This window comes from Rhinolophus ferrumequinum, chromosome 23 (assembly GCF_004115265.2).
Source record: "Rhinolophus ferrumequinum isolate MPI-CBG mRhiFer1 chromosome 23, mRhiFer1_v1.p, whole genome shotgun sequence".
Taxonomy (NCBI): Eukaryota; Metazoa; Chordata; class Mammalia; order Chiroptera; family Rhinolophidae; genus Rhinolophus; species Rhinolophus ferrumequinum.
In genome coordinates, this window is record NC_046306.1 from 303,767 (window position 1) to 565,846 (window position 262,080).

The 262,080-nt window shown below is 59.9% G+C and overlaps 17 protein-coding genes and 1 long non-coding RNA gene across 45 annotated transcripts in view; 9 read left to right on the plus strand and 9 right to left on the minus strand.

The window, feature by feature from the left end:
- The first annotated feature begins 11,749 nt into the window (after positions 1-11,749).
- ZBTB46 (zinc finger and BTB domain containing 46) lies at positions 11,750-58,291 on the plus strand. Of its 3 annotated transcripts, none has more exons than XM_033094897.1 (5): positions 11,750-11,940; positions 32,282-33,245; positions 41,238-41,405; positions 52,309-52,484; positions 54,800-58,291. In XM_033094897.1, the coding sequence occupies exons 2-5, from the start codon at positions 32,315-32,317 to the stop codon at positions 55,172-55,174; spliced, it is 1,650 nt and encodes a 549-aa protein (XP_032950788.1). In that variant the 5' UTR covers positions 11,750-11,940; positions 32,282-32,314; the 3' UTR covers positions 55,175-58,291. The 3 variants fall into 3 exon arrangements, with proteins under 3 accessions (XP_032950788.1, XP_032950786.1, XP_032950787.1); XM_033094895.1 differs by having other exon boundaries at positions 41,238-41,501; positions 54,800-58,290; XM_033094896.1 differs by lacking the exon at positions 11,750-11,940 and adding an exon at positions 12,370-12,494 and having other exon boundaries at positions 41,238-41,501; positions 54,800-58,290.
- Positions 58,292-58,428: 137 nt separating this feature from the next.
- Positions 58,429-61,984, minus strand: SLC2A4RG (SLC2A4 regulator). The gene is made up of 8 exons (XM_033095532.1): positions 61,863-61,984; positions 61,424-61,563; positions 60,405-60,514; positions 59,796-59,980; positions 59,612-59,712; positions 59,264-59,534; positions 59,088-59,179; positions 58,429-58,994 (listed from the first exon to the last, which is right to left on the minus strand). The coding sequence occupies exons 1-8, from the start codon at positions 61,971-61,973 to the stop codon at positions 58,883-58,885; spliced, it is 1,122 nt and encodes a 373-aa protein (XP_032951423.1). The 5' UTR covers positions 61,974-61,984; the 3' UTR covers positions 58,429-58,882.
- A 48-nt stretch (positions 61,985-62,032) lies between these two features.
- On the minus strand, positions 62,033-65,641 carry LIME1 (Lck interacting transmembrane adaptor 1). Of its 2 annotated transcripts, XM_033095533.1 has the most exons (7): positions 65,078-65,641; positions 64,205-64,323; positions 64,004-64,052; positions 63,840-63,933; positions 63,372-63,742; positions 63,190-63,276; positions 62,033-62,439 (listed from the first exon to the last, which is right to left on the minus strand). In XM_033095533.1, exons 1-7 carry the CDS (start codon positions 65,084-65,086, stop codon positions 62,092-62,094), a joined length of 1,077 nt encoding a protein of 358 aa, XP_032951424.1. In that variant the 5' UTR covers positions 65,087-65,641; the 3' UTR covers positions 62,033-62,091. The 2 variants fall into 2 exon arrangements, with proteins under 2 accessions (XP_032951424.1, XP_032951425.1); XM_033095534.1 differs by lacking the exon at positions 62,033-62,439 and having other exon boundaries at positions 62,448-63,276; positions 65,078-65,628.
- A 51-nt stretch (positions 65,642-65,692) lies between these two features.
- On the minus strand, positions 65,693-76,522 carry ZGPAT (zinc finger CCCH-type and G-patch domain containing). 4 transcript variants are annotated; one of them, XM_033095529.1, is made up of 7 exons: positions 76,217-76,522; positions 74,583-75,217; positions 68,045-68,178; positions 67,692-67,856; positions 66,793-66,912; positions 66,296-66,704; positions 65,693-66,104 (listed from the first exon to the last, which is right to left on the minus strand). In XM_033095529.1, exons 2-7 carry the CDS (start codon positions 75,158-75,160, stop codon positions 65,966-65,968), a joined length of 1,545 nt encoding a protein of 514 aa, XP_032951420.1. In that variant the 5' UTR covers positions 75,161-75,217; positions 76,217-76,522; the 3' UTR covers positions 65,693-65,965. The 4 variants fall into 4 exon arrangements, with proteins under 4 accessions (XP_032951420.1, XP_032951418.1, XP_032951419.1 ...); XM_033095527.1 differs by lacking the exon at positions 76,217-76,522 and adding an exon at positions 75,677-75,806; XM_033095528.1 differs by lacking the exon at positions 76,217-76,522 and adding an exon at positions 75,624-75,761.
- On the plus strand, positions 75,788-82,772 carry ARFRP1 (ADP ribosylation factor related protein 1). Of its 2 annotated transcripts, none has more exons than XM_033095537.1 (8): positions 75,788-75,924; positions 76,663-76,756; positions 77,002-77,089; positions 77,262-77,344; positions 80,277-80,358; positions 80,564-80,634; positions 81,233-81,333; positions 81,401-82,772. In XM_033095537.1, the coding sequence occupies exons 2-8, from the start codon at positions 76,664-76,666 to the stop codon at positions 81,486-81,488; spliced, it is 606 nt and encodes a 201-aa protein (XP_032951428.1). In that variant the 5' UTR covers positions 75,788-75,924; position 76,663; the 3' UTR covers positions 81,489-82,772. The 2 variants fall into 2 exon arrangements, with proteins under 2 accessions (XP_032951428.1, XP_032951427.1); XM_033095536.1 differs by having other exon boundaries at positions 75,805-75,924; positions 76,658-76,756.
- Positions 82,714-84,360, minus strand: TNFRSF6B (TNF receptor superfamily member 6b). Its single transcript, XM_033095535.1, has 3 exons — positions 83,861-84,360; positions 83,555-83,758; positions 82,714-83,128 (listed from the first exon to the last, which is right to left on the minus strand). Exons 1-3 carry the CDS (start codon positions 84,276-84,278, stop codon positions 82,842-82,844), a joined length of 909 nt encoding a protein of 302 aa, XP_032951426.1. The 5' UTR covers positions 84,279-84,360; the 3' UTR covers positions 82,714-82,841.
- Positions 84,361-84,553: 193 nt separating this feature from the next.
- On the minus strand, positions 84,554-117,643 carry RTEL1 (regulator of telomere elongation helicase 1). Of its 13 annotated transcripts, XM_033095525.1 has the most exons (36): positions 117,433-117,641; positions 114,181-114,405; positions 113,094-113,289; positions 112,692-112,785; positions 112,192-112,273; positions 111,931-111,991; positions 108,638-108,713; positions 107,958-108,042; positions 105,815-105,880; positions 105,149-105,299; positions 98,494-98,532; positions 98,344-98,422; positions 97,334-97,431; positions 96,673-96,728; positions 94,195-94,269; positions 93,994-94,075; positions 91,961-92,093; positions 91,748-91,861; positions 91,628-91,668; positions 91,397-91,482; positions 91,209-91,286; positions 90,751-90,828; positions 90,211-90,357; positions 90,025-90,140; positions 89,812-89,935; positions 89,581-89,725; positions 89,259-89,461; positions 88,589-88,684; positions 87,239-87,437; positions 86,985-87,125; positions 86,343-86,459; positions 85,927-86,164; positions 85,683-85,844; positions 85,477-85,581; positions 85,301-85,401; positions 85,051-85,183 (listed from the first exon to the last, which is right to left on the minus strand). In XM_033095525.1, the coding sequence occupies exons 1-35, from the start codon at positions 117,529-117,531 to the stop codon at positions 85,341-85,343; spliced, it is 3,948 nt and encodes a 1,315-aa protein (XP_032951416.1). In that variant the 5' UTR covers positions 117,532-117,641; the 3' UTR covers positions 85,051-85,183; positions 85,301-85,340. The 13 variants fall into 13 exon arrangements, with proteins under 13 accessions (XP_032951406.1, XP_032951409.1, XP_032951405.1 ...); XM_033095515.1 differs by lacking the exon at positions 85,301-85,401 and having other exon boundaries at positions 84,554-85,183; positions 89,259-89,434; positions 117,433-117,643; XM_033095514.1 differs by lacking the exon at positions 85,301-85,401 and having other exon boundaries at positions 84,555-85,183; positions 89,265-89,461; positions 117,433-117,642.
- Positions 117,644-117,751: 108 nt separating this feature from the next.
- Positions 117,752-130,699, plus strand: STMN3 (stathmin 3). Of its 2 annotated transcripts, none has more exons than XM_033095542.1 (5): positions 117,752-117,908; positions 123,798-123,893; positions 124,140-124,315; positions 125,673-125,864; positions 126,311-130,699. In XM_033095542.1, the coding sequence occupies exons 1-5, from the start codon at positions 117,890-117,892 to the stop codon at positions 126,368-126,370; spliced, it is 543 nt and encodes a 180-aa protein (XP_032951433.1). In that variant the 5' UTR covers positions 117,752-117,889; the 3' UTR covers positions 126,371-130,699. The 2 variants fall into 2 exon arrangements, with proteins under 2 accessions (XP_032951433.1, XP_032951434.1); XM_033095543.1 differs by having other exon boundaries at positions 117,800-117,931.
- On the minus strand, positions 117,940-125,663 carry LOC117016320 (translation initiation factor IF-2-like). 4 transcript variants are annotated; one of them, XM_033095539.1, is made up of 3 exons: positions 125,383-125,663; positions 122,329-122,760; positions 117,940-121,190 (listed from the first exon to the last, which is right to left on the minus strand). In XM_033095539.1, the coding sequence occupies exon 3, from the start codon at positions 118,931-118,933 to the stop codon at positions 117,962-117,964; it is 972 nt and encodes a 323-aa protein (XP_032951430.1). In that variant the 5' UTR covers positions 118,934-121,190; positions 122,329-122,760; positions 125,383-125,663; the 3' UTR covers positions 117,940-117,961. The 4 variants fall into 4 exon arrangements, with proteins under 4 accessions (XP_032951430.1, XP_032951432.1, XP_032951431.1 ...); XM_033095541.1 differs by lacking the exon at positions 122,329-122,760; XM_033095540.1 differs by having other exon boundaries at positions 117,940-122,757.
- On the minus strand, positions 127,125-132,441 carry LOC117016323 (uncharacterized). The gene is made up of 2 exons (XR_004421864.1): positions 130,799-132,441; positions 127,125-130,615 (listed from the first exon to the last, which is right to left on the minus strand). It is a non-coding gene; the product is annotated as an uncharacterized LOC117016323 (long non-coding RNA).
- Positions 132,442-132,526: 85 nt separating this feature from the next.
- Positions 132,527-154,618, plus strand: GMEB2 (glucocorticoid modulatory element binding protein 2). 2 transcript variants are annotated; one of them, XM_033094762.1, is made up of 10 exons: positions 132,527-132,582; positions 138,164-138,349; positions 141,924-142,021; positions 142,781-142,908; positions 147,150-147,253; positions 149,165-149,322; positions 151,176-151,247; positions 151,522-151,659; positions 151,823-151,945; positions 152,309-154,618. In XM_033094762.1, exons 2-10 carry the CDS (start codon positions 138,219-138,221, stop codon positions 152,929-152,931), a joined length of 1,575 nt encoding a protein of 524 aa, XP_032950653.1. In that variant the 5' UTR covers positions 132,527-132,582; positions 138,164-138,218; the 3' UTR covers positions 152,932-154,618. The 2 variants fall into 2 exon arrangements, with proteins under 2 accessions (XP_032950653.1, XP_032950654.1); XM_033094763.1 differs by lacking the exon at positions 132,527-132,582 and having other exon boundaries at positions 136,087-138,349.
- Positions 154,619-167,044: 12,426 nt separating this feature from the next.
- Positions 167,045-180,670, plus strand: HELZ2 (helicase with zinc finger 2). Its single transcript, XM_033094677.1, has 20 exons — positions 167,045-167,116; positions 168,151-169,257; positions 169,561-169,744; positions 169,826-169,933; positions 170,300-170,817; positions 170,903-171,544; positions 172,107-172,890; positions 173,096-173,171; positions 173,244-176,967; positions 177,112-177,242; positions 177,333-177,464; positions 177,540-177,701; positions 177,784-177,931; positions 178,037-178,153; positions 178,229-178,421; positions 178,540-178,674; positions 178,822-179,040; positions 179,193-179,349; positions 179,457-179,624; positions 179,707-180,670. Exons 2-20 carry the CDS (start codon positions 168,206-168,208, stop codon positions 179,829-179,831), a joined length of 8,775 nt encoding a protein of 2,924 aa, XP_032950568.1. The 5' UTR covers positions 167,045-167,116; positions 168,151-168,205; the 3' UTR covers positions 179,832-180,670.
- Positions 180,671-181,896: 1,226 nt separating this feature from the next.
- Positions 181,897-184,685, minus strand: FNDC11 (fibronectin type III domain containing 11). The gene is made up of 2 exons (XM_033095281.1): positions 184,625-184,685; positions 181,897-183,096 (listed from the first exon to the last, which is right to left on the minus strand). The coding sequence occupies exon 2, from the start codon at positions 183,091-183,093 to the stop codon at positions 182,113-182,115; it is 981 nt and encodes a 326-aa protein (XP_032951172.1). The 5' UTR covers positions 183,094-183,096; positions 184,625-184,685; the 3' UTR covers positions 181,897-182,112.
- A 3,913-nt stretch (positions 184,686-188,598) lies between these two features.
- Positions 188,599-196,140, plus strand: SRMS (src-related kinase lacking C-terminal regulatory tyrosine and N-terminal myristylation sites). Of its 2 annotated transcripts, none has more exons than XM_033095094.1 (8): positions 188,599-188,981; positions 192,434-192,555; positions 193,208-193,374; positions 193,968-194,109; positions 194,191-194,349; positions 194,751-194,932; positions 195,032-195,188; positions 195,440-196,140. In XM_033095094.1, the coding sequence occupies exons 1-8, from the start codon at positions 188,617-188,619 to the stop codon at positions 195,631-195,633; spliced, it is 1,488 nt and encodes a 495-aa protein (XP_032950985.1). In that variant the 5' UTR covers positions 188,599-188,616; the 3' UTR covers positions 195,634-196,140. The 2 variants fall into 2 exon arrangements, with proteins under 2 accessions (XP_032950985.1, XP_032950986.1); XM_033095095.1 differs by having other exon boundaries at positions 195,055-195,188; positions 195,440-195,542.
- Positions 196,141-198,377: 2,237 nt separating this feature from the next.
- PTK6 (protein tyrosine kinase 6) lies at positions 198,378-205,317 on the plus strand. Of its 3 annotated transcripts, XR_004421824.1 has the most exons (9): positions 198,378-198,672; positions 199,423-199,544; positions 199,901-200,061; positions 200,681-200,834; positions 201,367-201,528; positions 202,560-202,741; positions 203,428-203,581; positions 203,739-204,601; positions 204,846-205,317. XR_004421824.1 is itself a non-coding variant. In XM_033095010.1 (8 exons), exons 1-8 carry the CDS (start codon positions 198,443-198,445, stop codon positions 203,924-203,926), a joined length of 1,353 nt encoding a protein of 450 aa, XP_032950901.1. In that variant the 5' UTR covers positions 198,378-198,442; the 3' UTR covers positions 203,927-205,317. The 3 variants fall into 3 exon arrangements, 2 of the variants coding, with proteins under 2 accessions (XP_032950901.1, XP_032950902.1); XM_033095010.1 differs by having other exon boundaries at positions 203,739-205,317; XM_033095011.1 differs by lacking the exon at positions 198,378-198,672 and adding an exon at positions 198,721-199,369 and having other exon boundaries at positions 199,472-199,544; positions 203,739-205,317.
- Positions 205,318-205,494: 177 nt separating this feature from the next.
- PPDPF (pancreatic progenitor cell differentiation and proliferation factor) lies at positions 205,495-207,076 on the minus strand. The gene is made up of 5 exons (XM_033095012.1): positions 206,920-207,076; positions 206,334-206,414; positions 206,123-206,200; positions 205,951-206,047; positions 205,495-205,866 (listed from the first exon to the last, which is right to left on the minus strand). Exons 2-5 carry the CDS (start codon positions 206,386-206,388, stop codon positions 205,752-205,754), a joined length of 345 nt encoding a protein of 114 aa, XP_032950903.1. The 5' UTR covers positions 206,389-206,414; positions 206,920-207,076; the 3' UTR covers positions 205,495-205,751.
- A 7,364-nt stretch (positions 207,077-214,440) lies between these two features.
- On the plus strand, positions 214,441-224,373 carry EEF1A2 (eukaryotic translation elongation factor 1 alpha 2). The gene is made up of 8 exons (XM_033094845.1): positions 214,441-214,721; positions 216,070-216,300; positions 218,093-218,272; positions 218,782-219,078; positions 220,471-220,621; positions 221,935-222,191; positions 223,120-223,354; positions 223,972-224,373. The coding sequence occupies exons 2-8, from the start codon at positions 216,157-216,159 to the stop codon at positions 224,097-224,099; spliced, it is 1,392 nt and encodes a 463-aa protein (XP_032950736.1). The 5' UTR covers positions 214,441-214,721; positions 216,070-216,156; the 3' UTR covers positions 224,100-224,373.
- Positions 224,374-234,032: 9,659 nt separating this feature from the next.
- Positions 234,033-262,080, plus strand: part of KCNQ2 (potassium voltage-gated channel subfamily Q member 2) — a 46,073-nt gene continuing 18,025 nt past the window's right edge. The window contains 13 exon segments of the mRNA XM_033094543.1: positions 234,033-234,399; positions 250,745-250,835; positions 251,552-251,678; positions 251,980-252,137; positions 252,139-252,156; positions 252,834-252,959; positions 253,668-253,778; positions 254,487-254,582; positions 256,988-257,052; positions 257,054-257,080; positions 258,200-258,229; positions 261,452-261,520; positions 261,758-261,787. Of these exon segments, the coding sequence (XP_032950434.1) occupies positions 234,104-234,399; positions 250,745-250,835; positions 251,552-251,678; positions 251,980-252,137; positions 252,139-252,156; positions 252,834-252,959; positions 253,668-253,778; positions 254,487-254,582; positions 256,988-257,052; positions 257,054-257,080; positions 258,200-258,229; positions 261,452-261,520; positions 261,758-261,787 (1,244 nt within the window). The 5' untranslated portion in view covers positions 234,033-234,103.

Consider the following 262,080-nt stretch of genomic DNA (forward strand, 5'->3'; position numbering starts at 1 on the left):
GTGCTCTGGTCTGGATTCCAGGGTCCCAGAGGCCATGCCCGGGGAGCCCCTGGCCTGACCCTGGCAGCCTGGACAGGTAAGCACAGCAAGTTCTTTGATCTGCTGCTTTCAGGCACCTCCTAGGACCCTCATCTCCAGGCAGCAAGCAAACTGTCAGCTAGTGTCCACCAGCGGTGTCAGCTCAGGGAGGCCAGGAGCTGCAGGAGCTCGGGCTCCCCACAGCCTTCACCCCTGCTGGACAGCCCTGGGCAAGCGAGGGTTCTCCTCTAGAGCAGTGGGCTCCCCAGAGGAGGTGGAGGGTCCCCACATGGTGTGACAGTGACCTCCCACACTCCCTGGGGCTCCCTGGGCAAGTCCTGGGGCTGGTGCCTCTGGCTGGCCATGGCAGGGCCCCGGGGTGAGGGCCTGAGGCATTTCATAGGTGCTGGTGCTGCTGTTTTCTGAGTCACTGCTGGGAGTAACTGGCCCTCGGGGCCTGGTCGGTCCTGGAACTGGTGAGCCCCAGGTCCCAGTGACCTTTTCCCCTGTGGCCGTGACTGGGGCTGGGAACCTCCGGCCTATGTCCTATGTCCTGCCAAGAGGATGTCCTGTCCTCCAGGCCTGCAGCCCTCCCTCCTCCATCCCTGGGGCCTCTAGGCTGGGGGTGGGGATGTGGGGGTGTTGGGGAGTCGGAAGTGGTGGCCGCACTCACCATTGGGTCCTGAGCCCCTGCTCTCCCAGCTCCCTCCGCCCCTGGACCCGGATGCAGGGGAAGGAGGCCCCCAGCCCAGCACCTGGGGTTTTTCCAGGACAGACTCCAGTCCCCCAGCAGGGTGGGGGTAGCTGCTCCACGGAACAAAGGCTGGGGGAGGAGAGGGGAAGTGGGGAGCAGGGAAAAGGAAGGGGCTGAGCATGCTCTGAGGCCACCTCTCCATGAACTGCCTCCCTGTCCCTCTCCTGGGTTTCCTGTCCTGAGCCCCTGAGCCCCGTGTGGGTGAGAATGTGGGGGACTGCCCCTCACTAAGGAGGAGAGCCAGGCCGAGGGTGGGGGCCTGAGAGGATGGGTGCTGAGAAGGCCCCTGAACGGGGCGGGCGGCAGGGGGCAGAGCAGGCTGAGCACCCCCACCTGTGGCCCCTCCCCATATTAATCTGCTTGTGTGACCTCAGGGTCCTCCCTGCAGCCCCAGCTGGTGGTCTCCGTGCCTGTGCGTCTGCCCATGTGTGCGCGTGTGCATGCCTTTAAATATGTACCCCAAGTGTGTGTCTGAATCTTGGGGTATCTGTGTGGCCTCTGTGTATGTCTGTATTTGTGGGGTGCAGTGCTGTTGCTCCTCTAGTGTCCAGAATGACAGTCCCTCTGAAAGCCTAGACCCCTAGAGAGGTGGGACGGGAAGGCAGCTGTTGTCCCACCCCCCTTCTGTCCACCTTCTGCACAGGCAGCTCAGCTGAGTTAAAAAGAGCCTAAAAATAGCCCCGGGGCCTCTGGGAGAGGAAGGGGTGGAGGGGCGGGAGAAGAGGGCCAGGCACCCCTGGCCCAGCAGACCAGAGCGGTGGGGTCCACACCAGTCGGCCAAGGCCAGCAGGCCGGGCTCCAGGCCCCACCTGCGAGGCTCAGGACCCCCACCCTGACCCTGCTGGGTCCTCTGGGCCCTGCTCTTGAGAAAGGCAGAGCCAGACCTGGGCAGTCGGCCTGGTGGCAGCCCCTCTGGGCTCTCATCACCTGCTCTCTCAGGGAGGGTCCCTGGAGGTCCAGGATGGGGCAGGGAGGGAAGCAGAGCGCCCCAAGGACCCTGCTCCTTCAGGGAGGGGTCCATGGAGGGTTTGGGGTTTTTTTTTTTGTAACTTTTGGTTGAAGTACCACATACATACAGAAAACTACACGCACGGTAAGTATGTGGTCACCAAATGGTCATAAACTGAGCGCTTCTTGTCCCCAGCACCCAGCTGAAGAAACCAGGAAATTGCCTACCCCTGGGGGCCCCCTCGGGCCCACACACCAAAGCCACCACTGTTAGGTCCTATTGGTCCCTCTGGTCCCACCTGCCTGTCATGATGCAGCTCTGCCCCCATGTCGGTGCCACATACCTGGAGTCCACGGTGGCCCATGGTGTCGCATCCCCCTGTGTGACAGGCCACACTTGTTGGCCTGCACTAGGACTTCTGGGCATGTGGGCTTTGCCAGTTTGGCTATTACAAATAGGCTGGTTTTAAACAGTATGTGATGCTAAGCACCACTTCCCATGGGCACCCTTGTGGTGGAGCCATGGTTTGAATGGGTCACAGATCCCCTGAGGCTCCGACGGGGGCACTGGGACATGCCTAGCTATCTCGGATTTACCCGTGATTTCATGGGGTACCCCTCCCCCCCCCCGGCCCTGACACCCGAGCCCCAGCCTTTGGAGCCTGTTTGTCCTTCACTGAGCTGCCTCTTGGGCTGGGGTCTCCCAGGGAGGGACTGCCCCCCTAGGAGGGATGGCAGCGTGAGCGCCCTCCACCAGGATGGGCACGCCCAGAGGAGGCGCCCATCCCGTAGGCCCACACCCACCCTTCCTTCCTCAGGAAAACCTGTGGTCTGATAAGGACCTTTAGTCTCCGGTCTTCAAAACCACCCCGGCACCAGGACCCCCCAGGGGAGGAACGGCCGGAGTCCCTCGCAGCCTGTGGCAGCTGGGGAGCCTGGTCCCTGGGGCTCCACTGCCACCACTGCATGGCAGAGCCCAGCGTGGCTCTGAGAAGGGGCTCTGAGCAGCCCTGGACCCTGGGGGGCCTGCGGGCTGTGAAGTAGAGGTGGTCAAACCAGGTGGGGTGGCTACTCCTTCCAGCCCTTTCCAGCCACCGTGCCCCCGGGATAGGGCATCTCCTTCCCCCAAGGCCTTGGCCAAGGTCCCAGGCTCTCCCTCTGGGTTCTTCCTACCTGAGCCTATGGGGGCACAGGGCCCAGAGGGGGTGTACCTCCCCTGGGCAATTCTCACTGAGTGCCCGGCATCTGCCAGATCGTGGCAAGCTGCCAGCTCCCAGCACCAGGCAAGCCCTTCCCTCCAGCATGGACTCTTCTTGGGGTCTATCAGCCCTGGGGCTCCCAGCGACCTCACGGATGACTCCAGCCCAATCCCAGCAGGAAGGAGGACACCCACAGGACACCCAATACTCAAAACGCAGCAGGCAGCCGAATCTGCTCTTGCGCCCCCCCACCCAGCCCTGGACACTTCATCCACCTTGCACGGTGTTTGCCAAACTCCCCTTAAGATAGTAATGCCGAAAGGACCATCTTCTAGGCTGCTTTTGTGTCCTGTCTCCTCGGCTCCATCAGGCAGGCTCTCTAGGTGCAGGGTGACCCAGAGAAGGAAGTGACTGACCCAATCACAGCGGCGCTGATCCCAGTCTGGACAGGCTGACCCAGAGCCTGCAGGACCCAGGGCACAAAGGGGCTCAGACAGGGCCCTGCCCTCCTGGGGCATGGGGAGGGCGAAGGCCAGAGAGCAGGCCTGAGGCCAGAGGCAGGGCCCTGTCTGGGAGGGGTCCTCTCCCCAGCAGGAGGGGGGCTGTGACTTGGCAGGTAGGGGACCAGGGATAGCTGAGAACCATCTGGGTGGGCATAGGAAAGGCACCCCAGTGGCGGGCACAGCAGGTGCAGACGCCCTGGGGCACGAGGACAGGTGGGGTTTGGGTCCTGGCAGGCTGGGCAGCAGCCTGTGAAGCTGGTGGAGGGCAGCAGCCGAGGGCCGCGGTGGGCGCCAGCTTAGTAGCAAACCTTCTCATCCAAACCAGGTTGTGTGTGGGCTTGGGGTTCAGGTATCAGGAGACTGGCACAGGTACAGCCTGGTGGTGGGCAGTGAGGGTAGTGGGCCGAGGCCGGCTGAGCAGGCTGGTGGCAGGTGAGGGAGGCCCAAGCACCTATGACGGACAGAGCAGGTGGTTTTCTATTTTGTTTCCGAGGTCCCTTTCCCCCCTGAGGCCGTTCTGACCCAGGGGGGATCCTCTAGGCTCCGTGTGAGGGAGCATCGCTGTCTTGGAGCAGTGGGGGGAAGGGAGTGTCCATCAAGGGCTGGTCCCACCTGGGAAGGACTGGAGGTCACCTTGCCCCATTTAATGAGGACCCCAAGGCCCAGAGAACAGATCCCCCACATCAGGAGGGTGTCCTGGGAGGGGCTAAGGGAGTCCTGGGCCAAACTGAAGAGTAACCAGGGGGCGGAGTCTTCATCTCCTCCAGGCACAGCTTGTGGGAGCCACAGGGGTCCAGGCATCCTGAGGACCCAGCTCTGCCCTGGCCCCCGTCCAAGTGACATCTGAAAACCCCGGTGAGCAGAAGGAAGGGGTGCCTTGAGGTCACCCCACTGCCATATGATCTCTCTTGACCCCAGCCATGCTGGGGTGAGGGCCACATGTCCCAGGGAAGGGATTTCCCCTTTGTCACAGGGACCCGAGCCCGCTCTCTGCCTTCGAGGCCTCCGCTCCCCCCTGCTGCCCTGCAGCCCTGGCCTCTGTCCTCAGACTTGGGCCAGTGGACCAGGGTGACTCTCATGTGCGTCCCCTAGCTTCCTGCACCCTGAACAGGCAGCCACCACCTCCTCTGGCCGCTCCTCACGTCCTTTGTTAGCTCCTTCCAGGACACTTAACTCTCCACCCTCACAGACTCCTGGAACCATTGTTACATTGTCTGCCTCCTGCTCAAAAGTCCTTAGTGGCCCCCTATAGCCTGCGGGAGCCCCTGGAAGCCCCAGCCTGGTAGCTGTTGGAGCCTGGCTCATCCCACGTGGCCCCAGGCCTTTGCGCACCTGGCCCCAGCAGCACCCTTTGGGCCCAGCCCACCAAGACCCTGTCCTGCTGGCTCCAGTCGAATGCTCAGCCCTCGTCCATGTCCACGGCTGCGTCCCCCACCCTCCCCATCCACAGGTGTGTCTTGCTGTCATTCCTGAGGCTTGGGCAGGACCATCTCCTGCCCAGTGTCCAGCACAGGTGTGGGCTTGTTCAGTCAGGAGAGAGGAGCGTGCACAACTGTACAGGGCACACACTGGTGGACACTCCTGCACACACAGACCCAGCCACACACATGCCAACAGGAACACAGACACATGTGTAGACACACACCCAGCAGGAGCACCGCATGTCTGTGGGAGGGCAGACAGCTACAGGGGACCGTCCAGCACAAACGTCAGCTCCAACGGAGGTGAGGAGGAGCAGGGGTTTGAAGGGAGGACAGAGAAAAACGGGGCACGGCGGTCAGACATCCAGGGAGCAGTGAGGGGACAGGACCGAAAGCCCAGCTGGGACAAAGCTGTGTGCAGTTTGGCAGCACAGACAGCTCGGGACCTTTAGGGACCCGGCGGGGCAGCTGGAGAGCAGGCTGAGCTCACGTCACGGCCCTCAGCACAGTGTTGGGTGAGTTGGCAGCACGCGCAGTGCGCAGCTCAGACCACCCTGAGCCTTTGGGGAGCTTCTGGCCCGGTGGACTCGGGGGCTGTGTGGCTCCCGACACCACGACCTGAAGGGCATTTTGTTTGATTGTCTGGTTGGGTTTTGAAGTTTTTGCTTTTTAAAAATAAACCTTTTATTTTGGAATATTAGAGACAAGCTGTAACATTGCAAAGTACAGAGTTCCTGTGTGTCCCTCCAGTTTCAGTGCCCCCCACCCCACCCTGCCATGTTATATGGTCTCCTGTCGTGGGAGCACGAAGAAGCCCACACTGGCACATTTTCCTAAATGCCGTCCAGACTCTATTTGGATGTCGTCAGTGTTTCCGTTTCTGTCCAGGATACCCCATGGCACTCACTCTTGTTTTTCATGACCTGGACAGCTGTGAGGAGGACCCATCAGGGGGTGTGTAGCATGTCCCCCCCTTTGACTTGTCTGAGGTCGTTTCTCATGATTACACTGGGGTCATGAGTTTTGGTGAGGGGCCCTTCCTGTCACAGTGTGTCGGGGTGCCAGACATCCATGCAGCCTGGTGACGGGCGGGCCTCTCACTTCCCATTCACGGCTCACTCGCCTCCTAGAGGGAGATTCCACACACCACCTGTGTCCTGGGGGGCCCAGCCCTCACTCACTTTCTCACGGCCCTGTGTCACATCAGCGTGCCTCATGGGTGTGTGCCTCACGCGTGCTGGGTACCCAGCACGCGCTATTCTGGAGCTCTTGCGGTCCCAGCTCTGACATGTTTCCCATCAGCTCCCATGTCCTCTGTCCTGGCCGCACGGTGTGTCCTGACCCCTTCCATCCTGCATTTCCCTGCCCCTGCTCTTGTACAGCTGTTCCTCCACTGAGCCCTCGTCCCAGGTCCACCCAGCCATCCAAAACGCTCCGGCTGACCCCTGGGCTGACTGTTTATCACCCAGCTCCCTCCTGGGGTTCAAGGATTTTATCTGGCTCCTACTTGGAGCATCCCTGGCACGTGGTAGGTTCCACACGCTCTGTGAATGTTGCCGAGTGAGTGAGTGAGCGAATGAATGAATGAGGTCGAGACCGCAGTCTGGCATTGTACAGGGTTGGGGTCACTCCATGCCCACCAAGGGGACCCCAGAAGACCCCGGTGGGAGGAGAGAGGCTGTACCATCCGGGCAGGACAGAGTCCTTTATCCTGCAGGCCTGGGGGGGCCACAGTCACTGCCTTTTCCTCTCGTCCCAGCCCCTAGCACAGGAGGTGAGGCAGGTGACACAGGGCAAGCGCTTCCCCATTGCTCCCCACGTGGGGAGCCTTGAGGCGCACAGCAGGTGCTCAGCAGACCTGCCCTGTCTCCCCTTTCCTCCCGGGATCAAACCTGGTCAGGCTCTGCGGACAGAGCCCTCCAATACCTCCCCCACTGTGTCTGGGCCTGGCAGCTCCTGGACGGGACACTGGGGAGAGCCGGTGTCCCTTTCACCTGCCAGGGCTATCTGCAGCATCAGCGGCCTGTGCAACGCGAGCCTGGGCCCTGGGGAGCAGCTGGGCTCCTCCAGCGGAGACCGGGCCCCTGGGCTCCTCGCCCTGCCCCAGCGCTGACTGGCTGGTCCCCTGCCGCCTCCCACTTTCCAGGACCCGCCAGAGATGGAATTACAGCCCCCGGCCCGCACCTGTGACAGGCAGCAGTGCCTCCTGGCTCTGCCAGGCGAGGACCAACTCGGATATGTAGCCTGCTCTGTGCCCAGGGGCAGCCTGGCCCGGAGGTCCCACCTGGGGTGGGGCACGGGACCACAGGGTGGACAGGGAAAGGGAGGTATAGGAGGAAGGGGGGCAGCCAGGTGAAGGCTAGGACCCACAGAGGTGGCCAGGGGTCAGAGGATAAAGGGACCAGGCTGGCCCAGGGTGCTGGGGTGACCACGGACAGCTGAAACCCAGGAGCTGGGCCCCCCTGGGACTGTGGAAGGCTGCTGGCCCCCAGAGAGAGGCCTGGTGGTGTGGGGAGTAAAAGTGCCCTCCTGACCACTGCCAGACCAGGCCAAGGTTGGCGGTCAGGCTGGCTGTTCGCAGACCCTCAGAGGACAGGCCCCAGCTCCACCCACAGCCCCCTGGGCCTGCCCAGGCCACGCCCTGGCTGCCGTCCTGCAGCGGTGCTGGCTTGGCTGTACAGCTGGCAGTGCCCTCTACCTCCTCCCCTGCTTCTGCCCTGTTCTCTCCCCAACCCTTTCCCTCTCTGTCTGCTGGCCCTCAGCCCCCACCCCCAGCCCATTCCCCGGCTTTCTGCCCCTGCCCCCTGCCCCTCCCCGGCACACGGCGGCGGGTGTGGCCCAGCCTCTGTCCTGGAGGGACAGCTTGGAATGCAGAGCTGTGGTGCCAGGCCTGGGGGTGGTGGTGGGAGCTGGGGCTCAGGAAGGAAGGGGCTGGCAGTTGGCAGTGGCGTTTTGGAAGGACGGTTGGGGGTGAGCGCTTGGAATGAAGACGGGGTGACAGTTGGCGGTGGCAGCTGGAGCGGCAGTTGGGGCTTGGCAGGGGCGCAAGCCCGGAGGACAGTTGGGGTGGGGCAGCCGTGGGGTTGGCAGGTAGCCCCTGGCCCAGAGCAGCTCCGGAGGGTGGTCTGGGGAGGCCCAGCAGGAGGGCAGGCCCAGCTGGCACCAGACTGAGCGGCAGCCTTGCTCGGCTTGCGGGTGGGGCTGTGCTGCAGCCCAGGAGGGCCCGGTCCACCCGCAGGACCAGGATGCGGGGCAGAGGGCGCTTCCTGGCAGCAGCCCAGACACCCTCAGGCCCCCAGCAGCACAGTGCTGTGTCCCCTCCCCACGCTGCCCTCAGCGCCGCTGCTCCCTCCGTGGGGCTTTCAGCGGGGGCTTGGAGAGCGCAGGGACAGCTTCTGGCAGTTCTGGGGAAGGGGCAGGACTCCCAGGGCTGTTGCCATGGGGACGGCTGGAGAATAAACTGGCAGGTTCCCTGACCAGTGGCTGCGGTAGCAAACCGGTGGGGGTGGATGGGGAAGCTGCCTTGGGGGAAGGTGGGGAGTGGTGGTGAAAGCCCTGGCGGGAGGGGGTGCCCAGGGGTACACTGGGAAGGAAGTTGTGACTGGGTATCTGTTGTCCATCTCGTCTTCTTTCCCAAAGCTCCTCCCAGGCGATCCCTCACAGGCTAGGACCGGGGAGGCAGATCCCTGCTCCCTTGGTGACATCAGAGCACCTGGCACAGGGCGTGAGGCTGGGTCTCCCCATCCCCTGAAGCCACAGTGAGGTTGGAGGGCAGGCAGAGGGCTGTGGGTGCAGAGGGCTGCGTCCTGCCAGCCACACAGCTCACGGAACTGAGCCTGTCCTTCAAAGGCCTGAGGTCTGTAGGTGGGGGTGGGGCAGATGCTTGGCTTGTGGGGGCGGGAGCCCGCTTCTAAGTCTGGGCCCCCAGTTCCCTATCCCTCATGTGCTTTTGCTCCTTCTCTCCAGGCCCCCAGACCCTCACAGGCATCACGGTATCCCTCGGGCCGGCTCACCCACGTGGCGGGGCTGAATTTCCAGAGTGACCACACGCAGCCCTCATCAGTGCACAGTCTGACCATGCGTTTGTTGATGTTTTGTCCACTAGCCAGGCCAGGGCCACACCTGGCCCTCACCACGCACTCACAGGTAGCTTACCCTCTGGGCCCTGCCACACACCCATCTGCTGCTGGCTCTGCTGGCTCTCCCAGCCCTGGACACTGGGTACCCTGGTCAAAGCACCACTGAGGAACACCCCTTGGTCCTTGCCTGCTCCCAGAGCTGCTTCCAGGGGGCAGCTGCCCTCACTGAGGCCGCCCATCTGTGGACAGTGAAGGGCCGCTGGTTGTCAGGCAGCAGATGCTTCCTGGGGTCTGTGCCAGGACTCAGGGAGAGGTGCAGCGCATGTCACCTTCACTGGGTCCAGGGGCCCCCAGCAAGAGGAGGTGCTTTGCAACCCAGCCTGGCGTCTGCCCATTGCGAGTCCAATCCTAGTAGCAACTTAGCTGCTACTGGTCACTGTTGAGTGTGGAGTTCCTGGGGCCATGTTGCCACCACGCCCCCCCCATCAGACTAGATGCACTGCGCCCCCCCCATCAGACTAGATGCACTGAGCTGGCTGCAGGGGGTCCAGCTAATGCTATTAGTTCTTTTGGGTTTTTTTTTTTTTTTAAATCATAAAGGGTGTTATTAGCTTACAGAACAGTGACAGTCTGGAGATAGGATGGGCTTCAGGCACAGCTTGATCAGGGCTCGCTGGGGCTGTCCTTGCTTCTTTCTGCCTTTTGGTGTATCAGCCTCATCTTCAGGCTCCTTGCCCTTCTGTTGGTTGTTGGAGCAGGAATAATGGGAGTCTCAGTCCCCAGTCAGTGGCAAGACCGTTGGAGCGTATGGGGTAACCTCGATTCATCATTATGCAGGACAGGGGAGTGGGGAGGGAGTCCCAGGGCTCCAGGGACTCAACAAGGCTTTCTCCCAAGACTGGAAGCCCCAGGCTGGCAGGGGCATGGGCCCTGCAGAGGCACAGTCTTGGTTCTCATGGGCAAGCCTCCTGAGCAACGACTGACCACCACGGTATGCTCTGAAGAAGGCAGCTGGACAATGTGCCATCCAGCAAGGTTGTTCTCCTTGAGGACTGTTGTGTGTGTGTGTGTGTGTGTGTGTGTGTGTGTGTGTATGTGCATAGCCATCTTAGGAGAGGCTGGGTCTCTCTCTGAGGGAGGCAGGTAGGCATAGGGGTCTCGTCCTCCTGAGTTTGGGGGACACTCCGAAAACTGCCTTAGTCTCCCTAGCCACCTTTCCTCTGAGGCTACAACTGTACTCTAGGTAGGCAGGTGGGGGACTCCTGCAGAGAGCGCCCTGTCTCTTTAAAGGGAGGAGGCAGGTGACCCTCCTGGAGGCCTAGAGGGAGGCATCCACTTCTCCGGGTGGCTGTGCCCAGCACCCACCTCTCCAGGGCCTAGGAAATGTGGGCCTGTCGTTCCAGAAAACAGGGGTGTGCTGGAGAGGGTCTTCCAGAAGAAGGGCTTGGGAAGGGGGCTCCTGGGCCGGGAGGGCCAGGCCAGGCCAGGCAGCAGGAAGGGAGCCTGCAGAGTCATTTACAGGCGCCGCTGGCTAGCAGGGAGGGAGTGTCCGAGCCTTTCATCCCCGGCTGCCAGACCGACGTTCGCCCTTGTTCACTCAAGGAGAATTCCACCCCCCAGACCTGCCCTCCCACTGCAGCCCAATGAATGCCTCCTTACACATCCTGAGAAAGCATCCATAATGGCCCGCCGCCTCCCACCTCCCGAGGAATTCCGCGGCGCTGGGCCCACAGGGAGGCAGGGCGCAGACGGCCCGCGGCGCCTCCCCATTGGATGGCCAGGCCGTGCTCGACTCCCCTGCGCGGCTGGTCAGCCACAGGCTCACCTCCCTTCCCACCGCCGCGCCCGGGAGAGGAAGCGAGGTGGCCTTTGCCCCCGCATAGGCCAGCCAGGAATGCGGGGCCACGCTTCCCATTACACCCGCCCGAGGGCTTAATAATGGGGGAAGCAGGGACGCGCAGGGCCCATCCGGGGCAGCACGATTCCAGATAGCCTGCGGGGGGTGCGGGGCCCCGCACCCCTACTAGACAGGCGAGGCGGGAAGGATCACCGCGCACGGTCGCGGATGCTAAGTTGTCCAAACCCAAGACCCAGTGGCAGGCACTGTCACGCGGCTTGCGCCCCAGGTGTGCCTCTCCCTGGGCGCGCCGAGGTCCCCCGACGGCGACGGCTTGCGGTGCCCAGGTCTTCAGCACCGCGCCCTTGCGGGGCGCTGGGAACGCTTTCTCGTTGCACATTCGCTGTACAGCGCGCGGCCCGCAGAGCAGCCTGGGCAAGGGGGTATGTCGCGAAGTTTGCGAGACACGCGCGGCGCGACTGCGTGTCTGGGCTCGGGGACAGCCTGTGGCCCGGGGACCCGCGCGCCCCGGAGGAACTGGCGCCTGGGTAACGCCGGGGTGCGCAGTCGGGCAGGGGCTAGGGTTCCCTCTCCCCGACCCGAGTCTCCCATCCGGGTGGTCTTCCGGCTCTGCCCCTCGGGAAGGGGCGCGGGTACCCAGAGACCCCACGCCGCGCCGCCTCCGCCCCCCGCCAGCCCAGGGGAGGGGGCTTCCCACAATGCCCAGCGAGCTCCAGGCCGCACTTCCGCTGTCCGGCCGCCCACAGGGGGCCGGAGGAGGACCGACCCCTGCCGCGCCCCCTCCCGCCCCGCGGCGCGGAGCCCGGGGCTGAGCGAGGGGCGGGGCGCACCGGCCGGGCCGGCGGGGGCGGGGCCCGGGGCGGTGGCCGCGGCCAGGGCGCGGCGCGGGCCAATCAGCAGCAGCGGGCGCGCGCCGGGGGCGGGGTCGGGGTCCGCAGGCGGGGCGCGCGCGCGGGCGGCGGGGGCCGCGGGGTTGGAGCGGGCGCGGGGGCGCGCGCCGGCCTGACGGACGGACGGACGGACAGACGGACGGAGCAGCCGAGGCGAGCGCGCATCTCGGACACGCCTGGACGCAGCGCTCGCCCGGCGGTGGCGGCAACCACCGGCTCCGGTCCGGCGGCCGCGGCGCCCGCCCTCGCCTGCGCCCCATGGGGTCACAGGTAAGCGGCGCCGGCTCATTGTCCGCGCGACCGGCCGGCGCATCGCGGCCGGGCCGGGCAGGGGCCGGGCTGGGGCCGCTCCGAGCCGGGGCGCGCCCCCGCCGCCTGCTGCCCGGCGCCCGCCCGCCCCGCCCCGCGGGGGCGCCCTCCTGGCGGCGATCGGCGCGCCCCGTTCGCGGCGCTGGTGTCGGCGGTAGCGACCCCGGCCGGGCCCCGCTGGTCCCCAAGCTCGGGTGACGCGGGGCGGGGTGGGCGGGCGGAGGCGGCTCGGGGTCCCCGCGGGGCTGCTCGCGGAGGCGGAGGCGGCTGTGCTGCCCCGCGCCCCTCGCCCTCGGCGCCTCCTGCCACGGCCGCCGCGGTCCCTCCCCCGTCACCTCCGAAAGGGGAATTTTCCAGCTGGTAATTTCTGCTGCGTCAACGCCCGGCCCCAGGAGGCAGCCCGGGGGCGTCCTGGCGCCCCCCGCCCGTGCCGCCCTGCGCACCCCCCGCCCGCGCCTCCAAGCCGCACCCGGACCCGCCCGCGCCGAGTTTGCCAAGAGTCGGAACTGCGGGAGGTGGGTGCGGGCGGGTCCCCGCGCCCTGTCCGGCCTTGGGGGTTATTGTCTCCCCCTGAAGCCGGGCACCAGCCTCGTCTCCATTTTAATTACCGACTGAATCGGGGCGCAGGGGCCTCGGGGCCGGGCGGCTAGAGGCGCGTGGAGGGGACGAGGCGCGCGGAGCGGACCGGACGCGCAGAGGGAGCGGGGTCCGCTGCGATCCGCGTCTTTGTTTCTCTGTAAATAGACATGTCAGTTTCACAGGGTAGCACGAGTGAGTACCTGACAAGTCAATCCTGACGGCGATTGGGGAATTCCTGCGCCAGGAGGGGGCTCTGGCTAGTTGGGGTTCCCTCATCCCCGCCAACAAATTCATTATCGTAGGGTTAGCGGACCACGCACAATAGGGCTGCACCAAGGAGCCTGGGTGGGAACCAAATGCGGTGAAGAGCAGATATGTTCTGACACTGAGGAAATATAAACAAAAGAAAGTTTGACTGAGATTCTCAGCGAAATTTCCTCATGCTTTCCCCGCTACAATCTCAGCGACGCATTTGTGGTGGATTACAGTGGCAAGACTGTTACCGGCATTGTTTAAAGAAATGCTAATTAGGCAACGCGTTTAGCAACCGGCTGTGCGCAGACACCTGTGCACCCAGTACTCACGTGCATTTTAATTGTATCAGTTTGTAGAATCTTTCTCATTGGATTTATTTTCCGAGGTTTGGTAACAGACTTACGATTCACTCTGTTGCTGGCGCGCATGCTGTCTGTGCAAGGCGACATTTCCACGCCACGAGGGTGGAAAACAGTTTGTTCATGGAAAGGAAATGAATATAAGGAATTTTTTTCACATGAATAATGAGGTAGAGAATAATACTTTACCAAAGCAGAGCCCTTCGGTTTGGTATAGTTTATGGTAGATTGTTTTGAAGTGAAACTTTGGGGCACCTTGTCATTCTAGAAAGGACATAGTGGGTGGTAAGTGAGCTTAGACAGAAGTTACTGACGATTTAAGTAGGAACTTAAACACTGCGTCCCTGGAAAAGCTAGTAATTACTTTCAGGTCCTTCAGTGAAGGGAAGAAGGGGTGGGGGTTACTGTGAGAGCTGGTGAAATGCGCTCTTTCCAGGCTGTCCAGACACCCCAAATTCAGTCTCAGGACCACATTCAAGTAAGCCTCCCATCGAGGCCATGGATGCAAGAACTTTGTTTTCAGCAGATGAGGTACTTTCTGTTCAGGTTTAGCTGTTTCATGTTGGAAAGCAGGTTTCTGTGCTCGGCTGCAGTCCACGTCCACTACCCGCTGCTCGGGGTCGGCCCAGTGTTCCTGCAGGGGCACCTGCCCTCTGGGATGCTGTGCCCCCCCACTCAGTTATCCAGGGTCAGCATGATCCCGTGCCCCTCGGTCGCATGTTAGTCCTGAAAGGCTGAGGTGACACAGTGGAGCTGCTCCAAGGACCTGGGGACATACCCTGAAGTGTGACACCCTTTTATTGCTAGGTGCTATGTTGTTTACAAACACGTTAAACTAAATTAAATTTTAACAAGGGTGAACTTTCCAACATTGTCCTTATGTGGGGTTTTTCAAATTAAGGGAAATTGGGCCACTGTGTCCCTGTGGTCTGTGTTTCTGGGACAGCTGTATGGCTCTCCTGCTTTCTTCTCAACCAGAGGTCTTAGACCAGCCTCCAAGAGCGGAGGAGACCCACTTTGTGTGGAGTGTTGAGAAAGTGTGAGCTGGCACTAACTCCTCACTTTGGTGGTACTTTGTTCTCAGATGCCCTCTTGGCTGCTGTGTTAAAGTGACAGGAGAGTTCTAGAAACCATTGCTCCTCTTGTGCCCACACCTGGTGTCACAGCACCTGCCGCAGCGGTCCCCTGTGCTGAGGCTTATGTTCCTGCCCAGCTCATGTGCTCAGGAAAATGTCGGCTTTTTCTTGTCTCGGACCTGACATCCTTTACCCTAATGTTGGCCGAGTGATGGCAGATTGTCAGGACTTCTGTGAATCTCCACTCCCCCACCCGCTGTGAGGAGATGCCTCCGGTGCTACAGGTTTGCTTCAGTGGCCTGTCTACTAAGAGTAAGCGTGATGAGAAATCTCTACGGAGGCCCCAGACGTACTTAAGTCTTTAGATACATATGGTTGTCCTGCTCTCATCCTGCTCACGTGTCCTCTGCTCTAGCTGTGGCTTTGCTACGGCCAGTGTGGCTGGGGTGTCAGGCCATGGGTCATCGAGTTTCTGGCCCCGTCGCTGCCATTCTGGCCTGAATACTTACTGTCCCTCACACGTGCACTCGGGCTTTGTGTCCTGGTCCGCTAGTGATGACAGCATAGGCCCGTGGTTTTCTCTATAGATGGAAAAGAGAACTAACCTTTTCTGAGGAGCTGAAAGTTGTTCCATTGAAGAATGAAAATAAGCTAGACCAGTCAGATTTGACCTCAGTGTGGTTTACGTAAAGTTTCTGTTCATATCTGTCAACAGTGCCATTTAACTCTTGCTTAGATTTAAACATTACAGAGTATTTTAAAATATCATTGTTTGGATTTTTAAAAATCGCTAACCTAGGTATTTTAGAACAGAAAGTTAAGAGGCAATGTTATTGTGTTTTCAGCAGCATTTACAGAGCTTTTGTGTTTTGATAGATGTGTTTTTTGAGTCATATCAGCGACAGTCCCAGGGTTTCTTATTAATGACAACTCTGGCATCGTTGAGGACTTGCTGGGAGCAGCCTTCAGCCAGGTTGGGGACAGAGTCCTGCAGAGGGTCTGCTGATCTGCTGGGATGGGGCACACAGGGACCACTGAGGTGGCCTGGTGTGGGTGAGAAGTGCTAGTGAGAAATGGGCCTGAGAGCTCAGAGGAGGACGCAGAGCAGAGCACTGGGTGGACAGGACAACCAGAGGGAAAGGGTGTCACGCAGACACCCCTCCTCACCCCCGCCCAGCGCTGGACCCCACTGTCCAGCCCTCAGAGCAAATTCTGTCCTATAACCAGTGAGGGGACAGGACCCTTTGGGGGCTGCCTGGCTGTGGGGTGGGCGTGAGAAACGATTGCAGTTTCAGATTCTGCCTTCCCACGCTTGTGTCCCAGCACACATTGTCACTTCCTGTAGGTCCATGTGTGTAGACCGTGCTCTGTCCTTTTGGAAGAGTTCTCCTTTTCCTGGCGTTCCGAGGGGCTCGTCAAGTGCATGTGGTGTGCAGTCCCCTCTCCCTCTCGCTTTCCTTTTCAGCAGGGTGGCATCTCCATCATTTCCAATTGCACACAAAACGGAAAAGAGCCATGACTGTGGGAACGATTGGTTTTTAAAATGTCCCTTATTTAGATAAAATTTAGGCAGAATCACCACTTGCCTGACATACAGGTATTTTTTGTTTGTGGGACATTGTTGTTTCTCTCTTTGCTTCATGTGTCTCCTTCTGTATAATCTGCAACTGCTGTGCGGAAAGTGGTCCTGCCTCAGCTGGCGTGTGCTGCACCCGAGGCCCTGTGTCACACTGTCCCTTCCGTGTGGAGCAGAAAGAAGGCACCTCTGTGTCTTGGGCTACATTCGGAGGGCTTACGGGGCTCACATATCAAGAGCTGCCCCTGTGAAAGGTGGACACGGGGACAGCGCAGCCCACGTGGCTTTGGGCAAGTCACTTTGTCAGTGTGGGTCACCGGCCAGTGCAGGGTCAGCCTGCGCCCTTCCCTCCTCAGTGACACGAGGCCCTGGCAGCGGGAGGGAAACGATGACTCTTAACTGAGCAGAAGAGGAGTCTGCCAAGCCCAGCGCGTATCTGTCTGCAGTGCTGACTGCTGCTCTCCAGACACACTTCGTGAGCTCGTCCCACAAGCAGAGCCAGAGTTCAGGCACTGTGCTGGGCTGTGAGAAACGCAGAGCTGGTGCTCGGGCTCGGGAGTGTGGCGGGCGGGTGCCGATGTGTAGGCTTTCTAGAATCCACACATAGCCCAGTGGCAGAGGTGCAGCCGGTGACGTGAGTGACACATCTGCACAGCACCCAGGACGGTCCTTGCGGACGGGAGACCAGCCCAACGGGACCTAGCAGATGGGAGCTGACCACAGCGAGAGGGTGGACTCGGTCAGTGGAAAACCCATCGTGAGGGTGGCCCAGCAGGGTCAGGGAGGAAGCGAGGGCTGTCTCTGGGCACGTGGCTTGAGGACGCAAGGGCTGCGCAGAGTGAAATGGCAGCACCCACATGGCTGGTCAGGTGCTCAATGTCGCAGGATCTCTGGAGCTGGGAGTCCTGCTCCGATGTGGTCGCTGCCCGGGGGCACTGGGCACGTTGGCCCTGCCCTGCCCTGAGCCTGCGGTCTCCAAAGAAGCCTCGTGGCCCCTGAAACCTGCCATCTGTACTGAGAACCGGCTGTTCAGACCAACCCCAGGGAGGGCACCCTGGGGCCACATTCTCTTACAGAGGGAGTGAGGAGTCGTGTGCTGAGGTCCCAGGAGAAGCGAGGCCACCACAGGAACTGGGACAGAGAGGGGGGGGATGGGGACATGAAGCTCTGGTCTGGGGCGTGATGGCAGGTGAGCCTGAAGAGGAGAGGAGCGTGTGGTCAGGGCTCGCCTCGCCTGGCGTCCCCTCCCTCGCGGCTGCTCCCTCGCCCAGGACGTACAGTGTGCTGGGCGCCAACCCACTTTCCCTGAACAGCACCTTCTGACTTTCTGGTGTGTCTCTGGATCCAGGCACGGGAGGAGGTGACCCAGGAGCCCCTCAGACACCGTCTGCTGGGCCTGTGTGCGCACTGCTTGCCTCTGGGAGACTTCCAGAGCTTTCCACGAATTCTCGAATTCTCGTTTGGGGCCTGTCACACAAACAAGGCGACGACCCTGGCAGGGATCTTTCCAGGGACAGGCGTTCTGTCAGCTCCGTGGCCCCCATCCGGCTGCACCCCTTCCCCACACGCACACAGCGTGGCTTGCTTGCCGGTCGTGCTTCATTCCTGCGGGTCAGACCTCTCAGTTCCCCTCCATCACCTTTCTTCCTCATTTCTGAAGTGTTGATGGTGAGAACTCACTGTTGAATAAGGGTTGCAGGTGGTGACTTTCCTGTACAGACCTTCTGAGGTAGGAGAAAGTTGTGGACATGACTCTTGCCGAGTTTCAAGCGAGAGGCCAGAGGCCCCGCCAGCGAGCGCTGGGGCCCCTGCAGACTCGTCTTCTGTCCTGAGGACTTTCGGAACCTCATGAAGTTGCTCCGTCCTGTGATTGGATGTGACTGTGACTGACTATGTGTGTGTTTGTAATTTTTGATTTCTGAAGGGAAGCTAAGGGAGTCAGGACATTTGCTAAACCACAGCCGCGGTTCTTGTCCGGAGCCAGTGAGGCTCTGCGTGGAATTCTGTCCAGTGTCACGTCTCGCACCCGAGCCCGTTTATCATATCTTACCACCTTTGCTTTCGTTTTCGGTTCTGCATGGGTAACTCCATAAACAGGAAGTGGACATATTTTCCAGGAGGCTGTTTCCCAGTGTCTACGGTGATGCAGAAACACGTGTCTGTCATTTCGTTGCTTGTATATTATTTTGTGTGAAGACTGCTTTCTTCAGCCTCAGTGTTTCGAAGAACTTCTCTGAAACCATCAGCAGCCACTCTACCCACCGGGGCACCCACCGTGCATTCGTGACGGCCCGCTGGGCACTGAAGACAGTGGTTTTACAGTTGGGTGCGTTTCGATTTTCCCAGTTGTTTTCTTTACGTTGCTGGCAGAACGAGACAAGAGCAGTGAAAATGTGACAGTCTTTAGATGTCCCCTGTAGTGAAAGGCCCTGTCAGGCTGACAGCCGTCCCTGACTTTGGTCGGACAGGGCAGCAAACACTTGGGTGTCGGCAGCCGGTGTGTCACTGTGTCTGCCTCTCTCCTGGTCTGGCTTCCTGATCCCTGCTGCTGGTTTTGCTTTCTTCTGTGTGCTGGAAACCCGGACGCCAGAGAGCCTGGAGCAGAACGGCTCCCAGCCCTGGGTCCTGCTTGGCAGAACCACCGTGCTTCTTGGAGATGGAGCAGAGGCGGGAGTCCGTCCAGGTGTGCGTGAGCATGTCCGTGTGTACGAAGCGGGTGGGGGAGGGTCAGTGCCAAGGAACACCTTCTCCAGGCCCGGCCAGTGCACTCCTGCAGGTCCGGGTCAGCCACAGACCCGTGCGTCCCGTCCTCTTGTATTCCTCCGAGACCGTGACCGTGCTGTCCCTTGGAGGAACCCAGCAGGCCGAGTGCCACCGTGTTTGCGTAACATTGCTCGTAACAACCTCACTTTTTACTTAAACCATTTTTTCCTTATCTTAGGAAGCAAGAATATCCATGACATCAGGAGGTGGGTGTCTTGATTATATTTTAGTGATGCACACTAAAAGGAGCATGTAACTATTAGGTTAGATAAAGATGCGTCCATGAGTCAGTCTGAAGCCGTTTTGGGGGCAGCATGGTGTGTGGACCACCCCATAGCGGTCCGGGATACGCCTGGGTCCTCCCTTCATTGCACAGCTGCCTCGGGCGGCCCATGGAGCACGCTTGTCTTCTCGTGCTCACACAGGCATGCGATGTGCACGCCCCACCTCTCCCTCGCAGCCGCTGGGCGGGAACCGCACTTTGGCCAGAGTGCTGGGGAGGGGCGGGCCTGGTCCCGGTTCTGGATTCTGATCGAGCGTCTTTCCGGCGTGAAGGGCTGGACTGGCTCAGGCCCAGCGCACTGCTGCCGACCGGGCTGGGGGGTCTCCTATTAAGAGCCGCTCGCGGCCCTTGTCACAGCCCTTTCCTGTTGTCTCGAATGGGAGCAGTTGATGTAAGTCAGGTTGCTGTTTGTGTGACTTTCCCGGGGCTGTGCTAACAAGCACCACAGACCTGGTGGCTTGGAGCTGTAGAGATTTATTCTTTCACAGCCTGGAGGCCGGAAATCACATCTTGGTGTGGGCAGGGCCCCCAGGAGGGTCCTTCCTGCGTCTGCCAGCATGTGGCAGCTGCCCCGGCCTGGGTGTCCTGTCTGTGGACGAATCACCCCATCTCCTGTCATGTTCTCATGGCCCCCTCCCCTCTTCTAACAAGGACACCAGTCATACTGAATTAGGGTTCACTGTAATGACCTCATCTGACTTGGTTTTATGTAGAAAAAGCCTGTTCCCAGGTGAGGTCCTGTTCCAGACACACTTTCTGTGGGGCATGACTCATCGTCACGGCCTGTATCTGCCGGACACATCTCCACATGCATTTCTCCATCCCACTGTTTCCTGGGACTTCTCTGTCCATCACCAGTGTCACCTGTCATGGCGTCTGTTCCCTTCATGCTACAGCAGGCCAGCGTGTCAGTGACTGTGCCCACAGCAAGCAGGGCTCCTGGTCTGGGACACACTTCCAACAAGGTCCTTACTCTGTTGGGTCCTGTGTCCCGGCAGGGGAGTGACAAAGCCAAGGCAGATGGCAACACATGCTGTGCAGAGACACAGAGATGCAGAGACGTAGTGGGCCAGGAGGGAGGGAGGGACGGGGTGAGCAGAGGCTGGGCGCAGGGTGTCTGCGGGGCGCTTGGGGGGCCGGGTGCTGCGTGGCTCCAAAGCAGGATGGTCTCCGCTGGCACCTGTCTTTTCACTGCTGACTGCATGTGTGCCCACCCACAGGTCAGGCCAGAGCTTTTCTGTCCCCCAGGCAGCTGGTGGCCCCTTTTCAGGACGGCGTTTTTAATGCTTTCTGTAAGGATAGAAGCTATTGAAATATAGTCTTCAAATTTCAGAGAAGTTTCTTTTGTGCTGTAGTACCACGTGGCACTTAACACATCATGTAATGTCGTAAGGGATGGGTCTGAAACTCACAATCTGAAGTTGCGGTGAGTGCAGTGGTAGAAGTGTCCTGGGGTACCTGCGCCAACTTTGGGGGACGGAGCCTCTGCCAGAGGCTCCTGGGTGCCTCCTGAGAACCCCTTTTGCTCTTTAGAAGTCAGTCTGGAGGCTTGGGGCTTTGGCAGCCCCTCTGTGCCGGGCAGGCCGGGGTGGGGACAGGAAGGAGCTGCCTGTGTTCCGTCCTCATGGGGGCCCTGCCCCATGCAGTTCTCAGCTTCCAGATGAGACAGTGGTTGGCCCTGTCCTGCGGGCTCTGGGACCTGTGAGGACAGTGGGAGCCAAGCAGAGTGCCCCGTGGTGCCCGCCCGCGACGGGACGGGTGTGCGTTTGCACGGCTCTCACATGGACGCTGAATTCTGTGTCCAGGACGTCGGTCTCCCTTGGTGCTGCACCCCCAGCAAGCCGGTCACCCACACCTTTCATCATCGAGTTTCATTAGTAAGGACCTTGCTTTGGAGGGAAAGGGGATTTGAGCAGGTAGCCTCAGGTCTCATCTTCTCTGCTCTGATTTCTTCCCATTTTTTGTCTTATAAACTTCTCAGCATTGACGGAAACGACGTGTCATTGCCCCTCTAAGTTGGGCCCCGTTTAGTTTTACTGTGTCATGGTTTTCTCGGTCATTTTCTAATTGTCAGAACTTTTCATTTTCTAATTGTCAGGACTTTGTTTCTTTTTTACAAAGAGCAGTGCTGGGAGCATTTTTGAACAAACTGGCGTTCTGGGTTGTTACCTTGGGTGGAGACGCCGCCCGCCGAGTACTGCGGCTGCCTTCCGGAAGGACGGGCGTTTGGAGGTTCTCTGCTTGTACATCACCACCGTCTATGGGCCTTTATGACTTCACATTAAATTTTACCAGCTCCGTAATTCAGATTTTCCTTTGAACTCTTTTCTCAGAATCTAGTACATTTCTTTTGGTGCCTCTTAGGCCCAGATACCTTTCAAATCTTCCCATTAAGTCACAGGATTAACTTGGATTTTAAAAGAAGAGAGTGGCTGCGGTGTTTGCCTAGCAGCCCACCATGACCTTCCCCATCAGTCAGGCCAGGGCAGGCGCATGGGCTGGGTTTGGTGACAGGGGTGACGTGTGGTCTCTGTGGCACGCAGCCTGCACCAGGCCAGCAAGCGCTGACTGGACCCCTGGTCCCCCAACCTGGTGCGGACCTGAGGACGGTGAAGCCACCAGGAAGGACCGGGGTAGTGGGCACCCTCCCCACCGGCTGCCCTGCCGAGCAGGCGCTTTCAGTGCCAATTTCATTCAGTGTCACTTGTCAGTAGGGCAGACTGGGAGAACCCCTCATGTGCCCTGCAGCCCCAGAGCTGGTGGCCCCCACGGTGCACCCCCTCACGAGTCCCCAAGTCACTGGCAGGTCCCAGTTCTTTCCTCGTGAATCATGGAGTTTCATTTCTTAAAGGTCCTTGGAGCTGGTCCCAGCCCAGGACTTAAGAGGGGCTTTCCCAGGGCGCGCTCTGCCTCCCTCACAAGCTGGGGATTGGGGGTGAGATGGCGCCCTGAACCTCCCTGCCCTCCCCTGCACTGCACACCTGGACCCAGCCCAGGGAGCAAGAACCGGTCCCTCCCTTCAGGGCCCTCTGATCTGGTGCCCAGATGACCTTGGGTCCAGATGACCCCCACCCTGGGGCCCACTTCTGCCCTGCCCGCCTTGGCCTGCTGTGTCTATCACAGGTCCCTGCCTCAGGCCCCTGCAGCCTGGCCTGTGCCCCAGCTGGTGCTGTCCTCAGCCTCCTCGGTCAGAGGCTCCAGTGGCTGCTGTGAGGGTCCCAGGGGCCACTGTGACCTGCTTCCTGCAGCTGGCTGGGCCACTGGTGCCGTGGACAGGAAGCCACGCCGTGAGGCAGGCCTGTGTGAGGTCCCAGCTGCGGCCTGCGCCCAGTCTGCTTGGGGCTCACCGCCCCCATGGAGTCCCCACCCTTTGTTCCCTCAGCTTCTAACGTGTGCTGACCATGTGGAGGCCATTGCTCCTGCAGAAGTGACAGTGGCACCTGGAAACCTGTCAGCTGAGCAGGCTCACTGCTGGGCACCAGAGCACATGCGTGTGCCGGTCAGTGGGACTCGGTGTGAACAAAGGCTGTGCCCCTTCGTTCAGGGTGGTGCAGGCCCATGACTGCCATTCCTGCCGGCGGTTTCCGCGGCTGCCCTCCCCCCCGAAAGGTGGGCAATGTGGGGTGATGCAGCTTTTAAGGAAAAGTGACTGATGAAGATGGTAGCGTGTCCCTTGATGTAAGCAAATGTTGCAAAATGCTAACAAATGGTGCATCTGGCTAAGGGACAGGTGGCGGTTCTCTGAATTATTCTTGCAGCTTTTCCTCAGGTTGGAAAGTGTTTCAAAAAAAAGTTGAAAAAGACAAGAAAAGACTCCACCGTGTTGCTCCCACATTGCTTTTGTTTCCCGCGTAGACACTCTTCTTGGCGGCAGGCAGCACCGTGTTTGGAGTTAACATTTCCAGTCACAGCGTCACTCAGATTTAAAATACCCAGAAATCATTTTTCTGCCTTGTGGAGCCTATCAGCTTTCTATTAAAGAAAAAGAAGTAAAATAATTTCTAAAGGTGACGTGTGGCTTTTCAACTAGGGCTTTCGTGACAAAGGCCCACAAAGTGATAAAACAATGGAAATGTATCTTCTCAAGTTCTGGAGGCCACAAGTTTGGAATCCAGGTGGGCAGGCCTTGCTCCTCCCGCGTCCCCGGGGGTCCTCCTGCCTCTTCAGCTGTCCAGGTGTCCCTGTCCCTGCACTGTGGCCGCGTCCCCCCGTCTGTCCACCTCCATCCTCACATGGCCTTGCCTCTGTGCGTGTCTGCCCAGATTTCTCCTTTTTATAAGGACCCAGTCCCGTTGGGTTATGACTTCATCGTGGTTAAATCTACAAAGACCCTATTTCCAATTAAGGTCACAGTCACGGGTACTGAGGGTTGGGACTGCACCATGACATTTTTGGGGACACGATTCAGCCTGTGGCAGCAAATAGCTGTCTGTCCCTGCCCCCGACTTTGCTGTGCGCTGTGGCTGGTCCTGAGCGTCAGGGTCCACCTCTCGGCTGCACGTGTGATGTCACACTCTGATGCCCAGAGCGTGTGTGCTGCTACGTCCGGAGGACATCGGGGGAGCCCTGGTGGCCAGAGCTGGGATGTCTCGGGGGGCGGCTGGTGGGCACGTGGCCTCCCTGCCCACCATCCAGCCCACTTCCCAGGATCAAGAATTTGCCATCTCGTCTCGTCCTGTTTCGACCAGCACTTACTGTGGGACGTTTACAAAGAAAGATTGCAATATTGCATGTTTAATGCACAAAAGATGTTATAGTTGCGTTGACCCCGAGAGCATGCACTGAGCCTGTTCAGCATCGGAAGTGGTCCCTGTGGGGAGTGGCAGCCACACGCCAGTCACAGTGTGTGCTGTCGTGAGGGGCCCCAGAGGCTTCCTGGAGGAGGAGGCAGTCCGGCCAGGAGGGGCTCTCCGTCCCTCTTGATTCCACACAGAATTTGCCTTTCCGGGTCTGACGTGTTAAACGAGCACATCTGTACAGCTGGATGCCTCGTGCGTAACCTGGATGAGCTGATAGGAGTTGAAAGGATGAGCGTGGTTTAAAGATGAAAGGTCCAGAGTGGACCTCACAGGAGGTGCCAGGGAGCACGAGCAAAAAGTGGTGGTGACCTCTTCCCGTTTCCCTTCCCCTTCCCACAAAACAAGAAATTCCCCAGACCAACTTCCCACTCGAGGAAGGAAGCTGAGAAAGGGGAAGTTCAGAGAGCTGCCCTCAGGTGGGCATACAGCCCTTTATCAGAGGCCCTGCCAGGTCCTTTTCTGTGCTCAGGGCCCCAGGCTGCTGTCCCATGTGCTGGAAGCTGAATTAGGATGCTTGGGAACCCTGTTGAGGGCTGCGCTTGGCGCTGGCCTCTGGGTTTCCCGTCTTGGTGGCTGGTGCCCCAAGCACCCTGAGGCCTGGCACACCCTCAGCAGGCCCCAGCTCTGCGCTGGTTGCAGAGCCTCTCGCTGGCCCGTCCCCGTCACCGTCACTGTCCTCCCCTGCTGTCTCTGGCCAGACTCCCCGCGCACAGTGCTCTCGGCGCCCCTGGGTTTGGCTCCACTCCGCCTGTCCTGAGGCTCAGGCACATCTCACAGGTCTGTGGCCAGCGGGGCCCGGGAGGTGCTTCTTCTGTCCCAGTGATGCCGGGGGGCTGCAGTCCTGGGCTGGGCGGGTGGCTCAGTGGTCTGGCACCTCAAGGGGTCAGGGCTCGGCCTGGCCGTTGGAGTGGCTGTACCTCTCTGTCCGCACCGTGTCAGGTCTCTGCTCCTACAGCGAGTAGCGGGGCACAGACCCACCCAAGTGCAGAGTGGGTGCCACTCCTTAAGGCTCAGGCTGGAACTCAGTCAGTCCTAGGCCCAGGTCAGTGTGGGGGGGCTGCCCGAGGCCCTGAACCCCGGCCCAGGCCTCCCCAGGCCTGACTGGTGTGTACCCCCCACTGGGAAGCGGCCTCCAGCCCATCCCCTTCCCTGCAGCACCTCTGTGCTGACCTGCAGGCACTCTGCTCTGGCTTTGCCCTCTTGGGGAGCCCTGCCTGGGCAGGTGGGCGGTGACCTCAGAGCAGGCCCAGGCTTCTGTGCATAACTGGGGCTGATATGTAAACAGATTGGGGTAACGTGTTGTCGTGCGGGGTGTCAGGCGGGGTCTCTGGTCCCGCTCCCCACATAAGAACGCAGGACATGGTGAGGCCAAAAAGGAACACCCACGGAGCCATAGGTAGGGGAGTCACACCACTATACTCTCACTGGCGGCTGGGTTGGAGACACAGGAACCAGGAGCCACACAGTTCTCACCCCTCACTGTGCCGCTTGCAGCCTCAGCCACCATCTTCTTGCTAGCTCCCCCTCTTTTTTCTGCTAGCCTAGCCACGGCAGTTATATTAGTGCCCAATGGCTCACTGGTTACAGCTGACGGCCAACTAGCCACAGCTGATGGCCATTTGATCACAGTCGATGGCCATTTACTACCTGAGCCAGCACCTTTCTATGTGAGGCCGAGAGCCTGGAAACTGCTTTTTGGGGCTCTGTCCCCACACGTGTGAAGCGGATGAGATCCTGGAATTCTCCTACAGTTAGAATTTCACTGGTCCAAGGCACAGGGCCGTGTGACGGGAGGCTACACCTCGCAGTTTTTGGAAAGGAGGGCTCTCTGTGGTCAGGGTGGGGTGCCTCAGAGAGGAAGTGACATGTAAGCAGGTGGGCAGGCATTCCAGGCCCTGATGGAGGTGAGGGAACCGAAAGAGGCCTCAGCAGCAAGGGATGGGAGGGGCCGGGCAGCGGGCAGTTGGCCAGTCACAGGTTGGCATTTTTAGGTCACGCTGGCTGGAGTTGGGAGATGTCAGGTCCAGCAACCAACGGTGTCAGCCTGTGCTCACAGAGAAAATTCGCACAATAGCGCTTCCTGTCTCCATCTAAAGACTTCTTAGAGTGTCTTTCCAGTCAGGAGCTCACTTTAAATCTTAGACCAGAATCATGAATATAACAACAGCGTGCGTATAAATGCCATAAAGTGATCGCTCATCGCCTACCGCTGTGCTGTAAGCTGGGCTTTCCAGCACACAGGACACATGTCGGAGTGGGGGTGGCATCCCCTCCACACAGCGGGACGGAGCCTGTTCCGGTGGGACGGGGACCGAGGGACTGATATCTGGTGGCGACAAAAACCGGTGTTTTCCTACACACCAAATTACAGAATTACGCTGCTGGCTTCGGCAGTGTTCCTGGTATGTAAGAATGGTGTGGGTGTGCTGACATTTCTTCTCTGACCATCCCGGAACCTGAGAAGGGTCTCCCCGGCCTCTCTCCAGCGTCTGGTGGCCCCTGGATTCAGGGCAGCGGCACCGTCCGTCCCACCCTCATAGACGCTCTCCCTGCGCATCTGTGTCCAAACCTCCCCCTGGACGGGGTCAGGACCCACCTCAGTGACCTCAGCTCAGTCCCATCTGTAAGGACCCAATTTCCAAAGAAGGTCATGTTCTGAGGTCCTGGGGATGGGACTTCAGCGTGTGAAATTGGAGGACACGATTCAGCCTGTAACAAATGTCAACAAATTAGCACAGTTGTGTAGTTGAGCAAGAAACTTTCCACAAAATCAGGTTTCTGATAGCTCTACTGAGGTGTAATTTACATATAAAACTGCTTTCATTTAGAGAGTGTGATGGATGAGTTTGCTCACAGCCCTGAAACCACCAGGTAAAGGTGTCCCTCCCTGGAAGTCCCCAGCCCTGGGAACTCACCCCTCCCCGCCAGGGCCACCGATGAGCTGCCTGTGCTTCCCTCTAAAGACTGTCTGCACTTTCTAGGCTTTCATGGAAAGGGACTCATGCACTCTCCCTTTGGCTTTCCTGCAGCACAACTATTTTGAGATTCATCTGTGTGTGTGTGTGTGTGCTGGTTAGCCAGGCACAGGGGTGGGAAGGTGGCAGAGGTGCATGTCCCGCTTCCCGCCGGGCGTGTCCCGCTGTTGGGATGAACTTGCCTGTTCGTCCGCTCACCTGTTGGTGCAAAGTTTCCAGACTTTGCCTCATGAGCAACATCGCTTGAATGTCTGTGTGTGATCCTGGTGTGGCCGGTCTCCCCTTCTTGGGGTGGGTTCCCAGTGTTGGAATCGTTGGATCCTATGGTGTTTGTTCAACTATTGAAGACACTGCCACGTTGGTTTCTTGCGTTCCCACCAGCAGAGTGAGGGTCCCAGCTGCCCCTCAGCCCCCTGGCCCCGTGTGGTCACCCTTCTGCGTGTGATGGGCGTGTGGAGACATCTCACTGCGGCTTCGCTTGCGTTTCCTTAAGGGCTGACGAAGTTGAGTGTCTGCCCATGTCTGGCCATCCGTGTATCTCCTTTGTGATGTGTCTGTTTGAAATGTGGCCCATTTAAAAAACCTCACCAAAATAATTACGAAGAGCAGTTTTTAGCGCAGTAGAGTGACCGGCTCAGACGTCTGCTGCTCACCTCCCTCCTCGTGAGGCCGTGGGGAGCTGCTTGGCCACCGTGACCAGGCTCAGACGGGGTTTGGTCCTGCACCAAGGGCATCTTGCTTCCAATTTAAAACATTGGTTACCTTTCATTTTAAGGAAAACTTTAAATAAGTTAAGCCTGGCCGATATGCAGAAGTTAGAAGTCAGAGATGAGAAGGAGAGATGAAGCCTGGTGTGAACCAGCTTTGAGAGGGAATGACTGGACCTGAGGGAGGAGCCTGCTGGCCAGCAGGTCCCAGATCCCTGCACAGCCCTGACGCTTGTGTGGCTGGAACGGGGACACAAGGTCTAAATTGCAGTTTACATTTTTATTCTAACAAATTGCCTTCCTGGTAGAGCTCCTTAGGGGCAAAAGAAAAAAATCACCCCATCCTGCTCCCGGAATTAAGACTTTGAACACACGGTGCAGCAAATGAAATATATTCATAGTGGTCTTCTCATTTCATGGTTTGTGTGCATTTTCCGATACGGTGATTTATTTGGCCTTTGCCCATGAGGCGTTCGTAGCTGGAAATGGCACCGAAAGCCTCAGGCACGTTGCCCTCCCAGACAGGCCAGGCCTTCGGCTGGCACCCCTTCCTTATGTGGCTGCTTGGTCACGTGTGCTGTCACCGTGGTACTGGTTGTCCGTGGTGGGCATGGGCCAGCTCACGAGCCCCTGGCACTGTTCAGGCCAACGTGACTCTTGGGGTTTGGTCTGCAACGTGGATTCAAGTTGGTTTGGTGCCAAAGTAATTGTTTCACAAGTGATTCTGGCTGAAACTGAAGTATCGTGAGATTAGTGAGTTGTAAATAAAGTAAGTAGTAGAGAAACTACAGGAGAAATAAAAGCGGGGAGTTTGGGAACTCAGCATTGAGATGGTGCCACTGGCAGGTGGTGCTGGCATCACCTTCGTGCCGTCTCAGGACGCAGCGCTGTGACAAGTATCCCCTTTGCCCCTTGGTCTCACTCAGCCCTTAGCTTAACCTTACAGTGACCGGGCATCTGTGTCCCTTCATGGACCACAGGCTCCCCTCTGAAAGGGTCCCTCACTCACAAGGGTGCCATATGTTCACCTCTGAGTGCATGAAAGTGCCCTGTGCCCTGTGCGTCAGCACAGAGATGATGAGCAGCTTACTCATCCACAGGTGTGAGTCCACATGTGTGTCCTATGGACAGGTGTGTCCTATGGACAGGTGTGTGTCCCCGGGACAGGTGTGTGTCCCCGGGACTGGTGTGTGTCCTATGGACAGGTGTGTGTCCCCGGGACAGGTGTGTGTCCTGGACAGGTGTGTCCCCGGGACAGGTGTGTGTCCCCGGGACTGGTGTGTGTCCTGGACAGGTGTGTCCTCGGGACAGGTGTGTGTCCCCGGGACAGGTATGTGTCCTATGGACAGGTGTGTCCTATGGACAGGTGTGTGTCCCCGGGACAGGTGTGTGTCCCCGGGACTGGTGTGTGTCCTATGGACAGGTGTGTCCTATGGACAGGTGTGTGTCCCCGGGACAGGTGTGTGTCTCCGGGACTGGTGTGTGTCCTGGACAGGTGTGTCCTCGGGACAGGTGTGTGTCCCCGGGACAGGTGTGTGTCTCCGGGACTGGTGTGTGTCCTGGACAGGTGTGTCCCCGGGACAGGTGTGTGTCTCCGGGACTGGTGTGTGTCCTGGACAGGTGTGTCCCCGGGACAGGTGTGTGTCTCCGGGACAGGTGTGTGTCCTGGACAGGTGTGTCCTCGGGACAGGTGTGTGTCCCCGGGACAGGTATGTGTCCTATGGACAGGTGTGTCCCCTGGAAAGGTGTGTGTCCCCAGGACAGGTGTGTGTCCCCGGGACAGGTGTGTGTCCTGGACAGGTGTGTCCTCGGGACACGTGTGTGTCCCCGGGACAGGTGTGTGTCCTGGACAGGTGTGTCCTCGGGACAGGTGTGTGTCCCCGGGACAGGTGTGTGTCCTGGACAGGTGTGTCCTTGGGACAGGTGTGTGTCCCCGGGACAGGTGTGTGTCCTGGACAGGTGTGTGTCCTATGGAGAGGTGTGTCCTCTGGAAAGGTGTGTGTCCCCAGGACAGGTGTGTGTCCTATGGACAGGTGTGTCCTCTGGAAAGGTGTGTGTCCCCAGGACAGGTGTGTGTCCCCGGGACAGGTGTGTGTCCTGGACAGGTGTGTCCTCGGGACACGTGTGTGTCCCCGGGACAGGTGTGTGTCCTGGACAGGTGTGTCCTCGGGACAGGTGTGTGTCCCCGGGACAGGTGTGTGTCCTGCGGCCAGGTGTGTCTCCATCAGACAGTGTATACCACCAGGGCAGGGCAGGTGCTCTGCTGTCCTTGCCCTTGTGCTGTGAGTTTACTTTAGTTTCAAGTGTGTATCTCACTTGTCAGTAGTTACATGACACAAATGCTGTTCTGCCCAGGGCACTTCCATTTTTAGGGTCGCAGCTGCTGAAAGGCAATGGCAGCTGGCCACAGGGCAGCCGCTCTTCCTCTACGGCCAGGTGGGTGGGACCCCGTGATCGTCTTCCTGATGCTGACTGTGAAACGCAGACATGCCCGTTCTCCTGAAGCTTCCGCAGGGTCCATTCCGTCATCTGATGGGTTTCCACAGCAGGCTGATCTGGGTTAGAGGATCATTATTTTAGATTCCTTTTCTTTTTCACAGACAGGCAACTTTTTCCCTAATGAAAGTTGTACTGTTTTCTTACTACCAAATCTCTCTGCAGTACACAGCTGATTTTTAAGCTGCCCTGGTGGAATAATTTGTTTCGTCACTTTCCATAGGAGTTGGATTTATTTTAGGGCTGTGAGGTTGTTGTTGCTTCTACAAAATGGCACTGGGCTTTCTCTTCCTTCTCAGTGCTCTTCCTAACTCTTGAAGGATCTGTTTTACTGGCAAGTGAAGAGACTCGTCCAAGTCGGAAATCAGATTGTGTGACCTGCGCCGGCTCATTTGCGTCTGTGCCTGAAGCTGAGGTCCTCCCATCACAAGGAAGGAGCCACTGCCACTCCACAGGGAACAGTCACTCAGCTGCTGCCTTGAGTTTAAATGCTTCACTTCCGCAACTTGAAGCATGTTTCGGTCCCTCCCCAGGTGGGAGGGCTGAGGCCACACCTGGGTGGAATGTCTGTCCTTGTACCGACTCAGACACAGGGTGGGGGACAGATGCTGGGTTATCACCCCCCTTCTGGGGCTCTGCACTCGAACTCCAGATCCCCTGGTGTCGTCTGCGGGCACACGACCCCTCCCTACAGCCCACCTGAACATTCTTCGTATTTCTTCTCTTCAGGGGCCTGTCCTCATGGGGGACAGGCTCAGCTGCTGTCACTGAAAGGCTGACACAGGATAGAGGCGGCATGTTTACTTCCTGTCTTCAAGTCTGGGGGCCAGTCGGGGCAGAGGTCCAGTTCTCACTGTGACCCCAGTGCCTGGACAGCACCAAGCTGAGGGGGCAAGTGCAACGGGAGGTCACCAGGGCCTGGGCTGGGTGTAGTGGCTCCACTGTCACAGCAGGTGCCACCAGCAGGAGAAGCAAAGGGGATAGTGGGAACGGCTGCCTGTGGGAGACGGAGTAAGTGAAAGCGTTTTGCGCTTTCCTGCCTCACTTTCCCAGCCTGTGAAATGTGAAACAGTTACTATTTTTTTCACAAAGCCCTTTAAAAATGATTTTGGGTGATGTTTAAAAACACGTTGTAATGACTAGAGGAAGGCTTGTGTGTTGTAACAAATTTGAGCAAATAAAGGACTTTTTAAGCTAAAACGGGCTGAGTGCCCCTCTCACCTCCAGCCGTGGCCCCAGACAGACTCTCCCTGCACTGGAGCAGCGTAGCCTTCTCCCATTAAACACATTTTGGGTGAGCGCTGCTGCTGGACAAGCTGGAGAATGGAGCATTTAACAGGGAGCATCAAACTCTAACAACTCTTTCTCCAGGAGTATTGGGGGCGAATGTGTCCCCTCAGAAATCATGTGTTGAAGTGCCTCAGAGTGTGACGGAATCTGGATGTAATTAGCTAAGATGAGGTCACACTGGGGTAGGGTGAGCACTAATCCAACATGACCGGTGTCCTTATAAGAAGGGGACACTGGGACAGACGCACACAGGGACAGTGCCGTGTGACGATGGAGGCCAGACGGGTGATGCTTCTACAAGCCCAGGGGCTGTTGGCAGCGGCGGCAGCAGGCGTGCTGGGTATCCTCCCGCGGCACCTTCAGAGGGAGCAGGCTGCCGACCCCGTGGTCCGGGACTCAGGCCGCCAGGCTGTGCAAGAACACAGTTCTGTTGCTTAAGCCACCTGGTCCATGGCTCTTGGTCCCTGGGAAACCAAGGTGGGCGGCAGAGAAAGGCTGAGGCAGGAAGGCTGGGAGATGCAGGCGAGCAGCACAGGGCAGGAGGGGTGCCCACCGGGAGATGGTTCTGTGCCCCAGGAGTCGGACTGGCTGTTTCCTGAGGATGGTGAGGCGCTAGTCCCCTCGCGTCCATTCCACTTACTGAAAACCTCCCCTGGAGGCCGAGCTGGTGCCGGGAGCCCGACACAGGCTGACTGCCTCTGGAGCTGGCTTGGGCTGCATTCGGGCAGTTTGTTGGGTGACGGCGGCGACAGCTGCTTTTGGTGGGGAGTCTGTGTCTGTTGTTATTAAGGCTGTTCCTTCTAGGGTGCGGGATGAGGACACAGATTGTCTAACGGACGTGCCGTTGGGTGAGAAAGCTGCCTCACCTACTGATGGGCGCTCTCCTTGTTTCTGGAATATTTACTTTTTGTTCTGCGTTTGCTGCGTGTGGGATCCTGTCCAGGACTCCGTGTCCATTATGACGGCGGCAAGCCTTCAACCCAGGGCCTGCCCTCCCGCTCGCAGCTGGGGGGGACCCGGCGCCCCCTGGCAGGGCGCTCGGGTGCCCGTGGTCACGCACCGCGGGAGGCCTGCCCTGCGCCGTCCCCGCCCTGCCCAGCGGTCGTGTGCACTGTGGTAACTCGTGCCTTCTTCTCGTCCGCAGAGTCTGTAGGAGAGGCAGCGGCGAGGCTTCCCCATGAACGACCGGAAGGAAGACATGGAAATCGCGTCCCACTACCGGCGCCTGCTGCGCGAGCTGGACGAGCAGAGGCAGCACGGCGTCCTGTGCGACGCGTGCGTGGTGGTCGAGGGCAAGGTCTTCAAGGCACACAGAAACGTGCTGCTGGGCAGCAGCCGCTACTTCAAGACGCTGTACTGCCAGGTGCAGAAGGCGTCCGACCAGGCCACGGTCACACACCTGGACATCGTCACGGCCCAGGGCTTCAAGGCCATCATCGACTTCATGTATTCCGCCCACCTGGCCCTCACAAGCAGGAACGTCATCGAGGTGATGTCGGCGGCCAGCTTCCTGCAGATGACGGACATCGTGCAGGCGTGCCACGACTTCATCAAGGCCGCGCTGGACATCAGCATCAAGCCGGACGCCCCGGACGAGCTGTCGGAGTTCGAGGTGGGCGCCCAACCTGGCAGCGGCACGGATGCGCTCATCTCCGCCGTCATGGCCGGGAGGAGCATCTCCCCATGGCTGGCCCGGCACACGAGTCCCACCAACTCCTCAGGGGACTCGGCCATCGCCAGCTGCCACGAAGGAGGAAGCGGGAAAGAGGACCAGGAGCCCAAGGCCGATGGTGCCGACGACATTTCCTCACAGTCGCTGTGGCCGGGCGACGTGGGCTACGGGTGTCTGCGCATCAAGGAGGAGCAGGTGTCACCCCCGCACTACGGGGGCAGCGAGCTGCCTTCTGCCAGGGATTCTGCGACCCAGAGCTCCTTCTCTGAACAGGCTGGAGGGGATGGCTGGCAGCCCACGGGCCGGAGGAAGAATCGGAAAAACAAAGAGACCGTCCGGCACATCACGCAGCAGGTGGAGGACGACAGCCGGGCCGGTTCCCCGGTGCCATCCTTCCTTCCAACATCCGGGTGGCCATTCAGCAGCCGCGACTCAAGTAAGCCTTCGATTTGTCACAGGCGGGGCTCAGACCCTGTCGGGCGCCAGTGGCCCAAATACTCTGTGTGTCGGTGGCCCCATGGCTGCTTATGTTGTAGAGGAAGCAGCACATTTCCAGGCTCACATCTGAAGCTTCCCGTGGGTCACCTCCTTGCACAGTAAATTGGTGTGAGCGCAGGGAATGTGACCAACGTGTCCCAAATGCCAGTACAGTGTCGGTGTCACCGACACACACGGGCTGCCTGGCGGGGCTTTTCGGGAGCCCAGGACAGCTTGAGCTGTGGGATCGATCTCTGGAAAAGTGGGTGACACTTGGAAGGAGCCCCCAGCATGAGGGCTGTGAGGTGGGCTTTCCCTTGTTTTGGGAGCCTTTCAGAAGCACTGGTTGGGTAACTTAACTTTAAAAGATTTAAATGTTAACATTTTAAAGGTGAGAACGTGCATTAAATGGAGTGACCGAAGCTCGCACCACGGGCCCTCTCTGCTTTCACCCGCCTTCAGGTCTGGATTTCCCGTCAGCAGACTTGTGCCTTGGTCACTGTCATGAATATTGAACAAAACATCACCTGCATGTATTTGGTCCTCGGTATAAAGTTTGCTTTGACCGGGGGTCCTGGAGGACGGACGTAGGGCCATCGAGCTCCGCTCACCACAAGGGGCCCGTCCTCCTTGCCAGCAGGTGTGGCTTCAGTAGTTCACACTGACTTGGGGCTTTCTTCTTGCAGCCACCGGGCTACAGTGCAATGTGGGCCCCCCCCCATTCGGAGACTCTTAGCTGTGTAGGAACTAGTTTTCACACTGTGGAGGATACTCTGTATCTGTCTCCCAGACGAGTAAACAGCAAATGAAATGTTTACTAAATGGCAGGTGCCCCTCCCCGTGGGGAGCTTTCCGAGTGGCAGGACGGGCAACAGGCACAGTGGGGTCGTGAGGGCTGCGGCGGGGGCCGGGGTGTGGGGGCGGTTAGGGACCAGCAGAGCTTGGTCCAGAGCCGGACGGAGGCTTCTTAGCAAGTGCCGGTGGAGGGAGGCCCCCCCAGGAAGCTTAGAAATCAACAGAGTGAATGGATGCAGGTGGATGAAGGCAGCAAACTGCCCTGAACAATGTCACAAATGCTAAGCATGCTGTGTGCTAGGGACACTCAGTCCCCCGCCCAGAAGGCTTCTTGGGGCTCCTGGGTGAGCCCCAGTCCTGCCGTCCTTAGCAGGAGGAGTGCTGCCCGGGCCTGCCCCCACCTCCCCACTCTGTAGCTCTAGTTTTTGTCATAATACACGCGTACCATAAACTTCATCCTTTCAACCATTTTTAAGTATATACTTCAGTGGCATTAAATTCACTCACTGTTAGGCAGCCATCACTGGTATCCATTTCCAAAACTTTCTGTGGCTTCCCCAAACTGAAACTCTGTACTCAGTAAACAGCACTGCACCGGATACGCGGCAGGATACACGGCAGCCCGTGTCACGCACCCCTGCACCTGCCTCACCTGTTGCTTTGACCAGGGTCTCTCAGCCTGGCTGGCTGCTGCTGCTGTGGGGCCATTCTGGGCACTGGCTTCTGCCCACGGGATGCCAGTCGCAACCCACTCCCTAGTTGTGACAAGCAAAAATCTCACCAGACATTGCAAATGATCCCAATGGACGGTCCCCCCAGAACCGTTGGACTTTAACTGAACTAAGAAGTCTAGGTGTCTGAGCCGATAGGAAAGCCACCCGTCCCCCTGCTAGCTGTGACGAGAGGGACAGCAGTGTCCCCGCCGGCTCCTCTGTGCTCTTCCACCAGCCCACTGACACCTGAAAAGTAGCAGTGTCTGCCGAGTGACGAGGACAGGGCACCCCTTCGCCCCCGTCACCCGCGGGCTGTGGTGCCGGAGGCCTTCAGATTAGAGTCACCGACATCAGAAGAAATGTCGGCTCCTTCAGCCTGTGGGCTTGATGTTTTAAATGCAGTTGTCGAACAGAAGGTGTTTTTAGAATCCAACAAGTGATTTCGGCTGGTACTTTTGTTAACGTCTTAAGTCCCTTGGGTTGTCAAGGCAACTGTGAGCCGCTCCTGCTAGATTATTCCGAGTTGCTAAGAGGAGGACGTGAGCTTGTGGGCTCGCGTGGGACGGCTTCTGCCTGCCTCGTGGTGGCCGTTCACTCCTGCCTCCTGGCCCCGGTGGGGTTTAGAAGTGTAAATTGTGCTCCCCAGTGGGGGCCAGTTTGTTTTCATTAAAGATTATTACGTCTTAGAGAACAGTATTTTTATTCTCGTCCTGCTGGTAGGAGACAAGGGCCGTCTGCAGAGAGACGTGTCAGGTGGTTACCGCACGTCATTTAGGGCGCTGGATGTGCACGCACACCCTGATCCCTCCGTGTCCTCACCTGCATTTGTGGTGACTCGGACCTGTCAGCGTTTAGAGTGACTTTTTTCTGAGCAAAAGGCCAAGTGTGTTTTAACCCAGCAGTTTGCGAGGAAGCGAGCACTGGAATTCACACCTGATCACAGCAGCGTCTGGGACCCCAGGGGTGGCTCCGACCCTTCCACTCCTAGTTCAGAAACTGGCACAGGAAGAGCCCAGGTGCCTCGTGCTGACGGCCTGACATCCTGCTGACGTCCTGACATCCCGCACACGTCTCACATCCCTAAGTAGCTCTGCAAACATGAGGCTCTGGAGCTGGATTGAAAGGTGTGGGTTGGTAAAGTGCGTGTACCAGAACCGAGATGGTTGGGCCAGGACAGTGGGAGTGTAAGACGCTTGGAACCACAGAGCAGACGCGGTGGGTGAGCAGCCTCCTGGCTCCTGGCCAACAGAGCCCCTGGCAGCTTCCCTCCTGCTGGGGAGTGGAGCAGCTGGCTTAGTGCCCGGGGTGGGGACTCCTCTCGCCACCCCTGGACAGTCACTGGGGCTGAGGGAGGAGCTGGTCCGAGGCTGGTGGCCTGTCCTCCCTCCTCGAAGGTGGGAGGGAGGAGCCATCCGGCCTGATTGTCAGACCAGACTGCTGTCCTTTAGGACGCAGCATGAAAGGACTTGTTTGGAGAAGCAAGACCTTGTGAGGTTAAAGGACATGCCGACCTGATTGGAGCCATGAAGAATGAACGGGGTGCACGTACCCAGGGTTCCCATCCTCCTGGTTTTGGGGAGAGTGCAAAGGTGCTCTGTCCATTTGTGTAAGAGGTCATCTCTTGATCATCTCTGTTGAAGAAAATCGAAGTGATGCCACATGCTTCGCCAGTCTAGCGGGGCTGGTACTAAACCTGCTTGCAGGACTCAGACTGATGGGGCTGTTCCCGAGTTGGGGGTGGGGGGCTTCAGCTGCTGGGCTGCTCAGTCCTCAGGTTTGAGCACCCGCTGACCCCACTCACCTGAGCACCCGCTGACCCCACTCAGGTCTAAGTATTCACTGACCCCCACATGCTTTTCCCCCAGGTGTGAGCTATGACCTGGAATCCATCCTGGTCTATCAGCAGTGCCCTCCAGTGGGACGTTTGGCCGAGACCGTGAGACCGCGGAGCCTGGGGGCCGTGGGTGGCCGAGAGGGCAGGCGCTGACCTCTGCAGACAAGCGCGCCCTGTGACCGGCAGTCTTTGCAGCTCTGGCTCATCCATGGCCAAGGCCACACGTTTGAGTCACCGCCTGCACTTACACTTGGTTTTGCTGAATGGCCAGCAGAGCTTCTTTGGCCGCTCAGGGGACGCCTCACAGAGTTGGGGGGACGCCACTGTCATGCCCCACCCAGAGTAAGCTCTGAGGAAGAACCTCAGTGCGTTCTGTGCTGACGAAGGACAAGGCAGGCCACTTGGCAGGCCAGGTGGGGGCACTGAGCCCCGCATAGTAAGGGGCAGTGAGCACAGCAAACCTGTCACTCCAGGATCCGCGAAGCTCCTGGCGCTTCCCCCTGGACGTGGTGACCGGTCACCGCGGGAGGCGGCGTGCTGGAGCGTGTGTGGCGTGCCCACGCATGTGGCCTACCCGTGTGTAGTGTGCGTGCGTGCGTGGTGCCCGTGCGCGTGGCGTGCCCGCACGTGACGCGGGGCTTGCTGGTTGTGGTGCGGAGTTGCTCTCCCCACCGCGCCCGCCGTCAGCATCTTGTCTTTGGGAAACGTCACTTCAAGGCTCTGTCCGGTTTTCACTGCTGAGTTGAAAGTTCTTTGTATGTTCTGATTACAAGTCCTTGGTCAGGTATGTGTTTTGCAAACACTTCTCTGTCTATGGCTCCTTTATACTTAACTGTGTTTTGAGGAGAATATTTTATAATTTTTTTTTTTTTTAAGATTTTATTGGGGAAGGGGAACAGGACTTTATTGGGGAACAGTGTATATTTCCAGGACTTTTTTTTTTCTTCCAAGTCGTTCTTTCAATCTTAGTTGTGGAGGGCTCAGCTCAGCTCCAGGTCCAGTTGCCGTTTTCTAGTTGCAGGGGGCACAGCCCACCATCCCTTGCGGGAGTCGAACCAGCAACCTTGTGGTTGAGAGGACGCGCTCCAACCAACTGAGCCATCCGGGAGCTCAGCGGCAGCGCAGCTCAAGGTGCCGTGTTCAATATTAGTTGCAGGGGGCACAGCCCACCATCCCTTGCGGGACTTGAGGAATTGAACCGGCAACCTTGTGGTTGAGAGCCCACTGGCCCATGTGGGAATCGAACCGGCAGCCTTCAGAGTTAGGAGCACAGAGCTCCAACCGCCTGAGCCACCGGGCCGGCCCTATTTTATAAATTTTGACGAAGTCCAATTTGTGACCGTTCATGGTTCATGCTTTTGGGGTCCTATCTAAGAAGTCTTTGCCTAAGTTCACAAAGATTCCTTCCATGATTTCTTTCTGAAAGTTTTATAGACAGATGTAACACAGGTCTGTAAGTCAAGTGGGGCCGGAGCCCGTGTGGGGCCTGGGGTGCAGCTGGGGAGTGATGTGGGGCCGTGTCCTGGAGGAGGGCACCTGGAGACCAGCTGCGTCCCCGTCCCTAGGATCCCCAGAACTGCTCGCATGTGAGCAAAGGCCTTTCTTCCAAGGTACAAGCATGGTTTATACACTTGGAAATTCAAAATGGCACTACTGACATGTTTTCTCCCTCAAAGTGTAAAATAAACAAAAACATGGATTCTGAACTCAATGTTCTTGCTATAGGTGAACAGCTGCTGAAAGCCTTGACCTTGGAGTAGCCCCCAGCTGGGGGCGGCCCATCCCCTCTTCTTGTCAGGACGCTGTGGGGCTCAGAGAAACCCCGGCCAGTGTGTGTACTAGTGTTTGCAGCCAAATGATCGTTTTTTTCTTTCTTTTCCTCCTCCCTCCCTCCCTCCCTTTTTTTTTTTTTTTAATTCATTCATTCACCAAATATTTACTGAAGCAACCCAAATGTCCACTGACGGTTGAACGGGTACACGAAATGTGGTCCATACACACAGTAGAGTGTGATTCAGCCTAAAAAAGGAAGGGCATTCTGACACCTGCTGCAGCGTGGATGGACCTGGTGGACACGGTGCTCAGTGAGAGAAGCCAGTCACAGAAGGACAAGGGCTGTGTGACTCCACTCACAGGCGGTCCCTAAAGTAGTCGAAGTCATAGAGACAGAGAGTGGGCTGTGGGCGCAGAAGGGGAGGGGAGTTAGTGTTTAACGGGGATGGTCTCAGATGAGAAGGTCCTGGAGGGAGACGATGGAAGTGACGGCTGCACATACCTGATGCCACTGAACTGTGCCCGTAAACATGGTTAAGATAATCCACGTCGTGTGTTTCCACAATTAAAGGCCTGAAAAGATCCAGGCACATGGGACTCCAGTGACCGCCCTGCCCTGGAAGAACATTCTGGGGGAGAGAGACGTTGCACCTAAAGAAGGTGTGGCGTGTTGGGGGGTGCGGATAAAGGGCCAGGAGGACTGAGGTGCCATGCAGGCTCCCTGAGAAGGGGACGTGTGCGTGTGCACACGTGTGCGTGGTGGCTCCAGACGGAGCCCCCTCCCCTAAGGAGCTACCTTACAAATGAATTAGTGGACTGCAGCCCAGTTTTCAGATACAGGACTGCGCATTTGGCATGTTCACATGGGGTCTGTAAACAAGGCACCTGGTCCTACAAAACACTGGGGCGGGAGGGGCAGCTTCCGCCTGTGGTCCTGCCTCCCAGACCTGGTGTTTATTCCAGAACCTTCCTGTGTGCCAGGCCTTAGCCCAGGGGTTGGGGCATCCACGCCAGTACTCGAGCCATGCAGGATGGCCGTGTGAGGGAGGGGGCCGTGACTCAATGTGCGGACAGCGCTGTGGGGTGGCTTCCTGCAGACTCTTGGGGGGTTCACTGGGACGTGGGACAGCAAGGAGCTGCGACGAAACCCCTACCCTCACCTGGCCTCGGCTTGTCATGTTTTTAACATCACTGTTAACGCTTGTTTCTGAGTCACCACGTCTAAGTTTGCCACAAATAACTGTTCCGCGGCAAATTGCTCGTTGGTACGTGAAGGTTTCAGAGTCTTGTCGCTTCTTGGCTTAGATCAACTCCAGCCACTTGAGGGAGCCGTTTGTGTGCTGTCTGCTCTCACGGTGGCGGCCCACAGCTGGCCCTCGAGTCCTCCTCATTAGAAATGTCATCTTTGCCTTGGCACAGTTTTTTTTTTGGGGGTGGGGACAGTTCTTGTCACACATTTATGGCCGAATGATGTGGGCCAGAGGTGCTACTGGAAGCTGCGTGTCTGAACTGCACAGCTTTCCCAGCTCTGTGTCATGGGCATCCTGCCTTCTGCCTGGTGGAAACCTGAAAGTGGGCACATAAACCAAAATTGCACTTAGAATCGACTTTAAGCCTGGAGATTAGGTTTGTACAGAACAGCCAGTGACAGGAGCCAGTGCTGGTGCCAGTGACAGGACTGCTGCGTTGGTCACCGTCCCCTGGAGTGTTTTCAATGGTGTTAGCTTTTTCGTAACCATAACAAGAGCGTACTTCGTAGCTTTATACAGCATGGGACTATCTACACATGGATCAGGTGCCATGTAAACGTTGCTTTCAGCTTCCTATTCTGTTGGTAAAACTTCTTTTTGACACCGTCGTCTTAAATTCCTCTTTCTGAATTCAAGCTGGGACCGAGGAAGACCCGGGAAGCTGAGCAGCCTCTGCGTTTACTTACTGGGCACCTGGCTTCAGCGGACTGTCTACCTGGAGCCCGGCTGGCTCCTCTGTCCCCTCTGCCTGGGACAATGAGAACCTGGGGGGGACTCAGGGCTGGCCTCAGACTCCCCATCCTGGGCACTTTGCTTTCTCATTAGAGGAATAGTAAACTCTGGAAAGGCCAACCCCCTCCCCCACTTCCAAAAGTCACCACCAGAGTAGACACAGAGGCCAACCAGAGCCAGACGGCGGCGCCCAGAACAGTGATGGCCATGTCTGTCACTGATTTGGACGTTACAAGTGTTCAGACTTGTCAGACTTCTTCATTCGTCCTCCTTTATAATCCCAGTCTTCAGGATGGACCAATTACTTTGAAGTGTTATTCAGACGGTATTATCCTTATGTTAGGAGGTGTCCTAAACATTCTTTCCAGAAATCTGGGGCGTAACTTGTGACTTGGGTGCCAGCAGAAAGACTCTGGGACTTTGGAGATGCAGCCCTTGGTGGCATGTCTTTGCTTGCAGCTGGATTGCAGACAGTGGGGATGCTTGACGTGTTTTAGTACAAAACGCCGCTTCTGGTGGCAGGTCCCTGCACTGCCTCCCGCGGACTCTGCGGAAGTGCCAGCCCATTTCTGTATTAAAGTTTGCGGTTTGCTGAAGGCGGTCTGACAGCAACACAGGCCTCCCCTTCTCTGATCCTCAGCGGCCCCCGTTCGCAGTTGAGCCCCAGCCCGTGGCCCTAGCTGTGACTTTGCCATGTCCTGGGGTACCTCAGCGACCCGGCTGGCAGGGTGGGGTGGGACCTTACAAGCAGCTGGGAGGTTGGGAAGCTTGTCGCCATGGCTCCTCCTGAATGCGCCTCTTTCCCGCTTGAAGAGTCTTGACTGTGACCTCCTGTTCTCTGTTTCCTCCCGCAGACGTGGACCTGACCATCACTGAGGCTGGTGGCTCTGACAACCGAGGGGAGAGGGCTGACCTGTACGCCCACGTGGACGAGGGTCTCCTGGGCCCGCCCCTCACCCCTGAGAAGGACGACGTGCTGCAGCAGGCCACTGCGGTGGCCAGCCTGCGGGCGGCGCTCATGAGTAAGAACAGCCTGCTGTCGCTCAAGGCAGATGTGCTGGGGGATGACAGCTCCCTGCTGCTGGAGTACCTGCCCAAAGGCGCACACGCCCTGTCCCGTAAGTGCCGGCCCGGCGGGGCTGCTCAGCTCAGTTCTGAGTGTGGAAAGTTGCAGCAGGGATCAGGCCACGGCCAGACGGTGGCTGAGGGCGTAGCGCGTCGGTTCTGGCCGTCAGCGGGGGGTTGCGGTGCCCTCAGACCCCGCTGAGGTTCGTCGAGAAGGTCCCACGGGACCCGTGTGCTGTGGTGCTGGGTGCCCAGGGCCAGAGGGCAGTGGACGTGGGGCCGTCAGGGTGGCCGGCATGTGCCTGTAAGAGCACCTGTACTTGACACTGAGGCATCTAAACCTAAAACCTGACGGAGCTTAGAGTGCGCGTGCACTGCGCAGGCCTGGGACAGGAGCCCTGAGTGTGAGGATGAGCCTGTGAGACAGGGCACGCCGGAGCCTTCCTGCAGGAGGGGCGGGGCGGGCTCCCTGTGCTGGCATCTGTCCTGCCTTTGCGCCGTGGGGAGAGGTGCCGGGGGCCTGAGATCAGGATGCACCTTGCTTTTGTTCCCACTAGACAGTGCTGGTCGCACGTGGGTCTGTAAGAAGCAGTGGACGTTGTGTTTGCAACTAAATGTCTCCAACCGATTTCCGGTTGCCCAGGATCACATGCCGAACCCAGAAGCGGCTGGGGTACAGCCGTGCTGCTGGGCAGCGGGCTCACTCCAGATGTCCTCCCAACAAAACGCGAAGGCGTTTTCACACCCACCCTGCCCGCCAGCCCGCGGGTGCCAGCCTGAGAGCGAGCCTCTTTCCCGTGTCACAGGTGCTCTGAAGAGCCATTCGGGGGACACACGTGGCAGCTGCCCATGTGCTGCTAAAGGAGGCACTGAGCGTGTCACCAGGGAGAAACAGTTTAGTTGATACTCAGTGTGGGTGTGCAAGAGTGAGGTGTGGCCCCGTTTCTCTCCACGGGGGCTGGATGCACCCCAACATGGGAGGTGCCGAGTGAAGAGTGGGGCGGGGTGCCCTGCCCGGGGTGGCTGTGGGGTCTGCATGTCGGGCGGAGGGGCCTGAGTGACCCCTGGTGGGAGCGATGCTTTGCTGACTGTGGATGAAGTAAAGGAAGAACCGGCAGTGGTCAGATGTTGGGGATTTGGACGATGTCTTTATTTTAATCTCTGCTTTGAAAAACAGTAGTTTTATATCTTTGTTTTCATGAACACTCGAACATTTCAGGTTTTGTGTTGGAGTGATGAAAATTGCGTATGGCTAATAAAGACTATGATTGGAGAATAATTTTCATGTTCCCTTTATTTCTGTGTCCTGCCAGTGTCCAGGGCAGGCTGGAAGCCTGGCCAGTAGACAGGACTTGGCTGGGAACTCAGGCCGGGGCCGTGTGGCATTGGGCGTCCTTTTAAAACCACAGTCAGGCCTCATTTTCTGCGTCTGGCTGGCGGTAGTGCCACTTACACAGCTGTTGTGAATTTAAACACAACAGCGTTTGTAAAACATCGGATCCATGAGTGAGGTGTGTGCGTAAATGGGCCAAAATGTCAGCCCCTCCCCCTTGCGAATCAGGGCTGCACTTGGCAGAGACCATTGGACTTGTGCCGGGCCTGGGACAACTGAAGGGGGTGGTTCCAGGACATCGGGGGCATTTGGAATTTCCAGTAGGCACGTCCAGCTGCTGGACTTCCAGCCAAGGGGACGACTGGACAGGTTTTGTGGGTGACGAGGAGGGGGCAGGTTGGGGGCCTCCAGCTGCATCTCTGCTGTGACGGGTCCTCACCATCTCCTGGGGGCCTGGACACTCATCTGTCCTGTCTGTTTCTTGCCGCTCCTAATCAAACACCACGCGTCACAGACTCCAAGAGGGTGGCACCAGCTCTCTGCTGCCCCCACGTGGCTGATCTGTCTGTCACCAAGAGTGACGAGCAAAGGTATGGTTTCTTGGTGCTTTTTCCACTGTGTATATCCAGGTGGGCTTGTGCAAAGGCCTTTGCTGCATCAGTGTGGGAACCGTGCTGTGGACGCAGCCGAGGGGTCCGGCCAGACCCCAGTCTCACCACCTGCGGTCCAGCAACCGTGTGCCATGGACCTGGCTCGGGCTCTGGACAGATGGGCTCAGCTCCGGCCGCGGCTGCCCTGGGTGCTATCCCACCTCCTGCCTCGGTTCCTCTGTCGCCCCAGCAGAGGCCCCATGTCTCACCCCGAGTGGTGACCCTGTAGGGTGGGGCCTTTCGGGGCAGGTTTTTCTCCTAGATCTTGACCTCGTCCCATGTGGTCACTGCACTGTGTATTTTGTCAGTCTTGATGTGGGGCTGAGGGTGGCTCTGAAACACGTGTATAACCACCTCACACACGTGTGTAACCACCACACACGTGTGTCACTGCTTCACACAAGTGTCAGCACAGCTGGAGTGGCTGAGAGCTGTGGCGGGAAACCCCACCCTTCCATTTCTCATATTGCTGTGAAGTTGGCGAATGGGTTTGGTGCTTTGTTATGTCTGTATGTTTCAATTCCTTGCCCTTCATATCCTAAATTTACTCCTTGTCTCATAAGATCCTGCCCCTTTGTTTCCCATAAACGGTTAGAAGCGGGCAGAATCCTTCGCGAGTCAGCTGACCACGTGGGCTGTGTGGCTTTCGACGTCCACCCGCCAGAGAGGCCGTAGAAACTGATGGGTTATTTTAAAACATCACTTTCTAACGTCCTAAGTAAAATCTGCCTGTTTCTGGGCATGTGCTACAATGAGGAATGGAAATACCCAGAAAAAAGTGTATTTTCTGTAATCCTGTGGTCATCCTCCTGCGGCAGGCGGGTGGCTGGAGGAAGCCCCAGCACGGAGGCTGTGGTTGTGGCCGGGGCGCTGGTACACGGTCTGCCACACGAGGGAAGGGCTGAGGCAGCGGCGTCGCACGTCCGTCCGGCTTTTAGCTCCTGGACGTCAGTCCCCGCTAAAACTGCGCAGGGGTGTCAGACCCCTGAACTGGCCCCCATCCCCTCTGCTCACCGCTTTCTGTTTCCAGACCTGCCATCGTTAGCAGGAGGACGTTTCCTGTTGGAGATGTTGTGAAGGGACAGGCTGGTGACTTGCTCAGGGTGGGGGCTGTGACACGGCAGGGTCTACGTCCAGGTGGGGGACCCTCCTGGGGGCTGCACCGCAGGCTCAGTGTGGAGACGCCCCTGCACCTCCAGGCGCCCCCATGGCGGCCATCCCATCCTCCCAACCGCTACCCTGCTGAGCACAGGGATGGTGTATATTCCTAAGGACCTGAGTACACGTTTGAAGAAAAGAGAAATGGCCTAAACTGGGCTACGCTGATCACAAAGCAGAGGCTTTGCCGCCCTGCTTCTCGCTGTGGTGGGCGAGGGGACAATGCCGCTTCCTGGCAGGATGCTGTGGCGGTCCCAAGCCGTCCCCGTGCTGCCTCGTCTGCTCGAGGGGACACTGGTGCATGAATGTGGTCTGGTCATGGCAGTGGTGCAGAAGAAAGGGAGGGGGGTTGCAGGTGTTTGAGAGAACCACTGAATATGCTGGCGGTGCTCAGAGGCCCTTTCTGGATGGTTCTGGAACCTTCCTTTTAGAAAGTTTCCTTGTTTCCAGAGGACTGAGTTCACAGATGGGTGCTTTATAGATTATGGCGGTTGAACTGATTTCTCCGTAAGAGGACTTCTGTTCTTTTCTTTGACTCTTTGATTGTATCATATGTTTAGCATCAAATTGACGTCCTACCTGTTAATAATTGTTGTTCACTGAATAGAAGCCATGAAAAGCATCATTCGTGGGTCGAAACGCCTCGTTTAGGAGTCGTGACTGGTGTGCAGTGAGCGAGGGGGACTTTGACCCGTGCGCCATCTACTTGGGGCCTTAAAAATACCATAAGGACATGGTCACTGCTCGATTTCTGGGGAACAAACTGCTGGTAAACCAGCCCATGTGGATACAGGAGGCCGAGTGCTGGGTGGGACTCACGTCATCCCGAGACAACCCGGGCACTCAATGCATCACCCTAACTGTGGTGGGCGTGCGGCCCCCTGACACCACCTGCAGAAACAGTGTGGACAGTGTGGAGACCCCAACAGTTGTGGACAGATGCACCAAGTTCCTGCGAGCTCTTCTGGGAGGGAAACCTCGGAGGGCCCAGGGGCAGCGGGCGGGCAGGGCCTGCCGCCGTGCTCTCTGTCCGCAGGGCGCCCAGCTGTCCAGGAGGCACGTGCGGGAGCAGCCGTAGCCCACCCTTGTTTTGGCCATGGTTTCAGGAATATTTAATAAAGGAGTCAGAGACCTCCAGTGGGTCCTGGACAGACTCTGGGATGTTACAGTTTCTCGTGAAAGGGCATTTGTCAATGTGACTACACTTTTGATAAACAGCCAGCTTGACACCCCTGAGCGTGCTTCTCAGCCCATGCTCCGTGTTCTCACAACGCTCTTGACTTCCTGGGCGACAACCTCTGTCGTACCATTTTGCCTCGGAAAGAGACCCCCGCCCCAGACAAGTCAGGCACGGAGACCCCAGCACACCCTGCTTTCAGGGTGCGAGCTGGTGAAAGAACCCAAGTGCCTCCCCCTGCGAGACCCGGGCTTTGTCACACATGAAGGCGCTCTGCTCACTGCAGGAAGGTCAAGGATGGTGCTTCCAGAACGTTCTAAATCCACCATCTGCTGCTCGTTCCCGTGGCTGAGACGCGTTTCCTGTGTTCCCAGGACCTGGCGCCAGCCCAAGTCACATGTGGGGACGTGATGGCCGAGCGCCCCTCCACCCTCCCCTCAGCCGGGACACTGCAGTGGGGCCGGCCAGACCGAGGCTGAGGACAGCCAGCCCCCAGCCCAGGTGAGACGAGCGCATGGCCGCTCGGCCCAGTCACCGGGCACAGTGCCCTGACCACGTGCTCAGCGTGTCCAGCGTGTCCCGAGCTCTGCGGAAGCAGCTGCACGGAGCTCTTTCTGCCCTCCCCTCGGCCCAGCGGGCAGAGAGCAGAGCCCTTCCAGGCTGACCAAAGGCTTAGCTTTTGCAGAAAGTCGTTTCATGCTCACAGCGGCGTGTTACTGAAGTTTATAGTTAAATGAAAATGCTCCTCTGATGAATCCGCCCGCAATGGAAAGAAGTCTGAACCATGTGGCAGCAGGCAGGACACGCCAGCTCCTGAAGCTGAGCGGCCAGCCGTGCTGCGTCCACGTGTGTCACTACCCCCGCCGATGACCCTGCTGACTCAGGGACCTCAGACAGGTCCTTCCTGTCCCTGAACACACAGTGGCTTATGTAAGGGGGTCTGTTAGATCCATTTGTCTCCCTGAGAAAAAGGGAACCTTCACGAAGAGCTTCACCACGTCACTTGGAGTTAATTGAATGCCGTCCCTGTGCCGTCCTTTCTAAGGGACGGTTTTGTGGGAGGCCTTGTGTTCCGTTAATGTGCGTTTTTCTTCCAGCGTCTGATGTGGAGAATTAATTGCAGGGTTCCTTTCCAGACACGTGACAGGTCGTCTTTGTGGTGACTAGACAGGTACCTGGTGAGTAAGAGGTGACAACATGCTTCTGCTCTCACAGTCGTCTTGATTTCACTCCTTCCTGATGGCTCGTAACTCGTCTGTCTCTCGTTCTAGATCAATGCCTCTCGAGACCTGGAGACCTGGGCTGAGCGGCGAGGCTCCCGGGGTTTTGAGGGGCTGTGGCCTGTGCAGGACACTGGGCCTCCTTCCCACACGCCATGCGGCCGGCGCTCGTCCCACAGGCCCGGGGGACATGCCCAGGCTTCTTGGGTTTTTGCAGCTTGGCCCTGAAGTCACGAAGGCCCCATGAGGAAAACACCCATGGACACCGACGCCTCCACTGCGAACAATGGTTTTTGGGTGGGAAAGCCTTGTCCAGGCGCCTTTGTGCTGGAGCAGACGTCGCATGTGCTCCCGCGGCGGCCAGGCCTGGCGTTCAGGTCCAGGTGGCCACCGGCTGATGGCAAAGCCACGTTAGGAGCTGGGCCTAGGCATCCATTTGTGCCTTTAAAGTGGTCATCCTTCGAATCCCCACTGGCAGCCAGGTGAAGCCCTCTGGGTGCCCATGTGGGCAGGTGCGCCTCCAGGCGGCGGGCCATCACATCGCATTGTGGACGTGTGGGGTGGGGTGGGGGGAGTGACAGGGAGACGCGCCACAGTCCCCTGGGACAGAAACAGGTGTCCTGACCCATTACTTTCTCCAAAGTCCCAAGGACAAGCCCAGCCCCACGGCCCGGTGTGCTCGCCGCTCTCTCTCCAGCTGTGAAGGAGACGACCAGAGCTGCTGCTTTTTAAACAGAGTGCTTTGCTTGCTGTTGTCCCCTTGTTGCATGTTGGGTCCCACGCCTGCTCACTTGCGCAGAGCTAGTGGCTGTGGACATGAGGGCACTGGGCTGGGGCAGAGGCTCGCCGCCCTTCAAGGAGCAGGTGGGTTAGGAGGAGGCAGGTGGCACCTGCCAGGCTATGGAGGAACGAGAGTCGCGCCGGCCGGCAGGGCGCAAGGGCTTCTGGGAGAGCTGTGCCTCCCGTCAGTCTGACAGGCGCCCCCAGCCCTGTGCACGCCCGTCCGTGATTGGACGCCATCTACATGGGGGCTCGGGTTTCAGAGGCTTAGGGTGTTGCTGCTAAGGCAACCTGACTCCAGTGGAGTCTCCAGGAGTTAAAAGGTGGGTCAGTTGGTGCACACCATCCTTTCCAGAGGTCAGGTTTATGTAAGTGGTCATTCGCGTTTGAATATCACTTCTAGAGACTTCCTTTTCTTTTTAATTTTTATTGGGGAATATTGGGGAACAGTGTGTTTCTCCAGGGCCCATCAGCTCCAAGTCGTTGTCCTTCAATCTAGTTGTGGAGGGTGCAGCTCAGCTCCAAGTCCAGTCGCTGTTTTTAATCTTAGTTGCAGGGGGCACAGCCCACCATCCCATGCGGGAATTGAACCGGCGACCTTGTTGTTCAGAGCCCGTGCTCTAACCACTGAACCGTCCAGGTGCCCGAGACTTCCTTTTCTTTTTAGTTGGTCATGATGGTTCTCGAGCTGTTAGGTTGCTGGGGGAGGACGTCTAACCCTGCGGTTACTCCGACTGTGGCCTCTGTGTTAACGGCCTGCGCCTGCTTTTCTTGTTCGTTTGGGTGACTCATTCCACGGCGGATGGAGCATGGACCAGGGCCCACACGGAGACCTGCATTGTGCAGGGTCTCTCTGGGCAGTTGGGCTGAAAGGCCTTGGTTAAATTTTAAAACAATTTAAAATCTTCAGACTGGTTCCCTAGTACCTAAAAGAAATAGGTTTGCAGTAGCTGGTAAAATAATGAGGGATGTAGGAAACATTTTTAGAATAGATAATGGTTTGATTTTGTTCTTATCACTAATATTATTTCCCATAAAACTGCACGGTCATCCAACGTACGGAACATTCAGCGGTTCATTCAGGTACTCCGTCTCGTATACTGTTGAATTTCTCACTGAGATACTGTGGCTCGGGTTGATTTCAAAGAGTTCTTAAACTTATCATTATGTAACATTAATCTTTCCTGAACGTACAGACTTTCAATAATGAAGGGTTGGTTCTTCATTTAGGTCAACTCATTTCCACAGAACTTGTTCTGTGTTTACATTTGTTTTGGGCTTCTCAGGATATTGATGGTGAGTGTGTGTGTGTGTGAGAGTGTGAGTGTGTCCTCGTCCTCGTTTCCATCTCAGCCGGCAGCACACTTGCTCTATTGGGTGATAACAGAACGGGCTGCAGAGGGCGGCGGAACAGGGGAGTCACACTGCTGCTTGACGGACAGGGCGGTCAGGGCAGACGGCTGGCCTCCTCCGGAGCTGTGGCCCGAGTGACAGTCGTTCCCTGCAGCTCAGCTTCTGTGTGCGTCCCGCACCACACGTGTCCATCCCCCTCTCCTGTCTTGGCCAGTTTTACAAAGGAGCATCCTGGCGGGACCCACCGGTCAGGAGGGCCCAGCCCAGCCTGGCCCGGGTGCTGGGGCCGCTTCCTCACAGCTTCCTTTGGGAAGGGTGGGCTCCTCCCCAGTGAAGAAGCTGCTGAACTGCTCGGGCTTTCCTTCCTGGCCAGTAGGCCGAGTTTACAGAGAGCAGTTATGGTGACAGCAGTACCATCGTCTGTGTCCCATCTACTGGAGTGTGGTCTCGGTGGGCGCCCCACCCCGCTCTGTGGCAGGGCCAGCGGTGAGGGCTGCGCGCCGTGTCCAGCGGGGACAGACGGCAGGGAGGGCACTTCTCAGAGCTGGTCATCAGGAGGCGATCAGATCCATTGCAGGGACCTCCGTGCAGCGTTACTCACCAGGGTGAGAAGAAAGGGAAGCACCTCCGCTTACTAAGCTCAGAGCCTCAGCCGTTCAGACACGTGCAGGTTGACGTCATAACGTGGAAAGGTGGTCACAGCGTATCAAGTGGCACGCGTTCTATGTAACTGTATGTCATTGTTCCACTTTATAAAAGTTACATGTTTATGCGTAGAGAGGCAGTTGTAAGTCAGGTATTTCTAACCGCAGTCACTGTGTTGTGGAACACACATGACTCCTCAGCCTCCTATGTGCTTTCACGTCCCTTCCACGGCCTCCACCACACGCACGCATGCACACTGAAGGCCCTGAAGGTAAGAAAATGCTTTCCTTCCTAGCACAGGACTTAGAAATCTGGCAGAGACCTGGAGAGCCTGCTTCTCAGGCCTGGTGGGCACTCGGAGGCCCTTTTCTGGGATCAGAAACCAGATGAGTGCTGGCGGGTGCGAGCTGTGCTGCTGGCCACACAGCCCGGTCTTGGGCCGCGATGGCCTCATGTCTGGCCGTTCGTGGACACGGTCATCCTAGCAGCTGTGTCCCTGGCGTGCGCTGCCTGTCGTGGGTGTAGGAGACCCCAGAGCAGAGTGCTCTCGGGGACGTGAGTGGTTGGGGCCCCTGGCAGGACTTGCAGACACATGCTCTGGAAAATGTGGACGTTTGCGTTGTGTGATTATTTAGATACCGTGTAAGGGTTCTTGGGAGAAAATTTAGGGCTTGTTTAAGAAGCAAAACAGAGTGTTCCGCTCAGGTTTTCCCCATGTTTAAGCAGGCGTGTTTCAGGAGCGGGCTGCAGAGTGACCCACGCGCAGACCCCGGGCACGAGCAGGGGCCCGTGCGCTTGGGGTCACTACCCAGCACCATCCCGTTGGTGCCATGTCACGGCGATGTGGCCGCGGCTGGGGTCTGAGCAGCAGATGGCTGGGGGCCATGGAGGCATGCTTCACAGAGATGGTGGTGAGGGGCCCCTGCCTCTGCCTCTGTGTGATGTGGGGGCCTGAGGGGACCATCGGGTCACTCTTGCAGCTGGCTGGCCCAGTTGCCCCAGGGAAGGGCCCAGAGCTTTGGGTCCCCGCAGCCCTCTGCCCTCCCCGCTCTCCTGGGCTATGATTTGCAGTGTTTGTCCTCATGTCTGCCTCCCTCTCGGTGCCTCCAGGGGTGGTCGCGACTGTGGCCAGGGCCTGCCACACGTAGACGTTTGGTAGGGATCTGAGCGTGTGCTGGGAGGCCACCCTGACCTGACCAGCTGCCACTCCTGCTGGTGTTCGTTCCACGAGCCGCCTTCAGCCGAGTCTGCTGCTCTTGACCCTGTTCTGTCCTCTGGGGGCAGATCTGGCTGAGTGCTCTCTGCTCCTGCGGGTTGTGGGTGGCATGACGGCCCGGGGAGCTGCATCCAGACCGGGGCACAGATGTCTGCCACCAGGCTCCTTGCACAGGAGGAAATGCGGCTGCACGACTTGCTCTCGGCTGTCTCAGTGAAACCCAGGAGGTCTTTGGGTTTCAGGGGTGCTAGGAGGACGCCCTTCAGGCTCGAGAGGGATTGACTGTCAACTGTAATTGAAAAATTTAATAAGGGGGTGGGAAGTTCAAGGGAACTAAGAGGTTCAAATTTCCAGGTATAAAACAAATAAGTTATGGGGATGCAATGTAAGCATAAGAAGTACAGTCGATGGTATTGCGCCAGCTGGTACGGGCGAGGTAGTTGCTGCACTTATCAGGGTGGTCACTTCTGTAGGTTTATAAAGGTCGAGTAACTGTGATGTACACCTGAAACTCATACAATATCATATGTTAGCTAGATTTTCATAAAATCTATTTAACAAATGAAAAAAAAAAAAGAGCGGTTGACCATGGTATCTGCACTGCCACTTGGGGTGAGCTGCCCCCGTATGGCCACCACCTGGGCCCCCCAACCCCCAACGCCACAAAGAGACCACCTGAAGTTGGAACGAGGTGCCTGTGAGGCCATAGCGTTGTCCTGCTGTGGAATGTGGCCTCAGCCACAAGACCGAGCTGGCAGCAGGGTGACCCTCCGAGCCCATGGCGTGGTTTCTTGAAAAGGCGGGGAGGTAGAAGGGGGACAAGCCTCTTTCAAGGCAGAGGCCGCTCTCTGCTTTCACTGCGCGTTTCAGGCGGCCTTGGCCTGTCGCTCACTGGGCTGTGACCACCAGCGGCACCTCCCTCTGCCTTCACAGAGCAGCGCCGCTGGCCTGCAGATCTGGGGGCCCAGCCATGGCTGCCTTCGGCCTCACCGGTGCTGACACTCTTTCTGTTATGATCCCATGTGTGTTTCTGATGCTGACGTGTAAGAAATTGGCTGTGTCTGAGAAGTGGATGCAGTCGCCTGTGACCTTTCTTTGTCCCAGGCCACCCAGTACCTCTGCCACCTCAGGAGGAAAGCCCTGTGCCCTTGGGCCGGTGGGGACAGTGGGAGCAGGGGCCCTCCGGCCGGTGGGGACAGTGGAGCAGGGGCTCTCTGGCCGGTGGGGACGGTGGGAGCAGGGGCCCTCGGGCCAGTGGGGACAGTGGGGACGGTGGAGCAGGGGCCCTCGGCCAGCGGCCTTGTGGTGACTCGCTTGCTGCCTTTCAGTGAACGAGTTCACGGTGATCAGGAAGAAGTTCAAGTGCCCGTACTGCAGCTTCTCGGCCATGCACCAGTGCATCCTGAAGCGGCACATGCGCTCCCACACGGGTGAGCGGCCCTACCCCTGCGACATCTGTGGGAAGAAGTTCACACGACGCGAGCACATGAAGCGGCACACGCTGGTGAGTGGTGTGGGGCACAGCAGGGGACGCCAGGGCCCGTCCTGGGCTCCGCCCTGCGCCCCGCTGGTGTGCAGCCGGTGGTGCAGAGTGCCACAGAAAGCCCTGAAGTGAGGTCCACCCCAACCCCCATGGACCCCAGCGGGCTGTGACCCCAGGCCTGGGTGCAGAGTCACCACCCCCCGGTTGCCTTTGGGGCCCCTCTGCTCCAGCCTGACCTCAGCGATGCTTCCTCTTCTCAGGACCTCTGTCCTTGGCCCCCCAAGGCACCCCATGTGGTCACTTCCTCTGTGCCCCTGCCCTGAAGTCAGGAGCCCAGTCCCACACCTCCTTGCCCTTGAAAGGTGTTGATTACCAATTTCTCGTGGGCGCTGGCGGGAAGTTGTCAGGTAGCAGGGGCTGAATGGTGGATGTGCTTGGCCAGGAAATGATAGAAAAGGTCGTCCTTGAAATGGAGGCAGATTCCAAAGAAACGACAGGGTAAGGGACCTCTGTGTGGGTGAGATAAACCAAGGAGTCCGGGTGGCTTGCGCTGGGGGCCAGACCAGGAGGCTGCCCGCGGTGACTGAGCCCCCCTTGCGTGTGCACTGGAGGTGGGGTGCAGGGCTGCAGGTGGGCCAGCTCGGGCTTGGAGCTGTTTGAGGGGAGGTGGTGGCTGCAGCCCTGGGCTCACGTGGGGCTGGGGAGAGGCCATTGGGGTGATGTTGTCAGTTTGCAATCTTAGGGGTGTCCAGAGTCATCTGTGGGTGCACAGGCGTGGCTGGACACATGTAGCAGGCTGGCCTGCTGACCATCAGCAGCAGACCCACCAGGCGGTGTGGGAGCGAGGCCAGTCAGGCCAGTCTGGAGGGGCCATGTCATACCGGCAAGCATGAAACAGGCTTCCATGGCACAAGAGTGGTGGACTTGGGGGCTGGGCCACGGCAAGCGCCTCAGGCCTGGCCCCTGGCAGGGTGACCACTTGAGTGAACAGGGTCCTTGCCATGTGTGTCCGTCAGCGTGTGAGCAGAGCCCACCACCTGGAGAGGCTCTGGCTGCATCGGGGTCCCGTCAGACTTGGCTCTCGTTGTCTCCTCCCTACCGGGCAGCCTCACCTAGCCCAGCTCAGCAGGGCACTTACTTGTGGGTGAGGAGGACACCTGGGGGAGATCCCTTGAGGTCAGTTCAAAAAGCTGGCGTGGGGGGGAGACAGCCCTGGGAGTGGGGGCCCCAGTTCCCCCAGGTGGGGTCCAGCAGAGGAGGAGAGCGACAGCCCTGGACCTGGAGGGCACAGCTGCTGGGCCGCTGGACATGGTGACTTCCCAAGTCCCTTTTGTCCAGCTCTGCTGCTTCTGCTTAATCCACAAGGAGCTGCAGAGGCCCCATTAGGAGTGCTTTAGAGAGAGGGGTCCTGTCCAAAGAGAACTGCCTCTGTGAGTCACACTAACAAGTGCTGCGAAGTCATGGTTTCAGGGGTTGCTACATCTTTTCTTTAGCAAAACCACATTCATACTTCAGTAAACACCGTCCTGCTCCAGGCTCAGGTTCGCCTTGCCGCTCAGCTTTTGTCCTGGGTTTGTGGGTGGGCTTCCGGAGGGTCAGCGTCCCTGGAAGTGTGCTTGAAATGTGATGGCTTGTTTTTCTCTGTGGAGGTGTCTCCAGCATCCCCTTTAACTTCTCCAGGGCCCCTGACCCCGAGGAGGTACCTGAGCCCCCACTTCTAGCAGATGCAGGGGCGGCTTCCACTGCAGCAGTGGAACCATGGGTTGCCATGGCGCCCGCATCCCTACCTCTCCCTTCCAGTAGTTCATTCAGACAAGTACCCGGCCATCTGGTCCTTATCTCTCGCGGTGTCCCTGGGGCTGGCACTGCCCCCGGCCCCACCCTGCCCGCCAAACAGTATCCCTGTGGCTGTGGCTTTCGCTTTTGTTCTTTTGTTGGGGGAGGGTCACAGAAGCCCTGGATTTAAAATATATGAAAGAAACAGAGAACACCCAAGAGAGTCCTGGGGACCATGTGGTTTGACGCTCCATTTCTAGAATCGGCAGGCTCTGAGGGTCCCGCCCACCCTTCCCCGGGGGCTCCCCCCAGGCCGTCCCCCGACCCCATGTCTGCTGTGCTGGGTGGCCCCACTCGGTAGCCTAGGAGGTCGTTCGTTACAGGGTCTTGGGCCAGGTGTGACGGGATGACGTGGGGGGCACCACCGAGTCAGGAAGTCCAGGGCCGTGACCCACCAGTCCGGCGTGTTCACAGCACAACCAGGGCAGCTCAGCGGCCCCTTTCCAGCCTGAACCTTGGTCACGACCCCGTCCCCCTCACTGGCTGCCCTGTCCCCACAGGTCCACAGCAAGGACAAGAAGTACGTGTGCAAACTGTGCAGCCGCGTGTTCATGTCAGCCGCCAGCGTGGGCATCAAGCACGGCTCCCGGCGCCATGGCGTGTGTGCCGACTGTGCCGGCCATGGCATGGCCGGGCCGCTGGACACCGCTGGGGCCGACGGCTCCCCCGAGCTCTTCGCTGGCGATGGGCCCTACCTAGAGGACCCTGACGACCCGCGAGGGGAGGGTGAGGAGGAGCTGGGCGAGGACGAGGATGACGTGGGCCTGGCCCACGAGGATGCACTGCTGGGGGACGAGAAGGACGACGAGGACTCGCCCCAGGGGCCCCGCAGCCCCTCTGGGGGGCCTGACAAGGACTTCACCTGGGTCTCCTAGGCCCCCTGGCTGGGGCTGCGCTGGGACAGTGCCTCTCCTCCACCTGTGCGTGCTTAGGGGCTGCACTCGCCTGGCGGGGCCATGTGACCCCTCGCGGCCCCTCCTCCAGGTCTCCTTTGTTCCGCTCCTGCCCCCAAGACACACACAGAAACCAGCCTTGTGGTCTCAGAAGCAGGTGTGGCCCAGCACATGGGGGGCTCTGGGACGGAACATGAGGTTGGTGAGGTGCAGGGTGGGCTTGCGTGAAGGGAGAGCGTGTTCCCACTGTCTGGGAACAGCAGGCGTGTGTGAGCTGAGCAGCAAGGAGGCCCATGGGGCCGACTTGGCCTCGGGACGCCTGCTGGCCCAGTGGCCAGATCAGGGTCGGCGCTGCTCGGGTCCAAGAGATGGGGGGAGTTCTTCGTACTCCCGTGCTGTGCAGGGCTCCAGCCCACCCTGTCCCCCCACGCCCCTCGCAGCAGCCTGCTCACTGCCCGGAGCCGTCTGTCCTCATGGCTCTGCCGCCCGCTCGCAGAACCCAGGTCCTATCCAGCGAGGCCCTGGGCTTTGGTGCTCCACACAAAACCGCTGCAGAAGCCCCGCCAGGCCGAGGGCTCCCAGGTGCTATCTTCTGGTGGAGGCAGCAGCTGGAGACCTTGCTCCCCACTGCAGGCCCCCTCGGGTTCCCTTCAGGGGACCCCACTCTTAGTTCTGTGTGCACTTCCTTGGAGAGCCTGGGCTGGCCCTGTGCCTGGGCTCTGCCCAGCCTGTTGCCCAGGCCACGCCTGCTGTCCCTCCCCACCCTGCACGCTTCCTTTGTTGCTGCTGGCACTGGAGGCCGTGCTCCTGATTGCGGGTCTTGCTCAGCCTCTGAGTGGGGAAGCGAACTTTCTAAGGAGTCATGCAGAGGCAGTTACGTGGAATTGTTGGGTTTGGCATTATTTTCCTCACTTGACAAAACACAGAGTTGTCTTTCCTTTGGCTTGTTGTCAAGTCCCCTTGCTGTCGGTCACACACGCTCATGACCTGTCCTCTCTTTTCCCCTGTGGAGAGCAAAGGCCCACCTCGTGCACTGCCGGCCGCAGGACAGACGCCTGTCTGTCTTCCCTTTTCAGGCTGTGTCCGATACCCCCTCGTTGCTGAGACCGTCCACCCTCCCAGCCACCTGGCTCCCACAAACCTGCAGCTCATCCCACTGGAGGACTCACGGTGCCTGGCTGGAGACAGTGTTTTTATTTTCTTCCATAGACTCTAAACCAAATGGCTTTCACACGTTTGCTATTGTGTCCCATCTATTCCTTCTAGGTGGAAAACTCCACAAAACCTTGACGCAGGTTCCAGTGGTGGCGTGGGGCACTAGCCATCTGGGCTGCTGCTGGGTGGCGGGGGGCCCAGGCTGGCCCGTGCCACTGCACACACATGGTGCTGCCCTGGAAGTCCTGCCCCAGGGGACCGGGCTCAGCTCTTGTCTTATTTATTTCTCAGTAAAATCAGCCGCTGTTTCTATGAGTTCCAAGAGAGTGTTCCCATTGGAGCTGTCACCTGGCTTGCCTGCCCCCCTTCCCTCCGCTGGGGACTCTCTGAGTTCCTGACACTGGTGTCCTTAAAAGAAAGGGCCAAGGTTTTCCCAAACGTGCTGGGGGCAGGAGCCGGGCAGGCGCTGAGCCCTCCACACTGCCAGCTCTTCCTGCCCTGTGGGCCAGGCCCACGCAGGAGCTGGACGTGCTCCCCTTTCCGCCTTTCACCAGGGAGGCCTGGCTGAGCGTCCCCCCCCCCCCCCCCGCTCCCGGGCTCTCAGAACTCTGTACCTCCCCCACTTTCTAACCCCTTTTCTAAACAGACCTACTTTCTTGTAAAATGGAACCAGACCTTTGTTATCAACAGGTGTCTCTGGGCTTTGCACCCATCCCACCTCTCAGGCCGTCCTGCCCACGCCTGGGCCGCCTCTGCCTCTGCACTCAGGACGTCTTGCTCTTTCTGACCTGCTCACTCCTCGCTCTGGACAGCCCTTGCTCACCTTTCTGGGGGTTCACTGTCAGTGCCACAGGGGTGTTTTCTTCCTTAAAACCAATACTGTACTGGAAGACTGAGGGCCCCCCGAGTTGCCCTGGTGTTCGCTGGGTGGCAGGTTCACATTCCCGTGTGGTGTCCCCTCTCCGGAGGCATGGAGGGAAAGGTGCGTCATGAAGGGTTTTTTTATGTGACTGATCTTTTTTTTTTCAAATCAATGTTTAAACTAATAAATATTTTTTTACGAAGAGGAAGTGTGTAGCTTACATTTCACATTTTGTACTTTTTCATTTGTGTCCGTCTGTATCTTGGTGTTTGCAACACCAAAGTGGGAAACAGTCCTGCGGGTGGTGAATTCTTGGGGTGGGGTTGGGGCCGGGACCCGGACAACTTCTGCACCAAACTCGGATCCCAACCAGGTTGTACATTTGGACCCTGGGTTTTGGGAGTCACAACACTGCCAGGACTCAATAGGGACCTTGGGACCTTGATTCAAAAGACACAGCTACTGCTTCCAACTTTGCACATCTTCCTTTATATAAAAGAAAACTCTGAGAAAATGCAAAAACTGGAATTTTTTGCAATATTATGAAAGATAATCTTATTTTCGCTCATTCTGTGACATGTGCAACTCTTAAAAAGCCATAATGGTTGTTTTTTTATTTTTAGACCCTATGTTGTGTTTCGTATGCAGCCCTTTTAGAAATACTTGTAGTGAGGGTGCTGTGTGTGTGCTTTTCTTAAATATTTATTTTTTCAACATGCTTTCAACCTGTCAAAAAGACAAAGGGCAGTGCTTGAAGAGTGTTGATTTTTTTCTGGGGATAATCTATATTATATTGACTTTATATTAATTATTATAAACCTGTGTTTGTATTGGAGATGTGTTTCTTATCGGGGGGGAGGTTTCGTAATGGGTCGGTGGATGTCAGGGCTGTCGCCTGCTTCTCTGTAGCTACAGGACAGGTAAACAACCTTCTCTAGTGGTCTTGCAATGTCTTTCTTGTCTGCCTGGGCTCCGGGCCTGCCTGCGGGTTTCCTTTCTGTGACGGGATTAGCTTAGACATTCTTGCAAAGCGATCACTTTCAATAAATTGGGAAGTTGCTGCTTAAGCAGACGCCTCGTGTGTTTCAGTGTCCTGTCCTCCAGCCTCACTCTGGGCGGACGTGGCCAGAGTGACCCCCAGCACTCTGCAGCCTGTTGCCGGCCTTCCAGGCCCGCCCAGCCCACCACCCCTGCATGTGGCAGAGTCCCAGTTCCACGTCCTTCCCCCCAGGAGGCAGGCACAACTTCTGGAAAAATCCCAAACCTTTAATTTTTCTCCTCGCCTGGCAAGATACCTGAGCTTTGCAAACATGGTACGAATGTCAGCCCTGGGCCCTTGAACCATCAGGTCACCTGCGGGCTGGGAGGCCCCTCCTCGAAACCCCTCAAAGTGCACCCAGGACTGGCTCCCATGTGACCTCAATCCTGGGTCCATCCGCCGCACCCTTGACAAGTCCATGGACAGGCAGGGAGGGCAGTTACCCCGGGGGACCCTGGGGCTTTAGTGCAAAAGGCTGGTTTCTTCAAAGGCACTTTGAGTGGCGGGCCTCTCCTCCACCCCTGGGGGTCCCCATTAAAAAGTAGACCCTGCAGCTAGGAGAGACCCCAGGCAGGGGCTGGGGGTGGAGCTTGGTGTCCTCTAACTCCCAAGGGAGAATGCGAGGCGAGGCGGCTCAGTCCAGGAAACGCCTGCAGGCCTTTTTCCAGCGGCAGGCAGCGCACCACAGGTCCCGGCGCTCCGTGCCATACACCTTCCGGCACTTCTTGGCGTCACCTCGGGGTTTCCTGGGGGAGTACACAGGGGCATGGGGCGCTGTTGCGCCGGGACCTCCCCCGCCTGGCGCCTGCCCGGGCCCCTCAAAACACACGCACACGCACCTCAGGCTGGCACCAAGCTTGGAGGGCAGGGCGGGCACGCAGGCCCTGCCTGTGGTGCGCTGTGACTCCAGCTGGGTGGGTGCCAGGCAGCCCTGAGAGGAGATGACGCGGTGGTCTCGCTCCCTTCCAGAGCGCCCCGCGACCCGGCCCCAGTGGCTGCCCGTGACCTCACCCACCTGGTAGGCGTGGTCACTGCGGCACACCTGGGCTGTTGCCACAGAGCTCAGCCCCGGGGGTGGGGATAGGGCCAGTGGGTGCAGCAAGCCAGGCAGGGCCCGGGACTCCGGCAGCTCCACGTGGGGGCATGCGGGCAACATGGAGGCTGCAGGGGACATCGGCGTTAGGCTGGAAAGCCCGTTGGTCAGCGCATCCAGACCAATATCCAGCTCCGTGTAATAGAAGTCCTCTTCGCCATCACCATCGCTCTGCTCTGGCTCCGCCTGCCGCCTGACGGGGACACAGCAGGTGGGAGCTGAAGCAGTGGCCCACTGGCCTGCCCCACCCCCACCTGCCGGCCACCGCACCCCAGGTGCACCAGGCGGATGTGTCTCTGCATCGTGGACGCGGAGCTCAGCACCTTCCCACAGCGCTTCCACAGACACTGGAACAGGACCTGCACCGAGCTCTGGGTGACAAGGGCCAGGGTCAGGGTCAGGTTTGGCCGCCCACCCACGTGTGCCCCAGCCCAGTGCTGCCCCCAGGGCTCACCTTCCTTTTCCTAGGGGCAGGATCCCCAAACAGGAAGTGGGCTGCCTCAGGGGGCAGTGGGGGCGACGGGGTGGCTGGGGAGGTCTGCTCACTGGCCAGGTCCCAGCCCCAGTCCCCACTGGGGCTGCTGCTGTAACTGCCTCGTGGCCTCACCAGGCTCTTCTGCCAGGGCTGTAAGCCAGGCTCTGCGGGGACATGCCAGGCCAGTGTCAGGACATCCTTGGCTCAGGCTGCTGTGCAGAAGCTGCAGCCATCAGTCCCTTGAACTCTGAGCCTCACCTGCTTACCTGTTCACAGGTGAGTTTGGTGGGCAAAACCCTCTTGGAGGAGGTGGTAGCCAGGAGCTGGCCACAGCAGCTTGAGTACTAACCTCCCTACCACAGGAAGGATAAATGGGGAAGGCCTGTGTGGGGCAGTAACTGGCCAGCCAGGTGTATATGGACAGGTCATGGAGGCTTGTGGCCTGGGGCACTGGGGCTTTGGCCTCAGGGAGGGGATCCTGATGTCGTGTTTACAATGTGATGCTGTTCCCCGGCCCCAGGTTCCGGAGGAACAGTGGCCCTGGGCCCTGCCTCCACCCCTGCGCCATGCCATATCTCTAAGTCTCACCTGTGCTGAAAGCTGCAGCTGGAGCCCCAAGCAGGAGGGGGCTGGTAGACAGGCTTGTGAGGGCTGAGGCTGCCATGACCTCATCCAGCCAGGCTTTTCCTTGGGGGGCTCTGGAGGAGAAGGGGGTGGGGGTGGCGGGTGGGGCCCAGTAAGTACTCCAGACCCCTCCCCTGGCTAGGCACACACGTGCAGGCCTGGGCACGTGTGTGCACAGCAGGTTCCCTGCTGCAGGCGCTGGGCAGGAGGCCCAGCTCCACCCCCAGCTCGGGTTGCAGGGCCCCAGATCTCCAGGAACCCCCAGGAGCAGGGCCTGGGCCGGGGTCTCCCTGAAGCCTGAGTTATCTGCATCCAGGGCTTTGTTCCAGGTGTCTCCAGACCCTGGTGCTGGACGGGGGTCTGAGGCCCCACTGGTGGGGCCAGGGCACGAGAAGCCCAACCCTCCCCTAATCACACATTAACCAGGGCTGTGAGACAGCAGCTGTGGGCCTAGGGCCAGGCGGGGGGGTGGGGGCAGGAGCAGCTAGCAGTCAGCAGCAGCCAGGGGAACGCCTCTAAGCAGAAGTGGGTCTCCAGGCCCCAGCCTGCCGGCCAGAGCCCACTCCTGCCTGTACAGCCAGTCCAGGCTGTTGGGCACCCAAGAGGGTTTCACTGCAGGGCTGGAGAGATGACTCAGAAGCTTGGGGACTCCTGGGCAGTGGACGCCACGCCGGCGCACAGCCTCAAATACACACACAGACTGACAGCGGCCCCCTCCCAGCTCTGACCTATGGCCCCCAGGGATTGAGAGGAACAAGAGATACTAACACACTTATCGTTTCTACTCAACTCTTCCACAGCTGGAGAGCTGGGGGTGTGGCCAGAAACCCAGTTGGGGACCCTGACCTGCCCCGAAACAACAAGCCCCCACCACCACCACCATTGGGGGGTGTCCAGAAGACGTGCCTGCGTCCCATCCACCACCCCTGCACACAAGAGAGCACGTGTGCGCACGCCCATCTCGGCCAGGCGTGCTGGCTCACCTGTGCGCTGGCACCTGGCTGTGCGTCGACGGTGTCTGGGCTCCTGCCGCCGCCCCCGCCCACGTCCCCGGGTCCCGCGGCTCTGGTTCCTGCGGGGTCGCGAACTCCAAGTCCGCAAAGCCGCCGCTAACGGCAGGGCCCTGCGGACCGGGTGTGCTCAGCGGAGGCAGCGGACCGGGGCCCCCAGTCCCCACCCCAGATCCGCTGGGAACCCCCACAAACCGGCTGCAGCCGGCGCGCCCCTCCCCGGCTCCGTGCCCGAGCGGGCGCGGCGGGAAGCGCCCCCGGCAGCAAGTGCCCCCAGCGGCCCGGCCCAGCCCCGCGGACCCACGGACACGCACGGGCCGCCGTCCCGCCCCCAGGAGCCCAAAGTTTGTGCAGCCCCGACGCCATCTTTGCAGCGAGCGCACTCTGGCGGCCCGCCCCCGGCGCCCGGTACCTGCGGCGGCGCGGGCACCGACACGAGCGCGGCCGCGGGGTCCCGGCCGGTAGCCCGGGGCGGGGGGCGCCTGCAGCCTGGACCGGGCGCCGGGGGGCACTCGGCCTGCATGGCCCGCGGGTCGGGAGCCGAGGCTGCAGCGGCGAGGGCGGACGCTCGGGACGCAGCCCCGGGCTGGGCTGGCGGGGCCGCCGACCCCCGCCCTGGATCGACAGCCGGCCTCGCCGCGCTACCCCGAAGCTGTGACCTGCCCCGCCCCCTCCGCGCGGCCCCGCCCCCGGCGCGCGCCCATTGGTCTGCGCGTTGTATCAACATTCTGAGGTGGACCGTGGCCCGGGCCAGCCGCGCTCCCATTGGTCTGCGCTCCGAGGCCCCGCCCCGGGCCGGCTGCTCCCGCGCGGGCCGCGGGTAGGGGCCCAGCTCGTGGCACCCGCCCTCCGGGACGCCCCTGGCCTTTGCGAAGTTCTGGCCCGCACGCGCCGCCACCGCCGCCGGGGAGGGCCGGCTTCCTCGCGGGGTGGCCCTCGTGCGGAGCCGCCAGATCCGGGGAAGGGGCCGCGTCTCCTTGGCGGGCTTCCTGGGAGCAGGTTATTCTTTAACGCACGACTACCCACCACCCCCACCCCTTATGTAACCCAGGGGCTGGATGGTGGAGCCCTCCTTTGGCGTTCAGGGTCCAAGTCCCACCCTAGGGCGGCCACCCTGCCGGCGGCGGCACTGCCGTATAGAACCGATTGGGCCTGGGGACCACCACCCCTAGGCCTGCCCCACTCCCTGCGGTCTTTGAGTCTGACCGAGGGCCTGTGGCCTCAGGTGACAAGGCCCAGGCACCCAAGGAGGGAGAGCGCTTGCGCCCGAGGTAAGAGGGTGTCTTTACTCCTTCCAGACAACCCCACCCCTCAGGCTTTCAAGAAGAGATGGCTGTGAGGCGCGATGTGTCCATCTTCACTGAGCTGGGGATTTATTAAGACGTGGCTGGGAGAGGCCAGGCAGCTAGGGCCCTCAAGACGGGCGGCCCTGGGATCTGGGATTTGTGCTGCCAGCTGTGCGTGTGGTGGGGGCCAGGCCCCACACTGCAGGAACATCTGTACTTGGTGTTCAGGGCAGGGAGGGAATGGAGTCGCCTCCCTAGGCTGAGGGGTAGGGGGGAAGCAGGAGGCCTTCATGTCTGCTCATGCTAATAGCTACATTTGGGGGGTTCCTGGCGCTCAGGGGCCCGCATTTCCTGGATGCTCTCATACACGTTTTCCAGGAGGCCCTTGTCCACACTCAGGCCCCTGAGTGGGGGGGCCTCACAGGCCAGGTTGCTCCCCCGAGTCAGACTCACTCCCCCGTCCCTGAGGTCCTGCTGGTCTGTGGCAGGTTCTGGGTCTCTCCTTTTCTGCTTGTTGACCCTGGAGTACAGGATGTCCACCTGCAGAGAGAGAGCCAACCCAGGGAGAGGGCCGCGCCGTCCACTCTGATGCGGACATGCCCAGCTCCTCCCACCCCTCACACCCTCTGCTTTACCTGAATGGCTGGGGTCCCCTCGGCCCTCCCCTGCTCCAGGCCTTGGGGCCCCAGACCTGCTCCCTTGAGCTTCTGGATGCAAGCATACTCAGCCACCACGGACCTGGCCTCAGGCCCAGGTCTGGCACAGCTTCTGGTCAGCCGTGCTCCTGCCCACACGACAGGGCTGGCTGCCAGGCTGGCCCTGGGGATCGCAGCCAGCCCCACGTTGGAATAGGTGGCCTCATGGCTGATGGAGGGCTGGGTGGCAGAGGGAGCAGGCCCGGGCCGGGGCAGTTCCCGCTGTGAGAAGGCTGCCTGGGGCCTGGTGGTGCCTCTGGACCCCTCCAAACATTGCAGGCGCAAGAGATCCATGCTGACAGGCCGTGGAGCTGGGGGCAGGGTCAGGGCAGAGGTCACTTGGGTGGGTTAAAGGGGCACGGTGTGGCAAACCCCACCCATAGCCTGACCACTCCCAGCTCAGCTCACCCCTGCAGCCTGGAGGGCTCCGGCATAGCTCATGCAATCTGGTGTCCGATTTGCTGAGGGAGCAGAGGTGCGGTGGCCTCAGCAATGGCAGTGACTGGGGGCAAGGAAGGCTGGTTGGTCCCCTGCTGACCGCGCCCTGGCCCAGGGGACAGCCTGGCACTCACCTGCATCACGCTGCCCTGCAGCTCTGACTGCTGCCTCCGCGCCTGCTTCCTGGGGGCAAGAGGGTGGTGAGGCCAGGGAGGCAGAGATAGGGGCGGGGGCTTCAGCCTCTGGTCCAAGGAGGGCCTACCTTGAGCCCTGCCCCCTCTGGCCGCAGAGCTGAGCCAGGCTCCACGTGGAACCCAGACAAAGGATGGACATACCTGTGGCAGCCTGTGCACAGCACCCAGAGCCAAAGGACCAGGGCCAGGCACCCTAGGACCCAGAGGGTGGCTGGGGCCGAGGACATCTGTGGCCCCATCCTGTGAAGTCCTGCACCAGCCTGGGGGCAGAAGACAGGGTGCTAGGGGCTGACTGAGAGGCTGGGCACCCCCCCACCCCCCCACAGCTTCACTGCTGAGCCTCACACACTGTTGGGCGCTGTGACTCAGCACAGGAAACCCCAAGCGCAGCAGCCCCTCCCTCCTGCTGAGGCCGAGAGGACAGCCTCAGGGCCCACCTTCCCGCCTCTGGCTGGGGGCTCCTGGACAGGTTTGAGGTGTGTTCTTCCTGGTCCCCAGGAGGAAGCACCCAAGTCATTGAGGATGACCCAGATGGCCACAGAGTGTGGCCAGTGAGGAGTGGGGGCAGCTGTGACGTGGCCAAAGCCTCCCTGTGGTCACTGTGGCCCAAACCTGAGAGCTGGGGAGGCCCCTTCGGCCACACCCATGAGCCTTGGAGCCTCAGGCCAGCCTCACCTGTAGCCTTTCCTTTCCCAGACATCTGTCTCAGGTGATGCCCCCTGGCCGTTCACTAGAGCCAGGAGCCCCGAAGGGCTGGAGTCAGGGCTCTTAGCAGGGCTGTAGGGGACGGGGGTCCACCCACAATTGGCACAGCCCTTTAGTCCAGTCTGCCCAGACCCAGGGAGTGGGCTTCCCATACCCGAGGGCCCAGGCTGCTCACCTGATCACAGCCCAGGTCCCAACGCGCTGACCTGGTAGGGCCTAGTCTCCCAGAACCCAGCACTTGCCTGCCCCCAGGAGGGCACTAAGGGGCCTGGAGACCTGGCCAGGCTGGAGGCCAGAGCAGGCACTTACCAAGGCCATGGGCACAGTGGTACCTCGTCAGCCCTGTCTGGGGCAAGCCGGGCGGCTCGGCACCCCAAGGAGTGTGCCTTTCTGCAGCTCTCGGCAGAGCTCCCCACCTCACTTCCTGCCTGTGGGTCTGACTGCATCTCAACGCGCCGCAGCCCGGCAACCTCACCCACCTGCTGCGGCCCCCGCCTGGGGTCTAGACATTAGTCAGTGGGTGTGTGCTGAGAGCGGACCTCCCGCCATCACCCAACCAGGTGGGCATGCGCAGGCGAGGAGACAAACACGGCACAGGAAGGGGTGGTCTCCTGCCGCTGAGGCTCATGGGTGTGGCTGGGGGTGAACCTCGGGCTACCAGACCCACCCCCCAGGTCTTCCTGCCCATTCACAGCTCCGTGAGGGCCTGTGAGGGCCAGTCACCTCCCACCAAGCACCCCGTTTGTGGCTGTCAGGCATCCTGGGGGGACCCCAGGTTCTGCTCCCAGACTCCATCTCAGAGCCCCACCTGGGAGAGCAGGGAGAATGGGTGCTCCTGGGCTTCGGCCTCTGGCCGCGGCCTCCCCCGCGCCTCCGCGCCCCGCCCCACAGCCCCTTCTCCCCAAAGACACAGTCAGCCGGGCCTCCACTGACACCACAGCATGGTCACTTTAATGTCCTTCCCAGCAAGACTCCCTAAGACACTGGCAGGTAGGCTCAGTGGGCAGGTGACGTGAGAACGTGACCCTGCAGCCCGTCTCCACTTGGCAGTGTTCACAGCCCCAGGCTGGCCAGAAGGCTGCCTGCAGTCTAGCCTGGGAGTGGCTGGCCGTCTCCTGGCGGCATCTTGTTGCTGGGCAACGGCTGGTCTTCCTGAGGGCAGCTGGGAGCCAGGCGAGCCATCCACGTGTGCAGGGCTTAGAACTCTGTCATCTTCCTGTGGGTGTCTGCCTTGCCCTGTGCCCGCTGCAGGCCCGCCTCCTGGGCCCGGAGCTGCCCCAGCTGCCGCTGGGCTCCTGCCAGCTTCTCCTGCAGCTGGGCCACTGTCACGCTGTACCTAGAGAGAGGCCTCCAGTCACACAAAGGCCCAGGCTGCTGTCCCACCAACACCCAGAGCCTCCTCAGAGGCAGCCCACCACCCTCGGTTGGGGTGAGCTCTTGCAGGTGAACTGTGGGCTGGGCACCCAGAGCAGGGCTGGAGGCATGGTCACCCTGCGCCCCGCCCTCTGCACAGTTCCGCCCCAGTACCTGCCGGTGTTGCGGGCGAGGGCCTCCTGGATGCTTCGGATGTCCCGCTGGGCCTGCTCGATCTTCTCCTCGGTCTGGAAGAGCCGCAGGCTCAGGGCCCGCTTGGCCTTCTTGCTGGCGTGGTACATCTCCTTGCCACTCCCCCTCCCTGGGAGGGCTGACCCTGCCTCCAGGGCCCCAGGGGCCTGGCCTCGCAGCTTCTCGTTCAGAAAGTCGAACACGCCCCGAGGGGGTGGGCGGCCCCCGGGCCTGCCACCTGGCCCCCGGCACTTCGGGGGCCTGTTGGGGCCAGCCTTGCTGCCCTTGGCCCCCTTCTGCAGGGTCTCCATGCACTGGTCCAGCGACTTCCCTCGAGGGAGCACAACAGCGTGGATGGGCTCCACTCGGCCCTGTCCGTGCCGGCCTAGACCTGGGGACACACGGGGCTGGCACCACTGCTGCTGGGCCCGGCGGTGCTGTGGCAGCCCCACCCCCTCCCTGCTGTGGCACAGACTCACCCTTGCCAAACTCGTAGCCCATCTTGGCAAGGAGCCTGGAGCCTATGCCCCGGGTATGCACCTCCCAGCCAGCGAAGGTGGAGCTGCAGGGCCCGTGGTCGGTGGTGCTGGCTTCCACCACTGCAAGAAACAGAGAGCAGTGGCTGGGCCCAGCTGGACTCAGAGTACCCTGGGCTCTGGCCAACATTAGCCCAAAGCCCACAGCTCTGGGACAGGGCCACGATTCCCTGCCCCTCGGCCTCTGCCCGTGGTGTCGTGTGACAGTAGGCAGAGCTGATGGCAGAGTCTGACAGTCGGCCCAGGCCACAGGAGTGCCAGCCTCTCCCCACAGGGCCCCCCACCCCCAACTCCCTTCCCATGGCGAGTGTCACGTGCTCAGCTCAGTGCCTCCCTCCATCACCTCGGACATGGACCATCCCACAGTATTGCCGCCTCCCCGCACCATCCTAACTGAACCCTCCGGAGGGCTGTACAGTGCCAGCCAGTCCCCTTTCCTGGAACGCTTTGCCCCTGGCTGACCTGACACAGCACCTCCTCTGCCAGCCAGGCACTGAAGGAGCAGCTCCTTCCTGCACTCCAGGGCCCCCACCCCATGTGGACCCACTCCCTCGGCATCTCCTGCATCTGCGCCCCTCCCCCCAGGGCCTCCCCTCAAATGTGCACCACGTGGGACTGTAATGGCTGCCCATGCACCCTTGCATCTGTAGGTCTCCCCACCTCCTGTGGGGCCCCACCAAGCGTCATGTACCAGGCACAGCTTTCTGCTCTGCCATCAGCCTCTCCAACTGTCTGCTCAGCTGGTCAAGGCCCCTGCCTGCCGGGAGCCTCCCAGGGGGACCGCTGCCAGGCCTGCCCCTCGCCCCCTCTCTGGCTTCTGGGACCCCAAGACGTCGCCACACCTTTGGCATAGCTGGCGTCGCCCTCGTCGCCCTCGTCGCCGCTGTCCGAGTCAGAGGACCCTGTGCGCTCTGCTCGCAGTGGGGGCAGGACGCTGTCCCCTTCCAGCACAGCCTCCTTCAGCAGCAGCGACTCGAACTTCACTGTGTAGTAGCCACTGTCCACATCTGGAGGCAGGGGACAAAGACAGGCCACGTTAGTGGCCTGAACAGCTGGTAGGAGCCACACTGGGATTTGGGAGCAAGGTGGGGCCAAGACCAGGGGCAGTCAAGGAATGGTCATCGGGGAATAACGTGTGAAGAAGGAGAGGCCTCTCCAGGGAGGGCCCTGCCAGCGAGGCCCAGGGCAGCCTCACCAGTGATTCGTGCTGGGTACCAGAGACCATCCTGCTGCTTGGCCAGACACGCCGAGCCAGCCTGCAGGGAGCTTAGGTCCGGGTCCTGGAAGGGACGCAGCTCGTCCATGGAGACCACCTGCCCGTGGGAGAACCTGCAGAGAGGGCCGCAGGGGAGGGGATCAGACATGGCCCAGCAGGGACAAGAGAACCCAGGAGAGCCAAGCCTACCTGCCTGGGCATTGCCCTGCCGGGAGGGAGACAGGGACACACACATGTGCACACACACGTGCACACGCACATACAACCCATTCCCACACACACACGTGCACACGAGCATGCACACAGCCATGCACGCACCTGCGCACGCTGTGTCTCACTCTTGCTCTCGGGATGGACATGGCTACCCTGAGGTCAAGATACCTCCTGCTGCCCCAGCTTTCCGGGCCAGAGTAACAACGCTGCTGGCAGACGACTGTGATGAGAACGCCCAGTAGCCTCTCCACCAGATACCCAGCCCCAGAGAGGCTCTGGTAGTGAAGGCAGGTGTGTGTGCTCACAGGACTGAGTCGTCCCCAAACCCACCAGGAGAACCCAGTTCTGAGCTGCCCTGGCTTTTGGAGATCCGTGAACCAGTGAGATTAAAATTGAAACAGAGAGTGGGGGGCGGAGAGAGAGAGAAGGAGGAAGAGGAGGAGGAGGAAATGTGAGCACAGACAAAAGACTGCAACCTTTTGCTTTGCCAAATAAAGACACGAGGAAAGGAACACACATCCACCTCCACTGCACCATCACTTCAAAGTGGAGACTGGCTGAACTCGACGCCAGCAACCGAGGACATGGAGCCAGTGCCGGGCATGGCGGGCCGTCCTGGACAGGGGTCAGTGGGAAGAAGAGCGAGGGGAAACGAAAGGCGTTTCAGTCGTGTCCCACGGCGGCAGAGATGGCCTCAGACGCCTCTCCCCGCAGGACTCCAGCCGTTCCCTCACACCTGGTTGTCCTCAGACACACAGGGTACTGCCAACGGCCGAGTGGCACCAACAGCGGCAAGGCCGGGCCCCAAATTACTGCAGCAGAGACGGATTGGAAAGCCCCGTCCCACGCGGGAGCAAAACAACATGTTCAAAAGGGGAGAACCAAACCCGGGGTGCATTTGACGGAACACCGCCCGTCAACACGCACACGCACGCACGCACACCCACAGACACCACCAATTAAACCTTTCTGCAGAAATCTTCAGTGATATTAGAAGCCTTAAAATTTGGTATACTCCTTAAACCCAGCCAGCACTTCAAAACAACAACTCTAAAATAATAATAATGAAAATGTGCAAAGGTTCAGCCACGAGGCTGTTAGCCCAATACTAAAGACTTGGAAATGACCAGAATTTGCAATCACGAGAAGCAGTTAATGGCAAACCCATAAAATGAATTCAAAACTCAGAGAATGGGCACACTGGCCCACGGCATGAAGAGCCCCACGCATACAAAACTTCACACAGGACCGGAAGTGTGACAAATGAGTCAGGAAAAGGTGCACTACGCATTTCAGAAGGGAAAACGTAAAATTGGTTTTTTTCATATTAAAAAAAAAAAACCCAACTCAATCACCCCCCTCACAACATTCACGGAAACACACACCAGAGTAAGTAAAAACTTGAACCTGAAAACAAGCACCCAGAACTACCGAGAAGATCCTGAGCTCCAGCCATGGTCAAGTGTACAGAGGTCATTGAATGCTCTCCACAGAAATACAAGGCAAAACTGTTGAGCTCACAGCTTTAGAGCTCTGGAAACTGAAGCAGACAAGTACCGAGAAGAGATGATGCCTGAAAAACTGCCCAGCTTTGGGACAGAAGTGGGGGGACTGCTCCCCACCCGCCCAAGTCACCCAACGTGAGCCTCACCGGCAAAAGCAGCTGCAGAGGCTGGAAACCAGAGCCTGGTAGCTACAAGCGGTGAAATTGGTCGACACCACAGAGAAGACGGGCAGGCACTGGGCCTACCAGGCATGTTAACAGCAGACTGTGAAAATGAAAGGGCACTGAAGGGACCCACTGTCTACAAGCCCCTGGCTCCCTGGGAAACTCGGTGCATGTATCAAGAACTCCAGGACACGCCGGGACAAAGTGAAAGCAAAGAGAGACTGGGGCTGGTGAGGTGGGAATGAGCCCCTAATTCACACAGATCAACTGGCTGAGGGCGGACACCTTTTGGGAAAGAAGTGTTAGAGCACACACAGTCTCTGCCTAAATCATTGGCTGACCACTAAACTACACAGACACAGAGGAACTCCTAAGAAGCCGGGCTAAAAAAGAATTAAAAATCTGAGCAGATGGGCCGGCCCGGTGGCTCAGGCGGTTAGATCTCCATGCTCCTGACTCCGAAGGCTGCCGGTTCGATTCCCACATGGGCCAGTGGGCTCTCAACCACAAGGTTGCCAGTTCAACTCCTCGAGTCCCGCAAGGGATGGTGGGCAGCGCCCCCTGCAACTAAGATTGAACACGGCACCTTGAGCTGAGCTGCCTCCCGGATGGCTCAGTTGGTTGGAGCAAGTCCTCTCAACCACAAGGTTGCCGGTTCAACTCCCGCAAGGGATGGTGGGCTGTGCCCCCTGTAACTAGAAAACTGCAACTGGACCTGGAGCTGAGCTGCGCCCTCCACAACTAAGACTGAAAGGACAGCAACTTGAAGCTGAACGTCACCCTTCACAACTAAGACTGAAAGGACAACAACTTGACTTGGAAAAAAGGCCTGGAAGTACACACCGTTCCCCAATAAAGTCCTGTTCCCCTTCCCCAACAACAACAACAATAAGAAATCTGAGCAGAGATACTGTGTTTCCTGGAAAATGAGACCTAGCCAGACAATCAGCCCTAACGCGTCTTTTGGAACAAAAACTAATATAAGACCCGGTCTTATTTTACTGTAAGACCCAGTCTTATATAATATCATACCGGGTCTTAATTTTTGCTCTAAAAGACGCATTAGAGCTGATTGTCCAGCTAGGTCTTATTTTTCGGGGAAACACGGTATCAGAGGCTGCACACTATGCAGGGAGACAAATTGCAATTTAGGTCCAGAAAACATACTGAAACGAAACAAAACACTCAGGAAAACAATTCAGAATCCAGAGTTGATATATCAGATACTTTGAAAAGTCCAGTTGTCAATAAAAAACTTTCGAGACATGCAAACAGAAAAGTGATCCACAATTAGAAGAAAACAAACAAACAAACAGAGTATGACTGAGTGGGCCTAGCAGGTGAATTTAACCAACACTTCAAAGTAGAGACCATAAGTGTGTTCAAAGAGTAAATGAAAAGTGTCACTACAATTACTTAAGAAATAGGGGGGCCGGCCTGGCGGCTCAGGCAGTTGGAGCTCCGTGCTCCTAACTCCAAGGGCTGCCGGTTCGATTCCCACATGGGCCAGTGGGCTCTCAACCACAAGGTTGCCGGTTTGACTCCCACAAGGCATGGTGGGCTGCACCCCCTGCAACTAAGATTGAACACGGCACCTTGAGCTGAGCTGCTGCTGAGCTCCCGTATGGCTCAGTTGGTTGGAGCGCATCCTCTCAACCACAAGGTTGACAATTTGACCTGGAGCTGAGCTGCACCCTCCACAACTAAGATTGAAAGGACAACAACTTGACTTGGAAAAAGTCCTAGAAGTACACACTATTCCCCAATAAGTCCTGTTCCCCTTACCCAATAAAATCTTTAAAAAAAAAAAAAAGAACCAGGAAATCATAAAAATAGAATTTATATAAAAGGAATCAAATGGAAATTCCAGAGCTAAAAAGTCAATAACTGAAATGAATTCACTACACGGGACACTTCTGGTTTCTGGTCTGGCATGTAAGAAGCCTGGAAGTCACCTCTCTGTCCTCACAAAAACAAAAAGGAGAAAGTAGAACACACGGTAAAGTCAACAACTCTTCTTAGAGCCATTAGAAAAGTGAGGTCCCAAAGCCAAGTGCTGCCCCAAATGTGGAAAGTCCGACAAGCAGATGCAGAGAATCACCACCCGCCAGCAGCAGCCGCCCCAGGACACAACCCCGGACAGGGCGCTGACTGCCGACTGCCGGACGAGCCTGAGAGTCAAAGCCTCTGGGGCCTGTCCTCAGCCGGCTCCACACTTTTGTGTTTCACTCCGGGAGCTCCACCAGGTTCTCACAATAAACACTGGAGAAAAATTCCCTGCTCTTGGGCAGAGGGAGAGAAAAAGAAGGCATTGTGAAACACACCAGGGCACTCTGTTCTTTGCAAGACTGCCCTAGGGGAAGCCAGCTCACCAGAGCCTGGCCTGCTGGGGCCTTATCGGAGCCTGACAGAACTGGGGGTTAGGGAAACGCCAGCTCTAGCCTGCCTCGCGCATGCACATGTGCACGTGTGCGCGCGTGTGTCTGAGACGCACACATGCAGCCCATAGTCCAGAGGCCTACTTTTACTAAAACACTGAGATCTACAAAGTATGACAATTAAGTTTGCGAACTTGCTGCAACGATGTTACTAACCTTTGTTGATATCAGAGGGATTATTCATTATGAATTTGTACCAACTGGACAGTTAACCAGGTTTACTACTTGCAAGTCCTGAAAAGGCTGTGTGGTAAAGTTAGACGACCTGAACTTTTCGCCAACAATTCATGGCTCTTGCATCACGACAATGCACCAGCTCACACGGCACTGTCTGTGAGGCAGTTTATGGCCAGTAAACAAATAACTGTATTGGAACACCCTCCCTACTCACCTGATCTGGCCCCCAGTGACTTCTTTCTTTACCCAAAGCGAAAGGAAATATGGAAAGGAAGACATTTGGATGACATTCAGGACATCAAGGGTAATATGACGACAGCTCTGATGGCCATTCCAGAAAGAGAGTTCCAGAATTGCTTTGAAGGGTGGACTAGGCGCTGGTGTTGGTGCACAGCTTCCCAAGGGGAGGACTTCGAAGGTGACCGTAGTGACACTCAGCACTGAGGGATGGAGCGCTTTTCCTAGGAGGAGTCCGCCCTGTAAGCACTGGCCCACAGGACGCTTCCCCTCAGGACTCACCACATCACTGCAGGCCTGTTTACAGTGGTTCCTTCTAGCCAGTACATCATGTCTGGCTATCAAGAAAAAAACTACAAAACATGCTAAAAGGCAAAAAATACAGTATACCAAAACACAAATAATGGAATGCCAAAAGGAGGAGAGAAAGGCGCAGAAAAATGTTTGCAGAATTAAAGAATAATGGCTGAAAAGGTCCCAAATTTGATGAAAGACATGCATCCAAGTAGTATAAACTCAAGAAGATCCACACTAAAACACATTATGATCAAAGTGTTGGAACCCAAAGACAAAGAGAAAATCTGGAAAGCAGCAAAAGAGAAGTTAGTGACTCTTCACTGACCAGGGGTCTCAGTGAGACGAAGAGGATGAAGGAACCCACCCGAAGAGGTTCCCACTTGCCAAGGGTGGGAAAATTTGAGCCTCGGTAAGGATCAGAATCACAATGGATTGAAATTTATCAAATATACTCAAATCCATGGGTCCATATGGATATTAAATATTTTTAGAAAGCTAACTCATCATCTTCTCAGGATGAAAGAGAACCACTTCATTATGTTGGAAACTAAGTAAGTGAAACAGAAAAACCCTGCCTTTTCTGCATGAATTGTATCACTGGGTAGACAAATCGTAGGCGAGGGGAAGCATCTCTTTATAACATTCCAGCTAATGAACAAAAACGAACTCACAGGATGAAAAGGTCTCTATTTTACAATCCCCCCGGAGTCAATGGATGCGGCATGGAGCATCAGTGGCTGCCAAGACGACAAAAGGCAAAGTGGCCAAGTGGTCATCAGGTGCCTCCTGGTGAACGAGCAGCACCTCCAGGCTTGCCGTGAGTGTGATCGAGACCCTGGGCCCAGCCGCCAGCCTGGGGGTACACAAGAGCCTGCTCCACTGCACTGGGTTGTTCACTGATGGCCCAAAGGTCCATCAACGGTGCAACTGTGAGGCCAGGAAAGGCAGGGACAGGGTGTGTGCAGCCACATTCAGACACAGCAGGCACGAACCAGCGTGTCCACACCGCAGTGATAAGCCACAAAGACTCCAGGAGGTGACCATCCTAAAGGGCAGGACAGGGTCATTTCTGGAGGAGGAAGGAGGCTGTGTTAGGTTGTGATGTAAGGAGGGACTCCAAGGGCGCTCGGCAAACTTGTCGTTTTGATCTGAGTGGTGATTACGAGGGTGTTACAACAATTCCCCATACTATACGTTTACTTCCTGTACCCGGTTTTATTTTATAACAAGATAAAAACTAACAGTCTGTGTCCTTACTACATTCAGAAACTGTTCTGAGTTCCGCGCACATACTAGTGCGTTCCACAGTCCGTTTCACAAACCCAAGCAAACGCGTCCAGGAGGACACTGCTGTAAGGACCCACGGGCCTGAGCTCTGTCCCTGTCAGCACTGTGCTGGCCAGAGGAGCACAGAGGGCCAGCCACGACCCTGGTCCTACCGCGAGCCCCATGTCGCCACAGGGGCCCCAGGAGCGAAGGGCTTTACCTGCAGTGCTCCTTGAAGCGGCACTTCCCCTCCAGGTAGAACGGGCAGGTCTTCAGGGCCTTGTGGGTGGGGTACAGGTAGAGGACGCGGACGCCCGCGGAGCCATCGCTGGCCTCTTCTGTGCCCACAATCATGGCATTGTGATACTCCAGGGTGCCCCACGGGCTGTAGTAGGGGGCATTCACTTTCCTGCCACTCAGCTCTTCCTCGTCCTCCTCCTCCTCCCCTTCCTCCTCCTCCTGCCCAGGCTTGCTGGGTTCTGGCCCCGCCTCTGTTTCAGGAACAGTGTCCACTTCTGCCCTGGGGGCTACTGGCACCTCCGTAATGGCCTTCTGGAAAGCCAGGTACTCTGCGCCGTCCTGGGCTGGGTGCTCTCCATCCAGTGAGGCCAGCAGCTTGCTCTTCCTGACGGACACCAGGCTGGCCTCCGTGAGCTCGATCAGTTCCTTCAGGTCGCCTTGCAGCTGGCGCAGGTCCGCCAGCGCGGAGGGATCCAGGCCGGTGCCCAGGGCCAGCTCCACCTGCTGCAGCTGCGTGTCGTAGGTCTGGAGGGCGGTCTGCAGGCTCTCCTCGTCCATCCTGTCGGGAAAGGGCTGACTTCCCTGGGTCCTCGGAGGGGCGGTGCGACAGCAGAGCTGCAGGGAGGAGAGAAACCCGCTGAGCCCCGGGACTGGCCGCCCTCCTTCCCAGGCCACCGCTGAGGGTGCCAGGGAGCCCTGCGCCGACAGCTGCACTCAGGGGACCTCACGACCGCCTGCGGAACCGCGTGCGCTTCTCTGTCCCGTTTTGGGGCGAGAACACAAGCTGGAAGAAGTTATCAGCTCCGAGTGGAAAACTCAGAACCGGACCTTGGCCGCCGGCCCCACGGCCTCAGCTCCCTTTCCGGCCGCCTTGCGCTGTTGCGTTAGGTTTCATCGGATTCTCCGCGTCTCGGCCCCGCGCTTGGGGGTCTCCTCGCGCGCCCCCAACCCCGGGATCCTCTCAGGACGCCGCCTCCCCGCCCCAGCCTCCCGGGCCGCCGGCTTCCGCTGGCCCTGTCACCTCGGGCCCGGGCCCGGTCGCCCAGACCGCGCCCCTCTTCCCAGGCCGGGCACCTCTTCCGCGCAGTCCGGCCGCGCCATAGAGTGCGCGCCGGCCTCCTCGGCTAGAGCGGCCCAGCCCCGGGCTTCCGCCGTCGCAGCCCCCGAGCACTTCCTTCCGAGCGCCGCCGCCGGAAGTGCCTGCCGCGGGGGCCGCCGGGACGGCTCCGCCCCTCTCCTGGCGGCCGGCCGGATCCCATCGGGCGCCGCGCGGGGTCAGCGGGGTCAGGCGCGCGGTAGCTGCGCGGCCCCGGCGAGCACAGGTAGGCCGGGGCAGGGTCGTCGACTCCCGGGCGGGCGGAGCCGGGCCCCGGGCCCTGGGCCCGAGGGCGGGGCGGCCGGTGTGGAGCAGCTAACGGCGGCCGGGTTGCGAGCCCCGAAACCCGGTGTCAGGGCGGGGTGTCGGGCTCCGAGGCCTCGCCGCCGTCTGTCCACGCCACCAGCCGCCTGCCGGGCTGCTCCGGGGCCGCAGCGACCGGCCACCACACGCACACCCGCCTGCAAAAAGCGGAGCGTCCCCGTTAACGCCGGCAGAGGGCCCTGCTGCGTGTTTACCGGGCGCCGGCTGTGTGCCGGGCGGCGCGCCGCCTCCGAGGGGCGTGACCGCCGTGGGAGAAGACTCGGTGGCCCAGGCCGGGCGGGAGCCAGCGTGTCCCTGGTTGCGTCCGGGGGGCGGGCCGAGCGGGCGTGCAGCCTGGAGGGGCGGCCTGGGGGTCCCTGGCTGTGGTCCTGAAGCCGGAGACAGCCGAGGCCTGATCGGCACTCGGGACGCAGAATGCCTCGGGGGGCCGGGAGGGGGCGTGAGGAGACCAGGGAGTGGGTCGGGACCGCCGGTGGCCGGCGTGGGAGGAGTCATGGGCGCGAGTGCGCGGGGCGGAGTGGGCGGGGCTTACCCGGGCCGGAGTGGAGGGGCGGGGCGTGCCCTTGACCGCGGTGCGAAGCCGGCGGGAGGGAGGTGCGGGGAGATGGCTTCCCGACTGACCTCTCGGCGCCCAGGGCAGGATGTACACGCTGCTGTCCGGGCTGTACAAGTACGTGTTCCAGAAGGATGAGTACTGCGTCCTGATCCTGGGTCTGGACAATGCTGGGAAGACGGTAGGCGCTTGCTCCTGCGACCCCGCCCCGGGGGCTTTGGTCCTTTGGTTTTATACCTTTCGCTGCCTGTTCATTGCCCGGACAGAATCCAAACCCGTGGGCCATGGGACCGTCTCCACCAAGTGCTTTAAAAGCAAAACGTTCTGTTCTGTTTTAAAGACGTAGGCCCCGGAAGGGGCATTTGGGAAGCCGACTTGTAAAGCCACACCAGGCCTTACCTGGTGCCTGTCTCGCTCTCTCCTCAGACCTTCTTGGAGCAGTCAAAAACCCGGTTTAACAAGGACTACCGGGGCATGAGTCTCTCCAAAATCACCACCACCGTGGGGCTCAACAGTAAGAAGGCCCCTGAGGGCTGTGGTTTGGGGGCAGGCCCCCGAGGACACTGACACCCACAGGCCTGCAGGCGACCCCAGCCCTGGGTGCAGCCTGTGCTCCCGCTGGCCCGCGGTCAAGAAGCACCCAGGAGAGCTGGGCCACAGCCTCACCCCTGTTCCTCTCTCCCCAGTTGGCACTGTCGACGTGGGGAAGGCTCGCCTCATGTTCTGGGACTTAGGAGGGCAGGAAGAGCTGCAGTCTCTGTGGGACAAGGTGAGACACATGCCACATAGCACCTGCCCTCGGGCCATGTCTCTCCAAACGGCACCTGTGGTCTCTTTCTGCCTTTTCTGACAAGTCCTCAGACCACCTTCCCTTCTGGTCAGCAGCTTCCATCACCCCTTGTTTCCCTGAGGCTTCCCCCTCAATCCTGTCCTGCTTCCCGAGTCACTCCCCTGAGAGTAACGACACACTCAGTTCCTTTGGGCTTAGAGATTTTGTTGCTAATGAACACAGGACGAGACAGAAGAGGGCCGAGAACAGACATGGGGAAGGCACGGCCTGGTGCCAGCTTCACTACCAGGCCTGAGGCTCCCCACTGTCTCCTCTCCGCTCTGGCCTGGGACTGGTCCTCCATGGTGTCCCCTTCCACCTCAGGGGACGATGTCCTCAGAGGCCCACAGCAGCTGCCTTCTCCTCCGACATAAGAGTTTGGCCATTTCTGAGATTCTCCCCACACTAAAGCAGGAGTCGGTCCCCAGCTCAGCCTGTGCCAGGGACTGGGGTCCAGCAGTGAGCAGGACAGACCCAGCTCCTGCCCTTAGGGGCTCTTCCCCAGGGACTGGCCTGGTGGCTTTGGTGCAGCCCAGCGCTGGGGGCACAGACGTGCCCTCCCCAACACTTACTGCCCATGTACTTAGAACTAAGTGTCAAGGTCCTGAATTCTAGACTGATCCCAGCAGCAGGTACCCAGTCACCCTCCCTGGTCCCCCTCCAAAGCGTCCCCTCCTGCTCTGACTTCCAGCCACAAGGGCAGCTTCTGTCCTGTGGCCACAGGGTTTGGCCATTTCAGTTGTTCTGACACCACACCAAGCCAGGGTCTTCTTATCTGATCCCCAGACCCACGTGGGGAGTGAGACACAGCCTGATATTCTGTCACAGGGCAGGGTCTCGAGCTGACGCTGAGATGGAGGGAGAGGTGCAGGGTGCGTGTCAGCTTCTGGAAGGGAGTGGGCAGGGGGAGAGGTCAGCTCAGGTGGCTGGCCCAATGGGGACCCCTGGAAGAGAATTTCTCCCCGTCGGGCCGAGCTGGCCAGGACTCCATATCACCTGGCGGGTCACCATGGTGGGCAGCCCTGGGCAGCTTTGACCTGGTAACGTGGCTCTTTGTGGGTCCTACAGGAGCCAACAAGGGGCTGTCCACTTGGCACAGTGCCCACCACCGGGCAGCAAGGTCCAGTGGATGACCGGTTCCTGTGTGGGCCACAGCCCACCATGTACCACTGGCATTCGTGCCTCTGCTATGGGGAATGGCTCCTCCATGACCCAGAGCCTCCTGAGGGGAAACTGGAAGAGGGGGAGGAAAGAGGCGACTGTGGTTCCCCTTTAACAACCACTGTGCGGTGGCCTGAGCCTTCCTTGTCTGGTGGACCCCTGGCTTCCTGAGGGGCTCCCCAGCCCTGCTACCGATGAGGTCAGTTCTCTCCACCAGGGTGGGGTCTCTGCCAACATACCCAGGAGGCAGGCACAGTTATAACTCGGCGGGTCTCCTGCTGTGCCCCGGTGATGACCACAGCCCAGAGCTGTGGGGATGGTGGCAGAGTCCCTTGTGTGTCACCAGGACAGATGAGAAGTGGGGCTCCTGGTCCCTCCCCAATTCTCAGACTCGGGCCATGTCTTCCCACGAGGGTGACCACCTGGCAGTCTGCCACACAAGGACTTCGGACCCTGTCCCTTCAGGTCACACCCAAGAGACATCCAGAATGTGCCCACCCAGAAGCCAAGCTTAGGCTCTTCCCTCTTCCCACTGGTTTTGTAGGATTCCCCATGTGGCCATGGCTGATGCAGCCATTGGGGTCTGGGGCATGAATGGTATCATGGGGACAGGGTAGCCTGCTTTGTCCCCCGTCCAGCACGTGCTCAGCCCAGATGTGCTGCGCCTGTGACAGGCCGTTACCAGGGCCCAGTCACACGGGGAGTGAAGTCTGCCACCTGAGGGGCTGTGGTGATTTCCACCAGGCTGCAGACCCCACACTGGCCCTTTCTGCACAGACCTCCTACATTGCAGGGCCTAGCAGTTGTCGGGTGTAGCCAGATGGCCAGCCTGCTGCCTGGAGTCCCCATAGAGGAGCTGCAGCCCTCCACAGAAGTCCCTGTGTCCGGGACTTGTGGCCTGCGAAACCCAGGGCCGCCTTCTCCGTAGCAAGTGCAGACATAGCGGCTTGCCTTAGACTGGTGGGGTCACACCCAAGAATGTGCCAGAGCGTCCTCCAGCTTGGTGACCACTGGCTCACCCTGCCCAGCTAGCAGGACCTCTGGCTGTGACGGGCAGGAGAGCCAGGGCAAAGCGGCAGAGATTCTGCTGTCTGCCCCACGTGAGTGCGGACGTTGGCAGTGCTCTGGTGGGGCAGACAGTGGGCTCACCAGCTGCATGGCTGCCCCTCGAGGGCCCCTGCGGTGCCTCCGGCCCTTCCTGCAGACCTCAGGCTCCTGCAGGAACAGCCTGTGGGGGCTCCTGTGATGCCGCTTCTGGCCCCAAGTAAGACCACAGATCTCTGAGCCCGGTGATCTGCCTCGGTCCTTGTCGGGACAGCTGCTGGGAATGTGGCACTGGCCTAAGCCCCTCGGTGGCCTTTGTGGGGCCTGTTGTCCGCAGTGGCATGAGGCTCCACTGGCATACAGTCCCCATTTCCCGGTCTGCATGGGGACCGGCTTGGTCTGGGCTCTGCAGTCCCCAAGCCTCACCTTTCCCCTTGAGCCACCGTCAGGCTGGCGGTCTGTGGTAGGTTTGCAGGAGCAAATGCTGAAGTAGGTTGGGTGCAGTGCCCAGGAAGTGGGCAGGGGAGGTGGCTGCCCATCCATGGCCAGCAAGCCCTGACAGGCCTGGGGGCGCAGCTCCATTCCGCCCTAGCTCTCCACCCCCAGAAAGCCCTCCAGAAGGGTGGCTGAATGCCCAGGGTGCAGCCCCCTTCTTGCCCCTCCCCAGTACTATGCGGAGTGCCATGGTGTCATCTATGTCATCGACTCCACGGACGAGGAGAGACTGTCGGAATCCAAGCAAGCTTTCGGTGAGCACAGCCCGGTGGGCTGGGGGGTGCTCAGGCCATGTGCTGGAGTCGGGCCCATACTAGGTCAGGAGGGCCCTGGCCACAAGGGATAGTGTCCACTCCCCTCCCAGTGCAGGAATGTGGGCCCCTGGGTTGCGATGGGCTGGGCTGGGCTGGGCAGTCGGGTGGACGAAGGGTGCTCACTGCCGCCTCTCCCCCATACCAGAGAAGATGGTCGCAAGTGAGGCTCTGGACGGCGTCCCCATCCTGGTGCTGGCCAACAAGCAGGACGTTGAGGTGAGCCTGCCCATTGCCCGGGGTCTGGGGGCCCGTTGCAGGGGCGGGCCACCCCCCTCAGATACCCCAAGCCACATGAGTGGGGGTACACAGCTCTCCTGAGGCCTCCCCTGCCCTCCACTGGGGTGCAGCACCCTGTCCTTCCCCGTTACCCTCAGCTGCGTGTGGCAGAGCCTAGAGTGCAGACCCCCAGAGGAAAGCTCTGGAGAGAAAAGACCAAGGCACCTCTGCCCTGTCAGCTGCCATCCCCGGCCCTCAGAAGGGGGGGGCAGTCTGGGGGCGGGCACATGCTCCTGGGACCGCCTGTCAGCCACACCCCCAGGCTCCGTCTCAGCTGACCAGCCACTGCTCAGTGACTGTCCCAGTGGAGGGGGCTCTGTGCAGGGCGGTGGCCCGTTTGGAACCCATGTGTTCTGGCTGCCAGGCAACCTGAGGGTCCAGGTGCATCTTAGATTGCTCTGGTCCGTCCACCCTTTGAGGCCAGTCGCTGGCAGGACTCCTGGGCAGAGAGGCCGCCGGGCCAGTACTGCCTGCCGCCCCCCCGCCCCCCGGCCCCCGGCCCCCAGCCTGTCAGCCCCTCGTGTCTCACCTCCCGCAGCCCTGCCTCTCTATCCCCGACATCAAGACGGCCTTCAGCGACTGCATCTCCAAGATCGGCCGGCGGGACTGCCTGACCCAGGCCTGCTCGGCCCTCACCGGGTGAGTGGGGCCCTCCCTTGCGGCGGGCTCCCCGGCGGCCCCCCACTCATGCCGCTTGTCTCCACAGCAACGGCGTGCGCGAGGGCATCGAGTGGATGGTGAAGTGCGTCGTGCGGAACGTGCGCCGGCCGCCGCGGCACCGGGACATCACGTAGGCGCGGCCTGTGCCCAGCAGCAGGGTTCCTGCCGGTGCCAGCCACCGTCCTGGGGTGGGGTTGGCTTCGCCTTTTTCTGAACACAAACTTTTCTCTGCACCCAGAGGCTTTTGCAGAATGTTGGGCGCAGTGGGCCTTGGGGCGGCTCGGCATGACATGCCCACTGCGCCCGGGGCGAGGCTGGAGGGGACCTGCGGGAAAGTGGGCTTTTCCCTCAGCGCTGGGGCCCGGTGATCCTGGAGTGGGCTGGGAGCTGGCCTGCCCTTGAGGGAGACCTGGCCCACATCCCCCAAGGCCAGCAGGGCTAAACGTGTGCAAAGTGGAGGTGGGCAGTGTGGCTCCTGTCTATTGTCCCTCCAGGCGCCTGAGGCTGGGTTGTGGACACCCAACAGTACAGTGACCACAGCACAAGGCGCTCCCCCGCGCTGCCTTCCTGCTTCTGTGGGAATGGCCTGGCCACAGCCAGAGACCTGGTGGCTTCGTGTCCTAGAGTCAGGTTCCTCCAGACTGTCCGCTCTCTTCAGTGGGGGCCTGAGAGAAGTTGTTGGGAAAAGGGATGAGTTGGGGGGAAGGGGGGGACGACGACACGGGGACCCAGCTGCAGGCGGTGACTCATGAGGCGTCCTGGACTGTGAGGTCCCATCCTTCCCGCAGGGCCCCTCGGGTTCAAGCAGGGGCTCCTGGGCCCGTGGGGAGGGGAGGGGAGCCAGGGCTGGACGGCCCAGTCCACGCCCCTCTTGCACTGGAACAGTCGGCCCCAGAGGGAAGAGCCGTTTCCCAGAATGTACACTGGCCTCGGGGAGATGTTTGGCTGGTCCCTCCTGGGAAGTCCCCTGCCAGTTGAGGCGTGGGTGGAACTCGAGGGAGGGAGGGGCCAGTCTCTTGGGTCCTGTTCCACAGCGGAGCGGAGCCCTGGCCTTGGGGTGACCCCACCCAAACCCCTGGCACTGCCCCCTGCGTGCTGCTCCCAGGCCAGCCCTGATCCACCCTCTACACTGTCCTAACCACCGAGCTCGACTGGGGGGCTCCCAGTGAGCCTCCACGTCCCCTGCTGTGCCCCACAGCTGGAAGGGGCGTACCTACCACCCACTCGCCACCTCCCACGACCCTCCCCCATCGAGGGTCTGTCCCAGGGCATGAGGTAACCTGAGGACTAGGGAAGCACCGGCGCCACCCAGGTGTTTCCCCACCAGGTGTCTCCACCGGCTTCTGAGCAGACACCTCATTCAACTGTACACGAGTTTTACAAAACTGCTTTATAAAAAATAAACATCATCAGCGTGATGGGAGCCGGATCAGTAGCCTCCTTTGGTGCGGCTGGGGGACGGTTCACTGAATAAATAGGGGAGGCGGTCAGGGGTCCTGGAGGAAGTGCGCCCGAACAGTGCGCTCCAGCCCAGGCAGCCTGGCCACGTGCAGCGCGCGCAGGAGCCGCGCTGCCAACGCCCCAGGCTGCGCCTCGCGGAGCTCCGTAAGCTGCTGCCACAGCTTCTGTTGCAAGGCCGCTCGTCCTTCCCTCGGCGACACCGGACTCCGTGCCCCTGGTCCCGCCAGGGCCTGCTGCAGCCGCTGGAGCCTCTTCAAGGCGATGTCCTGGAAAGCCACGAAGTCCACGAGGGCGCGCTCACACTCCTCGGGTCCTGCAGGGGGTCAGAGCGAGGTGGGGGTTCGCCGGTCCTGCGCAGATAGTCCGCCCTCCCCCCCCACGAGGCCATGGAACAAAGTGGAACTCCCTGTGCCCACAGCTGGGGAGTGACCTGCCGGGATTGCGCTGTCCCCAGGGGCGAGATGCGACACAGGGGATCTGCCACTTCACTGCAAGCTATTTAAACTCTGGGTCTCAGCTTCCCAATGTCCGTCGGGGTGTGGGGGGGATAGCATCTCCTGCCAGCGCGGAAGCCCCCAGCGCAGTGCACTCGCTGGTGCCTCCCCGGCGGCCCAAGCTCCCCGTGCGGCTCCGGGGCCCCACAGAGCTTCCGGAAGCCCTTCCCAGGTGCCGCTAAATGCCTCATCGCTCCAGGCCTGGACAGAGGCACAAGCTGACCCCGCCGGCCCACCCGCCTCACCTGGTCTTCCAGGCCCCGAAGTGCTGAGTGGGAAGCCCGAGCAGCTGGTACACAGGGCGTCGCGAAAGGGGGAGCCTGGAACGTTGAGGGCCAGGCCCAGGGCTGTGCAGTTGCGGTGAGGCTGGCACGGCTCTGAGCGGGAGCTGTTGGCTGAGAAGGTGCCCGGGGGACACGGCTGGCACTGCGTGTTCTGGCTGGGGGTGCCTGTGGAACAGATGGAGAAGACAGCGTCAAGGGGAGCTGGGGTGACCTCGCTGGGGGCTGGAGTCTCGGCCCGGCTCCGCCCACCGAGCGCCCCGCACCCACCGGGGGCCACCACGCCCGCGCCGGGCGGGCAGGGCGCGTGCTCCAGGCAGAAGCCAGCGTGCGCGAAGAAGCCAGGGACGCAGCGGCAGGCGCGGTTGTGAGTGGCGGCGCACGGCCGCGTCTCCTCCTCGTGCTCCCCGCAGATGACGTTGCAGTAGCGGCAGCGCTCCAGGTAGTTCCAGAATTGCGTGTAGTGGCGCTGCGGGCAAGCGCCGCACGTCGTGGGGCCGTCCCGGCGGCACGGCCGCTGCATGAAGGTGCCCGGGGGGCACTGGCCGCACACCAGCCACTCCCCCGTGTCGGCGTCCCGCCACCGGTAGGTGGGCGCGCCCGCCACCGCCCCGCGCACAGCTAGTGCCAGCAGAAAGGCGGGCAGCGCCCTCATGGTCCTCCCTGAAGCGGGGGCAATGGGACTCATCGGGGACGCCAGACGTGCCGCGGTCCCGCCCGCCCTACCTGCAGCCGCCCTCGCACTCGGCTCCCGCCCTCGGCCTCCTTATGTGGGCCGGCCCCGCCACGCCCCGGGGGAGGGGCCGGCGACCTCCAGGGGGCCACGCTCTGATCCAGTTGTGGGCCACGTCACAGCCCCCTCTGCCGGCCTGGCGCCAGCCCTCCCCACCACCCAGTGCGGGGGGGGAGGGGGGGGGCGGGGGGGGGGCAGTGCTGTGGGCCCTTCCCAGCACCTTCCCATGACCCAGTGACCGATCAGTCAGCAGTCAGCAGCCTGGAAGTGGGGGGTATTCCAGGCTCCTTTATGCTCTGGTGTCACCGTGTCTTCCTGTCCAGCTGTGGACTGAGGCTGAGCCAAGTTTGAACAAAGTGCTCTTGGGACAGTGGGAGGGGGACCCTGCACAGACGCCCCCATCCAACCTCCCTGGCACCCTCAAACCCCACCACGAAGCTCAGGCCACGTAGACAGAGCCCAGTAGTGCCAGCAGCTTTATTAGAGCACTGCCAGCTGACAGAACAGGTCCACTTCCCCGGCACGGGTCCCAAGAATGTCCATCCTTCTGGGTTGTGGGCTCAGCTTCAAAGGCCCTGAGGCTGCCCCACAGGCCAGCAGACAGACCCCTCTCCCAGGCGTGCCCAGACCCTGGCCTCCCTGATGATGGGCTCTGGCGAAGCGGCAGCTGGGGCTGGGCCTGGCCTGCCCCCAGCCAACAGGCAGATGTCCAGTCTGGACCCGGGAGGGGGCAGCCTGGGCCTCCACAGACCCTGCAGTGCTCAGAGGGTCCCCAGTCACTGGGGCTCCGGCCAAAAGATCTGGGAGAGGCTCTGCTTCCTGGTGGTGGCACAGCAGGCAGGGCACGTCCTCCTATTGGCCTGTGAAGACACAGAGGGCGCTGGACATGCCTGATGGGCACCGCTGACCACCTCACCCCTCAGCCCACCACGTGCAGTGGCACCAGGCAGCCGTGTCCCTGGGGTCCGGCCACCGACCTGGAGGTGCTGTTGCCAGCAGGCCCGGCAGCAGTAAAAGTCACAGGAGGGGCACCGGAAGGGGACCGCTTCCTCCACCCTGCAGCCGGGGCACACCAGGCCTGCCGCAGGGGCCGCTGTGAGCACTGCCGGCCTGCTGCTCGGGCCGGCCTCCCACGCCCCCACAGGCGACCTACCACACTGGGACTGCGTGTGTCCCAGGGGGTCCCCGGGGGGCCGCTGTGTCAGGAAGGAGGAGATTTTGCTCTGAATCGTCCCTGGTCTCTCCTGCTCTGAGGGGCCTGGAGACAAGCATGGGTCCGAGGGGCGCCTGGGCACACACCTACTGCCACCCCTGCCCGGCTGAGCGGGACTCCAGGGATGGCAGGATGGGTCACCCTACCTGGCCCGGGAGCCCCGAGGGCGAGGTCGGGAGGCAGGGTGGGGCTCCCCTCCCGGGGTCCCGGCGGCTCGGTGCTCGGGCCTGGGGCAGGTTGGCCGGTCAGGTCTGCGCATGTCTGCCGGAAGCGTTCCTTGTGGTGCGGGCGCACAAACATGCTGAACCCTGCGGGCGGCGGAGGCGGCGTTCAGGCCCCGCCCACCGGCCCCCCCACCGGCCCGCCACCCACCCGCAAGCCCCTAGCCACTTGCTCTGCAGCAGGGTCAAGTCCTCTGGCCTCGACGTGGTAAGTGCCGCCACCACAGCCACCACCTTCTCGAAGTCATCGTCCCGTTTGTAGGTGGTCAGTGCTGCCAGGAGCTGGCTACAGCTTGCAGACCCCAAGGCCCGGCGGGCATCTGCCAGGTAGGCATTCACGGCAGGCTGGCCCCGCGCCTCTGCTCTAGCGGCTCCAGACCCCTTTTGCCAACAACCGCCGGGGTCTCCTGGAGGGGAGGTAACACGGCTCGGGCGGTGTTGGGGTCCAGGAGCCCGGGGTCTGGGGGCGCCTGTGTCAGCCTCCCTCGCTCTGGGGTGCAGAACTAGGGCGGCCCCCAGGAGACTCCCCCTCCAGGGTTTTTCAGCTCCTGGTTCTGACCAGAAGTCTCTTCAGGGACCAGGTACCTTGGGGTGGTGGCCTGGAGGCCAGGTGGGGCCCACCCTGGTTCAGATGTTCTCCAGGGTCCAGCTGCCTGGCCGCACCCTGGGACAGGGTCAGCTTGGAGTCAGGCTGCCTCCTTCCTGAAGAAACATGGAGACGCAGGAGTCACCCAACTGGTCCCTAAGGGTTCGAAGTGCTCCCTAGGGAGGAAGCACGTCTGTCCAAGGGGAGACTGGGCCTCACAATGCTCCTGGGACCACAGCAGGAGGCCCTCTGACTCACACCTTCCCATGGACAGCTGGGAGGGACAGGTGCAAGGACATCGCAATGGGCACCAAGCCCGGGGCGGGGGAGAGGTTGGGACTCTAGGGCTGGAAAGTCCCCTCCCACGAGCAATGGGATATTCCAAAGCCAGGCTCCCTGGCTCTGCAGGTGCAGGACCCACTCCAGGTAGATGGGGGGCCAGGGCCTCAGTACCCCAGTGGTGCACAACGCCCCAGGTGCAGGACGGCCAAGCTCCCCACGTGGTACCAGCCCACAGTGGTCTGCCAGTTCTCAGGCAGGAACAGGGAGGCTGGTCCAAGTGAGGACCCAGCCCAGGGCCGCACCCGCTAGGCCCCACCCGAGGGTGAGTCTGAGCGTCCTGCTGGTCAAGCGCTGCTCACCACTGGGCTCCAAGGCCGGTCGTGCCCACTGCCCAGGGGGAAGGCTGTGCTTGGGCAGGTTACCGCAGCCCTGGCCCGTCAGCTGCAGGCAGAGCTGCTCAAACCGCTCCTTGTGGTGGGGCCGCACGAACTGGTAGAAGCCTGTCGGAAGGGACGCTGCAGCCAGTGCCGGGCTGGGGACCCGCGACTGTGGGCCGCCGGCCACGACATGGAGCCTGGCGCCCGCCCCGCGCCCACAGCACTCCCCGGGGCACCTTGGAGCAGCTTGTGCTTCCTGGAGTCCTCAGCAAAGAGCGGGCCGAGGCGGTCTGCCAGGGCCTGGAAGTCGTCGGAGCCCTTGTAGTCCCGCAGGGTCTGGGTGAAGACGGCGAAGCTGGCCTGGCTCAGCGCCTGCTTCACGGCCACCATGAACAGCCTGGCCCTGCCCGCCTGGGCTCCGGCCGCCGGCCCCTCCTGCAGGACACATGGCCGGCCGGCCAGAGCCCCATCAGACACACCGACCCTGCCCCATCCCATGGCGAGGCTGGCCACCAGGCTGGGGTCCCAGTGAAAGCAGCCAGGAGGGGCCTGCAGGGAAGACGGGCCGGGGAGCAGCTTCTCTGGCCTGGGGGCTCTGCTCCTCCAAGCTCCCTACGCCCATGGTTTAGGGCATGGTCAGCTCGCAGCAAGTGAGGCGTCTCAAAGCACCGGGGACTGGAGACACCCCGGGCCCCATTTGATACTTGGATGAGGAAGCATGGAAATCAGACTGGCTTCCCAGGCCCTGTCCAGCTCGGCCCTCAAAAGCCCAGGCCCCGGGCGCCCAGCTCACTTCCTGACAGTGTCAGTCCCTGGGCTTCTGGTTCTTCCCAGAAGCGAGGGAGACGGACAGAGGCGGTGCGTGGCTTTCCGGAGGCTTCTGGCTCAGGCTGTCACTCAGTTGCTTTAACTGTTGTCATCTGAGGCTGGGAACGCAGACTCTCCCCACATTCGGGCATGTCAGTGTCCACCTCGTGCCAAGAGCCAAACTAGCACTGCCCAAGGGAGCCAGCCTGGCTGCAGGCCCCACCCTAACCCGGTCACAAGGGCAAGGCCTGCCTCCCACCCTGCTGGGCAGGCAGAGCCTTCCGTGGAAGGAGCCCACAGGTCTGTGGACCCCACTGTGCCACCTATGAAGGGCTCTCCCAGAAAACCAAAACAGAGTGAAAGGCCCGCGTCCGACCACAGGTTTGCAGGACGAAGTGCCCAGAGCAGGATGCCGTGGGGGTGGCCCTGTCCGCTCGGGTTTAGGGGGTTCCGCATGTTCTCATAGGGAAAGGCTCAAGCGGAGAGACGTGGGGCTGTGCAGATTGGTCCAGGAACCACAGGACAAATACAGACATCTGGAAGTGGCTGTGGCACCGAGGCCACGCTGCGTGAGGGCCCTGCGGGAAGGTGGCATGGAGGCCCAGTGCTCACCACTGCCCGACCAAGCCCCCTGGAGGTTAGAATGACAGGTAGGTGTGGCCTGCTCACACCTCAGTCTGCTTACTCGGGGCCACTGGCCGTGGGCGAGGGCACCGAGAGCCACACCAGGCCTGTGGCTCCTACCACACCCCAGATGCGGCTGTGGGCAGCTCACCTACCTGATTGCTGACCAGTCTGATCTTCCTCCTCCCTCCTCTCTGCTCGTCCCCAGACCTCTTCTCTCTCGGGAGGGATGAGGTGGAGCAGCACTGTGCCTGAGGGTGACACAGGCATGGTCCCAACCCACGCCCCGAGCCCGGTGTGATGAGCCCACAGCGCGGGAGAAGGGCCCTCCCGAGTCCCGCCATCAGCTTGCTTGGGGCAAAGCACTAGAGTAGGTCACGGCACGCAGTTGCACGGTGACTGAAGGAGCCAGTGACAAGGTAACAAGAGATGCCTCTGTGGGCAGCTGGGCTCACTCCAGGGCCCAGAGAGCAGGACAGGGAGAGTAAAGGAGGTGCCACGAGCAGGAAACAAGGAGCTCCGAGTCAGACCAAAAATGACGTGTTTCTGGGCAAAAGCCCTAGGGCAGGAGCTGGGTCCCACCCACAGCGCAGGTTACCGGAGGGCACAGCAGGAGCTGGACCCTGAGTGGCCCGTGCCAAGCTGGCCCCAAAGAGAAGCCACAGGGGCATGTCAGGGAGCGCCAGCTGGGGGGGCACAGCGCTGCGAGGCATATGCTGAAAACCCCAACCGCCCACCCACCGAGGGGACCTCCAGGGGTGAGTGTGAGGTGCCTGAGACCAGGCGGGCAGTGCCTGGAAGTGTCCATCTCCAGGCCCCCTGTACCCGCACCTCTTCCTCCCTGGGCGGGGCCTCGTCCCCAGGCCCCCCAGCCAGCTGCTCGCTGTGTTCCAGGGCAGCCAGCAGCCCCACGGGCCTCCGCTGGGCGTGGGTGGGGTCCTGCTCATACACCACACACAGGCTGCCCTCGGCGTCCTCGGAGTCCTGGGCGGCTGGCAGCCCTGTGGGAGCATGGGTGTGGGGCCCACCTGGGGAAAGGGCAGGAGCAAACCAGGTGCCCCCAGCAATAGTCAGTCATCAGGCCCAGTGGGCCACCAGTCTTTTATAAGGAGCCCCCTGCCCAGCCGTGTCAGACGGCCACACGCACCTGTGGGTGTCTGCCTCAGGCTGGGGACGTGCACGTCCAGACTCTTGGCTTTCCTGGTGGAGAGGGGCCCGGGCGACATGGCCGTGACAGCAGCTTCTCCCTGGCCCAGGCTCGGGGCAGCAGCCAGGGGGGTCGGCACCGGCATCTGGAGAGTTACATGGTGGTTGGGGGCCGCCTGGCCCCTCCCCAGGGAGGGCTCAAGGAACAGCCAGCTGGGCTTTGGGGACTCACTGTTTTCTGGGCGACACGGAAGAACTGGGCCACGTCTCGGATGATGTGGCCGAAGTGATCGTACACCTTGACGTGGGGGCGTACCCAGGAGGGCAGCTGGGCTCTGGCGTCTGCAAAGGTGAACCTAGCAGGGAGGGGCCGTCAGCCCAGGAGTCCGCCGGCCCCAGCCCACCTCCCAGGCAGGGGCCCCCCCCATGGGTGGAGGGGCTGCACCTGTGGTCACAGAGGAAGATGGCGCCGTAGTCATGGCGATGCCGGATGACCCGCCCAATGGCCTGGTTCACAGCCCTGGACGCCTGCTGCCGGTACCAGTCTTGCCCGGACAGGACCTGTGGGGGGCTCAGTCACGGGGGTCCGGCCCTTCCTGCCGTCCCCCCCGCCAGCCCTGTTGTACCTCACCTGGCCGCCAGCCCTGCTCTGGCCCTTCATCTCATCCAGGAACTGCATCTTCAGGACCACCCGGGGGTCCTTGCGTGGAGGGTACGGGAGGCCCGTGACGACCACCCCTCGGCCGTTCACGTCTGCGAAGTCCAGCCCCTCACTGGCCTGGGGATGGCACGCACACTTCACCTGGCTGTCCCGCACGAGCCCACAGGCCTTCCCCAGGGCCCGCCCACACCCGCACACGCGTGGGGATGGGCAGCGGGGGAGCCCTCCGTGCTGGGCCCAACTGGGGGTGGGGGGGGTCATGCGCCCAGGACCCCCATGATGTCTTATGTTCTGGGCACCTCCTCAGCCCGTGCGTGGGGCTCAGAGCCCAGCTGGGTCTGGCCCCACCCCAGGTCAGCGGGGCTGCCGTCCTAACGCGTGTTGGCAGGACGTGGGGCCGGCGCAGGAGAACAGCCCTCCCCACGTGATGCAGCGCCTGCTCAGAGTCGTGAGAACCCTTGGGTGGGGCAGACAGGCCCGAGTGTGGGACCCAGACCCTCGGGGCCTCACCTTTCCCCGGCACACAGCCAAGAAGGCGGCCCCACGGGATGCAGGAGAGGCAATGCTCGCATAGTAAGCACCCATCACCTGGAGGGAGAGGCAGGTCACCGGGAGCCCAGGCCCCTGGCCCCTCCTCGTCAGCGGGGCCCCGTTCTCTAAGATGGAGGACTGTCCCAGCCACCGGGGGTTCCCAGTGACTTGTACCCAGCACCCAGAGCCTGCTCAGCATTCCCCAGAAAACACAGGGGCCCCGAGGCTGGGGGGGTGGGGAGCCCTGCTTCACTGCCAGCTCCTCAGATTCTAGGCTCTGCTGCCATCATCCCCGCATCCAAACTTTCTAAAAGTCAACATGCCAAGGCCAGGCAGGACCTCAGCCATGCACAGCCTGCAGCTGGCCAGAGCCCATGGTAGGGACAGCGGCCAGCTCGGGGCAGCCATGGGAGTAGCACAGCCCAGCGAACTCGGACCTCTGAGAAGCCAGCCTTGCTCCTGGGCTCCACAAACACAGGTTTCAGGGCCTCCAGCTTCTGGGCAAAGTCACGGGCCTGTGGGAGGAGGCAGGGATGGGGACCTGTCACACCCATCAGGTCTCTCCCTGCCGAACCCATTGCCGTTTGGCGCCCCTTCACCCCCAGGACACATGGGGGTAACGCACCCGCCAGAATTCCAGGCTTTTCTCCATGACGGGGTACGAGGGGAAGAAGACCAGGAGCCCATGGGGGACGACGCGGGCGATGTTGCCTGCAAGGGCGGTGGCCGTGGTCAGCAGGAGACGCCCCTGGGGTGAGTGAGCAGGGCCGCGGGCAGGGGCAGAAGGGCAGGGTCGGGCTCCTCGGCCCGAGCCCAGGATGGGCAGTCCTGACCAAGGGCCTCCCTGGGCACTCACCTAGCGCCTTCCCCAAGGAGGATAAGCAGTCGTCAGAGAACCTGCATGAAGCCAGGGGGCTGCTGTCAGGGCCGTGTCCCGGCACCCAGCCCGCCCCCACGCCCTCACCCGAGGCCCCACCGTTTGTCATAGGCGGAGCTCAGCTGGACTTGGTCAGGGCCTTTGGGGACGATTCCCACCCAGATCTGGTGCTTGTCGATGACATGTGGGTTTTCCAGGCAGACTGGGAAAGGGCTGGATGCAGAGGGTGGGAGGCAGGGGTGCCCGTGAGGTCCTGAACCCCTGGGGCCTGGCCTGGGACCCCCCACCCCAGGGCAGGCAGGGCAGCCTTACATCTGCATCTCCAGGGCGAGCGAGGACACGGGGGCCAGCGTCCCGCTGGTGAGGATGAGGGAACGGACGCCCTGACGGGCCAGCTCACGCATGCTGTGCCCGGGGCTGAAGCACCAGTAACTGAGCACCTTCCCTGGGAGCGAGTGGGGACGAGGTCAGTGAACACGGGGGCCCCGCCTGCCGTCCCCACGGCTCCTCCATGGGGCCCAATGCTGGTGCACAAATCAGACCAAGGAGGCCAGCCTGAGCCCAGAGCCCAACGTGAGCTGGGGCCCTCCCTTGGGGGTCCGGGCAGCAGGGAGCAGACACTGGGGTCACCTCCAGAGGGGCCAGCCGACCCCACCCCCAGACATCCAGAGGTGGACGTGTACTCAAGGCTCGCTGAGCACGCAGAGGCCACCCCAGTCAGGAGCAGGCGGCACTGGGGTTATGAGGGTGCACGAGCCCAGGTTCCAGGAGGCAGGAAGCCAGCAGTAAGGCCCCAGCATGGAGGCCCCGTCACAGGGACTGATGCTCCCTAAAAGGCTGGCGGCTGGGGAGCAGACTGAGCGCGCCCCCAACCCCACAGCAGGTAGAAGCAGACACGCTGCCTCCCCTTTGCTCCCTGCTGGCTCCGGAGCTCGGAAATGGAAACGGCTCAAGTAGTAAAATGACTTTATATGTGACCCTGAACCTGTGTAACTTGACCAACAAATGTCACCCCAATAAAATTAAAAAAAAAAAAAAAAGTGACTCTGAAGTCAGGACTGGGTCAAAGCTCAGCAGGGGCATTTCCAGAAAAGCCGCCGCGAGAGTAACCTTTCCCACAGCTGCCGAGACTGGGGTGGGGAGGCGGAGGCGGCCCATTGTTCTGGGCCAGCCCTGGAACGGCAAACACAGGGTGAAGTCACGTCACCTGGAGCCCCTGGCTCAGGGCACTCACTTCCCTGCTCCAAGTGCTGCCCCCGCCTCCAGCTTTTCAGTAAGGGACTCATTTCCTGTGAACACCCAACCCAGGGAGTGACCATTTCTGAGAATTCACAGGCTCTCAGAGGAACATGGAACTCAGGGCTGATGGCACCCCACTTAGCCTGATGTCAGCACCAGCACTAACGCGCGGCCCCCCGGGGAGAGGTGTGGCACAGACGGCCTCCCATGATCAGGAATGCCCCACGAGGGGTGACCAGTCTCCCTGATGCCCACACAAGCCTCTTCCTGCTCGAAGAGGCTGAGTGACCAGCTAAGGCCACATGTGGGCCTCTCGCTGGCAGCAGCCCTACCCACACTCCCAGCCCTTTCCCTGCCCAGCTCCAGAGGGAGGGCAGGCAGGCGGCTGGTGGGAGGGCGTGACTACCAGCCAGAGTCTGGACGGGGGTGTGCTACACGCTGAGGGCTGGTTGTAAGGCACAGGGGAGCACTGCTGGGGAGTGGCCTGACCGCGGACCATCACCCTGGACCCGTTGGGCTGCAAACCCCACTCAAAAGGCCAGTCCCAAGAGGCGGCCAGGACACTTGCCAGGACTAGACTCCACAGGAACACGTGCCTGGGCCGGGACAGGCCAGCCCCACACCAAGAGCCACAGCACTGGCACAGGGCAGCAGGTGACATGGGGAGGGCGGGCTGTGGGGCGTGGCCTGAGCTCAGAGCGTGTGCCAGCACAACCCAGCCAGCTCCAGAGGGACCTGAGACACCACCCTGAGGCCTTGGGAGGGGGCTCAGCCCAAGCCTGCCCCACATCTGTCCTCCTGGTTGGACGATGTGGAAGCAGCAACTGGCGCCTCCCTGTGCATCGTCAGTCTGCGACAACGCTTTTCGGAAACGTCCTCAGTGGTGCAGGGGCCTGGCTGTGCCTAGCTCGGTGACTCCGGGCAGGCCCTGTGCCATTGGGCCTCCTGCAAGGCCGTCTGTCTGACATCTCCTGAGAGCATAACGAGGGAGGTCACCAAAGGAGGGTGTGCTCAGGTCCACCGCGACCGACAGCGGCCAGGAGATCCGCAGCTGGATGTGATGCCTCACTGGCTGAGCAGGGCTTGACCCCCGCCGGGTGACATACCTTGCCTTCTGGCTGCTGTGCTGCCCCAGGCGTCTGACCGCCGAGCTGTCCTCCGGTGACTGGCGTCGGGGTGAATGTGCACCTAGAGGGTGGAATGGACGGTGTCCTGACGCCCCGCCTGGAGGGCCCTCCTGGAGACAGCCCCACCTTGTAGGACTGAGACCCCAACCCGGGAGTCCCCACTCCTGGAGTTGACCCCACCTTGTAGGACTGAGAGACCCCAGGCCCCACCATGGGACCAGGGCCACCATCAGCAGGATCCGCGTTGAACACGATCTGAAAGGCAGATGAGGGACAAGGTCAGCAGCACATCAGAGGCGAAGCCCCATCCACAGGAGGCCAGGATGCTCAGGGCATTGTCATCACCGGCCCCTGCCTTCGAGCCAACAGCACCTCTGGCTCAGGGACCCCAGGCCATGTGACAGGAGCTCACACCTCCTGTCCCCTTCCCCAGGAACCCCACCCACACGGGAGAGGCAGCCGCCTTGCAGGGCTCCCTCCTCAGCAGGCCCAGGTGAGCAGCCAGCTCTCTGCCCTCTCTCGTGGGGTTAGGAGCCGGGGGAAAGGAGCATGAGCTGACCACACAGAGGCCTGGTTCACTGGATCCTTCTAGAAACAGAGGCAGTGGAGGAAGCCCACGCTGGTCAACACCCAGACAGGCGAAGAACTGCCAAGGAGAAAGCGACTCAGGAAAAGGTGATGTGGACGGAAATGTGGGCGGCCAGTCATTCACAAGACACCAGCAAAGGACAGCAGGTAAACCGCGAGGCCACAGCTGGGCAACAGGTGCAGGGAAAATGAGAACCGCGCACTAAAGGCACACGGGGCTCAGGGGAGCGCTGGGAAGACCCTGAGGTACCGTCAGGGGGAAAACAGGGGAGAACCAGGCACAGGCGGGCACATAGCGCTGCCCAGGGCATGGCCCATTTCACTGTCCAACCGGCCACACGCCTGCCCTGCCTTTTACCAAAGCACTGCCTGCAGGGACAAAAAACACCCAGCCGGACGCCGCTCTGGGGCAATCGGTGGCCCAGGAGTGGACCTCACGCCTCAAGGGCCAACGGGCAGTCTTAGGCCACAGCCAGCTTCCTGTGACGCCTGTCACGGCTGTCTCCCCATTCTCTCCCTTCCCCACCCATCACCAAGCTTCCAGGGCTGCACAACCCCTTTTACCTGGGGACGGCTGTGAGTAGCACTGTGTATGTGACTTCGGAATGCCCCATCCTGCCTGGTGTCCCCAGGGCCTGCTATCATGCTGTGCCCTCTGCAGCACCAGTGACCAGCAGCATTCTGTCTGGTCTGGTTCAGCAGGTGAGCGGGGTCACACCATCTCAGGGGTCCCCCGTCACTGCCTGCTCTGTCCTTTGAGGCCGGCCTTGTCCAGTCTCCAGCTCAGTTTTAGACCCTCTGTCTTGCACAAATCGTGTGGGTCTGAAGAGGTGCAGGGCTCTCCAGCCCACCTGGGGATCTCACGGTGTAGCCCTGAGCTCCTCACGCATTCACCACAGGCTGCCTGTCTGATCAGCCACTGTGGCCCCACCGAGCCCAGCCAGCACCTGGGGCTCCAAGGCCAGATCAGCGGCACACCGCTGTCCATGCCTGCCCAGCACACCCACGACTGGGGGGCCTGTGCCAGCACTACCGGTGCTCAGGAACCAGGTGTGGGATAAGCAACTGCCAGTCACACAGCCTCCAGCTAGAGGAGATGCACCAGCAGGCACATCAGCTGCAGGCAACCCCAGGCAGGCAGGGAACAGTCATCCGCCAGGGCTGACTCAGAGCAGCTGCCACAGAAAATCCAAACCAATGGCTGAGCTGTTTGGGTTCCAGAGAGCCTGGAGGGCGAGAAACCTGCTCCAGAAGTGGGTATCCGGGAGGGGAGGGGCTTGGCTCCTGTGCCCTAGTTTCAGCAAAGACCTATGGCCACTGAGTATCCTCTTCAGAAAGCCCCTGAACACAGTGGCTGGCCCTCAGCAGCCGGCCAGGCAGCTGTCCACTGAGTAAAAGTGGGCTCTGGCCCATCCACCTGAGCCAAGGAAGTGGCCCAGCTGGGCACATGGGACAGCACGCTGTGGGGCAGGAAGTGGCCGTGTCCAGCGGCTCTGAGGCATGACATGCTTGCTGGTCACCTGGCCAGGGAAAGGTGGGGTCTGCATGTGGCAGAGGGGCTCAGTGACCCCTGGCCCAAAGAGTGAGACTGGCTTGCCCTGGGGCAGGGGACGTGGGGACCATGCCCGCTGACTGACCACCATCCCACCGGCCCTACCTGGGCTCACTGGTGTTGCCTGCCACAATCACCCCACATCGGAGCCCCCTGAGGAGATGGGCCTGCGGTCAGACATGGGGCTGGGCGGACAGAGCCCTCTCCCACCTTGTGTGATGGGCTCACGTTCTGACTTTCCTCTGAAGCTGTTTCAGGAAAAAACTTGAGAAAAGGCTGGGGCCTCTGCCAGCCATTGCCCCTCCTGGCCCCCCACCCCAGTGCAGCCCTGGCCCAAGGCCTGCAGTGTACGTTCAGCGCAGGGAAACGAGCCTGAGGGCTGCTGATCTGAAGCACGAGGTATGGGCGCCTTGGCCCTGCCCGAAGTCTAGACTCAAGGACAGCTGCTGGAGGAGGACGTGACCCCCCCACTTCAAGCAGGAACGAGCCGTCTGTGTCCTTGGTGTAGCCCATCCTACCTGGATGATGTCCGAGAGCTTCTGCAGCCCCACCGTGCTGGTGAGCAGCCCTGCACCTGTGGGAACAGTGAGCGCTGACCATCCCACAGTGCTGACCGTCCCACAGCGCTGACCACGCCACAGCGCTGACCACGCCACAGCGCTGACCGTCCCACAGCGCTGACCACGCCACAGCGCTGACCGTCCCACAGCACTGACCAGCCCACAGCGCTGACCAGCCCACAGTGCTGACCAAACCACAGTGGTGGAATCATAGGCACCAGATGGCAGCATCTGTGACACAAGCCAGCTGGTACGTGCCAAGCTGCGCCTCATCCGTGTGGCCCTGGGCACATACCTCGGGGGTAGCTGGCCTGCTCTTTCCTGCACATCCCCAGGGGAGCAGCAGGTGAGGTCAGGAAAAGCTGGGGCTGCCCAGGAGCAAGCAGAGGCCAGCGGGGCCCACAGCTCAGTGACCCACCCGGACCCCTCCTGCTCCTCCCTAAGAGGGCTGACCAGCGACCATGCTTTATACAGCACAGCGGTCACATGGCCCCAGTGCATCCACGTCCCAGCCAGAAGGGAGCTCGAGGCTAAGCTCCGGCTCAGTGCAGGCAGCAGGCCACAACCTGGGTCAGGGCCGCCAGCAGGAAGATTCAGGGTGCAAGGCGCGGGGACTCACGTCCTGCCAGGTGCTGAATGACCTGGTCCAGAGAGTCCAGGATGCAGCTCTTGGTCTGAGACGTGATCTGGGCCTCAGCAAACAGCTCAAAGATAAAGCTGCAGGGAGAGAGGAGACTCAGGCCCCATGGGGAACTAGGCTTGACCCCAGCGGCCAGCGGCTTTCCAGGTTCTTTTCACTTAGAAACAAGCTCTGTGCCTCCAAGGGAGGCACCCGGCAGTGACAGGCCCCTGCCCTCAGGAGCCCTACAACTCGGGCCCCGGAGGGGGGTCGACAGGTGGTCATCAGGGCCTCCCTGGGCAGCGGCTCTGGACAGGACCCCTAAAGGGCAGCTTTGGGCAGAGATGGGAGGGTGGGCACCAGATCTGGGTGCTGTGGGGGGAGATGGAGGCAGGGCAGGCCGAGGAGCTTGGTTCACCTGGGAGGCAATCAGGGGCCCTGCAAGGGTCTGAGCACAGAGGAGCAGACAGGTAGCCCAGCGCTCCAGAATGTTCCAGAACATTCTAACCCTCGACAACCGGGCCTGGATCCCAGCACAGCCAGCAGCTGTGCACGAGCAGAGCTACAACCAGCCCCCGGCCACAGGCTGGCGTCTGCCTGTAGAACATAAACCCGCCGCCCCAGACTGCTGAGCAGAATCAAGGCCTGTGGCCCGTCCAGGACATTCTGGGCCCACTGGGGGCCTGAAGAGGTGGCTGGTGTGACGGCACCTCCGTCCTCACAGAAGATGTGCTTGGAAACAGCTGTTTCTCTCATTCTAAAAGTCACCTGTAGGGTGGCTGAGCACCAGAGGAGGGGACACGGCGAGAGCCGCCACGGGCCTTGCATGCGTGCTCTCTGCGCGGTCAGCAGGTGTCCGAAACAAACAGACCTCACTGTTGTGTGCAGCCAGTGACACTCACTGGGCAGCCCAGGGGGGACGAACGCTGCCGGACAGTCCCCCCAGACCAGCACCCGTCCCCAGCTCCAGGCGGGGCCTGGGGCCAAGGATCCACCTCCCAGCCCCTCACCTCCCCGGCTTGGTGACACCTCTGTCATCTCCGGGCAGCTCAACAGCATCAATGGCCTCCTCCAGGCGAAGCAGGATCACTGTGGGAAAGGGGTCGTCAGGGACGTGGCCCTGTCACAGCGGGGGTGGGCCGGGGGGTGGCAGCACTCACTCTTCAGCTTCGCGATGTCTTCCAGCTCCATGTTCAGCACTGGGTGAGAGAAAGGCAGCAAACATACAAGTCTGTGCTGTCCCCACTGGACCAGCTGTGTCCTACAGAAGTGGGCCGGTGTGGAGGGAGGGACACGGGGGACACGGGGTCCTCGCAGCCCAACTGGGACCTGGAAGCAGCAGCATGAGCGCATGGGGCTCTTGCTGGGACAACGAATGACCAGCCACAGAGACGGTCCCAGCACCCCGCTGTGGTGACACGCCATCTCCCATTAAAAGAAGCCAGGCTTCCTGGAGGCATGGCTGACTCCGGGTCTGGGGCAGGAAAAGCAGAGGTGAGGGTGGATATCATGATACGACTGGGGCCACGAGGACAGAGAAGCAGCACGTGTGACAACAGTGGAAGATGGAACACCTGAGTTCAACAGTGATGAGACTTACAATGGACTGAAACCATCATCTGTTTTTAGATACACGTGCCCACGGATGACAGTAAAAACTATTCCCCTCCTGAGGGTGACAAGGGACCAACAAGAAGTTAGGGACAAATTCAAACTTCCAAATTTGAAAATTGGGAAAATAAAGGGGAAAAAAAATCAAGCACTTATCCTGCCTTTCCTATACGGATGGCATCACAAGTAGCAAAGAATGTCTTATAAACTCATTTGCACTAGTAAGTCAAACACCAAGTTGGCACACCCGCCCTGCAACACCCGGAATGAGTGGGTCTAGGCACCAAGCAGAACAATGGCACCGTCCAACGGCGAGAACTGGTGCCTGCACGCCTCCCGGTGACACAGCACTGCACCCCCAGCCTGACCGTCCACAGCCAGAGTGAGAGGCCACCCAAACCCAGCCTACAGGCCGGTGACCGTAAGTCTGCGGTCCATCATGGCTGCAGAGCAGACAAAGGCACATGGTGACCCGTGTAACTGGGCGGGGCACTGCCTGTAATCCAGTGGCCACACCGTGTGTCTCCACCAGTGACATGCAAAAGGTCCAACTGTCCCACGTCCTCACCGACACTTGTCATTGTCCCTTTTGTGATCACAGCCATCTTACTAGGTGTACAGCAGTGTCTCCCTGGGTTGGGACCTGCACTGCCCCAACGATGCACTGTCACACGCGTGCTGACCAAGCACATCTGTGACCGAGTGTCTACTCACGTCTCCTGCCTGCTTTTAACTGCTTTTTAACTGCTTTTAACTGCTTTTTAACTGCTTTTAACTTTTACAGACTTGTAAGAGTTTCTTACATATTTTATGTACAAATCCCTTATCAAACGTGTGATTTGCAAAAATCTCCCCGTTCTGTGGGCTTTTTTTTTTCCCAGATGGTGTCCTCTGGAGCACAAGTTTTTAATTTTGATGCTGTCCAATTTACCTGTTTTCTTTTGGTGCCTGTACTGTTGGCGACGTTTCTAAGGAACCCCTGCCTAAGGCACAGTCACGGAGGTGGGTGCCTAGGCACGTAACCCCACCCTTAGCGGGGGCTGTGCTGAGGGACCCCTCCCAAAGAGGACGGTATGCAGAGAACGGGAAAAGAGAGTGAGTTGTGGAGAACCTGAAAAGACCTCAGCCAGGCGATCAAGGTCAAAACCAACTGTCGTAAATCATGCTGACTTGATAGTGTGGGCACTTGATAGGATGTGACAAAAGGGCACTTTACATCTGTGCTCCTCCTCCCCACGTCCCGTAACCCCAGTAAATCTATCAGGAAAACATCAGACAAATCCCAAGTTAGGGACAATCCACAAAACACCTGACCAGTCGTCCTCCAAACTGTCACGGTCATCAGAACCAAGGAAAGTCTGAGGAACTGTCCCAGATGAGAGCAGGTTACGCGGTGACAACTAGTGGCATGTGGTCTCCCGGGACAGAACAGGATGTTAGGTGGAAACTAAGGAAATCATCCACTTCACACTCATTAGGATGGTTATTATAAAAAAAAAAAATTTGTTTCCCTTAAACAACTGAAAATATGTTCAATTCACTCATAAGAGTAAAATAAATCAGAATTACACAGAGGTCCATTTCTCGTTCATCAAAGTGCCAAGAATTAGAAAGCCTGACGACACGTTCTGTTGGTGAAGCTATGAGGACACTTGTGCCCACTGCTGGTGGGAATGCAGACCGGCTCCCCAGCTGCCGTGACGAGGGGTCTGACTATTGACAGCGGCAGGCACACATACGTACGAACGAGCCCAGCTGCCTCACTTCTGGGAATTCACCCTGAAGGAGTACCTCGAACTAGACGAAAGTACATACCCTCAGTTACTCATTACAGTACTGTTTGTAATTGCAAAATGCGGAAAACAACCTAAGAGCCATGAAAATAGTCGGACAGACGCGGGAGAGCCACAGGAGGGAGGCTGGCAGCTGGAGAGGGAACAGTCTGTACAGGGAGACATTCACAGGACACATTACGGAGTAAACAGCCAAATGCAAACAAGTGTGTACAAAGTGCAGGGAAGGAGAGCGTGAAAAGGCAAGAGAAACAGAAAGAAGAAGAGAGAGCAGAAGGAATAAACCAGAAGCTAACAAGACACTTGTCTTGAGTACACTGTGACCTTGACTTCTGGAACCATGTTAATGTTTCAAATACTCAAACAAAACAACAAGAAAACAAAACAACACAAAAACACTAAAATCAACATGGAGAAAAATGACATAGAAATAAATTAGCCTAATATGAATAATATAACCACAGTGAAATGGGAGGAAATAACCAAAGAAACTTCTGAGTGTTGTGTTTGGACCACGTGCTCTCAGACCCATGACAAAAGGGACGTAACCCCAGGGAGTGGACTCACTCATAAGGACTGGTCAGGAATTCTACAATAACGAATGGGTATTCGAGGATCAAACAGCAAGTAAAATACTGAGGGAAATGAAAGCTGGTTTTCTCACTGTCCCCAAGGGCATTAGTGACACAGGTGAGGGACAACCAGGGAGAGCAGCACAGCCCATGAGACCAGAGCTGCAGGTGACAGCCCCCCATCCCATCCTGTACACTGGCGGTGCAGGCGTGCGTGGCAGTGTCACCTCTCACTGTTACAAATACGTAGAAAGTCTTCCATACAGCAGAGTCCCAGCTGAAAGATGGAGGTGTGGAGGGTGCAAAGACTCCCCATTTGGCAACATGGTAATCATCCATTCAGGGAAGAACCAATGAGTGCCATAAACGACCGAAGAATTACAAATGGAAAAATAGAAAAACCCGCAGTCACCACTAACCCAAGTGCTAAAGTTACTATCACCAACAATGCGACAAATGGTGAGCCTTGTGACATGATGGGCGGGGGACACAGCACTTCTGGGGTATTCCTGCCCAAAATACGTCATAACCTGCACTGCATCATGAGGACACAGCAGACAGACCTGAGTCACAGGCCATTTGACATAACTAAGTCTTCAACAACGTCCGGGCTGTGAAAGACGCCACCTGAGACCCCGTCCAGATTGCAGCCCAGAGAGCTCAGCTCCTGGACCAGCACATTCCGTTTCAGGCTCTACCGAGGACGGCTGGAAAGACCCCAATGCGGTCTGTCAATCAGACGAGAGCACAGAATTGAGGCTGATCTGCCCACTGGCCACTGCGCTGCGCTCACAGGAGAAGGTCCCTGGCTCACAGGAAGCACAGAGATAGAGAGGAAAGGGGGCCGTCCGCACTGGCCCTGCCCAAGGCGAGAAAGGCGGCCTGTCTGCACAGGGCGACGTTAGCCGGGGTGTCTGGGGGGAGGGCTGCCAGAGTTCTTTACTAGCAAATGATCTGTAAGTTTGACATTAGTTCAAAATAAAAGTCATATAACACAAAGAAATGAACATTTCAGAACAAGATACAAGAAATGAAACAGCACAGATCGCATTTTCAAAAACTCAGAAATAAAGTGACAGAACTCAAATGGAACTAGAAGGAAAACAAAGAACTATTCTAGAAGAGACGATTAAATTAGAGGGGGCACAGAATCCAATACATGCCACCAATGGTGCGCAGAGAAACAGGAGGGCACGAATGTCAAATCGTGTGGCATATCTGAATCCATATGCCAATTACCGTGTTTCCCAGAAAATAAGACCTAACCGGAAAATAAGCCCTAGCATGATTTTTCAGGATGACTTCCCCTGAACATAAGCCCTAATGCGTCTTTTGGAGCAAACCTTAACGTAACACCCAGTCTTATTTTGGGGGAAACACGGTATTCCTCAATAAAAAACAAACAAACAAAAAAAAACAGTGAAGGGGGAATTTTTAAGTCAAAGAAAAACAGAGATAAAAAGGATTGGAGAATGAAGTTTTGAACTCTGGTGGAGGAAATGCACAGCATGCGTCCGTGAAGAAACCCAAAGCACAGAACACGATGCCAGAAAACTCCAGACAGAGATCTGGCACAGACGCTGAGAGGACGTCACGAACCGGATAGTATCAACACAGAATAGGCAACACTGACAATCGATAACAAAACAGCTGGGCCTTAACGAGAAAAACCAACCTACAAGAACATGACTTTTAACTAAAATTCACTTTTACAACAAGGTTTAAGAAATGACATGACCATCCGCCCAGACGGCCCACCTCTAGATAACGTCCTGGAAACACTCACCTCTTAACTGAGACACCTGTGTCTGGTGCAGAATGCAGCTCTGACTTGGATTGGACATTCTGATCACAGGGAAATGGTTAAGTAACGGCAGCTTGGCAGCTGTGGCTGAGGGACGTGGGCTCTCACACCCAGTCAGGACGCTGCAAGGCCAAACCTCTTTTCTACTAAATGACATGCTATTTGTCCTTTTCTCTCTTGTTCTTTCATGAATATACAGTGCAATTTCCAGAGGCTGCATGGGGAAGGCTGGTTATGACCCCAACATGTCTACACCCTCATCCCCAGAGCCTGTGAGCAGGTTGCCTCACTCAGCAGATGGGACTTTGCAGCTGTAAGGAGCTAAGGACCTTGAGATGGGAGGGGATCATCAGGCTGGGCCCTAAATGCAAGCACAGGGTCCTTTGAGGAGGGAGGGAGGGAGGTCAGAGGAGATGGGACAATGAGCAGAGGTCGCAGTGATGTGTGGCCGGAGGAGGCTGGGCAAGGCCAAAACGGCTTCTCCCGAGACCGGCCAGAAGGCGGCGGCCCTGCTCCTGGGAACTGTAAGGTCATAAGGCTGAGGCTTCCAGCCTGAGTCTGTGGTGACCTGTCACAGCAAGCGCTGGACCCAGCGTACGGTGCTACATCAGATCCAAAGCAGAAAGCACAAGACCCACTGGTGTTTGTTAGTAAGCCAGGTAGTAAAGAGATGTGTACAACTGTAAAACAATGCCACTCTTCTAATTGTTTAAAATAATTATTTTTCAAGAAAAACATCATTTATGTTAGTATGTTATAGACTGGATTGTATCCTCCAAAAAGATTTGTTCACATCCAAATCCGACAGCTGTGAATGGGACCTTATCTGGAAACAGGGTCTCTGTACATGTGACCAAATAAAGATGGGGTCACAGTGACTAGGGTGGGCCCCAAAGCAAAGAGTGGGGTCCTTCTAAGAAGAGACACACAGGGGTACCGTGTGAAGGAGTAGAGTCTGGAGTGATGCAGCCACAAGCCAAGGACTGCCAGCAGCTGCCAGGAGCCTGGAGGGGCCTGGAGCAGACAGACGCCAGTCCCCCTACCCAGAGGACGTTTCTGTTGTTTGAAACCTCTCGGTACTTGATACTCTGTTACAGCAGCCGGAAACTAACGTAACTAACGTAACTATAATAGCTCATTGCTTAAATGAGTAAGTAAATACATCTTTACACTGTTTCAGTTTCCATTGTAATACAGTAACTATCGATAGATGCAACTCACAGAAACCAAGTTCAGTAAGTTTTAAGAATGTAAAAGGTACTGAAACGAAAATGTTTGAAAACTTCGGTGCTAAACCAACAAATGCCACTTACAAATGCTCTCTCTTCCAATGCAGATGTGTGAGCGACTCAGAGGAGAACTGCAGATGTGCTCGTGACTCGCCCTGGGTGAGAGGGGCAAAGAGGGGGCCTCCCGGGGGCCGTGCTCCTTCCGAAGGCTGTTCGCGTTTGTGATCAAAACAGGAACGAGGACCCTGAGATTGTTCACGCCTGTGCCCCATGCCCAAGGGAAGGACGCAGCAGAACATCTGAAGACATACATCACGCGACGCACGAACACCAAAAACACCGGGAGCAACTAAGTGCTGGAAAAATGCCCAGCAGCGTGGCCTGGCTGAGCACATCTACGTTCCTCGCCAGCCCGACAAAGGCCACGGAAACCACGTGGATGGACCAGCCGTGTGCACCCCACCTTCCCACACACACCGTGACTACCGCTGCCTATGAGCATAGCGGGGGGATACACGTGGACAATCCTCGTAGGTCATGAGAAAATGTCTCCATGGGTCACACATCTGTTTTCACTTTTACACAGAAGAGGGAAAGTATATAGCAGTGGGGAAAGGATGGAAAGGCCTTCAGGAAATGCCAGAATGGTTGGGTGGTACCCACCCCATCCCCAGCCTGTGAGGCCGAGAAGCCTCTTGAAGAAGCTGGCATTGTCCCCTAGTGCCAGCATGAAAGGCCCCGGGGCCTCCTCAGCCTCCAGGCCCCGAGACCCCGTGGTGCCATCTTGTTTCCTGCTGGAAACTCACCTGAGCTGGCGTCGGCGCCAAACGCCGGGCCGGGCTCGCCCTGCTGGGCCGCCTTGGCCTGCTCCTCCAGAACGTGGTCCACAGCGTCCAGTCCGGAAGCCACGTCGTGCGGGGTCAGGTCAAAGGACGCCGACTCCTCGCACATCTTCTCCTGAGAGCCCACACACACCGCGTCATGGGGGATCGGGGCTCAGGGGGCCGGGGTGGAGAAGGTAAAGAGCCCACTCCCACCCCACGGCCTCTGAGGCCAGGGCACAACTGGGTCCCAAGACAGCTGCCCCCGAGGCCAGTGCTTGAAAACCATTTTACTTGCGCCACCAACATTTCCTAATTGGAAAACTACCCATTAAAATCTAGACTCCTGGCTGTGGTCCCGGTCACATCAGCCCCTTGGGCCCACCGTCCCTCATGGCGACCAGAGGGGGCTGAGGGCGGCGCCACCGACTCAGGACAGCCAGTTCTCGCAGAGACGAGCAGGGCCGCTCCAGCAGCCTTCCCCTAGCACCCTGGTCAAGGCTGGTGATGCCGGGAACCAGGGCCCCGACAGAGGCCACACAGAGAGGTGGGGCACGGCGTGCAGGTGACAGGCAGGGCAGCGCCTTTCGCAGACTGGCTTGGTCCCAACAGCTGGGGCCACAGGGGCCGGGAGGCCACCCAGACACTCACCACGTTGTGAGCTTCATCAAAGATCACCACCGTCCCCTTCAGCTCGATGTTGTGTGCCCGGCGACTCTATAGCAAGGGAGATGGAAGCAGGGTTGGCACCGGGTAGGGAAGTCACTGCCCCTCACAGGCCCTCGTTAGCCAGGCAGAGAGGGGAGACCAAGGCACGCCGCAGGCAGGGAGGCCCACATGGCCGGGGAAAAGGCTCCTTCCTGTCGACTGCCACCTAGCACTGAGCTGGACACACTCACGCAGCATGAGGGAGTGGCCCGTGACTCCTGGCCGAGGACACTACGCAGCCACAGGGTGAGGCCAGACCAGCACCCTCAGCCTGATGCTCACTTGGGGAGGTTTCCAAACCCCGAGTGTGAGGGAAGTGATCTGGGTGGGGGCTGGCATCCATCTCTTTTCGTCAACCTGAAGTTCAATTTTCATCAAATAAAGTGCCCATTTTAAGTGTGCGGTTGACTTCTGAGACGTGGGCCCCGCGAAGCCACCACCTGAATGGGAGACGACATCCCCGCCGTGCCACCTCAGAGCTGCTTTCCGAGCCGGCGGGGCCGGGGCTGCCTGTGCCCACCATCCTGGCCACAGGCTCCTATGTGAGCGTGTTCCTGAGACCTGGGCCCGTGGCCCTTCCAAGGACATTGCCTGTCAATGGTGAGGGTCCCCCTGGCTTTGGTGACTGTTGCAGCTCTGCCTTGGACGCAGCTTCCTTCCTGGCCGCGACGCAGAGCAGGCCGCCACGTCTGCCCTCCCGCACCCCACATCCTTGTTGACACCACGTAGCTGAGGTCTTGTTAACTTGTGTCATTTGCGGGCTCAAGGTTGTACCATCGGCCTGGCTTTTCCCTGCATTTCCTGAACACTCTCACGCACAGCTGACTGGGCTCTCTTTCCTATGACATGTCTGAACTCCTCCAATGACCAGCTGGGTTCTTTGTTGCATTACAAGAGCACTGGACACACCGGGCACAGCCCTTTGAAGGACTAATGTACCAGGAGCGCCTCTCCCTTCCTATGACTACCTTCCGATTTTCTTCATTTTCCTAACTCTTTCAAAGGAATCTCAGCCTGCCCCAGCCCCCTCACGTCCTCCCTGAGTTGGGGCTTCGTAGCTTTCACACCTCGGTTTATACCAAGCGGGGAGCTTGAAGTGCTGGCTGAGAGTCTCTCTTTTCCAAATACACACGAGGCTGTTCCAGCATCATGTGGGGGAGCAAACACCCTCTGCTTTCACACTGAACTATCTGGCCGAGTCGCCGAAGCCCAGGTGCCCATGCCTGGCCTGGCCTCGCCGTCTACGTATCTGGCCTCTGCAGTGAGTCCTGGGTCAGGAGTGGGGGCTGCCCACCCTGACTGCTTCCTCAAGGCTGTCCTTGACCTGCTCTGAGATCTGCATTTCCGCGAGTTTCTGGAATAAGCTTGTCAGTTGTGACAGGACTGCCCCAGGGCGGGCCCAGGCCCAGGCAGCCAGCTTGAAAGCATGACAGCGGGGTCATGCGGCCACTCAGCAGCCCACTGCTGTGCCCGAGTCGGGCGCCTCAGGAGCCCCTGCGCCCTCTCCCTGGCCCCAGCTGTACCCGTGCTAGCACCACCTCACCCCCACGCTCACTTCCCCACGGCCCTTAGGCCCTACCGGCTGCTGTGCTGATTCTTGCTGTCCACCCCCCACTGGAAGCAGCCTCCACCCACTACCCTGGTTCTGCTCACTGCTGCCTCTCCACCCAGGGCTGTGCCCAGCACCGCAGCTGTCAACACGAGCCCCGGGCAGGGACACGCCCACAGGTTATCATGACAGAAGTATCAGCTGCTGAACACATGCAGCGTGATGCTCTACGTGAAAATAGGAAGCCGTGTACACGAAGACATGTACACATGTATCCTAAAGGCCAAGCCTGAGGACGCTCCCTGGGCTGCCTCAGGGTCCGACTAGAAAGACAGAAGCTGAGCTGCTCAAATGGCCAGCCTTCGGCCCAGGCTGGACACCGAGCCCTAACCAGTGAGGGAGGTGGCCTTCCCACGTGTGCCTGCTGTCCCAAGCAAGGGTCTGATCCCAGGCCCTAAACCAGCAAAGGCTCTGACGGCCCCTCATAAGCCCGCGCACCCCGCCATCAGTGGGCAGCAGCACGGGCTGAGGCCTCACCTTGGCGTCCAGCAGGTAGTTGTACGGCATGAAGACGATGTCAGCCTGCTGCCTCAGCTTCCGGGAAAGGTAATACGGGCACAGCCTGGGGGGGCACGGGGAAACACCATGAGCCGCACACGCAGGCCCAGCAGTGCTCCCACGGGCTGAGACGGGGCTGGCAGTCAGGATGTGCAGCCGCGACCCTGGGCTGCAGCCCGGGCGGGCGGGACGCTGTGTCCCGCTGGGCACTGCATGGAGGCTTGCACGGGCCGGAGCCTGGGGCCAGCAGAACAGCCCACTGCACTGCGTTCATACCATGCGTCAGTCCTGTCAGTGCCTCCCCTAGTGAAAACCCACACCACCAAAAACCCCACCTGTTCCTGGGGAGGCCAGTGAGGTCATCAGAAACCAAACGTCTGGCTTGTCACAGCGTGAAGCCCTGAGAGGTCGCCAGCACAAGCCAGAGAGGAGGCGGCCAGTGGGCTAGTGTGCACACACAGCGGCCACCTGGGGGGCTGAGGGTGGGAGGGCGAGGTCCCCTTCCTACGTCCTAGTTCTCAGGACCGCTCAGAATTACTGAACGTGTTGGTTTCACGATTCAAAAAGGAAAAGAGAGGAGGAAAGAAACGTGTGCCTCCACTTGTGGGAGAACCGGCTGGAAGGACGTGGCGGATACAGCCTCGCTGGGAGTGTCTTACTTGTGCCTGTTCCCACTCCTGACCAGGTCCTCGATGTCCATGATGGGGGTGGCCAGCTCCTGCTCCAGGCTCTTCTCTGGGGACACGTGCAGCAGTAAACACGCGCTCTCCTGCCCAGAGTCTCCCAGACCCCAGGGATGCCCAGGACAGAATGGTTCCTACACAGGGCGCAGTGGGTGCAACCACTGGAGACCCTGCCTCGGGGCAGGACTGGGGCACCCAAGCCACGTGGGGACTCACCAGAACCCGTCCTCTGGGTCTCAGGGTCCCCTGGGAATGTGATCCTGAGGAAGCCCTGCTCTGTACCCCAGAAGGTGACCAGTAACCCAAAGCCGAGCACGAATAGGAGATGGATGCTGATGAGGTCCCCAAGGGACCACGGGGATGGGGTAGAGGGTGAGCCCTCAGCCTGTCACTGCTGCCCCTGACAGGCTCAAGGATACAGGGTCTCCCACAAGCCCTGAGCCATCTGTCTAGGCTGCAGTCTGATAGCAGGTCGCTTCCACGCACCCCACTTTCCCACATCTCCCTCTAAAGGAGAGCCAGGTTCCACAGAGCAGGGCAGCAATGAGGGTGGCACTGCCCGCCAGGAACGTGCAGGGACGGCGGAGCTGAGGCACAGCCCACCCAAGGCCTGCCAGCCCCAGGGCCCCTTCCTCAGGGTGGCCCTGGCAGAAAGGGCCTCAGGAAGGGGAACAGGCCCCCAGTGGGCTGGACCAGGGGGTGTCTGCTGAGAAGTACCCGGTTGGCCTCAGGGCAGCCACACGAGCAAACTGGCCCAGGGCTCCCGGCCTCACTGTGGCAGGTACCAGCCCCAGCCCCAGAGGTGCCCCAGAAGCTCCCCAGAGGCAGCAGGCGAGGGGGAGGAGGGAAAGCATCCACTCAGCAGTGCCATAGCAACCGACCAGCCAATCCACATGCTGCAAGGCTGCAAGGGGGGTGGGGGGAACAAGAAGGGCCCCCCACAGCTGCCTGGAGTAGACGCTGCAGGTGGGCTTGTCCCCCAGGACAAATGCCAGGCCGATTCTCGCTCTGTCTCTCCTTCCTCCCACACAAGCCTCCCTCTCTTCTCAGACCCTCCTGGGTCTCTGCCCACCTCTCCCCCCTCCAAGGGCTGGGCAGCTGACGGAGACACCCACTCCCATCCCACAGGAGCGGGGGGGTAGGGGAAGCTGAGACACAGCAAGCACGCTCAGGCTTACAGGGAGCAGAGCCCACCCCCAAGAGCCCTGGCAGCGAGCGCCAGAGAAGGGCAGGTGGGTTGGGGCCTGGGGAGGAGACAGATGGAGGCTGCAGCCAGCAGGCTATCTGGGACAGCCTCTCCTGCTCTGCCACGCAGGGCGTGGGGCAGTGGGGATGGGCTCTGCAGTCCAGGGGCCAACATGCGCCCCTGCTGTGGGCTGAAAGCTCCACCTCAGCGCCACCCCCACCTCCCCTGGCCCCTCCCTGCTCAGGGACCCTCCAAGGGAAGTGTGGGACAGTGCAGGTGAGGGACGCTGCAGGTGAGGGCTGGACCAGCAGAGTGAGTGAGCTGACCCTCAGCAGCTGTGGACAAGAGACTCCAGCAGTTCCCAGAGCTGCTCAAAGGCTCTGGTACATGGTGAGCGGGGCTCCGGCACGCCACCCTCTTTGTCAGGGATGTGGATGGAGAGGTGGCCCTGGTGGGGCAGAGGGGACAACTCCACGGAACATACGGGTGCAATGCTAGGGCCCTGCCAAGGCAGGGCTGAGGGGGGACAAGGCCAAGGGGAAAGCACGCCTTCAGAGGACCCCGAAACCCACAGGCCTCACACACAGAGGAAGCAGAGCGAGGCAATCAGCGGGCTCGGCCTGGGATCAAGACCAGCTACCACAGAAACCAAGGCTGCCCTCGTCCAGAGTCGCTGCAGGCCAGGCGGTGCACAACTCTTCCCACGCGCCCTTCACTGCTGTCTCAAGGGTCCTCGGTGCCACCAGACCAAAAAACAGAGCAAATAAGATGGGGACGAGGAGCGAGTTCCGGGAGCCTGAGTCCTTGCTAGTGGCCGAGCTGTGCGGGAGATGGGACCTGTGCACCCCACTCGCAGCCAGTCACACCCGTGGAGGGTCTGAGCCCACCCTGTGTCTCCAAGGGGCAGGGTACAGGGACCCGAGTGCTGGGAGGTGGGGGACCCCCAGCTTGGGCCTCTGGGAGGACAGTGCTGTCCTAGCCCTCTGCTACCACAGGCCTGGCACACTGGACACGCCAAACCCCAGACAGACAGCGGCCTGCAGACCACCAGTGCTTGAGAACGCTTCAGGGCCCATTCCAACTCTGTGGCAGAGTCTGAGACCCCACCCTGAGTCAGGAAACAGGGAAGCTGACCGCCCGAGCCACAGAGCCCTGACTGCAGATGGGAAAAGTGGAGGCCACACCCCGCAGGCCTCTGCCATCGCCTTTGGCTCCAGATGTCTTGACAGACGCAAGGGGCAGCCCCGCAGGGGAGAAGCCGAGATTAGGGGGTGAAGGCCCCGGGAAAGTCAGCAAGAAGAGAACGGGGTCCCCTTCACAGGGCCACAGCACCTGTGGGCACGTACATCAGGCAGCACCAGGGCAGCTGTCGTCACCTGTGCTCAGCACTGTCACCACCTACGGACGTGGCTGTTCACCCCACAGCACCAAAGGCCGGAGGACCAGCGAGGGCACCAGGAACGCAGAGCCACACCCACGCTCTGAGTTTCGCTGTGACGGTGACGCATCGCAGCGAAAGCACACACCCCAAAATCCACGAACAGAGGACACCCCCCAAAATCCGAGAAGGAAGAAGCGTGCAGAGGAGTCCGGGAGACCAGGCGCGAGCTTCCTGAACCCTCCCCGCTAACTCCCCCAGAACGCTGCACCCCGGGAAGCTCGCCTGAGACCCGGCACCCAGGCTTTTTCTCCTGGGGGCCAGTCACGTGGGCGCCCCTCCCTGGCAGGCACCCAGTTGCAGACTCCTAGAGGGAAGCAGGCACTCAGCACAAACCACGTTGTTTGCAGGCAGTTTAGGCCCAGGGAGCCCCTCCTCCCAGGGGGTGGTGGGGACCCCCGAAATCCACGTTCCCAGATGGGTGACGCAGCCTCAGGCCCACCGTGTGAGCTCTCCACACGCCGTCCCACACAGGTCCCCAGTCAGGAGACGTGCGGGCACCTGCCTCCCCAGCTGAGCCTGCTGCAGCCACACGAGTCCCAAGGTGCGAAAGCCAGCAGGCCGTGGGGCCACCAGGCTCAGCCCTCCCCCGCCACCCTGCTGCATGCTGACTTGCGGCAGGAGCAGCTCCTAGGAGCCCCTTACCTTCAACATTGTTGTAGAAATGACAGGAGTGGCTCGCCACCTTCTTGCGGCACAGGTGGATCTGGGAGAGAAAGGACGCGGTCTCAGCGAGCATGATGGCCGTGGGTCTGCCACCGGCTGTGCTGCCTGAATCCACCGCCTACCCTGGTGGCTCCACCCCAACCAGCCCTTCGCCCGCTGACCCCCAGGGGCACAGCCGGGAGCTGAGCCTGGCAGCACCACAGCAGAACCACAGAATGGGCAGGTGGCCCAGCAGCCCACCTGCAGGTGGTTACTCTCTTGCTTCTTCACCTCGGGGTGGATGCACAGCTGCTCCCGGGAGCCCAGCACGCACACCCTGGGCCTGGGGAGAGAGCCGTGCAGTCCACAGTGCCGTCCAACAGCATGAGCTGTGTGGGGACACACGGGAGCACCGGGAACCGCGGCTCACTCGGGCAGCCAGAGGGAGAGGCCGTGGCCAGAATGTGCCCCAGGCTTGGGAGGGGCTTTCTCTGTGGCATGGCCCAGGGTGAACAAGGAGACATGGCAGATGGGAGGAGACTCGTGGGCGTCCAGTGACCCTGCTGTCTCCGAGCTCCCTCACATGGGGCACACCCACAGCCTGCAAGGAGCTTGGGGTGCGAAGCAAGGCCAGCACGGAGACTCGAGGACAGCTGGCCCCTGCCATGACAGCGTGCCCTTGGGCGCGGTCCAGGCAGAAGACCCTCAACCGAGGCCACCCCCACACAACCCTGAGGCGGGGTGAGCACTGCCTGACCCACCGGTAGGAGGTGTTCCGAAGCTCGCTGATGGCCTGCGTGAGCTGCGAGTGGGTCCTGGAGGCATAAATGACCTTTGGGATGTCCATGGAGCAGGCTGGCCAGGTACAAGGAAGCAGAACAGGTCAGGGCCCCTGAGACAACATCCCACGTGTTGCTAACCCGGGGCCCTCCGCTCACGCCACCCTTCAGATGGCAAAGTGTCCTACCTGACACTTCGTTCCCAGGAGGGGGTTAAGGGGTATTGACAGTGTCCTAATTCGGCCTGGCTTTACAGCCAGGCTGGTAAGAAATGACTAGCAGCTACAACACTGCCCGTTCAGCTCTGCCCCAGGGCCCAGCCCGCGGGCTCCATCCCTTCCGTACCTCCCAGGGAAGGCCAGGAGGGGCTGAAAGGGGCGTCACCTGTGGCGTCTCCATCTGAAGCAGCATTCCCCCAGGACGATAAGGGGCGATGGAGGAAGAGCTCCCCTGGCACCCTCTCAGCGATTTTGTGGGCAGAGATGGCATCGCGGAGGTGCTCCTGCCAGGCCAGCGTGGCACACAGCAGGCACAGGGTCTTCCCTGTACCCGTGGGGCTCTCCAGGATGCCGTTCACTTTCTGAATGGGGCAGACACAGGGTAACAGGGAAGCGGGGTAAGGCGCAGCAGGCCACAGCCCACCTGAGATAAGCCCGCTCAGGCACAGCCCCATTTTCACTCTCAGACCAGAAGCTGTGGGTCAATTTAGCCCTCGTTAGCAAACCATTTGCAGAGCATTTTTCAGCCTAATATAAATAGTAAGATGACTAATTAGGTGCCAAGTCTCAAAACAGGAAATTGTTCTGTGAGCTGGCTGCAGGCTTTCACACTAGTGGATGGAACCAGTGGCCTACAAAGCTCTGCCATGCGAGCCTGAGCAGGAAACCTGGGAGACACGGGGACAGACCTGCAAAGCCTCCCTCCCAGCCCCCGCAGAAATGGGCGCAGGCTTCTTGCAGCAGGACCCCAGCAGCCGTCAGCCCTCAAGCTGGGGGCTTGGGCAGGGTAAGAAGGCACCCTGAGAAACCCCGCAGACAGCAAGCTGCACCCCTCCCACCCTCCTATGCACCCCTGAGGTTTAAAGACCTTCCAGAATGAGGACTGAGTGCCACTGTCCCTCCAGGTGAAATACTGTCTCCAGATCTACAAAGGGCCCACTGCTCCTTGTCACTTGGCCTCAGCTAAAATGCCACCTCCTCAGAGAGGCCGCACAGCTGCTCCCAAACCTGTCTCACCTATGTCTTTTCTTCACAGCACTAATTACCCCTGAGAATGATCTTTTCTTGTTTCCTTATTGTTGCCCTTAACCAACCTAGAACATCGGCCCTATTTATGATGGAATCCCATGTCCAGAAGGGTCCCTTTCACCCAATAGGACCTGGTCAGAGTGACTAGGGCGGTGGAAGAATGTCAGGTCTTTGCTGCAGCTCTGCCCACACGGACCCATCCCCTGGGTACAAACCAGCTTTACCTTCTGCAGACACTCCAGAACCTTGGTCATGTACTCCTCCTGGCATTTGTATGGCTGGAAAGGGAAATCCACTGTCACACCGTTCAGGGTTATCTTGGGCATATTGGCCTGTTCTCGGGAGGGCACAGAGGTTGGCTGAAATGCAGGCTGTGTGGTCTCAGCCACTCCAGATAAGTGATGCCAGCCCTTGGCGTTGGGACATGATGCTGTTCTCCACAGGAACCCCTAGGGCACAGAGATGGGGACAAGACTGTAGCCAGCCTTTCTAGGGTGCCAGGCCACTTCACCCTCTCTGGCATCCCCTCCATGGACATCCTACCACAAGGAGCTCTGGGGGGTCAAGAACTGAGCGTCAGTCCTGCCTTATTCTTCCACGCTACACAACTCCATGCTGCTAGGGGAGCGGCTGCCGGGCTCAGAGACAAAAGGAGCTGACGCCCGGCAGGTCCCCAGTTCCATCAGCAATACTAATTCACTTCCTTCCACCAGAACTTCAGAAACCACATTCTACCAGCATCCCTCCCCAGCCTGGGTCTGTCTGAACCTCCTACCCCTGCATCTCCCAACCCTCTGCTCCCCAACCCCGGAGCTACACGCATCTCTCCCAGGTGAGCAACCAGGTTTACAAACAGATCACGTGTGCCTGCTCTGACCTGGGATGCGATTCCGTGTGGCCCCCAGCAAATCATTCAACGTCTCTAGGCCTCAATTTCGCCTGGACGCCGGGACTAACAGACCATTCACCTAAACACGGAATGACCGTCCTTCCTGCAGGGCCCGGTCACAAAGAAACCACCGCCAAGAGACCGGTTCAGCAATGCGCGGCGGCACCCAGAGCCCATGAGCGCAGGAAAACTGCCGGCCCCAGAATGCAGCGCGGCGAAATCGCCGACGCGCGGGCCCGAGGGCGGCGCGGGGCCTGCCGGGAGCTGTAGTCTCGGAAGCCGCCGCTCGAGTAAAAGTACCAGTTCCAGGGTTTCCGCGACTCACTGCCCACTTGTCTCCACGGGGAGCTTTCCCCGACCGGGGATCACCAGGAATTCATCCCAGTCCTGCCGAGGCACCGCCAGCGCGTCCTCCGCCGTCAGCCGGTTCAGATTTCGCGGGCTTAGGCGCGCATTCGTCACTGAACGTGCTGCACTTCTGCCTCTAGTTCCGGTCCGCGGCGCGGTGCTCCCAGCGGAAACCGTTTCCCAACCGAGGGGTCCGCGTTGCGCGTGCGCTGGATTCCAGGCCCCACCTGCCCCTTTCTTTGATCCTGAGCCCGGGGACAGGCCCCTCCATCGCCCATGGGCAGGAACTTAGGGTCCCGCCGGTCTCCTCCCTCGATGTCATTCATCCCCACCAGGTTCTTCGTTCCACTACCCTTCCCTGGGCCAAGCCACCGCGGTTGCCTGGACAATTGTACGTCCTTTTAATTGGTTTCCCTTCTTTTCTTGCAAAACCCACAACTCTATTTAAGACTCGAGTCTGAGCCGGATCACTCTCCTTAAAACCGTGAATGACCTTGCCATGACCTGAGAACCTCACCAGCTCTTCTCTTTACTGTCCCCTGGATCCAACCACTTTTTCTGGTCAATGTCCCCAACTGGTCAGGGTGGGCCGCTCTGAATCCCCAGCACCCAGCAGCAGCTGGCAGTCAACAGGGGGTCCCAGAAATCTGCACAGCTCTGTGGAGTCAGAGATATTTGTGTAGGTGACCCCAGCATGTTCTAAATACACCGGGAAGAAATTGACGCTGAAGTGATGGCCCACAGCCAGCTGGCAATGCTGATTTCAGAGCTTCTCATGGGCTCATTTAATGTCCAGATGTTTTCCCGCTGATGGAGCATTTATGCCACATGTGTGTCCATGCTAGTGTGTGAGATCATGCTTGGGGAAGCATGTGACATAAGCTGGCACCCACCCTCACCCGCCTGTTCTGGTGAGGGGCCTGTGGAGTGTGTCTTAGACTCTCAGCAGGAAGCTTAGAGAAGATGAGGAGATCTGGCCACACACTGCTGAAATCTCACTAGCCACCGGCTTCAGTACCATCTGTGCAGTCACTGACATGATTGTCCTTCCAACAACCTCTGAGATAAGTTCTTTTATTATCCACATTTTACAGGTGAGGGAGCAAACAAAGCACAGGGTGGGTGGTTAGTAGACTGCCCAAAGCCAGCAGCTAGCAAGTTTCAGAGTCAGGAGTCACCCTCTTCACCTCCACACCCCCCATCTTCTGAGAGCAGCAGTGTTCATCCCCCCAGGAGACCAAGGAAGGGAAGGCCAGCATCCAGATACGTGGCAACCTTCTGGACCAGAGCTGGAGCTGAGGGCCCCAAGACCCTGAGCTGAGGCATGAGCTGCCTGGTCACACATCACATGTAGGGACTTCCCAGCCTCATAAATTATAACACATAAATGTCGTTGTACTGAACCTAGCCCTGAGAGATGAGAGGGAAGGGAAACTGAGGCTGGCCATAGCAAGTCCCACACGACAGGCACAGGAATCTTGACCAAGCCAATAACTGGAATTGAGCATGTGCTCTGGTAGGTTTGTGGGCCTCCCACAGTGGACACAACACCATGTGGACCACTGGACAGATGTTAGCCAGCCACACACTCGCCATCATGTGTGCACATCAAGGTGTGGTTATGTACATACCTGCTGGCCCTCTACCAGGCAACTCTGACCTTAGGTTTGCCCGTCTTTCACCTTTCTGAGCCCACCTCATCTCTCTGCAGGTCCCGAGGTTTCCCAGAGTTTTATTCCTGGCCCTGGGATTGAATCCCTTGTGGAGCAAGCATTTCTCTCGGCCTTGGTGGCTCTGTCCCCAAAATGGGAATGACTCTTCACCTGTCTGACTTCCTAATCAAAGTGAGGAGAGGCCTCACTGCAGGCTCCACTGACCCACTGTCTCTGCCAGGCTCTCTCTGTGGGAATCCACCAGAACCCTGAGCCCAGAGGAGGAGGGGAGGCAGAGCGCCCACCCACTCACTCACCAATGTGTACACCTGTCCTCCGTCACCTGGGGACGTCACTGTCATCTTACCCTGAGAAATGGAGGCCCAGAGAGTTCAGCAAGTGGCTGTCAGAGCTGGGCTTGGAACCCGCCTCTACCTTCAAAGCCCTTGTCCTAGGCCCTTGGGCACCACCCCTACTTTGCTTCTTCTCTGCCTCAGAATCTGCTCGCCCTTCAGGATGCCTCTCAGAGGGCTTCCAGACCAGCCCCCACCCCACCGTCCATGACACACTTTCCCCTCAGCACAGACCTGGCCACACAGAAGGTGCCTCCCAGCCTCCAGCTGCCTCAGTGAAGCAATCTCCGACCCCACCCTCACGTTGAAGCCATCCCCTCCAGCTGGGCCCATCCTGGGGAACAGGGGCTGTCTCCATCATCACCCCTCAGTCTGCACAAAGCCAAGTTAAGGGAGCGGCAGGTCGTCGCGGTGAGCGGTGGGAGGATGGGCATCTCGTTGCAGTACTCCGCCTGCGTCCCAGGCTGCTCTCCCCTCCCCCTCCGTCACCGGTCTTCCTCTGACGGCTGCAGCCCCTGCTATAGGCAGGCGCGCTCTCTCCCTCTCGCTCTCTCTCTCCCCCTCGCCGCGCCGCCTCCCTCCCTCCCTCCCTTACTCCCTCCCCTCCCAGCACTGCAGCATTCAGCCGACTGCTGCTCCCGCCGCCGCCCGCGCCTCTTCGGCCTCCGCAGCCCCCGCCGCCGCCAGCACCATGGCCAGCACCGTGTCCGGTAGGCGCCCGGCCCCGCGGCAGGTCTGAGCAGAGGCCATTGTCTGGCCTTGCCTAAGGCTGGGGCTGACCGAAGACTCTGTTTTCCCATCTCCGATCCCGCGCACTGCAAGGGCTCAGGGCGCGACAGGGCCGAACCCGCAGGCGTCTGGGTTCACAGCCGCGTGTTGGGGCGACCCCGTGCCCTAAAGCTTGGGATTGAGGCTCCGGCCTGGAGGGCGTGGGCCGCTGGGCAGGGCCCGTGACCTGGGGAGCGCCCGGGGTAGGGACGTTGGGCGCGGGGTCGCACTGCCCCTTGGGGCGACATCGTATAGGGCCTGGAGTGACTGCGGCAGGGTGGCTCCCAGGATACGGGCGCGGCCCGTGACCCTGGGTGGGAGCGCTCGCGGGTGTGGACAGGGTCCCCTGACGCGTCCGGCGACCACAGACCCTGGTTGGACCGCGCCTTTGCGGGGGGCAGGGAAGAGGGTGGGAACCTTTGTGGGAGCCCCAGCCCAGGACCGGCGGGGCGCCGGGCTCTCCCTGCACAAATGGAGCGCCCGGGAGGGGGTGCTGCGAGAGGACGGGGAGAGGGACCCGAGCTGGGACTGGGGAGAGCGGCGCTCGCACCTCGCCGCTGCCCCCTCCCCTCGCTGCTGCTGCTCGGGGACCACCCTCTGCGACACGGTGCCAACGGTTCTGGTTAAAAAGAGCCACCGCCCTATGCGCAGCGGGGTTTGGATGGGGGAGGGGCTGCCGCCGTTTCCAAGCACGCCCAGAATGGGGTGGTCTGCGCCTCCTTTCCCAGCCCCCGACACGCAAGTTGCGAACCCACCGCCTTCGAGGGCAACAATCCCCCCCACCTTCCTGGCCCAAGTCGGACGCGGAGCTGCGGCGGAGGGACTGGCACGGGGCCGGGTGAGGTGGTGGACGCCGGGCAGACACTGGACGTGGGGGAACTGCCAGACGACCCCCAGAGCGAGGACGCGGGGTTCGCTCTCCCCCGGAACAGTCTGCTCTTTCCAGCCGCCCCAGGACCAGCATCATCTTTGCGCTCGGCGCTGGGGCGGCAGGGGCAGGCGGCCCCCCACTTCTACCCCGTCTCCCTCTCCGACCAGGAACCGCACTCCTGCCCACCCTTCCCTCGGTCCTGGGGGCAGGTGGTCGTGATCCGCTCTCCTTAGCTAACCTGATTCCAGAGCTCCGCCTACCCACGTGTGCCCCTCCTTGACCCCGCCCCTCAGGCCCTCCGGGTTCCGGGACCCGGGTGACTTCTGCACCCGTCTGGGAAGGGACCACCGTGCGTCACTGACTACGCTCCTTCCCCACCCCTTCTGAGAGTCTAGTCCATCTGGGCTTCATCTGGCCCCCTGCCATCTCGCTGACATTCACAGAGATATTGGGACTAGCTTTGGGCAGAATGACACCCTCCTCCATCAAATGAGGGCGGTCAGAGTGCTGCCATGACCCCCACTGAGGGGATCCTTGCTCACCACCTGTCCCTGAGCTGCGGCACAAGGGGCAGCCACTAGGGGGAGTTAGCCTTTTCTCTCACTCACCCTGGTAGTGAAAATCCTGGTCAATAGGCCTCATTCCTGCCACCCATCTGACAAACAAGCAGGCTGAGATTTGGCGGTGAAGGGATGCAGCCAAAGCCTCAGCTTCTACGGCATTCAGAGCTGGGCAAAGACACCCTCTGACCTCAAAACCCTGACACCAGCCCTCTCTTCTTTGCCCGACTTTGGGGCACTGCTGATCCACGCTTGGTCCCATGATTTTTCTGGGTGTCCAAATTGCCTTTCGTGTCAAAAAGGAAAACATAAATGCAGTTGATTAATCTTGTCCAGCATGGTCTCCGCCTGGAAGACAGGCTGCAGTGCCAGCTGGAGAGCCTCCCCCTGGCCGACCCCACAGGGGCTGGGCCTTTCCGGTTCCGTCACAAATGCCACGCCACAGAATGCTCACCACCAGCTTCTCCACCCGTCAAAGTTTGATAGCACAGTGGCCTGGTCCAGAAGTGGCCACATGAGAGTGTGGGTAAGGGCGGCCAAACCGGTTTAAATTAACTCCAGCTGCGGCTTCTGTTTGGAACAGCCGCGGCCTGCATGCTGTGGAGGGTGCCTGTCGTGCTCGCTGCTAGGCTGTGTGCAGTCTTGGTGACCAGGGTGGAGAGTCAGCGTCTGTTATGGTCTCATAGCCACTGCAGGACTGCCCGCAGCTTTCTCTTCCCGTGTAGACTGAAAACCTTTCCCACCGCCTTTCTCTTGAGTGTCACTGAGGGGCTAAGCTCTTGGACTTACTTGGGAAGTCATGGCCACCTCTTGGTGTCCTTCCCAGGCGCTCAGCTCTTCACATCCTTTCGTAGACTCTTGTTCATTCAGCACCTTATGCAGTTCCGTCAGCCACGAGGACTTGCATCTGCTACCGAATTCTCAGTGCCTCAGTTTCCCCATCTGGATGGGGAAGATAGTGACAGCACCTCCCCTAGGCTTGTGCTGAGGGCTGAGTGAGCTACTTCAGGAAAGGTGCCTGGCCTGATGCCTGGCACAAGGTGAGTGCTCAGTCCAGGCCAAGCAGTGTGACTTTTGAAGCCATATTCACCAGTTTCCTGCCAGCCATTTCCCCCATGCTGGGCTCCTGGCACTGTTGGAGGTGACTCCCACCGGTGAGAGAGGGGCAGCTTGGGTGGCAATGAGCAACCTTTGTTGGGGAGCAGTTAGCGGCAGCCCCCAGAGCCCTCCTAGGGGTGAGTGGGCATCCGTGGGCCCCCTGCCCTCCCAGTCTTGGACAGATCCCTGCCCCGATGAGGCTCCCACAGGAAAGCGGAGTAGAGGTCTGGGCTCATGACCCAACACGGCATGCTGTGTGACTCTGGGTGGCCGCTTGCCCTCTCTGAGCCTCCTCCTCTGCTCTGTAGAAGGGAGGCTGACAAGGGTGTCTGCTAGGGCAGGCTGGTCCTGAGGGTCAGTTGGGAGGACGGGTGCCAGTGTATTAGTGTTAGTACCATGCTGCTGAAGGCTGGCCTGGTGCCTTCTTCTAACTCTTGCTCATCCAGGATCCGGTTATCCAAAAGCCGACGTGTATTTTTGCATGTTTAACATTTAATATGATAAGAGGGAGATGAAAACAGTCCAGTCACGGCAGAGACCTGTTTCTAACGACCCCCTGAAGCCAGTGATGCAGAAGGAAGGGTCTTGAGGGGGTAGAAAAGGCAGGCCGTGCCTCGAGGCCCTGGGGGCCTTCCAGCTTGAGCTATGTCTGTGGAGAGGTGGCCTGGATGGGCCTGGGTCTCAACCTCTTCTCTCTGCAATGACATATGACCTTTAAGCGCCTCCAGTTCTGAAAAGATGGGCACAGCCTGCCTTGCCTGCAGCTGAGCCAGCCTTGTTGTCCAGCACACATGCGGGTTTCTCCTTGCTCCTTTTCTCCACGTTTGCCAATTCCCATCTGCCAGCCAGTCCCCTCCGACCTGCAGCCAGACCACAGAGCAGGCCTCACCCTCAAGCCTCCTCCCACCTGGCTTCACGAGGACGGGTTTTCTGGGAAGGAAGCTGCTCACAGGCCATCACCTGGGAGAAGCCAACCCGGGGAAGCTCTGTGACCCTCAGACGCTGAGCCGTGTCCCTGTTTGCAGCTGCAGGACACAGTCCCTCACTTCCCAGGTGGACACATCCCCTGGGCACAGAGTGCCCTCCGTCTCCAGCCCCGCTTGTGTACCCTCTCTCCTGACAGTGCAGTGCTAAAGTGACAGTTCTCTGGAGGGGAGCCCTCCTGGCATCTGTCTGTAAACTTGCTCTTTGTCTGTAATGAATCACAGCTCCTTTTCCCCGGGAACATTTCAGAGAGGAGCTTGAGCAGCTGTGAGGCCCCAGGTTCCTGGCCTGTAAGGTAAAGCCATTCAGAGGTTTGACATGTGATAAGGAAGGACCATCTGAAAGGTCAGGATTGAGGGCTGGTGTCTGTTCCCAGGGTGGGAGGTGCTGGCAGGGTTAGATGGGGTCCCCTCTTCCCTGGCGTCTCCCAGGACCCAGGTATGCCCCCTGATCCAGACCCCCTCTTACTCCCCTCCCCACCTTCCCTTCTGAGCACAGGGCTGGCTACCTCTGCAGTCTCTCCACACATCCAAGTGTCTCCTGGTCTTCTGCCCCTGGGGAGCTGGCTCTGCCTGGCCTTATACCCTCTAACTCCCACCTGTCATGTACCCTTTGCCTCCTTTTCAAAGTTAATTTCTAATAACACAAGTAATACATAAATAGAGTCTGCTTGTAAAAAAAATAAAACTGACAAGGCAGACCAGAATTCCCTTTGAGGCATGCCCCCACCTGGCCCTCCCTTCGCTCCCTTCCACCCTCCTAAAACGAATGACTAGGATGTTTTTGCCCTGCTCCCGCCCCACCCCCACAAGCTCCCCAAAGCCTCTCCCTGAAGCTTGCCCAGGATACCTTTGTGTTCTCTTTACAGCCTCTTGGGCTCTCTCCCGAAGAGTCTGGGCCATCAGGATGTTTAGATCAAATGACCTCATTCTCTGTGCTGGTCACAGGAGGACCCTGCTCCCTGGGAGCTGTCCCCTCAGAACAGGGCCTGATCGTTTCTCTCCTGTGTCCTGTTTCTACACAATGCTTTCCCCAATTGCATGTTCACTCATTTTAAAAACACTATCTTGTGTGAAATTTGATCAGAAGGTTTCTTGTCCTTTGACGCACTTGTCCAAATTCTTGTCTGCCCTTTTGAAGAATGCTGTAGGTAACTGCATGCTTTTTCCTTCTTGGAAGCCAGATGCCCTCTCCCTGGAGTGTCTCTCTGGAGACTTATACCCGCTTGTCCATCCAGGGAGGCCGCACATGAGTCTCTGAGCCTCCTCGTCTTTGGACCTGCTGGAGTGGTGCAAAGAACACAGGCCATTTGGGATTGTGTTCGGGAAGTTTTGGGCAAGTCACTACAGACACCTGGGCCCAGTGGCTGAGTGAGGGTGACAGCATTGGGCGTACAGGATTTTTGAGTACTGATGAGACACTGGTCTAACGTGTCCACTTTGGAGCCTGGCTTGCTGCGAATAGCTCAATTATTTCCATTCTGAGAGTGGGCATTTCCCCTCCCCCAGGCAGGGCCCAGGGTCTCGGCCTCCAGGCTCAACTCCTTTTCTGGTTGGGCAGTAGGGATACTGGCTGTAGGTACTTGCTGCTCGGCAAGGCTAGATGGCGGGCTGTGGTGCTGAATGGACAGCTCCCTTCCCTTCGGCCCTGGGATGGGCAAAAAGCGTGTGTCTGCCGAGGGCCCATGGCCGGGGTTTCCTGGGGTGACAGCACTACTATCAAGATAATCGGAAGGGGAGGAGATAAGAGGGTCTGAGGGCTTCGCCCAAGTGTACAGCCCAAGACAGTGCTGCCTGCGGGAGCTCCACATCTGCGCCGGCCCAGTCACGTGGTTAGCCTTGTCTGCCCAAGGGGGCAAGTGTCTGTGAGAGGGCCAGGGTCAGAAGGGGTAGGCAGAAGTATGTGGGGTGAGGGGCAGGGTGCGTTGAAAGTCAGCAAGATGCACAGTGACAAAGACCAAAAACACAGAGAAAGATACAAAGAGAGTGACAGGCAGAACCAGAAAGACAGAAGGATGAACGGAGACCCAGAGTGAGGAAGAGACATACAGAAAGGACAAAAGACAGACGGAGAAGAGACAGAAAATGCTGAGAGAAAAGGAGGGAGAGAGAGGCAGACAGATAGACAGATAGGGGCAGAGAGAGCACTGTGGGTGGCCCACAGGGAGGAGTGCCCAGGGAAAGAGTCAATGTCTGGGAGGGAGGAGAAGGAGAGAAGAGATGTGGGAGCACGGAGACGCATGGGAGAGTGATGGGGAGGGAGGTGGAGGTGGGGCCGGGGCCGGCCGGCCGGCTGCTCACGCTGGCCTCTGCCCACAGCCTACAAGGAGAAGATGAAGGAGCTGTCTGTGCTGTCACTCATCTGCTCCTGCTTCTACTCGCAGCCGCACCCCAACACCATCTACCAGTATGGGGGTGAGTGTGTCTTGCCAGTGCCTTGCTCCCTCTCCTGTGGTCTCTCAACCCCCTGGCCTGGCTGACTGCTGGAGAGGGTGCGTTTGGGAGGAGGGGTCAGTCTGGGGGCTCAGGCCTGGGGGGACCTCCATGAGCAGCCACACCCCCTCACTCAGCCCTTGGTTTGGATGTGTGCTGGGAACATGCCCCCAGCCCGCCCCCTCCTCGCTGGCCCTCCTGAGGCTCCCATCTGGTCTTGCCTCACAGACATGGAGGTGAAGCAGCTGGACAAAAGGGCCTCTGGCCAGAGCTTTGAGGTCATCCTCAAGTCCCCTTCTGACCTGTCACCGGAGAGCCCTGTGCTCTCCTCCCCACCCAAGAGGAAGGACACCTCCCTGGAGGAGTTGCAGAAGCGGCTGGAAGCAGCTGAGGAGCGGAGGAAGGTAAGGGGGGCCTGCCATCTGTCCTGATGAAGGTGGCCTGGAGGCCTCGCTGTCCATGGACACGGACCCTAAGCTGCAGGGTGCTCCAAGCCTCTGCTTGGTGGTCGGCCTGGGGTGGAGAGGGTCGCATGGTTCCCAGCACTTCCTCCTGAGACATTAGAAAGGGGCAGGAAGGAGAAAGATGCCCAATGGCAGCCAGCTGGAGGGGGACGGGGTGCCCTTGGCCATGGCCAGGAGGGCGTCAGGTGGTGGCCCTGGGACACGAGGCTGGGCAAGCATCCTTCTCCTGGGAAGGGAATGAGAGGGAAGAGCCTCTGTGTGCTGCGGCTGCAAACACGGACCTGCTGGGAGCTCAGAGAGCCCCCGGGACAAGTGGGGAGGGCTCCAGGGCCCCTCCCTGGCCCCTCACCTCACACCAGTCCCTCCGAGACTGAAACACACAGAAAAGGAAGTGCTGTTAGGCTTGTGGTCCTGGGGCCCAAACTCACAGGACAGGGGCAGTGGCTCCATCCACCTTACAGCAGGTCCCAGTGAAACCTGGGGGCACAGGCTTCATAAAGTTACTAGTAGGGACTGGAACATGGGGGCCCAGCTGCCCTCTGAAGGAGACTAGTTACCCCTGGGAGCCTCAGGCTCTCCTTCCGAGGTTACCAGGCAGCCTCTCCTCCTGAAGCAGCCTCAGGCTTCTCACTCCAGCTCAGTGCCTTCCCCAGCAGTCCTGGGGACTCGTCCACCGCCCCCAGCACTTAGAAAGCTCGGCACCTGGAGCGCACTAGGAACCGACTTTGTGTTCAGCGGGCAAACGTTTGAGGAAGAGACGGAAGGCTCAGTGACAGTCCCCAAGTTTAGACTCCTCTGCTCCAACATTCTCCTAGAGCGCCGCGCACGCAGGCCCACCTAGCAGCCGCGGGGACGGGCTTTCTTGACCTGGGCGCCCTCAGCCTAGCGGGGCGGGGGCAGCTCTGCGGCCAAGGACAGACCGACAGGGTGAGGGGCTGAGGAGTCTCCCAGCACCTGGTGCTCACACTCGGGAAGGCCAAGCAAACCGGGACTAGAGAGGAGGTCACCTTCGCCGACGCAGGACAGTGTAGGCTCGAGCTTCTCGAGGACATGTGTCCAGAGGGCCGCAGAGCAGGGCGATGGGCGCTGGGCCCGCTGGAATGGCAGCGCAGGGGGATCCGGAGTGGAGGCCCGAGGCCCGGCTGGGACGCGAGGAGACTGACTGGGTACGCGGGGGTGGGGCTGTTGACGCGGGGGGTGGAGCTCAGCCCGAGGTGGGGTCCCGGCTGGGGGCGCGGGGCTGGGGACCGAGTACCCCGGGCTGCCGCTCACGCGCGCCCACCCGCCGCCCGCGCAGACGCAGGAGGCGCAGGTGCTGAAGCAGCTGGCGGAACGGCGCGAGCACGAGCGCGAGGTGCTGCACAAGGCGCTGGAGGAGAACAACAACTTCAGCCGCCTGGCGGAGGAGAAGCTCAACTACAAGATGGAGCTCAGCAAGGAGATCCGCGAGGCGCACCTGGCGGCACTGCGCGAGCGGCTGCGCGAGAAGGTGCGCGCCGGGACTGGGTGGGGGCGGGGCTGGGAGGGCTGGGGCTCGGGACGGGGCTGGGGGCCGCAGGAGGGACTCAGCGGACTTCTCACTGGTCACCTCTGCGGTGCACGAACGCACGCCTGTAATTCGGGCCTGCTGGGACACAGTCGATACCGCAGGAACGCAGGATAGTCGTTACTTTGGCGGTGCTCGGAAGGAAGCGCCTCTGGGTGTGCGCTAGGAGCGGGGGAGGAGCTGCTTTGGATTGGGGCCCAGGGAAGTTCCCCAGGAGCACCTTCTTTTGGCTGGTGCCTGCCCACTGCACCACCAGCGCTCCCGCAACCGGGTCCTCGGGTAACTCCCTCCTGCTTGGGGCCAGCCCGGGGTGAGGCAGGGCCCTGCCGCTGCGAGTGGGGATAGCGCAGGACCCCACCCACCCACCCACGCCCGCCTCGTCCCCGCAGGAACTGCATGCGGCTGAAGTGCGCAGGAACAAGGAGCAGCGAGAGGAGATGTCGGGCTAAGGGGCTTTGGACGTCGCGGCGCCTGGATCCTGAGCCGAGACAAGAACACATGCGGGTTTTGGTTTTGTTTTGTTCAACTCTGTCTAGATGCGACTTTTGTTCCCTCTCCTCCTGCAGTCCCAGCTTCTCGCTTCTCTTTCCTCACCCTGAGCTGTCCAGTCCTTGTGGCAGCCGCTGACCACAGGCTCTCCCTGGAGGAGCCGCCAGGGCCTATGTAGCACACGGTCCCTCAGTTTAGGTACCAGGCAGGGTAGTGACTGGGTCCCCTCTTGGTGGCCCTCTTAGATGTGATAGTCACCTCAGTAAATCCAGAGGTGGTGGCAGGAACACACACGACCTTATGCTGGGTCGTCCTGTAAGCACCTTATCACTTACGTTCATCCACTGAGCCAGCTCCCCCCCACCCCCAACCAAGAAGCAAAGGCAACACCACTTGCATGTCTTCCTGTCGGAGAGGGGCTCAACACAAGGGAGAGGAAAAGTTAAAGGGAGAAGGACCTCTGGACAGTGTGGGGCCAGACCTCCCTGTCAAGGTGACCAGCCCTGGGAGCCGTGTGCAGTGGAGCTTTGTGGAACTGGTGGGTGGAGACTGCAGCACCGTTTAGTGTGATCGCCCAGGGGTCCTGAGACCACCTGTATGGACCACCTGCAGTCATTACCTGTGGCTGGCATGGGGGTGGGATGTGGCTTGGCTTGAATCTTCAGGGGAGTGAGCACTCTCCACCGGGGACCCAAGAGCAGGCTGCTGTGCCTAGACGGTTGTGGGGAGCATGACACTCCCTGCTGGCCCCTTTCCAGAAGTGCCCTCCTTCCAAGAGCCTCTGGCTGAGCACCTGTGTGGGGAAAGCCCAGCTCCTGCCATCTATCCTCTCCTTCCACTCTGCATATCTGTCCTTAGAGCCCTTTGGAGTCTTGGCCCCTTCCCGTGCCCTGTGCCCTCCCACAATGCTCTGGCCACTGGGCTTTCAGGCTCACCTCTGGCCACCTATGAGTGACAGTCACTGGTGGCCTGCAGGGAGCCCCTAGGAGACAACAGGGGGCAGGGGGCAGGATTCCCAAGCCACCTCCCCATCCTGGTGTTCCATCCTTGGTGTTCCTGGCTCATGGCCCCCTCTGGCCAGCCTGTAGTTTGGAGGCCTGACTCTAGGCTTTCCCTGCCAACCCCCTCCTGGACTGGGCTCCTTCCCCTCCTTCAGCCCCGGGGACCGCCACATCCCTCAGGGCTGGCCTTTGAGGACTGCCACCTGCCTGGCCATGAGGGCTGTCCATTTTTTTGTGCCACTGCAGCATCCTCCCCTTCTCCATAGCAGTCCTACCCCACAGCTGGGTCCTGGGGGCAGGTGCCCTGCGACCATCCTCTTGGTGGAAAGTGTGCGGACACAGACTACAGGTTCTTGTAGGACCCAGGGCCAGCACCTCAGAAACCAGGTGGCTACAGCCCTCAGAGCCCCAGCTTACATCCTGCAGAAACCTATGGGGGCCAAGCCAGGGAGCAAGGGGTGGTCCCCTGCAGTGGGCTTCGGGGGGGGGGGGAAGTAGGGACCCACGAGATAGCCTCCCTCCAGAGGGAACGGATGAGCCAGGAGTGGAACCCAGCAGTGCCCACATGGGGCTTTTGTGGGACTCAGAAAGGGAAGCGGAAAGGGACTGAGGGCTGTATTTGTTTTAGCCGTGGCAGCTCTCTCATAGTGGAAGCCTAGTGTAATATGCACCCATCTCATCACGTAGTGAAAGTGAACTTAAAATTAAATGAACGATTAAAGAAAAAAAAAACTGTGTGTTTAAGCAACAGTTGCGCCATCCCAGTGAGCAGGACTGGGGGATGGGTTGGAGGCCGCCGCCTGGGAGTGAGTGGTGAGTGCAGCTGCAGCTCCGAACTGAGCCCAGCTATCAAGCTCTTTTTACCATGATTATGACTAGTTCTAGTGACAACAGCGATTTGAAGGAATGAATGTATAAAGGACACACAAGCTCCAGGAGACAGCAGGGGTGGAAGGGAGAAGTCAGGGCCCCCCTGGCGGGGCTGGCCTGGGGCTGTCCCTACTCTCCCCAGGGCCTAGCCTACCTGCTGGCCCAGGTTGGTGCTACGGACCAAAGGTCAGGGTCTGAGGTCTGAAGCTTGCCCTTCTCACTGCAACCTCAGGGCTGTGGGTCTTGCTAGGATGTGGGGGGATCCTAGACTCCCAGGTGCATGCCCCATGGCTCTGTGTCCCCTGCCCCCCGTGACAGGCGGTCCAGCAAAGTGGGTGGAATGGTAGCATGGACAGATGCCTGTCCCCACACAGGGCCGTTCTCCAGCCATCTGCACATCTCCTTGTCAGACAGTGTCAGGTGGAAAACAGTCATACAAATCATAGCTGTTTCTTTGTTTGCTAAAGAAAAATAATTTTGCTACCAAACAGTTAGTTTTCTAGGGCTGCTGTAACAAGTACCTGAAACGGGGGCACTTAAGACAACTGAAACTTACTTTCCCACAGTTCTGGAGGGCAGAAGTCCAAGGTCAAGGTGTCACAGGGCTGTGCTCTGAAACCAGTAGGGGAGGATCCCCCTTGCCTCTCCTAGCTTCTCTGTTGGGAAGACCATCTTTCAACCCCTGCAGGGCCACTTAAGAATGGTCTTAAGGGGTGCAGGCAGGCCAACCGCCCGCTGGCATGGGCACGGCCCACTGCTGAAAAGGACCTTGTCTGTCTGCTCTGCATGAGTAAAGCTCGTCTGCTGGGTGCTCGGCTGCCTTGTGCTTTCCTTGGCAACTCTGATGCCAGGATACGGAGGGTAGAAGAGTTTGGACCTCTGCCCCTGGTGGTTGGCACTGTGATGGTCTCCACGCAGCAGCGGTGCTCCCCTGGCACTAGGAACTGGAGCTGGTGTGCAGCTGGATGCTGGCAGTTGTCCAGTAGATGCATCACGCCGATCTCAGCCTCTGGGGTCACAGGGCTGTCTCCCCCGGTGCGTGTCTGTCTCCGTGGGACACCAGCCATTGGATTTGGGGCCACCCTAATCCAATATGACTTCATTTTAACTACAGTAATCACATCTGCAAGGGCCCTATTTTCAAATAAAGTCACATTCTGAGGTCCTGGGGGTTGGGACTTCAACCTATCTCTGGGGGGACACAATTCAACCCAAAACAGCAGTTTTTGTAGGTATATAATTCATAATGTTAAAACATTCGTGCATTTGTGTCCTCAACACGAATTTAGTGAGTGCTTAGTACTTACGTGTCACTAAGGAGACCGGAGATGGGTTGGAGACCAGCCCGTGCCCTGGGAGAACTTGCAGGCTGGTCAGTAACATGTTATGTGCAACAATGCTTTCAATTTTTCACAATATCCAATTTGAGGAAAACTAGGTAGACATTATTTTATTACATTTTTTTTTCTGTTAACACATGTTCACTGCATCACTGCAAAGTTAAAGACAGAAATCTTGACCCACCAATGCTGCTTCCCCCTAGAGGGCTCGCCTGTCAGCAGCGATGTGTGTCAGCGTCTGGGCCTGAGGACTGTGCAGCGATGTCAGCACTTTCCCATCTTCGGAAGCGCCACTCCAACGGCTGCATAATCCTCTGTTATGAGCTACGCACTAGGATTTTTGAAGAAACTCCAACTGGTTGGTTTCACGTACCCCTTACAATCTTAAACGTTTATGGAGGACCCCTAAAGAGCTTTGTTTATGTGGATTATATGGGTTGACAGTTACCACATTAAGAATTAAAACTCAGAAATTTAAAAAAACAGTAATTCGTTTTAAAATGATATAGCCATTGCATAGTAACATAACACTTTAAAAACAATGAAATTTTAAAAAAACAGAATGGTTGCAGTACATGAAAAAAACTCTGGCTTCCGGGAGCTCGGTGGTTGGAAAAGGAAAGCATATCTTAATAGCTCGTTCCTTAACACTGAACTGAAGTTTCATGAGGGGTAGTTTCTCATAAAGTTGGCTGCAATGTGCCCTGAAGCCCTACTGATGAATGCCACAGGCTCTTACATCAGCTGCCGGTCCGCCCTGTGCTGGGCCAAAACTTTACTCCGGCATGGGGGGCTCGGAGCCACAGTGGTGAGGGCGTGCAGGGCTGTGGAGGGAAGGGACAGGGTTGCTGGGCAACTGGGCCTACCTTTGTCCTGTGTGGCTGGAGCCTGAGGACAGGGCATCCTGGGGCCTGGTGATGACACCCCCTCTCGGGGTGCAGGGTCTGGAGTCGGCGACTTGCATGACAGTGATTTCCCAACCTCTGTAACAAACCTAGAGCAAAAGTCCCTCCCCTTGGGACCTGGGGTGGGCAGGGCATCTCCTATGGGTGCTCCTGGGGAGGAACCAGCACCCCACCACCCAAAGCTAGTCCCTAGTGTCAGCCAAGTGGAGCCCAGTGCTGTAACCTCGCGCTTTTGGAGACAGAAGAGGCGAGTTCCCGTACAAGTGTCAAACCTGAGGTCGTGCAGCAGTGGAAACACGGGGACAGAGAAGCCGGTGTGCCGACAGACCCTGGGCTCGTGGCCATTGCTCTTCCAGGCGGGAGAGCAGTAGTCTCCTGGTGCAGGCACGATGTCACGGGCCTGGTCCCCTGGGAGGACCAGCGTCCTCTGGGCCTTCTCCGTTGACTTTATTGGCATCTATGTCCAGAACGTGAGGACAGGGAAACTCAGATAAATGACAGAGAAGACACCTCCCTGCTCTCATATTTGCTGGATAATAAAATACCAGCACTGACATAGCGTCAACAGTGTAATCTTTAAAAAGAAAGACTTTTCCCATCACTGGCTTGAGTACACTCTACATTATTGAAAAGAGAATGGAAGTGCAAGTCTCCTAATTATAACATCACCGAAATGAAGTTTGCTTGAAAACGTCCAAGGATGGCCTTCAGGTGTCTTCCTACTGGAGTGTAAACATGCCTTGGCCCTAACAAGACATCTGTTTCCTGCCTTCTCTGTTCCCGAGTGGGAGCACTCAGGGACCCGGCAGCCTTTCATCCCACACCCAAGTTTTTGGGGCAGCTGCTCGCAGCAAGAGCGAGGATATTGAGCAGATCAGGAGAGCTCAGGTGTGCCTGCCCTGTTCTGAGAACTGACAGCCTCGGTCCAGCTCTGGGCACTACCCTGAGTGCCGGAGCACCGGAAGATTAAAGAATGTGCCCCACGCCATGCTGGCTTCCTCCGGAAGTCCTCAGGCCAAGAGCAGGTTGCTCCACAATTTGGCCCCACTCTCGGCGGGGCCAATGAATCCCACCAACCACCACCCTGCGGCCTCCACTGCACCTTCCAGTCCAACAGCAAGGCCCGGTTGTACCTGGCTCCCAAGTCAAAGGGACTCCATACACGCTAAACGATGCTTCCATCTGGAAAACCAACGGCCTTTCATACTCCAGCCTTTCCCCCCCATAGAGCGCGCGCATGCGCAGAATGCTCGGCGCGTCCCTAAGCCTACACCTGGGCTTTCTACGGCTCAGCGCTGAGAAACTGAATGTTAATTTTAAATGAACACATGTGGCCACTGGCTACAGCACTGACAGCGCGGCTGGGGGCCAACACTTAAAGAACACTGTACGGTACTGCGTAGATTCAGATAAAAATGTCACAGCCCTTTCTAAGGCTTACTGCTATAAGAAATGAAACAACTGCAGGATTGGGAGTCGCCGAGCGGAAGGGTGCAGAGATGCGCTGCTTTTTCGAGCAGGCCCTCCCGGCGTCTCTGCGTAGGGACCTCCGACACGCTTGAGATGACGAGCGGACCTGCATCTGGTTTTTGTCGCTACTGTTCACGCACATTTCCCCAATCTTTAAACAAGTCTTCCTACGCAGTTCTCCCCCGCTCGTACCCACGGAGGGGTTGGTCGAAACCCCGCAGGTGTGTGGCCGCCCAGCAAGTATGCCCGCGGGCGGGGCCGCGGAACGAGCTACCCAGCGAGGGCGCCGCGGGCCCCGCCCCCGCCCACACGCACGCGCGTCGGGCCAGGCCGGGCTTTATTTCTCGGCTCCGTCCGCCTCCCCGCCGAGCGCCAAATAAGTTTCCGGGCCCGCCCAGGCCCGTGCGTGCGCGGCCCCGCCGCCTGCGTCACTAGGAAGCGCGCGCCCGGGCCTCCGCCGCCGCCGCCGCCGCCGCCGCCGAATCCCCAACAAGGAGCGGAGCCCGCGGTCGCCGCCGACGCCCCCGCCGCCCGCCCCGCCGCCCACCCGCCCGCCGGCGCCCGCGCAGGCCCGGCCGCGGCCCAGGTAAGCGCCCGCCGCCCCCCGCGGCGAGGCCTCTCGCTCCGCCGCGCGCCGCCGTCCAGTCAGGGGTCCCTGCGGAGCGTCAGGACGTTACGGCGGGGGGAGGGGAGCGGGGGAGGGGCGGCGGCGCGCGGCGGGCGTCACGGGCGTCACGGGCCCGCGTCAGGCGGCGTCGGCGGCGGCGCCCGCCTCCATCTTGCCGGAAGGCGGCGGGCGGGGGCTGGGGGTGTCCCCGCGTGTGGGCTCGGGCCTCCTGGGGTTGGGGCTGGTCCGCGCCGGGCCCGGCCCGTTGGGAACCATGTCCGCGCGGGCCTGGGGGGCGGGGGGAGCCGTGACCACGGGGCCCCGTGGTGGGCGCAGCCCGGGTGGGAGCCGTCTGCATGGGGACCCGGTGGTGGGGACCGTAGTGCGGGTTCTGGTGGGGGTGCATCCCTGCGGGCCCTTTGCTGGTGACCTGTTACACCCTTGGCTAACTTTATACTCCGTTCAGTTGATTGACTTTTCCACGGAACCAAGTTCTGTTTCTTTGCTGACACGCCGGGTTGCCGTTGCATCAGCCGTTCTTGTCTGACATACAGGGAGCTGTAGGAAATTGAAACGCAGGACTTCAGTTCGGGGATGAGCGAACACCTGGAGCCCATTACCGTAGTCTGAGCAGTCACGGTGTCCGTCGCCTGCAGATTTCTCCCCACCCCGTATTATTTTGTGAAACAAACACTTAGCAGGATCAGTACAGGACACTGCTGTACGGTGTGTCTCTAGGACGGACGCATCTCACAACCGCAAGTTGTGTGACTGATACCACACCCCCCCACCCCCACCCCCACCCCCACCCCACCGCCACCGCCACCGCCGGGCCGTCTGCTGCCCTGAGTTTCAGTATTAGATTCCTCAGAGATGTGCTGTCCTGGGCTTGTCCTGTGTCTGGCAAGCTTCAGCGTGGTGTCCTCTCGGTTCATCCTTGGTGTCACACATGCCAGAACTTCCCTTTTCAAAGCTAAAGTGCTTTGTGTGTATGCACCACATTGTGACCCATCGATGGACGCTTGCATTCTTCCATATGTTGGCATGGTGAAGAGGGTCACATTGAGCGTGGGTGCAGATGACTCTCACCCTGCTGTCCTTTGCTCTCAATGAACACCCAGACGTGGGGCTGGGTCACATGGTGGTTCTGTCTTAGTCTTTTGAGGACGCCATACTGTTTTCCACAGTGGCAGGCAGCATCAGTTGACAATGCCACCAACAGTACAGAAACTGTGTCAGTCTTATTAATGATAAAATCAAGTGGATTAAATAAACCCCAACAAGATAGATTAAGCAGACTGCTGGTTCAGAAATTATTTCTTCATAGGAAGTATCTTAAAAATTGTGGGAAGACACACTGGATGGGGGAGGAATTTGTATACATATATTTGTGTATATGCATATGTATACAAGTTCTGTGAATTTAGGACATTTATAAAACTACATTCAAACCTGGGCCTTAAAATAACAAGGCATTTCAGGCCTGAACTGGGAGGAAGAAGGCTGCTCAAGTGTCTTTAGAGACACCAGACAAATTCCTGGCTGAGTTAGACACGGAGGGTGTAGTTGAGACCAGAGAGCTGGTGCATTTGTTCCCCCCACCACACAGGGACACAGAAGGCAGGACTAGAGGCACCTCCTCCAGGGATGGATCGCCTCTTCTGACATTTTTCAAGAGAAACTGGAAATCTGAAATTTTTTCATGTGAACCTTGTAAACTTTGAAAAAGTTGGCAACTAAAGAAAACTGTTGAAACACTGTGAGGATCAAAGAAATCACACTTTTGGGACACTGGTGTGTGACTTCTGCTGTGTTTCTAGTGGTATTTTTATGAAAGTGTTAAAGTAAGAATGTCCAAACCTGTCGAGAATTTTTAGAATTATTTGAGCCAAACAGGATACACCTGGAAGCAAGATCTCATCAAACTGAGAAAAATGTTTCCCGGAAATGACAGTTTTGCAGCTTCTTTTATGCATTTGGAATTAAGGAGGGAAGGTGAGGAAGATGACATGGGGGTGGGAGAAAGCAAGGCGGGGATGGGATTGCAGAGTTCAGATTAGTGCTTCAGAAGGAGGATCTGACGGGCATTTCAAAGGCGTGGGAACTAGATGCACAGAGACAGCGGACAGGGCTGCTTATGGCAAAGGTGCGGCTTTAACAACGCAAGTCCTAGGCTGGTGACCACCCACCGTGACCCGGCAGCAGCCAGGGATGTGTGACCAGCTCCCCTGTGAGGTTACTTTCCTAAAACCACTTTTTCGTCCACAGGAAAATACTATGATCTTGCAGAAGACATAGAAAGCCTGATCTGAATCTGAGGAACTGACCGCGCACTAACAAACACCGCTCTCCACAGGGAGACCAGGGAACACGCGGTCTTTCCTTCACTTGTCCTTGCTTTTTCGTTGAGAAGGCGTGTTTTCTTGGCAGTAGTTAACCACCATCCCCCCCTTCAAATCACCTACATTCCTAGATTCCTTGCATTTCTGGGTCAAGGGTAAATGATGAGAGTGCCGTCATTTTCGATGGGTGGCCAGGGACTTCAGAGCTCTTTCTGTTCTCCGGTTTGTCTTGCCTGTGACCATTTCCTGGGGTTGTCAGGGGACCCATTCCTAGTTAAAGAGGGGAGCCCACAGGTCCTGCTGAGTCTCAAGACCAAAAAAGTAAGGTGGGCCCGAGGACCTTTTGTTCTCCTCCTCCAGTAGACGGTCACAAAATTGTTTGTTAGGTAAAGTACCGTGTTTCCCCGAAAATAAGCCCTAGCCGGACAATCAGCGCTAATGCGTCTTTTGGAGCAAAAATTAATATAAGACCGGGTCTTATACTATAGCAAAATAAGACCAGGTCTTATATTAATTTTTGCTCCAAAAGACGCATTAGCGCTGATTGTCAGTCTAGGTCTTATTTTTAGGGAAACACGGTAGGTGGAGTGTGAGCAGCAAAAACCTGAACCCTGGAGGCCAAGCTTTGCGAGTAGTGTCGAATGTGGGCTAGTTAATTGTGGCGGGAAGGCTCATTAGTGTGAAGGAGCTCAGAAGAGGGTGGGGGTCCCTCCTGAAGAGCTTCCCTCCAGCTGAGTGCAGTCGGCTCCCACGGCTGGGCGGGCGGGTCCCCACGTGTGCCAGTCCAGGTGGTCCACTGGCTGGACAGCTCATTGTTTGCCTCAGTGCTAGGCAAGTGATGTCATTCGCACATTAAGAACTATGGTAAAAATAAAGTTCTGAAAATGTTTCTGTTTTAGCAAATTTTTATATTCTCTACTTTGTGACCTGTATCTAGTCCTACTAAGTCAATTCTGTTCTAAAAGCATTAAAAAGTTGTTTTTTATTGTGGCAAAATAGACAGCACAGAATTTACCTTTTCTTTTTTTTTTAACTTTCATTTGTTTCAGTGTGTTTTCCCAGGACCCATCAGCTCCAAGTCAAGCAGTTGTTTCAATCTAGTTATGGAGAGCGCAGCTCACAGCGGCCCACGCGGGGATCAAACAGGCAACCTTGTTGTTAAGAGCATCGCGCTCTGACCAATGGAGCTAACCGGCCGCCCCAGAATTTACCCTCTTAACCATTTCTAAGTGTGCGTTCAGCACGTTCACACTTTTGTGCAGCCATCACCAGCATCATCCTCAGAACTTCTTCATCTTCCCAGACTGCCACGCTGTCCCCATTAAACACTGACTCCCTCCCCCGCCCTCATTGTTATCCATTCATCGGCTGACGGCCTGTGGCTTGTTCCCTCCTTTTGTCTGTTGTGAATATGCTGCTACAAAATTGGTGTCTGAGTATCTGTGTTAGTCAGTCCCTGCTTTCACTTCTTTGGGCCGCATGTATCTAGAAGTGGAACTGCTGGGGCATGTGGCGGTTCAGTGCTGAACTTTCTGAGGAGCCCAGACTGTTCCACGCAGCCGCACTGTTTTGTCTTCCAGCCATGCACAGGGTTCCAGTTTCCCCACATCCTTGACGGCACTGATTTTCTGATTTCTATCTGACTAATCTGATTTCTATCTGATTTATAATAACCCTCCTGCTGGGTGTGAGGTGACATCTCACTGTGGTTTTGACGGCGTTTCCCTGATGACCAGTGATGCTGAGCTCCTTTTTGTGGGCTCGTTGGCTGCTTGTGTATTTTCGTTGGAGAAATGTCTATTCTAAGTCCCGCACCCCTGTTTTAAATTGGTTTTGTGGTGGTTGTACTTCTTTTCATATTCTGGACGTTACTCCCTTATCAGATTTGCTTTGCAAATATCTTTCCCCTACTTAGGTTCCCATTTCACTCTCCTAAGAGGGTCCTTTAATGCATAACAGTCTGTAATTCTCATGGAGTTTAGTTCATCTTATTTTTTTGTTGTTGCCTGGTTTTCTGTGTGATAGCAAAGAAACTACTGGCAAATCCAGTGTCATGAAGATTTTCCCGTGTTTTCTTCTGAGTGTTTTATAGTATTAGCTCTGATGTTTAGGTTTTTGACTCATTTTGTGTTGATTTTTGTATATGGAGTGAAGTAGGGGCCCAGCTTTATTGTTTTGCCTGTGGATGTCCAGTTTCCCAGCACCGTTTGTTGACAAGACTGTTCCCATTCCTCATCAAATGGTCTTGGTGCCCTTATCGGAAGACCAATTGGTCTCTACGTGAGGGCGCAGTAGCATTTTGTGTGTGTGTGCCAATTTAGTTTTTAAAAAAGATTCTCAAAAGGTAAACTAAAGCTTATTTTTTGGTGTGCAGTCCTGTGGGTCTAGCCCATGTACCCCTTCGTGTAGCCACCCCCACCGTCAGATCCCGCGACAGACAGGTCGGCCCCAGCCTCCCGTGCTGTCCTTTCATGCACACGCGTGCCCTCCTCCCCAGTCCCTGGCAGCCCTGATTTTCTCCTTCACCACGTGTAAATGGACCCGCAGTGCAGCACCCACTCAGCAGAGTTTTTGGAGGTTCCTCCAGGTTTGCATTTTCATCTCCGAGTCTGTCCTATTGTATGGATGGACCACAGTTTGTCCACTTATCCCCTGGTGGTCATTTGGATGGTTTCCAGTTGCTGACAGGCAAAAAGCTGCCATAAAAATGTATGTGCAGGTTTTTGAGTAAACGTGTTTTCATTTCTCTCGGGCAAATATTTAGGAGTGGAATGGTTGGGTCCCATGGTAAGAGTCTATTTAACTTGATAGGGAACTTCCAGACATTTTTCCAGGGTGGTGGTGTGGATTTCCCTCCGTTTCCCCAAACCAGAGACAGGGCTTGTCTGTGCACAGTTGTGGGACGCAGGCAGCTTCCGAGTTCCAGCCAGGGGACACAGGGACAGGTGACAATGGGAGGCTCACCACAGGGTCTGCTGCGCTTCTGCCTCCTTCCCGTCCCTGCTGTCCGTGCACCCTGCTCGGGGCTCTTAGCTCTCTTAGCAGACAAGACGGGTAAGTCGTGCTCGCTGCGTCCTCACCAGAACCAGCAGTCCGGGAATAGCCCTTCTCTTGTCATTTCGGTCAAAAATGCTGGGACTGAAGGAGGGATACTTGAAGACACGCGTGCTGCGAGCTCTTATGGGGACCATCTGTGACCTGTGCCTTGTTTCCTCTAGGACTACAGACCCTGGGGAGTGACACTTAGTCCCGGGCGTCCTCCATAGCGGAGCCATGGCGACCCCGGATGTGAGTGTCCACATGGAGGAGGTGGTCGTGGTGACGACACCTGACACCGCAGTGGATGGCAGCGGCGTGGAGGAGGTGAAGACGGTGCTGGTGACGACCAACCTGGCGGCTCACGGGTGAGGATAGGGCCTCAGCTCTCCAGCCGGTGGGCTCGGCGGGCGTCGGGCCTGGCCTGGGCGTCAGCAGTTTCCCTCAGTCACTTCTCAGCTGAACTCAGGGTTCGATGAGAGTGGAGAGTGTGCAGGATAAGTGGGGGCATCCCGTCAGCCGGGACGGATGATGCTTCATCTTCGGCCCCGTCCCTGCGTCGCTGTGGCCACATAGTTCTCGTTTCTGGAAGTACCTGGTCATTTCTGTCCTGAGAAGTTGGCAGCAGGGACCGTGGGACGAGATGGCAGCGGGGAGACTTTTGCTAAATGGAGTTGAACAGCATGGTCCCTGACACTCGTGCTGACTGCTTCCTTTCCTCTCGCAATGGACGGCGTGTATCTTAGTCGGCAAAGTGGGCGGAGACGAGCTGTTGCTTTGTCCTTGCTGTCCCCATACACGGGCCAGTCCTCGTGGTGGCAGAATGGCACCACCTGTGGCCTCTGCCCTCCCGGGAAAGGCTGCCCGGGGGTTGGGCTGCCGCAGGCCTCCCTGTCCTGTCGGCGTGCTCGCTCTGTTCAGACTGACCTTGGCACGGCTCTGCCACAGGCAGAGCTCGGCCTCTTTGCCCTGCTGCTGTGTGGTGGCCCAGCCTGGGGGCTTGTCCTCACTGCCACGCCCTGCTCTGCCCTCCAGCGGGAAGAGTGCTGGACACTGGCTCTTTGGTTCCGTCACCTGCCTCACCGGCACACGTGACCGAGCCGTGCAGATGCAGGGCCTCTGATTGTCTTTTTTCCACCAAATCCCCATCCTGGCCCCTGTGTGCGTGTGGCTCCCACCCACATGCTCTGCAGTGACCTCCCACACCCCACCAGGAGGCCTGCGACCAGTGAGTGTGGCGAAGTGCCTCGTTTATGAAAGCCGTAGGACTGCCTTCTGCCCACAGCTGTGCCATGGCAACGGGCACGCCTGGCCTAGCCGAGGCTGGCAAGAAAGTAGCATTTTGCAGAAGCCAGCAGTTCCCACAGTGTCCGCTCGCTCCTGGTTGTGACAGGCACGCTGGGGAACCTCTCCCCTCCTGAAGCTCTCCTGGACGGCCCTCCATCTTGGTGGGAGCCCGGCGGCCCATGTGTCCCCTCTTGTTTGCCCGTGGCCTGTGGCAGGAGTCATGGCTCTGCTTGCTCAGTGCTGGGCTCTCTTGGGTCCTGCTTCCGTGTCTCCACTCCTGACTCACTTCCTCTGAGGGCTTGTCCGGTTCTTGTGTGGAAGGAGCACATGCTCCTATCCTGCCCCCATCTCTGCCTTCCAGGGTTCTGGCTTCACAGGGCAGTTCCCCTTCTGAGTCCGCACCCTGGTCAGTGTGACTTTCCCAGAGCTGTTCTTCCTGTAGGAGGCACTGGTAGCCAGCCCCCAAAGCCCCAAGTTTGTGTTTCTGGTCAGTGCTCTTTACTGACCTGGTCAGATGGGAGAGCAGCCCTGAGGATGTGGACGGGGTGGTGTGCCAGAATGTGGGTTCTCCCTGACCCCCACGTGGAGTGTGCTGCTCTCGGGGCAGCTCTGAGCTGTGCTAGCCCAGGCCTGCAGGGAACAGGTGGGGTCCGGTGTGCAGGCAGCTGCTTGGGACAGACGCCTGTGAGGGATAAAAGGAGGGTATGGGCTGGGGTGTAGGTGTGGTCCTGGGGGACAGGAGGGGCGGTGGGAAGAGCCCCAGACCCAGCGCCCCAGAGGTCCTTCCCTGTAGGGGTCCCCACAGCCTGCCTCCTGAGCCTCCCTGCATTTGCTGCTCCTCTTTTGGCCGCGTTGACCCGCCCCCAGAGGCTCCAGGGGTGCCGGCAGACCCCGGGTGTCTTTGCCGGCACTCAGCGCTCCGCTTCCAGGGCGGCCTCTCCTGGAGTCTCACACTCCCTGCTGCTGTATAGATGCCAGCCCTCGTCCGTCCTCCCCTTCCCCGGGTCCCCGTACATCCTAGGCTTCGCCATGACCACATGTCTGGGCTCAGCCCTGGGCTCACTGAGCTGCAGGCCTACTGTGACAAACACCTGCCAAGTGGTACCCGGTGATGGCGTCTCTGTGGAGCGGACTGGCTGGCCGCCCATATGAAGTGCGGTCTGCACAGCAGGGCCCTCAGAACTTTGGTCTGTGTACGGAAGTTCAGAGGCTGTAAACCAGTTCAGTGGTGCAGGCAGTCAGGAGGGTGGCTACTCCTGGGGACAGTGACTGAAGGGACGGCCATGCTGCCCCTGGAGTCTAAGCCTTCTGTGGGCTGGTTATACCTCAAAGTCTCCTGGTCAGACGGCAGCTGGGCATCCCATTCTCACCCCAAGTTCATCGTGCCCCCAGCCCAGAGCCCACCATGCCCAGGGGTGCCTGTCCCCTTGGCTCTGGGTCCTCTGTGCTGCTGGGGGTCCCAGTGGGCACCCTCTCACCGCTTTCTCAGCCGTCTCCTGCCCCTGCGCCCCCCCCTCCACCCCACCGCCCAGTGGCCTGTCTGACACACAGCCCAACCACCACGCTCCTGCCCCTGCTCTAACATGGGGCCCTCCCACCCTTCTCCCCCGCCGCCCCTCTGCCCCTGCTCACATCCGCCTGCCCTCCGTGCTGGCTCCTGGCTCGGCATTGCCTGGCTCAGCGTCCCCCAGAACAGGAGGTGGCCTAAGTCCCTGCTCCTCCCAGTTGGAACTGGACTGTCTCCGCACCCGCCCAGTCCCTGAGAGTGGCTGCCCCCAGGGGCTCGGGTGTCTGCTGAGGTTGGGGGCTGATGCTGTGGGCCGTTCGTGATGTGAGCTCACCTGCGGCCTGCACCCAGGGCCTGCCTGCATCTGTCCTCACAGCATCGCCCACAGATGCAGGTGCAGGTGGCCCCGCGGCAGCCTTACTTGCGTGTCCCGCTGGTCTCTGGGCTGTGCTCACGTGGGTCTTCCTGTGGGGGCTCTTCACGTCGCCGCAGGAACCCAGCCATGCTTCTGTGAACACTCCTCCCAGCTCTCTCTTTTTAAAAAGAATTGGTGGTGGGGTTTTTTCCCCACACACAGAAGCTTTTATATTTTTGAGACAAATTTATCATCTGTTTTGTTTCTGGGTTTTGTATTGTATAAGAAAACCTTTCACCACTTTGAAACGGTTCGGAAAATTGTAACACCTTTCTGTTCTCTCCTTTCATATTTATATTTGATTTGTCTAATTTATTTTGGTGTAAGATGAGGTTAGGCCATGGGTGATTTTTTTTTTCCTTCTTTCTAAAATTTTATATTTTTTGGTATTTTCTGTAACCCTATGAAATCATTATAATAGAAATAAAATGCTTTATTAGGGAAGGAAATGGAGGTCAGAATTCCCATGGAGGTGCCGGTCGCCTCCACAGGTGTGTCCTGTAGGTTTCACGTGCCCTGGCGCTGCTGTGGGCACCTGAGACGCCGCCGTGAACAAAACAGGCCATTTGGGAAAATACCTGCTGGGGGCAGTGACTGTCCGTGCCAGGTCCCGTGACCGGCACAGCCCCTGGGCTTCTGGACTAAGTTAGGAAGTGCGACCGAAACGGCATGCAGCAGCACGAACACTGCCTGTCCTTGAGCATGTTGATGTCTGTCTCCCTTTCTCGTGCAGGGGCGACCTGGCCGAAGACAACATGGACACAGAGAATGCGGCCGCGGCCGCGGCAGCTGCTTTCACAGCGTCCTCACAGCTCAAGGAGGCCGTGTTAGGTAGGGAGCCCATAGGCAGCTGGGGGTGGGGGGCAGTTCCCCAGGGCCCACCCTCCAGTCCCAGCGGGGGGCCCTTGTCTGCAGACGCCCCAGTTCTGCAGCCCTGCTTATTACAACTCCCAGTGGCTGGCAGGGAAAATTCTCTGAACACCTAGGTAGCATTAAAAGCTTCCAAACTTCAGGCCATTGCTGATAAGTTTCTCCAGAATTATTCCAGGGAAGTTCCATCTCGTGTCCTGAACTGGTTTGTCAGCTGAACCCCCGTTTAATGTACCGTGTTTCCCCGAAAATAAGACTTAGCTGCACAGTCAGCTCTAATGTGTCTTTTGGAGCAAAAATTAATATAAGACCCAGTATTATATTATATTATATTATATTATATTATATTATATTATATTATATTATATATAAGACCGGGTCTTATGTGATATGGGATCCGGTATTCTATTATATTACACCCGGTCTTATAACAAAATAAGACTGGGTCTTATATTAATTTTTGCTGTAAAAGACGCATTAGAGTTGATTGTCTGGCTAGGTCTTATTTTCGGGGAAACATGGTAATTGTATTAATATTACTGTAGTTAAATTGATTGTGCATCTACTTGAAACTCTAACTTGTGGGACACACCCTGCCTACCTTGGTCGCATCTCAGCTCTTCCTGCACTGTAATTTCTGGTTTCTAGGTGGGAAGTGCTGTGGGGAGGTTGTCACTGATTCTGTTTTACCCCTTCCCTGTCACGGCACCTGGTGAGAAGTGAAGATGGCCGAAGAGGAGGAGAATCTAGAGGCTGAGATCGTGTACCCCATTACCTGTGGGGACAGCAGAGCCAACCTGATTTGGAGGAAGTTTGTGTGCCCTGGCATCAACGTGAAGTGTGTTCAGGTGGGTTCTGTGTGCCCGGCAGCTGTCACAGCACAACTGTGAGGCCCGAGAATGGGCTCCCTGCCCCAAGGGTGGGGCCTGTGGGCGGAGCCAGAGGCAGAGGGGTTGTGGGGGCAGTGCAGCCTCAGGGGCCTACAGGACTGTCGCTGTTACCAGAGCGACAAGGGAGAGGCAAGGAAAGCATCCGGCTCACACTCAGGGCTGCCGTGACTGCTGAGCTGGGGAGCTGGCTTTCCCTGGCAGGGCGGTGAAACCTGTGCTTTGGAAGGACCCATTTAGTCGAGTAGGGTGAACAGCATGGTAGCTGAGGTAGCCATCTGGTGCTGAAAGATCCTAGGTAGGGTGCCTCCTGAAGCTGGCAAAATAGGAAGAAATGCTCAGGCCCAGGGCCCAAGTAAAGGTGGGATTTAGAGGGATCGGGTACCAACTCTGTCTTCTGCCTACACAGTCTTAGCCTGACACTGGTTTTCTCAGCTTTGTGGGCCTGGGGATGAGGAGGTGAAGCCCAGGGCGTCCCAGGGTGTGTCGTTGGGGGCAGGATTGTCCCCTGTAATGCTGCTCCTTCCAAAGGGCTCTGCCTCTGTTAGGGTTAGCCACCAGTCCACACACCCCCAGCCCCACTCCACCCTGGGCGAGGAGAACTGCTCGCAGCTTAGCGCACAGTGGAAGACGGGCCCTCTGAAGGGTTCCTCCGTGGCCTGAACCTGAAGGGTAGATTAAGAGTTTAGTTGTAAGGGGTCCTGGCTGGCAGTTCCCGTGGGAATCTAACAGAAGCAAATGAAAGATGCTTTTCGGAGGAATTCATCTCTATCTCAGGTTTCAAGTAGTTTCCACAATGTTCCAAGAAAAGGAACACCTCACAGTAAAATAGAAACACTGAGCACACCAGGAAATGAAGCAGCTGAATGAGCGCATGGAAAGCAGACAGCAGGTCAGACCCACGGCACGTCAGGCATTGGGATTTTGAGACACAAAATATGAAATAATTGTGTTTATTTCAAGAGGTAGGAAAGAGGATCAAATATGAGTAAAGCATAAGCAGATGAGGAAAAACAAACTAGAATGAAATGCATGGTTACAATTAAACAGTTAGTGGATAGGTTTTACAGGATGTAGGCTGTAAAGCTGGAAAGAGAATTGGTGAACTGGAAGATGGAGGTAAAGAAGTTATCCAGAAGACAATCCACAGAAATAAAAAGGGGATGCAGAGGCATGAGAGAGCCTAATGCATCTGAGTTCTGGAGGAGAGAAGAGACTGGGTCTGAGAACTTTCATACTGGAAGATAGGCCATCGTTCAGGAGACAACAAATCCAGACTGAATGAGGTAAAAAACCAACTGCGTTTCAGAAAGCTCTGGGGCCTTCACTGGCTCCACCTGGGACAACTGAGCATCAAAACAACCAATGACCGTTTGGATTCTAACTCAAGGGAAATAAGCGTCTACAAGCCTGTCTTTACTGTAGTGCAGTTCACATCACTTACTTATGTCAAATAAACATGAGTAGTAACGCTCTCCTAGTAGAATGCGACTGACGGACATGGGCGAGAGGGAGCCAGAGACCGTGAGTGGGTGCAAGGCGGACATGGAACAGGAACCTGCCTCGTCTCAGCGCCCCCACTAACGGGCAGCAACCACGGACACAGGCGCTGTCCCGGCAAGCTGGCGCATGGGCATTGACCAGGTGTGACGTGTAGGCGTCAACATCAGGGCAGACCCGACCCCATGGTGGGTCTCCTGACGGCATGGGCAGGAATTCTGACTGTACTCGTGAGGAAACACCAGACAGACCCCAGCTGAGCCACCGTCTGCAACACCATTGACCTGTGTGCTGCAAAAATGCCGAGGTGAGGACGACAGGTGGCTGAGGAGCTCGTGGACCGGGGTGGGGGTGGGGGGCAGCTGGTGCAGCAGGGTCTAGGCTGGGTCCTGCGTCAGAGAGGGAGGTGGCTGCCGGCCATCCCTGGGACGCCGAAGTCTGAACGCTGCCCGTGGGCCAGGCAGTGTGCTGACGGCAGAGTGCAGTTACACAAGAGAACCTCGTCTGAGCCCGACGAGAGGTGTGGGTGTAAAACGCTGCGTGATGAGCCCGTGTTTCCAAGGCACAAGGATAGCTTCCTACGGCACATTTCTGGTCATGAAATATCACCAAACTTCTAAATGAAGACCCCAAACACTTCTAATGTTAAATGTGAAAATCCATGTAAGCTATACACACATTTAAGGAAGATGAATAAAAGTAAGTCAGATCCTTATTTTCCAACCCGATTTTCCAATCCAGGGTCGTGGGGGCTGGAGCAGAGCCTCTCCCAGCAGGTGGCTCACGGCGTAGACGGGACCCCCGCCCCCCACAAGAATTCCATGTCAGGGACACTCACACTCACATTCGCTCCGATGGGGACGAGGCAGACACATCATTCGCCTCACTGCACGTCTGGATGGGGGAGGAAACCCACGCAGACACTCCACATACACAGTGGCCCCGGCGGGAATTGATTTTTTTTCGTCAAATGATTCAAGGGCCCGCTGTGCTGAGGACAACGGGCCGATGCCTACACTTGACCCTGAACAGCCTGGGAGCGATCGCGTGCAGGCGCCTGGACGGGGAGCATTGGTGTGAGGGGCTGGGTGCAGACAGTTGAGCACTGGTGCTATTCTTGCTCCCGACCTGTGGGTTTAAAACAATCGCCAAATGAAAAGAAGGAAACAAAACAAGAGGGTACCATAGGTAGCATGTCGTGGAACAGAGCAGGAGATAAGACCCCAAAAATGGGGAGCAGACAGTTGCTCGGGCGCGAGGAACCCCCGGCAGCGAGGTTTTGCAGAGCTGGAGTGACTGTGCATGGTGACACCAGCTCCCAAAACGGGGCTGATATTTTCGGACACCCTGCGTTCGCCGCCAGCAGATCATCGCTGAAGGAGTGTGGAGCATTCGGGCGTAGGGGAGGTGATCCAGCAGGTTCAGGTGAAAGGAGGTGTGAAGAGTCAGGGAAGTGGGAATGTGGGCCAGGCACAGCGCTACCGACTGCAGTGTGGACAGCGCGTCTTAGGGACGTTCTGAAGGGACAGACGTGTGGCAGTGGGGTCGGCAAGGGTTGAGTGGGTCTGTGCAGCTCTGGACGCTGACCGCTTAGGTGGCCACAGCGTCCACCCTGAGCACAGTGCAGCTTCCTAACTGCCAGAGGAAAATTGGGAACGCGAAGAGTGACCGTCAGCCGATGAAGACGACAGCACCTGGGGAAGGTGGTCGAGGGGGAGACGGACCGGACAGGTATGGCCAGGGCGGGTCAGATGCAATGGCCAGCGACAGCCACACGTCTGAGGGGCAGAGGCTGGCCTGTATGGACTTCCTGCTGGTAGGTGGTGGCCAGGCCGTGACAGTGTCCCCGCCCAGCCGAGTGGGGGATCCATTGGCTTCCTGGGCTCAGTGAGAGAAGGGGCACATGCTCAGGAAATGAGGAAAGTTGCTTCCATCCACAGCAGTTCTCTGGCTGGTGGTATGTGCCACGGCTGACCCACAGCTGACACACGTCTGGTGGCGATAGAGCTGAGGTGCTCTGCTTGGCGGCTGGGGAGTCTGGGCCAGGCCGGGCCGGGTCAGCAGGGCCCCCCAAGAGGCCACCTTGGGGGTAGCCCTGGAGGCCACAGCTGGAGCCTGCCTTTCTGCCTCTGTGAGACCTGCTGACTCATCCATCCCACCCTGCTCGTTTTCTAAGTAAACACAGTTTTGTTTTGATTTTGGTTCCAATAATTGCTCATTTAACAAGATTGAATAGGATATTTTACATCCTCAGGCCATCTGAGCCCCGGCAGTGGGTGAAACCAGCAGGCCCAGACCTCTAAGTAGGGAGGACCTACTTAGTTCTAGACTGTGAAGTGGACATGTGTGCCCGTCAGGGCAAGAAGAGTGGGACGTGTGCTTCCTGCACTGTGTGGGGCCGTTAGGTGTGGGATGGGACAGGCGGAAGGGACCTTCACAGCTCGCCCTGTACACAGGGCCCTTTCCGAGGGTTGTGGTCCCCTCATCCCCCCGGCCCCCGGCCCACAGTTTATTCTTAGAGGGACAGCGCCAGGTGCTCAGCTCTCCATCCAGCCCCTGTCTGTGCAGGAGGCCACACCATTGGACCTAAGCTGCTCGTCCCCAGCCTCAGTCTGCGACACCGCAGGCGCCCGGCCTGGCCAGGCTCAGACGCAGCTTGGGCAGGAGGAGGCCCCGTCTGACGCCTGTGCTTCCCTCCGCAGTATGACCAGCACGTCATCAGCCCGAAGGAGTTTGTGCACCTGGCCGGCAAGTCCACCCTGAAGGACTGGAAGAGAGCCATCCGTATGAATGGCATCATGCTCAGGTGGGTGCTGGGCGGGCGGGCGCGCCTGTGGCCCGGGCAGCAGAGCTCCGTGCTCGTCCCTTTGCCTATGGGTCTCGCAGCTGAGGACAGCTGCATTGTGCCGGCTGCTCCGCCCGCACCCTGTGCAGTGTGACGCTGCCAGGCTTGCCGGAGCTTTGCTGTCTCATCTGGACTCTGGTTCTTACCTGGAGGCCCTTGTGACTTTCACAGTGACATGTTGGCAGTGCGTCAGTGTCTGCACAGGCCGCACCTCTCACGCAGCCTTCCCCACCGCTCTTTACTCGTGTCTCTTCTTACGAACGTGCACGTGCAGAGCCCCCAGGTCACCGGTGGCAGCGTCCCTCATCGCGTCCCAGGCCCGGGAGTGCGGGGGAAGAGCCCACTTCTCATTAGTCTGCGGTGCGATAGTCTGGCCAGTTGTTCGGACACTGTCCTTTCTGGCACAGCTGGTCTCCCTGCAAGGGTCCTATCCCCTCGCCGTCTCATGCCACTGAGCTCTGCGGGTCTCGGCCTGGCTCCGGCGCGTGCTGTGCTCTGGGGAAGGAGTCGCCCACCTCCCCCTTTGACACTAGCTGGGTCGTGTGGGACTGCACGGCTCTTGGCTGCTTCACATACACATCAGATCCAGGATCGAGAAGGCTCCAGGAGCACCCCGGGGGTGTGGCATGTCACAGCAACTGTGATACCTGTGAAGCAGGAAGCATGACGCCCCTTCCAAGAAGCCTGAGAAGACCAGGAATGCCGACGTGGTTTTCATGCTTCAGCGTTTCCTGCTTTGCGGGTAGCCATTCGCCCTTCCTGGTTTGGCAAGGGCAGCCCCATTGGTCCGTTCCTGCCCTTCTGCCTGTGCTCGTCCCCTGGCTGCACACGGCCATGCAGAGCCGCATTGACAGGGTGTGTGTGCTGCAGCTAAACGTGGTCGCTGGCTGAGGCAGGCACTGCTTTCTCCTGCCCTTTGCCCCGGGACATGCGGTCCTTGGCACACACTGCTGCCACGGGAGCACCTGTGGGCATCCCTGGGGGCCCTCACCACGGCCCTGTCCCTGTTTGCTCTCCTCGCGAACCACCATTGGGGCCTGATGGGCAGCCGCCAGAGCCCGAGACCCAGTGGCGCTGCCCACGTTTGCTCCGTAGCAGGCGGGGGTCCCTTGCCGCAGCGCTCACAGCTTGTCCCCAAGCGCACATTGAGCTGGCCCTGATTTCCTAGCTAGCGGCTGGGTGGCACAGCCGTGGGAGGCGATGGGCCATTTTGCTGGGAGAGCAGGCCAGGGAGCGCAGTGCGGCCCCTTGGAGCCTTTAGACCAGGGGTGTCCAAACTTTTTTCAACGGTTTTCACCATGGGCCATATGCGGTAAAATACCCAAACAGCCGGGCCACTCACTCGAGGTGAAGTACGTATTGCCTCACCTGGTTTATTTAAGTGAACTAAATATATTTTTGGAATTTGCTGCGGGCCAATAAAAAATGGATCGGGCCGCAGTTTGGACCCCTCTGCTTTAGACCCTTTCATGGTCGAGTTCACAGCACAAAGGCAGAGGCACAAGGCTTCTCCTGGTGGGCGTCTCCGCCATGCTCCTGGTCTGTGCCACCTTCAACAGCCGTGTCACCGTAGTTTGCCCCCTGGGGCCTTTTTGCTCCCTCAGGACCCCGGCCACTGTGGTCTTGCTTCCCCTGGTCAAGGCTGCGTGCTGCTGTCACGAATGTCCGCATGGCCGGCAGAGCTCAGTGCTGGGCGTGGAGAAGTCTGTGCGGGGGCCTCGGTCGCCCCTCCTGGGACCTGCCCCCAGGTCCGGCCTTCCTGTCCTCTGGGGACCTGAGGACATGCTAGTGGGGGCTGGGCGGGGCACCGTGGGGTGCAGTCGCGGCTGGGCTTTGGGCGCACGCGACACTCTGGTCTCCTTCCATGAACAGGAAGATCATGGACTCCGGGGAGCTGGACTTCTACCAGCACGACAAGGTGTGCTCCAACACCTGCCGCAGCACCAAGATCGACCTCTCGGGGGCCCGCGTGTCCCTGAGTAGCCCCACGGCCGCCGAGTACCTCCCGCTCACGCCCGCCACGGCTGACGGTATGTGCCACGCCAGCCCAGGGGACCCGCCTACTCTGCGGCTGGCCGCTGAGGGCACAGGAGGTAGACGTGCCCCGCGGCTTGGGCCAGCGGCCACCCCCTTCCACTCTGGGGAAGTCGGGCTGAACTGCTGTTTTCAGAGACAGGGAAGAGTCACGCGTTTTGTTTTGAAGCCACTTCTATTATAAAATCTTGTCATTCGGATGTAGAGGGGCATGTGAGGGGCACCAGAGGCACCGCCCAGTGCCCACCAGCTTTGCCCACACTGCGCCCTCGGCGGCACCTGCATCTCCCGCAGCACTTGGCTCTCGGCCGTGTGGCTGCCCCTTGAGTCTGTCGTGCTGGGGTCTGGTGCTAACTCGGAGCAGGACAGACTATGCCCCCGAGTCACTGTAGCTTTTTGAGTAGAGAAATTCTTAAAACTGAAGTCCGAGTGAAATGAGGTCCTAAGTTCCCCACTCGTATTACTTACTGATTTGGTACATTGCTGGTAACGTCACGTGCATTGTCTCCACACTGTCCCTGCACAGGGCAGTGTGGGTGTGCTGCTGTGTGGCCAGGGACTGTCCTTGCTGACCAGATGATGGCCAGTTGAGAGACCTTGCCCTGTACTTGGAGGGAGGGGAGGTGGCCGGGGGCAGCAGTCAGGTCCCGTCGTGTGCCCTGCCCTAGCGGTGGCGGGCTGCGTACGGACAGCTGGTCTGTGCAGCAGTCTTTCCTGGAAACTCCAGGAACACGCGGAGCTGGCAGTCGGCAGGGCTGGATTTGTCGGCTCTCCTTGTCCAGTGGGTGGGGTACTGGTCCTTCAGCTTCTTTCTGGACCAGAGTCCCAGGCTACGCTCTGGTCTGGCTCCTTGGATGGCCTGGGCAGTGCGGGGAGGGGCAGGGTCCCCACAAAGCACTGCCCGCCAGACACATCCACACGCACATCCCAATCCTGTTGGGCTGGCGGCTTTCATGAGGGTGGGGCCACCCCGGGTTCCTGGGTCCAGACCCTCAGCCTCACAGTGGGGTCAGCTGGGGTGGCTGGTCCCTGAGGAAGGACCAGGCTCTGAGCGCCCCAGTCAGTGCCCAGCGTGTCCAGCAAAGGCCACAGCAGGTTTAGCTCCGGGAACTCTGTCGTCCCTTCATAGTTTGGACTGGTCTGTCTGTCGCTTTACTTCACGTTACGCTGGTGGTGGTTTCTTCAGCCAGAGTTCCTTTGTGTAGCTAGTCAGAGATTTTGTGTCAGCCCAAACCACGGGACATTGTGCCCTCGGTTATTCTAAGAACGTAACAGCCCCGGCACGACCTCTGTCGGGTGTGGACAAGGTGACATATGCCTATGGTTAAAACACTTCCGCAGATGTTAGCCAGTCGCCAGCGTGTTGTGAAGCCAGGTCACTCTCAGATGACATTGTTCCCATGATTGTGCGCTATAGGCCCTAGAGACCGAGTGACAGCTTATGCGTCTCCTAAAGTCCCAGCTCTTCCAATTAGAAAACTAGAACTAGAGAGAAACTAAGATACACAGTGGTGTCGATGAAGTAGACGCAAGGGGCAGTGACCCAGCCAGTCAGAAGGGTGGCCCTGGGCACCCAGGTCCCTCCCACGCAGGGTGCCGTGTCCCAAGCTGTTGGAAATGGGTGGCAGGCTCAAGGAAGGTCACGTTAGCTCTTTGTCCTTTGTGCGTGTCTGGGATGAGGTGCCCGCGAGGAGACAGTTAAAAGAGTTTTAGGATGCGAGGAAGTGAATCGCGGCTGCACTGAGTGTGCTCGTGAGATTGGCGCCAGGGCAGACCCGGAGCTGGCGTTCGGGCGAGGCGCTGGGTGGGGCCCTGCTGCGAGGCTCACCCACCGTCGTCCCGGTTGCAGTGAATGGGTCTCCTGCGACCATCACCATAGAGACCTGCGAGGACCCCGGGGACTGGAGCACAGCCATCGGAGGTGCGGGGCCTTCCTGTGGGCTTCTCCTGGGTGGGGGTCTGGGGCGGGGGCCCTTGGGAGAGGCAGGCGGCCCACGGTGGGGTCCTTGTGGAGGGAGGGGCAGTGCTGCGAGGCTGCCTCCTGCCCGCTGACCCGAGGTCCCGCCTGGGCCAGCTCAGTGGTTGGGGGCGGGGGGGCGTGTCCTCCCGCAGGTCCTTGCTCCTCCTGTGGCTAGAAGCCTGTGGTGGGGTCCAGTGCGGGACTTCCGCTCTCTGAGCCTCTCCTTCCCTCCCAGACGACACATTTGCCTTTTGGCGAGGGCTCAAGGACGCTGGCCTGCTGGACGAGGTCATCCAGGAGTTTCACCAGGAGCTGGTGGAGACCATGAAGGGCCTGCAGCAGCGGGTCCAGGACCCTCCCCTACAGCTCCGAGGTACTGGGCACTGCCCTTGGAGCTGCCCTCCAGCTGGTGTGGGTGGGCGGCCAGCACCGCCCATCCAGGCCCTCTGTGCCACTTGAGCTGGGAGCAGAAGGGGCAGAGCTGTGCCGGTGGGCTGGGCCGTACTCACCGTGCCCATCGCCTGTGTCGCCTGCAGATGCCGTTTTGCTCAACAACATTGTACAGAACTTCGGCATGCTGGACCTGGTGAAGAAGGTGCTGGCTGGCCACAAGTGCCAGATGGACCGCTCGCGGGAGCAGTACGCCCGCGACCTGGCAGGTGCGTGCAGCCCATGTGTCTTGTCCCAGCCGTGCAGGATGGCTGCTTCTGGCGGGCGGGAGGGCACCTGGCGCTGTTGGCGGGCAGTGATGCGCCGACCGCCACTGCGCGAGGACAGTCACCTGTGCAGAGTGCCTGAGGCCCTGCGACGTGACTCCAGGAGAAAGCAGTGGAACCTGGAGAGGCCGCCTGTGTGTGCGTGGTGCGGGCTGCTTACTGCGCCCTGTGACCGACTTCCTCTGAGGGGCCCCGAGAGCGAGTGTCCGTGCACAGGGAGGCGGAGGGGAGTGGGAGACAGAGGCTTGTGGACACGGTCCCCAGTGGCCGGTCGTGCGGCCTGACGCCGTCTTTGCCCCCAAGCAGCCCTGGAGCAGCAGTGTGACGAGCACCGCCGCCGGGCCAAGGAGCTCAAGCACAAGTCACAGCACCTCAGCAACGTGCTCATGACGCTCACACCCGTGCCCCTGCCGCCCCCCATGAAACGGCCGCGACTCGCCAGGGCCACGTCCGGCCCGGCCGCCATCGCCCTCAGCCCGGGGCTGCCAGTCCCGCAGTTGACCAGCGTGCCACTCGGCAAAGTGGTGTCCACCCTGCCCACCCCCGTGCTGGGCAAGGGCTCCCCACAGGCTGCTCCCAGCTCGCCCGCCTCACCCCTGCTTGGGGGCTACACGGTGCTGGCCTCGTCGGGCAGCAGCTTCCCCAGCACGGTGGAGATCCACCCAGACGCGTCCAGCCTCACGGTCCTGAGCACGGCCGCCATGCAGGACGGCAGCACTGTGGTCAAGGTGGTGAGCCCACTGCAGCTGCTCACGCTGCCCGGCCTGGGCCCCACCCTGCAGAGCGTGGCCCAGGTGTCCCCGGGAGGCAGCACCGTCGTGACAGTGCCTACAGGGGCCGTGGAGAGCGCCGTGGCCACCCCAGGACCTGAGGAGCACTCGGCCACCATCGAGGTGGCCGCCATGGCAGAGGGCCATGGGCACAAGTAGCCGCTGGCGGAGGGAGCGGCCCCTCGCGGGCTCAGGACTGGCCGCCTCTCAGGCCGTGGCCCGTGGGACCACAGTGCCAGCGCCCGGCGGTCACATGGGGCTGCTGAACCAAAGAGAGGAACGCCAAACAGACCGAGAGGAGAGGGATAGAAGGTGACAGCAACCTGTGACGTCAGCTTTGAGTTCTGAGCCTCCTCCCCTTTTTTCTTGGGAAATATATTTTTCCACCTGTTGCTTACTGACACTGTTTACACGCTGGGCCCGGTCAGGAGCCAGGCGGGGGAGGGCGTGGACGCCTCGCCAGGGGCACATCACTAGCACATGTCTTGGGGACTGTCCCCAAGTGTGGAAAGCCATGGATCCTATGGATTTGGTTTCTTCCCGCAGTTTTCTGTAGGTTTAAGGCGGCTGGCACTCTGCTCTCCGTCCCCGGAACAGGTTAGCACGTGGGGCCTGGGGTCACCCACCTGAGCAGAGGGGCCGAGGGCCCCAGCAGCACGCAGTCCCCACTGGCCCTGCCCGCCTGGCGGTGCTCGGCGCTCAGGGGCCATTGCACACGCACCGCCGGGCTTCCAGTCAGTGGTTTAGAAGGCTTCTAGGAAGAGTCAGACTTCTAGCATTTTCAACCCAAACAATGCTGAGTGCCTAGGCTTCCGGAATCTGCTCTGGGTTCCAGAGTGTTTTGTACAAAATGGCTGTTGGGACAGCCTCCTGGGGAGTCCGATGGCGGGTGTGGCTCTGCGATGGCGTCTGTCCTGGGGGAGGGGGTGCTCGTTATTGCCCCGTGCCCAGCCTGCTGGTGGGGCCGCCATGACGGCCTCAGCCCCTGGGACCCCCGGAGGGGGAGCTGCACCCAGTGCTTCAGGCCCAGTGCCGGTCAGGGTGGGGACCGGACACTCGCTGAGGGGCTGTCCGTGGGCCATCCATAGTCGGACTTATGAGGACCAGGCAGGTGGCCAGCTGCAGGTCACCCTGGCAGCCCTGGGGTCCCCACCGTCGGGGAGGGCCCTCGCCCTTTGAAGGGAACTGGGCTCCGTCCGTCCTTCTGTCCATCAAGTGCCCAGAGCCCCCCTCAGCGGGCCTTGCCCCCACGTCAAGCTACTGAGGTGTTATCTTTGTTTTCTTTCTGTCACGTTTACGTTGGGTGTTGTCACAGCTTCCTGGGTTCAGTGTGCTGTTTACTTCTTGTTCAAACGCATCTTGACTGAGTTGGAGTCCTGTCAGGTGTGGCCACCCAGCCTGTCCCCAGGCCACACCAGCTCGACCACAGAAGACTGTGGCTTGCCCTTAGAACCCTTGGCTCAGTCAGCATGCCCTCAGGCCACGGGCCATTGAGAGAAGTGTCATTTCAGAGCCATACAGACAAGCGTGAGCAGCTCCAGAACTGACCCCCAGCCGTGCACAGCACTTTGTTAGCGCGTTAGGAAGCGGGGCTGGGAGGCTGCTCGCTCTGGGACATCTGTGCTGGCAGTGCCCCAGACCCCAGGTGAGGGAGGGTCTGCCATCTGGCCCCTCGTCGCCTGCAGTCCCTGCAGTGGGGGTTTCTGGGAAGGCAGGTCCCAGGTGGTTTTTCTCATTGGTGCTCAGAGGCAGCATGGGGGCAGGCATCTGAGTCCTACTTTGTATGTTGTTTTGCAAGTACCTGTTTGGTGCTTGGATTTAAAATAAAAATGTTTTTCATAATTCACGTCCGTCTCATGGTGAAGACTGCTCAGGAGCTCCCGCCACACCTCCTCTGGAGGGAGTGCGGTCTGGGGGCCACGGCCCTTCCACTGTCCCGAGTGACACCAGGTGCCTTGCTGTGGCCCCGGTGTATGCTTGTGTATTCACACACTTCCAAGGTGGACAGACGTAACTGGTGATGTGGCAGCACTGAGCGGGCCCTGCCGAAGTCTCTGGGTCCCTGGGTCCCGCGTGTGAGGGGTTCCTGACCCACGTGTGGCCGGCCCGATGACCCCCTCCCACAGTGCGGACATGGAGCCACTTGTCAGGAGGGTGGCAGAGCCGCCTGCGAGCCAGCTCCCTGCATGTCGGCCTGGTGCCTGCCCTCTCTGTTGTGCTCTCCTCCCCCAGTTGGGAGCTCCACTGGTACCCAGAGTCGGGGTCTCGCTGCCTCCAGGGTCACCACCCTCCAGCCTGGAGGACTACAGGCAGAGGTGTCCGCCATGGGTGGGGCAGACGCTAGCTTCAGGCAGGCAGCTGGGGGCCTGTGGGGAAGAGGGCAGGCAAGTGCGGGTTCCAGGGAAGCGGGGCGTCCCGTGGGGGTGGGAGCAAGAAGTCTGCTCTTTTCTGCTGGGCCTGAGTCAGACGTGGGACATGACAGGGAGCCCCTGTTGCCTGTAGCTCCTTGACCTTTGAGGCCAGTGGCTGCAGAGGCTGTGGGTCCGGCTGTGTCTGGCCTCTCGCCCTCCACACCACCATATCCCTGTGAAAGACACTCTGAAGGCCACCCTGGCTCAGGAGGAGAGCCCCCCAGCCACGTGCGGACCCCTCGCTGTGTTAGCGGCGGAGACATGTGGGGAGGCCCGGCAGCCTGGTGGGCAGCTGGTGCTGGCGTCTGCCCCGGGCGTCCACTCGGCGGGTGTGGTAAAGTGCTGCCTCCTGAGGAGGTCACAGGCTCCCGCCAGTGGGTTTCCGCCCTGGGGCCCATGAACCAGCCGCCAAGAAGTGTCGGGAGTGGAGGGTGTCGTGTGCATGCTGAGCACCACTGCCCTCTCTGGGCACAGGCGGCTGGTTCATGGGCCCCCGACAGTGACGGAGGGGACCGTGCCTTAGAGGTAGGGTCTCAGGAGGCTGGCCTGAGCAGCGGGGTGGGCGTGGTGCCCCCAAGGGGTCCGAGTGCCCATGGATGCCCTGGAGGAGGTGGGACCGCACAGGAGGGCTGTGGGGCATGCTGGTGGGCTCCTTATTGACTGCAATGGAAGACGTGCTGGAGAAGCAGCCCACAGCACAGACGGGGGGCTTCCAGGAGGGACCCCTTGCCCCCAGCACCTGGACCAAGGGGGACAGGGACCCTGGCTCAAAGCTCACGTTTCCTCCTCCAGAGTTCCAGCCTGACGGGTGGCCTCCAGGGTTCGGTGTGTGGGATGCACGCCAACAGGCTTGGGCTGGACAGCTGCTGGCAGAAGGATCCAGAAGAGCTCAGGGAAGGGAGGCCATGGGAGCTTGAAGGCAGAGTTTGTGGGCTGCCCAGTGTGGACACACCTCTTGTCCCAGCCCCGATCAGGCAGCCCCTCCCGACTCAATTTTTATCCTCCAGCAATTTGCAGAAACCCCTCAGAACGCGGTTCTTTGCTGATTGGAAGTGTGTTGAGGAGGGTGGAAGGGCACCGGTGCAGCCTTTTAGCACAGCCAGCAGGGGACGGAGGACCCATCCTCTGGGCACCAGCCTGCACTACATGTCAGGTGTAGCTGGCGGGGGCTTGGGGCTTAGGAAGAGCAGCTTGTGTGCAGCAGGTGCTCACCAAATGAGTGCCCTGATGCCAAGTGTCCTCGCCAGGGAGCAGGGAGCCCGCACCCTGGCTTCCCCTCCACATGTCCCCCAGCCTCTGCCCTCTGCCATGGGGTCTGGTCTCCCGAATGTCCCCAGGCGCGCCCTGTGGCTACGCCTGCCTCCCTCGACTTCCTGTCTCAGGAGGAGCACCACCACCCACCCTGCCCTCACCCCTCCAGAGAGCTCCCCTGCCTCCACTCTGTGACATTCTGCCAGGTGGCACAGTGTCCTCAGGATGGCTAAGGCCAATCACTAACCGGTCTCCTGCTTGCACACCCCTCAGCTACAGTCTGATCCGACGCCTGAACCCCCAGGCCCTCCCGCAGCCTTTGCCACCTCCACCAGGACTGGGGCCTGGACCCTTGACTCCCTCCAGAAGTCATGCAAGCTGTCATTCCTGTGCCCTGGAACCTCAGCAGTTCCGGTAAGTGGCCACATGTGCCTGAAAACAAGTGTGTTTTCTCTTGGCCAAGTGTGTGTCTACATTTGTCTTCTGGATCAAGCTTATGAACTCGCTGGGAGTTTCTATAGTTATTCTTTGGTTGGCTTGACTTGTGGGTTTCTGAGAGGTGAGAGACAGTCTCCTCCTTTTGGAGCAGTTTTAGATTCACAGCAAAAGTGAGCAGAAGGTACAGAGATTCCCCTGTACCCTTTACCCCCTGTGCACAGCCCCACCACTGTCTGCCTCCATACCACATGGTGCATTTATTACAATAGATGGACCTACGTTGACACATTGTCACCCAGAGTCCACAGGTGACATTAGGGTCCCTCTTGCTATTGGAGATTCTGTGGGTTTGGACACGTGTGATGTCATGTACCCACTATTACAGTGTCACACACAGTAGTTCACTGCCCTGAAAGTGCCCTGTGCTCCCCTGTCCATCCCTCGCCCCCCGACACCCCCTTCTCCTGGAACCCACTCATCTTTCGCTGTCTCCTTGGTTTTGTCTTTTCCAGAAGGTCGTGTAGTTGGAATCACACAGGGTGCAGCCTTTTTAGATTGGCTTCTCTCGCTTAGTCACGTGCATTTAAGGTTCCTCCATGTCTTTTCATGGCCCGGCGGCTCATTTCTTGTTAGTGCTGAGTAACATTCCACTGTCTGGATGGACAGTTCGTTTATCCATCACCCACTGGAGGACATCCCGGTGGCTTCCAACTTCTGGCGATTGTGCATAGAGCTGCTGTCAACGTCCGTGTGCAGGTTTCGTGCGGACAAGCTTCCAGCTCCTTTGGGTAAATACCAAGGAGCGTGATTGCTGGATCCTAGGAGTATATTTAGCTCTGTAAGAAACCGCCAAACTGTCCTTCAAAGCGGCTGCACCGTTTGCTTTCCCCACAGTGACTGAGGGTTCCCGTGGCTCCACGTCCCCGCCGCTGTGTGGTGTCGGTGCTCTGGGTCATGGCCATCCTGACAGGGGTGCAGGGCTGTCTCGTTGCCTTAATTTGTGTTTCCCTGATGACGAGATGGGGAGCATCCTCTGTGCTTATTTGCCATCTGTGTATCTTCTTGGGCGAGGTGTGCTCAGGTCTTTGGCCCACTTTTTAAATCAGGGTTTTCATCTTCTTCTTATCGAGTATTAAGAGTTCTTTGTATGTTGGAAAACAGTCCTGAATCAGATGTGTCTTTTGCAAATATCTCTCCCATCTGTGGCTTGTCTTCTCATTCTCTCGATATTTGTCTTTCGTAGAACAAGTTTTTAATTTTAATTAAGTTCAGCGCATCCATTTTCTCTCTCGTGGATCGCGCCTTTGGTGGTGTATCTGAAAAGGCATCGCCAACCCTAAGGTCGTCTGGGTTTTTCCTGTTTTCTTCTAAGAGTTTTGTGGTTTTGCATTTTACTCTCAGGTCCGTGGTCCATTGTGAATACATTTCCGTGAAGGGTGTAAGGTCTGTGTGTGGATTTGTCTTGTTGCACGTGGGTGTCCAGTGGTTCCAGCAGCGTTTGTTGAAGAGACAGTCTTTGCTCCTTTGTCAGAGGTGAGTGGACTGGACCGTGTGCGTCTGTTTCTGGGCTCTCCAGTCTGTCCGCTGATCTGTTGCCTGTTCTTTCACCAGCACCGCGGTGTCTCGGTTACTGCAGCTTCAGACTGAGTCCTGACGCCCGGGGCATCAGTCCTCCGACTGGCTCCTCCCTTTCAGTAGTGTGTCGGCCGTGCTGGGTCTTCTGCCTTTTCTCCTTGTGACGGTCAGAGTCCGTCTGTCCAGGTCCGCACAGTGACGGGCTGGGGTCTGACGGCATTGCCGTGAATCTTTAGATCGAGTTGGGTGCTTTATGTGTTTTAGGGTTAGGTTATCAGGCATATACGTGTTCATGGTCGACACAGCGTCTGAGTTAGTGTTTGTGAAACAGGTGGCAACACATTTTAGTGGGTTGTGAATCCAATTAAGAAGACTGTGTTTTCTTAACCACGGAGGAGCAGAATACAGCAGAACAGAGTGCATCTCTCGCAGCACACGTAGCACTTTGGGAAGCTTGACTTGCAGAGCCTAGTCAAAAAAGTTTGAGAAACACTGTTCCCTGGTGGATTCCTCCTTTCATTAAATAGTGTTCTTTCCTGGTCCTTTTTATCTGGTGGGTTGTCTGAAAGCAATATTGCGGTGTCAGCATTTATCAATTTAGTGTTGGTCTGTAGATGCCCGGCTTATCTTTTGCCTATATTTCTAACCATATTGTGTCTTGGTGCATCTCTGGTGAGTAGCAAGTAGAAGCTGTGTTATCTTTCTTTTTTCAAAGTCCACTCGGTGACTCAGTCTTCCGGTCGTAACTCACGGTGACCCATGTCTCCTGCTAAGTTGTCAGATGGGCTGAGTGTTTGCGAGTTTTCTTTCCTCCCTGTTTTCCTACAGTGTGGATGACTCTCGGCTCTCCACTGTCGTGTGTCTTTACAACATGTCCACAAATTCTGACACTCCTCCCACAAAAGCTGGAGTCTCATTTCCCCCCTTGATGTGGGCTGGCTTGGTGACTCACTTTTAATGACTAGGATGTGGCAGGCGTCCTGCTGTGTGGCTCCCGGCTGGACTGGCAGAAGGTGGCTGTGTCCACCTACACTTCTTATTCTCCCGTGTCTGTCCCTCTCAGTCTCTGTGTCTGTCTCCCAACAAGCCCGCGCTGCAGCCTGAGCTGCCATGTTGGAGAGACCAGGTAGACACAGAGCAGATGCTCAAAGCCCCCAGCCCCGGTGGAGAGAGGAGCCTCAGATGGCCAAGCCCCTGAATCCGAGTCCTCCACTGGAGGCTGCGGACAGCTCTGCCCGCTGGTCCCTATCTAAATGACCCACAAGGCTCAGGAGTGTAATAGGTGCTTGTTGCATGTTTACGTGACCCGTCTCGAGTTAAAGTTGTGTAATGGGAGCCAGGGCCTCAGTTCACATCTTCCCTGCTGTTTGCTGCCGTCCAGCGCTGTCTGCAAGAAGCTGGCCTTCCCTGCGCCTGCCCAGTGTGTGTGGTTCTGCTGGACCCTGGGTTGCGGAAGAGGGATCACCCCCAGCCAGACCGGCACCTGCAGTGCAGTAAACTTTCCAGCATCATGGATTTCCTCTTGAGGCGACAATCCTGCAGGCACAGGGTGTGAGCCAGCCTGGCTGGGAGGTGACAGGAGGGAGGTGACAGGAGGGAGGTGACAAGAGTGAGTCCCAGAGGCCACGAGGATGGACTTGAACCTCTGGCATCAGGAGCTGGCCACGTCCCTGTGTTCTAGGGTGGAGACTGCAGCTCTGGCCGAGGCCCCGCCTCCTGTCCTGCTCCACCTGGAACCTGCGCTGAGCTGACCCCGTGGTGTGTGGGGGTCAAGGCAGGTGCGCCATGGGTGTGGGAGACAGCTGCCCCCACGTGGTGGGGAGTGCCCATACCCTGCCTTTCCTCCATCCTGAGTGTGGCCCCCTCCCACGGGTCATTCCCAAGAGGTGCCCAAGTCCACGGGGTGGGGATGGGGAGGAGGGGGGAACGACACCCAGAATGATGGGGCTAGAGGGCCAGCAAGAGACAGTGACACTCAGGGGACAGGGGAGGAAACCCCCAATCCCCGACAGGTCACCTCAGGAGGGGAGGGGTCTGATCAAACTCAGGGAGGGCTGGGTGGGCTGGTGACTCCTTCCCAGGTGGTTTGGGGACCTTCCTAAATCTTTACCAGGTCATCTCATTTCCACAACGCCACACCCCCCAGGCAACCTTCCCCCAGGGCCTGGTCTGGGGTCTCCCGGGGGTTAGAGCATGGGGATGGGTGCACAGGTGGAGACAGGAACCCAAGGTGCAGGCACGGACACTACTGGGCTGTGGGGTCAGGACTGGGAGAGAGCAGAGCCGCTGCGTGGACCTTCCCGAGGCCTCCAGAACAGGGGCCCCTTCCTGGCCCCCATGACCTCCTCATGACCTCCCCATGACCTCCCCATGGGGAAGGACCGTTCCAAGTGGTCCTGTGGCTGTGCCCCTCCCCTCGGTCTAGCTGGGACCCTCCCACCCTAGACTCAGTCAACCCTGAGCTCCAGGCCAGGGTGTGACCTTGTGACTGGGTGGGAGGGCCCCTGGGAGGGTCCCTGGGAGGGTGGGTCATTGAGTACAGGACCTGGTAGTAAAGTTCTGCTCAGGTGAGTGGTAAGCAGAGGCTGCTAGGACCAGCTAGGAGGACCAGGCCAAGTCACCCACTTACGCCCAGACAGGAACTTCACAGCCTGCAGAAGTCCTGCTGAAGGAAGGTATTTGGGGCTTTTCCACCCATTCTGGGTGACGGTGGGGGCTGCAGAGGGGAGGGGCCAAGTCTTATCCGCTGGAATATGCTGGGTGCGGAAGGCCTGGTCTTGGTGGGGATGGAGGTGGTGGCTGCATGCTTTATTTACTTTTAATTTGATATACTTTCAAACAAACAGAAGTTGCAAAAATAGTGCAAAGACCTTCTACGTCTTTTTCATCTAGATTTGCCGATCGCTTACATTTGGTCCCCTCTGGTTTGTCATAAACTACTTTGAAACCACCCGAGGGTAGGGTGTCCTCCACCCGACACGTAAGTGGACGCTGCCGGCAGCAGGGACTTGTCAATTATAGAAGATGGTCATCTGCCAGGAATGCAGTAATGTTCCTGACCCCCAGGCCACCTTCGAGCTGTGCTGTCCCTCTGATCCCAAGTGCCTGGGAAGCTGCGATGCTTCGCGGCTCATGGCCCCTCAGTGTCCTCCAGGCTGGCTGCCTCCTCAGCCCTTCTCCATCCTCAAGACCTAGACCTTTCGAGGAGCGGTGGGTCACTGTGCAGGGTCTGTGGTGTTTCCTGCTGAGGTTTTGCTGTTTTGGCTGGAACCACAGGTGGGGACCGTGCCCTCAGTGCGCCCGCCTGGTCTCAGCACGGCAGCCTGTCCTGCTCGGTGACATGAGCCCTGACCCCCTGGCCCAGGGGAGCCTGATCGGCTCTCCACTGCAAGGTCACGGTCTTTCTTTGTCACAGGAGGTATCCTGGGAGATGTCCTGAGACCCCGTGCACATTCCATCACCATTATAACTGTGCTGGTTGCATTCAGTCTATTCCTGAGCAGTTTGGAAAGGACAGCTGTGCTCCTAACCCAGAGGGATGTGGACACAGGGAGCCAGGAATACACTTGATACAAAATCAAAGGTACAAAAGGTAGAGGAAAAAAGTAACTCTCCTCCTGTCCCAGCCACACTTTACTTCTGATTTTTGTAGCTGACGTTTTGCACCTTACGTCTTTTTCAATTCTTTGTTTTTCGCTTTTTTTTAATTATTATTATTATTATTTTTTTAAACTGAAGGTGCATCCTCTTTAACAAGTTGTCTTGGAAAAAACATTGCAGAACATTTGTGATGATTCTTTCCAAGTTACGGCCTGGAATAGTCCCTGGCACAGGGCAGGGGTGCCAATCAAAAGGTGAGCGCCGGGCCCTAGGCCCTGGGCTCAGGCCTGCTGTCCTGGGTCGGGGGCAGCACAGGCTGCACTCGTCACGCCAGCCTCTGCATACTCACAGGTGAAGGGTCTGTGTCCTGTCCCTCTGACGGGCACCACCCCTTAATCCCCAATTGGCCTTTCCTGGTCCGAGAAGTGACAAATATCATCTCTGTAGCTTGCATTTACCCCAGAATGCGGTCTCACTAATTGAGAGCCTTAGCTGTGATAGGAAGTGTGATTGGGGTGTGTGTGTGTGTGTGTGTGTGTGTGTGTGTGTGTGTGTCTTTGGACTATGGCTTTTTCCTCCATAAATTACTGTTTTATTTGTGTTGGGTGAACTTGTCAGTGCTGTACTGCTGAGACATGCTTAACTGGCTGTCCCAGAAGAAGAAATGCAAGGATTCGCAGTGTTTGTCGACTTCATGATATAAGCATTTCCATCAGGACAGAGGTCAAACCGCCAGCCTCAAGTCTGGCCTGAGCCAGGCTGCTGCCAGGGCTGCCCCCCCCACCCCGAGATTGCCAAAAACAAACGCACACGTCCCCGCATCCCACCGTGGTTTCTGCGGGTACCTCGAGGGTTGATTGGTTCTTTTGTTAAAGCTCTGATCCAGCTGCTGTTTGATTTGCTGTCAGGTGATGGGTAGACATCCCCCTGCCCATTTTTGTTTCAAGATGCTAACCAGTTGTTGTACAGAATTTTTTTAATAAACCGTCTTTCTCCAGTATCTGAAGGGCATCTGTCATAAGGTATGAAATTCCTGTGTGCATTTCAGCCTGTTTTTGGACTCCCATCCTCCCACCTTGACCTGCTTGTCCATTTCTGCTGCAGAACCACACTCTGCCAGTCGCTTTACTGTGTTTTAATGTGTGGTGGGACTAGTATCCTCCGTTCCTTTTCCTTTTCAAATTAATTGAGCTGTGACTACATGTACCATTGTATAAGTTTAAAATGTCTACTGTGTGGCTTTGATACGTTTCTAATTGATTGACACCACACTGTTAGCCAGCACGTCTGTCTCACACACTGAACATTTCTTTTCGTGGTGGGAACAGTTACAATCTAGTCTTAGCGACTCTGGCATTTGTAACACAGTGTTGTTGGCTGGATCCAGACTTCATGTGCCCAGTGGCTAGTCTGTACCTTACGTAACATCCCAACCCCACTGTGTCTGGTACTTTGTCCTCTCTGTTTTGAAGAGTTTGGCTTTTTCAGATTCCATATGTAAGCAATATCATACAGTATTTGGCTTTTCTCACTGAGCATAACGCCCTCGAGGTCCATCCATGTTGTCACAAATGGCAGGATTTCCTTCTTTTTCATGGTTGGATAATGTGTGTGTGTGTGTGTGTGTGTGTGTGTGTGTGTGTGTGTGTAACATCTGCTTTATCCTTTCATGTGTGGACAGACAGATACTTTCCAGGTCTTGGCTGTTATGGCTAATGCTGCCATGAACACGGGGGCACATACGCCTGGGGACCCTGATTTCATTTCCTTTGGATAAACACCCAAAACGGGGATTGCTGGATTATATAGTAGTTCTATTCTTAATTTTTTGAGGAACTTTCACACTTTTTCACAGTGACTGCACCAGTTTACATAACCCACCAACACTGTATGAGGGTTCCCTTTTCTCTATGTCCTCGCCAGCACTTTTTTGTGTTTTTGACATTGGCCATGCTCACTGTGGATTTCATTTGCATTTCCCTGATGGCGAGTGGCGTTGAGCATCTCTTCAAATGCCTGTTGGCCATCTCTATGTCCTCTTTGGAGAAATGTCTCTTCAGGTTTTTGCCCATTTTAAAAATTAGATTCTTTGGGTTTTGCTGTTCAGTTGTATGAGTTCTTTATATATTTTGGATATTAACCCCTCATTAGACATATGATTTGCGAATTTTTTTTTCATTCTGTAAGTTTGTCTTTTCAATTTACTGACTCTTTCCCTTGCTCTGCAGAAGCTCTTTAGTTTAATGTAGTCCCACTGGCTTATTTTGTTTTTGTCACCTGTGCTGCTGGTGTCATATGCAAGGACTCCTTGCCAATACTGATGTCAAGGAGCTTCTCCCTGTTTTTTTTTCTTGGGAGGTTTATAGTTTCAGGCCTTACATTCAGTTTTTGATCCATTTTAGTTTAATTTTTGTGAGTGGTGTGAGATAGGGCCCGGTTTCATTCTTTTGCATGTGGTTATCCAGTTTTCCCAGCACCATGTGTTGAAGAGACTGTCCTTTCCTTATTGTGACCCTGGCACCTGTCACATTTTTACAGTCAAAAATTAGTTGACTGTAAGTGTGGGCTATGTCCTGCACTCTATTCTGTCCCCTGGCCTATATGCCTATTTTTATGTCAGTGCCACACTGTGTTGACTACTGTAGACTTGTAATATAGTTTGAAATCAGGAAGTGTGATACCTCCAGCTTTGTTCTTCTTTCTCAGGAGTGCTTTGGCTATTTGGCATCTTTTGTGGTTCAAAATAAATGTTAGGATAGTTTTTCCTATGTGTATAAAGAACGCCTTCCTAAAACAAATTGAGGAAGAGGTGACATCTTTAAGTAATAGTATGTCTCCTCCAAGAACGTGGTTGTTTGTTCCATTTTGCATGGTGTTTCCATTGTGCCTCTCTGGGACTGTCCATTTTCTTGCATGTTTCTTTTTTTTTTTTTTAATTAAAGTTCATTGGGGTGACAATTGTTAGTAAAATTACATAGATTTCAGGTGTACAATTCTGTATTACATCATCTATAAATCCCATTGTGTGTTCACCACCCAGAGTCAGTTCTCCTTCCATCACCATATATTTGATCCCCTTTACCCTCATCTCCCACCCCCCACCCCCTTTACCTGCTGGTAACCACTAAACTATTGTCTGGGTCTATGAGTTTTTGTTTCTCATTTGTTTGTCTTGTTCTTTTGTTGTTTTGGTTTATATACCACATATCAGTGAAATCACATGGTTCTCTGCTATTTCTGTCTGACTTATTTCGCTTAGCATTATACTCTCAAGATCCATCCATGTTGTCACAAATGTTCCTATATCATCTTTTCTTACCGCCGAATAATATTCCATTGTGTATATATACCACAACTTCTTTATCCATTCATCTATCGAAGGACATTTTGGTTGTTTCCATGTCTTGGCCACCGTAAATAAAGCTGCAAGGAACATTGGAGCACACGTGTCTTTATGGATGTTTTCAGATTTTTTGGGTAGATACCCAGGAGAGGGATTGCTGGATCATACGGTAATTCTATTCATAATTTTTGGAGGACCTCCACACTGCTTTCCATAGCGGCTGCTCTTGCATGCTTCTTGTTAGGCTTGTCTGGGTCCTTTGTCGCTGCTCGTATTTACCAAGTGTTCTTCTCTGTTCTGTTCAGTAAACTTGCTGTTTGTCTCCAGGCTCCTGGCACGATTATGAATGGCCTGCTCCACCTGCTTCCTGACTTAAACGGGAAGCTTCAATATTGTCCTTCCCAGCAGGATGCTGACCGGGCTGAGATAGACGCACTTACTGTTTCAGGGACCGTCTTCATGCACCAGTTACCTCGTGCTCTGTGAGGAATGCCCCCCAAAACTTGGTGGCTTAAAAGCATAATACACATTTATTATCTCACCCACTTATTATCTCACAGTGGGGGGTGGCATGGCTGGCGGCTCAGGCTTGGGGTGTCTCGTGATGTCGTCGTCAAGCTGGGGCTGCGGTTGTCTGAAGGAGGGTCCGCTTGCAGGTGACACACACACCTGGCAGTCGAGGCAAGCGGCTTCGCTCCCTCCTGGCCTGGGCCTCTCCACTGGCCTGAGTGTCCTCACAAGCTGGTGGCTGCCTCCCCACAGAGCCGCGACCCAGGAGAGCAATGCGGCAGCACGCATGACACGGCCTCAACCATCGCACCCCGTCATTTCCACCAGGTCTGTTGGTTACACAGCTCGGTCTTTTTCAGTGCTCAAGGGGACCGTGCCAGACGTGAATCGGGGAGGTGGGGGACCACTGGGGTCAGGTGTGTGACGGTGGGGGTTGGGTGCTCTGTTATCAGGGAGCCGCTGAGCCTTCGCCAGTGATCAGGGTGCATCTGTTTTCTCAAGTGGGGGCTGAGGGTGGTGTCTGCACAGGGAGACCCAATGCAATTAAGCTGCAAAACACACCCCGCTTGCTCGCTCTACAGTTAAGAATTGGGACCTTCCCTCACTCTTTCTAAGCCCTGGGGCAGCCCAGACACCCTCCCTGCGTTTTAAGGGCTGGATACATACAGCCTCCCCAGGTAAGAAGACAGTCCCCAGGTATGGCCCTCCGCAGGTAAGAGGGCAGTCCCCTGGGACCCAGACTGGCTGGTGCATTTTAGGGGGTGGGGCTGTTTTGGTGGGGCCGCCCCCAGCTCCAGCCCCTCCCCGCTCCCAGCACGATCTCCTCCGCATCAAGCACCCTCCTGCACGGACCCCGAGTCCGCTGAGGGCTGTGCGGGTGGCAAAGCAGCCCTGCCGGTCGGTCCACGCTCCCCGGAGGAAAGGGGTGCTGCGGCCACCCCATCCCGCCCCGCTGTCACACCTTCTCGCCATGCTCTGGTTTCCAGGCAAATTGCCCAGGGTCGCGCACTCCAGCATCTGGGAGACGGGGCGCCGGTTCGAATCCCGCAGGCACTGGTGGTGCGGGACGGGCGGGGACCGCTGTGGTTCGGGGCGGCGCCGGGAGGGGGGCGGGGCGGGGGCAGTGAGGTAATTTCCGCGCTCGGGCGTCAGAGGTTTGAGTCACCCCCGGGGCAGAATCGAAAGTGATCGCGCGGCGGGCGCGGCCGAATGGGGGGTAAGCACGGGGATGCGGGTCTCGACTGTGGGTGGCAGCTGCCAGCGCCCCCTCCTACAGTCGGGGCCTCGGTGGGACCCGGGCGGGGCTCCAGGGAGAGGAGGGGCTGCAGGCTCCCGGCTGCAGGCGGTGCTAGTGGAGTAGGGGGCCTGGCGCCCAGGGACCCCCACCAAGGCGCAGCCGCTGGGCCAGCAGCCTGGGGTGCTGACTCAGCGCCGGGCTTTCCCTCAGGTAGCCCTGCAGCCTCAGCACCCTGACCCTGGCGGCCCGGGGAGGGAGCAACCTCTGGACCCCCAAGTGTTGTCCTCAACAGCTGCAACTGCTCCTGTCTCTGAATACCCATCGGGTTTGGGGACCTCTTCCTGGTCTCCTTCTGGAGGGGACTCCAGTTCTCACTTGGAGTAATCAGGCTTTCCACTCAGGGTTGACCTCAGATCATTTCCTTTTTACACATCATCTCTGTGTCGCCCTCAAAGTTTCTCTTGAAAGTTTCCTTTAGAGGAAACTGGCAGTGTTTCCAGAAGCCAGTTCCCCCTTCTGGGCCCAGCTGGCTGGGGAACCCCCAGAGGCACCGCCTGGGCAGGGCCCCTCTGTGCAAGGTTCTGCTGCTGTGTTCTCCGAACATCCCCATTGCTCCCATGAGAGGCAAATAGTCCCTGTCCAAACAGGCGTGGGTGGGGTGCACCGTCCCCAGGAGCCAACTGTCTCCAGAATGGGGGGTGCTGGGGGAGCCCTGCGAGTCCCTGGGCCTCCAGGGCTCCTGTTGCCAGGGCAACCTCACAGCCAGCTGGCTGCTTTTGAGAAGGGCCCAGAGACCCTTCAGAAGGGGAGGGGTCTGGGCTGGGTCAAGGTCAGTGGGGCTCGCCTCCTTGGACCTAATCACTCATCCTCTCCTGTCCTGTGAGGAGAAATCTCCTGCTGCTCCGCTGTCTCAGCCCCTTGCTGAGGGAGAGGCAGTGTCTCAGCCCCCACCTGGAGGTGGCAGCCCTCCTGGCCTCAGGGCCTGACCTTGCTCTCTGTGCTTCCCGTCCCAGACTTCTCTTCCAGGGTGAACGGCCCCAGAGGACCCGCTGCACCTGTGAGCCTCAAATGCCGCCCCGCAGAGTCAGGCCAGCATCGGAGATGGCGTCCCCCAGGTCTGGCCCATCGCCCAGCGGCGCCACAGCCACCCAGGAGCCAATTCTGGCCAAGCTGTGCGCCCGGCTGGATCTGTGTCTGGGCTGCTCCCGCTGCGCACAGTGCCTCAACGAGAGCACCTACCTCCTGCGTGCTGTGGAGCACAACTGCACCCATGAGATCCTGCTGGCTCGCTTCAAGCAAGCCGCCAAGAGCAGGGTCTGGCGCAAGGTGGACCCACGGCCCAGCTTCCCACAGCCCCTTCGCTACCAGGTCTGCCGCTACTACCGCCCTGGTCAGGGCTGCCGCCGGCACCACAACCGGTGCACCTTTGCCCGCAGCCCCGAGGAGGCGCTGGTCTGGACCTTTGAGCGCGAACACAACGTCCGCCGCCCGCGGCTGAAGGCTGCGGTGCAGGGTGGCAGGGCCCAGGGCGGGCTGCATGGCCCTGCAGGTGCCATCCTCACAGAGTTTGGTGGCCACTTCCAGCTGCTCTGCTCCCACTGCTTCCGGCACTGCCCTCCCCGCCTCTGCCCTGTGGACCCCCAGGGCCGGTGCCCCAAGCACGGAGCCTGCCCCTCGCTCCTGACCCATGTGAGCTCCGAGGGCCGTCGCAAGCAGCAGGTCACAGAGGTGCGGCCACGGCCCCCATACGGCCGGAGGCTGGCCTATTGCATGTTCGTGGGGCGCGGGCGGCCATGCCGGCACGGGGTATCCCGCTGCCAGTATGCACACAGTGCCGTGGAGATGGCAGTGTGGGAGGCTGAGCAGCTGGGTGGGTTCCAGCGGGGGGATCTGCTCACACCCCCAGCCCCTAGGGGAGACAGGCACACAGCCCGCCACGGCCAGCCCCCCAGAGTCCAGCTGTACTGCCATGCCTGCCTGGTCACCTGCCACTCCCAGGAGGCCTTTGAGAACCACTGCTCATCTGTGGAGCACGCACAGATGGTGGTCTTGGACCAGGCTGTGTCCTGGGAGCACAGAAGCCCGCCCACAGGGCTCTCCACCTTCGAGCTCTGCCCCAGGTAAGGACAGTGAGGCAGGGCTTGGGGATGGAGAATGAACCCACTTTTAGCGACAACCAGGGGTTCCCTGTCCTCTCTGTGTGACCACCTGGCACCTTGTGGGTCTTGGGGGAGGTGGAGGGAAGCTGGTCCCAGGCCGCTCGTGTCAGCCTTGTCGTGCGGGCACAGGAGTGGACAGGATGGAGCAGGTCCCGCCAGTGCCCTGCTCCCGGCCTGGAATCTGTTCCTGCCCACCCCCTATAGGCCTGTTTTGGGCTGAGGGTGCCTCACCCCTCATGGCCTGCTGGCCTCCCTTACCCCCAGGCCCGACCTCTGTGAATATGGGGATGTCTGCACCAAGGCACACTCAGAGCAGGAGTTGCAGGAGTGGACACGGCGCGTGCAGACTGTGGAGCTGCGGGAGCAGGAGGCCTGGCGGGAGGGGCTGGTGCCCTACAAGGCGCGGCTGCTGGACGAGTACCAGCGCAGCAGCACCGAAGTCCTGGTGGTGAGTGGGGCCTCGTGAGTGGGCCAGGGCAGGGCAGGCAGGGGCCAGGGCCCCTGACGACAGCCTGGCTTCCCTGTGCAGCTGGCTGAGAATGTCGATGGCGTCTCCGCCACCTGCAGCCAGCCCCTGATGCATCGGGCCCAGGAGAAGAACACTGAGCACAGCTGGACGTTTGTTATCCACTCTGAGGTGAGGGGCAGCATAGCCGCGAGACAGCTGGAGCCACTGCCCTGCACAGCCTCCCCGTGTGTGTGCGCGCGTGTGCATGTGTGCACGTGCATGCGTGTGTAACTGCGTGTGTGCGTCGCCTTCCCATACCCTCTGCCGCTGTGTCTGGCAGAGCACCCCATGCTGCACGCTCACCTCACTCAGGTACGTGGGGCCTACACAGGCTCTGTGACCCCATCTTGCAGAGGCAATCATTGAGGTTCAGAGAAGCTGAGCGCTCTGGTGGGGTCACAGCTGGGAATTGAAGCGGGGCAGGGCTGTGTTTTAGCTGGGACCCCGATGTGTGGGCTGGCACCCGGGGTCACTCACCATCCAGTTTCTCCCCAGGAGCCCCTGCAACATGTGGCCCTGCTCAAGCAGGAGCCGGGAGCAGCCTTCTCACTGGTGGTCCCCCGCCTCCCTCCGGGCCAGCTGTACGCGCAGGGGGAACGCTTCTGCGTGCCCGACCACCCCACCGAGTTCCGGGTGGGGGTGTGTGTGCAGAGCGCCTCCTTTGGCACCTTCGAGCAGTGGGTGGTCTTCGACTTTGGCCGCCGGCCGGTGCTGCTGCGGAAGCTGGAGTTGCAGCTGGGCCAGGTGCACTGCCCCGGGCTCTCTGGGACAGCAGCGCCCGGCCACCGTGAGGAGCTGGAGCGTTGGCACACTGGCAACCGCCATGTGGTGCCTGGCGTGGAGCGCACGGCGGAGCAGGCAGCCCTGATGGCCAAGTACAAGGTGCCAGCCCTGGCCCTTGAGTTCCAGCGCAGCGGCCTGGCCCCGGGTCCCCTGTCCCACACCAACTACCGGCAGAGGATGCACCAGTTCCTCTACGAGGAAGAGGCCGCCCAGCAAGAGCTGGTGGCCAAGTGAGTAGGGGCCGGTGGGCGGGCAGGGCTGCAGTGCCAGCTGCAGAGCTCTGGCCCGGGTCAGCTGAGCCATGTCCCCTACCAGGCTGAACCTCCGGGGCCCTGTGTCCCTGAAGACGGCCCTGCAGACGCCAGCCCTTGGCATGCTCTTCCCGCCGCCAGGAGCCCTGTATGCCGAGGTCCCCATCCCTTCCTCCCTGATGCCTGACACAGACCAGGGCTTCCTGCTGAGCCGGGCGGTCAGCACGGCCCTCGTGGCCCCCGTGCCCGCCCCTGACCACACGGTGTTCGAGGTGCAGCTAGAGACCCGGGCCAGCTCCGAGCAGGCACGGTGGCTGTTGCTGCCCGCGCACTGCTGTACGGCCCTGGGGCTGCAGCCTGAGGCCAGCCCTGTGCTGGAGGTGCAGTTCCAGATTGACCCGCTGACATTCCGCCTCTGGCACCAGGCAGTGGATGCGCTGCCCAGTGAGCGACTGGTGGTGCCCGACCTGTCCACCTGTGCCCTACCCCGCCCCCGGCCCAGCCCGCCAGCGCTGCACGGCAACCGCAAGCAGAAGCTGGCCGTGGAGTTCATCGCGGGCAGCAGCCCTGGAGGCAGGCAGCCCATAGCCCCACTGCTCATCTATGGCCCCTTCGGCACAGGCAAGACCTACACCTTGGCCATGGCCTCCCTGCAGGTCATCCGACAGCCCCACACCAAGGTGCTCATCTGCACACACACCAACAGGTGAGCCCAGAGCCGCTGCTCCCTGCGCCCGGCTGAGCTGCTGTGGTGGTGTCTCCCCGAGAGAACAAAGGGGACTTCTTCTGGGGTCTGGGGCTCTGGCTGCTTCCTAGGTCCCCTACAGGGCCGGGAGGCTAGTGCTAGAGCAGACGTCCCAGGGCTGCTTGGCCGGTGGTGGACTGAGCCCAAGCTGGGCACACCGGGACCGTAGTGCGTCCCTGGGTGAGTCCGTCACTCTGATCCTTGGGACTCTCCCTGACAGCCAGTGAGTCTGGACTGAAAGGGCCAGGGGACGTGAGTGCTTAGGCCTGGTGCAGACTGCCGTGTGGGAGGGGGGCTGTGCGTGTCCACGCCGGGCTCTGGGCGGGGTGGAGTGGGGGGGTGCATCCCCAGCACTTCCTGGGCCAGGATTTGCCCTTGTTCTTAAGAGAACACAGATCTACGCTCTGGGGGCCTCGGACATGGGTCTGTAGACTCCTTTGAATTCCCAGCATGGGCAGGGCTGGGCACACAGCAGGCGCTTTCGCACAAGCCGCCAAGGCCCCATGTGCCCTCTCCCCCTCAGCGCGGCCGACATCTACATCCAGGAGCACTTCCACAGCTACGTGAGCAGCGGCCACCCAGAGGCCAGGCCGCTGCGGGTGATGTACACCGACCGCCCGCCGAGCCAGACAGACGCAGCCACGCTGCGCTACTGCTGCCTGACGGAGGACCTCCGGGCCTTCCGCCCGCCCACGCGCGCGGAGCTGGAGCAGCACCGCATTGTGGTAACCACCACGTCGCAGGCCCGTGAGCTTGGGGTGCCCGCCGGCTTCTTCTCACACATTCTCATCGATGAGGCCGCCCAGATGCTGGAGTGCGAGGCCCTCACCCCGCTGCGCTATGCCCCGCTGGGCACTCGGGTGGTGCTGGCCGGCGACCACATGCAGGTCACACCCCGGCTGTTCAGCGTGGCCCCGGGCCGGGCGGCCGGGCACACACTGCTGCACCGCCTGTTCCAGCACTACCAGCAGCAGGCGCACAAGGTGGCCCAGTGCAGCCGCATCATCTTCCATGAGAACTACCGCTCCACTGAGATCATTGTCGCCTTCGTGTCACGCCACTTCTATGTGGCCAGGGGCACCCCCATCCACGCCAGTGGCAAGGTCCCGCGACACCCCCGGCGCTACCCGCTCATGTTCTGTCACGTGGCCGGCAGCCCCGAGCGAGACATGTCGATGACATCATGGCTCAATGCGGCCGAGGTCGTCCAGGTCGTCGAGCAGGTGCAGGAGGTCTACAACACCTGGCCCCACTGCTGGGGCGGCCGGGAGCAGAGGCACATCTGCGTAGTGTCCCACGGTGCCCAGGTAAGCAGACAGCTCCTCCCCAGCCCCTGTCTGGGGTCTGGGGGCCTATGCCCCTGGCTGGGCCTCCTCGCCTCGGTTTCCCCTTCTGTAAGAGGGGCCCAGGGCCATGTGCACGTGAGCTGTGTGCTGGCACCAAGGGTGGCTGTCGTGGGGCCCTCACCGAGCACTGAGCGCTCACGGGCCCAACCGGGTCCTGTGTCTCCAGGTGAGCGCGCTGAGGCAGGAGCTGAGGAGGAGAAACCTGGGCCAGGTGTCTGTGGGCAGCTTTGAGATCCTGCCAGGTGGGTGATGGGTGGTGGGCAGGGCGGGGCTGGCCCCGGGAACACGCGCAGCCTGACCACACCCCCTTGCAGGGCGGGAGTTCCGGGTGGTGCTGCTCAGCGCAGTGCACAGCTGGCACAGCCTGCGGAGCCCAGGGGCACCCGGCCTGGAGTTCTTCACAGACGCCCGGGTGCTCAACACGGTCATGACCCGCGCCCAGTCCCAGGTGGTGGCCGTAGGTGACGCCATGGCCCTCTGCTCCTTTGGGGACTGCAGCAAGCTCTGGAAGAGCTTCATTCGTGAGTGTGTGGAGCATCGCAGCGTCTGCCCCGAGAGCCTGTCGCTGGAGCAGATCGAGCAGGGTGTGGTTCAGAGGCAGCGCTGGGCCCGCTGCCTGCAGCCTGCGGCCCCACCAGCAGAGAGAGCTGTGGCAGTGGTGGCCGGGGACATTGGCCCAGAGGAGGGGAAGGCAGGGGACGCAGCCACAGAGCACGCAGCGGTGGCGCAGGCGGAGCCAGAGGCCGTGGCCGAGGCCGAGGGGGGTGCAGACCCGCCCCGGGCCTCGGAGGCAGGAGACGAGGCCACACAGAAAGCAGAGGTCATGGGGTACCCAGCAGTCGGGGACGTGGCATCAGCAGGGAACTCGGCGGCCACAGAGAGCGAGGACCCCGGGGACCCCGAGGACGCTGCGTCTGACTTCTGGCCCTCTGACTGGGAGCTGAACACCGACGACCCCGTCCTGCAGGAGCTCCTGGACGAGAGCCAGAACGTGACCGTGACCGTCCGGGAAGACGGGCTGCTGGACACCGTGGCCAGGCCTGCATCCCCACAGCAGGCCCGGCAGTACGTGTCCCTGCCGCGGGCCACACTGCGCCACCTGCTGCGCCTGGAGCCAGAGAGGCACCACCGGTGCACCTTCATGCAGGAGACCTTTGAGCGGGCGACGGCCATCCCGCTGGACGACGCGGGCCCCGGCCCCATCCTGGTCAGGGGCCGCTTGCACTGCGGAATGGCCTTCACCGGGGACGAGGTGCTGGTCAAGGTCCTCGGCGGTGACAGGGGTCCTGCCGGGCGGCCGCAAGGCTGTGTGCTGGGTGTGCTGAAGCGGAGGCGCCAAGAGCTGGCGTTCGTGTGCCGCATGGACGAGTGGGACCCACGTATCATGACCCCCATCGATGGCTCCGTGACCAAGATCTTCGTGGCTGACCTGAAGGACCCGCAGCGGGTGCCCGTGCACTGTCTCCATAGGGGCCGCCTTCAGCGGGTGACAGAGGAGCGGCTCCCTGCCCAGGCCTGGCGCCGCCGGCTATTTTGGGTGCGCGTCGTCCTGTGGCGGGAGCGCTTCTACTACCCGTTGGGCATTGTGCTAGAGGTGCTGCCTGAGGCCACCACCTGGGAGCAGGGCCTACGCATCCTGGACCTCGAATACGAACTGCGGGAACCCTCGCCGGACCCGGCCGTGGTCTCCAAGGTACTGCAGAAGTACCGCGCCGAACTGGGCCGTGCGCCCAGCTGCCGGGAGGACTGCCGTGGCTTCCTAACCTTCACTGTGGACCCCCGGGGTGCCTGCAATCTGGACGACGCCCTCGGCGTCCGGGACCTGGGTCCCAGGTACGAGGTGGCCGTGCACATTGCCGATGTGGCCAGCCTCGTGCCGAGGGACGGGCCCCTGGATGTGGAGGCCCGCAGGCAGGGCACCGCATTCTATGCCCCCGACCGGGAGCCGACGCCCATGCTGCCAGCCGGCCTCTGCCAGGACATACTCAGCCTCCTGCCCGGCCAGGACCGCCTGGCCATCTCCCTCTTCCTCACCTTCGAGAAGGGCAGTGACCAGCTCAAGAGCCTGCGCTTTGCGCCCTCCGTGATCCACTCCAACCGCCAGCTGTCCTATGAGGAGGCTGAGCAAGTGATCAGGGAGCATCCGGGGGCCGGCCTAGAGCTGCCGAAACACCTGGACTCTGTGGACGCCTGCGTGGTGGCCGCATGCCACTTTGCCCACGTGCTGCGCCAGCGTCGCCTGCAGTCCGCCTGCTACTATGAGCAGCCGGATGAGGACAGCGAGCTGGGCTTCCGTGCAGCCCACGCCATGGTCAAAGAGTACATGATCCAGTTCAACAGGCTGGTGGCCGAGTTCCTGGTGGGCAGCGAGCGCACCCAGACGGTCACGCCACTGCGGAGGCAGCCCACCCCCAGCAGTCGCCAGCTCGAAGCCCTGAGTGAGAAGCACGGGCAACTGGTGCCCCTGTCACTGCACCTGCGCCAGCACCTGAATGGCTGCAGCCCCCCCGCCCTGCAGCTTCACCTACTGGCCACTCTCTGGAGGCACGTCCAGCTTGCAGCCCACGCAGAGGATGCCGGCCGGCTAGTGGACCTCATCACCACGGACGACATGCACCCCTCACTGGCTCCCGTGGGCCTGGACTTCCGCAAAGCCCTGGGCCGCTCCACCTTCGGCCGCTCCAGCCAGGGCGATCAGCAGCCAGCCAACCACTACTCACTACAGGTGGACTGGTACACCTGGGCCACCTCGCCCCTCCGCAGGTACATGGACCTGGTGGTGCAGCGGCAAGTCCTGCTGGCGCTGGGCCAGGGGGGCTCCTCCTATTCTGCCAGGGACATTGACGGGCTATGCCACGACTTCAGCCGCCAGCACTTGCGCGCCCAGAGCTACCAACGCCAGGCCCGCAGCCTGCACCTGGCCGCGCGGCTCAAGGCCCAGCCACGTAACAAACTGGGCTTCACAGTGGACGTGGAGGAGGGCGCCCGCTGCTTCAAGCTGTTGTTCCCGGCCAACCGTGAGACCCTGCCCGACCTCTGCCCGGTGTTCTATCGCTTCCTGCAGCTGGCTGAGCACCCCCACAGCCTGGCAAGCCGACCCGGCCTGCAGCTGGTGTGGCGGCGCCGCATTTACTCAGTGCAACTGAACGGGCCATGCCCCCCACTGCCGGGTGCCCTGCTTGACCCGCACACACGGCCCGTGGACGCTGCCCTATGGCAGCAGCTGCTGGAGCTGGTGGAGGAGCAGCGGTGGCCGGAGGCGGCTGCCCTGGTGCGGGGGTGGGGCACTGTGGAGCCGCCGGGGCGGCAGGTGGGGCGGGTGGTGCGCAGCCGCTGTGGCCACTTCATGGAGGTGACCCGGGAGCTGGGCAGTGGGGACGTGCTGCAGGTGCAGCTCAGTGCCACCCTGCAGCGGGGCATCCTCACACCCACCCTGCAGCTATGGACTGTGGTGCCTGGTGTCAGCCTGTGCCTGGAGCACGTGGAGCGGCCAGGCGACTGCTTCTCAGGCCACACGCCCCAGGCGGGGCAGGACCGCTGTGGCAGCGTGGAAGAGTACTCCCGCGTGTGGGCACCGTTCTGCTCCCTGGAGGCGGCCACCAACACGGTGGCCGAGAACGACTCCATCACGCTGCAGCACGTGACGGTGACCTGGGATGCAGAGCGCACGGCCCCTGGGCAGCTACAGGGCACCTTCCGCCTGGAGGCTGCCTTCCTCCGCGAACACTGCATTGACATCAGCTGGGCACACTGCTACCTCTGCATCCGGCTCGAGGGGCTGCCGGCCCCCCCCGCCACCGCACCCCACAGGCCCAGCAGCCTCGGGCCTGTCCTTAGCATCGACCCCGACACGTACACCTGGGTGGCCCACGGGCTGACCGAGGACTGGGACTCAAATCCAAAGGAGGGCCGGCAAGAGGCCCCCAAGCAAGTGCATTTCTTCATTCAACACATGCCCATGGAGAAGGTTCCGGAAGAGGTGCTGAGGCCTGGCGCCCAATTCACCATTGAAGTGCTGCCCATGCAGCTTCCTGACCTGTGAGTGGCTTCCATGGGGTGGACAGGGAGTGTGAGAAATCTGGGCTTCCTCTTCTGGGAGGGGGTGGCTCATGGGGCAGCAGCCCCTCCCCAGGAGGGTCCTGTTGGTGTTCCAGTGTCCATCTTCACCCCACCTGCCCCCAGCCGCAAGGAAGAAGCCGTGCGTGAGCTGGAGAATTCATCCCCGCTGGTAATCAGCATTGCCCTGGGCCGCGCCCTCCCCCTGCCCCGCCACCCTCCACGCCACCCAGCTGGCCAGCAGCCCCTCTGCAGAGGTAGGTGGCACCCTCCGGCACCTTGTGCCCCTGCCTTCTACCTGGCCCTGCCCTGCACCAGAGCTCAGGGAGACCTGGCCCCTCCCTCAGGCACCCCCCACAGGTTCCTGGAGCGACAGAACTTTGACATCCCCGGAGGCCGCCATAAGCTGAACCCCAGCCAGACCGGGGCCGTCAGAGAGGCTCTGAAGAAGCAGTTCACCGTCATCCAGGGCCCACCAGGTAGGGCCACATTGGGGGTGGGGGGCGCGCAGGCAGGCTGGTGGGGGCTCTGTCCACCCCATTCTCTGTCCACAGGCACGGGGAAGACGGTGGTGGGCTTCCACATAGTATTCTGGTTTCACAAGTTGAACGAGGAGCAGGGGCTGGCCTGCGGCACCCCCAGCAGGGAGAAGACGCTGGGGAGACCCTGCATCTTGTACTGTGGCCCCTCCAACAAGTCGGTGGATGTCCCGGCAGGTGCACTGGGTCGGCCATGTGGGGGCTCTGCCTGGGGGTACTGGGCCCAGCGGACAGTGTCTCACGCTCCGACTGCCCCCAGGACTGCTCCTGAGCAAGAGAGCAGAGCTGAAGCCCCTTCGCGTGTACAGCGAGCAGGCTGAGGCCACCGAGTTCCCGGTGCCGGGCGTGGGCAGCAGGAGCCTGTTCAAGAAGAGCTCTGGGGAGGGGAGGCCCAACCAGAGCCTCAGGTGCGGCCTCTCAGCTGTGCGTCCATGTGTCTGTGTTTGGGAGGAGGTGAGAGGCCTGAGCCTTGGGCAGGGGGCAACACGGCTTCACAGAGGTCTCCCCACCAGGAGCATCAGCCTGCACCACCGGATCCGGCAGGCCTCCAACCCCTACGCCACAGAAATGAAGGCTTTTGACGCCCGGCTGCAGAAAGGAGAGGTCTTCTCCAAGGAGGACCTCAACTCGTGAGTGGCTGGGGCCGTGGAGCTGTGTCCTGGCACGGGGGGGCTCCCTGGGTGACCAGATGGCATCCCCCACAGGTATAAGAAGATCCTGGGGAAGGCCCGGAAGTTCGAGCTAGACCAGCACAGCGTCATCTTGTGCACGTGCTCGTGTGCGGCCTCGGCCACCCTCAAGAACCTGGACGTCCGGCAGATCCTTGTGGACGAGGCGGGCATGGCCACGGAGCCCGAGACCCTCATCCCCTTGGTGAACTTCTCTCAGGCTGAGAAGGTCGCTGGGTGTGGCATCGCCCCTGGGATGCAGGGAGAGCACAGAGGGCAGCAGCGTGGAGGGGTGGCGACGGCCGTGGGCCTGGGGCTGTCAGGACCGTGCCTGTCTGTCCCTCCAGGTGGTTCTTCTTGGGGATCACAAGCAGCTGCGACCTGTGATCAAGAACGAGCAGCTGCAGAGCCTGGGGCTGGACCGGTCGCTCTTCGAGAGGTACCACAGGGACGCCTACATGCTGGACACACAGTACCGCATGGTGAGCCGTCCCAGCCCAGCACTGCTCCTGGGGCCGGGCATGCCAGAGCTGTAGCGGCCTGCTCCCCAGCCTCCTACATCCAGCCTGGCCTCCTGGGGCCACAGCAGGGACAGGTGGCCTGTCCCTGGCTTATGTCCTTCCTTGCAGCACGAGGGCATCTGTACCTTCCCCTCCATGGAGTTCTACCAGAAGAAGCTGAAGACCTGGCAGGGCCTGCGGCGGCCGCCCAGCGTCCTAGGCCACGCCGCAAAGGAGAGCTGCTGTGTCATCTTTGGTCATGTGCATGGCCACGAGCAGAGCCTACTGGTGTCCACAGATGAAGGGAATGAGAACTCCAAGGCCAACCAGGAGGAGGTGAAAGAGGTGGTGAGTGTCAGGTGGATGCTTCTGGTGCCCCTTGGTCAAGGAGGGCATCCTGGAGGAGGTGGTGGAGGAGTTGAAGGAACAGGGGAGGCCCTGGAACCCAGGATGGGAGCGGCACCAGGGCCGTCGTTGCCAGCCCCCTCTCGGTTCCTCAGGTCCGCATCGCCAAACAGCTGACCCTGGACAGGACGGTGGACCCCAAGGACATTGCCATCCTCACGCCCTACAACGCACAGGCCTCCGAGATCAGCAGGAAACTGGCACAGGAGGGTGTCACCGGAGTGACAGTGTGCTCCATCACCAAGAGCCAGGGTGAGACTGGCTCTGGGGCAGGGCTCTGGGTGGCGAGTCAGGAGGGTGGGCACCAGCGGCAGGGTGAGCGGCACCGTCCTGGGGCCTCACCGTGCCCGGCACCCCAGGGAGCGAGTGGCGCTATGTGCTGCTGAGCACCGTCCGCTCGTGCTCGGAGAGTGACTTGGACCAGCGGCCGACGAAGGGCTGGCTGAAGAGGTTCCTGGGCTTCATCGTGGACCCCAACCAGGTGAACGTGGCCATCACGCGGGCCCAGGAGGGGCTCTGCCTCATCGGTGAGGGCTGCTCCCTCGCCTCGGGGGTGGGGGTAGGCTGCTGGCGGTGGGCCTGGGGCCACCACTGAGTCCTCTCTCACAGGGGACCACCTGCTCCTGCGCTGCTGCCCGCTGTGGCGCCGGCTCGTGGACTTCTGCGAGGCCCAGGGGAACCTCGTACCTGCCAGCCAGGTGCAGGTCCGGAGGAGGCCAGCTGTGTTGTTGTGAAAGCTCCTCGCCTGTCCACGGCCCTCAAGCTGCCCAACGGCCAGGAGAAGTCCCCCACGGTTCCGTGCTGGCTGCCTCGGCAAGTCCCACTCCGCGGAATCCCATGTGCCTTCAGTGGTCACTGCCAGCCACCGTCCGGCCACTGTCTGGTCACTGCCAGCCACCGTCCGGGGGTGGAGACCCCCATCCCAATGACCGTGGGTGCCAGCCATGAAACTCAATTTTCTTTTCTATTTTTAAATAAACCAAAAGTCAGTGTCTTTTATACTGCAACAGGGTCCTCAGCCCAGACTCAGGGCAGAGGCTTTCCTGGAAGTACGGGCCTTTTCTTTGCCATCACTGCCCTATGTCCCTCAGGGGCCATCCAGGCTGTCAGGGGAAAGGCAGATGAGAACCAGGGCCACAGAGCCTTACCGGGACCCCCACTCCTGGCCATGCAATACTCCCACGGGCGTGCGGGGGCGCTGGGATGGCGGCCTCTCCAGGACAGGCTGTCTTGTGCTCCCGACCTGGGCCCCGCATCCCCCAGGCCTGCAGGGCCGGGGCCCCTCACCTGCCCCTCAGGGTACATCTGCCCTGCTTCCATATCTGCCCAGCCCACCCTGAGGTATCTCTGACCCGGGGTTTTAGTGCAATTCACTGTCCCCACAGGCTGGGGGATGCTGCAAACAAATTGTTTACACCAGGGTCGGGGGGAGGCTTGCCCCAACCTGTGGCCTGGCTGCAGGCCTGTGGGAGGGATGTTCTGTGCTTTCAAAAAATTTCTACATTCCAATTTTGTATCTGTTGCAGTCTTCTATGATTCAACATTAATTTTATTATAAAGACTGCTTTCAATGCTTTTTCACCTCTGCGTGTTCTTGAGGTCTGACGGGGGGGAGTGGGGGGGGCGGCACAGAGGCTGGCCCTTCCTCTTGCTTTGCGTTGCAAAGAGGCTGTTGAGGCTGACAAGCCTGGTGTAGCAGATGCTGGATGGGGAGCACGCCGAGGGGTATCAGGGCTCCACATCTGAGGACACAGCCGGCAGGCTGACGGTCAACCGCCAGGACAAAGAAAGCTGGGTGGGAGGCTGGCTTGGTGACAATGGGCCACAGCTGGTGAACTGTGTCCAGGTGCTGCAGGCGTGCCCAACCCACTGAACTCTGACCCTAGAAGGCTGGCCCCAAAGTCTAAGTCCAAAGTCCCCAAGGCTGTCAGCAGGTCCAAGCCATCCGGGTATGAAATGATTCCCCAGGACCCTTTGGGACAGCGCACCCCCCTGCAGGCTGGCTGACCTGGGCTATTCAGCATCTGCTGGTTTGTGGCTGAGCCCCCAATGCCTCCAAAGCTACCAGCTGGACAGAGGAAGGCATGGCTGGGCCCTGACCTCTCTAAGTGGCAGCAGGGGGTCTCAGATAGGTCAGGAGGTCACAGAGAGCAGAGAGACATTATAGGGAAAAAGGGGTCCCCAGGGCCACGTGTCCTGTGTGTTCACTGTTGGCCTGGAGTGAGCCGGATGGCCCTACCTGGAAGAGCAGGTGTATTCTAGGGCAGCCACAGAAGCATTCAGAAACTTGACCATTATCTTGTGAAAAGGCTTGAATAGAGGAGAAGCAGGCGCCTGAGGCAGAGTCAGTACCACATCATCCTGGAGTCAGGGAGGGCTTCCTGGAGGAAGGGGTGTTGAAGCCCAGAAGGCACATGGGGTGGTAGGAAGCAGGGCTGGACTGAAGGAGGGCAGCTGAGCACAGAGGCGGCCGCTGGAGCGGCAGGTGAGTCTCAGGACAGTGAGGCAGGTGAGCTGGGGTGGGGCGGGTACAGCCCAGTGCTCAGCCTAGGCCAAATCAGGAAGCGGGCCTCGGAGCTGCTCCTAGAAGGGGACCTGCGTGGCCCCACGGTGGCCTCTGGGCAGCTGCCGTTCTGGGTGAGGGTGTGAAACTGGGCCGCAGACCGGAGGCACTAAGACGAGGAAGGCCCTGCTGGTGTGCCTGGATGCACCTCCCTGGCGAACTCCCATTCCAGCCTGACCTCTGGCTTGGACCCGTATGACCCAGCACAAACCCGAATCCCTGGCCCCTGGCCTGCTCCAGGGGTCAGCTGTTCTGGAAGGTCCAGCTTGGGTCTCCCCTGGAAAAGGGACCAGGGGCTGACGGGGTCCTGGGTCTTGTGGGCGGGCTGCACCAAATCAGAAAGCAGTCATGTGGCTGCTTCCACCTTTAGAACTTTTGTTTCTATAATTGTGTGTTTATATTGCTCTTTATTAATGGATAAATATTAGAAAATCATCTCTGGGAAGCTGTGGTCAGGGGTGGCCCGGCTTGCCCAGCAGACTGGGGGCCAGCCCTTCGGGGGTCCCCGGCCTGGTGTGCAGAGTGAGGCTGTCCTCCCAGGGCTCATACACCAGCGTGTAGCTCTCAGCTCTCTTGACCGTGAACTTGTAGACGCGGTCGGGAAGCAGGTGATGGATCTCGAAGGTGCAGGTGGCCACAGGGACGATGCCACGCTGCAGGCACTCCTGCTGTGTCCGTGGGTCCAGCAGCTTGAATCGCAGTTCAAACTGCTCTGGGGCCGCCGGCTGGATGGTGACAAACCAGCGCAGGGTGGCCCAGTCTTGGTGGGCCACCGACTCCTTGCGGTCGAACATGACGGGCATTTTGGTGCTCAGCAGAAGCCGGATGTGGGGGAGCTTGGTGGCACTGACATCAGACACCAGGCGGTGTTTGATGTGCAGGCGCCCAGGCACCATCATTGCCAAGAAGTTATCCATCACGGCTGACAGGCCCGCCAGCCGCTGCTCCACGAGCGCCCAACCCGCCAGGAAGGGCCGTGGGTCAGGCGACTCGAGCAGGGCATCCAGCGCGGCGCGGCCGCGGTCCAGCTGCTCCAGCAGGTCTCCGAGCAGCAGCAGCTGAATCCTGGCCTGAGCGGCGCCCACTTTCTTCATGCGCTGGAACTTGCAGGGGTCGACCAGCTGGAAGATGGTGTGGGGCAGCAGTGGTGGGTTCTGGTCGCCCAGGGCCAGGTGCTTCGGCAGGATCTCAATGTGGTAGGAGCACCTTCGGAGCAGCTCCACGCGGGCATGGTGGCGCCTGAGCAGCTGGGGGCTCAGCTGGGAGGTCAGGAACTCCCGCAGCGCCGTGCGGTGCTCCATGTAGGTCCTCCATGCCTGCGGCTCCAGCAGCTGCCCGTCCTCGGCCTCCTCGGCCTCCTCCTGGTCCAGGAAGCGCTGGGGACTGTCCGGCTGCCTCTTGTCCAGGTCCAGGCCTGTCACCTGGAAATCCATCGTCTGGGAGGGTGGAGTGGAGGGTGGGGTGTCAGCTGGGACCAGCAGGCTGTCCTCTGCTGCCCCTTGCGGCTCCCCCGGGGCAGTGTTTGTGTGTGCCCCCTACACCAGGCCCTCTGTCCCTCTCAGGGGGAGGAGCTTATGGGGACACCTCTCTCCGGAACAGGCTGCCTGCAGGGCCGACAGGGCGGTCTGCTAGTCTGGGAGACAGTAGGCATGGAGGGGCAAACACTACTGACGGCTGTTTGTAAGGACACAGGGCAAGGCTGAGGCCCTGAGTCCTGAGGCCACAGTGACTTGGGCACACAGGCAGCTGCCGAGCAGCTGTGTGGCCTGGCAAAGGTCTCAGTGCCTCATCTGAAATGGGGTCATGGTGCTGCTCAGGCTCCCGAGAGCAGTGTGATCTGTCTGAGCAGCACCAGGCACCCCCTCATCCCGGGGACACCACTGCCTGCAGACCCTCCAGACCTCACCGCAGGTACAGAGCAGAGCCAGGCTTTCCCGCAGGCAGTCCCGTGGTGACCAGGACCGGCATGGGCGGCAGGCTGGCCCCAGGCCTCAGCTCTCAGGATCTTCACGATGCCAGCTCCTAGTTACCCAGCCCCTGCTACGTCCTGGGGCCTCGCGTGCCCTCAGGAGCTCACTGACTCCACAGGAAAAGGCCATGAGGTTGTAAGATCCTGTCACTCCGTCTCACAGATGGGGCACGAGGCTAAAATGCTTCGAGTTTGTCCTCAGTCCAGGCATTGAGCCCTGCCATTGACCCCAGAGCCTGAACCTCCTTCTGGGCCATGCCTCCCTGCCCCCCAGGTTCCCAGCTCTGGGTGTCAGTGGGAGGGGCCAGTGCACCTCAGGGCACGTCACAGCTGGATGCAGCTGTGGTCCTAGGCCCAGCTGGGGCAAGCTGCCAGTCCACAAGGACTGGCCCTGCAAGCTGGGGCTCCTTGAACAAGAAGCCAGCATCCCTGGCTCCTCTCCCAGGTCCCCGCCATGCCCAGGGACCAGCGGCTTCACTTGGGAGAGCTCAGGTTGTCCCAGCAAGCCAAGGCTTGGATGGATTACAGAGACAGCCCGTAGGTCGGGTGCCGTGCCCAAGAAGGCACCGCCAAGTGGCAGAGTAAGGTCGGGGAGTCTGCCTCCCTCCCTAAAGACCAGCCTTTGACCTTCCTGGGGAAGGGTAGCCAGACCAGGCCCTGGGCACAGCAGAGAGGGTATCTGGGGTGGGGAGTCAGGCGAGACCAGGACCCCAGGACTCGCGGCCTAAGTCCAGCTCTGGCCTCTGGAAGGAACTCTTGCTCCTGGATCTGGCTAAGGTCAGAATGTTTCCAGTCGCTAACAGTCTCCCAGGTGGAAAATGGGAAGACACCACCCTGCGCCCTGGCCCGCCCCCCAGAGGCCCCGCCTTCCTGACGCCCCTGCACACCCCTCGCCCCCCCACCCGCCACGCCCACCTCCCCGAGACCGACTCCCACCTCCCCCACCCCCTGTCCGCCTCCCCACTTCCCTCAGCCTCCGCAGGCCCGTACCCCACCTTCCAGCGCACCCACTTGCCCTGCCTCCGGAGCGGGCAGAGCCTGCGGCTTGACTGTGCGCAGAGCCGGGGAGCCCAGCTGCGCACTGCGCTGTCCGGCGGGTTGCCATAGGGACCGCGGGCCTTTGTGACGCCGTAGAGGGTCCGGAAAGGGGATGGGGCAGAGGGTGGGGGTGAGGGGTTGGGGGGACAGGAGGTGGGAGGAAGCCCAGGGCATCGGGGGTGGGGGGAAGACCCGCCCTGTCGGGTCCCAAGACTTGAGGGGCTGCGAAAAGACGGCCATGGCCGGGCTTTCTGGTCCCAGAACCTCCACGAAAGGAACCGCTCCTCTCAACCGAGTCTCAGCTTGGAGGGGACTGTCCATAGACTCTGCTCCCTTTTCTGGGGACTCCGGACGTCGCAACCAGAGGCCCGACCTGGGAGCCACCGCCATGGTCTGAAAGCCAGGTTTGCAGTAGGGTTCCACCGACAGGAGCAAACTGAGGCCGGCCACCCCTCTGCGCTGGGGACCCAGCCCGGAGCCCTTCTGCCAGGCTTTCGGGTGGGGGCCGACGCCCCTGCTCTACCTCCGGCCCAGCGCTGCCCAGAACCCCTGGGTGGAGCTGCCAGAGACTGTGACCATGTGAACTGACAGCAGGATCAGGAGCCCTGCCTCTGCCAGAGCACCCTTCCTCTCCTCGGCCTGCCCACGCCAGTGCCCCTGACGCGGCTCTGGACAAACGGGGTGTCCACAGCTCCAGGGAACTCCTCAGAGGTGTTCTCCGCCTCTGGAGCCCCACTTGTCACTTCCAACTGGGCTCTGGACCTCTGGGACCTTGCGGGCCAGCCAGGGTCTGCCACCGGCCGTGGGCAGCCTAACACCCCAGGCACTCCTGGCCCTCCGGGGGAGGACTGAGGTGGCAGGGCTGACCCTGGTCACCCGTCTCCTCCCCTTCGGAGGTGAGTGGTGGCCTCTCCAGGATGGGCGTCTGTCCCTGAGCTCTCTTCACAAACTCTTCTGTGGCCAGAGCTGCCCCCAGTGCACCCCCACCCACCAGGGGACCCCATCCTGGGAGGAATCGTCCCCTGGCCAGGCACCCATCAGGTCGGGCCTGGGGAGGGAGCCAGTGGGGCTGTGTCTGCCCTCCTCGCCCCGCCCTGGGCCCTAACTTAGCAAACGAGAGCTGCTGCCGCCATTGGGGCCCTGAGGGGCAGGGTTGGCTTGTTTGGAAGGGGGGGGCTGTCTGAAGGTTGAGTGGGGGAGTCTGGCACCTGAAAGGGGGAAAATGCAAAGCAGAGGGAGGAAGATGACTGCAGCCCCTCCACCCACAGCAGCTCTCACTTCCTCTCGGCGCCAGGCGTGTCCTGAACCTCTGACATCTCTTTGGCCCCACGCCCTTTTCCTCTCTTGTTCATCCGCTAATTTTTTTAAATTAAACTCTGAATTTTGAGGTAATCGTAGATGGCACGCAGTTGTGAGACGTCACACAGGGCCCCCCGTGAACCCGTTGCCTATTTCTTCAGAACTGCCAAGCAGGATCCCACCAGGGTAGTGATACTGACAGTCCACAGGCAGACGGCCCTGTCCCCACAGGGCCCCCACTTGGCCTTTTGTAGCCGCGCCTACTTTCTCCCCAACCCTGGGGCTCCTCCGCCCCTGGCCAGCGCTCGTCTGGTCCATCTCTGCAATTGTGTCCTTTGGAGAGCCTTCGTAGCATCGTGCAGCGTGAAGCCCCCAGGACCAGCCTCTCTGCTCAGCATAGTTCCCGAGGGCCGGCCACGTGCATTCTTAGTGGGCCCTTCCTCCCAGGCATGGGCCAGCTGATTTTGTCTCGCCCATTGTCTGCAGCCACTGGGCTCTGCTGCCCTTGGCAGACCCGGCGCCCTGAGGGTGGTGAGCCTGGTGGTCGTGAGGTCATAGCCCTGGGGGCAAGGGGTGCACCTGGACCCCAGAGACCCGATCGTGTGCCCTCCACAGAACACACATGAAGCCATGGTGTGGGGACACTGCCAACCTCAGCCTGAATGCCCGGGATGGCCGCTCCTCACCCTGCAGACCTGGTCTGAGTCCTCACTATGGCTATGAGCTCAGTGCTCTCACAGATGGGGAAATCGAGGCACAGAGCGCTCAGCACCTTGCCATGCGGCTAGTGAGTCTGACAGCAGGATTCGAACCTGGTCATCCGACCACATCCAGAGCTGTCCGGGGGCCCTCCCCCTCACATAGCTAGCTCCCAGCCCTGGGTTTGGTTAGGGCCCATGGAGGAGGTGAGGCTAAGGGGGCCCCGCCAGAAGACCGAGGAGGACTCTCCCTGCCTGCTCTGACCATCAGAGCAATGTCCTCAGTCCCAGAGGCCAGACCCCTTGGCTCTGAGGGACAGGGCATCTCCAGGATCTGAATGCTGACCTCGAGCGCGGCCAGCATAAGTGGGGCCCTCCCTTTGGCCGGTGGGTCAGGGGCTTCCTAGGAGGAGTCAGGTACGTCTGGGATTTAAGGAAAGCAATCTGTAAAAACCCAAATTGCTCATACGGGGAGGTGGGGGGTGGAGGCAGGTGATAGGCGGGCACTGCAGGCCCTGCCAGGCCTCCCCTAATTCTGTGTTTGTAAATGTTTGTTCCCGACCCCGCTCCCTGATCCTCTGCAACAGGATGAGTCTCAGCTGCATGGAGCCTGCCCCTCGGACCCCTGCCCCCTTCAGCCCATGGTGGGTGGCTGTCGCTGCCACGTCACAGTTTGCAAATTGTACAAGCTGCTCCCCCAACGGTGGCAGGGAGGCCCCCAGGGTGCATTCCAGACACCAGGGTCTGCTGCCTCTCGGGGGCAGGTGGATAGACACTTGTCACTTCTGTCGGGCCCGTTCACAGAACGTGACAACGTTTGGGCGTTGATTGAGTGTGGGGTGTGGAAGGAGGGTCTGCAGTCGTCAGAAGAGGGATGTGGGCTCAATAATGACGCCGGTGCTGAAGGGGCTGCTGTGGGGGGAGGAGGAGCAAGCTACCTGGGGCTGGGAACCGCCCACACACCCAGACACCCGCCCTGAACCCCTCCTGGATCCGGAACCAGGACCAGGCGGCCTGGGTTTGCTCTCCCGCCCTGCCCAGCGGCACAGGCTGACCTGGGCAGTGGGCAGCTTGCTTCAGTGTGCAGGGGGCCTGGTGCGGTCCGGGGAGAGGAGCAAGTGGTGGGTACAGGCCCTCCGTGGACTCACCCGCCACCCCCACATCACCCAGCGCATCTCTCTGAGGGCGGTCAGAGGTCAGAGCCTCCTCCCCAGGGTGGCCCTGAACTTACCCCCTCCTCCCTCACCGCTCTGTGCTGACTGAGCCCCACCCCATAAGAAACTCCAGCTGTCCTGCACGGGGGTGTTTATGATGTTAAAGACTTGGCCCACGTTGGAAGAACCAGGTAACTGTCCACACAAGTCCAGTGCACGGCTAGGCAGCTACTGGCTGGTGCTGCCCCTTCATAGAACCCCTCCTCTGAGGGCAGGACTCAGGTCACGGGCTAGCATGGCGTGCGCTTGTGCATGACCCTTCTCCCCTTGTCACACTGGCCGCCTGGCAGGACAGCCACCCCCTCCTTCCTAGGCCTGAGGAAGGGGTACATGTTGGGGAGGCAGGGGGCTGTCCCACGTTCCCAGCCGCCCAAGACCCCACCCCCAGGCTGCCCCAGGGCCACTCCTGCCCCAGCCCCAAGTGCCTCTGAGCAGCCCAGGACAAGTCCTGCCCACAAGACACCCTAGAGGTCAAGGAGAGCAGCGGCTGACATGTGGCTGGGGGCTGGAGGGCCACCCTGTGTCCCAACCCGGTCTGAACAGCCCAGAAGTGAGCAGGGGGCCCTCTGGAGTACCTGTCACCCACACCCCTTGCCAGCAGTGATGGACTCTGACACTCAGCGAAGCTCTGACACTTGCCGTCCCACCGGCCCTTCCAGTTTCTCCCTCGTCAGAAGTCCCCTCCCCTGCAGGGCCCTGGGCGCAGTGTGGTGACCGGGCTCCGGACGCCCCGGGAGCATGGAGCCCTTCCTCAGGAAGCGGTTGTCCTTCTTGTCCTTCTTCTGGGACAAGATCTGGCCCGCAGGCACGCCGGATGACAGCGTCTCTGGCTTCCCAGACTCTGACACCAACGCTGAGCTGGAGGCCCCCGCTGCCGAGCCCTGCACACCCCCGGCGGTGCCTGGGCAGCTCTTCAGGGCGCTCTACGACTTCACTGCGCGGTGCACAGACGAGCTGAGCGTCACCCGCGGGGACAGGCTCTATGCCCTCAAGGAGGAGGGTGACTACATCTTTGCCCGCAGGCTTTCCGGCCAGCCCAGCATGGGGCTCGTGCCCATCGCGTATGTGGCCAGGGCCACCTCTGACACGCTCTCAGACCAACCGTGAGTACCACCTGCTGTGGGAGTCAGGAACCAGCACAGGATTCAGCCTGGGCACTGCCGCTCAGCCATCAGCTCACGCACGTCCAGCACGAGCACGCGGTGGGCTGCACGGATAATAGCGACTGTGTGCCCTGGTCAGCTCCCGCGGCTGGTCAGCTGGGTGGCGTGTGTGCATGCCCTGGCAGGCAGGCAGGCAGCCAACATGGCAGTCACGCTGGGACTCTGGCCAGGCCCTCCTGCTCTCACACAGGGACTCAGCCCTGGCACTGAGCACTCCTGGGGGCTCTGAGTCCACAACGATGGCTGAGCGGTCACTGCTTGGAGGGCAGGAACTAGGGCCTGGTGTACAGTTCCGAGAGATGGATATGGTACCTGTCCTCCTGGAGCTCCCCGTGAGAGCACAAGTGCTCAGAGAGGCCATCACATGTCCCCCCTTGTGCTGTGAGGGGGTGAGAGGGTGATAAACTGGGTCAGAGAGGTGTGTTTACCTGCCTCTCTCAGCCATCCACATTCACTCAGGCCCCCTCCCCTGCACTGGGCCAGGTGTGGCACAGACATGACCCTGGCCTTGGGGATTGCTCCCAAAGAGGCTTCATGGGAGAGTGGACACAGGTGGGGGAAGAACCCGCCTGTTCCCCCTGGAGTGCCTGAGTCCCCTAGGGCTGGGGCAGTCCACAGGCTGGAAGTGGCTAAAACACACACCTGGCTGTTTGCATGCCAGTCGGTGATCACAGGGAGCAGCCAGTCGGTGGGGGCTCTCCAGGAGGGCTCCTCAAAGGAGGTGACCTTTCGGCTCAAGCTCCAAGTCCATAAGACAGGGTAGCCCCCTCGTACAGCTGTGCATTGGCTCTGAGCACGGCTCTGCATATGGCTGCGGACACGGTCCATGGTCCTCAAGCTCACCCAAACCCTGGTCGTGACCTCTGCCTGTCTCCCCTGAATGCAGTGGGTCAGCCTGGCTGTGGTGGCCATTGCAACCCCACATGGGGCATTGGCGAGGGGACCACTGGGGGCAGACGCCTTCTCCCAGCCCCACATGGATGGAGGTGGAGTGCTGGGTGAGGACAGGACAGAAGCTGCTTGGTGAACGGCCAGCAAAGGCAGGCTCCTCCGCCTGCCCAGATGCCCTGCCCTGCTGCCCGGCCCTGGTCCTGCTGGACCAGGCCTGAGCTCGGGACGTGTTCTCTGCAGACCAGCATGGAGTCTCAGCTTCACTCAGCAACATTGGTCTCCTGGGGACTGCTCGGTGCTCCCAGTCTCCTGGGGGATGTGCAGATGCTGCGGGAAGACTGAGTCACAAGAAGGTGTCTTCCGAGGAGACTCCAGGCCCCCACCCTGTGCCTGGGACCAGGAGGCCGTGCTGAGGGGAAGGGGCCCGCAATCACTCCAGGGACAGAGGGACCAGAAGCATCCTTGGCGAGGCTGGCAGGGCTGGGGGGGGGGGGGAGGAGCTGCTAGGAGGAAGAGCTAATGACTATTTGCCTGGGCTGCAGATGAAAGGGTTCGCCTCAGTCATAGGGTCATTAGCCCCAGACACCTGGCTGTGTGTCCTAGGCCAGACCGGATGGGTGGCTGAGGCTCCTCAACCCCCACAGTGAGGCCTCACTGCTAACAAGCTGCTGAGGGTCCTACCGTCTTCTCTCACCCACTGACCCACGCCCCAGGGAGGGACCCCAAGAACATCCCTGCAGCCCACGGCTTGCACAGGGCCTCAGCTGCACCCTCAGGCCCTGGGGCTCCAGGGGAGGGCTGGGGCTGGGGAAGCCTCTGCTTCTCCTCATTCCCCCGCAGCCCTGCTGTCTGGCGAGGGTCTGTTGTAGCCCCACCACACCCGAGAGGCTCTCCTGGCCCGCTGGCCAGAGAGTTGCGGCCCCGGAAAACAGGGCCTGGCTGCAGGAGGCCCTGCTCCCCAGCCAACGTGTCCCTGAGCCTGCAGGGACCCATGTTAAGGCCCAGAGGTCCTTGAGCCTTGTCTGCCAGCTCGGCTGCTGATTTTACTTCCCGATGTTTCTCAGACCTGTGCCTCTCCACCACCACCTCCAGCACCCCGCCACATCCTGTCCCCAGCACATCCTGTCCCCACCACATCCTGTCTCGGGGCCTCTCTCTCCCTGTAACCCCAGCCCAGCCCAGGGGCTCTGGTCATGTTGGTTCTTAGCCCCTCCCCACAGCTTCACAGGGTGGGCAGTCCCTATTCTGGGGACAGGTCTTGCCCCGCCCCCTTCCTGCCAGGCCCTGCCCTAGCCCCAGGCTCCAGCAGCACCCGCCTGCCTGCGACAGCAGAGCTTTGCCCAACCGGTCCCCTCTTTTGGGGCACCCCATCTTGTGTTGACTCACTCTGAGTCATGCTTTGGGTCCCCCAGCTGCTCTGAGAACCCGTGCTCTCCCCTCAGGGTGAATGAGGGGATGTGTTCACATCTGTGGTTCCCCCTTAAAGGCAGGCCTCCTGCCACTGAGTCCCCAGAACCCCGTGAAGCAGGAGGCTCCAGGGTGGGAAGCGGACTTAGGTGTGAGGTTCTCCCATCTGGACTTTGGGGAAGAGACACAGGTCATGGGGGAGGGCCAGGAGCCACAGCTGGCCTGACTCAGGCGGACTGCTGGCCCAGATGGGGTATCAGATGGGGGAGCCCCAAGCAGGCCCCACCCCACCCCATGCTCAGGTGTGAGGGTTCCTGGCCTCTTGGAATCTTATGCAGACCGAGGAGTGGGTGCCAGGGAGCCCCTGCCAGCCTGGCACTCGGAGTGGCCTCAGTGTGCTTGGCACGTGTAGAGGGCTAGGTAGCCTGCGCTGTGCAAGCCCCTCAGAGGTGGACACGCGATGCTTCGAGCCTCTGCAGCTCTCCCCCAGCTTCTCCTGATCTCCTGCGCAGCCTGGCTCAGCACCTCCTCCAGGCCCTCCCGGCTGCTCCAGAATTCAGGCCTGCTTCTCCCCTCCCCACTTGTCTACCTCTCAAGTCACGTGGGTCATGCCCAGCCAGGTGGCACCCATGGTCTTCCAGGCCACACCTGGAGCCAGATGTGCCACACCTGCACATCTGAGCGTCTTCAGGGCCCCCTCGTTCCCAGTGGACCCCCTCCCCTTATAGGGACTCAGCAGTCTGGAGTTCGACAGGTTCAGCCTGTGGCCAGGGCTGGCCGTCACTTTATGAGCAGAACTAATGGAGAGCCTGTGGCTGAGGTGAGTGGACAGTCAGCCGACACAGGTTGCTGCTGCTGGTTGTGTCAGCTCCATGGCGGCCCAAGCAGTCCCCCTGTCCAGTGCCCGACGACTCCGGAGGCTGAGCACTGGGGTCAGGGCAGGTACAGAGCCCAGGTTGGGACTTCACATTGGGCACCACGGGCACTCCTTCCTGAGAGATGGGGGTACCCTCAGCCTGCACAGAGTGGGGTGTGGGCACAGGGGTCACTCGGGGCTGGGCCTGCCTGGTGACCACCACGCCTGCCCTTTGCAGCTGGTACTTCAGTGGCATCAGCCGAACCCAGGCCCAGCAGCTTCTCCTGTCCCCGGCCAACGCCCCAGGGGCCTTCCTCGTTCGGCCCAGTGAGAGCAGCCTGGGGGACTACTCGCTCTCAGGTACTCAGGCGGCCCCTCCGCCCATCTCCACTGAGGCCTGCTGGCCAGCCCCACCAGGCTAGAACACTCTTGACCTTGGGGTGGTTGCGCTCTGGACAGTGCAGGTCCCTTACCCATGCCCGGCCCCACCTTGGGCCTAACAACTCCCATTGGTGTTTGCTTACCTCTTGGGTTTGCTCACTGCTTCATTCACTCATTCATTCATTTATTCGCTTACATATTCACTCACTCACCCATCCACCCATCCACCCATCCCCTCATTCACCCACTCAGTTATCTGTTCACTCATCCAATCATTCATTCATGTGCTCACGTACTCGTCCATCCACTCACTCACTCGCGTATTCATCTCGTCAGCACTATTCATTCGCTCATTCGCTATCCTCCTGCCTTCGTTGCTCACAGACTCAGTCATTCACCGAGTACCCACTGCGCGCCCACCCTGCTGTGTGCACACTGTGGGCAGGAGCCGCTCTCCTGGCTCCTCACTGCTCCTCTGGCCTGCAGCTGCCCACACTCCCTCCTGCAATGCGCTGCTCCAGCCGTTGTCAGGGCCTGCCGGTCCGAGGAGGGTCGTGGCGGTTCCCGGTGCCTGGTTCCCGGGTTGGGTGGTGGAGGGTCTGGTCACAGCCTCCCTTTCTGCCCCTCCCAGTCCGGGCCCAGGCCAAAGTCCGCCACTACCGCATCTCCATGGCAGCTGACGGCGGCTTCTACCTGCAGAAGGGCCGTCTCTTCCCCAACCTGGAGGAGCTGCTCACCTACTACAAGGCCAACTGGAAGCTGATCCGAAACCCACTGCTGCAGCCCTGTGTGCACCAGGTGGGCCGCCCCCGCCCCCCACCGCCTGCCTGGCTGCCCCTTGCTGGGCCAGGCCCACCTGGGAGTTGCAGGGACCTGAAAGGCCTGGGGGCCCAACCCTGCCGTATCCTCCATGCTCTGCTTGGGGCCCTGCCCCGGGTCGGGTCTGCTTTCACACATGTCATATCTCTGCTTCTGGGGAGTCCTGGGTGTGGGGGGGTGCCCAGCTCTCCAGGGCAGGCCCAGGGTGGAAGCTGGGGGAGGCGTTCCACACATGCACTGCAGCTGTACCTAGCTCTCCGCCACCGTCCCTGCAGAGGGACAAGGGCAGGGGCCGGGCAGCAACCCAGTTCCTCCGGTCTCATAATGACAGCCCACGGGGGGCAGTAATGAGTATTTGTGGGCTGGTGTCCACCTCCAGCAAAACCCACTTAGGTCTAGAAGCAATTGGGGCCAGGCCCGGGGAGGTGGTCAGCACCTGGCTTCCCTTGCTCCAGCCAGGATCAGTGTTGAGCGTGTGCTGGGGTGGAGGTGCAGAGGCCTGGTCCCCTGAGAAACTGCCCACTGTGCCCGGGAACACAGGCAGAGGCACTGAACGCCCCCTACTCCCACAGCAGCCCCCTGAGTGGGATGAGTGGGAGCGGCCACGCTCCGAGTTCACCCTGCGGAGGAAGCTGGGCGAAGGCTACTTCGGGGAGGTGTGGGAAGGCCTCTGGCTCGGCTCTGTGCCCGTGGCCGTCAAGGTCATCAAATCAGGTGTGTGAGGCCCTGCCCTCCTGGACCCTGGGTGGGGTGTAGGGGGTGTGGGCGGGTCCTGAGCTGAACCCTCTCCCGCAGACGACATGAAGCTCAGGGACCTGGCGAAGGAGATCCAGACACTGAAGAGCCTGCGGCACGAGCGCCTCATCCGGCTGCACGCCGTGTGCTCTGCCGGGGAGCCCGTGTACATTGTCACCGAGCTGATGTGCAAGGGCAGCCTGCAGGCCTTCCTGGGCAGTGAGTGCTGCCCTGCTGCCACCTGCCCCCTTCTCGGCATGGCCCAGAGGGTGTTAGTGGGTTCTGGCCAACAGCGGATTTGGACCTCTGGTCTGGGCCAGGCCTGGGCTTTGTGGAGGGACACTTAGAGCATGCGGTGCCAGGCGGGTTGGAGTGCAGGTGGGGCCCAGCCTCTGAGCACGTTCAGTGTGGGCCCAGCCCAGCCCGGAGACCCTGCCCCGTTTGTCCTCCTCTGTCCTTGGCCTGTGTTGGGGGCCCAGGCCAGCGGCGCAGGAGCAGCTTGCCCCGAGCCTTCTCTGGGGGTGTGCAGTGCTGTTCTCACCCAGTCAGAGATGAGGAAACAGGCACAGAGGGAAGGGACAGGGACGACTCTGGTCCCTGACTGTCGGCCTGCCCCCCAGGCCCCGAGGGCAGGGCCCTGAGCCCACCTACCCTGCTGGACTTCGCCTGCCAGGTGGCCGAGGGCATGAGCTACCTGGAGGAGAGGCACATCGTGCACCGGGACCTGGCCGCCAGGAACGTGCTCGTGGGTGACGACCTGGCCTGCAAGGTAGCCGACTTCGGCCTGGCCCGGCTGCTCAAGGTCAGTGTGGGCTTGGGCTGCTGACCCTGCACAGGGAGAGGGAGCAGCCGGGAGGGGAGGGCACCATTCCCCCGCCCACCACCCGTGTCCTCTCACCAGGACAACGTCTACTCCCCGAGCAGTGGCTCCAAGATCCCCGTCAAGTGGACGGCACCCGAGGCAGCCAACTACCGCATCTACTCCCAGAAGTCGGATGTCTGGTCCTTCGGAGTGCTGCTGTACGAAGTGTTCACCTATGGCCAGTGTCCCTACGAAGGTGGGCCACAATGCAGCCCGAGGGAGGAGGCAAGGCCTCCACAGGGAAGGTGGGGTCTGAGGGAGGAAGCTGTGCGCCAGCCCGAGGGAGGAGACACACCCTGCCCTGGGGGTTGCTCACCCTGCAAGGAGTACCAGGCCACAAAGCTGCTGCTTGGCAGGGTCTGGCCGGGGGTGAGGGGGTCTCCCCGGTGTCCCCTAGGCAGAAGCAAAGCAGCCCCTGCCAGCCACTCTCATCAGCGCCCTCCCCAGGAATGAGCAACCATGAGACATTGCAGCAGATTGCGAAGGGATACCGGCTGCCACGCCCGGCCGCCTGCCCAGCCGAGGTCTACGTGCTCATGTTGGCTTGCTGGAAGGGCAGCCCCGAGGAGCGGCCGGCCTTCACCGTGCTGCAGGAGAAGCTGGGCACCATCCACAGGTGTCTCCATGCCACCCTCACGTGACCTGGGGCACTAGACGCCAGGGCTAGGCCACTCCTCCCCATGGGGCCTCCCCTCATATAATGTTTGCCGTCAACACGTGCAGGGGTGCTGGACTGTCCGGAACAGCCTTCAGCCTGCAGAGCTCCTGGCCACGGGCCTCACACGCTGACATGCATGTGTGTGCACTCGAGGCAGAAACATGCAGACACCCATGTGGAGAGAGAGAGGCTGATGTCTTTTGCCTGGAATGGCAGTGTCCCTAGTGGGTGGGGGTCAGCAGAGAAGGCTGGGTGGGGCCTGTGTTTGCTCCGGCCTCAGAAAGACTGGACAGAGAAGACCTGGGCCTGGGCCGAGTTCCCTCCTGCCTGGGACTGCCGGCTGCCCTGGACCCCCTGAACTCCCTCCCAAGGTCAAGAGTGAGAGGCGTGCCTCCCCAGTTTTCTCCAAAGTCCCACCGGGGCTATGTTGGTGCTGGGGCTGCCAGGCCCTGGCCCCACACGTACGTGCTGGGGGCAGCCACAGCCTCCCACTGGCACACCACTTCCTATGTGCAGCCCTGTGCATGCAGGGAGGCAGCAGTCAATAAATACGATGGACAGACTCAGGCATGTCCCAAGGGTGTGTCACACATGGGTCTCAGTCCCCACCCCCAGCCCAAATCAGAGCAGGGGCTGCTGCTGACTGGGTGGGCCACCATGTGGTTCATCATGGCGGAGCGGGGACCGACGCAGACCACGCAAGGTCAGGCCGGTGTCCAGGGGGCTGTTTTTGGGGGTGGGTGACCCTCATGGTTGGTTTTCCGGGGATGGGGCAAAGGTCAGGGAGGCAGCAGCGTCTCTGCCTCAGTGGTGCAGGTCTGGGTGCCGTCAAGCAGGGGTGGAGGGTGGGTGCCGTGGGGTGTGGGCACTGGGACACAAACAGCTCCCTGGGGAAAAGGAAGCAGCCTGTTCAGAGTGTGCCTACTCCCACCCGGGCTGATTTCAAGTCACAGCTGACGTCACTGGATGAGAAGCTGGGCGGGCCGTGCACCGTTAGCTGTTCACTTGCCCGGCTGCCGTCACCAGGTCACCCTGGGTAAACAAATGGAGGGGCAGGGGACTGTGCAGGTGGGGTCTGCCTTTGGGGTGTCCGACCCTCACCCTCCTGGGAGCCCCATGCTGGCAGCTGCGCCCCAGAAGGCTTGTGGGGACAAAAAGTCTGGAGGCATGCGTGGCTACCCTCAGCTCAGTGACCACGGAGGGAACATGCACAGTTCACAGCTAGCTTTCATCACTGACCACAGGCCCTGCCTGTGGAGCGGGGAGCCGGGACCCTTGAGTGCAGGGCCAGTCAGAGAACAGAGGCTGTGCAGGGCTGGAGCAGTGGGGTGGACGGGCTTCGCGATGGGGCAGGCGGTGGGGGCGTCACCGGTGGGAGCAACACAGAGGGAGGAAGTAGGAACTGGCTACTTCAGGGCCCAGATCCGTCTGGCTGTGGGTCAGGCCAAGTGTGGAGAAGGTGGGAGCTCCTCAGACCCTTGGACGCCAGGCTGGTGGGGGTGGGAGGGTTTGGTGTGAGCTTTTTGGGACCCCGGGGAATAAATAGCCCCTGACCCACTCCATCCTGTCCTGGGAGAGCCCAGGGGCCAGCTCGGACGTGTGGGCCCCAGAGGGTTAGGGCTCAAGATGAGATCCTTCTGTTCTCCGGACCAAGGGGCTCTGTCCACTCTTAAGGGCTCACCCTGTTTGCTTGGAGCTGTGATTAGTGTGGGGAGGGCTGGGCAGGCAGCCAGACTCAGAGGGAAGGAATGTGCTGGGCGTGGGGACCGGCCAGAGAGGCAGGTGTGCGTGGGGGTCATCCTGGGTGTCTCCCCAGCCACAGGCTGGGCAGGTTTGTGGGCCGAGGCTCCGGGAGGGGCCGGGATACTCAGTCTCGAAACTCTCTTGCTTCCTGGTGTGACACAGGCGGCACCCTGGGCACCTCTGCGCCCAGTGACACGTGAGGTCCCCTGGCCATGGGCTCAGCGCCAGCCGTGATCCCCTGCCCCCATCTGCTGCTCTTTCCCCAGTCAGCACAGCATGTCTGTTGCCTGGTTGTAGCACAGGTGCCTGCTCCTCCTCTCAGTGAAGGGGGAGCTCCGACAAGTAGGGCTCAGCAGCCATGGTGCTCATAGTCCTGCATCGGGGCACAGAGGCCCTGGCACCCCTCTCAGGCCCCGGGCTGGCAGGCTGACCCCGGTCCATGGTCGTCACCCCGGGCCCTTCCTGTCTCTTGATAGACCAGTGGTCGGGCCTCCACAGCCACTGCAGCTCCCTGTCACGGTCAGGGGTGTGTGAGGTGGGCTCCGTGGGGAGAAGGACGTGCAGAGAGTGGGGAGGGAAGAGAGGCAGTGCCCACCTGGGCTTCCAGCAGTGACTCTGCTGGCAGCCTGCTGCCCATCGGTCCTGGCTCAGGCCCTGGAGGTCTGGGAAGGGGGTGACGTCCATGGGCCTCGGTCCCTTCCATTGCCCGCTAGCCCACCTAAGGCAGACCCCGGGAGGGCCCTGTCTGACTGGTCCTTGTGCCCTCTCTCCCCTGGGGCTCAGGTCCGGCCATGTGGTCACTTGGCAGGTGGGCAAGAGCAGTGCCCAGACTGACCCGGCCCTGATGGGTAGGAGGACAGGTGGGAGTTGCCAGGCCCTCAGGGTGGTGCCCAGGGTGCCAGGGGAGGCTGCCTCATCACAGGGAAGTGGGCCGGCTCCCCGGCTGGGCAGGTGTGGCCTGTCAGGGCTGGCCCCACCTGCCCCTGCTCACAGCCAGCCCAGTGATAGGCGGGGAAGCCAGGTGCCCTGGTCCTGCCACTGCAGCTGCCATGGTGTCCCGGGGCCAGGCTTACCTGGGCCCCACATACGTGGGCCTCTGGGACTTTGCGGCCCGGACGGACGAGGAGCTGAGCTTCCAGGCAGGGGACCTCTTCCATGTGGCCAGGAAGGAGGAGGAGTGGTGGTGGGCCACGCGGCTGGACGCAGCGGGCAGGGCCCTGGGCCAGGGTTATGTGCCTCACAACTACCTGGCCGAGAAGGAGACGGTGCAGTCTGAGCCGTGAGTGTCTCTGCGCCCTCTCCAAGGTGCCCCCACTCCCTGCAGCCCCTCCCTCAAATGCTCAGGGCAGGACTGCTGCACCACAGGCTGGGCTTGGGGGAGGGGTAGGGGTGCGGCACTGGTCAAGGTGGGTGGGGGCTCATGGCTCCATCTACCTGTGGCCCCAGTCAGGGCTGGACCACACCGTCCTGGTCCCGGGAGTACTGACTGGGCTTTTGCTGGGTGACACCTGGGGATGGCGGGCTGTGGAGGTGTGCGGCCCTTCCCCCACAGTCACCTCGTGGTGCCGGGACCCAGAGGGTGCAGAAGGGGCCGCAGTGGGCTTCCAGCCAGCTGGCCAACAGTGACAGGGACCTCATAGGCGTCCGAGGTGGAATTGGGCCTGTGGGAGCCGAGCTGCACTCGCCTTCCGGACAACCGAAACCAGATGTGTGACCTAGTTAGAGGAGGGAGGAAGGTCATTGCAACATGTCCTCTGGGGTGTGGCTGTAGTGTCTGCTCCCTGCACCCTTGCGGCTGCCCTGTCACTAGCAAGGTGGCTCCAGGAGGCAATGGCCGCCCCGAGGGACTGCCCAGAATGCTCAAAGCACAAGGGCAGCCTGCTGTGGGCACACTATGGGCAAAGGAGGGGTTCTGGGGTTGGCAACAATATCAGGGCGGCTCTGGGCAGCGTGGAGGCCGTGAGATGAAGGGTCAGGTGAGTGCTGGGATTCAGGGTGGGGTCAGCGTGGGCTCTGGACACCCCTCCAGGTGGTTCTTCGGATGCATTTCCCGCTCAGAAGCCTTGTACCGACTGCAGGCCGATGGCAACGAACAGGGGGCCTTCCTGGTGAGGGTCAGCGAGAAGCAGGGCGCGGACTACGTGCTCTCTGGTACGGTCTCCAGGGTCTGTGGGCTCGCCCTGCGTGGCTTTGGGTCTCCTGGCCCCTGAACCCTTCCGTCCTGCATGTGGAGAGCTGGGCCCCTCTGGCCTGTCCCCTCCATCAAACTGCCACGTCCAGGACATCCCGGCCCCACCCCAGGGAACTCTGAGGCCCAGCCCACCTGGGTGGCTTGTCCCTGAGGTCATGGGCCTGCGTTTACTCCTTTCAATGTTGGGAGAGCCACAGGGCAGGGTGCCAGGCATGTGCCCATTCACACCCCTGGCCTGCGAGTTCCTCTCTGGGAGGTGGGGGGCCCAGGGTACACAAGCCTGTTCATGTGTGTCCCACCCCCACCCCCGCCCCAGTGCGGGACAGGCAAGCCGTACGCCATTACAAGATCTGGCAGAGGGCCGGCCGGCTGCACCTGCATGAGGCCGTGTCCTTCTCCAGCCTGCCCGAGCTCGTGGACCACCACAGGACCCAGAGCCTCTCCCATGGCCTGCGGCTGACCTCGCCCTGCAGGAAGGTAGGGCTGCCCCACCCCGCCTGCCTGAGCCCACCTGGCCAGACCTTGCCTCACCCCTGCCCACCCACAGCCCTCTCTTTTCAATGACACGGCCTGTCAGGGCCATACAGGGTGGGTGTGGGTCCTGACGCACTGACCAGTTGGAGGGGACTTGGGGCCTCTGGCTGCCTGGAAGCTGGGGTCGGACAGAGCCGGGCATGGGATCAGGAGGGTGGGGCAGGGGACGGGCCCTCCTTTACCGGGTTACTCTCAACCCTGGGCTAGCAGAGGTCAGAGGTGCTCCTGCCATGTTCTGAGTCTCTCTGGGACTCTGGGAGCCAGGGGACAAGAGCCATCCATGTGCCCCAGCCAGCAGCTGGACAATTTTGTCTGAATGGCACCGGGGCCATTGTCACTGGCCCAGAGCAGGTGGTGAGGGTGGAGAGTGTTTGCAGGACACAGCAAGGGGAAGCCCCTGGGAGAGCCTGGCCACATGCCAGACCCTGGGGGCCCTCCTAAGCCTACCGTACCCCTACATTTGAGGACTGATAAGGGGCTCCCCCTGCTGGCGTCAGAGGGAATTCCTGAAGGATGGATGGGCTGGGTGATGAGACACACCCCCTGGCCTGTGTTCCACCAGCACCAGCCAGAGCCCCTGCCCCACTGCACCGACTGGGAAAGGCCCCGGGAGGAGTTCACGCTGTGCAGGAAGCTGGGGTCCGGCTACTTTGGGGAGGTCTTCGAGGGGCTCTGGAGAGACCAGGTCCGAGTGGCCATTAAGGTGCTTGCCCGAGGTGAGGGGCCCCCAGCCAGGGTCTCGGCCCGACCACCCCGCCCCTGGAGCCCCACCAACAGGGACTTGTGGCCTCACTCACTAGGGGTGGGGGCCAAGCCAACCTGGTGCCCCAATGGGCCTTCTGCTACACGTTGCCCTAACTTATGCCACATGTGGCACAACCGTATGGAGGTGCCGTTTTCCTTCACTTGTAAATGTTTTCACCCAAACGTATTTATTGTGAAAGGGGATGTTACATCTAATGTGACGGGAAAGCCACTAAAACCACTAGATCTGACAAGGTTCCTGTATCATCAATCTCCTTGGGAAGCACCAGGGGGTTGGGACCCACACTTCAGGAATCAAGGGCCCAGTGTATGGGGAGAGCAGAGGGTGGGCACGTGGACCCCCCATGGAGACACCGGGGAGGGTGCTGGGCTGTAGACCGGGCTGCACCTGTCCCTGCACCCTGGCTTGGGAGCGGCAATAGGAACCGTTCTTCCTTCTCTGTCTCCCTGGGGCCTCACCCACCGTGGCCGTCCACCCCGCAGACGACCTTCTGCACCAGCACACGTTCCAGGCGGAGGTGCAGGCCATGAAAAAGCTTCGGCATAAGCACATCCTGGCGCTGTATGCCGTGGCGTCCGTGGGGGACCCTGTGTACATCATCACGGAGTTCATGGTCAAGGGGAGTCTGCTGGAGCTGCTGCGTGGTGAGCGGGCGCGGGGGCGGGGCACGCGGGCTCCTTTCAGGGCACAAGGGTGACTCATGCTCCCTGGAGGGGACGGGAGAGACACACAAAGAAAGACAAAGAAAGCCCCAATCACGCCGTACCACGCACAGGACGGCCAGGAACTTCTTGATGCCTCTGTCAGGCATTTCCTGTTTAAGAAATGTTTAAAATACCTTGTGATAAATGTACCATCTGTTCATTGTGGGAATCCAAGAAAATACAGATAAATACATATCAGCCAAGGAAAGCCATTCCTGATTCTACACCCACGGTTAACTGAGGCTGTTTTATTACAGCGCCCGGCGGGCCCAACCACCTGCCAGCTTCACCACCACGGGCCTGGCTCTCTCTGCTTTTCTCTTTTCCTACAAGGGCCATCCCTCCTTCTGGTACCTGAACTCAAACACACCCTTGCCCACCCATGCACACTACCCCTGTGCAGTCACAAATGTGCGCACACACTCCCACACACGTCTCACTGACTTGAAGATACCATTTGTACGAAGCCCCCGTGATTTCCTAACACCCACACCAGACAGTCGCGGCTGGTAAGGTGAGGCTGCAAAGGCAGCGCGGCTGCAGAGACATTAAACCGGGAAAAGATGTGCTTCGGAGAAGTGACATCCAGCACGTGATGTGTGTACTTGGGGATGTTTTTATACCGACATTTGAAGAACTCTAAATGTAAAATTGTACGCAGAAGCGTGGTCACTGCCGGCACACGCCCGCGTAGATGTGCTGCATCCATCGGGCCAGGGGCCTGTGGAAACTTTTTGAGTTCTTACACCTTTGCGTCCCCATCGCTTCAGTGTAGGTTCTGAGGGAAATGCTACCGCCTTTGGGCTGGCACAGAGCTGCCTTCCAGGAGGGCATCGGCGGGTCCACTGTCCAAATTTCAAATCAGGCCACCTGCCCTTTGCCCCAGCCCTCCCGAGCCCAGGAGCCAGTAGCGCGTGTGGCACAGAGGATGTGGACCTGCTGACCCTGGCCTCCCCTTCCTGACTGTGCAGACTCTGACGAGAAAGCCCTGCCTGTCTCAGAGCTGGTGGACATCGCGTCGCAGGTGGCCGAGGGCATGTGTTACCTGGAGTCACAGAACTACATCCACCGGGACCTGGCTGCCAGAAACATCCTTGTAGGGGAGAACAACATCTGCAAAGTGGGGGACTTCGGGCTAGCTAGGCTCATCAAGGTAGGGCCCTCCGAGGGCAGGGGCGGGGCTTCCCGTGGGGTTCCCTGCCCCCCTCAGCAGGGACAGGAAGCTGAGGGCTGAGGCTCCGGTAGGTGGGATATTGCGGTGGAGCCAGAGCCTTGCCCTGCGGGGGAGTGGGGGTCCGATGGAGGCTGCTGGCAGGCCTATCAGAGCTGGAGGAGCAGGTATCAGGCACCACAGGAGGAAAGGGAAGCCACACAGATGTCCAGGGCTGTGGAGGAGCCAGTCCCTGCTGAGTGGGTGGGCCCAGTGCCCAGGGTTCCTGGCTGGCCATAGGGAGGGGAAGGGACCCACCCTTCATTTGTGTATTCAGTGTCACTGCCCGGGCACCTTGCGGTTCAGCCAGGGGGCGGGGCCAGGAGTGTTTGTAAGCTCAGGGCAAACTCATGAATTTGAACACTCCATGGGCTGCACCACGGCGTCAGTGTCCTGCTCGGGCTCACCCTGACCCACCTCTGGGCCCGCCATGACCCTGAGTCCCCAGCTCTTCCCATCCTCCTTTGCACCCACACAGCCCAGGGCCTGACCATCTGCAAGGTGGACGGCATCTCCCTCCTGGGGGCCTGTACTTGACAGTGCCTACTGGAGCCCGCTGCCTGCCCGCCTGCGGGGTGGCTGGCAGACGCCCTCCAGCCCCCATCCTCCCCACCCCCATCTGATTGCAGGAGGACGTCTACCTTTCCCACACCCGCAGCATCCCCTACAAGTGGACGGCCCCAGAGGCACTGTCCCGAGGGCACTACTCCATCAAATCTGATGTCTGGTCCTTTGGGGTTCTCCTCCACGAGATTTTCAGCAGGGGTCAGATGCCCTATGCAGGTACTGGACCCCATTCTGAGTGTGTGTGGGATGCAGATGGGGAGGGCCCGGACCAAAGCTTCCTGAAGGCAGCAGGCAATGGGAAGTGACTTCCTGGGGGTGGGGCAGGCAGGTGGGCAGTGACCTCCCGACCCCAGCCTTGACCTGCCCTCGGCAGGCATGTCCAACCACGAGGCCTTCCTGCGGGTGGACTCGGGCTACCGCATGCCCTGCCCTCCGGAGTGCCCGCCCACTGCATACAAGCTCATGCTGACATGCTGGCACAGGGAGCCTGAGCAGAGGCCCTGCTTCAAGGCCCTGCGGGAGAAGCTCTCCACCTTCACCAGGTACGAGAACCCACTCTGAGCCCGGCCCTCCCTGCCGCTGCCCTGCAGCTGGCAAAAAGGAGTGGCAGCTTCAGGTGGGACACGAGCTCCTCCACCCAAGGCCACTGCCCTGGGGCAGGAGACGAAGCCCTCTGCAGCCTAGAGACTGAGGCTGCCCTTCCAAGATACCAGCTCCTGGAAAGTGCGAGTCTTCCCAGCTGACTCCAACTCTGGAAACTTCCAGGAACAAGGCTGCCCCTTTCCAAAAGGAGTGAACTGGACTCTGGCACTAACTCCCACCAGCTCGTCCAGGACCCAGGCTGGGCCTCCTGGGCGGTGCATAGTGGGGACAGGTCTTTGGCTGCCCTCTCCCTGCCATCTGGACTTGGGGCTGGGCACGGAATGCCCAGGATGCTGCAGACGGGGGCGGATTGGTGGCGGGGCACTGCTGTCTGCTACCTTGGGGCCAGGACACCTGTCTGTCTTCCTGCCTCAGTAATCAGCCACTGCCATCTGTGGCTCTGGGGGCCTTGTCTGGAGACTGTGGCCAAAGACTGGATGGGGCTCAGGCTATCCCTTAGGGGCAACCCGCTCACAAACCATTCGCAGTGGGATCAAGGACCCACCACCACCCAGACTCAGCACTGACCACCAGCTTTGGGACTGCAGGGGAGCCTGGGTGAGGTTGCCCCTATCCTGTCTGGACACACTGAGGGTAAGGACAGAGGCTGTCACTCTTGGGGGGCCACAAGCCTACACTTGCCTTGGAATGGATTCATGTAGCTTTCTATAGCAGAGGGGTTGGGGGAAGGAGGGCGGTCCCTCTGGCCCACGGAGCCCCACCCAGTAGCCAGTGAAAGCCACTCCCCTTGGAGCCCCCTGCCACATTAAGCTGCCCTCTCCTGGAGCCCTAAGCTGGCCAACAGACCTGGGTCAGTGTCTCTGCTGGCTCACTGCAGGCGTGTGGACATGAGATGGCAGGCAGGAGATGCAACCGCCCTTCGTAGCTCCTGGAGGTGGACTGTGCCCAAAGCCGGCTGCCCATGGTGGGAAGGCCGCTCTGGAAAACCGCCCGCACTCCCTACCCCTCAACCTTGGTTCTGGGTGCCTGGGGCCATGGACCTGATCCCCCAGGGTTAGGGTACCCAGCCCAGAGTGTACCCTACAAGGGACTAGAGGAGGTGGCACCCTATGGGATGCCCCTGGGAGACGACATGGCCAGTGCTCGCCCTGTACTAGTTGGAAGGACAGCCTCAGTCCTGTCCCACTTCCCTCCCTGGTGCTGGATGGTCGTCATCAAAGTCCTTCAAGGGGTCCTGGGTCGCCCAGCTGATGGCTCCCAAACCCATAGCCAGGGGCCCAGCCTCCCAGTGTCCTAGAGAACTCTGACCTTAGTGGCCTATCCAGTTCCTGGGCTGCCAGCTCTCCCATGTGCCCACCCCGCTCATCGGAGGAGCTCGCTGGGGGGATCTGAGCCAGGCCTCAGAGGTAGCCCCCCCAACAAGGAGACTGAGGCAGGCCCAGGGGCAGTCCCAGCCCCCCACCCCACCAGGAAATGAGGAGACGGAGAGGACTGTGCACTGGTCCCACTGGCCTCAGGACACAAGGTTCACATGCACCACCTGGCTGCTTGTTTATTTGCCACTTGGTGCAAGGCACACGGTTACGGGATGGCAGCAGGCTCACGTGTGGCTCGGAGAGTAAAGAGCGAGGCTCTCAAGTTCCTTTTTGGTGTTTTGCTGTTTTGATAGAAAAGAACCCAACTGCTTCTGCTTGCTGCGGCCTGCCTAGCCTATGGGGGATGGGGGGTGGGGGGCTCAAAAGAGCCTAGCGCCTCTGGAAGTCTTGTGGCTGGTGGTGGCCACTCAGGATGGGGGCCCAGCGTTGGCTTTGCTAGGCTGGCCACCAGGCTGCTTCCTTGTGGCTTCCCGAGCCAGGTCACAGGCGATCATGCTGCTGGAGCCCTGGAGAGATGGTGAGCTAGGAGTGGGGGGGAAGCTGTGGTCAAAGTCTGCTCCCAACCACTCCCGCCACCCACACTGGCCCCCAGGAAGGAGGACTTACAGCTCTGGGGACTCCAGCACTGTGGCCATGAATGGGGCAGTGGACTTCCCAAAAAAGAAGCTCGCCCACCAGTGACCCGGGTCAGCCTTGGGGAGACCTGAGAAAAGCGAAATGGGGTCACGGTGCTGCTGTCCATTCCTGGGATGACCCTCCAGATGTTCCCTGCACTCACCAGGGGGGTGGGGGATGGCTTCCCCAGGACACTCCGCACTTCCACAGGAGCTGTTACTGGAAGTGGAACCCAGGCGGCCTGGAGAGGAGACAGTCAGCTCGTGCTCAGTCCAGTCCCCACCCAGACAGGGGTGCTCAAGGGGCCGGAGCCTGCACAAGCTGGGTGGGGGGTCCTGGTCAGCACTGTCGGGGTGGGCAGGGGGCTTACTTACGCCGGTAATAGTCGTGGGTGGCCACGAGCGAGCCGCTGGAGGGGATGGCTGCCATGCTCTTGCCTGTGAGCTGGTGAAAACCTGCGCACACGGGGGTCGGGAGACCCTTTGGTAACCGGCTGCCCTTCGGGAAGGGCGCTCCCGGGAGGGCCAGCGAGGCTGGGTTTATTTACCGAGCCAAGCGCGGCTCCGGAACGCACAGACCGCCTCAGGCTCTTCGGGAGCGGGCGGCTCCAACCAGCCCGAACCGGCCGCGCAGGCGCAACAAAGGCGCTTTGTGCGCCGGGCCGCCACCTGGGGCTCCAGGAACGGGCCAGGCGCCCGCCCGGGCCTGCGGCCAGCCAGCCCTGAGGCCCCGAGCCCGTCCCCCCGGTGCCCGTTCCCTCTGCCCAACGCAGTTCTCGGTCGCACCCTCCACCCCCTTCCCTCAGCCCCACGCACCCCGCACCGCCCGGCCCGTGCCCGCCCGTCCTTGCGTTCTCGGTCCGCCGATCGGTCCGTCCCACCAGCCGTCGCGCACGGGGCCGCCCCCGCCGCCCACCATTTGGGCCGCTCGACCACACCCACGTGCCGCCCGGGCCCTCACCTCGGCGGCGACCCCTCGCGGGCCTCGGCGCAAGATCAGGGGTGGCGGGGACGGGGGCGCTAGGCCACGGAGCCCATTTGCAGAAGAGACCGCGTGACGCCTCTCCACGACCAAGAGGCGCGGGACGCGCACGCGCGGACTTGCCCGCTTATATCACGGCTCCGCTCCGCGTCATGGGGGGCGGGGCGTGCCGGCCCCTCCCACCAGGCCCTGCGAGGCCACGCCCCACTGGCCGGGCTGGGCGGGCAAGCGGTCGCTGAAGGCCAGGCAGGCCCGCCGCGACTGTTGGAGAAGGGCATCCTGAGAATGAAGTGGTTAATTGACCACCTGCCCCCGTCCTAGAGGAGGGCCTGTCCCGTCTTCCTGGGCCCTGGCCATTTTCTCGGACACAGGCCCCAGCCTTTCTTGACCTGTCCAACCCCGTGAAGTGGAAGCGGCAGGGGCCCTGGGCAGTAGCCCCTGCACTGTCGGTTGGTTTCTGTTGTGCAAGCCCTCGGCTCAGCCCTGCAGGCCCACCCTCCGCAGTGCCCCTCTCTGGCCTCCACTCAGGACTCAGGGCAGATGAGGGCATCTGCTCATTGGCGCCCAGCCCTTTAGCCAGAGGTGGGCCCCCAGTGGCATCCCCTCCCCCCGGCTGTGGGCGCTGGGTGGTATCCAGAAGATGCTATGTGCTTTGAGTCCTCCAGCCCGGCGTCTGCTCAACTCAGCCCTGGCTGTCCCTGGATGTGGCCCTTTATCTGTCTGGGTTGGGGGAGAGGCTGCTGACCTGACTATGTCCTGGCCTGGGCAGCAGCGTGGCCTGGGGGACCCCAGGAGGAGGTGCAGTTACCTGTCCCCGATAATTCTCATCCTCCTCCACCTCCTCCATCTTTTCCTGGGGTCCCCACAGAAAGCCCCTGCTAGTCCACTGGGAGGAGGACAGTTCCGGGGGATGGATCTTTCAGGGGCTTTCCAAATAACGGTGCCTCACACAGGGGGGTCATTTGCACACACGAGTGAGACACATGACCATGCAGGAGAGGTGCATGGCAGCCCCAAACCCTACTTCACTGACTGTCTTCTCTTCTCATTCTGGTTGAGAGCCACAGTCACGTCCTGGCAGGCTTCTGCCCACGCCAGGGGGCTAATTCTGGATCATAAACTAGGTGTGAGTTTAGTGCAAATCAAATTTCATTCTTAAGGGACATCCTCCACCTCCCCACCCACTCACCAAGCCCTGAGCCCCCTCGTGGGTCAGAGGCACCACAACCACATCACCAGGGCTGTGCCGGGCCAGCCAGCAGCTCTACTCAGGGCCGTGGGGAGCTGCCCACTCTGTGGAAGCAGCATCTCCCCACTGGCCTCTGTTCTGGTGCCAGTCCCCGACCACATGCTGTCCTGGGATGGGTGGCAGAGCAGCGCCCTGCCTCACCTGCTGGGTTCCTACGCACCTGTCCCCCTCGCCCTCCCTATGGCACTGGAGCATCTCACTCCATCCCTGAGCGAGGGGCAGCCCCCGGTGGCCTTGACGTGTGATGGATTTGGTGTTTTGTGCTTCACAAAGGTGCAGGGTGAGGTGGGGAGTTGAGGCCAGCAGCACCTGCTTTCGTGGGTAAGGGCCCAGAGAGCAGGCAGGGAGGCTGGGGAGGGTCTCCAAGCAAAACGTGTGTGGGTGAGGGTCTCTGGCCCTGACTCGACCCTTGCAGCCCTGAGGCTGCAGGGAGCCCTGGTCCATTGGGCTGTGGGTATGGGGAGACTGAAGATAGGTCCTGCTTCTTGGGGAGTAGAGGGAAAGATGTTCCAGCAACTGCCAGGGAGTTGGCGCTCATGTGGTAGGCCCAGCAGTCACTCTGTGGGCACCTTATAGCCAGGGCAGTCCTGCCCCTGAGGCCTTGGCAGTGCCTTCTTCCTTGAGGCTGACAAACAGTGCCAGGCCCCTGGGATGGCCCTGAGGCAGCTGCATCCAGCATCTATTTCCTGTGGGACCTAGGCCCATGCCTCCCTGGGCTCCCTGGGCTGGGCTCAGACATGGGAAGCTCAGCGTGGGGGGTTGGGGAGGAGAGAAGAGGTGATGGGCAGTGGGGGTCTTGATAGCCATCCTCTGGAACAAGACACCACAGAGCCCCCACCCACAGACAGAGCTGCTTTCCCTTTTCCCCCATCCGCTGTGACAAAACTTTACATCCATTCATGATGAAAACTCAGCAAAGGAGGAATAGAGAAGAATGTCTTCCATCGATGAGAACATGAACCGAGTACGGCCAACATTGCACATGATGGAAAAGACTGAATTCTCCCCCAGGATTGCAGCAGGCCAGGGTGTCCTGCCTTGCTTCAATTGTCCAACATGTCTCATAAGTCCTGGCCACTGCAATAAAGCAAGAAACAGAAATGGAACTGTCCATATTCACAGGCAACCTGATGATCTGGCATTAGAGAATCCACAAGAAAGCCAGTTGAATGAATGATATCAACAAGATACAAGGTAACCACACAAAAATCAATCCTATTTCCACATACTAGCAATTCACAACTAGAAGCAGAAATTAGAAAAAAAATCTTTTATAATAGCAACCCTCTGCCCATAAAACACTTAGGTATAAAGCCTAACAAAACATGTGCCAAAATGAAATGCTAATAGAAAAGATCAGAGAAGACCTAAGGAAGTGGAGACCCGGTACACAAAATACACGAATTCCCTCCAAAATGATATCTAAATGCAATTCCAACAAAAATCCCAGCAAGAGGTTGTTTTTTTTTTTTTTTTAAAGATTTTATTGGGGAAGGAGAACAGGATTTTATTGGGGAACAGTGTGTATTTCCAGGACTTTTTCCAAGTCAAGTTGTTGTCCTTTCAATCTTAGTTGTGCAGGGCACAGCTCAGCTCCAGGTCCAGTTGCCGTTGCTAGTTGCAGGGGGTGCAGCCCACCATCCCTTGTGGGAGTCAAGGAATCGAACCTACAACCTTGTGGTTGAGAGCCCACTGGCCCATGTGGGAATTGAACCGTCAGCCTTCGGCATTAGGAGCACGGAGCTCCAACCGCCTGAGCCACCGGGCCGGCCCCCAGCAAGAGTTTTTAAGATACAGACAGACAGATCTTAAAATTAATATGGAAAGACAGATGAACTATGATAACTGAAACATTTTTGGAAAATAAAAATACAGAGCGTTGCAATACCCGAATCTTACTGAGGTTGTTCCCATAACGTAAAACTAACCAAAGTGTGCAATTCAGTGATCAAGGCAGCATCTCCCTCCGTGCCTGTCCTGTCCTTTCCCCCACCAAGGTCCAGCCTCCTCCGTCTTGTGTGGAGAGGGCCTTTCCTGGGGCAAAGGAGGCTCTGGGTCTCGGCCACCCACAGGAGAAGGGAAGAACCATGCCGCTGTGGCCTCCTGCATCTGCTCACCCCCAAGACGCCTGCCTGCTCTCCGGGCAGGTGGTCCCCAACTGCTGTTCAGAGAGTTGGGAACATGGCTCTGAGTTGCCAGTGCTCAATTCCTCCCCCTTGCACCCGGGATGGGAGGCTGGCCGAGCACTGTGGCCTCCGCCTCATCTCTCACTGGCAGAGGAAGGCAGCTCTCCTTTTGGTCAGCCCCAGGGAGTACCTGGATCCAGCTGGGGAAGGAAGGGCCCGGAGGGGACTGTGCAGGGAGGGGGCAGGGGCCTGCAGACCCTCGCCAGTCCTCCCTTTTCTCAGTGCCCCACCGCAGGGGCTGCCTCTTGCCCTAGGCCCTCTGGTTGGCTGGCCACCAAAGCCCACCAGACCCCTCCCCTGTTGGTGCAGGAGGGGAAGTGCTGCGGGCAGTGTGCTTCGTGGAAGCAGGTGGCGCTGGACCTGTGTGGGGCAGAGGTTAAGCTCCGGTGCTCGCAGACTGCCCTCCCAAACAGGTGCCACCCGGGCTCCTCGGGAGCGGGAGCGAGGGCCTTGGGGGGAGGAGCCTGCTCTGCCGCCTGCGCCTTCACTATGGCAACGGTTCCCTGCTGCTGCAGAAGGTGCCAAGGGGCCCCAGACAGCTTCTGTGGCCTAAGAGCTCATGGCAGGGGAAGCGGGAGCAGGCCAGGCTGCCCTTCACCCGCTCTGAGGGGCTGTGTGCCCCTCTATGGGCTTCCTGGGCAGACCCAGGTCGGCCTCGTACCTTCCCAGACACTCTGGGTTTGGTAGGGTGGAGTGTTTGGGGGCCTGGATTGTTTAATGTCACCCCAACTCCCTGTTTCACGTGGCCCAGGGACTAAGCACAGGGCTGGCTGGCTGGTGGGGCCCTTGGCTGGCCTGGGGGCCTAGCGGGTATGCATGTGGCACGTGGCCTGCCCCGGCCCCATCCCCTGCCTCCCTCCACCCCTCCCCCATTTAGGAGCCATGACCTTGCTTTTTCAGAAGAAAGCTCTATAGCTAAGAGCTCCTCTGTGCCATGGAGGCCACTGAATTTGTACCTGGTAGGCAGCTCCGTCCTCTGGGTGCTGGGCCCAGAGAGCTCGGGGAAACTTGTGCCCAGGGTCCTGCTGCCCAGGTAGACTGCAAGACAGGATGTGACTGACCCCGCATGCAAGACAGGTGTGCACCCATGCCCTGGGGTCAGAGGGCAGCCCACGGCCCAAGGCCAGGGGTGGAGGTCCTTCTGAGAGGCTGGAGGGCTCACTCCGCCCTGACCCTGCCCTGCCTTGGGCCCCGTGACAGTATCTGGGTTGTCAGCTCCACCTGCTGGCCTGGCCCCACAGGAAGGCACATCGCAGGTGGCTAGTTATGCATTCACAGGTTATTATTAACCAGCGGTGACATCACCCACAGCCAATGGGAAGCGGGTTTATTTCCAGGGCTGACAGCTTGAGAACAGTTAATTTTAGCTGGATCTTCTTTCCTCAAGCTCCAAACCCCAGCCAGCTAAAGAGGGGCCTGCCTGTGTCTCCCCACACTGCTGGTTGGCTGGGCCTGGGGGCCAAAGGGGGGGCTGTGGAGGCGAGGCCTGTACCCCTTCCTCCTGCCCCTCTCACCAGAAGGTGAGCTGTGAGGCTGCACCAGTCTGGTTGGCTAAAGCTCCTCCCTTGCTTTGCCCCCCCTCTTGGCTGCTATGGGGTCACTGTGACCAGTGGCTCAGATGTGAGAAAAGGGGAGGTGAGAGGAGGGGCAAGTCTGACCTAGGGGAGGGTGGGGTGCACAGGTGGGATCGGACTGGCTTCTGTCCGGAGGTAACACTCCCTCAGGCCTTCCAAGCCAACTGCAAGCTCTGACCTCTTTGCTCCCTGACCTTGGGCACTGTGCTTTGCCCCTCTGTGCCCAGCTGGCTCTTGGTCCATGGGTCCTGGGGCAGCCCCGCCTGGCACTTGGTGAACTGGCAAGGCTTGGCAACTGTGGCCGTTTAGTAGGTCGTGTGGTACTTAGTGCCACTTAGTATTTAGAGGCTGTTCAGTGCTGCTCCGTGGTTAGAGGCTGTCCAGTGCTGGTTAGTATTGGTGGTTAGTTGGTGCTGTTCAGTAGTCACTCAGTACTCCTCAGTAGTTAGTAGTCACTAAGTACTACTGGGCAGTTAGAGGCAGTTTAGTAGCTCTTTGGTGCTGTGTAGCTGTTTTGCACTGTAGGTGTGTCACTATTTAACATATACCTTGCTTAGTCTCACAGTCCATGTGGCTGGAGTTTGTCCAGATGGCTGGGTCGCCTGGGTCCCCAGGGCCTTGTGGGGCAGCCCAGCTGGGTGGATGGGCACGTCCTGGGGACACGGAGGCCCTTTGGAGAAAACCCCTGAGACCCCTCCCTAGGTCACTGGGCAGGCCCTTCAGGACTGTGCATTGCAGCGGCACTGGCCACTGCTCTGTGCAGCAAATGCTCCAGCGCAGGTCGGCCCCGGCACGCGCACCCAGGGCAATTTGGTTGTCAGCCGACAGCTGTGGGGGAGCCAGGAGTGGACAGGTGGGGCTCAAACCTCTGTGTGAGGGTGTCTGACAGACACCCTCTGAGGCCGCAGGCAGCCTAGGGTCCTGGGTGCTAGTAGTCTCTCAGGGGACGTTGGGTGGGTGTCCCCAGGGACCCCTGCCTCCTGCCCCCTTGGTCTGACCCATCCCAACCTCAGCAAATCCCAGCACCTTCCAAATCCCGAGTAACCTTCAGGCAGGAGGGATGCATTAAATATAGAGACCAGCTGGGCAGGGGTGGGGTGGGCCTCGCTTTCTCACCAGCCATTTATTTTTAACTCCTGGCTCCTGTTTGATGGTATCAGCAGCCCTGGAAACTGCCGGGTCATCTGCTTGCCCCTCCCACCTGGTCTGTGGGTCTGTGGGTGGGGCAGACCCTCCCTGAGCAACACTTCCCATGGGCCTGACAGACCTGCTTGGACCCAACTGCTGCCCTGGCACCCCCTTTACTTCCTGACCTGTGGGGGCTCCCGTGATGGGGGTCCCCACTGCATCGCCCCAGGAAGGTGCTGGGCGGTGGGCCTCTGCTCTCATTCACGCAACACATTTCTTGAGAACCTGTGTTACAAAGACAAATAAGATGCACGTGTCCTCCAGATCTGGGCAGGAGGGAGACAGCTCTGGGTGATGTGATACTGAGTGAACTTGAATCCACAGGATGGAGGCACCCGGAGGCCCATAACTTTGGTCTCCACATCACACGGGACTGCCCATTCTCCCTTCTTAAAACCCATTTTGGCTACGACCCTGGTCTGCCCAGCACCTTCAGGGACCTCCCAGCTCCTGTAGAATGGGGCTGTCTGTGGCTTACACTCTGACCCCACCAGGACCCAGAACGAGAAGCCGAGAAGCTGAGTGGCCACAGCCTAGGCCTCTGTTTGGGTGCTGAATGTTGCCTTGGGGAGCTCTGCTTTTCTGGGAGCCCCACCCACACACCCACACAACCCTGGAAGCTCTCTGGGGCCAAGCTTTGAGGGTCCCTGCACTGAGAAGGGCCCTCTCCAGAGGCCTCAAAGGGAGGATGGTCTGAGTGGATGTGCTGACAGAACCTCAGGCCATTTGGCCAAGCTGAGGGGACCCTGGAGGCCACCGTTCCCCAGCCATACCATAGGGCCAGGTGGGAAGAAGCTTGGCTTTCAGGCCTGCCGGGGTGAGCCCATGTGGCAGACACATGGGAGCAGGTCCCTTTAGGAGGGCCTGTGTACCCTGTGTGCTGCGCCACATCCTGGGGCCACCTCAGAACAGGCACCGACCACACGCGGGGCCAGATTGACCCTGGGAGATGCAGGCAGACCAGCGCACAGACCCTCAACCTCAGGCTGTCCCCCAGCCCCAGGCCCAGCCCAGCATCCCGCCTCCCCCACCCCACCTGCCCCGGTCCCTGCGGGTCCCATCCCTGGGGACCGCCTTTTATGTTTGAAGTGTCTTTCTGTCTTGTTCTCGCTCCACTTCTCTCTCCGGGTGTGCCTGAGCCTGGCGTCTCGGTGACACTTTATCTGTCCTCTGTTTCCAGCTACCTCTCGCCTGCCGCTTCTTCACATCTCTGCCCCTCCCTCCTCTCGGTCTCCCTCTCCCTGCCCCCAGCTCTCCGCCCCCCTCCCGCCTCCGCCTATTTTCTCTCGGCCTGCGCTCCCTTCCTCCTTCCCTCCCGGGCGCGTCTCGTCTCTGCGCCTTTGTAGCTCGCGTCTTCTCCGCATCCTCCTTTCGCGTTCCCGTCGCGCCCGCGCGCGTCCGCGGGTCCGCGGTCCCCGTATCCCTGCGCCCCGCGCAGCCTGGCCCCGCCCGCCGGTACCGCATTGCCGTACTGCAGGGGCGCAGTGCATCGCGCCCGCTCCGTCAATAGGCGGACCCCTCCTGGAGAGATAAAACCGCCGGCGCCGGCGCCGCCAGTCCCTCTGGCTGAGACCTCGGCTCTGGGTAAGGACGCGCGGTCTCCGGGTCCCCGCGCCCGCCCCCAGCTTTCCGCAGAGGGTCCCCTCCCCAGGGACCGGTCCTGGGGGCAGAGAGGGGCCGGCCCTGCTTCTGGCGAGGCTGCGCTGCTCGCCGCGGGGATTGGCCGCCCACCGTACGCTCCCGGACCCGGCACCCGGGGTCGGTACCCAGGGGCGGACGGGGGGTGGGGGTGGGGGCTCCGCGGTAGCGCTTGTTTACGCGGCAGCGGCGGCACGGGCCAGTTTCTTGGGCGGTGGCGATCGCTCTGCTGCTGTGACCTTGGGACCACCCCGGGTCCTGCGGGTTTTGGGCATGGTCGTTAGTGCTGGGGGCTGGTTGGGGTCCAGCCGCTGTGGGTGCCCTGACAACTGGAGTGGGGGAAGGGGAGTCGGAGAGACCTGGGGGCCTCCTCAGTTGCCCCCCTGCCCAGGCCCCAGCAATGTCCACCTGGTGTCTGCAGCCTAGTGTGCGCCGTTTGTGCCGCTTTTCCTCCCCCAGCGCCTGCCCCCATTTGGGCTGCCTGGGATTCTCCACTGACCTCCAGGATGGGGCAGGGGGCTGTGACCCTGGGCCTTGACCAGAGGGAAGGGGGACATGGTGCCCCCCTGTCCCCACCAGGCTGAAGGCATCTCTGTTCAGCAGCTGCTGAGCTGGCCTGCTGGGGCCAGATTCTCCCTCCTCTGGACAGAGCAGGGACCCCCACCTCCCTGCCCTACTGTCTGCCCCCTGCCCAGATTGGGGAGGGCCCAAGCTATTCTGGGCACTGCATCGTCCTGTTGGAGCTCTGGCCCAGCCTGTGGCCCTTGGTGCCAGCCTGCAGGCAGGGATGAGAGGAAGATGGCACCCTCCTTGCTTGAGGAGGGGTGTGGGAGGTATTGACCATCGCTGCACCGGGCAGCCCTGGGCGGGGGTGGCATGGGGGTAGGGTACAGCATCCCTGCCCACGACTCCTGGTGAGGGAGCAAGCAGCGGGGACAGGGCACTGGAGAGCCTGTCAGGGTGACTCATCAGCGGGCTCCTGACTGGTCATGCGGCTCGTCCAGTCTGGTGTTTTCTCAGTCTCTCCAGATGAGGGTTAAACTCTTTCATGTGGGGGCTCCTTGAACATGACACCCAGATATCTACAGCAGACTGGATTCTTTGGGCTTTGGGCTTGCCACCTGGCTCAGCTGAGTCAGGCACAGGCTGGGAGGGGGCTCTTCCTTCCCCACCAAACCTGGGGACTTGGCTCGGCCTTGGGGGCCCGGTCTGTGGGCAGAGATGTGACGTTGACCTGTGCAGGGCTACGTCTTGTGGGGTTCCCCTCTGAGGCTCTCCATCGCCTGTCCCCCAGCCCCAACTCACAGAATCACTGCTCAGCAGACCCCAGCCCGAGCCAGAGCACCCCAGGTCGTGCAGCCGCCCCCACACCCCGGGAAGAATGGGCAAGGAGAAGACACACATCAACATTGTGGTCATTGGCCACGTGGACTCAGGCAAGTCCACCACGACGGGCCACCTCATCTATAAATGCGGGGGCATCGACAAGAGGACCATCGAAAAGTTTGAGAAGGAGGCTGCCGAGGTGAGCCCTGCCCCTGCCAGGAGGAGGGGGCTCCCAGCTCTGTCTCCACCCTGGAGACGGTTCCCACAGGGAGGCTGGGCTCACCTTCCCTGACCCTGGGCACGGGGCTCAGCATATCTCAAGATGGGCGTGAGCCCTAAAGGACCCTGTGTGGGGGACATGCATCTCAGAGGGTCCAGATGGGAGTGGCATGGGGGAGCAGGGGCGTCCTCTCTCTGAGAATGTGTTTGGTGGGGGCAAGTGGAATGGCCAGCTGGATTTGGCCCAGGGTAAGGGAGTGGCCTGGATGCTGCATTTCTGCCCTGTATTGGTCCACAGAAGGCTCTGGAACTCTCTGTCAACTGGTATCGAGGGCCCTGGAGCCTGGCTTGTGTGGCCCCCAGGGTTGGGCTCCTGTGTCCCCAGGGCTGAGGTCTGGGGCTGGAGATGGCACTGCCCTCACTTGTCCCAGGGCTGAGCCAGGACTCAGGGCAGCTATTAATAGCTGCTTGATGGGCACCCAGCCCATCGGCTCCATTTTCGCGTGCCGGGCCGGGAGGGTTGCCTCTCTAGGCCGGGAGGGTTGCCTCTCTAGGCCGGGAGGGTTGCCTCTCTAGGCCGGGAGGGTTGCCTCTCTAGGGTGGCGCCCTTTGGGGAGGCTTGGTTGCCTGGGGAGGATGAGAGGGGTCCCATGGGCTGACCTCCTCTTTCTGGAAGCTACTCCTCTCAAGTGGCTGAGACCCTGGGTGGGAAGTGGCCATGGAGTGGGGGGTCTGCTGTCTGCACCCCTTACCCCCAGCCCTGAGCTCTGGGAGAAGCCCTGTCTGGGCAGCTGCGAAGTCTCTCACCTGGATGACAGAGTGGCTGGGGCTGGGCCCAGCAGGCCGGGGCTGAACCTGTTTGGGGAGGCGGGGTGCTCTGAGCTACCTGCCTCCAAGCTGGGGCCCAAAAGCTGTGTCACTCCTTCCCTGTGGGTCTGGCGTTTGGGGGAGCCTGAGGGTGTTTGCAGGGCTTGTGGTTCACATCTATCTGGGTCCTGTACCTGTGGTCCTGGCTGGGCAGCTTCCCTGGAGGGCACAGGCAGAGGTCTGTTAACGGCCCAGGCAGGGAACTTTGCTCAGCTGGGCAGTGACCACAGCTGCTGCCCTAACTGCAGTCTGGCCTTGCTTCCCTTGCTCAGGTGTGGTGAGGAGAGGAAGGAGCAGCATCAGAGCTGCTCGCAAGCCTGGCTGTAGAAAGAGCTGGAAAGCTAGGCCTTTCCTTGCAACCTCATCTGAGTTTTTTCTTTTTTTTATTCCCCTTAGAAAAGATCACAGACGGGTTTTATGGTTTGACAGCTTGAAACACAGTGGTGTTGTCGGCCTCTGGCTGAAGCAGGGATCTGCGGTGGGGGCGGGAGGGGTGTCCGCGGGTTCAGATAAAGGGGGAGCCCTCAGCCAGGGGAGTGGTTCAAACCGCCTGGCGGAGTCTCTCCAAACGCGGGTCCCAAGCCCTTGCGCCACCTACTGGTGGATGCTTGAGTTGCACTCGTTTAGGCGGCTGGAGGCTGGACCTGGGGAGACAGAATGGCTGGGCCTGGGCACGGCATGTTGAGGTCTGCGTGTCCCTCAGAGGTCCTTGCGTCTGACTCCCTTATTCCAGAGATGGGTGCAGAGTCCCAGGGTCCCAGCGGGGGTGAGAGGGGCTGGGGCCCGTCTTCTACCTCTACCCGGGCCTCCGTGCTGTGACACGCTGCTCCCATGGCCCAGGGGACCCGCTGGCCAGGCTGGCGGAGTCCTGGGTCCCGCCCTGAGCTGCACCCCCACCCCTTCAGATGGGGAAGGGCTCCTTCAAGTACGCCTGGGTGCTGGACAAGCTGAAGGCGGAGCGTGAGCGTGGGATCACTATTGACATCTCTCTGTGGAAGTTCGAGACCAGCAAGTACTACATCACCATCATCGACGCCCCGGGCCACCGCGACTTCATCAAGAACATGATCACCGGCACGTCCCAGGTGGGCAGGGCTGCAGAGGCCACCCAGGCCCTGGAGGTGGGGCAAGGGTACCCAGTCAGGGGACACTGGGGACCCTGGAGTCATTGAGGGGTAGTTGGGTCTCCTCTGCCTCCTCTACAGGGCAGGAAACCTCACCTTTGCCACTACTTGCCCCACCTGGTACAGAGCCCCGCAAAGAACTGATTAAGTGCCCCAGCATCTCAGCCAGAAGGATGCTTGTAAGGAGAGCCACTGTCAGGGCCACCTGTGCAGATAGACAAACACAGAGGCCAGGATGAGGTCACTGAGATGTGGGCAAAAATACCGACAGGGTCAGACAATCTCTGACATTGCCCGGGCATTCACAGAGACAGACAGATAGACAGATGGATGAGCCCCCACTACTACCCCTAAGGCCAAAATCCCCAGGTCCCATCCCCAGGCGACTGACTGCCCAGGCCCCTAGCTGCTCGGAGGGGCCTGGGCATGAGGAGGGCTCGGGGGCTCACTGTGCCTGGCGTGCTGGGCAGGCGGACTGCGCAGTGCTGATCGTGGCAGCGGGAGTGGGCGAGTTTGAGGCGGGCATCTCCAAGAACGGGCAGACTCGGGAGCATGCGCTGCTGGCCTACACGCTGGGTGTGAAGCAGCTCATTGTGGGGGTCAACAAGATGGACTCCACGGAGCCCGCCTACAGCGAGAAGCGCTACGACGAGATTGTCAAGGAGGTCAGCGCCTATATCAAGAAGATCGGCTACAACCCCGCCACCGTGCCTTTCGTGCCCATCTCGGGCTGGCACGGCGACAACATGCTGGAGCCCTCACCCAACGTGAGTGCCCAGTGGGACAGGTGGTGCGGCTGCTCAAACCCCTCCCCCAGGTCCCAGAGCACGGGGTCGAAGGTCAGGCCACGTCAGGATGGGGTGCGGGCTGGGAGGGCTAGTCCCCTGGCCCATCTTGGCCCTCCTGGTCCCCCTTACCCTGTGCGTGTATGCGTGCCAGCCCACGGTGGGTGTGTGAGCCTGGTGAGGAGCCCCAGCCTCATTGGAGTCCAGGGCTTTGGCCCTCAGCTCAACCTCCCTGCAGGGCTGGCAGAGGTCTCTTTGGCCCCTTCTCTGGCCTGGGACACTCTCCCCAGGTTGACACTGCAAGGCCAGTGGCTGCCGGGGCCTGGGTCTATACACCCCATCTCCAGGAGCCTGGCCATGGCAGGGTTAGTTTTCATTTCCCCCAGGAGCCTCTCGGGGCCTAGAGCTGGTAGGGCTCTGGGAAGGGCTGAGGGCTGGCTCTCTGCTGGTCAGTTGGGCAGTTTGTGGCTCAGGCAGCCAGTGTCCCAGGGACTCTGACTTGGCAGGAGGTAATGAGTGGAGCCTGGTTGTTTTGAATTTGTGGAACCCGAAAGCAAGTGCCTAGGCACTGTCAAGCCAGAGGACAACCTGGCCCAGAAGGGCGGCCACTCACTCTAGCCAGCACTGCAGCCACCCACACTGTTGGAGGTGGGTGTGGAGGGAGAGCCAGGGAGATAGCCCTGGAGCCCTATTGTCAGAGGGTGCAGCTGGAGGGACCCCGTCTTGCTCTGCTGCACATTTGCATTGTGGATTGTATGTTCCCTCATGGGATCTCACATAGTGATGGATGAGCTGACTGCATCCTCTGTTCTCCTGGAGAGGCAGACAGGACACCCCCCCACACATTTCCCATGCCTGACCTGCTAGATAATGGGGTCCCCCTCCCCACTGTTGACCTGGGCTGTCTGGAAGACGTAGTACCTGGGAATGGACGTGGGGCACAGTGCTGCTGGCCTCTTCTCCTCCCGATCTGTGGCAGCTGGGCCAGGGGGACTCCGTGCCAGGAGGGCGCTGGGTCTGCTGTCAGGAGACGCCCTGGGCAGTGACGTGTCTGCCTTGCTTGGGGATGGTCAGCGTCTCTGGGGCTGAGGCTGGAATCTGTGCCTCTAGCTTGGCCATGGGCCAGACTTGACCTTTTGTGTCCTGGTGCTTGACTGGGTCTGGGATCTGAGGGCCAGGGCCCTGGGGGTTTCAGGGGGCAGGGGCTGGTTCCGAACCTCAGGTCGTCATCCGTCTGAGCCCGGTCTGAGCAGTCTGGGATGAGGTGGATGCTCTGCTTCTTCTTGCCCCGTCTCTGTGATGGTGGGAGTGTGAGCTGAGGGTGGGGTGGGCTCAGGCGGTCTCTACGATGGGTGCCTCCTTCCTCCTGCCCAGATGCCGTGGTTCAAGGGCTGGAAAGTGGAACGTAAGGAAGGGAATGCCAGTGGTGTGTCCCTGCTGGAGGCCCTGGACACGATCCTACCCCCGACACGCCCCACGGACAAGCCCCTGCGCCTGCCACTGCAGGATGTGTATAAGATTGGCGGTGAGTGGGGGCGCAGGGCTCCATTTGCCCCACTGCAGGCACCCAGTCCACCTCGGCCAGCTCTGCCCTTCAGACCCCTCTCTTGAGCCCAGGGTCCCCAGCTAGGAGCTCCAGGTTATTTCTGTCTCTCCCCCCATGCTGCACACTGTCTAGGGGACCATCCATCCACCTACCATCCATCATCCATCCATCCATCCATCCATCCATCCATCCATCCAGCGTCCATCCATCCATCCATTCATCCATCCATCATCCATCCATCCATCCATCCATCCATCATCCATCCATCCATCCATCCATCCATCTATCCATCCAGCATCCATCCATCATCCATCCATCCATCCATCCATCCAGCATCCATCCATCCATCCATCCATCCATTCATCCATCCATCATCCATCCATCCATCCATCCATCCATCCATCCATCATCCATCCATCCATCCATCCAGCATCCATCCATCCATCCAGCATCCATCTATCCATCCATCCATCTATCCATCATCCATCCATCCATCCATCTACCCACCCACTATCCATTGATCTGTCCAGTGTTTGTCAGGTCTTCCTCCCTCCAGGTAAGTGGTCAGCCCTGCACCAGGAGCTGGTGGCACAGGTGATGGCACAGGGGTGAGTCATACTCTCTTTCCCCCTGGAGGTCCCACTCTTGTGGGAGACACGATGCACTCCAGGAATGAGAAATGCTATTCATGAGATGATGCAGAAACCATAGACAAATGTAGCTAGAGATGCTGGGGGCCCGTGTGCAGGGTGGGGGTGTCATGCGTGGAGAACAGCCAGCAGCCTCAGTCTCCATCATAATATAAGCCACACAAGCCTCTATCACAGCCAGAGAAACGGGGTAGAGTCTCCCACGCCCTGGGGCAGACCAGACGCCCACTGGGCAGCCACACAAGTGTGAGCAGACCTGTGATAAGCATGGGGCACCCACGCCCCTTCAGGGATAGTCCCCGGGACCAGCAGCATGGAGGCCCAGCCAGGCAATCCCAGGTGGGCTGTTCTCAACCCTCTCTGGTGCTGGAACGTCACAAGGAGGGGCCTCAGAGAGCGGAGGGACCCACAGTGCCTCCTTCAGGGAAAGGATCTCAGGTCCAGGTGGCTCTCTCCTTGCTCGTCTCCCCCTCCTGGGGACTCTCTCTGGTTCAGTCCCTTCCTTTCCTGATGGGGTCCGGGAGCGTCCACTTCTGTGCGAACCTCTCAGTGTCTGCCCTGCCTGGGGTCTCCCAGTCCCCTTGCTCCCTGCATGTGGCCATGCCCCCCGCCTGCCCCTCACAGCCCCTCCTCTTGGCCCAGGCATTGGCACTGTGCCTGTGGGCCGAGTGGAGACGGGCATCCTCCGGCCGGGCATGGTGGTGACCTTTGCACCCGTGAACATCACCACGGAGGTGAAGTCGGTGGAGATGCACCATGAGGCCCTGAGTGAGGCCCTGCCCGGAGACAACGTCGGCTTCAACGTGAAGAATGTGTCAGTCAAGGACATCCGCCGCGGCAATGTGTGCGGGGACAGCAAGTCCGACCCTCCTCAAGAGGCCGCCCAGTTCACCTCCCAGGTGGGCGGCTGTGCGGTGGCCACTGGGGTCTTTTCCCGCAAGGGTGGTAACAGCTGCCCTCAGTGAAGTCAGGGGCTGCCTGGAGCCGGACGAGCACTTGACACCCCCTTAGTCAGGCATGGGGAGAACTCAGACCCCGCTTTAACAATGAGGCCACTGAGGCCGGGAGAGGTTGAATCAGGGCTGAGGGCACAGGACGAGTAGACTCGGGTGGCCCAGGCCTGCCCCTCAGGGCCTCACTGAGGTCCCACTCTGGTCCTGAAAATACTTTTATTAATTTAGTGCCAGAGACATCTCTCTAATACTTTATTCTCTGCATTGTCACTGAATCTTTTTCGATCACCTCTTCACCTGAAAATGATTTTAAAAATTGGCTTTATTGAGATACGTTGTTTCCCCGAAAATAAGACCTACCCTGAAAATAAGCCCCAGTTAAGATCTCAGCCAGACAGACGCAGTTAGTACGTTATGACGACGTTCCAGAAGAAGATGACACGACTGTATTTGAATAAATGTAGATGGTTGTACATGAAAAAATAACACATCCCCTGAAAATGTGCCCTATGTGTCTTCTGGAGCAAAAATTAATGTAAGACCCAGTCTTGTTTTCGGGGAAACACGGTATAACTGACGTACAAAAACTGAAGTCCAACTTTATCATCCCACTGCCTTAGTTCTCGCCAGGATGGACAGTACAAGCTGCCCACTGGCCGTTTCAAACAGTGCACCTGTCAGTTGTTTATCTCTCAGGGTTTTCCCAATGCTTAGTGAGCACCTCGGGGTCCAGGATGGGAGGGGTGGGTCCCCCGTGGTCAGCAGTCCGGGCCTCAGGAACCCGGAAGGTGGGCCGGAGCCTCCCCCAGCTTTGGGGTCCTCCCCCGGTGCCCACCCCTGGTTGCCTGACGGCCTCATGCATCTCTGCCCACAGGTCATCATTCTGAACCACCCTGGGCAGATCAGCGCTGGCTACTCGCCCGTCATCGACTGCCACACGGCCCACATTGCCTGCAAGTTTGCCGAGCTGAAGGAGAAGATTGACCGGCGGTCCGGCAAGAAGCTGGAGGACAACCCCAAGTCCCTGAAGTCGGGCGACGCAGCCATCGTGGAGATGGTCCCGGGGAAGCCCATGTGTGTGGAGAGCTTCTCCCAGTACCCGCCCCTCGGTGAGTGCATATGAGGGAGGGGCAGCTCTGGCAGCCATCTAGGCAGAGGGGCCACTGCAGAGGGAGCGGGCCCTTTGCTTTTCGGCTGCACTTAGAGCTCAGCAAGAGACCCATGGCCTCGTGTCACTGAGCGCAGGTGGCCCTGCCGGGCAGGCCTGGGATGGTGTCCTCCTCTGCAGATGAAGGCCGTAAATGACGCACCCAAGGCCCACAGCTAGTCTAGTGGTGGAATTGGGACTGACCGCCCTCCTCCAGCTGGCCTGCCCGACAGGTCTCCGCAGGATAACCCGCAGCCCTACCTGGGAGAGCTGCCTCAGGCAGGGTGGCCGGCCATAGTCCAAATAGCTAAAGGGCGTACAGCGCCAAGGCGTGTGCTGAGGCCGGTTCACGGGCTGTAACATCTTGGGCGAGTCCCATGAGCCAGTCATTTGTAAGGAGCCGCCGCCAGTACCGCTTCAGTGCCTCACACCTGGAAACAGGGCGAGAGCTTAGTGCTCAGCCTGAGGTTCCTCCGCCCCGGGCTGCGGAGGATGCTGCGCGTGCGCGTTGCCTCCGGGCGCCCGGCGGTGGGCGGAGCCTGGGCGCTCCCGCCAGCCCCTCACGCCCCCTCCCCGCAGGCCGCTTCGCCGTGCGCGACATGCGGCAGACGGTGGCTGTGGGCGTCATCAAGAACGTGGAGAAGAAGAGCGGCGGCGCTGGCAAAGTCACCAAGTCGGCGCAGAAGGCGCAGAAGGCGGGCAAGTGAAGCGCGGGCGCCCGCGGCGCGACCCTCCCCGTCGGCGCCGCGCCCAGCCCCCCGCCCTGCCCCCGGCCCCAGCCCCGTCCCGGTGCCCCGCACCCCTGCCAGGCGCATGTCTGCACCTCCGCTTGTCAGAGGCTCTCCGTCAGCGACTGGATGCTCGCCATCAAGGTCCAGTGGAAATTCTTTAAGAGGAAAAGCGCCCCCACCGCCCCAGCTTCCGCGTCCAGCCTTCGCCACGCTCAGTGCCCGTTTTACCAATAAACTGAGCAATCCCACAGCCGTGTGCCTGCTTCTGGGTGGGGTGAGGGCTGCCTACCCTGCGGGAGTGCTCTCCTTAGGACCCCTTCCCCAAGCTCCTTCCTGCCTGGCTGTCCCACCGGCATTCATTACCCCTGTGGGTGACCAGGCCCCGTGTCCTCCCGACCTACCCAGGGTGGGCGGTGGGCTGGGCTGCAGTGAGTGGCCCAGCCCAGGAGGCCAGACCCCAAGTCCAGCTGGTCTGGCTTGTCATAAGTGGGCTTGGGAGTTGCTCCAGTGGGACATCCGGGACAAAGAACCGGTCACTTCATATCTGCAGAAGGGGAGCTGAATGTTTTGGGGGTCTCTGAACCCAATGAGTGCTGAGGGATCCTCCCCCACGAATGCTTGCCTCTCTCACACACACTGTTCCTCACCCGGGTTTCCAGGCTGCCATGCTCCTGGAACCCCCGTCTTACCCCATCCCAAGCAGGTCACTTGTGGATGGAGGCAGCATCACATTCATCCTGCTGCTCAGCTTGGCCCTCCGCACACCCAGGGACTTCATCTCCAGACAAGCCCTGATCTCTGTTAGCAAAGACAGGTCCATGCAGCACTCCCTGCCCAGCCATTCCTGCTCCAGGAAGCAGGATGTGTGGGCACTGCAGGAGCTGGGGTGGGCTCAGCAGACCCCCCGACTGCTCCCGGTGCAGACTGGCCTATTGCAGGCCCATGCGTGTGCGTCTTCTGGAGCTGCTGTGACAAATGACCTCGGGCTGGCACCTTAAAACAACAGGACTCTCCCAGTCCAAAATCAGTATCCCTGGGACAAAATCGAGGGGTTGGCAGGGCCTCGCTCCCTCAGAGGCTGTAGAGGAGGGGCCGTTCCTTGCCTCTTGCAGCTTCCGGCAGCTGCCAATGTCCCTTGACTTGTGGTTGCATCACTCCCATCTCCACCTCTGGTCACACGATTTCTGTGTCACGTCTCCCTCTTATAAGGACATGAGATTGCACTGCAGGCCCCCCTGGATAATCCAGGATCATTTCATCTCCAGATCCTTATTTTAGTCACTTCTGCAAAACCCTTTCTTGCCACATGTGTCGCACATACCACAGGTCCCAGGGATTGGGCCCTGAGATCCCACTAGGCTGGGTGATGCAGCCAAAGGTGGGACGGTGCTGCCAGCTGGGAGAGATGGGCACACGAGGTTCAATGGTCCCTGCGGAGGGTCTGTGCTGACCTGCAGAGGCCTCCACGGAGGGTAGCAAATGGAGACACAGGACACCCAGGCGAATTTGCATTTCAGATAAACAGGATAATTTTTAATACAAATCTGTCTCGTACAACACTGGCACTAACAAATGTGAATACACTTATTTACCTAATGTTCAAACTGGGCTGTGCATGTTGGCGACGCTGCCCAGGGGAACCGGGCACCTCCTGCCACTGTCCTGCGCCCCTGTCCCGTCCTGAGCGTCATCGGCCACGATTGCGGGTGGGGGGACCTGGCATGACCCTGCAGGGCCTGTCTGCCCAGGACGTTGTCCTTACCCACTTGGCCCAGTTAGAATTGGGGTCAAACCCAAGAAACTTGGCTGCCCAAGACAGGGTAGAACTGAAAACCTGGCCCCAGACTGCAGTCTAAGGAGGCCCCCTGAGTGGTCCCTGAGGGGCTCCTCACCCTGTCATCACCATCGCTGTTGGGAACTCTGGGAACCCTGGTTACCCAGAAGCCACTTGTGGGGGGGGCGATGTCAGACACCTGCCCTCCTGTGCGGGAGGCCACACTGCCAGCCCTCCAGGTAGGTGCGTTTCTGAAATGGGGGCACAGTCCTTCTAGGCTTGTGGACTCCTGTGAGGGCTTGAGGACAGAGCTGGCAGCACGTCCCCATTCCCACCAGTGTGGTGGAGGGTGGGGCTTCTGAAGAGTCTCCTGGCCTTGGACATCCCTTTGGGGTGGGTGATGGAGGCAGGCCCAGGAAGGTCAAGTTCCCAGGTCTGACTCCTGGCAGGGCTCTGGGCCTCTCTTTGTCTTTGGTGCCGGGCTCAGGGTGGGGTCCATGGCGGGGTAAGAGGACAGGGACTGAAGGATGCCGATAGGAGCTCGGCCAGGTGGGGACATGCAGTAGCTCCCATTGTCCACAAGGTGGCAGCACACGCAAGCTCCTCTCCCAGGATTTTCCCACTGATCTCCGGGTGGGGGGCTCCGCAGTATCCAGCACACTGCCAGCAGGGAGGTGGGCAGGGGTCCCATCTGAGGCTGTCCTTGGAGCAGCCCACACTCAGTGTGCGGGGCTTCTGGGGACGGTAGGCCTTGGCCACACCTCGGGCCTGGGAGACAAACTAGGGTGAGATGTGCCCGCCTGCCAGGAGGCGAGGCTGGGTGGGGCACAGGCAGAGACCCCTGTATTACACTCTGGGCAGGTGGGTCTCAAGCCTTCTCAGTGTCAAATGTCACTGAGGCTGCATCTGTGGATACTTAGTGTACTGGAAATGAAAACAGGAATATGTAAAACAAGAATGCATAGGTATTCTAAAGGATCTTGTTTTATGTACTATATGTATCAGAGTATATTGCAATATAAATAGAAATGTCTATGTATATATAAATATAAATTTAATATAAAAAGAAATGTCTATATATAAATAATGCAAGCAACTATCAAGTGTCATACCAACAAAAACACCAAATAAACCTTGAAAACAAAAAGTACAAACAAAACAAAACAAAAAACAAGAATGCAGAAGCACACAGCATGGCTCCTGGGAAACTCCCCTGCACAAGACAGAACACAAGTGTTATTGTGAACACGGTTTTCACCTCGAGAGCCTTCTGGAAGGTTCTTGGGAGCCAGGCGCCTGGATGGGCCTCTGAGAACTGCTGATCTCGGCGGCAGTGCCGGTGGTAAGGGTGCAGGTTTGAGTCCCAGCTCCACCCACTAAGCCGAGGACAGAGCAGGTGGCACCTGAATGTGGAAGGTAAGATGACTCCTGTGGTCAGGTGCCCCAGGTGCGGCCCTTGGAGTCGGGGTCTGGAGCGCAGGCTGAGGTGGCTAATGGCTGGTGCAAGCTCAGGGGTGGGGGGAGCTGGTGGGTGGGCAGGGAGCAGGGGAGGGGGCATGGTGTCAGCCTGGGGAGCCCGGTGGGCAGCTGGCCAGGGCGTGGGTGGTTGACAGTGTGTCCTGGGTGGGGGGTGGTACAGCCTCAGGACTCGGGCCCAAGTGGGGCCCATGGACGCTCACTCCTGGCTTGCTGCCGAGGCTGCCCAGGACACGGAGGCCTAGAGAGGTACCCGTGTGACACCACAGGGCTGGTGGTGAGCCGGGGCTCTGTGAAGCAGGCCTAGAAGCCTCCGCTGGCTGGTGAATAATTTAAAGCAGGATCCGCTGGGACCCCATTGGCAGCTTCAATCTGCTCTTTGGGGGCCTCTGAAAAATTCATGAGTTCTTGAGGCTGCGGGTCCGCTGAGCTGGCCAAATCTGACCTGTCTCCTGCCCTTGCGTTCCCGGGGCGCCTGGCGCTCCCCCCAGGCTGCAGGGTGGCCCTAGCAGTGGCTTCAGACCCCAGAGTTTCTCACCAGAGAGTGAACGTCTTTGTGGGTAACTGTGGGTATGGTTCCTCCGGGGGCCTTGGAGTGGGACCGTGGTGTGCTGGACTGCTTACGTGCCTCTGGTGCGTGAGCCCAGCATAGGCTGTGTGTTCCTGTGTGGGTGTGGCCTGGGTGTGGACCTGTGCAGATCTGTGTGCAGTGTGGGGAATGTGGTGGCCTTGGGAGGTGGGGCGGTGAGTGTGTGCACACATACATTTGGATGTGTGTTTGTGCATGCCAGAGAGAGCACGTGTGTGTGTGATGTGTGTGTGAGCACGTGTCTTGGCTTTTCCTCCACTGATGGCTGGCAGCCTGGAATCTGGGCTGAGCCCCGAGGAGGCACCATGGGTGGCAGGACCCAGGCAGCATTGGGCAACTCTCCCTGTCCTGCAGCCATGGGGGGCAAGCCAGTCAAGCGACTGGACTGGCAGGGCTACAAGCTACAGGAGACCCTTGGCTCCACTGGGCTGGGCCAGGGAGGAAGGAAGAGGGGTGTCTGGAGAAGCTGTGGGAGCCGGCTGCTCCTGGGGTCTCACTGTGGGGTTTAGCTGGGGAGGAGACCCAGGAGGGCCATGGACAGCTGGGACACCCATCAAGGCTACATGAGGCAAGGACAGCCCAGCTGTGATCGCTGCCTCGCCATGCCAGGGTCTGGGCCTGGACTGTGGGCTGCGTGGGGCCCAAGGCGGGGGTGGGGGCTGTCCTGTGCACTGCAGGAGGCCCGCTCCTACCCACTAGATGCCAGTAGCACCTGCCTCTGTCATGGCAACCAAAAATGTCTCCAGATGTTCCCAGATGCACCCTGGAGTCCAAAGCCACCTCTGGGTGAGAGCGAAATGGCCTAAATGGCTCTCATTCCATGGGTGGGACATTGGGACAGGATGCCGTCAGTATGTCTGAGTTGGGGGCACCAACAGATCATTCCTTCTAGCTGCACCCCGTGGGAGGGTCTGTAAGAAACCAAGTGGGGACCTGGGGTCGCCCTGGCACCTCCCTGCCATTTCCTGGACACTGCTCTGTACCGGACACCCCAGGACCTTTCACTGCTCTGCAGGGTCCTCTTGGCTTAGGTCCAGCAGTCCGGGTGCCCTCGGGCCGTGCCCTGCAGTCAGCACCTTGTGTCCTCAGCAATGCCCTGGGTGGGCCCTATTTACTGGCAGAGTGGTTCATCGGGCCACCCCGGCAGAGCCCCTGGTGCTGGCCCAGGGCTCCAGCTCTATCCGGGCTGATGTGTCCCTGGTTTGCTGGTTCCTGTTCCCTTCCCCACCACCCCCCTACTTAACACATGGTGATCTTGTCCTGGGTGAGGGGGTGGGTGGGAGTGGGGACTCTGAGAGCCGCCAGGCTCTGCCCCAGACTGGACTCCTCTGTGCAAAGCCTGCTGGACATCTGGCCAGCAAGCAAGGCGCTCAAGTGAGCCTGGGCCTGCCGTGGGCGGGCAGCCAGGGCCCAGATGCCGACAGCCTGTGTGTGGGCAGGCTGGCTGACCGTTCTGCTGGCGGTGAGCCTGTCTCCACGGCCCAGAGCTGCAGACGTCCATGTCGTCACACAGCCTACGCCAGCATCCCTGAGCCACACAAGCCCCAGGCCCACCATGGTGGGCTCATCCCAGTTGGAGGCTCCCAGCAATGTCCAGTCCTAGGGCACAGAGACTGTCCATGGCATGGACGAGCAGCTTCTGTGGCTGGGCCAGGTGTGAGCGTGTGCACGGCCCTCCTCACTGAGCTCCCTGTCTAGTGGGGTGGGCAGGAGGCAAGCAAATAAATAACAGCTTCAGACTGGGACCAGTAAGCAGAGCTGAGGAAGGGCGGTCCCACTTTAGGGACGACCCCCAAGCAGGGCCTCCCTGAGTAGATGCACAGGGACCTCTGGGGCCAGGGGAAGGGACAGCATCCCGGTGGAGGGAACAGTACACACAAAGGCTCTTGCGCCTGCTTGAGGCTCTCCTGTGTGTCCACTGGGGCAGTGAGGGCAGGGGGAGTGGGAGGGGGGACGGGGCAGGTGGGGTGTCTGAGAGCTTCAGGGCTAGATCACACAGGTGAAGATCCAGTGGTGAGGGAAAGAGTCTGGATATCATCCAAGTGCCTGGGAGCGCTGGCAGGTAGAGATCGGGCACCAACCTCACGCTCCACACGTGAGCTGGGCGGCCTGTCTGCTCCTCACGTTTTATCTGCCATGGAAGGGGGAGGATTTCCACAGATTCTTCATTTGCCCAGAGGTGTGGGAAGGGGAATGTGGGATGCCTCACACGACAGCCTGTGGGCTGGAAATGACAAAGCACACAACCTCCCAAATACCACCCTTGCTCCTGGAAGCTGGACGGTGGACTGAGGGGGGTCGTGGGACCTCTCAGCAGGGGGTTCCCTGGAGAACCCAGATTCTACAGACTGACTTCCACGCTCCAACGTGTCCAGGCCACCTTCACTGCCCAACCCATCTCCGCCGTCACAGGCTGTGTCGTGGTGTTACTGGTGGCTGAGGAATAGGTGTCAGCTAACTCACATGATTCGCTGGGTTGCCAGGAGCTGGGGAAGTTTGTTGAGAGCTCTGATCCTTTAAAAACAGTATAAATTAAATTTTTATTGAGTTTAGTGTAAGATGTTTTTAAAAAATCAATGCTTCCGTATCTTAAATCTTTTCTTTAGGGGTGGCCAGTTAGCTCAGCTAGTTAGAGCGCGGTGCTGGTAGCACCAAGGTTGCTGTTTCGATCCCCACATGGGCCCTTGTGAGCTGTGCCTTCCTTAAAAAAAAAAAAAAAAAAAGACTAAATCTTTTCCTCACTTTCCTGCTCCCCCATGAGCTGGATAACAGCGCTTCCTCCTAATGATGAGAATTCCTGGGGGAGGGCTGGAACTTTCTGTCTGCTGGCACTTCCTGTCGCTCAATGATATGATTAAAACAACCAAGCTCCGACCCAGGCGAAGTGGTTGAGAGCCTGTCCCTTCTCCTTGTTTCTCGGCCTGGGGGAGCTTTCCCTTTGGGCCTCTGCCAGGGCCATCTGTTTGGGGCAGGAGCTCGCTCCTTTTCTCCTGGGAGGAGATGTGGGTGGTGATGAAACGGGAAACTCTGCTTGGCAGTGTCTGCCCCCAGTGTCCCCATGGCCACTGGCCCACGGAACTCCAGCGTGGCTGAACACCTGGATGTCAACACACCTGGATGTCCTATGTGACCACAGAGCATCAGACCTGTGGGGTGTCGGAGAGGGGCCACTTCCACCTCCACCCCAGGAACAGCCTCACTGCTGCTGACACCCTCGCCAGGTCAGCTGGCCCGTGGAAGCCTCTTTCTTCCCCACCCGCTTCCCCTGCATTCTCTTCTGGTCCCACCGTCCAATATTAATGCTGTGAGAGTAGTCACGACCCCCAGGGTCACGAAAAGATTTCCAGGAAATGCTGAGCCTGCTTTCTGACTGCACCACTGCGGGAAAGGTTATCGTGTATGTCCCCCCGAGGGAACAATGTAGATGTGCTTTGATTTGTCCTCTGCCACCAGCAGCTGTGACATCTACTGACCACTCCTCGTGGGCCCTATCTATGCCAGGCTCTGGGAGACACGACAGTGGCAAGACGCGCCCAGAGGCAGGGGAGCAGGCCTTGCATGGCGACCTCCCTGGGGTCGGGCGGGGGTTCCAGTGGCCACCATCACGTTTGTCAGCTCACTAGTCTGTGCTGGGTGGCTCAGTGTAGCCAGTGATATGGGGGACGGAAGGAGGAGGCCACCAGGACAGGGCGAAGGAAGGATGCTGGGCTCACGAGGTTCTGGGACAGTGTTCAGCAGGGAGGTGCTGAAAGGACAGCTCCCGGCTTGGCCACCGCAGTGCTGGCCACGGGCCTTGGGCCCCAAAGTCTCGGGGAAAGTGCCTCCTCAAAGTGGACATGGGTTTCTGAAGTGTGCATCTGAATTTTTCCACTCCTCTTCTCTGGAGCCTCAGTGCTGTCTTGGCAAAGATGGCTTGAGCCTGAAAGCTTTTCCCATCTATTTTTAAATAAATGGGATTCCTATCATTTGCATGAAATTCACCCCAACTGAGTGTTTGCATGACTTGCTTCGCCTGAGTTGCATGGGGGGGCAGGGTAGGGGCAACCGGTGACCAGACTGCTGGCCATGCACAGCCCATGGAGTGCACGACACAGAATTGAAAACAAGTGATCAACGAACCAGCTCATTGAAAGGACATCCTAAACAGAAGAAGCAGAGATGTCCAAACCTTGATGCAGGACACGCCTTCCAGAACCTACAAAGCGCCATTTGTAGACAAGAGAACAGAGTGCCTAGGACCTGAGGTCCACCTGCATCTGAGCAGGTTCCCCTGCCAGCCTGGCTGTTGGAGTTCCCCCTGGAAGGGCCTCCCCTCCCCCTGGGGGCATCGTGTCTTCCTGGGCCCACTTCTCCCTTGCACCAAAAACCCCCAAGAAGGGGCTCCCTTGGAGGGACAGGCCCCTCTCAGGGGACCTCATAGTCTGGGCTTCCCCTTCACCAGTGGAGGTGGCCCCACCCTCCCAGTTTGCACATTTGCGTTGCCGTCACTTTGTCGAGTCCTCTGAAGACTGTCCAGTCCTCCTTTGTCACTCTTCAGAGGGGGACTAGCAGAGTCAGCCAGACACCACCCCCTCGTGGATCCAGCTGTGTGGGGAATGCAGGTCCTTCCTTCTTTTGCACCCCAGGCCCTCCCCCTCCCCTTGAACTGACCTTGTGGGAGCCTCCTTTCTCAGCCTGGGCTCAGCAGGGGTTCACGCACTTAAAAATGTCAGCCATTGGGGGCAAACTCGCCTAATGCTGTTGTTCATAGCTAATGACTGGGGATGGAGGCAGGGAGGTGGGGGTCAGGAGTGCAGCCCCTGGGATGTGCCTGTGTGCACAGGTGTGTGTGGCACAAGCTGCAGTCCACCCCCCACATTCTAAATGACTCACAAATTAGCACTGTGCCTACATCGACCATTATGTTTTCTGCCTAATTGAGAAAACAAAGGCCACACGGCCAGGCCACTCACTTTGGAAACCGAAGGGCAGGGATAGCGCTGCTTTATGAGCTGAGTCACTGGTGAGGACGGCACCAGCTACTAAATGGGGTCTTCCCTTGGGGGGACCCCACATGTGGGGCGAATGTGGGAAGAAGCTGCATGTGGTCAGATGAGGGAGCCAGGTGCGGAGGGAGGCTCCAGTGGGGGAGGGTGGGGCGCTGGCAGCATCCGTGAGCAGGGAGCCCTCAGGGGCTGGAGCATAAGCGCCTTTGGTCTCCCAGCAGCAGGTTCCCCAGGGACTCCCCAGGACACCGCTGGCTCCCTGACTGGGCAAGGCCACCTCTACCTACTCCCCAGTGAAGGGACAGTCTGCCATGTGTGTCCAGAGCCTGTCCTCCTTTATCCTGGGCTGAGTTACCAGTGTCCCCACTGGCCTCAGGCCTGGGTCTTGCCCTGGGGCCCACCCTCCAACCTCCTGCCCCAGCTGCAGGCCCCTTCTGGGGTCTGCAGACAAAGCCCAAGCCTCCAGGTTGAGTACGGTCCCACCTCGCTGACCGCCTTGCCCCACTTCCTGCCGGGGCGCCTCTCCCCTGCCTCTTCTTCCCGGACTCCTCCCGCCCAGTCCAGGCTACCTCTTAGGAAGCCTCCCCAGGCGCCTCCTGCACACCGAAGGGACGGGGTGGGGCTCATGTGGGGCCCCCCTAGAGGCCAAGGGCGCAAGATTCCCTGTGGGCGGGGCCATATAACCGACAGCCTGGCAACAGCCGTACTCCCCAGCCCTGCTCCGAGGTGTCCAGTCTCAGAGCGCTGGGGCCGCTCAGGCGCGTGCTTGCCTGGTCCTGCCCACCTCACAGGTGACCAAGAGGCCGGCGTTGGTCAGGGCGTAGTGGCGGGGGGAGTGGGAAAGGGACCGCCGGGTGGCAGGGACTCCTTGCTCAGCGGGGCTCAGCTCCTCTCGTTTCCCGCCCCTGCACTGCCCTCCAGCCGCCCGCGCGGCGTCGCAGGGGTTAACGGGGGGCGGGGCGAGGCGGCGGGCGGAGCGAGGTAGCCGCAGCGTCTCCGCGCGCGGCCGGGGCGGCTGGAGCGCGGAGCCACCGCCGCCGCTGCCTTGGCCATGCGGCTCCCGGGCCGGGGGCCTGGGCTCGGGCCCGCGCCGCCCCCCGCGCGCCGCTCCCGCTGAGCCCGTGTCCCCGCCCGCCCGCCGGGCGCCGCCAGCACCATGGTGCAGAAATCGCGCAACGGCGGCGTGTACCCCGGCCCGAGCGGGGAGAAGAAGCTCAAGGTGGGCTTCGTGGGGCTGGACCCCGGCGCGCCCGACTCCACCCGGGATGGCGCGCTGCTCATCGCTGGCTCCGAGGCCCCCAAGCGCGGCAGCATCCTCAGCAAGCCGCGCGCGGGCGGCGCGGGCGCCGGGAAGCCCCCGAAACGCAACGCCTTCTACCGCAAGCTGCAGAATTTCCTGTACAACGTGCTGGAGCGGCCGCGCGGCTGGGCCTTCGTCTACCACGCCTACGTGTGAGTGCCCGCCAGCCGCGGCCACCGCGGTCCGTGTGTCCGAGCGCCCGCGTCCCTCACACCGTGCGCTGGGGTCCGAGCCGGGACCGCGTCCTGGGTAAAGCGAGGGGCGGAGATCGGAGAGCTCCGTGGCGAGCTCACGCAGGAAGGCGTTCTGGGGCCCGGGGTTTCAGGTCGTGTGAGAGCCCTGGCTCTTCTCCCCAGGCTGGGTTGCATCAGCCCCTCCCCCGCAGAACTGGGTGTGCGGCGCCGCGTCCTTCGCTCCTCTGCCCCGAGGCCCCTCCCCACGGCCACTGCACCGAACAAAGGGCCAGCGGGGATGGAGGGCGGCGCTGCCGGTCCTGCCTCTGGATCTGGAGGCCCGGCACTCCCCTGGACTGGGTTCCCCCGAGGAATGGGGGTAATGGGGGGAAGAGCTGGCCTACCCTCCCCGTTCCTCCAAGCTGCTCACTCCGACTGGGGTGAGCTTCTGCGTTGCTGAAATGGGGGAGGGGTCCTAACATTACTCCCCTCCCTCAGCCCTAGGCTGAGGGCAGTTGACACCCTGCCCCTGACGCCCGCACCCTCCCTGGCGTTGCCTGCATCTGTGACTCCCCCCGCCCCAGGGCAGCCTGACCCCCATCTGCAGCTGGTAGCTGGAGGAGCAGGTGTGTGCCTGATATGCCCTGCACATTCCGGGCTCTGGATTCCTTGGCACAGTGGACACCCAGGAGGAGGGGTGCCACTGTCTTGGGGCCTGCCAGCCCTGGCTCTAGAAGGGGCTGTCTGTCTCCCCAGCTCTCCTGAAGTCCTGGCCCCTGGGGCAGGGCCTGCCTGCGGCTCTGGCTGGCTGGCTGGTTGGCTGGCTGGCATTGTGTGCACATGAGTATTCGTGTTGTGTTTGTGCAGGTGTCTGCGTGTGCGTCCTGTGCTGTTGGTGCGCACAGCCGCGGAGCCTTCAGGTACTCTCCCTCCCATCCCAGCTAGCCTGGGGCCAGGACTCGGCCATTTTGTATGAAAGAGGCGTTTTGGGATGGAAGTGAGGGGCAGAGTCTGGGAAACTCTCCGACTGACCGTGTACCCACCTGGGATGGGAGGGGTGTGTGCCTGTGACCCGTTCAATGCGTCCATGTACCTGGGCCTCTGTGCCCTGGACAGACCCTCTGTAGGATGGGGTCAAAGGCCCTGGGCGGGACTTGCCAGGCTGCTGGGGGGACCAGCCTCAGTGCCCAACCTCTCTGGGCATCCCAAGAGCAGCAGGCCCCACTGCCCCCCGCCCAGGTGGCTCTGGCTGCTCATCCTTGAAGAGCCCTGTGTCTCACCAATGACCCACCCACTGACACCTCCTTCCCGCCTGGCTGGGGGCCAGTCTCTGGTCAGCCAGGTCCTGGCCTGAGGTGACGTCCAGTATGTGGACAGAGCCCACCCCCACAGCCCAGCAGCCGGGGCCCAGTCTGACTCATGGTGTAGCTTCCAGAGGGTTTACTGTGCTTGGGGCATGAGCGTCCCTGGTTGGCAGCGTTTCCTGGGGTCCCTCTGTGGTTCTGGCCCTGGTCCTTAGTGTTCTCTCCCTGTCTCGGTTTGCAATGGTCGGCCTCTCTGTGCCTATTGCCTCCTAAAAGCTGCAGCATCCAGAATCAGAAGCAGAGTGTGTGGGGTCCCTGGGTCAGGCTCTGCTTTCGTGTGTGTATGTGTGTGTGGGGGGGTGGGGATTGGGGGGCGTCTCTGTGTTGTCTCCTGGGGCAACCCGGCATGAGGACAGGTGGGGGTTCATGTGTGGGGGCTTCAGGGGCATTGGCCCTCATTGTCAAGGCAGCCCTGCCCTTCGGCCTGCTCAGGCCCCTCCTGGTCCTTCTACTGAGGGCACAGGCTTCTCTGAGCTCCCCTTGCCCCCAGCTCACCAGTGAGTGGCTCAGAGTCAGGGGAAGGCAACCCCGTCGCAGGGGTTTTCCTGGGGAATGGGGTAGGTAGGAGGGGTCTCCAGCAGCTGCTCTGTTAGTCACTTAAGTCCAGTCACAGAATCTCTGCAGACCACAGTTTTCTCATCACCAGTGGGCACAGCTGCTCCTTGCCCCCAGGGCCTGGTGGAGATGAACTCCGAGGGCTGGCCCAGTGGGCTGTCCCTGAGTGGTGACACATCTAACCTGCTACTGATGCTCATGGCCCATCCCCCACCCCCCTGAGTTGTGGAATTCTCCACTGTCCCTCCTTCCAGCCCAAACATGGGGCCCAGCCCCTCCCTTACTCAGGAGGCCTTTACTGCCTCCCCATGCTGGCTTCTGGCCCGGGGCCTGAGTGTGCCGCTGTCCCTGTGCCCCTGTTCCCTCTCCCAGCTCAGACAGACCGGCTTGGCTCATTCTTGTGTATCATTTGGTTGGTGGACTGTTGCTGAGTAGGGCCTGGGGAAGGCAGGGGAGGGCAGGGACAGGCCAGGGCTGGCAGTCTTGCTGCTGCAGACCGTCCTGACTGGAGACCGGTCCCCGGGTCTGGGGCAGCGCCCAGCCTGCGTAGGCCACTTCTTTGGCCTTTTGACCCCAAAACCTGCTTTCTGGAAGGTGGAAGTGTCCCAGTGGATCCCAGGGGCAGCTGCTGTCAGAGGTGGGGAGGAAGGCGGCTGCCCTGTGGCCCCGTCTTGGTGGGCGCCAAGCCAGGTGCCCCCACCCCCCCTGCCCTCTGTGGAAGGAGTATTCTCCACAGATGTGCTCTGGGCGTGGAGCCATGACCATCTCTCCCTCTGTCCGTGAGCTTTTCCAGAAGCACTTCTAGAGACAGGTGCCTTCCTTGATACCACAAGGTGTGGGCCTGCCTGGGCAGAAACAGTTTGGACCCGCCTCTTCCAGCCCCAAGGCCCCTGGAGGACCCCTTCCTCTGCTTGTGCTGGATGGGGAATGGGCCCTGGGTGGGCAGACCTGCCCCGAGTGACTGCTTACCCACATATGGGCGGTGCCCCGGGGCGCACAGGGGTTCAGGGTGGAATTCTGTATGGGTAGGTTGGACTGCCTCCGCAGACATTGCCAGCAGTGGGGGGCTGTGCCTGAGGAGCTGAGCTGTAGGGGTGGGAAGGGGCACGACCCTGTAGAAGCTGCCCCCATCTTCCACCCTCACGTCCCCTGGCAGGGTCTGTCCCCCTGAGTGTGGGGCATTTCTGTAAGACGACTTGCTAGGTATAGAGTCTGGAGTTTGCACGAGTTTCCCAAAGTGCGAGGGCCATCAAAAAGGCCCCAAACCACCGTGTCAGGGATGTGTGTCCACTCCAGGAATGCCCACAGGGGAGGGACCTTGGAGAACCCAGGTCCCCATAGTCACGGGGAGCCGGGTAGGTATCCATCACAGGGTCTGGTCTCCATGTGGCTCAAGGTAGGAGTGGGAAAGAGAACTTACACTTATTGTGCACCCGCTGTGTGCTGGTCTCAGGAATTTCTCCCTGAGAGAGGCTCATGTCACCCCATTTCACTGGTGGAGAAACTGAGGCCAAGAAAGGTTGAGTGAGTTCCAGAGTTGCCACACTCAAGCTGAAAAGGTGAGCGTTTGGGGAACAGGTTGCCTGACCTTGCCAACATCCAGAAGCCACTTGGAGCTGCTGGGATGAAACTGTTTATAACAGGCCAACGGAAACCGCCTTATCGGCAGTGGGAGGGGCTTGACCTGCTCTATTTTCTGAGCTGTTTTCTCTATGGCTGAGACACCAAGTCCTCTGCCGTCTTTTCAGAGGCCTGTGGCTCGGGGCTGCAGGGCCCGGGGTTACCTCCCTGCTTTCCCTCATCGGGATACAGTCTGGGTGCCTTCCTCTGGGTGGCCTTGGGTAAATCAGTGCAGTCACATTTTCGCCCCCCTCACCTGTCTGCCCTTGGAGTGCAGGCCCACGTGGGAGGTGGAGCCTCTGCCCTCAGCCTCGGGCTGCACACCGGCCATTGTCCTCTTTGGTGTGACTGCATTTGGGGGTGAGTGCAGGCTTGGGGGATGTGGCCAGGGTCCCTCTCGGCTGACGGAGCGTTCTGTGCTTCCTAGAGGGAAACTGGAGTCTGAATGGCCAACCTCTCTGAGGTCCTGGGAGAAAATGTTTATCAATCGAGAAGCAGGAGAATCTTATGGAAATTTCCCGGAAGGTGAAAATGCCTGGAGTTGTGGTTCCCAGGGAAACCTGGGCTATTAGATGACCTCCAGCCTGTCTGGAAGCCTCGTGCCTCCTTGCAGGATTTCCCACCCTCACCCAAAAATGTGAAGTGAAAGTAATCTACGTCAGTAAAATATTACACCGAGCAGTAAATCTCCACACACATTCCATGTCTGCAAGGTAATAAGTAGTAGGAAGCTTGGCTTGTGTTTCGCAGTTGCAGCAGAGAGAATCTCGGTTTTATTACAAATCAGTCCAAGTCACATACTAAAACTAGGCTCTGTGGACACTCAGAAGGGGACACCCACAGCTCGGCCATGGGGGTGCCCCTGCTCTGGCCCTGTGCCCACCACGTGGGGGCCCCGCTCCAGGGGCCTGAGGATGCTTAAGCCCACGGATGTTTTTGAAGAAACTGACCACTTCCAGGAGCACAAGCTGAGTCCAGTGGTGGACAGGGCATTTGAGGCTGCTGTCACCCCAGCTTGTTTCAGTCAGTAAGTTAATGCCATGCTCCTGCCCATCCACGATGCCCACCCAGCGTGTCCACGTGTGGCCATCACACAACACGGTGCTCGGAGTCCATGCTGGTGAGAGCTGCTAGAACTGGGCGTTCTCAGCGACCCATGGAGGGAACAGGGCCCAGAGGACAGAGAGCTCTTTGGGCATTTCATGGAAGGTGCTGACAGAGGGCCTTGAGTTGGGGGAGAGGGGGACCCCTCAGAGGGGAGGACTGGAGGGACTCAGCATGGCCCTGAGCCCTCCAAATGCCCATTTGAGGTTGGACCGGGGGCTCAGGCCAAGTCCTGTTAGAGCCTCAGGATGGTGGGGAGGCCCTGGGCTGGGGGCTGTTGCTCCTTCACCAGGCCAGGCGGGTATCCCACATCTTGTTAAACACTACAGACTGGGCTGCATGGGTTACCTCGCAGGCGGGTCATTTTAAGTTTTCAAGTATAAATGTGGGGTCATTCTGAGATGGAAATTGCTGGAACGTGCATTAGGAACAGATATCGCCTTGCTACCATCACTGACGCCAGGCCCATCTGCGTTAGGTGTGTTGTTAAAAGGTCCACTATGCGTCATGTGAAGACAGTTCAGAGGGTGTGTTTGGGAGGATGGTGAGGGGTGGGGACCGCGGGTTCTGAGCCAGCCTGGCTGGGATTCTGCGTGCAGGGACCTCGAGTTTCCTCGTCTATAACATGGGGTGACAATTCTGTGAATCACTGAATGCAGTGCTTGCTGTGTGTGATGTCCACGCAGCTGTGGCTGTCGTCGTTGTCACCATGACAGCGGCCCAGCAGAATGAAAGGCCACGTCCTGAATGGGGAGTGGAGGGCCCGGCAGAGGAGGGGTGGCATGTGCTGACGGCCCCCTCGGCCATCTGCCCCTGAGCCCAGCCTTGGCCACTTCTCAGCCCCATTGACAGTGGCTGGGCCTGGATGAAGGTGTTACTGAGCTAGGGCACGCTGCCCCACACGCGTAGAAGACAATACTATGGCACTGGCTTTGAGAAGAGAAAAGACCTTTGATTGGCGAGCTCCGAGGCGAGGAGACAGGACGCAAGGCTCAACCGGTCTCCCCATCCGGGGTCGGGGCGGACTTAAGGGGTTTCAGCACCAGACCTTCCTGGACAGCGGTCCCTTCGCTTCTGAAAAGGTTCCGGCTTCCGGTTCGGTCGTGGCTGGTGGTTTGGTCCCGTGGGCAGAGCAGTTAGTTACAAGTGATACTCGTGAGTGGGGAAAAGTTTGGTTCTGGGTCCTGTTAGAAGCAGGAAAGGACCAGTTTGAGCTGGTTTTACAAAGGGCTTTGAGGCTGCTGTTTAGACTTGAGGCTGCACGTTGGACACGAGGCCCGGGTCTGACACTTGTGCAGGGAACTGGCCGCTTTCCTAAGGAGACGGCGTGCGCTGCACTGTTGGGAGATGCGGTCCTGTTCCGCGGAATGGCCTGCGCGCACAGAGCCTGAGCTTGAAACACACCGTTTTGGGCAGGTTGTACCAATGAACCCCTAGACTAAAAAGAACTGTGGGGCTCCCACGCCCTGTGCTCAAGGCTGAACCCACCTTCGGAGGGCACTGACCCCAGAGCTTGGGAGACGCCTGCCGAGCAGGGCTGGAGCTCAGCAGAGCTTTCTCACAGCAATCTGCTGAAAGGCCGTGGCAGCCTCTTAAGACGCCGCCTCCTGTGTGGCGATGCATGGACAGTGCTGGAGGAGGGCAGGCTTTCCTGTCACCGTTGCGAGGCCCTGGTCCAATCCACACCACAAAGCTGGGGCCGCTTAGCTGGATCTCAGGTAGAAAGAAGGGAAGCAGACCTGAGATTGTCCCCAAGAACGTCGTCTTCCACGCTGGGGGGAGGCTTTTGCAGAAACAGCCTCAGCTCTGGGCAGGACCCTTCAGCCGCCAGGCCTTCCCTCATGTCTCCGTGTTGGCCCTGCTTTCTGCAGTGATGCATCCCGCTGACCTGCTCCCAGCTCGCTTCCCTGGCAGCTGGTAACACAGCAGTGAGCTGGCAAAGTGAGTCTGCCATCCTTACCTCAGAAAGATGGCTGTTTCTGAAGCCTGTTTGTCCCACGTGTGAATTAAGAAAGCCTGTTTGTCCCACGTGTGAATTAAGAAAGCCACGGCAACAGAGGCAGAGGAGAGGGACCTAGGGCCGTTTCCCAAATGGACGGGTCTGGAGCTGGTGGGCAGCTGGGGTTTTTGTTGTTTGAGGCTGGGATGGACCATGCTTTTAATTTAGAAGGAAATAGGGCTGAAGATCTCAAGGGTCCCAGTGTCCCCAGAAGGGAGAGCTCTGGCTGTACTGGGACCTGCATTCCGGAGGCTCTGCTGAACGCAGGTGGGAGCCATAGGGACTACATTTCAGGACAATGAGGTGCTTCTAAAATGACCTGCCCTGTAAGTTTGTGTGGCTCTCTCTGCACCCTGTTCTGTGTCATCTCACTGAGTGTGCCAGGATTGGTCAGGAGCCCACGGGGCCACCCCAGCCCTGCTGTGGAGAGTGGGGGGTGCAGTGACGCTAAGGACTGGGGCGCAGGTCCCCACGTGGGGGTTTCCTTCTGGTCAGGTGTGGCATTCAGTCATGGGAGTCTGGAAAGGGGGTTTCCTCGCCCCGCACTGTGTGTTCTTTAGGAACTGGTGAGAACCACGGGTCTCTGGGATGATGGGTGTTACCATGAGAACGGGCATGGGGATGCGATGCCTCTCAGGTGCTTCACACACCTCCTGTCATTTACCCCCAGGTGCGCGGCCCCAGGTAAGGTCAGTGGTGCAGCCACAGTGTGTGCCCAGCAGGCAGTGGGCTGCAGGGGCTGCGGCCTTCTTCAGCAGCTCCGTGTGCAGTGAGGAGACCCCCCACTTGGGCAGGTGACCTGCCTGCCTGTGAGGAGGCTCTGGCTTCTCCCCAGCCACTGGCTGCCCAGAGCCTCTGTCCCGCTGCCCAGCAGTGGGTTGGCCAAAGGGAGGGGACGCTGGGGCGGGCAGGGCCATGCCTATTCCAGCAACTCCTTGCAGAAGCTCTGGTTGTTGGGGGTTCTGGTAACTCCACTTGGGGGAAAGGGAGGGTGGATGTGTCCCAGGCCGCCAGCCTTGAGTCTCTGTGAGCCTGGCCTGCGGGGAGCATCCTTCTAGATTATTCTGGCTGTCTGCAGAGTGCAGCCCCTCCCTCCCCCAAGTCCTGTTTAAGCCACTCCCCCTACACGGAGACTCTGTCTTGATCTAACTAGGGACCTTAGAACTTTTGAGTTTTCTTTAACATTTAGGCCTGGAAATAGTACTTGAAGGGTTTGTAGGAGGAAAGGCAATTTCTCCTTGGACCCCAGGTTTGGGCGGGAGGGTGGTGAAATGCTTCCGGAAGCACCAAAGCGGTTCACCAGAAGGGGTGTGGACGTGGGAGGAGCCATGGCCAGCCCTTTGCCGATTGGTGTGTGCTGCCTGCGCCCCCATCGCTAAGCTGGTCCCCTTGGGTGTACCGGCCGTCACAGGAGCCTGGCTCAGTCCACGGAGATTAGGAGGTTGTTCACCCAGAGGGACCTAGCCTGTGAGGGACCTGGCTCCCCAGGACAGGCCCTTGCTGCAGGAGGGCAGGGCCTGACCTAACATGCTTGGGCGTTCTGGCAGGGGGCGCTGGCCGTGGTCCTGAACGCAAGCCCACGGCTAAATCTCCTGGTGGGCACCAGTCTGGCCCGTGGAGAGTGGGGTCTTGGCCCACCGCTGGCTGGCGCTGGGGGAGGGGCTGCGTGGCAGAGCTTTCGTCTGGACCACTTGCTTCCATTTCCAGATTCAGCCCATTGTGCTCACAGGGTTCTCTGCTCCCCAGTTGGCAACCTCTCCCACACCCGCGTTTAATTAGCCGAGAGCTGGATTAATGTTGTGTGCAGGAAATTAAGGGTTTTGACCCAGGCAGTGGGCAGACAGCGCCACACTTGTCTGAGCAAGGGAGCGCTGGTGACCTCTTAAACACTTGGTTGTGTTTTATTATCTTTTCTGATTACAAAAACGACACGGGTCCATTGTAGAAAATTGGGAAGATGCTGAAAAATGCAAGGAAGAACATTTTTCTCTTCTGAGGTATTTTCAAGCATCTGTGCCCATCTATGCATTTCTTAAACAAGATAGGATGCAGACTCTCTAATGATGTATTGTGGGAATTTCCTCAGAGAATTAGAGGTGCCTCTGTTGGTATGTCCCAGTGCTTCCTGGGCAGGTGACCCGGTGGCTCTGCCCTCGACTGCCCTCACCTTGGGTCTTCACTGGCTCAGTGGCTTGGGGTGGAGACAACGGCTGGGGTACTGGTCTGGAGGATGGACCCTGAGGAAACACACAGCCAGGACTGAGGCTGGCCTGCGGGGCACGTTCAAATGAGGTCCCTGCCTATGGGTGAGCCTGCCGTCACTGGAGGTGTGCAAGTGGGAGGCTGAGAGAACACTCACTAGGGATGGTTTTAGAGGACCAGTGTGGCCAGAGCTACGAGCCACGGGAGCATGGGGGTGGGGGGGGGTCAATCACAGCTGGTTGGAGGATTTTAGGTTTGAGTCCTGGGTAGACTGATGTGGGGGGAAGCAGGCCTGGCATACTGTCAACCTCAGAGGGGCGAAGGGGCAGTGCCATGTCTTGGGTGACCCCTTCCCCACCCCCCGCTACTGCACAGTGCTTCCACCTGACAAGGCCAAGGGCTCAGCAGAGAGGTGGTGTGTGGAACTCACAGGGGCCGGAGTCAGCCATGGTGACCCTCTGCTCAGGCCAGCTCTTTGGACAGAGAAGGAGGGCACTGTGGGACCCCAAAGGTGCTGTGCTGGAGTTTTGTGTGTCAGGATGAGCTCAGGATGGGCAGGCATGGGGGACACACCCTAGGACTGGGCCCCCAGAGTGAGCTGGGACTAGGGGGCCATGGCTGACAAGGACAGAGCCAGTTGTAAGCATGGAAGGGGAGCCCCCCAAAGTCAGGGGAGGACACTTCTGCAAGGGGAGCCCCCCAAAGTCAGGGAGACACTTCTGTGAGGGGAGCCCCCCAAAGTCAGGGAGACCACTTCTGCGAGGGGAGGCCCCCAAAGTCAGGACCACCCTTAATCCCCCCATGATGGGCGCACACTCTGTGTCAGGCTTCAGGAGAAAAGGTCGGGCTTCAGCGGGCGTCCTTTGCCTGATGACGGACGCAGGCATGCCAGCAGGGCGGGGTGCCCGCCGTGGCGAGTCTGGAGGGAACAACATGGCAGGCGTGCGGCTCTCCCAGCACAAGTCTGCCTTGTCACAGAGGGCGGACGCTGCACAGATGGGAGGGACGGCTGCCTCGGCAGACCTGAGAACGTGGCTTTGTCTCGTTTCTCTTCTTTCTTTTCCTTTTCCTTTCTTTTCTTCCTTTTCTTTAATTGTGGTTAAAAACTAATAGAACACACATGAATCATTTAAAGTGAACAAGTCAGCGATATTCAGTGTATTCTCAATGGGGGCAGCCACCAACTCTTTCTAGTGTCAAAACTTGATCACCCCTTGAAAACACCAAGCCCCTCAGTCCCCAGGGCCCCTCTGGCCCTGGGAGTGGGTCGGACTGCTCTGGCCCATGTCGTGTAAGAGCAGTCACACACTGGTGGCCTTTGTGTCTGCTGCTCTCATGAGATTCATCATGTGTCCCCGGTGTCCGAAGTGTCATTCCTGATCAAGGGCTGAGAGTGTTTCCAGGTGACGTGGAGAACATCCCGTCACTTGTCCATTCACCTGTGGGGCGACAGACTTGTTTCTCTGTGAGCTGCTGTGCACGGAGCTGCTGTGACATTCGTGTTGAGTTTCTGTATGGACACCGCATTGCCATTTCTCCTTAGTGAGCTGTGTCCACTCCATCGTGGGCTCCCTGGGGTGGGCCATGTCCCTCCTGGTCTCAGGTCCCCCACGCTCTGCCTTCAGAAGCCCTCAGTCCCACCAGGATACAGGCCTCCTGTCCACAGGTCCCTTCTTGACCTCTTGCTCCCATCCCGTCCCGTCACAGCGGTGTTTGGAGGCAGCGTTGCCATCGAGCCTGTCTGAGTGGGGCGGTGGGCTTTCCTTCAAGTGGATCTGACCTTAGCGAGGGAAGTCTCGGCCACCACTTGTCAGGATGGCATGGGCCACCCCTGTGATTGGGTTGTGGATGTGCACGTGGGGGGCTGGGTGAGCAGAGCAGGTGAGGAGAGAGGTGGAGCCCCTGTGGAGGGTACCCACACTAGGAGGGTCAGTGCCCTCCCTAGGAGAGTGGCCTGGGAAGACTTAGGGGCTGGGGAGCCTCTTGGAGAAGGCAATGTTGAAAATGAAACCTTGGGATAAGGAGAAAGTGGCCCTGTGACTGACTTGCGGATCGACGAGGCTTCCGGGCAGCAGGAGGAGAGTGTGCAAAGGCCCTGGGGCAGGAAGCTGGCCTGGTGAGGAGCAGGCAGGGGCAGCCGGCACACTTCCTCTGGTCTTAGTGGTGGTGCGGTCGCAGGTGGCTGGAATGAGGCCACAGAGAGATGGGACACAGTCTGACATCCTGGACGGAAGAGCCGAGGTGAGGTCCTGGAGGGAGAGGGTCGCCCAGGAAGACCCCCTGCTTGCAGGCTGTGAGCCTGGGTGTGCTGCCACCGTCTATGAGAAGGCTGGGGGTGGAGGAGACCCATGAATGCAGGGGGAGAGTCCAGGGTGTGTGGGGGGTGGCGGAGCGCCCTCAGTGAGCCTTTGTCCAGCCCTGTGGTCTGTGTGGGGACAGGTGACTAATGGAGAATAACTCACCACGGTCCCTTGGGATCAGGTGAGAGGCACCTGGGATAGGGCCTTTTCCCTGTGCTGAGTCAGTGCATTTCCTGCCCAGGCTGTGGGTCCTCTGGGCCCGGCCCTGTGGGGACAGCCACCCATAGCTCCCAGAGCACCTGGGCTTCACCTTGGATGCCCACTCTTTCTGGGGGCAGAGGTCTGTGTTGGGCAAATGGCCTGGGGGTCCCCGTGAACCTGGGCCTTCTGATGGCTCAGTGGTTAGGGAGTGCGGCTGGGAGAGGGTGGTAGGACCCTGAGCTCCACAGCCCCGTCCTGGAGAGAGCCCGCAGCTGATGCTTGGGAGGGACACTGGCCATCCGGGGTTGCTTGCTGGTGGGGGGCATCGTGGGTCCCTGAGAGCGTCTTCCTGCCCTGGGGTTGGGAGGACTGGTGCTAAAAGGCTGTGGATGTATAGTGGCTATGCAGCCAGCTGGGGGAGAGGCGGGCCACAGGCTGGCCAAGGCCGTTGGCAGAGTCTTCAAATGCTGAGCCAGGAACTGGCCTTCCGAGGGTCTGGACTTCCTGAGATGTGGGCTGTCAGGTCCCAGGCGTTTATCGTGCGCGTGCTGTGTACGGGGCAGCATTCTGAGCTCTCGCCTGCGTCACCTCCTCGCAGCCTTCGGCCCCGGTAGTGCTACCAGAACCTTCCAACCTCCAATTGGCAGGCTCAGATAGGCGCCCGGGTGGACTAGGGGGCTGGGTGACGTACGTGGGTGAGCCTTGGCCTTAGGAGAGGGTCCGCTCCGCTCTCTCCGACCCTGGCGGGATCTCAGTGATTCTTCACGTCTGGTTCACGCCTGGAGCAGCTGTCAGCAGCCGAGCTTTCTGTCACTTGGGCAGATTGGAAGTGTCAGTGGGTCCTGGAGGCAGAGCAGTTTATTAGGGGGCAAAATTAGATTCCAGGCTGCAGTGCCAACTGCAGTCCTCGTGGACCAGGCGGGGTGAGGTTCCCTGGGGAGCCCCGCCTCTGGTCTGGGGGCGGGACCTGCTGTGGCCTCACGCTGGCTGCCCGCCTGCGGTCCTGGGCACTGATAGCAATGGATGGCATTCTGAGAGGGGGAGTTTCTGCAGCCCCTCCTGTGGAAGGGGTGCTGGGGCGCCCCCCGCATGGCCGCCAAGCTGCTTCCGAGCCTCGTGTTCTCTTGTCTGTAAAATGACGTGCCTCCGGCCTCAGGGTTGTCACATGCCTGGTGTACAGCAGAGCTGCTGCGGATTCTAGCCTGTGGGGCTGCGGGTGGGGGCTCGATATGGGGACCCCACCCCACCCATCTCTCCCAACTCTGCCCCAGAGCAGCCTATGGGGGGCAGTGAGTGGGCGCTGGTGACGTGACTTCCTCCCACCCCTGCCATTCACTTCTTCAATGTTTATTTCATTAAAGATGTAAAATGAGGTTAATCCGTCATTCTTTGGAAGGAGGAGGAAGTTGGCTAGGGGACCCAGGGGGATGGAAGGGGGTCCTCTATCCTGCCTGTGCAAAGGCACCCTCCCTGTTGCTCCTCCCTCCCCCCCACCACAAGGAGAATCCGGAAGGAGGCGGCAGTGACTTTGTCATGTTTTTCAGAAAAAGAAAGATTTCCTGCAGTCAGATCGGGGAGGGGGAGCGGAGACGGAAGCAGAGGGGTGTCTCTCTGGAGGTGTAGGGGCACCCCCTCCTGAGCGTGCAGGGGCAGACAGGATGCACATACGCCCCAGGACCACCTTGAGGGGTGTCCTCCTGCCCATGCTCCTGCCCCCACCACCCTGCTGGCTGCCATCACCTTCCACCTGCCCTGGGCCCCTCCCTGCCCAGGACCCTGCCACGCCCCCTCCTGTTTCAAAAGAGGGGTCCCTCTCTGCTCAGAGGTCAGGCTTGGCTGGAAGCCCCCCTACGTCTGGGAGGCCTGTCCTGCTGCTGGGGGAGACAGGCCACATGCTGTGGGGCCGGGAGTGCTGGGGCGGGCTTCCACCCCTTGTGGCCGCTTGTGACTGGGGTGCTCTGGCCGGCACTGGGCCTGGGTGTATTGGGGACATGGCTCGCTCTCCAGGTGGCCAGTGCTCAGGTGAGTACCCCTCTGAGGTCACTTCCTAGCCAGCCACCCTGCCTGCCCCCCCATCCTGGCCCTTAGAAGCTGGGGACCAGCTGCTTGAGATGCTTGTCTCCTTGGCAACCACTGCTAGGGGAGCGTCCTGACTTTGAATTCATTATCATAATTAGCGGCTGCAGAAACCACAGGCCCTGCCTTTGGAAACCCCTCCCCTCCTCTTCCCTCCCATCTTTCATCCTTCGGTGCAGCCTGGACAGTTCCTGGGCTGAAGGGCTTGGGAACTCCCCCCAGGGCCCCGGGATGGTGCTGATGGTTAGTCCCAGCCCTGGGGGGCGCTGCTCACCTGCCATGCAGGGCCACCCAGGGGCCACAGCAGGGCTGTGCTGTCCCCTCACATCTCCAGAGGGGTGGAAAGGGGAAAAGGGAGGGGTACCTTCTTAGTCTGTCAGGAGCCAGAACCCAGGAAGGGGGGTGCGGCAGGAGCACTGCTGTGCACCCCACTCCCCACATCTGCGTCTGCGTCTGCAGGAAGCTCCAGGTTCTGCCCAGGGTGACCCTGCGATGGGCTGCATCGCTGCGGGTGGTCACCCCTATCGTCCTGCAGAGGGCGGCCTCTCCTGTCTGAGATAGGCCCCAGGCTCCCTGCGGCTGGGCCCCTGTGCAGTGGCCCCGTCACGGAGGAGGCTGTGCCCAGGGGCCAGGAGGCTGGGGCAGAGCCCCGTCAGCCTCACGGAGCCTCAGTGACCCTGTCTCTAACTTCCCCATCAGGGAGCAGGGATGCTGCTGTGTGCTCAGGTGACTGCAGACAGGAAACAAGGGTCTTGTCCACTGTTCAGCTGCGTGGAGAAGTGGCAGAGAGGAGGGAGGCCTTGCATTTGGAGGTGACGCCCATCTGTCGGTGCCGCAGTCCTGGGCCTGCAGGCAAGGCGTGTGGGTGCCCTGTGTCACGGGAATCTGCCGTCTTCGCTTGGGGACGTGGCAGGGCGCCTCCTGGTCTCCCCCACCTTGGGGGGTGGGCATGTGGGCCTCCTTCCTCCCCTGCCCCCCACCATCTGTGACCGTCTGTTCGAGAACTTCATAAACAAGCCCAGAGCTGTTGCTGGTACTTTCCGGGGTGGGGCCTCTGGGGAGGGTGGGTTTGTCTTCCGAATTGCTGGCATGGCTCCCGACCCCGATCACTAACTGCCGGGAAGGGCTGCACATCCATCCCTATAGCATGGCCAGGCCATTCCGGAATGTTCTGAGATGCCAGTCAGAGCTGCCCTCAGGAAGCAGGGCTGAGAAGGCCTAGTCACCTTGGGACCTGGACCTTCTCTTATCACTTCGGACGGATGTTTTTATACGGTACAAGGAGTGGGTCTTCGTGTCCCTGACATGGGGATGACAGTGCCCTGTTCTCCAGTCTGTCAGACTCACCCTCTGCCAGGTCCTGGGACACGCCATGCTCCCCACTTTGGCCACCCCACTTGTTCTTCCCTCTGTAGGAACACCCTTTCCTTCTCCCCTCTTGGTCCCACCAACTCTACTTTACCCTGCAGGAGCTGTCCTCGGGGACACCTCCTCAGGAAGCCCACTGGATGCCATGTCTCACCTGCGCTCTCCACATCGCAGCTCTGAACTGAGCCGCATCCAGATGCCCCTTATTCACTGGGTGATGCTTTCGTGTCTCCCACTGCCCAACCTTCAGGTCCAGACCTGGAACCCTGGAATCCTTCATCTTCCACTCCTGGCGAACCCCAAGGGTGTAGGTGCTCCTTCCCCTCTGCCGGGTTGGGAGAAGGCACCGCCAGGCGACAGACAATTATGGATATAAGGCACACGAACTCTCTGGACTCTTTTCCAGGGCTTAGTTAATTGAATGAATTGGCTAATGAGCAAAGGAAATTAATTGTGGTTTTGAAATGTGACTGTGTCTCGCCTGTGTTTTATCTGTGCCAGCAGGCACTGTCTGCGCCTCTGTCACCCGCTGTCAGTGCCTCTGCCATGTCCAAACCCCCGTGGGGGGGTCTGTGTCTGCACAGTTGCCAGGCCTCTTCAGGGTGCATGGGCAGGGCTGCTGGAGGTGCCCGGGGTCCGGCCGAGGCTCCCTGGTGCTGAGCGCACACTCAGTGCAGCCCAGGCTCGGGTGCCAGCAGGACACCAGCCAGACAGGGCAGGCTGGCCTGCGTCAGTGTCCCTGTGGCCAGGCTCAGGTGGACCTCGCACTGCTGGCCTCATCTCAGTCCCTCTCCGCCCACCGGGAGGCTGGTGGGCTCGACTCCTGGGGCCTGTAGAGCTGGACCTGGGGTGATGGGGGTGTCCGGGTGGCGAGGACACGTGGAAGGGGTGTGGTGTGGGGCCCTCTGCCAGCTTCCCCACATTGTGCTTTGTGCCTCTCAGGAGACCAGGTCCTCGGCCACCAGGGGCTGGCTCCTGAGGCCCCACCCCACCCTGTCTGCTCTGGCTGGACACCCTGGCTGTGGCTTTGGCTGGGGCCTTGGTGTCCATGCTGGCTGCACAGTGGCTCCTGGCTCCCGTTAGTCGGGACCAGCACGGCCAGCTGACAGCACGGCCTGCTGATGCGAGTCTGTGGACAGGACCCCCACACTGACCCCAGGCAGGGTGCTAGGTGGCCGTGTTGAAGGTCGGTGTTAATAGCAAGAGAGAAATGTTTCTGCCTCTGAGCCTGGAGAGGACAGCTGTGAAGGAGGAAACATGTGGCATGTATGGAGTGCCACCTGTGCCTCCGAGGGGCGTGTGGGGCTCTCTCCTGGTTCTCACTTTCCCAGCCGTGCAGAAGGCAGCTTGTTCCCTGTCACTGAGAGTTTTGGGGCCTTTCCCAAAGCACGATGCTGTCCGGGCTGAGCAGACAGACAAGGGGTGTGGGCGAGACTATGGGGTGTCCTGGGGGGCGACTGTGGGCGTGTCCTGGGCTCCGCATCTGGGCCTGTTCCCCGTGCCGACTGGCTGACCGAGCCTCCCTCTCTCCTCAGGTTCCTGCTGGTCTTCTCCTGCCTCGTGCTGTCCGTGTTCTCCACCATCAAAGAGTACGAGAAGAGCTCAGAGGGCGCGCTGTACATCCTGGTGAGCCCCTCCCCCCCAGGCGGATGGGGAAGCTGGCACTCTGTCCCCCTGGCTCACTGCTATGGAGTCTCTGATAAAGGGTCCCCCCTGACCCCAGCCCCACTCCCTGCGTAAGCCTGGTCTCCTCCCCGGCAGGAACCCTCATTCTCCATGCACCCACAAGCCCTGCTTGTTCAGCTCCAGCTGGGGGACCCCACAGCCCCTCCCAGCCTCCTCTCCTGGCATTGGTGACATTGCACTGTCTGTCACAGCATCCGCAGCTCACACTCTTCCGTCTCCCCAATACCCCAGCACCCATCATACCCCAGCCTGACCCGGCCTGGTCCCTATCCTGTGTCGTCACGGCCCCCACATTCTTTCTCACTGGATCCTGAGGGCCCAGGTGGCCTCCTCCACCATGGAGACGGCGGTGTTCCTTGGCAGAAGTGGGTGTGGGGTAAGGTGGGGCTTGTGCTGCTCACAGCAACCCAGTGAGGGGCAGGGGCGTGCGCCATGGCAACCGCAGTGTAATTTCTGGGTTGCTGTTGGTGACCGAGGGGACTCTGGTCCAGAATGTACAAGAGCTCTCCCTCTCCTGTCCTTCCTGGGGCTGCCTCATGTTTGGAGGAGTCCCCCCCCAACGGACACCAGCTCGCACAGGACAGGAGGGCCCCCCCACACTGACACTAGCTCTCACAGGACAGTCCCTGTGGGGGCTCAGCTCGGCTTCCCTGCAGGAAATTGTGACCATCGTGGTGTTTGGCGTGGAGTACTTCGTGCGGATCTGGGCCGCGGGCTGCTGTTGCCGGTACCGTGGCTGGAGGGGGCGGCTCAAGTTCGCCCGGAAGCCCTTCTGTGTGATCGGTGAGGCCTGGGGGTGGGGGCAGCAGAGTGGGGGTGCAGGGAATGTCAGTGCCCCGGGGAAGGAGCTGGGCGTCGCATTGGCCCTGGAGGCCAGGCGAGAGCGCAGGACCAGCTCCTCCCTCTTGGTGTCAGAGCTCGTGGTTCACGAGGCCTGAAAGGCAGGAGCGCCCACGGCAGGGCTGGGCCGGGTGTACGGCGGTCCTGGTCCGCACGGGCACCTTGCACGCTCCCCCGCCCTCCCGTCCGTCTGTCCTCCCGAGTCCGGGCGCAGGCCGCCCACCCGAGCTCTGCGTCTCCGCAGACATCATGGTGCTTGTCGCCTCCATCGCCGTGCTGGCCGCCGGCTCCCAGGGCAATGTATTCGCCACGTCCGCGCTGCGCAGCCTGCGCTTTCTGCAAATCCTGAGGATGATCCGCATGGACCGGCGGGGCGGCACCTGGAAACTCCTGGGCTCAGTGGGTCTACGCCCACAGCAAGGTGAGTGCGCAGGGCGCGGAGGGCCGCCGTCCCCGCCTGTCTGGTGAGCCCACCCTTCCGCCCCACCTACAGCTGCTCGCCCGCTCGGTGCCCCACCCGGTCGCAGGTGGCTGCACGTGGATCAACGCCCCAGTGGCTGTCGGATTAGGCTGGCCTTGGAACCCACGAGGGCTGCTGCAGCCCCGCGTCCTGTCCCAAGCCCCTCCCCTTGTTCCAGGGAGCCCCCAGGAGGCCCGGACTCGGCCCTGCCTGGCTGTGTCTCCCTGGTGGTGGGTGGGCTCACTGGCTCCAGCAGTGTTCTGCCCACTGTCCTTTCTGTCTGAGCCCTGAGATGGAGGCTTGGTCAGCAGGTTGGGGTAGGAGTGCTGGCTCCCCAAGAGGGCACACAATCAGGGAAGGTGGGGTAGGGTCTCAAACCCAAGAATCTCCGGCCTGATGGCCTCGACCACCAGAGGACCCTCCCAAACCTGGGTGGGTGTGCATGTTGGGCTGTCTTCAACCGCTGTCCTCCCAGGTGTGAGGTTCACAGCTGTGGGGACACCCAGGGCAGAGATTGGGAAACCAGCTACCCCTGCCCACTGGCTCGAGCTCAGGGCCACGCAGCCAGGCCTCGGAGCTCCTGGGGGCTGACCGGGCTGGATGCTGACCGGGCACCCCGACATGGCTGTCTCTCTCAGGAGCTGGTCACCGCCTGGTACATCGGCTTCCTGTGCCTCATCCTAGCCTCGTTTCTGGTGTACTTGGCGGAGAAGGGCGAGAACGATCACTTTGACACCTATGCAGATGCACTCTGGTGGGGCCTGGTGAGTCCTGGCCACTGCGGTCATTGTCCTTCATGGAGGCATGGCCCTCCTTGGGGGCCCTCGTCCACCCCTCCCCAGGGCCCCCAATGTACCAGAAGCAGTCCACCTCAAGCCTTGCCCTGGGGGTCCACTTCCTCACCTCCCCTGGCCCGTCCCCTTTTCTGGCCTGAACTTACAAGTCACCCGTGAAGGTGCCCATGGCTCTGCACTCTTTGTCTGCGTCCCGTCCCCTCCGCGTCCCCTGCGGTTCCCTCTTCGCACTGTTCCCTCGCAGGCCCCTGGCCCTTGCTGTGCCTCTTGGCTGCATGCCTGCGGCCTCGGTCCTGGGGTGAAGCCACTGTGCTTGCGCACTGTGCCGAGCGTGACAGCTGCCTCCTGGTCTCTCCCACATGGGACCCAGGAACAGAGTCTTGGGGTGATTCCTCCCTCCCCTGCCTGTAGGAAAAGGAGGAGGGACTTCGGGAGTTTTGGTCCAGTTGTGGCAGGGTTGAAGGTCGGCTGATGCTGACCCTGGCCTCGCTGGGGCCCCTTGGGGGAGGCATGGGAGGGGCTGGCCTCTGTGTCTGTCCCCGCCCGCCCAGCTCCAGCTGCCCTGAAGATGCAAGTGAGCCCTTTGTGTAAGCTGAGGAGGAGTGTCCAGCTCAGGGTCGTGGGCCTCTACATGGCCAGTGCCAGTCCTGGCGGGTGACTAGGCTCACTGTCCTGCAGATAACCCTGACAACCATCGGCTATGGGGACAAGTACCCCCAGACCTGGAATGGGAGGCTCCTGGCAGCAACATTCACCCTCATTGGTGTCTCCTTCTTTGCTCTTCCTGCCGTGAGTCCTGTTTCCTTTCTTGCCTTTGGTGGGGGCGGAGTCTTGGGCTCCCAGGTGACCAAAGGGGGGACGTGGGACATGAGCAGGGCTCCCAGTAGGGTCCACAACCCCCTGGGAGTGGGAGGTGGCAGCTTGGTGCACAGAGGCACCCTTCCTGGGACCCCGAGTGGTGGCTGTGCTGGCCCAGAGCCTTGTGACCCTGCATCTGTTGATCACAATCAGCTCCTCGCAGTTTGGTGGCATTGGCCAGTAGGGCCCTTGTGATCAGTGGCAATGCTGTGCAGTGCCAAGAATTCCTTGTCTGGTCTCCAGGGCACCAAAGACCCCATCTCCTGCAGAAGGGCCAAGGGCTCTGTTAACTCCACCCACGGCCGGGCAGGGCAGAGAGGCAGCTAGTAAGGGGCAAACAGCTTTGGAGAGGCTGCTCTCCCAGCTGGCCCCTTCACCACAAGCCTGGCCTGTACTCGCTAGTGTGGGTAGGTCAGGGAAGGACGCTGAATCTTTGGGCCCAGACGGCTCCAGTGTGGGCACTGCCACACTCCTGTAAGTGGCATGTCCTTTATCCCAAAGCCAGTGTTACCCCCCAGCCAGGTCTCCAGGCGATTAGGGACCGAGTAGGGGGAGGTGGAGCCAGGAGCCTGGAGTGTGCAGGCAAGGGCGGCGTGGGGCTGTGGGCCCAGGGCACCGCCTGACCCCGGTGACTTGCAGGGCATTCTGGGGTCTGGCTTTGCCCTGAAAGTGCAGGAGCAGCACCGGCAGAAGCACTTCGAGAAGAGGCGGAACCCCGCCGCAGGCCTGATCCAGGTGAGTCCAGGCGGCCCCCACTCAGGGCCAGTGGAAGCCCTGGCCTGGTCCCACTGTGTCCAGCAGCAGAGCTCTGCTCGGCGTTGTTCCTGTCCTGTGGACGCACCCTTGTCCCTCTGCAGGAGGGGATGTGTCAGGCGTGGGGAATCCAGTGCGTGTGTTGAGGACCCGGTTAGGCGCCCGAAGCCGTACAGCAGCGCAGCACCGGTGGAGACCACGCTGGTGCCGGCCGTTGTCTTGTGTGGGCCCCGGGTCCTGGGCCAGGCCGGCACAGGTGCCACCGAGCTTGCCCTTCACAGCGCCCTGGTAGGCAGGGCGCTATCCCACCCATGCTGCACACAGTTGGGGCTCAGAGATTCCCACTCAGGGAGCCAGTAGGTGCTCTAGCCGTGTCTGTGCAGCCCCAGCTCAGCCAGCTCCGCTAGGGGTGCGGTGGCCACTCCATGTCCAGCAGTGCTTCCTGAGCCATCCTGACAGTGTTTGCCTTTGTTTCACTCACCTGGAAACTTTCTCAGGTGCGGCCTCCCAGATGGTGTCTGTCAAACACAAAGGCAGGTGCTAGCTGCAGCCACTGGGGTCAGGGCAGCACACGGGATTAGCAACAGACAGACTGAAAAACCTGGAAGGATCAGGTTCGGGAATGAGACACATGGGGACATTGGGGTCCTGGAAAGACCCCCATATACTGGGGCAAACCGCTTTGGAGAGGCTGCTCTCCCAGCTGGCCCCTTCACCACAAGCCTGGCCTGCACTCGCTAATGTGGACAGATTAAGGAAGGACAATGAATCTTTGGGTCCAGACAGGTCCAGTGTGGGCACTGCCACACTCCTGTAAGCGGCATGTCCTTTCCTCCAAACCCAGTGTTACCCCCAGCATAGGTGTAAATCTCCATGACCTTGCTTTCTTAGAAATGATACCAAAAGCACAAAAAGATACCGTAGGTACATAGGACTTTATCAAAATTAAAAACTTTTGTTTTATAGCGTCAGAGGACACTATAGGGTGAAAAAGACAACCTACAGAATAGGAGAAGACATTTGCAAGTCACATATCTGATAAGTGTCTGGTATCCAAAATGTATATAGGACCCTTACAGCTTGACAATGAAAAAACAAGCCCAGGTAAGAAATCGGTATAGGACTTTAGTAGACATCGCTCCAAAGAAAATAAACAAACGGCCGCGGAGCCTGTGAGAAGATGCTTAACGTCATTCGTCATCAGGGGAGTGCAAATCCAAACCAGCACGAGAGACCGCTTCATGTCCACCTGGATGACTACAATTAAAAACATAAAAATGAGAATAGAAGAGTGTTGGCAAGAACGTGGAGACAGGGAGCCCTCACTCACTGCTTGTGGGGACATGACATAGTGCAGCCGCCGTGGACAACAGCTCAGTGGCTTCTTAGACAATTAAATATCGCGTGACCTGGCGATCCCACTTTTAAGTGTATACCCCAAAGAATTTAAAGCAGGTGTTGAACTCAAGGTTTCGCACTGATGCTTGTGGCGGTACGATTCGCGGCAGCCAAAGGGTGGAAACAGCCCACACGTCCATCAGTGGATGAAGGCGGCGTTATCCAGTGAGCTGAGTGCTGTTCAGCCGTAGACAAAAAGCGCTGACGTGTACTGAGTGTGACGGCTTGGGGACATGCCAAGTGAGAGAAGCCAGCGCAGGAGGCCGCGTATGATGTGATCGTGGCAGGGAGTGTGTACACTAGGCATGTCCGTGGGGACCACGCAGGCTGGTGGTTGCCAGGGCCCTGGGAGCGGGGGTGGAACGGGGATGGGAGGCCCTGCACTGTATGGTGATGAGCATGGGGGACTGCATAGCGGTGACAGCTGCACAACAATGGTGGCTCTTTTTTTAAATGTTTTACAATGGTATAGTTGACTTTTAAGGAGGGCGCAGCTCACAGGGGCCCATGCGGGGATCAAATCCGTGACCTTGGTGTTAGTACTACGCTCCAACCACCTGAGCTAACCAGTCACTCCCCAATAGTGACTCTTGTCATGTGCATTTTACCACACGCACATTGAGAATGGAGGCCCGGCCAGGTGGAGGACGGGGACCCTGCACTGTGCTCAATTTCACTCTTTCACTGGCTGTGGCTGCCACGCTGGGGGGGTGGAGGCCTGTGTCCCCTGCCCCCAGCTCCTGAGGTCGCAAGGGCCCAGTGTAACGTCCTCTCAAGGCGGGGAGGCAGGAGGTGACGGCGATGCCAGGTTATCACTGCCAGGCATCAGGAAAGGAACAGACTCCCTCTGCTCCGCCTGCCCATGGTGGGTGGTCACGCAAGGTGACGGAGGCTGTGGGGGCAGGAGAGGCGGCCGAGCCCCTGCAGAGGCGGGAGGGGCCCTCAGTCCTGGCCCCGCAGCCCACCCTGTTGGCGTCTCTTCCCCACAGTCCGCCTGGAGGTTCTACGCCACCAACCTGTCGCGCACGGACCTGCATTCCACATGGCAGTACTACGCGCACGGTCACCGTGCCCATGTACAGGTACCACCACTGCCACGGCCCCAAGCCACCACGCCTCACGGCCCGTCACTTCCCATCTGTTCTGAAACCCCATCTTTCGTTCATTATTTTGACTGATTATTTTTGTTTTGTTTCTTTTTCTTTAAAATGTATGTATTTTTCAAAAAGGAGCTCTGTGTGTGGTTTATTTCGGTGTTAATTTTGCTCTTTGTTTCATAGCTCGTGGCTTTTATTTTCACTTCCATCCCCCTTGCTTAGCTTCCTAGATGGGGGGCACTGAGATGTGGGCACTGCGAAGACGGGCCCCCCCAGAGAGCTCGAGGTAAATGGCCCCCACTCTTTAGAGGGATCACACTGACCCTCTGTCCTCCCATGAGGACCAGCACCTCTGCGTGGGGGAAGGAGAGTGACCCCAGCCTGCAGTGAGGCTCTAGGACCAGGAGGCCGTACATCCTGGGCTTCCAGGCTTCCCCAACAGGACAGACACCCCAGGTGCCCTCAGGTGGTTGAGAAGGGATGGGAAGGCCCCTCTGGGGGGCGGTTGGCGGAGGCCATGTGGTCAGCAGGTAGCTTTCCAGGCAAGGGCAGGTGGCAGCTGGGACAAGAGGGTGGCCGCTCTCAGGATTTGTCTGTGCCTGGCTCTTGCTTAGAATGAGGTCTCAGGTGACGGCGGCTGGGGGCCACCTGACATCTGCTCAGGACTGATGCCCTTAGGTGGGTGGGCGCCACCCTCCACCAGCCCCTCCCCTCCACCCTATAGGGTGAGGATCCCTGCACACACCCCTGGGGGTTTCCACCCACGGAGCCCACACCTGACAGCAGGCTGGGCAGGGTCCTGAGGTTGCTGGAGTCAGTGATGGCCTGGCAGGCCAGAGGCCAGCCCCACCTGCCACCTGCCTGTTTGGGGGTTTGTCACCTGGGAAGAGGGTGCCCCCACCCCCATCAGCATCCATCTGGAGCCCCCTGCACTGGGCTCCCAGCTCTCCTGGCCACAGCAGCACTGACCCTCGTGCTAATTTTTTGTTCTGTTGTTCCCCCCACTCTCCTCGACTATTTTTTTTCATTTTCTTTTTCTTATCCCGTTCTTTTAAAATTTCTGTTCTTTTCCCTTGTGTGTGTGTGTGTGAAAACACTTGAAAGCTCGCAAGCTCAAACCTACGGGGCCTCCAGGTAGGAAATGCATGGGACAGAAAGTGTGTGGTGTGGTCCTGTCCTCTGTGACTGTCACGGGGCCGCCCTGGTCTGCAGAGCCAGTGGCCACCCCTCCAAGCACCCTGCACCCCTGTCCCAGCCTGCGGACCCTGCCCGGAGGCAGGGCACTGCACTTGTAACCCTGCCCCTGCCTGGAGTTCACCTTCCTTACCTCCCCTGGCGCCCTTTCTCGATTGTCCCCGCCACCCTCCTTACTGCTTTCGTGCGCTGGCTCCTTCAGTCCCAGGTGGTCTGCTGTCCATTGCCCTGCTTCCTGCCGTGTCTCAGTGGCTGGGGTCTCTCCCCTGCACCTCCACTTCCACCCAGGGGCCCACTTATGCACAGTGCAGAGGTGGAGATGGGGGCTTCCACATGCCAACTCGGGGGACACCCCAGTGGAGCCCCCGCATCCTGGCAGGCAGCTCCGCTCTGCACCAGCCTCTGCCTTGGCCTGCATGCGGCCCCCGTCTGTGGGTTAGACGTCCCCATCTTCCCACTGCAGTGGGAGGGAGATCCAGGCCCTGGGAGGACTTTCTGGTCGCTGTGTCTGCACCGGGCTCTCTCCTGCTGTACCTTTAATTGTCTCCCAAAGGGAGGAGACGGGTCATTTGCTCAGACTGGGTTCACTGAGCTGCTATAGGATGTTTCACCTGTGCACAGTGCAGTTCTCGGTGGCCCTTTCCTTCCCTGTGGTGCCCTGGGACTGTCCTGGGGACCTGCACAGCCCTCTCCCTCTGCTGGCAGAACTGGGGGACCTGCATAGCAGCTTTCTCGGCACCTCCAGGGACCACTCATCCTTTTGTGCACCCTGTGTGGGAACCGTGTTCGAAAGTTAGCTCCATTCCCGGAAGATGCCATACTGGGCAGGCCAGCGCCAGGGCCACGTCTGTGGGCGGGTGGGACCTGCGTGCCCACGGGCATCTCTGCCCCCAGCACCCGCCTACCTTCTACCAGTGACCCCAGAGGTTTCACTCAGAGGAGGTGGTGATGGGACCAGTGTCCCCCTCCCTTGCTGTGGACCCAGGACTCCTGGGGCTCCAGGCTGCCTGGGCAGTTGGGGAGCCCCTGCTTCAGGCCCTGGCAGGCGCCTAGACCCAGGAGGTGCCCCTTCACCTACTCCAGCAGCCCAGATTCCCCAAGCTCGCCAGAGACGCCCTCCCTGTGCTGCCAGGCCTGGGCGGCCTGCAGTTGTCCTGGAGCCGGCTGACCCCCAGGCCAGCCGTTGCTCTCCCTGGTGATGCCCCCTGATGTGTCCCTGCTCCTGTTGTCCCTCGTCCTCCATCACTGACCACCCTGGGAGGGGATAGGCTGTGTGTGTGTGTGTCCCTGTGTGTGATGTGTGCACACCCCTGCCCGCCCGTGCTGTCCCCTGCTGCTGTGTATTCCAGGGCATGATATCCTATCTGCGAGTCCCCAACCTTGGACCTGCGTGTGTGTGGGCCGAGGGGGGAGGGCTGTCCCAGGGTCTCTGCTTCAGGCCTGTGGGTGGGTGGTCAAGGGGGTTGGGGTGGCCAGCTCTGCCCCCATGTGCAGTCCTGGGGACTCTGCTGCCCATGGCATGAGTGACCGTCTGCCCTGGCCTCCTGCTTAGTCTTGACCCAGGAGGGCAGGTCAGCCCTGGGAGAAGGGGCGCACAGGACGGATAGTACTCACAGGGCACTCTTCCCCAGCATTTCTGGAGCAGTGACTGGCCAGGCCTGGGCGAAGGGAGGGGCGTGTGCAAAGCAGGGACTAGGGGGCTCACCGTCAGGGCCCTGGGAGCCATGCGGTCCCTCTATTTTGGAGACAATGAGGAGCCCTGAGTATTTGAGCGGTCACACCGAGGGTGATGGATGTCCAGGTGAGGTGGGCTCCAGCCAGGCCTGGAGGCAGAGGGTGTCTGTGATACAAGGGAGGGGAGGGGCAGGCCCAGGAGGAGACCATGGGAGGAGCTGGGGTGGACCCTGTGTGGCTGGACACCAAGGAGAGGCTCAGACACAGTGCTGGACAAGGGCTGAGAGGTGCTTGGCGGGTCAGGGGAGCCCAGGGTCCAGCAGGATGGAGGCTGAGGACAGGGCTGGGGGGTGGGGGCTCGGTGAGGGTCTTGGAGTGTGGTTTAGGAAGTGATTGGGGCTCCAGCAGGCTGAGTGGGGGTGTCACAATGTGTGGGGGAGTCACAGAGCAGGGTGAGGGTGTCACAGTACGTGGGGTTGTTAAGTGGGTGGAGGTATCACAGAGTGGGATGGGGTGTCACAGAACAGAGTGGGGGTGTCACAGTGCGTGGGGTTATTAAGTGGGTGGAGGTGTCACAGAGTGGGATGGGGTGTCACAGAACAGAGTGGGGGTGTCACAGTGGGTGGGGACGGGTTGGGTCAGGAAGGAGAGACCAGGGTTTGGGATCAAGCAGGGTGAGGGCTGTTTGTTTCCTCCTTAAAAGAAGGTGTAAACGTGTGAGGGCAGGAAGCGGCCAGGAGCGTGGTGGGGTGAGGAGGCTCCAGGTCGTCTTCTGGGAGGCGGGCGAGCCTGGGGCTTCCCCAGGGACCTCCCCGTCCTGGCCTCCAGGCGGGGTCTTGGTTCTACTCTTGGCTTCTTCCGTGGAAGTCCTGCCTGGAGCTGCCCGGTGACCAAGGTGGCTGCAGCGGCTGAATGCCGGGCCCACAGACAGGCCGGGTGTGAGGTTGTCCTGGGTGGGTGTGACCGGATCCGGAGGGAGGGGCCTCGGAGCAAAGGTGGTCCAGGGTCTCCATCCAGGCGACTCCCCTGCAGTGCAGTGAAGATCCTCCATGTCTCGGCCCCACTGGACTCTGCAGACAGGGTCTGAGAGCCTAAATGTGTTGGGGTGCTGTGTTTGCAGGGATTGGGAAGGGGGAGGGGAGGGTACATGGCCTGCTGCCAGTCCTCCAGTGCCCTGCTCCACGGGCTCCATGCGGTCAGGGGTGGGGTATCCGTTGATGGACAGCCTGTGTACCATTCACACCCTGATGCAGGTCACTGCCCACATCCAGGGCCGAGGCCCCAGGAGAGGGGCAGCCAGGACACTGCAGATGGTGCCCTCGGTCTTCCTGCCACGGAGTTCCCACTTTCTGCCCATGACAGGCCACACCCCACGTCCCCTGGGCATTAACACAGAGGCTCCCGCACGCAAAGAGGCTGATGAGAGCTGGGTGACGTGCCCCTGGGGGTCCGGTGGCGGGAGCTCACTGGCCTCTCCTCTCCCCTCAGACTGATCCCACCGCTCAATCAGCTGGAGCTGCTTCGGAACCTCAAGAGCAAATCCGGACTCACCTTCAGGTCAGAGGAGGGGCTCCAGGCTGGCACTCCCTGCGGGTCAGGTGTCTTCGTCCAACCGAGGGGCCCTGCTGCCCACATGACCTGGGCAGGGGCAGGCAGTGGCGGGATGCCCCACACAGGCTGGGCACGGCCTGGTCACATTGGAGTGCCCTGCCCGGTGGTCCCTAGGTGGGGCGTGCCTGGTGGGGCGGGCCTGGCAGAGTCAGCCGCTGACAGTTTTGTCGCTTCTGTTTGAAGGAAGGAGCCACAGCCGGAGCCCTCTCCCAGGTCAGTGCCCGCCTGTCTCCCGTGTCTGCACCGCATGTCATCAGGGAAGCAAGGGCTTCTGCGGGGCCCTGTGGGAGCTCCCGTGTGGGCTGTGTGTCTGGACCCCTGCCTGAGGTGATGTGGGCCCCTAAATCAGTTTCCTGTGTCCCCTGTGAGAGCAGCCCTGGGGCCCCTAAGGCAGGGATTTCTGAGAGGGGGAGGCTGGGCGAGAAACCCAGGGGTGTCTCCCTCCCTCTGTGGGTCAGGGTCCCACGGTGGAGAGGGCCACTCTGAGGAGGCTCCTCACTGCCTGC

Coding starts and splice junctions, on each gene's coding strand:
- LOC117016320 (XM_033095541.1), bottom strand. CDS start 118,933: ATGATGCTGGTCCTGGGGCGGCTGGAAAGAGCAGACTGTTCCGGGGGA.
- ZBTB46 (XM_033094895.1), top strand. CDS start 32,315: ATGAACGACCGGAAGGAAGACATGGAAATCGCGTCCCACTACCGGCGC. Junction 33,246..41,237: donor ATTCAGCAGCCGCGACTCAA/GTAAGCCTTCGA, acceptor TTCCTCCCGCAG/ACGTGGACCTGACCATCACT. Junction 41,502..52,308: donor AGGCGCACACGCCCTGTCCC/GTAAGTGCCGGC, acceptor GCTGCCTTTCAG/TGAACGAGTTCACGGTGATC.
- SLC2A4RG (XM_033095532.1), bottom strand. CDS start 61,973: ATGCAGGCCGAGTGCCCCCCGGCGCCCGGTCCAGGCTGCAGGCGCCCC. Junction 60,515..61,423: donor AGCCAGGTGCCAGCGCACAG/GTGAGCCAGCAC, acceptor CTTCTCCTCCAG/AGCCCCCCAAGGAAAAGCCT. Junction 59,180..59,263: donor GCAGTGACCACGCCTACCAG/GTGGGTGAGGTC, acceptor ATCTCCTCTCAG/GGCTGCCTGGCACCCACCCA.
- TNFRSF6B (XM_033095535.1), bottom strand. CDS start 84,278: ATGAGTCCCATTGCCCCCGCTTCAGGGAGGACCATGAGGGCGCTGCCC. Junction 83,759..83,860: donor CGCGGGCGTGGTGGCCCCCG/GTGGGTGCGGGG, acceptor TCTGTTCCACAG/GCACCCCCAGCCAGAACACG. Junction 83,129..83,554: donor TTCGGGGCCTGGAAGACCAG/GTGAGGCGGGTG, acceptor GACCCCCTGCAG/GACCCGAGGAGTGTGAGCGC.
- ZGPAT (XM_033095527.1), bottom strand. CDS start 75,703: ATGGCGCGGCCGGACTGCGCGGAAGAG. Junction 75,218..75,676: donor GGCCGGACTGCGCGGAAGAG/GTGCCCGGCCTG, acceptor TCCTCCCTGCAG/CTCTGCTGTCGCACCGCCCC. Junction 68,179..74,582: donor CGCTTCAAGGAGCACTGCAG/GTAAAGCCCTTC, acceptor CCCTCTCTGCAG/GTTCTCCCACGGGCAGGTGG.
- LIME1 (XM_033095533.1), bottom strand. Junction 63,934..64,003: donor TGCAGGGCAGCGTGATGCAG/GTGAGTGCCAGG, acceptor CCTTGCCCCCAG/TCACTGCCATTGCTGAGGCC. Junction 63,277..63,371: donor AGGGGACCCCAGCCATTCAG/GTAAAGCAGAGG, acceptor CTCTCTCTGCAG/GTGGACATCCTGTACTCCAG.
- STMN3 (XM_033095542.1), top strand. Junction 123,894..124,139: donor CACCATCTACCAGTATGGGG/GTGAGTGTGTCT, acceptor CTTGCCTCACAG/ACATGGAGGTGAAGCAGCTG. Junction 124,316..125,672: donor CAGCTGAGGAGCGGAGGAAG/GTAAGGGGGGCC, acceptor CCGCCCGCGCAG/ACGCAGGAGGCGCAGGTGCT.
- EEF1A2 (XM_033094845.1), top strand. CDS start 216,157: ATGGGCAAGGAGAAGACACACATCAACATTGTGGTCATTGGCCACGTG. Junction 218,273..218,781: donor TGATCACCGGCACGTCCCAG/GTGGGCAGGGCT, acceptor CGTGCTGGGCAG/GCGGACTGCGCAGTGCTGAT. Junction 222,192..223,119: donor CCGCCCAGTTCACCTCCCAG/GTGGGCGGCTGT, acceptor CTCTGCCCACAG/GTCATCATTCTGAACCACCC.
- PTK6 (XM_033095010.1), top strand. CDS start 198,443: ATGGTGTCCCGGGGCCAGGCTTACCTGGGCCCCACATACGTGGGCCTC. Junction 198,673..199,422: donor GAGACGGTGCAGTCTGAGCC/GTGAGTGTCTCT, acceptor ACACCCCTCCAG/GTGGTTCTTCGGATGCATTT. Junction 203,582..203,738: donor GGGTCAGATGCCCTATGCAG/GTACTGGACCCC, acceptor TGCCCTCGGCAG/GCATGTCCAACCACGAGGCC.
- ARFRP1 (XM_033095537.1), top strand. CDS start 76,664: ATGTACACGCTGCTGTCCGGGCTGTACAAGTACGTGTTCCAGAAGGAT. Junction 76,757..77,001: donor TGGACAATGCTGGGAAGACG/GTAGGCGCTTGC, acceptor CTCTCTCCTCAG/ACCTTCTTGGAGCAGTCAAA. Junction 81,334..81,400: donor GCCTGCTCGGCCCTCACCGG/GTGAGTGGGGCC, acceptor TTGTCTCCACAG/CAACGGCGTGCGCGAGGGCA.
- SRMS (XM_033095094.1), top strand. CDS start 188,617: ATGGAGCCCTTCCTCAGGAAGCGGTTGTCCTTCTTGTCCTTCTTCTGG. Junction 188,982..192,433: donor GACACGCTCTCAGACCAACC/GTGAGTACCACC, acceptor TGCCCTTTGCAG/CTGGTACTTCAGTGGCATCA. Junction 194,110..194,190: donor CGTCAAGGTCATCAAATCAG/GTGTGTGAGGCC, acceptor CCTCTCCCGCAG/ACGACATGAAGCTCAGGGAC.
- RTEL1 (XM_033095513.1), bottom strand. CDS start 117,531: ATGGGCCCAGCTGGAGGGGATGGCTTCAACGTGAGGGTGGGGTCGGAG. Junction 94,076..94,194: donor GGGTCTCTCAGTCCTACAAG/GTGGGGTCAACT, acceptor TCCACCCTCTAG/GTGCACATTCACCCCGACGC. Junction 89,462..89,580: donor CCTGAGGCAGACACCCACAG/GTGCGTGTGGCC, acceptor CCCTTTCCCCAG/GTGGGCCCCACACCCATGCT.
- GMEB2 (XM_033094762.1), top strand. CDS start 138,219: ATGGCGACCCCGGATGTGAGTGTCCACATGGAGGAGGTGGTCGTGGTG. Junction 151,660..151,822: donor CCCTCCCCTACAGCTCCGAG/GTACTGGGCACT, acceptor TGTCGCCTGCAG/ATGCCGTTTTGCTCAACAAC. Junction 151,946..152,308: donor GTACGCCCGCGACCTGGCAG/GTGCGTGCAGCC, acceptor GCCCCCAAGCAG/CCCTGGAGCAGCAGTGTGAC.
- FNDC11 (XM_033095281.1), bottom strand. CDS start 183,093: ATGGATTTCCAGGTGACAGGCCTGGACCTGGACAAGAGGCAGCCGGAC.
- HELZ2 (XM_033094677.1), top strand. CDS start 168,206: ATGCCGCCCCGCAGAGTCAGGCCAGCATCGGAGATGGCGTCCCCCAGG. Junction 169,258..169,560: donor ACCTTCGAGCTCTGCCCCAG/GTAAGGACAGTG, acceptor CCTTACCCCCAG/GCCCGACCTCTGTGAATATG. Junction 172,891..173,095: donor TAGTGTCCCACGGTGCCCAG/GTAAGCAGACAG, acceptor CTGTGTCTCCAG/GTGAGCGCGCTGAGGCAGGA.
- PPDPF (XM_033095012.1), bottom strand. CDS start 206,388: ATGGCAGCCATCCCCTCCAGCGGCTCGCTCGTGGCCACCCACGACTAT. Junction 206,201..206,333: donor CACCCACGACTATTACCGGC/GTAAGTAAGCCC, acceptor TCTCCTCTCCAG/GCCGCCTGGGTTCCACTTCC. Junction 205,867..205,950: donor GTGCTGGAGTCCCCAGAGCT/GTAAGTCCTCCT, acceptor CCCCACTCCTAG/CTCACCATCTCTCCAGGGCT.